Source organism: Coregonus clupeaformis, chromosome 21 (assembly GCF_020615455.1).
Source record: "Coregonus clupeaformis isolate EN_2021a chromosome 21, ASM2061545v1, whole genome shotgun sequence".
Classification (NCBI taxonomy): Eukaryota; Metazoa; Chordata; class Actinopteri; order Salmoniformes; family Salmonidae; genus Coregonus; species Coregonus clupeaformis.
The window spans coordinates 20,886,774-21,175,131 of record NC_059212.1 but is presented as its reverse complement, the minus strand read 5'-3'; the positions used below and the strand labels follow the sequence as shown (position 1 = coordinate 21,175,131).

At 42.9% G+C, this 288,358-nt stretch overlaps 12 protein-coding genes and 1 pseudogene across 19 annotated transcripts in view; 5 read left to right on the top strand and 8 right to left on the bottom strand.

Annotated features, from left to right (window-relative positions):
• Positions 1–7,815: 7,815 nt before the first annotated feature.
• Positions 7,816–29,105, bottom strand: LOC121535066 (solute carrier family 25 member 36-A). Its single transcript, XM_041841763.2, has 7 exons — positions 28,672–29,105; positions 25,061–25,225; positions 19,384–19,461; positions 16,366–16,466; positions 9,945–10,011; positions 9,312–9,604; positions 7,816–8,862 (listed from the first exon to the last, which is right to left on the bottom strand). The coding sequence occupies exons 1-7, from the start codon at positions 28,710–28,712 to the stop codon at positions 8,669–8,671; spliced, it is 939 nt and encodes a 312-aa protein (XP_041697697.1). The 5' UTR covers positions 28,713–29,105; the 3' UTR covers positions 7,816–8,668.
• Positions 29,106–60,353: 31,248 nt separating this feature from the next.
• LOC121535064 (E3 ubiquitin-protein ligase MARCHF2-like) lies at positions 60,354–65,921 on the top strand. 3 transcript variants are annotated; one of them, XM_041841761.2, is made up of 5 exons: positions 60,354–60,663; positions 61,419–61,598; positions 63,543–63,738; positions 63,820–64,029; positions 65,195–65,921. In XM_041841761.2, exons 2-5 carry the CDS (start codon positions 61,423–61,425, stop codon positions 65,348–65,350), a joined length of 738 nt encoding a protein of 245 aa, XP_041697695.1. In that variant the 5' UTR covers positions 60,354–60,663; positions 61,419–61,422; the 3' UTR covers positions 65,351–65,921. The 3 variants fall into 3 exon arrangements, with proteins under 3 accessions (XP_041697695.1, XP_041697693.1, XP_041697692.1); XM_041841759.2 differs by having other exon boundaries at positions 60,355–60,782; XM_041841758.2 differs by having other exon boundaries at positions 60,355–60,782; positions 61,365–61,598.
• Positions 65,922–66,168: 247 nt separating this feature from the next.
• Positions 66,169–69,810, bottom strand: LOC121535065 (ras-related protein Rab-11B-like). The gene is made up of 5 exons (XM_041841762.1): positions 69,602–69,810; positions 67,854–68,049; positions 67,285–67,478; positions 66,618–66,698; positions 66,169–66,460 (listed from the first exon to the last, which is right to left on the bottom strand). Exons 1-5 carry the CDS (start codon positions 69,639–69,641, stop codon positions 66,318–66,320), a joined length of 654 nt encoding a protein of 217 aa, XP_041697696.1. The 5' UTR covers positions 69,642–69,810; the 3' UTR covers positions 66,169–66,317.
• A 5,499-nt stretch (positions 69,811–75,309) lies between these two features.
• Positions 75,310–82,237, top strand: LOC121534590 (mitochondrial import inner membrane translocase subunit TIM44). Its single transcript, XM_041841170.2, has 13 exons — positions 75,310–75,382; positions 75,771–75,875; positions 75,998–76,171; positions 76,452–76,532; positions 78,843–78,992; positions 79,292–79,425; positions 79,569–79,654; positions 79,943–80,035; positions 80,250–80,374; positions 80,710–80,760; positions 81,012–81,101; positions 81,283–81,393; positions 81,645–82,237. Exons 1-13 carry the CDS (start codon positions 75,353–75,355, stop codon positions 81,762–81,764), a joined length of 1,350 nt encoding a protein of 449 aa, XP_041697104.1. The 5' UTR covers positions 75,310–75,352; the 3' UTR covers positions 81,765–82,237.
• Positions 82,238–100,232: 17,995 nt separating this feature from the next.
• On the top strand, positions 100,233–118,127 carry LOC121534588 (ceramide synthase 2-like). The gene is made up of 11 exons (XM_041841169.2): positions 100,233–100,408; positions 107,092–107,253; positions 108,166–108,283; positions 108,621–108,739; positions 109,312–109,375; positions 111,490–111,540; positions 115,230–115,322; positions 115,807–115,935; positions 116,795–116,904; positions 117,524–117,680; positions 117,771–118,127. Exons 2-11 carry the CDS (start codon positions 107,093–107,095, stop codon positions 117,966–117,968), a joined length of 1,200 nt encoding a protein of 399 aa, XP_041697103.2. The 5' UTR covers positions 100,233–100,408; position 107,092; the 3' UTR covers positions 117,969–118,127.
• A 3,151-nt stretch (positions 118,128–121,278) lies between these two features.
• Positions 121,279–123,334, top strand: LOC121535063 (ubiquitin-60S ribosomal protein L40). Its single transcript, XM_041841757.1, has 5 exons — positions 121,279–121,381; positions 121,967–122,078; positions 122,453–122,539; positions 122,947–123,049; positions 123,171–123,334. Exons 2-5 carry the CDS (start codon positions 121,976–121,978, stop codon positions 123,262–123,264), a joined length of 387 nt encoding a protein of 128 aa, XP_041697691.1. The 5' UTR covers positions 121,279–121,381; positions 121,967–121,975; the 3' UTR covers positions 123,265–123,334.
• A 48-nt stretch (positions 123,335–123,382) lies between these two features.
• On the bottom strand, positions 123,383–154,705 carry LOC121535062 (homer protein homolog 3-like). Of its 3 annotated transcripts, none has more exons than XM_041841754.2 (12): positions 154,459–154,705; positions 154,222–154,365; positions 153,858–153,906; positions 147,794–147,950; positions 142,322–142,453; positions 142,047–142,154; positions 139,246–139,254; positions 134,081–134,214; positions 133,224–133,380; positions 125,896–126,003; positions 125,465–125,545; positions 123,383–124,932 (listed from the first exon to the last, which is right to left on the bottom strand). In XM_041841754.2, the coding sequence occupies exons 3-12, from the start codon at positions 153,878–153,880 to the stop codon at positions 124,747–124,749; spliced, it is 1,095 nt and encodes a 364-aa protein (XP_041697688.1). In that variant the 5' UTR covers positions 153,881–153,906; positions 154,222–154,365; positions 154,459–154,705; the 3' UTR covers positions 123,383–124,746. The 3 variants fall into 3 exon arrangements, with proteins under 3 accessions (XP_041697688.1, XP_041697689.1, XP_041697690.1); XM_041841755.2 differs by having other exon boundaries at positions 154,222–154,362; XM_041841756.2 differs by lacking the exon at positions 139,246–139,254.
• A 3,196-nt stretch (positions 154,706–157,901) lies between these two features.
• On the bottom strand, positions 157,902–167,896 carry LOC121535061 (regulator of nonsense transcripts 1). Of its 2 annotated transcripts, none has more exons than XM_041841752.2 (23): positions 167,537–167,896; positions 166,845–166,981; positions 166,603–166,692; positions 166,133–166,300; positions 165,764–165,944; positions 165,447–165,608; positions 165,242–165,329; positions 164,882–164,980; positions 164,583–164,691; positions 164,322–164,481; positions 164,097–164,215; positions 163,737–163,901; positions 163,352–163,466; positions 163,071–163,214; positions 162,549–162,762; positions 160,477–160,594; positions 160,201–160,357; positions 159,859–160,001; positions 159,432–159,606; positions 159,167–159,248; positions 158,694–159,082; positions 158,457–158,576; positions 157,902–158,287 (listed from the first exon to the last, which is right to left on the bottom strand). In XM_041841752.2, exons 1-22 carry the CDS (start codon positions 167,702–167,704, stop codon positions 158,460–158,462), a joined length of 3,300 nt encoding a protein of 1,099 aa, XP_041697686.2. In that variant the 5' UTR covers positions 167,705–167,896; the 3' UTR covers positions 157,902–158,287; positions 158,457–158,459. The 2 variants fall into 2 exon arrangements, with proteins under 2 accessions (XP_041697686.2, XP_041697687.2); XM_041841753.2 differs by having other exon boundaries at positions 165,245–165,329.
• Positions 167,897–168,248: 352 nt separating this feature from the next.
• Positions 168,249–171,706, bottom strand: LOC121535060 (pyroglutamyl-peptidase 1). Its single transcript, XM_041841750.2, has 5 exons — positions 171,364–171,706; positions 170,427–170,479; positions 170,072–170,188; positions 169,562–169,794; positions 168,249–169,217 (listed from the first exon to the last, which is right to left on the bottom strand). The coding sequence occupies exons 1-5, from the start codon at positions 171,392–171,394 to the stop codon at positions 168,998–169,000; spliced, it is 654 nt and encodes a 217-aa protein (XP_041697684.1). The 5' UTR covers positions 171,395–171,706; the 3' UTR covers positions 168,249–168,997.
• Positions 171,707–178,806: 7,100 nt separating this feature from the next.
• On the top strand, positions 178,807–180,602 carry LOC121534587 (annotated as a pseudogene).
• Positions 180,603–180,988: 386 nt separating this feature from the next.
• On the bottom strand, positions 180,989–200,580 carry LOC121535059 (ras-related protein Rab-3A). Its single transcript, XM_041841749.2, has 5 exons — positions 200,496–200,580; positions 193,015–193,239; positions 186,459–186,577; positions 183,559–183,683; positions 180,989–183,281 (listed from the first exon to the last, which is right to left on the bottom strand). Exons 2-5 carry the CDS (start codon positions 193,237–193,239, stop codon positions 183,091–183,093), a joined length of 660 nt encoding a protein of 219 aa, XP_041697683.1. The 5' UTR covers positions 200,496–200,580; the 3' UTR covers positions 180,989–183,090.
• Positions 200,581–205,750: 5,170 nt separating this feature from the next.
• On the bottom strand, positions 205,751–274,162 carry LOC121535058 (cAMP-specific 3',5'-cyclic phosphodiesterase 4D-like). 3 transcript variants are annotated; one of them, XM_045206244.1, is made up of 15 exons: positions 273,788–274,162; positions 233,256–233,447; positions 232,500–232,541; positions 231,849–231,885; positions 230,945–231,018; positions 229,271–229,317; positions 228,602–228,714; positions 213,889–213,982; positions 213,410–213,594; positions 213,142–213,240; positions 212,784–212,948; positions 212,512–212,611; positions 210,291–210,568; positions 209,407–209,589; positions 205,751–209,245 (listed from the first exon to the last, which is right to left on the bottom strand). In XM_045206244.1, exons 1-15 carry the CDS (start codon positions 274,027–274,029, stop codon positions 208,721–208,723), a joined length of 2,376 nt encoding a protein of 791 aa, XP_045062179.1. In that variant the 5' UTR covers positions 274,030–274,162; the 3' UTR covers positions 205,751–208,720. The 3 variants fall into 3 exon arrangements, with proteins under 3 accessions (XP_045062179.1, XP_045062181.1, XP_045062180.1); XM_045206246.1 differs by lacking the exon at positions 273,788–274,162 and adding an exon at positions 267,699–268,807; XM_045206245.1 differs by lacking the exon at positions 232,500–232,541.
• Positions 274,163–288,156: 13,994 nt separating this feature from the next.
• LOC121535057 (mpv17-like protein 2) overlaps positions 288,157–288,358 on the bottom strand; it is a 2,891-nt gene continuing 2,689 nt past the window's right edge. The window contains exon 5 of the mRNA XM_041841748.2: positions 288,157–288,358. This exon is cut by the window's right edge and continues 1,151 nt beyond it. The gene's annotated coding sequence lies outside the window, so the exon portion shown is untranslated.

The following is a 288,358-nucleotide window of genomic DNA, read 5'->3' as shown; positions in this document are numbered from 1 at the left end:
TGGGTTTTGAGAAGTAGGCGAGGAGCGAGGACACGAGGAGTATACATTTGAGAAAAGGCCATGGTTGATGAGATGTGAATGGATGTCAATATCAATTTCAATGAGGGGATTCAATTAATCTGGTCCGGGCGTGTTTTGCACCGGGTGAAAGTTGATTGCATTCGTTTTGGATCCGGGATGCATACCAGGGGTGGGCAAGGTGCCAGTTCAAAGCCCACGGCGAAGTCGGCTCAAAACAAAATGACGTAATTAGCATATGGAGTAATGAGTAGGATTCTTTGTTTTCTCATGCAAAAGTGCTTTATCTGGCTTACCAATGAAAACTACTTTTAATTCAAACATATATTTAATGGAAACGAGATGGATGTTTCTGGCCGATGCACCATATGCTGCCTTGTTGACAAAATGACCGAGTGTAGATGACTATTCGATTTGAGAAGGGCGCTCCTCACCACTTTTGTAGTGATACGTTTGATACCGGAGCTCCGAGGCATGCTTCGAAATCGCTAAACAGCTAACTTCGAAGCAGTGTGCGGATGCGTGTATCGCTTTATCAGAAGTACATCATCAATGACATCCGAAGCTTCTTTTGATCACGTGCTTTTTCGAACCAGGCTTTGCAAAAATGCGAGATCCAGATTTCGCCGTGGTTCCGGTGCTTTCAAGCTGCTTTCAAACACCGACATCTACTGGACACCATACTTACAAATATATAAAGGCAACATGCAACAATTCCAACGATTGTACTGAGTTACAGTTCATATAAGGAAATCAGTCAATTGAAATAAATTCATTAGGCCCTAATCTATGGATTTCATGACTGGGCAGGGGGTGGTCCTGGGAGGGCATAGGCCCACCCACTGGGGAACCAGGCCCAGCCAATCAGAATTTCCCCCCACAAAATGACTATTACTCTTCAGTTTCATCAGCTGTCTGGGTGGCAGGTCTCAGATGATCCCACAGCTAAAGAAGCCGGATGTGGAGGTCCCGGGCTGGCATGGTTATGTGTGGCCTGTGGTTGTGAGGCCGGTTGGACCACAGGAGGTTGGTGGCACCTTAATTGGGGAGAACGGGCTCGTGGTAATGACTGGGGCAGAATTAGTGGAACTGTATTAAATACATCAAACACATGGTCTCCAGTTGTTTGATGCCATTCCATTTGCTCCGTTCCAGCCATCATTATGAGCCGTTCACCTCTCAGCAACCTCCTGTATGTTGGACGTACTGCCAAATTCTCTAAAACAACGTAGAGAAATTAACATTCAATTCTCTGGCAACAGCTCTGGTGGACATTCCTGCAGTCAGCATGCTAATTGCACGCTCCCTCAAAACTTCAGACATCTGTGGCATTGTGTTGTGTGACAAAACTGCACATTTTAGAGTGGCCTTTTATTGTCCCCAGCACAAGGTGCACTTGTTTAATGATTATGCTGTTTAATCAGCTTCTTGATATGCCACACCTGTCAGGTGGATGGATTATCTTGGCAAAGGAGAAATGTTCACTAACAGGGACGAAAACAAATTTGTGCACAACATTTGAGAGAAATAAGCTGTTTGTGCGTATGGACAAATTCTGTGATCTTTTATTTCAGCTCATGAAACATGAGACCAACACTTTACATGTTGGGTTTATATTTTTGTTCAGTATAGTTAGGATTTTTTACATGTAGTTTCATCTGACAGGTAGCTTAGCAATTAGAGTGGGGAAATCTGGAACATTCAGGGACGCGAGGGTATGAAGTGGAATACCATTGAAGATACACTATTTTGAAAATTGTTTCATATGAAACCACACTTTCTGCACTGTTGTTCAAATAATTTGTTTTATTTAGTATAGTATACGTTTCTTTCTTAAGCATCCTAAATAATGCCATAAATTCCGTTTTTGTAAAATAGTCAATTTAAAGGCAAAAAAAGGGAAGTATGAAGAGAATCTGGTAATCCAACTGATTGTAGGCTATTAAAGCCAACGACTAACCATTGCTCCACAGAATATTTATGATTGCAATGGAGAAAAAAGTATCTGATAACCACACACTGCTATTTATTGCTAACCAGCTGATGTCACTAATGTGCATTGTGAACAGATAATGAAGATCAGAGTAATTAACCGTTTTCCGGCACAATTTGGTGAAAGCAGCGAACCCTTCAGAAAGGCTCAGTTTCCCATCACTACGCTTTGCCCGTTCAGTCACGGAAAAGCTAAATCATACTCTCTCATAGACAGTATAGCTGGTAGTTTGGGTCCTGGATGCTGATTGGCTGAAACAGAATTTCAGCCGTGCGTAGGCAGACAATATACCAGGGGTATGAAGCAAAAATACTTGTTCACTGTTCATATTGGTAACCAGTTTATAATAGCAATAAGGCACTTCGGAGGTTTGTGGTATATGGCCAATATACCAGGGCTAAGGTCTGTACTTAGGCATAACACGAATCAGAGTGCCTGGGGATACAGCCCTTAGTTGTGGTATATTTAAGCAATAATGCGTGAGGGGGTATGGTATATGGCCAATACCACAGCTAGTGGCTGTTATTATGCATGATGCAACACGGAGTGCCTTGATACAGCCCTTAGCCGTGGTATATACCTTGTCAGGTAAGATAGGTGAAAAGCATCCATGTTAGAGCCTCTGTAATCGTCAAATGTTTATTATAAGGCTACCTATATATTTAACCCATGACTTTGCTAGGCAGTTACTGAATGTAATTGCTCAGATTTGTTGTTGGCTACACATTTCTGTGTTTCAAGGTACACCTAATTGACTTGTCACTTGATGGTAAGTGCTTAAAATAGGTCTGGCAGAAACCAAACTAAGGAAATCAGTGTCTTTATATTGTTTTGAAAAGTAGGGAGACACAGATCTAAAATGGATTAATTAATAGAATTTCAGAGCCTCTTTCATGATTGTTTGAATGACCTGACTGCCCATCGGTCAGGTTGGAAACTTACATCCTCCTGTCATCGAGTCATGGCCACAGAGAGCACCACTGAAGCCTATATGGTTTACAGTGGGATTTACACAGTGTACAAAACATTAGGAACAACTGCTCTTTCCATGGCATAGACTAACCAGGTGAATGCTATGATCCCTTATTGATGTTACCTATTAAATCCATTTCAATCAGTGTAGATGAAGGGGAGAACAGGTTAAAGAAGGATATTTAAGCCTTGAGACATGGATTGTGTATGTCTGCCATTCATTGGGGGAATGGGCAAGACAAAATATTTGTGCCTTTGAACGTGGTATGGTAGTAGGTGCCAGGCGCACCATTCTGAGTGTGTCAAGAACTGCAACACTGCTGGGTTATTCACGCTCAAGTTTCCTGTGTGTATCAAAAATGGTCCACCACCCAAAGCCAACTTGACACAACTGTGGGAAGCATTGGAGTCAACATGGGCCAGCATCCCTGTGGAACGCTTTCAACACCTTGTAGAGTCCATGCCCCGACGAATTGAGGCTGTTCTGAGGGCAAAGGGGGTGCAACTCAATATTGTGAAGGTGTTCCTAATGTTTTGTACACTCAGTGTATACAGTAGTCGCGTTGGCTTTGCCTTTGCTGACACCTTGTGGTAAAATGGAGTAGAGCACAGTGTAAAACAGGCTCAGAATAAAATAACCTACAGCCTTCAAGAAAATCATTTTTCAGAACAAACATGGCCTTTCTTTCCTTTGCTTCTAGGCCATGATAAGAAATAATGAAACAATTAACAAGCAAGAAATGAGAGTTGCAATCTGGTTTTTATTGACTTTTGTACAAAAAGGAGGTATGATGATAATACATAGATGGCAGAGAATAGACCACATTAATTTCACCAGCTTAAACCAAACAAATAGGAGGGGGTACTGGCTGATGTAAGAGGAAAAACAATCAACACAACATTCCAAAGAAATTCGTTCACTGAAATGTTTACATCTAGTAATCTCATTTGTCCTTGAAGTATTGAGTGACGTGTTCAAAAAACCAGTTCTGTTTCAGCCAAAAACATGGACATGAATGAGTAAGCATATTTCTCTAGCCCAGATATAATTGGGCAGCATGATGTCAACCTGGAGCTGAAATGAATCCTTAGCTACAACACTGCCCCCTATTGACTACGAAATAACATTGATAGAGAGCTGAGCAGTAGATTCTTGAGTTGCTAGTTTTCCAGTACCGTACCATAAAAAAATGTAAGCCTACTTTTCCAAACAACTGTGTAAACTGTTCCTTGGCTGTATCAAATGTGGTATACACTCCCTGGCAGACTCCAGTTTTACCAATAGAGAAGCCATATGGGAACCACCAAGATGGCATCCACAGTGTTAAATGGATACGTCTTTAGTGACATGGTTGAGGTATTGCCACCCTACTAACCCAAGACTATGTGGGGAAAGTCATGAGACTGCAGACCTGCTGGTCTGTGTAGTGTGTTTTGTTTTCAATACAACAGAGCCATCTTGAGTGGAGTGGAACCGTAGTGGCATTGACACCCATCTCTTAGATAGCAGCATGGGTCAGTCACTAGTCTAACAAGATCACATTTACATTTTAGTCATTTAGCAGACGCTCTTATCCAGAGCGACTTACAGTTAGTGAGTGCATACATTTTCATACTGACCCCCCGTGGGAAACGAACCCACAACCCTGGCGTTGCAAGATCAGGTTATATGCAAGTTTACGCTCTACTACAAAATACATCACATTTGTGTACTGTATACTAGTTATTCAATTCACAGTATGACTATCAGGGCAATGATAGTTACAAAAACAGATAGGCTATAGTCTGTGGGAAAAGGACTCCAGTATATTCACAGTTGTTATATACAGTATGCCAGTGGATAGGAAAAGACTCTTGAAATTGGCTTGACAAAATGAGCAACTGTCATAGCCAGAGGCCTCGAGTCAAAACTTCAATGTACAGAAGGATATTTACAACCATCTAAATGATACACATCATAATCCAATGTAGCCTCTGCACTGCCGAAAAGTCTTCAGTCAAGAATCCAGAGCCTGAATCAGTTTAAAATAGTTCAGGGTGACTTGAACGCCAAAACATAATCTTGTCATAATATTGACACCGATATTAATATAATATTAATTAATATTAAGCTCCATCACATTGTTTTTTCTACTGAAATGCCAGATTGAGAATTTGGAACAAAGACCGGATAGGATGCAGTAGCCTATAGTTAGATATGGAGGATACCATGGATAGAAGATGGATGGAGAGCAAATTAATGTACATTTAATGTAAATTAATGATTGAGGGGAATTTACAAAAAATCTAATTCTGAAAAATATAATACTTTTATGATTGACATAAAATCAAAGACTCTATCATCACCAAGGCTTGCATGATGTAAAATGAAATACAATTTTATAATATAAAACTTTAACAAAATAAACATTTAATGTCAACACACCATGTTGCAACAGGCTCAAACATCTTACAATGGTACACAAATGCAGTCAAACAAATAATTTGCAACTGTAAACTGCAGTATAATAATACATGGACCTAAGCAAACACACACAATAGTTGATATGCATATGTATTCTATACACACATGAATATCCTTCACAAGATTAAGCACTCTGAACTGTACAATATCTGCAATGGGAACTGTTGAGCAAAACACAGTTTTTGCATATACAGTAATACTATTCTTATAATACAATAATAAAATGTCCACACAAGAAAATGTTAAGCACAAACCCAAAAAGGCCACAAAAGTGCATAAAACTTCAGTTGGAAGCCACTGGTAGGGAAGGGCTACGGTGTAGGAGCTGGGATGGACCACTGCTTTGCCTCGCTCCTAACCTCAGAGATCTACATGATTCACTTTTAGTGGAGGGCACTCACTACCTCTGGAGTAGATATCAGGGATGTTCGCTCTCACATCACACACACGAACACACTCAAACAGAGTCAAATGCACATCGACACACACGGTCACCATCCCAGTTTCACACACAAAGGTTGGGAGAGACGATGAAATGACATTGACACTTCCTGACTTCCAACACTTAACAAATGATCTTCTAGTAGCGGCGTGACACCGGTAGATAGATCTCTAACCAGCTAAGTGTTGGTACCTGTTGGAAAGACTCACTCGCACCCTATCTAGGTCATAGAAGTCTTGTGCACTCACAAGAGACATCTAGGTCCCTCCCAATGACTAGTATCAGAGAAACAATACCATTTAAAAAAACACTGAAATGATAGTCAGCATTCAAAACAAATAAAACACTGGTTAAGTGTCTGTGGCATGTGTTGTGATCGGCGGCGATCACTATTCTTGTGCAAAGCGCACCATATGCGTTGAAGTACATGTAAGGTTCGCTTGCTATTCTCATATCATATAGCTAGCTAGTGATCTTAAATGATCTGGAAAAAAATACATGTGCAAGTTGAAAATAAAGAAGTTCCCGGTTCTTAATGGAGAATTTTGCTTTTTTACAACCAAATCCATATATATCTTTTTTTTTTTTACAATGCCATGTTATAGAAGGATACAGATACTTTTTTTTGGAATTTCACTTGTTTTTGAAAAACGTAAGCCAACCAGTGAGTCACTTCCTCATCCTCGTTGTGCAGTACGGGGGCTCTGAAAACATGAACAAATGCCCCATAAACACCCAAATACGTCATTTTAGAAACGGAAATGCTCTCAGTATAGTGATGCTGGTCTTTAGATGTTGTACACATGAAATTGTCATTCCGAACATTATCCGTAACGTTATATTCCATTTTATTGTGACTCGAGCGATACCTCTCCGTCCATTCTAGCAGCAGGCTACCGAAGACTGGAACAGATGGATAGGGGAAACAGCTCGTCGCACAAAATGGAATATAACGTTGCGGATAAAGTTTGGAATGAAAAGGATGTATTTGGCCGTTTTTTGGAGCATTTGTTCATGAGCCCCCGTACTGCACAACGACGATGAGGAAGTGACTCACTGGTTGGGGTAAGTTTTAAAAAAATAAGTGAAATCGCAAAAAAAGTGTGTGCATCCTTCTATAATATATCATTTACATAAAAAATTGAGATTTGGTTGTAAAAAAGCAAAATTCTCCTTTAAAAACAGCTCGTCTCATCGACGTTTGTCTGACATTCCTTAACCACCACCCACCCACCATACTTGGGTTCAAGTTGCTGAAATAAAGCATGCAAAGCTTGTTTCAAACATTAGCTTACGTCAGGGATGGGCAACTTTTATTGGGGTGGGGGCCACAAAAAAAATCGGAGGGGCCGCAGTTGCTTGAGGGTCTGTGTACCCACATCCATAAGCCCCCTCCCCGGCAAGCAAAACTTTTAGCAGCCCCCCTCTTGACAGTTTTAGAGTTAATTTAGTGTAATTCTATATATTTTGCCATGGGGCCGAGAGAAGACTTTGCAATTTTATAAATAATTTCATGCAACTCTAATCATTTTGCCATGGGGTGGAGAGGAAAATGTGCTGTTTTACAGCTAATGTCCTGCAATTCTAACATAGTGTGTAGAGAAATGTTATTTTATTTATTTGTTAGTGTTTTTGTAATTCTTAGCCCCTTTTTTTCTCCAATTTCATGATTACGATCTTGTCTCATTGCTGCAACTCCCCAACGGGCTCGGGAGAGGCGAAGGTCGAGTCATGCGTCCTCCGAAACATCACCCGCCAAACCGCGCTTCTTAACACCCACTCGCTTAACCCGGAAGCCAGCCGCACCAATGTGTCGGAGGAAACACCGTTCAACTGACGACCGAAGTCAGCCTGCAGGCGCCCGGCCTGCCACAAGGAGTCGCTAGAGCGCGATGAGCCAAGTAAAGCCCCCCGGCCAAACCCTCACGAACCACAGGCTGTATTGACGCCGCAACACTGCGATGCAGTGCCTTAGACCGCTGCGCCACTCGGGAGGCCAGAGAAATGTTATCTGAGTGAGACTTACTACCAAAATCAATGGGGGCCCCCCTGCCGTTCGACTAACCTACCAATCAAATTTTTTTAATGACATGGATAGGCTAATTGAGTGACTATCAGGTATTTTGCTATTCTAACTCGCAACAGTAAGTTGAGACCCCGACTGAGTCCCCCCCCCAAAAAAAATAAAATAAGGGGGAAATTGATCCGAGGGCCCGCTGGCCGCCAGTTGCCCATCCCTGGCTTACAAGCTAAATCCTAGGGTAAAAGCGCTAATCCAATCAAATATATCTACTTGTGGAACATTTTGCAATAAACATTTTCTATAATGTTTATAGTGTTATTATGACACCTGTTTTTTATCGATTGTTTTCTTGCATTCCCCTTTCAGATGGTCATCTCCAATACAGGCTAAAGCAGATTGGTTTCATTCTACAGAGAGACAGAGACAGACTAAACTCTTTAAGGCCACAAAATGATTTCCGTCTTTCCTTCAGAGACTGTTTGACAGGCTCTGTAAAGGACTGACCGAACTGTCTCTCTCCGTCCCCCTCTCTTCCTCCCACCCCATCCTTTCTCTATCATCCCAGACCATAGCGCCCCCTTGTGGGGTGGCCTGTAGGCTTAGGGGGGGTGGGGTTGTTGGTGGGGAATTAATGGGGGAGCTCTTCTTCTTTCTTCTTGGTTCTGGTCAGTATCGGTTTTCCTTTGGTCTCCATCTTATATATCCCCAACCAAGTCAGTCACTTCCTACCTCCTCTCCAGACAGGAAGGGGAGGGGCTAGCGTTGGAGCAGGTAGACCACCATCTCATAGGTGGACATCATTATAGCAGTGTTGGGGATCTGGCGGACCAGATGGGTGGTGAGACCGCGGTACAGGGCACGGTAGCCCTCCTCCTTAGGTACTGTCAACAATGTCTGGAAGAAGGAGCGGTACTTGCTGCCCTCCTCTCGTAGCCGGGTGCGGATCACCTCTACAAAGGAAGAGGCAAGAGGGAGGAGAGAAGAGGGGACTCATTTAGACCATGGATGCAATAGTATGGAAATTCCGGACGGCTACGATAGCCGATATTTTCTTCAACATGATGAACGTTACCAATACTGATATGGAAAAAGAAGAAAAAACATTTTCCTCCCCGTGAGATGGGAGCAACAACCAAGTGACTTATTGTTGACCCTGATTCGGTTTAACTTTTTGTATTATTATTGGCGATATCATATCGGCCGATAACGATATGGCTGATATATCGTGTATCAATAATTGAGACCAAAAGTGACCATTTTGTAGACTATGCAATTTTTTGTTACTAATAAAACAGAAACTAAGATAAATTAGGACCGAATGTATTCTGATTATGTCTTTTCTTTTGATGTATTCTTTACTGTCACATAATAAGTAGAAATTGAAGGTGTAGGTGCATACCGTGGGGGTAGGCGATGGAGGTGGCGCAGGTCTTGGACGTGGCGGCTGCCAGCATCATACCCACAAAGTCTGAGGCATCCTTCACCGACTCATCCTCGTCCTGATCCATGCTGGCCTGGGCCTTGGACTCCATCAGCTTGCGCTTGATGCTCTCGTAGATGACAAAGTGGATGACTGTCTCGGAGATGCCGGCGTACGAGGCAGACATACCCCGGTAGAAGCCCCGCCAGCCCTCCGTCTGGTAGACCCGCCGCATGCACTCAAACGCATTCATGCGCCGCTCGCCACGGTTCCTGTGGTAAAAACATGTAGCGGGTGGGTAAATGAATAGTTGAACATGGCAAAAAAAGGTACGCAAAAGGATATTTGATCATATAGCTAACGGGATACATTTGGCAAGTAATAATGGAAAAGGGATTTGCAACATTCAATAAAGTGTATGCACTACTCCTCAAAATAACACCCTTTCCCCTAGTACCATGGGTCAATGCAATATAAAACTAGTCAAATAAGCATAACAACCCATAACATAGCTAGAGAACCAGTAAAATATGAAACAGCTGTGGAATAACATAAGCTAAGGGAATTTAATCAGCTGATGGCCTAGATCCAGACTCCCTGCTCAGTGCTTACCTGGCATCCAGCTGCAACCGGGTCTTTATAAGCCAGATGGGATTGGTCGCAGTGATAGCAGTGAACCCTGGGAAGAAGAGTTCAGAGGTTCAGACGGGGAGAGTGACACGGTGTGAAAGACAGCCTATCCAAGGACAAAGATATATATTGGCCTACGTTTTGGGGGGGTATTTCACAAAGCACCACCAAGGAGTTAGCCAGCTAACAATAACTCTTTATTTCCTGGATGATGAAGAAAGAAAAACTTGAATATAGGGAATGATATTACGGACTCAATACTCGCAGTAACCCAACCAAATGACATTCAACTTCAGCTGGCTTAATGAACTAGAAAAGTAAGAGTTAGAAATGAGTGCTGGCCAGTCTATCGATCCTGCGTTTGTGAAATACAACCCCAGTGAATTCTATATAAAGCTACTCTCCTTCTCAACTGGCTGCAGTGTCTGAAAGCATTGTTGACATCTTCAAGCTGTGTTTATGAGCTGTTTATTTACGTATTGGCAATCTCGTAAAACCTTTCCTTTTTCTCTGGTATTCCGGAATCAGGCCAGAGATGATATAAAAATGAACTTGATTACCTTTGATTAGGGCAGACTGTTTGTCCTTCACAGGAATTGAATAACTATTATATGGACTGATTAGATTCCTCATCAAGATTGTATTACAGCACGGGCAAAAACTCAGCTTAAAGATGTAGCCTAGTCCAAGTATCTAACGTTCCTCATTATCATATCTAGAAGTTGTAATAAATATATCTAAGATGTGGCTATACTTAATCATAAATACTATTCCTAAGTATTTATAAACAAGGTGGGCCTGAATCTCATGTACACACCAGGCACTATAGAAATATAAGATATAACATAGTGCTATGCTATTGTTCAGCCCCCTTAATTAATAGTATTATTATTCACTCTGGTTAAGAGTGCCTGATAAAAGACTACTGTATAAATGAGTCAATGAATTGAGTAAATTTAATGTGAACAATAGTAGCTAGCTCCCAGATGGGGAGAGCTCAGCCCTACAGCAGGCCTACATATAAATAGCAAGTAATTGTGCAGTGTCGTCATGGTCTGAGCCTCAGCTGAAGGCCTCATTGGCTGCCACGGACCATGAGGAAACAAAATGGAGTCTGGCATTCTTGAATTATTCAAGAGGACATGAGGAATAACTGAATATCGCTGAGTAGAGGAGGTCAAGTGGTATTTCCCAGGGGAACTTGGCGTGCGTGCGTGCATATATACATACAGTGCATTCGGAAAGTATTCAGACCCATTGACTTTTTCCACATTGATACATTATAGCCTTATTATAACATTGATTAAATAGTCCCCCCCCCCCTCATCAATCTACACACAATACCCCATAATGACAAAGCAAAAACAGGATTTTAGATTTTTTTTTTTACTGATATATCCCATTAATATAAGTATTCAGACCCTTTACTCAGTACTTTGTTGAAGCACCTTTGGCAGCGATTACAGCCTTGAGTCTTCTTGGGTATGACGCTACATGCTTGGCACACCTGTATTTGGGGAGTTTCTCCCATTATTCTCTGCAGATCCTCTCAAGCTCTGTCAGGTTGGATGGAGAGCGCCACTGCAAAGCTATTTTCAGGTCTCTCCAGAGATGTTCGATCGGGTTCATGTGCGGGCTCTGGCTGGGCCACTTAAGGACATTCAGAGACTTGTCCCAAAGCCACTCCTGCGTTGTCTTGGCTGTGTGCTTAGGGTTGTCCTGTTGGAAGGTGAACCTTCACCCCAGTCTGAGGTCCTGAGAGCTCTGGAGCAGGTTTTCATCTTAGGCCCTGCCGCTGAAAAACATCCCCACAGCATGATGCTGCCACCACCATGCTTCACCGTAGAGATGGTGCCAGGTTTCCTCCAGACGTGAGGCTTGGCATTCAGGCCAAAGAGTTCAATCTTGGTTTCATCAAACCAGAGAATCTTGTTTCTCATGGTCTGAGAGTCCTTTAGGTGCCTTTTGGCAAACTCCAAGCGGAATGTCATGTGCCTTTTACTAAGGAGTGGTTTCTGTCTGGCCACTCTACCATAAAGGCCTGATTGGTAGAGTGCTGCAGAGATGGTTCTCCTTCTGGAAGGTTATCCTATCTCCACAGAGGAACTCTGGAGCTCTGTCAAAGTGACCATCAGGTTCTTGGTCACCTCCCTGACCAAGGCCCTTCTCCCCCGATTGCTCAGTTTGGCCGGGCGGCCAGCTCTAGGAAGAGTCTTGGTGGTTCCAAACTTCTTCTATTTAAGAATGATGGAGGCCACTGTGTTCCTTCAATGCTGCAGAAATGTCTTGGTACCCTTCCCCAGATCTATGCCTCGACACAATCCTGTCTCGGAGCTCTACGGACAATTCCTTCGAGCTCATGGCTTGGTTTTTGCTCTGACATGCACTGTCAACTGTGGGTCTTTCTAAATCATGTCCATTCAATTGAATTTACAACAGGTTGACTCCAATCAAGTTGTAGAAACATCTCAAGGATGATCAATGGAAACAGGATGCACCTGAGCTCAATTTCGAGTCTCATAGCAAAGGGTCTGAATACTTATGTAAATAAGGTATCTGTTTTTTATTCTAAAAACCTGTTTTCGCTTTGTCATTATGGGGTATTGTGTGTAGATTGAGGTTTATTTAAAAAAAAAATGTTTTATCCATTTTAGAATAAGGCTGTAACATAACAAAATGTGGAAAAAGTCAAGGGGTCTGAATACTTTCCGAATGCACTGTGTGTGTGTGTGTGTGTATATATATATATATATATATATATATATATATATATATATATATATTAGTGATAAAGCGGTACCAAAACATGTATTAGTTTAGTGTTATTAATAAGATGCTTATACTAATTTGGATTTGAATTAGTTTTCAATCAGAGAGACCAATGAATCCCCTGATAATGCATCAAGTCATTATGTTAGTTCACAAGTGAGTGTCATGTCATACACATTACAAGGTATACAGGTATATGACAAATGTGTAAGGTGCAGGTAATGCTAGTGTGATAATAAGGTGTGCATATTTAAAGACAGACAGTAATCTGGCACATCACGTATGCTTTGTACCGATGTGGTCGAGATACTTAATCTCTAAACAACAACAGAATTCAAACATGGCCATTGGCAAATGAACATAGATATACATCACTACATTGCGCCAAGTGCTAAAATGGACGATAGCATTTTCTCTAAACAAGAAACCAAGTTCTACAGTACAGTATCGCTCTAGAGCTTCTACTGTATCGAGGGACACAGTCCTAAGGCAACTGCGTGAAGAGGATGAAAAGTCTGTGGAAGAAGAAGAAGTAAAAGAAGAGGAAGAGAGATAGCTTCTATGGCGTGTACTCACAGAGTAGGGGCAAAGCTACTCCGCCTCACAGCTGCAGCTAGAAGCCTGCAGATATGGGGGGCTGAGGTGGCTGGGGCTCTCCCCCCTCACGCAGGGGTGAAAGCTACAGTAAAGCCCTAAAATAGACACAGGCTTTTCTGTACCACAGTCACACACAGGCAGCAGTCAACCAACCAACCCACCCACAAATGCATAGATGGGAGAGGAAATACCAATCCTACCTAATCCCCGTTTTTTTAAATAGGTAAAAAAGGAGGAAAAGCGTCACTCCCATCTCTCCCAACCCACTATCCCCCCAACCCCCCACTTTTTATATAAACAGGTAAGATCCACCTAAGCCTCCCCTCTCCCACATTTTTACCCACCCTTTTTTTAAACCAACAACTAAGGTGGGAGAGGAGAAAGGGGTCACACCCCATCTCCCCCCCCCCCCCTCCCCTCCTCTATAACCCCCCGACCCTGTGACCTTTCCCGACCCACACCTGTTTTAAATGCAAGAGGACGTCTCGTGTCGTTCTGTCAGGTATGTCTTTCTTGGTTAGGGAAAAAAAGAGAAAAATGCAAGTCTGTCGGAACATCACCCCACTGGTATAATTCAAATGATGTGCAGGACATAACAAATACACATGCAAGGTACACAATAAGAATCAAATAGTATCTTTAAATGATGTTCTTAGCTGATGCTACATGTGCCATTCCTTGTGTACCATTGTATCATTACCATAATCACTTTTATTGATTCTAAACAGCAGCAATGGGGTCAAATAAAATAGGGGACAAAGTCAACACTGAGTCATAATAAAAAGGTCAAGAAGTGCAAGAGAGGGTTCAAATGCTAACCTTGTCAAGCTGGCTTATAAAGAATGGCATATATTAATATAGCCTATAAATGACAAACTTAGATGGTCTGATTTATTTATCTCTGATTATTATTATTTATCTTTGATTAGCAGTTTTGTGATATGCCAACTCAAGAATACCTGCAAGACATGACCTGTTATTGGTAATGGAGCGAGGTTAGCATGTCTTGGGGGTATGATCTTTACCCTCTAACTTTCTCACTCATCATTATTCACAATACATTCAGGATTATCCGTAATCATGGTAGCATCCACATTAATGTAGAAGTGTTTAGAAACATATTATATTCTTATTTACAATAAAAGTGAGTCAATACATTATTTACCATTAATTTCTATTGGTCGCAAAATAATCTGAAACACAACCGAAACAAACTGCAAATGCTTCCAACAAGTTTGAAGAGTCACAAGCTTGTAGTCATTGCGTGCTAGGAATATGGAACCAAATACTAAACTTCTGACTACTTTATTTATACGAATATTTAGGGGTGTCAATCATTTCGGACCCCACTGTACATGTATGTTACATGGGTGGCATATTTAAGGCACAGTGTAGAGCATAGCTCCTGTTGGACGTACATAGCGGAACATGAATTAACCACGTGAACTACATAGATTAACTACATCTGCTGTGGTAGCTGTTCAAGAGTAATGATGTTGAATGGACAAGCCAAATAAGGACACTCAAACCTCTAATAGTGACAAGGTTAGCATTTCCCTTCATTTGCTGACTAACGTAAATCAAAGTGCGTGTGTTGTTCATTTACTTTTTACAGTGATGGTGGTGGTGGTGGTGGTGGTGGGGGGGGGGGGGTAACAGGCTGGTAAATGGGGGAAGGGGGCAGTGTATCAAGACTGTGCAATCACATAGAAGTTATAGGAGATACGAGAGCTGCAAACCAGCTGGCCGTGACCTATACTAGCATCAGCATCATCATTATTAGCATCAATAGCATCATCATCATTAGCATCATGGTCATACCAGTGAAAGGAAATGGGGTGCTACCTGAGGCGTCCGCCCAACAACGTCCGGTGGGCGTGTAGCCGCGAGGCGAGGAGACCTCCCGCAGTGAGGCCCCTGACATGTTTGCGCCCTGGGGCCTTTACTACTGTACACACACAGCACAGACAGCGCGTGAAGGGCCACACTCACTGTTTAGCAACCAACTGGTACGTTAACACGATTTAGGATCCTCCGAAGAGCCTCAAAAGAGACGACAAATGAAGAAATGGGGAAAGGAGAAAAATAACTGGGGGAAGTAGGGGTGGGACAGAAAGCACAACCCAAACTTTGAGGATGTTTATTTTTTTCAAATTGCTGGACCAGCCAGCTAGCTACTGGTAAGTATTATAGTGGTAAGTAGTGGTATGTAGTAAAGTGTTGAGCCTCTGCCATGTTGGCTGTATATCATGGTAGGACAAAGACAAAGCAGTTACGTGGGTCAGTGGTTCTATTCGCCGAGTGTAAAAGCTCTTGAGAGAGAGCAGTTCAATATATTAATAGAGGCAGTTAGTACAAAATGCAATAGTTAACCGTGTGCTTTGTCTTTTTCACACATTTTGTATTTTCTTAGTTAGTGCTTTGACAAAGAAAAATGAAAAGGTTATTTTCACATCTAACTTAAGAACTACAATATTGAAGGGCAGAATAAGCCATAACCTCTTCACTGTCACTATAAATATAAAGTGTGGTTTATTGTAGTTGTCAAGAGACCGTTTGATCCTGAAAGTCTTCAATTGTGCTTTCGGACAAACCATCTGTGCTTGATATTCAAAACACTCACACAGGAAGCTAGAAAATGTCCACAACAAGGTAAGCCATATAGTGGCAATGTCTAGCACATAGCCTTGGCTGGAAATAGGCTAGAGCAATGTTTATAAAACATTGAATTATCTTCCAATGAAACAGCAACCCCATACACCCCATAACACAATGTTATTTTTTTATTTTTTTAATAAGAATAATCCATTTTATCAAATAAAAATATGTTTCCTGTTACTTTAAACAAAAACTAAATATTTTAAAATAAAAACTAAACAATATCCCCTTGACCTTTCTATGTAATCCGTCAAAATAAAATAAGTAGCTGAAATCAATTGTCTAAACAAGTCAACTTTGAATGCAGCAACAACCAGTAGAAACTGCACTGACAAGATGTTACAGACAGCCGAGGGGGGGTTTGTGGAACGACTGTTACCTGCTAGGCCTGCAGACACCATGTGGACTTGCGTCGAGTCAGGCTCAAACACACCGTTCAGCTTCTCCTTGGCAGTGGAGTAAGCTGCAAAGTAGATTGCTCTGTGGAAACAGGAGGGAATTGATGTGAGCTAAGAATACAGGGAATCAATCGATAACAATATCGGAACTGCGGCCCGTTACCGATAAATAATATTTTCTTGGGTCATGACAGTCGATACCAATATAGCAAACAAAAAACATGTTTCCATCTTGTGAGATTAGGGCAAAATAGCACAGTATAAATGACAGGCAGCGTCCCCTCTGTCCAAATTGACACAGAGTAAATGACCTGGAACTGATGACATGAGCGATTTTCACTGAAACCAGTTGCATTCATTTGGGTAGTTTTGTGTGTCCCCATGTCACCAACCCACATTAAACCCCCCATCTAGGCCTATATAAATAATGGTCCATTAGGAGGGTTCCTGCGTAGTGTGTCCATCTGAAGGTCACTGCACACGCATGCATATGTACAACTCATCCCCACCCAGGCACCCAAATCACATGCCCTGCTTTAGCTGGAGATTTATCGCCCTTGCAACTCCTACTCTCTCTCTACTTACCTCAAATCACAGGATTACTCAAGTAGACATTTCCGCTGTGGGGATTTAAAACCAACGACCCGCCTGTGCTCGGCTCGCTCACTTCGCCCTTAGTGTGCGTTTGTCAGAGTGAGAGTACACTGTGCATGTACATGTGTGTGCATGCAGATGTGAGATTGGGCGCACGTGTGTGTGTGTGTGAGTGTTATGTAATGGCCGACCTTAGTGATGGACTGATTTAAAGCTTGTGTGTGTGCTGTGTTCTGACTGCCCAGCCAACCAGCCAACCATTCAACCATGCTCTAAATGGCCAACAAGATGCTCAGCTCGGTAGCACTCTGCAGCCCGCTGCCAAGGGGAGACATATCAGCCAGTACCGTTCCACATCCAGGGCACACAGCTGCTGTGTTACTGACTTCTCCGTCTGGTTAGATAAGGTTTCCTGCTGTGTTACTGTAGGTAAAGCCCAGTTAGATAAGGTTTCCTGCTGTGTTACTGTAGGTAAAGCCCAGTTAGATAAGGTTTCCTGCTGTGTTACTGTAGGTAAAGCCCGGTTAGATAAGGTTTCCTGCTGTGTTACTGTAGGTAAAGCCTGGTTAGATAAGGTTTCCTGCTGTGTTACTGTAGGTAAAGCCCGGTTAGATAATGTTTCCTGCTGTGTTACTGTAGGTAAAGCCCGGTTAGATAAGGTTTCCTGCTGTGTTACTGTAGGTAAAGCCCAGTTAGATAAGGTTTCCTGCTGTGTTACTGTAGGTAAAGCCTGGTTAGATAAGGTTTCCTGCTATGTTACTGTAGGTAAAGCCCGGTTAGATAAGGTTTCCTGCTGTGTTACTGTAGGTAAAGCCCAGTTAGATAAGGTTTCCTGCTGTGTTACTGTAGGTAAAGCCCGGTTAGATAAAGTTTCCTGCTGTGTTACTGTAGGTAAAGCCTGGTTAGATAAGGTTTCCTGCTGTGTTACTGTAGGTAAAGCCCGGTTAGATAAGGTTTCCTGCTGTGTTACTGTAGGTAAAGCCTGGTTAGATAAGGTTTCCTGCTGTGTTACTGTAGGTAAAGCCCGGTTAGATAAGGTTTCCTGCTGTGTTACTGTAGGTAAAGCCTGGTTAGTGTCAAGTCGCTGGTGAGCGGTGTTGGTGAAAAGTTGTGGTTTTTTTGCTCCGTCCCAGTGCAGCAGCATTGAGGAACCCTGCAGTTTGTCTTAATGGAGGATGATTGATTTCTCGCCCTTTGCATTTCTCGCTCTCTTTCCTCCACAGTATTTTCGAAGGCAGTGTGCGCTCAGGTCAGTCTTTCTCTTTTCACTCTCTCACTACCTCCCTCTCTCGTGTCCTGCAGTATTAGCAAAGGCGTGTGTGCTCAGGTTAGTGGGCCCTGCTGTTGGTCTCCCTTCCCTGCAGTGTCGAGGCAGACTTTACATAATGTCCCCTCTCTTCCCTGCACGTCACGAGGCAGCCAGCCGCCACAGCTAGGGAGAGCAGCTCACTCCACAGAGGACGGGAAAACACACACACACACACAAAATCTATTCAGAGACTCAGCATACTCACAGGCACAGCCTAGACAGACACAAAATACACAGCCGGAAACAGGGCAGACCATCACTGGGCATTTAACGCCCCACAGTGAGGGTGAGAAAAACAGAATGAGAGAGAGATAATCTACATGCAGAGAGGTGAAGCGATAAATGCAGAAAAGAGACATTTACAGAGAAAAACTAAGTGTAAGGTAAACAGAGACAGAGAGCCATCTCATCCAGGGAAGGGGAGATTAACACACAACAACAGAGGGGGCCAATGGCATCGCTGCATTGTGATGATATGGCAGCGACACAATCAGTCACATGACCCAGCAGCAGCCCCAGTGGACGGCCGCTGCTCTGCTCACAGTGACTCTGATTAACAGAGACTGGACCCAGGAGGCTGCTGTTGCGTAATATGGCTCACACTTAGAACGGTCTCATTTCCGTCTGGGTTCTACCAATAGGGAGAATTAATAATGCCCCGGTGGAGGTGGAAGATGAGGACGGGGCGGGAGTGGAATTTTACTGGGATTCAGTAGAAATCATGTATTGTTTTTTTCATGGACAAAGATTATGTTCTGTATGATGTTATGAAAAATAACGTAAATTGTGGTAATCATCTTGTCCTCCGATGTGGACGGTGGTTTAAAAAAAGGGATTTTGACAGAGGTCTCGCCAAGGTCAAATAATGGAAAACCAAAGACAAACAGAATTCTCTCTAATGTCTCATAGCTGAATAGAATATAAAATCTACTTCGCCACCCCTTTTAAATCTGTGGTTGCCAGAAAAAAAGCTCCATGAAGTAGCCTACACAGAAAGACAGAAAAGCTCCATGAAGTAGCCTACACAGAAAGACAGAAAATAGTAGCAGAAGCCACAACAGGAAGGATAATTATTGCACAGGAAGTGTGGCCATACCTGGAAGGAGCCACACCCACCAGGTTGGGCCCCAGCCCTCTGAAGAGAGAGCGGGGTCCCTCCTTCTCCAGTATCAACCTGTAGAGGGAGAGAGAGGGGTGATGTTAGTTAGCATAGTGCTAAATCAAGTGCTAATTATTGATATGATGAAACAAAAGAAAATATTGATATCAAGATAGTGCTCCAGTCGTGGGATAGTGCCAATGTGGATAATCAGCCTGCCATGACCATAGAACATCGGCCTTTGCCTAAAATCTTCTATTCGTGACTAATAGTAATAAACAAATGCATTTATGGTCATTTCCTGATACTGTGTGTTATTGCAAAATGGACCAAAGGAAACAAAAACAAAAAGTGTCAAAACAGATCAATATAACTTATGATGCATTCAATTAGATGACGTATTTCAGCATTCGTATGTGGGAGGGTGACATTGGGACATCATGGGGATTTAAAATCGAGAGAGGAAATGTACTACAGGGCAACATACCTGATAACTGATAGGTGACTTGTGTAATCGGAGATGAGCGATAAGAGAGTGGCATGTGACAGTTTGTAACTAATGAGTCAACGTGGTCATGGCACATGCAACGATATGGCTCATTCAGCTAGCATTAGGCGGCTTGCCAAACAGTTAAGCTAGATAGCAGGCCTCCAATGGAGAGTATGACATTGTAAGGTCACGCAGTGCAAGTAGCTGCTCTATGAAAATGGCTGATGATAGCGGTCATGCTGTGTTTATAGTGTCATTAGCCTAAACACTGAGTGTACAAAACATTAAGAACACCTTCCTTCCTAATATTGAGCTGTATCCCCCCCTTTTGCCCTCAGGATGCAGGGATGCTGCCCCATGTTGACTCCAATGCTTCCCACAGTTGTCAAGTTCGCTGGATGTCCTATGGGTGGTGGACCATTCTTGATACGCACAAGAAACTGTTGAGCGTGAAAAACCCAGCAGCATTGCAGTTCTTGACACACTCAAACCGGTGCGCCTGGCACCTACTACCATGCCCCGTTCAAAGGCACTTAAATATTTTGCCTTGCCCATTCATCCTCTGAATGGCACACATACACAACCCATGTCTCAACTGTCTCTTTAAAATCCTTCTTTAACCTGTCTCCTCCCCTTCATCTACACTGATTGAAGTGGATTTAACAAGTGACATCGATAAGGGATCATAGTTTTCACCTGGATTCACCTGGTTAGTCTGTCATGGAAAGAGCAGGTGTTCTTAATGCGCCATGACGAAATGTTGCCCCATATGCTGACATCACTGCTTCCCTACATCCTTAGCCTGAATTCAAGCCAAGGCTATTCCACCATTAACCTAATTCATCGAAATAGCACACACTCACTGCTTTGAAATAGTTTTATATCTAGATTCAACTATGAATTCAGTCACCTATGAATACAGTCAACTATGAATACAGTCAACTATGAATACAGTCCTAGAAGACTTTCAGCATCTTCCCTCATATCTACGCAGCCACAGAACTCAGCTCATACAGATCTACTCTGTTCTAAATGGGATTTGGCCAGCGCTGCGTACACTGGTGACCCACTTCTGCAGGTTTGTTTTCTCCCTGTGCTGCATAGTGGTGGTGTTGGGTTTCAGCTAGTACTTCCCCAGGGCAGAAGCATGGATGTTGACTGAGGGAAAGAAGGGAGAGAAGCAGGTCCAAGAACAGTGCAGCTGTGATAAGACGGAACCAAGCCTCCAGCTAGAGGTCTGTGCGGGACTGATTTATTCATCCCGCTCCCACCCGCAGCTTTTCATACTGAACCCGCCCACACCCGCTGGCTTTCTGTCGGACTCCTACCCGCTACCACAAGAACTGGTCCCGAACCCAACCATGTGACGGAGCTCACATGCCAGCCATAGTCCCAGCAATTTTGTGCCCTATAGGCAATATCAAAATGCGCAAAAATAACCGTAGAAATAGGATAAATTACCAGAAATGTTCACGTGGCCCATTAGATTAAGCTATCGGTATTACTGGGATATATCAGCGAATAGAGGCGTCATCATGTTTTTTTGGGCCAAACCGTTCGGGCGCTAAAGATGTTTTCGTGAGAAGACCAATTTTCGTGATGTCTCATGGTCCGACAAACACCTCTGTAGCTCTGCCAGCTTTCACCGCAGATGCGGAAGGGCAACATCGGCGGATGCGGTCGATTGAGAATCATCCAATGCAATCTCCAGCTTAAACAGACAGATTTTTTTTATTTATTACGCTAATTAGAATTCAGCGGGGCCGCGGAAATCGACTCTAGGGGGGTTTAAGAGAGCAGAGTTGGAGACTTGCACTTTCTCTTGAGCTACGTTTTATATATTCAGACTGAGACAAATATGGGTGATCAATATTTATTTTTAGGCAATGTAGTAAACTATAGCGTAATCATATTTAGGAAGTACATTTCCTTGAAAAGATAACTGCCCCGTGTTTCTCCGTCCATGCATAGGCTATAGCCTACTCTATTTAACTGAGACCACATGCGCACCTGATCTCGCAGATATGGCTACTGAACTTGAAGCAGCAAGAATGATGACAGCGGACACTTGCACTTTCTCTTGAGCTACGTTCTGCATATAGGATATAGCCTACCTTTTAGGAAGACGATTTGCAGGCAGAGACAAATAAATGGGTAATCAATATTTATTGAAAATGAAAAGGCGTAACGCTCGCTAACCATAGTAACCTAACCTATGCGCAAGTTGTGCCTTTTTCTTTTGAATTATGATTTTAAAAATTGGATTGCACCTCGACTCACGTTGGTTGAGCGCCCTCCACTTCTTTATCAATATTTATTTACAGACACTGTCCTAAACGAATCTAATCATATTTAATTTCCTTGAAAAGATAACTTCCACGTGATTCTCTGCCCATGCATAGGCAGCCTACTGTATTTCATTGAGACCCACATATAGGTACTAGGTGCACTTGATCTCGCATGCCAAACTAGGAGAGGAGAGGTAGGATCCTTAACTTGAAGCAGCAAAATCTGAGAGTGTGTGAATGATGCGACAAAGATGTGCTTAATACAATAGGTAGGCCTTGGCTAACGCATACAAATCAGGAAGACGACTTTTTCCCCAAAATATAAATATTTTCATCCCAAAGTTGTATGTCTGACCGCCCGCTCTCAACCGCAGCATGAGAAATGCAGACCGCGCCGCAATGATCTCTGTCGGGACCCGCAGGTCCTGTGGCCATCCCGCAGGAATGCAGCCCTCTACCTCCTTCCAAAGCCTGATGAAAGCTTTCCTTAAAAAGGGGCCTTTATCGAAATTTCACTGGAAAGCACAATCGTTGTATATGTAGCAGTACTCTTGGTCCTTGTCTTGGTTAACCATTGCTTCTGGCTTGATTGGTACAATCTTTTTATATCATTAATGAAGTGGCTTTTATAGTGATAAGGCCACGGATGAAGATAGCTACATCGATCAAGATGGAATTTACACTTCATGTATTAACTGAAAAAGGGCGTTGGAGGCACCTAATTATGTCCAAAAGGAGTATGTTTGGTTGGAGAGATCAAGATTTGGTGAACAGGCCTTGTAAAGACCGATAAAGGCCTATCTCAATAGATATGCCCATACAACTCTGCAGAGAAGAATGGGAGAAACTCCCCAAATACAGTTGTGCCAAGCTTGTAGTGTCATACCCAAGAAGAATCGAGGCTGTAATCGCTGCCAAAGGTGCTTCAACAAAGTACTGAGTAAAAGGGTCTGAATACTTATGGAAATGTGATATTTCAGTTTCTTTTATTTATAAATATGCCCAAAAAAATCTAAAAACATGTTTTTGCTTTGTCATTATGGGGTTGTGTGTAGATTGATGAGGGGGGGAAAACAATGTAATCCATTTTGGAATAAGGCTGTAACATAACAACATGTGTTAAAAGTCAAGGGGTCTGAATACTTTCCGAATGCACTGTATGCCCATACAACTACAAGGTCTATGGCCCAGTGTACTTAGGTAATATGCTCAAGCCTCCATTCCCCCTCACTTACTGTATGCTCCCTTCACTACGCCAGTTGTGAAACAGGTTGTGCCTCCAGGCCCCTCGGTGGGGAATATTTGAGGTGAGGGCATGTTAACAGCTATTGGTATGAGCAAACCAAAACAGATCCACACTAAGCCTCTCCCCCTTCTGTTCTCCTATTTTTACAAGTGAGCGAGAGGCAGATTTAAGTATGCGATGGAACACCTTGTACTTGTCCAATATGATAAGGGATATTTCTGCCTTATCGGAAATGATGAAAGCAAGGCTACAACCCCCAATCTGAGATGTGTTTTACAAAAATAATGTCAAGAAGCTATTCCCGCTATGTGGTTTAGTGTGTGGGCAGGGTCCATTGTAAATGTTTTCTCTCACTGGCCCGGTCGGGTCAGTTGGCCATAAATCTACTCATCCAAACAGAATTTCTACTGGCCCAGACATGGTGTAGTTTTAAAATGAATTGGGGTCATGCAGGTCGTATAGGTTGGCATCCTTTCTCTCTATATGCAGCTATTAACATGCTACATTTGGTTATGATATGTATTATAAAGCAGTGTAATATAATTTAGCAATGTAAGTCATTACTCTATTCTTTAGAATTACATTGTATTAACGCATCAACTTGAGTGTTCGAGCAGTTGTGACTGCGGGAGCGTGGTGGAGCTTGAATGAACGGCCAATCATATATTGCTCAAATACAACAAGCACGACTGTAGTCTTCAATGGTTTTCAATGGTAGACTGCGACAGAGCAGGTAAATGTTGAACTGGAATGCAAAAATACACTGACAAGATACACTGGCCCGACATGTTTTTACTGGTCCCGGGCCATCGTTAATGTCGGACCCAGTGTGGGAGAGCCATATTCCTACAATCAAAATGCTGAATGCAAGTGAAGATTCGGTCATAACATAGTATGATGAAAGCAGGGAATGACTCTCCTAGCTTAAAACATTTTTTTAACGTGGTAAAGTAGACTCTTTCATTAACGACCTTTGTGGACAATAAAAAGACGACCCCTCCGTAACCATGAAAAATGAAAAGTTGAAAGACATTTCTGTCTGATAACACTCCCGTCTACAGTAACTCATAACACATCTTTGAGTCATAGGGTGTTAGGTCATGGTATCAAAGGGCAGGTGAGATACTGTAGGTGGCCTTGACAGTGAAACGTCCAGATATAAACTCGTCCTGAGAGGGTCGGCAATCGTTTGATGATGCAGGAATGTTTGCTGTTGGTTTGCCAGTTGCTGGTACAAGGGATAGGATGATTTCCATTGATTCATTGAATTGATAAGAGATCAGATTGACCCCAACATTTACTGTCATTGAAACCCTGCACTAATGTCAACAGAGCTTATCAGAAATCTGGGTTACACGTGAATGTTTTGGGTCGGAATTCGACCCACAGGGTTTTTGTCTGTGCAATGTGCATAAACACCCACTCATCCCAAGAATAGACTGGAACTGAACTAAACTTCAAATAGAGTTGACCACAACCTCACTGAGTAGACACAGTGTGTATTCTCTGTGGTAAGTGCAAACATTTCAGTTCATCACCTGAATAGTCTGGAACTGAACTGAACTTAAAATAGAACTGACCCACCAAACCCTGTAAACATACATAATGTGTTGGATATTCTCTGTGACCCCTGTGTGTTGGTGAACTTACTTGAGGCAGTGCAAGGGTCCCGGGGGGGCCATGCGGGCCACACTGGCCCCGTTGACTGTGCTGAGCTGCACCTCAGAGATGTAGAAGGTGACATGAGAGGACTGGAGTCTGGTCTTCACTACTTCCAGCGGACAAGTCAGAATAGCACCCACTGTGCCCCCACACCTAGACGGGGGGGGGAGGGAGAGACAGAGAGAGAGGAGGAAGATGGGCAGGTCAGAATAGACAAAAGTACAGTAAATACTGTGCAAAACTTTCCTTTTTACCATGTTATAGGCCTACCCACTGTATTACCATGTTATAGGCCTACCCACTGTATTACCATGTTATAGGCCTACCCACTGTATTACCATGTTATAGGCCTACCCACTGTATTACCATGTTATAGGCCTACCCACTGTATTACCATGTTATAGGCCTACCCACTGTATTACCATGTTATAGGCCTAAACACTGTATTACCATGTTATAGGCCTAACAACATGAAACCACCCACTGTATTACCATGTTATAGGCCTACCCACTGTATTACCATGTTATAGGCCTACCCACTGTATTACCATGTTATAGGCCTAAACACTGTATTACCATGTTATAGGCCTACCCACTGTATTACCATGCTATAAGCCCACCCACTGTATTACCATGTTATAGGCCTACCCACTGTATTACCATGTTATAGGCCTACCCACTGTATTACCATGTTATAGGCCTAACCACTGTATTACCATGTTATAGGCCTAACCACTGTATTACCATGTTATAGGCCTAACCACTGTATTACCATGTTATAAGCCTAACCACTGTATTACCATGTTATAGGCCTACCCACTGTATTCTGTGCTGTAATATAAAGTGCTACCAAACAAACAGCTATATTCTAGTTTGTTGCTTGTGATTTTAAAACTTTTTGAAGCTTTTCAAATTGTGATACTAAGATGGGCATAAAATCTCCTGAAGTGAATTGTGGATAGTTCAACTTTGATTGTATTGGGGCCAACAATGCTCTTGAGAAGTAGAGTAAGACAACCATATCGAGACTTGGTATTTCTGGAAACAACCAGTTGATTTTCAATGCTAGCAGCAGCTGGATCAGGTTCAGCATATTGATACACATTCAGCTTGAGTTGAACATAAAACGTGCAACTGTAAATAGATAATGGCCTGGGCCAACCCACTGCCTGGGAGACTTTGAACTGGACTAACTTGTCTGTGACGATGTGTAAACTGAGGTGGTGGCCCTTTTTCCTGTAACGCCTTGACATGGTTTGTCTGGCCCCCCTGAGCTAGGTGGGTTACAATTCATGTGTTGTGACTTCTGTGTTTGCTAGGTTACAGGCTTTCCCAGCTCCGCTTTCAAATAATATTTGTCAATGAACCTCAACATGGGCTCAGGGCTGTGTAGAATGCATACTACAAGGCACAATTATAGTGGAATGGTTCCTGAAAATAGTCACCGTAGTATATCCTCTGTAGGCTAGGTTTAACGAATGTGAGTAGCATGCATGGTATGAGTGTATTCCTTTGCTGCAGCACTCTGTCTCAGTCAGACAAACCCACATACAGGCAAGAGCGACCTTTGGTCTAGATTCAGAGGGCTGTTCCATGCTGCGGCCTGTGTGTGTGTGTGTACAACCGGCAGTGAGAGGAAACATGCACACAGGCCTTGAGCCCTGTTGTGAGAAACATCAAGGGGACAATAATTATTTGCTTCTCGCTGAAGTAACTTTGTCACAACTTGTGCCCCTAAAATTGAATTTTCATAGTCAATGAAGGAGATATAAAATATTCTGGTTTGACAAGATAGGCCTTACAAGCTGACATTTTAAAAGTTTACAGAGCGCCTGAAAGAAAAGGAGAGGCTGACTGACAAAGAAAACAATATAAAAGGGGAAAACAAAGCTAAAAAGAAAGAAATGGAATCAATCATCACCTTGTCTTTCTTTGAAAGTGTTATCCAAAGACTTGTGCCAAAACCATACTAGAATTAGATTTTCCGTGATAAGTAGGCATATTTAGTGTCCAATTGCGAGAATGGCTCTAATAACCAACTGGTCATGTTTCAATGCCCCTAAGCATATTGGTGAGATCTACAATCTCAATTTACTTGGAGCAGTTGGTTCCTAGGCTACAGACAGGTGCCCTTTAACCCTTCCAACTTCCCATGTGTTGGCAAGATGTATTGAATGTGAAGGTCTACTAAATTACAATGTGGCAAAGCTAGAAATTAAGTGTGACACATATGACACCAATGATGTACACGCCTACATGAACTGAAACACGCAGGTAGTCTCCTGATAACGTTACAACAGAGACTTTCTTGCAGTTTTCTTTTATACATTGAGAATGAAAAGTAATGAACACTGGGAGACTTGAGCCCAAATCAAACGAGACGTGTTTTTTTTTTTCATGTGCGTCCTAGAAATAGAATGCACAGAGAATACTGTTCCTCAATATTTCCACTGACATGCATAACTAGCCTATCATTAGCCAAGTAAAACAACTTCACAATGTATTTTACTTCAACAGCGTAGAGCGGGACAACGTGCAGTGTAATTGCGGGCTATTTTGGGGGTGCTGAAATCCATACTTTTCTATCATTTATATATATATATATATAAATGTCGAAGCTCCAGTCCGCCCACACTAGTCGCTGCTCTACTCCGTTGATGTGAAGTACATTGTGGAGTTGAGTTTTACTTATAGCCTATCGTGTAAGCGTCAGTCAAATATATAGCCTAGCTAGGGGCGTATTCATTACGACAATTTTGTGGCAAAACTTTCTTAAACGAAAGCAGACGGAACGAAACGGGGATGGACCTACCTAAATTTGTCCAATAGAAACTCTCGTTTTAGTTGTAAAACGTTCCAACTGTTTGGAATAATGTAATCATTATAGTGCAATCATTATTCCTGTTCGGAATAACGATTACACCCGTGTTTTGACCTGACCTTTTTATCCAGTCTATAGAATGGTGTTGTAGTAGTTGTTACAGAGTATGCATTGCATAGGCCAGGGCATCTTCCCCATCTTTACAAATGTGCGTTTTATAAGGTTTGTCGGAGTATGAAAACGCAAAAAAAAGATATGTGTCCAGAAATGTAATTATGATATTCGGCGACATAGCCATCACTACTCGGTCAACGGCTGCACGAGAACAACAAAGGCTCGTGCGTCATGGATATTTCATTCACGAGCATACTCATCTGTCGGAGAGCAAACCAACAACACTGGAGTGTGATGCGTGGGTGTCAACCTGTTTTCTGTCGAATTAAATAATGTATTTTGTGATAAACGTCAACATCTGGAACTACTGCAAATATCTTTGATGTGTTGAAACTAGGCTACAATAGTAGTGGCCAGCGCCTAGCTTGCTCGACCGTGGTAGCCTACTTTGATGCTGCAACTGGCTAGCTGCTGCCTGAGGATGGGTCGGGTAGTGCAGCTGCTAATGTAACATGCACGCGCGCCTTGAAAAATGGCAATGGGGAAATAAATGGGTCTTATTTTCGCCAAGATAGCCATGCAAGCTAATTTTGACTGTAAAAGTCAGTCAGGAAATGTCATGTCGACTAGCTAACGTTATTCATAGCAAATAATAGCTACTCACCCTCCGGCAAACAAATGAACCAAGGTATCCCTTTGACTCATTCTTTAGCATTCTCTGAACCAGTACACTCTTTGGACTGCGTCAAGGAGGAAGACAGGATTGAATGGCGAACGGTCGACCACCCCGATGTCGAAGACGATATGCGCACTTCGATAAATCAGCGACGTCGATTATAAATCAGTATGTGTGATTCAGATTGCCGTAGCTAATGTTAGCTAGACGGCTAGTCAATTTGCGAGCTAAACAAACCCTTCTCTTAGTTTCGAGTAATCCCCTCTTTGAACAGACCTTATTTCAATTTATAGATCGTTATACTACAAAAGAAGAGGAATTCAAAAGGAAGATTTTTTTAAACGTATTCTCGCTTCTATCAATCGGTATTTGCTACAGTCACCACCGCTTTCATTTCTCATCTGTTCACGGCTGCAATGAGGGGCGATAGGTCATAGTGTTTAGCTACTGTAGAATGATTAAAAAAAGGCTGCAAAACAGAGTCCGCTATTGGCCAGTTTGCCTTAATACGTCACTTTGTCTCCGCCGGATCACGCATTTTTCACACGAAACATTTATAAAATCTTTCACATAATCAGCTGGAGCACCCCATAAAACGGGGCAGTTTTAGGTCTTTACGGGTATAAATAACGAAAACTACTTTAAAAAAAAAAAATACAGTAACGGTTATGAGGATATGACGGGTGGTCATATCTGACTATTCAAAATGCTTTGCTGGTGATGAACCTATGAACATGATGTCATATGCACATTGCATGAATGGATTTGTTCCTTAATTATTCTCCTAGTGACCTATTGCATATATATAACAAATACGTGTTAAGTGTGGTCCTCTGTAGCTCAATTGGTAGAGCATGGCGCTTGTAACGCCAGGGTAGTTGGTTCGATCCCCGGGACCACCCATATGTAAAAATGTATGCACACATGACTATAGGCGTCTGCTAAATGGCATATTATTATAAGTGTTTATGTACACTGCATTTTCAATGTATATGCACATTTTGTGCTTTATGGGATGGGATGCCATGAATTTGTGCTTTATGGGATGGGATGCCATGAAATAAAATTAGGTAGCCAACATAGTGATGAGAGGTCACCTCGCAATTATATTCCAAAAGTGTATGTATGTACAATGAACTGTGAAAAACGATACCATTATTGAATATATATGGAGGGAAGCATTTCTGTCACTGGAACAGGTAATAAAAAAATAGAAAATTGGGGCATGGGAGTCAGAGCCCTATAGTTCCAAAGCAGACTTGCAATGATGTGAAACCAGACTGAGTTCCCTGTGAGAGCAACCAGATCAGCTGAGAGAGATTGTAACATCCATTATGGGAGATGTGGTTGACTGATTTTTACATTTTAGTTATTTTGCAGACGCTCTTATCCCGAGCGACTTACAGTAGTGAGTGCATACATTTTAATATTTGTTTGTACTGGTCCCCTGTGGGAATTGAACCCACATCCCTGTCGCTGCAAGTGCCACGCTCTACCAACTGAGCCACACGGGACCAATAGGGAATGAATGGACCTCTTGGTTTCCTAATTGGAGGCACAATTTGACAAATTGAAGTCATGTGCATGGAGGCTAAAGTTATTTATGACTGTCCTGGCAGACTAAAACGAGATCGCCAGCTCATAGGAAGTATATCATGCTCCCATCAGGTACAACTGTTCTGTAAGACTGTAACAATGAAAATAGACAACACTTTATTCACATAGCACTTTTCCTTCCAGAGTACAATGAAAATAGACAACACTTTATTCATATAGGACTTTACCTTCCAGAATTTAGAAAAAAATCTGAAAAGAGGACCTATCTGACCAGGTCTGTGTGAGGAAGAGAAAGAAGAGAGGAAAAGAAGCCTATAGTTTGCCTGGACACCAATCTCTTAAAACAGTAGGGTAAATCAATATGAATTCAATCACTTTTTGACAGCATCCCTTTTGATTTAAACAAAACTTTCTATACATGTTTGCCCATGTAAGAAGTGATCAGAAAGGGATGCATTCAGGGATAGGTCCATTCTACAACATATGCAAATATGGAAGAAAATAATCGGGAGTTTACTTGTTTTTAGATATTTTACGTTTAAGGTTTAAAAAAATGACAATATTTATAAAACATTTTTTTCCTCCAAGAAATTATAAAACAGTTTGACAGCCCTGTTTGTAAGCTTTTAAATTATATCAATCTCAACTATTTATATTTTCCAATGATGAAGACATGGATGTCTTATGGTATGCTGAGGTATGCAAAATAGGTCGACTTTGAGCACCTTTATCTCTTGAATGTTTTGGCATTCAGATTCCAAAAGTTGCTTTCTGAGCACTTCTACAATTGGCAAATATGTATGGAAGGTTTCGTTCAAATCAAAAGAGGTGCTGTCAAAAAGTGATTGAACTCAAATGGATTTACCCAACTGTTTACCCAATATCCAGCTCCTTTTATTGTTATCTTACAAGTCAGCAACAATGGACACTGCAGGAGAGTGATAGTGGACAAACTGACAACCACAATACAGGACATGGAAAAGGGGTAATGTGTTGCCATTGACAGTTGAGATGACGAATGATGGTACCGGACTGGCAACCAGTGGCCCACACAGCCCTTCCCCAGTTGCCAGTTCAAAACCTTGGTCATAATTCTGTATTTACCTACCCAAATGAGGTTCTTGGCATGAGCTAAAGTATTCATGGTTTGGCATGAGCTAAAGTGATCAAAGTACGTTATGTAAGTCACCTTGCCATGAGGACAAGAGCACAGTAAATTAATACAATATAATTACATGCTTCTTTTTCACTACGAAGTTGAATGCGGTCCTCACACTAACAGTTTAAGAGAATCACGAGATTGCAGCAATGGGATTATGCTGAATGCCATAGTGCATTATTGAAATGGGGGGGGAGGGGGTCAAGAGCTTCAAGTTCCTCAGTGACCACATCACCAGCAGTCATGAAGAAGGCACGGCAGTGCCTCTTCTCCCTCAGGAGTCTGAAACGATTTTGCATGGCCCCTCAGATCCTCAGAAACTTTTACAGCTGCACCATCGAGAGCATTCTGACTGGTAGTATCACCCGTCTGGTATGGCAACTGCAAGGCCCTACAGAGGGTGGTGTGAATGGCCCAGCGCATCACTGGGGGTGAGCTCCCAGCCATCCAGGACGTACATGCCAGGCAGTGTCTGTGAAAAACCCAAAAAATTGCCAAAGACTCCAGCCACCCGAGACATGGACTGTTCTCCATGCTCTCATCTGGCTGGCGGTACTAGTGCATCAAGGCTCAGACCAACAGACTACTAAACAGCTTCTATCCCCTCACCATAAGACTGTTAAATGGCTAATAACTACTTCTCTCCCTCTCCCACAGACTATCCACATTGACTCTATGCCCATCCACAGGTATTTACCCACTCAGACACACACACCTTCACTGTCACTCTTACTCACACACACACATACACCCTCACTCACTACTGATACCACACACACACACACCCTCACACCTACGCTGCTGCTATAATGATTATTGATTCGATTTATTACTACCATTACGCTGCTGTTCATTGATTATTGATTGCCATTACCATTAGTATCTATCTATTACTCCTGTTTACATGTATATATTACCATTAGTATATTACCATTAGTATATTACCATTAGTATTTATATGTTCCTGCTACCAGTCACTTTTCAGCCCTGTTTACATGTATATCCGTCTACACTGACACTCTTGCACACACACACACTGACACTAACACTCAAACATACATTCACATACTCACACTCACCACTACGCAGGCACCCACCCAGCACTTTTGCTGCTACCATATTGTTTAATATTATTGTTATTATTATTATTGTTTATTCTGCTACCAGTCACTTTCTCCTAATCCTGTACATACTGTATCTACCTCAACTACTCCAGTATCCCTGCACATTGTACGTTTGGTACTGGCACTGACCCTGTATACAGCGCTGACCCTGTATACAGCGTTGACCCTGTATACAGCACTGACCCTGTATACAGCACTGACCCTGTATACAGCACTGACCATGTATACATCACTCACCCTGTATACAGCACTGATCATGTATACATCACTCACCCTGTATACAGCACTGACCATGTATACATCACTCACCCTGTATACATCTTACATTCTCCTGTTTTTTTCTTCTTCTTCCCCTCTTATTTCTCCTTCTTTGTTTTAGTTATAATATTTTGATATTGAATACTGCACTGTTGGGAAGGGCTTGCATTTCACTGTACTTGTGCATGTGACAAATGCAACTTGAAACTTGTTATGTATGTCACGATCGTCTGACGAATGAGTAGACCAAAGCGCAGCGCGTTGAGCGAACATGACTTTATTTAATTAAAGCCTGGAACAAAACAACAAATAAAGAACGATACGTGAAGTCCTCTGTAACACTGACAGAACATGGAACAAAAACCCACAAACACAAGGTGAAAACAGACAGTTTAAATATGGCTCCCAATCAGAGACAACGAGCCAACAGCTGACACGTTACACTCTGATTGGGAGTCACTCATCCAAACAAAGAAATACAACCACATAGAACAACCCAACCAAACAGAACACCACGAAACGAACACACCCTGGCTCAACATACAAAGTCCCGGAGCCAGAGCGTGACAGTACCCCCTCTAAAGGCGCGGACTGCGACCGCGCCTCAAAACCCCAAACAGGGGAGGGCTGGGTGGGCATTTCTCCTCGGAGGCGGCTCCGGCTCGGGCTTGACCACCACCCTTCCACAATCCCCCGTAGCGCCCCCGGTCCGGTCTGACCCCGCTGGCTGGATCTGGACCGGACATAGACGGAGCGGATTGCTCAAACTCCGTAGTGGAGTAGCTGACCTGATCAGGCACCGGACTGACGACGCGCACCCCTGGCTTGGCGCGTGAGGGCAGGAACGGACCGGACCTGGCTGCGATACGCACCCTTGGCCTGGTGCGTGAGCCGAACGGACCTCACCAGGCTGACGACTCGCATCCTTGGCCGGGTGCGAGTAGCAGGAATGGGCTGGATCAGGCTGACGACTCGCACCCCTTGGCTTGGTGCGAGTAGCAGGAACGAGCTGGACCAGGCCGACGACGCACCCCGTAGGCTTGGTGCGTGGAGCAGGAACAGGCCGGGCTGGGCTGGCGACGCACACCGTAGGCTTAGTGCGTGGAGCAGGAACAGGCCGGACAGGGCTGGCGACGCACACCGTAGGTTTGGTGCGTGGAGCAGGGACAGGCCGGGCCGGGCTGTCGACGCACCCCTTAGGCTTGGTGCGTGGAGCAGGAACAGGCCGGGCTGGGCTGGCGACGCACACCGTAGGTTTGGTGCGTGGAGCAGGAACAGGCCGGGCAGGGGCTGGCGACGCACACCGTGGGTTTGGTGCGTGGAGCAGGGACAGGCCGGGTCGGGCTGACGACGCACCCGTAGGCTTGGTGCGTGGAGCAGGGACAGGCCGGGCAGGCTGTCGACGCACACCGTAGACTTGGTGCGTGGAGCAGGAACAGGCCGGGCAGGGCTGTCGACGCACACCGTAGACTTGGTGCGTGGAGCAGGAACAGGCCGGGCAGGGCTGTCGACGCACACCGTAGACCTGGTGCGTGGAGCAGGAACAGGCCGGGCAGGGCTGTCGACGCACACCGTAGACTTGGTGCGTGGAGCAGGAACAGGCCAGGCAGGGCTGTCGACGCACACCGTAGACTTGGTGCGTGGAGCAGGAACAGGCCGGGCAGGGCTGTCGACGCACACCGTAGACTTGGTGCGTGGAGCAGGAACAGACCGGGCAGGGCTGTCGACGCACACCGTAGACTTGGTGCGAGGAGCAGGAACGGGCCGGGCAGGGCTGGCGACGCACACCGTAGGTTTGATGCGTGGAGCAGGGACAGGCCGGGCTGGGCTGGCGACGCACACCGTAGGTTTGGTGCGTGGAGCAGGGACAGGCCGGACCGTACTGGGAACACACACCACTGGCTTTAAACGGGGATCAGGAACGGGCCGGACCGGACTGGCAATCCACCTCAGTCCCTCTCGCCGTGCCTCTACGACTTCCTTCCCTCCTCTCGCCAATGGCTCCCGTAACCCGGTGGCCTTCTCTCCTCTTCTCCTATTTCGCCCTGTGGCAGCCTCCTGCTGCCCAGTCGCCCATGCCGTGTGCCCCCTAAAAAATTCTTGGGGTGCCTCTCCTCCGTCCGACGATGGCACTGCTGACGCCGCTGCTCCTCTCTCGCCAGGGCCTTGATCCTACCCCCAAGGTCCCTTGCCCCCGAGCATGTCCTCCCAGGACCACACTTTGCCCACCTGGGCCATCGCCAGCCTCTCTATCTCCTTTCCCGGCGCTTCCTCCCATGTCCAGTCTGCCTCCGTCTGGACACGCTGCTTGGTCGTTGTATGGTGGGTTTTTCTGTCACGATCGTCTGACGAATGAGTAGACCAAAGCGCAGCGCGTTGAGCGAACATGACTTTATTTAATTAAAGCCTGGAACAAAACAACAAATAAAGAACGATACGTGAAGTCCTCTGTAACACTGACAGAACATGGAACAAAAACCCACAAACACAAGGTGAAAACAGACAGTTTAAATATGGCTCCCAATCAGAGACAACGAGCCAACAGCTGACACTCGTTACCTCTGATTGGGAGTCACTCATCCAAACAAAGAAATACAACCACATAGAACAACCCAACCAAACAGAACACCACGAAACGAACACACCCTGGCTCAACATACAAAGTCCCGGAGCCAGAGCGTGACAATGTAACCATTCTTACCACAATTTAGTGTGGATGATGTAGAAACACGAGAACGTGTGTGAAAGTATCAGCTAACCACATCATATATTAGCAATCTGTCAGTCGATGACACAGTCGATGAGGTGGCACGCAACCATTGGTTGATGCATGCAACGTCTGAGCAGGGGAACGTGATCAATGTCACTGGGTCATGTTTAGTTTTGATTCATGTAGCTGACAACAACATATAAGTCATAGCTTAATTAATTCCGTTCAAATGGCAGACTGACCCCAGACATTTTGATAGAGAACAAATAATTAATGGGAACATTGAGACAAAATTAAACATTTATAACCCTATCATAATGCAATTACTTTGAAGGTAATTTAAAGGGGCAATCTGCAGTTGCTACATCCATTTTTGGACGTATAAATTCATTATATGTACCCATTGATTCTTGAAGAATATACACTACATGACCAAAAGTATGTGGACACCTGCTCGTTGAACATCTCGTTCCAAAATCATGGGCGTTAATATATATATAAAATAAACTGCTGTTCCAATTGCGTCCACTGGATGGCGCAATAGCAATTGTGTTAAGCAAGCAAACTGTTTATACTGGGGCAGAGCAAGTAGGTCAAGCACGTGCAGCCAATGAGCTACTTTGTTTTGCCCGCGATATTTATTACGGCTTCTACTTTTAACATTATGTGCTTTGGCACCCTCATTGCCCCAATATGTCTCTGTCAAAAAAGAGAAAAGTGGACGCAGAGTGCAGAGTGTTCCAAGAAAAATTGTCATCCTATTTATTCACGGAATTGAATGGGAAAGCTGTATGTTTGGTGTGTTCAGAGCATGTTGCAGTGCTGAAAGAATATAACCTCGTCGCCACTATGTGAGTCTTCATGCCGACAAATATGACAACTTTCAAGGACAGCGGAGATGAGAGAAGGTGAATGAACTGTTGGCGGGTCTGAAGAAACAGCAGTCTGTGTTTACTCACAGCCGAGACATCAGTGACGCTGCAGTGAAAGCTAGCTACCTCATTGCTAATGAAATCGCAGTGGCTTCAAAACCATTTAGTGAGGGTGAATTTGTAAAAACATGCATGATGAAGGCAGCGGAGATTGTGTGCCCTGAAAAGCGGCAGGCTTTTGCAAATATCAGCCTGACAAGAAACACAGTTGCAGACAGGATTTCCGATCTTTCAGTGGATTTGGACAGCCAGTTGAAGCAAAAAGTAAAGTCATTTATTGCGTTTTCGGTTGCAATTGATGAAAGCACGGACATTACAGATGTTGCACAACTGGCCATTTTAATCCGCGGAGTTGATGACACATTGACCGTCACCAACGAGTTCGTGGAGTTGGTGCCGATGACAGATACAACGACAGCAGCTGATATTTTTACCGCACTCGTCGGCGCGCTGGACAGGGTCGGAGTGTAACGATCCCGGCAGTCTGAGTCGGGTCCTGTCTGTGTACTAGTTTTTCTGCTCGTGATCTCCAGTTTCCCGAGGGTTCTGGAACGCTCCCTGCCTGGTTGCCGGGCAACGTTGCTAGCCGGGAGCTCTCTTGATTTCCGCACCTGCATCCCATCAGCAATCTGCACACCTGGTCCTGATCATCACCCTTCTTAGGCTCTGGCCTAACATCCATTCCCTGCCGGATCGTTAGCCATGAACATCACTCACCCGGAACCTTCACCCAACCTCTGCCTGATGGTCGGCGGCTGCCGAGCCATTACTGGACCTACCACTGCACCCTCAACAACCCATCCACGCCACCCGCTCTGTTCCCTGGATTATTCAGTCTCACTCGTGGATCTATTAAATAAACACTCACCTTTGTTTCAAATTACCTTGTCCTGGTCTGCTTCTGGGTTCTGGCTTAGTAAACCGTGACACGGAGTGGACTGGTCCCGCGCTGTCAGCCTGGCTACAGATGGTGCGCCCTCAATGATCGGGAAAAAAGCAGGCTTTGTGACAAAGTTCAGAGAGAAAGTGCAATCTGCAAATGGAGGACGTGATTCTTGGACTTTTCACTGTATTTTGCACCAGGAGGCTTTGTGTTGCAAGTCATTAAAGATGGATAACGTCATGAAGGTGGTCATCCAAACTGTTAATTTCATCCGATCCAGAAGCCTGAATCACCGTCAGTTTGACAGCCTTCTCAGAGAGAAAGACCACATCTATGGCCTGCCATACCACACTGAGGTAAGATGGTTAAGCCGAGGTGCTGTGCTGAGGCGTTTCTTTGATTTACGAGAAGAAATTGAACAGTTCATGGAAGAAAAGGGCAAACCAGTGTTAGAATTTCATTCCGCAGAATGGATGCAGGTCCTTGCATTTATGGTGGATGTTACAGAGCACCTGAATAACTTGAACAAACAGCTGCAAGGGCGCAACAAAGTTGTCACGCAGAATTATGACAGCATACGTTCTTTCAAGTTGAAGCTGTCATTGTGGGAGACGCAACTTGCCGGTGGTGATGCAGCTCACTTCCCCTGTCTGATAAATGTGTGTGCGACCTATTTAACCTATTCTTGACTCTGTGGTTCTTGCACTTGTTTGGGGAACAGGATTTCATAATTTTTATCTACATTTCTGCCTGAGAAATGACACCCTGATATAGTTCTGTGATCTGTGATATACTTCTGTGAATCACTGAGGCATTGTGTGTTTGTGTGTTCTTTGTCCTCAGAACTTTCAAATAACTTGAGGTGTTTTATGATTAATAGTGATGTTGTGCTTTTGGACACTGTCCTCAGGCTCCAGCTTTATGTTTATATGTTTTTATGTTGATGTGCTATTGTTTTTAATTGTTTTTATTTTATTTGTATATTTAACCTATTCTTGACTCTGTGGTTCTTGCACTTGTTTGGGGAACAGGATTTCATTATTTGTATCTACATTTCTGCCTGAGAAATGACACCCTGATATAGTTCTGTGATCTGTGATATACTTCTGTGAATCACTGAGGCATTGTGTGTTTGTGTGTTCTTTGTCCTCAGAACTTTCAAATAACTTGAGGTGTTTTATGATTAATAGTGATGTTGTGCTTTTGGACACTGTCCTCAGGCTCCAGCTTTATGTTTATATGTTTTTATGTTGATGTGCTATTGTTTTTAATTTATTTTATTTTATTTGTATATTTAACCTATTCTTGACTCTGTGGTTCTTGCACTTGTTTGGGGAACAGGATTTCATTATTTTTATCTACATTTCTGCCTGAGAAATGACACCCTGATATAGTTCTGTGATCTGTGAAACAGTTCTGTTAATCACTGAGGCATTGTGTGTTTGTGTGTTCTTTTTCTTTAGAATTTTCAAATAAACTTGAGGTGTTTTATGATTAATAGTGATGTTGTGCTTGTACTATTTTGGACACACTGTCCTCAGGCTCCAGCTTTATGTTGTATGTTGATCGTATTAAAACAAAGAAAACAATCTGAAGTTGTTGTTTTTAAGTTATATATACCATGATTTTTCCGGTCCGGCCCACTTGGGAATAGATTTTCCTCCATGTGGCCCCTGAGCTAAAATGAGTTTGACACCCCTGCACTAGATGTTGGAACATTGCTGCGGGGACTTGCTTCTATTCAGCCACAAGAGCATTAGTGAGGTTGGGCACTGATGTTGGGCGATTAGGCCTGGCTCGCAGTCGGCATTCCAATTCATCCCAAAGGTGTTCGATGGGGTTGAGGTCAGGGCTCTGTGCAGGCCAGTCAAGTTCTTCCACACCGATCTCAACAAACCATTTCTGTGTGGACTTCACTTTGTGCACAGGGGCATTGTCATGCTGAAACAGGAAAGGGCCTTCCACAAACTGTTGCCACAAAGTTGGAGGCACAGAATCGTCTAGAATGTCATTGTATGCTGTAGCATTAAGATTTCCCTTCACTGGAGCTAAGGGGCCTAGCCTGAACCATGAAAACAGCCCCAGACCATTATTCCTCCTCCACCAAACTTTACAGTTGGCGCTATGCATTGGGGCAGGTAGCGTTCTACTGACATCCGCCAAACCCAGATTTGTCCGTCGGACTGCCAGATGGTGAAGCGTGATTCATCACTCCAGAGAACGCGTTACCACTGCTCCAGAGTCCAATGGCGGTGAGCTTTACACCACTCCACCCGACGCTTGTTATTGCGCATGGTGATCTTAGGCTTACGTGCTACGCGCTTCAGCACTCGCCGGTCCCGTTCTGTGAGCTTGTGTGGCCTACCACTTCGCGGCTGAGCTGTTGTTGCTCCTAGACATTTCCACTTCACAATAACAGCACTAACAGTTGACCGAGCAGCTCTAGGAGGGCAGAAATTTGACGAACTGACTTGTTGGATAGGTGGCATCCTATGACGGTGCCAGGTTGAAAGTCACTGAGCTCTTCAGTAGCGCCATTCTACTGCCAATGTTTGTCTATGGAGATTGAATGGCTGTGTGCTCAATTTTATACACCTGGCAGCAACGGGAGTGGCTGAAATGGCCAAATCCAGTCATTTGAAGGGGTGTCCACATACTTTTGTATATATAGTGTAACTTATAAATGCCTCATGAGCTTGTTTTACTCCAATGTTTGTAAACAAAGTAAATGTAAACAAACACTATATAGCCTCAAAACATGGTTAAAACTATCCTTTTGATATCATTCCTTGCATCCATAGTGGTTACATTTCTCCAGCCCCATCCCTCAGCTTTTTACCAAAACAGGGACTGTCAGTAAGAAAATGTACTGTAGGTCAATCAAGTGCATTACACATTTGAGAAAGTGAGATGGGTGTGTTACACTCTGCTAAGTGCTAACACACATCTCATAATATTCCCCAACACACATTGAGACTTTATGCTCCAGACTCATGACTCCTACTGGACTCTGATCAAGGAGACACCATCTAATGGGAAACACACTTTAGAGTGGGTTTATAGATTTAGCTATATTAGCCAATGGGTGGATAGAAGACTGCCCCTTCAGTATTAGTGACCTTTGGGGCCTCTGTGTAACCTTTGAGTACCGGTAATCAATACTGTTATATAATCTGTTACAACCAACTTATTGAATGTGTGATTGAACACAGGATCATAGCATATTATGGACAGCCTTTGAAACTTTGAGTGAAAATGTCCCTTTAAATTGTGCGTTTCTATGTTTTGTAGTAAAAAGGACGTGTCACACGTTAACCTGATTTCCAGGGACTTTATCAATATTTGAGTCCAAAGGGGAGAATAGACTAGAATAGGATTTACAGGCTTGGCAGCAAGGCCTACAGTCTGTTTTGAACTCAACCACTGAAGTGAGACTCATAGAATGCCATGAAGGATTTCTTTGAACTTAGAATGCCCATTAATTTTCTTGTTTGTCGATCTCTTCAATCTACTTTTTTACAAATAGAAATGTAACTTCTTCTGGTGATGGTGAAGTGGTGTAGGACACTGGTGTTGAAATATAGATAATAGCAAATATAGATAATACTGATCATGCATAGCACTACCTGTATGTTGTGTCTCACCCGGGATGGTCTGAAGGGCACCCGGAGGATCCTTGGTGGTTTCACCCTGGATGGTCTGAAGGGCACCCGGAGGATCCTTGGTGGTCTCACCCTGGATGGCCTGAAGGGGAACGAGATCTACTTACCTTTTTGTTGAGACAGATCTTTGGAAGCTTTGTGAAGGAAAGTAATAGGTGAAAGGAGAGTTTTGAAATGACAGCTTTAAAAGAGTTGAAACCACTGGTTGACAAAAAACTATTATTGCCAGCAGCAAATGTCAGTAGGACTGAGTTGAAATGATTGATGGTTATGGCAGTGAAAAAGGAACGCTTCTTGAGCCTCTCCTTCCTCTTTGTGGAGCAGGAGGCATGATAGTCCTCTTGTTGTGGTGCATTCTCTGCAGAATGCTGAGAACAAAGGATGTGGTGTTAGAAAATAGATGATAGCAAATACGCCTACTGATCATGCACAGCACTAACTGTATGCTTTTGAAAGCAAAGTAAGTAGTCTCCCACTAGGCACAAACTGGTTGAATCAATGTTGTTTCAACGTAATTTGACAATTTATTGGGACGTGTAATCTACGTGGAAAATACATTGGATTTGAAAAAAAAGCCATTAACGTAAACTGTTGAAATTTCAATCACAGGATTATGTCATCATGGTAACCAAATTTCAACATAGACAAACCTTGGTTAAAATATGTTGAATTTGTACCTTTAAAACAACACCAGATCTTTGACAGTATATCAGAAAAAAAACAGTAGGCTGGGCAGCACCTACTGGATAATTTATCTATCTACAGCTATCCTTGGGTCTCTCATCCAGCGTTTTAATCAAGCCCAGCTTTGCTATTATATTTGTCACTGACTACTACCAATGTGCTATCATGAGAATGATTGTTGAAAGATCTCCACTTAAAAACTAAATAGATTCACTGTTGCTATCAAAGTCATTCCAAAGGGTAGGTTTAACAGAGCAAATGAAATGTGACCATACTTTATCATTCATACAGTACATCATTAACAATGGTATAGGTCTCCTGTAGCTCAGTTGGTAGAGCATGGCGCTTGCAACGCCAGGGTTGTGGGTTTGATTCCCATGGGGGGCCAGTATGAAAAATGTATGCACTCACTAAAAACTGTAAGTCGCTCTGGATAAGAGCATTGGCTAAATGACTAAAATGTAAATGTAAGCCTATATAACATTTGCAACAGCTATGTTTTCAATTCAACACAAAATAGACAATACAATAGGTCTAGGGTTTCAAGCTCTGGTTGATTTCAAATGTACTGATATTGAGTTGTGTTTGGTTGTCAATGCAACCAAATATCAACATTTCATGATGTAACTTCTGATTTTAATAGTTCCATCTGTTGCACTGACCTAGTCTGGCTTTAATTCCAGTTTGTGTCTACAAATTAATAATTGATATGTTGGATTCACGTCTCAATCTCAACCAAGAATCAAAGATAAAGAATAGGACTAAATCAAATCAAACTTGATTTCAAATGCATTTAAAGTTTTATTTGATTTAACTTGGTTGAGATAACAATGTGAATCCAACATATTAATGATTAGATTTGTAAATAAACTAAAGCTTGAAACCCTAGGCCTATATGTATTGTCTGTTTTTAGTTTAACCCTGGGTTGAATTAAAACAATAGCAGTTGATGACTTTGCAAATGGTCTAAATACACTGATCAAAAATATAAATGTAACAAGTGTAGGTTCCATGTTCCATGAGCTGAAATAAAAGAAAACTGACGTTTTCAACAAAAAAGCGGGGACGAGCGGGTTACATAAGCAATCTTTCCCCATTGAAAGCAGTGCAGCCAAGCCTGGTTTCACGCAATCACAAGTAACGACACAGATAGTAATAAAAACAAAATGTAAAATGGATTATAGCTCCCGTTCAAATGTTGTGAATGATACACACTGAACAAAAATATAAACGCAACATATAAAGTGTTGGTCCCATGTTTCATGAGCTGAACTAAAAGATCCCAGAAATGTTCCATAATATGCACAAAAGGCTTATTTCTCTCAAATTTTGTGCACAAATGTGTTTACATCCCTGTTAGTGAGCATTTATCCTTTGCCAAGATAATCCATCCACCTGCCAGGTGTGATACAGTATATCAAGAAGCTGATTAAACAACATGATCATTACACAGGTGCACCTTGTGCTGGGGACAATAAAAGGCCACTCTAAAATGTGCAGTTTTGTCACACAACACAATGCCACAGATGTCTCATGTTTTGAGGGAATGTGCAATTGGCATGCTGACTGCAGGAATTTCCACCAGAGCTGTTGCTAGAGAATCTAATGTTAATTTCTCTATCAACGTTGTTTTAAAGAATTTTGCAGTATGTCCAACCGGCCTCACAACTGCAGACCACGTGTAACCATGCCAGCCCAGGATCTCCACATCCGGCTTCTTCACCTGCGGGATCATCTGAGACCAACCACCCGGACAGCTGATGAAACTGTGGGTTTGCACAACTAAAGAATTTCTGCATAAACTGTCAGAAACCGTCTCAGGGAAGCTCATCTGCATGCTCGCCGTCCTCACCAGGGTCTTGACCTGACTGCAGTTTGGCGTCGTAACCAACTTCAGTGGGCAAATGCTCACCTTCGATGGCCACTGGCACGCTGGAGAAGTGTGCTCTTCACGGATGAATCCCGGTTTCAACTGTACTGGGCAGATGGTAGACAGTGTATGGCGTTGTCTGGGCGAGTAGTTTGCTGATAATGCCCCATGGTGGCGGTGGAGTTTTGGTATGGGCAGGCATAAGCTATGGACAATGAACACAATGGCATTTTGTTGATGGCAATTTAAATGCACAGAGAACACAATGGACAATGGACAATGAACACAATGGCATTTTGTTGATGGCAATTTAAATGCACAGAGATACCGGCAGGTAGCTTAGTGGGTAAGAGTGTTGTGCCAGTAACCGAAAGGTCGCTGGTTCTAATCCCCGAGCCGACTAGGTGAAAAATGTGTCTGTGCCCTTAAGCAAGGCACTTAACCCTAATTGCTCCTGTAAGTCGCTCTGGATAAGAGCGTCTGCTAAATGAAAAAATATATATATAATAAAAATAAAAAAATTACCGTGACAAGATCCTGAGGCCCATTGTTGTGCTATTCATCCGCTGCCATCACCTCATGTTTCTGCATGATAAAGCACTTCCCCATGGCGTAAGGATCTGTACACAATTCCTGGAAGCTGAAAATGTCCCAGTCCTTCCATGGCCTATATACTCACCAGACATGTCACCAATTGAGCACGTTTGGGATGCTCTGGGTCGACGTGTACGACAGCGTGTTCCAGTTCTCGCCAATATCCAGCAACTTCGCACAGCCATTGAAGAGGAGTGGGACAACATTCCACAGGCCACAATCAACAGCCTGATCAACTCTATGCGAAGGAGATTTCGCGCTGCATGAGGCAAATTATGGTCACACCATATACTGACTGGTTTTCTGATCCACGCCCCTACCTTTTTTTTTAGGTATCTGTGACCACCTTTATTCCCAGTCATGTGAAATCCATAGATTAGTGCCTAATGAATTTATTTCAATTGACTGAATTCCTTATATGAACTGTAACTCAGTAAATTATTTAAAATTGTTGCATGTTGCACATTTATATTTTTGTTCTGTGTAGTATCATTGATGATATATGACATAAAGTATGGTTACATTTCATTTGCTCTGTTAAACCAACTCTTTGGAATGATTTTGATAGCAACAGTGAACATACAGTGGGGCAAAAAAGTATTTAGTCAGCCACCAATTGTGCAAGTTCTCCCCCTTAAAAAGATGAGAGAGGCCTGTAATTTTCATCATAGGTACACGTCAACTATGACAGACAAATTGAGAAAAAAAAATCCAGAAAATCACATTGTAGGATTTTTAATGAATTTATTTGCAAATTATGGTGGAAAATAAGTATTTGGTCACCTACAAACAAGCAAGATTTCTGGCTCTCACAGACCTGTAACTTCTTCTTTAAGAGGCTCCTCTGTCCTCCACTCATTACCTGTATTAATGGCACCTGTTTGAACTTGTTATCAGTATAAAAGACACCTGTCCACAACCTCAAACAGTCACACTCCAAACTTCACAATGGCCAAGACCAAAGAGCTGTCAAAGGACACCAAAAACAAAATTGTAGACCTGCACCAGGCTGGGAAGACTGAATCTGCAATAGGTAAGCAGCTTGGTTTGAAGAAATCAACTGTGGGAGCAATTATTAGGAAATGGAAGACATACAAGACCACTGATAATCTCCCTCGATCTGGGGCTCCACGCAAGATCTCACCCCGTGGGATCAAAATGATCACAAGAACGGTGAGCAAAAATCCCAGAACCACACGGGGGGACCTAGTGAATGACCTGCTGAGAGCTGGGACCAAAGTAACAAAGCCAACCATCAGTAACACACTACGCCGCCAGGGACTCAAATCCTGCAGTGCGAGACGTGTCCCCCTGCTTAAGCCAGTACATGTCCAGGCCCGTCTGAAGTGCATTTGGATGATCCAGAAGAGGATTGGGAGAATGTCATATGGTCAGATGAAACCAAAATATAACTTTCTGGTAAAAACTCAACTCGTCATGTTTGGAGGACAAAGAATGCTGAGTTGCATCCAAAGAACACCATACCTACTGTGAAGCATGGGGTTGGAAACATCATGCTTTGGGGCTGTTTTTCTGCAAAGGGACCAGGACGACTGATCCGGTAAAGGAAAGAATGAATGGGGCCATGTATCGTGAGATTTTGAGTGAAACCCTCCTTCCATCAGCAAGGGCATTGAAGATGAAACGTGGCTGGGTCTTTCAGCATGACAATGATCCCAAACACACCGCCCGGGCAACGAAGGAGTGGTTTCGTAAGAAGCATTTCAAGGTCCTGGAGTGGCCTAGCCAGTCTCCAGATCTCAACCCCATAGAAAATCTTTAGAGGGAGTTGAAAGTCTGTGTTGCCCAGCGACAGCCCCAAAACATCACTGCTCTAGAGGAGATCTGCATGGAGGAATGGGCCAAAATACCAGCAACAGTGTGTGAAAACCTTGTGAAGACTTACAGAAAATGTTTGACCTGTGTCATTGCCAACAAAGGGTATATAACAAAGTATTGAGAAACTTTTGTTATTGACCAAATACTTATTTTCCACCATCATATGCCAATAAATTCATTAAAAATCCTACAATGTGATTTTCTGGATTTTTTTTTCTCATTTTGTCTGTCATAGTTGACGTGTACCTATGATGAAAATTACAGGCCTCTCTCATCTTTTTAAGTGGGAGAACTTGCACAATTGGTGGCTGACTAAATACTTTTTTTCCCCACTGTATTTCAGTGAAGATCTTTCAATAATCATTCTCATGATAGCACATTGGTAGTAGTCAGTGATAAATATCAAAGCTAAGCAGAGCTGGGCTGGGCTTGGTTAAAACCATGGATGGGAGACCAAATGAATAGCTGTAGACAGATCAACACTCCAATAGGAGGTGCTGCCCAGCCAATAGTTTTTTTTTCTTCTGATAGTGGATATACCATTGAATTCAAATTCAACAAAGTTTATACAAGGTTTGTCTATGTTGAAATTCATTACAGTGATGACATAATCCTGTGGTTGAAATTCCACCCTCAAAACAAGTTTACGTTGATGACTTTTTTCAAATCCAATGTATTTTCCACATAGATTCCACATCGCAAAACGCCAATAAATTACACTGAAACAACGTTGATTCAACCAGTTTGTGCCCAGTGGGATGACTCTGGCAGAGACACTCTGGAGTAGCTGTTGCTGTAGTTGTCCTGGACATCCGTGTATAGTACATCATATCCTGAGTGATACCAAACAGCTCCTCCAGAGGATCCATCAGGATTCGGAGACTGATTTGTTTGCTATCTGAGCTGTGTGCAACCTGATTATGTGCCTGAGTGAAGTTAAGGGATCTGCAATAGACAATGAAGAACATTGTTGGGAACATACAAAAAGTTTAATTCTAAAATGCCACATCAATCCATATTATAATACCGTAAGCCAGGGGGGTGGATCTCCTACAATTTTGCGCCGATTTTCTTAATTTTAGGTTAAAAAGAACTGCATCGTCCTGTTGTATTCTTCTGTGTTTTGTATTTTTGTTTATTTTCCCAGTATCTTTTGTTTAGGAATTGACCATTGTCAGAATGCACATGATGTATTTGTAAAGCAATGGATATACCGTTTTGCAACTAAACACATTTTAAAGCAAAGATCTATTAATAAAAAATCTGAGAATAGCAATATTTTACACACACATAAAGGTACTCATAAGCATTCATTGATGAAAAAACACAAATGGAAAGAAATTGTGGATAATGCGTTGTGACGGTCATAGACCTGTTTATGACCGGTTTTCAACTCCTACAAGAATGATAATGAAATGGATAATGTAGGCTGTCACAGAATAAGTCAAACAAAATGAACTTATAATTTTGACTGATAGGTGGCAGTTGACCATACACTATTGCAATACTTTGCGCTTCAACTCCTCTCCGGAATGGGGCTGATTTCCACTCCTCTCCGGAATGGGGCTGATTTCCACTCCTCTCCAGAATGGGGCTGATTTCCACTCCTCTCCAGAATGGGGCTGATTTCCACTCCTCTCCAGAATGGGGCTGATTTCCACTCCTCTCCAGAATGGGGCTGATTTCCACCCAGAATGGTGCTGATTTCACAGTGTCCATGTCCAACAGTCCTCCTGAAGAGTACTGGAGAAGGATATCCGGTCTAAGGTGAATGAAGTGAAGTCAATATCCAGTACGATGCCCTTAGCTGCTGACACCTTGACCTCTACCTCGTTTTCCTGGCCATCATCAGCCCCATGTGCATCAACAGAACAGTCGTGGATCTACAATAGACAATGTACAACAACATTGGGTTTATACAGATAACTCTCACATTTAAAGAGCCACTGAACACACCGATTGACACGTGCTTGTCTGTTGCTCATTAGAAGAACGAGATTTCAGTCTTGGAGGTGTGTTTCCTGACCGATTCCACATTTGGTTAGTGATGTTTGTCCCCCATGACACACTGCAGACGCGGAAGCCTATTTCATATCCTCAAAATCCCCAGAATGAATATAAGATAACTCAAGAAATCTGTAATGAAATTTGATATTTTTGCCGTTGATGTTTTAGTTGCGCAATTTTACATCAAACTAAGGTGTTTGGTGCAGTATTTCTCAAGTCAAAAAATTTGCAATGTGTTGTCTTATGTAAACAAAGTCGGGCTGCTGGGCAGGTCTGTCTCACTGTCTATGCTATTTGATAGAGAGCAATCACTGCAGCTGTTCGCCCCATGTTAGTGGGCAAATGTACATTGTCAAATCAAAACCCAACCTTCATTTACCCGTTGTAATGCACGGATGTTCCAAACTCTGTTTTAGACAAGACTAACTTTATGACCAAAATTATCCTATTTACACTTTTAGTCAATTTTGACACTAGAACAACTGTTTCTGACTAATATGATGCCACAAAGACCGTTTTCAAAGGGATTTGTTACTTTTTAAAGGCAGTCGCCGGATTGGTCAAACAAAGTGAATTTACGGTTTTGAAGGGTAGGGGGTGGCCGAGCGTACTCGACTGAAATACATCTTTGCACTTCCACTCCTCTCTGGAATTAGGCTGGTTTCAAAGTGAATGTCACGATCGTTGTAACAGGCAGACCAAGGCGCAGCGTGATAGGCGTACATCTTTTATTGTGTACACACACGAACCAAAACAACAAACCAAACGATACGTGAAGTCTAAAGGTTCACCAACACAAACCTATACAGAACAAGATCCCACCATACTAAAGTGCCAAAAGGCTGCCTAAGTATGGTTCCCAATCAGAGACAACGAGCAACAGCTGCCTCTGATCGGGAACCACCCTGGCCAACATAGATCTAAACGATCTAGACAGAAAACAAGGAACAACTAAACATAGAAACTAACACCCTGGCTCAACATTAAAGAGTCCCCAGAGCCAGGGCGTGACAGTGAACTGTTCTCGACAGGGAGAGACAATACACAGTGTCCAGGTCCAGCACTCTGTACTTCCCCTCCTGAAGAGTGCTCGAGAAAGCTATCTGGTCCAGGGTGGCCGAGGAGTCACTGTCGACAGCTGTGGTCTTCATGGTGTCATTATCTACTGATATCTTGACCTCCACCTCATCACATGTATCCATCCTCAGGACCCCTTGGAGCTGCAGCTGCTCAAAACTCTCCCGAGTTCAGTGGCGTACCATAGTTTCGAGGGGCCCCCGCAAGGCCTGAGCAAGGTCTGAGCGAACTGAATGGTTTGATGAGCATGAAAACAATGTAAACCATATGCCATGGCCGACCATCTCAATCACCAGATATCAACCCAATTGAACACTTATGGGAGATTCTGGATCTCCCAACAAAACATCAAATTATGGAATTTCTCATGGAAGAACGGGGTCACATCCCTCCAATAGAGTACCAGACACTTGTAGAATCTATGCCAAAGTGGTCCAATGCCCTATTAAGACACTATGTTGGTGTTTCCTTTATTTTGTCAGTTACCTATAGATAGCCTATTGTAGATTATAGGTTGGTATCCTATCTTATGCTTTTAACTAGACCCAGAAGATTAGAATTATATCAATTATGCTCTAGCTTTCTTTTACAATTTCAATAGTAATTTCTCACTGTGTCTTTCGTTGCTCCAACATAGGACAGATCTGTCACCGGCAGGACAGCGTTTGGGGTTTTGGTTTTTGAGTGTCAGTGGTCATATACATATTTTTTTAGATCTATCTGTCTATCTATCTATCTACACTATTCATACAAAAGTACACTACCAGTCAAAGGTTTGGACAAACCTACTCATTCAAGGGTTTTTCTTTATTTTTACAATTTTTTACATTGTAGAATAATAGTGCAGACACCAAAACTATTAAATTACACATATGGAATCATGTAGTAACCAAAAAAGTGTTAAACAAATCAAAATATATTTGAGATTCTTTAAATAGCCACCCTTTGCCTTCATGACAGCTTTGCACACACTTGGCATTCTCTCAACCAGCTTCATGAGGTACATTTACATTTTAGTCATTTAGCAGACGCTCTTATCCAGAGCGACTTACAGTTAATGCATACATTATTTATTTTTTCATACCCCCTGTGGGAATTGAACCCACAACCCTGGCGTTGCAAACGCCATGCTCTATCAACTGAGCTACATCCCTGCCGGCCATTCCCTCCCCTACCCTGGACCAATTGCGCGCCGCCCCATTGGTCTCCCGGTCGCGGCCGGCTATGACAGAGCCTGGATTCGAACCAGGATCTCTAGTGGCACAGCTAGCACTGCGATGCAGTGCCTTAGACCACTGCACCACTCGGGCGTAGTCACCTGGAATGCATTTCAATTAACAGGTGTGCCTTCTTAAAAGTTAATTTGTGGAATTTCTTTCCTTCTTAATGCGTTTGAACCAATCAGTTGTCTTGTGACAAGGTAGGGGAGGTATATTTGTTAAAAGACCAAGTCCATATTATAGCAAGAAGAGCTCAAATAAGCAAAGAGAAACGACAGTCCATCATTACATTAAAACATGAAGGTCAGTCAATACGAAACATTTCAAGAAATTTGAAAGATTCTTCAAGTGCAGTCACAAAAACCATCAAGCGCTATGATGAAACTGGCTCTCATGAGGACCCCCACAGGAAAGGAAGACCCAGAGTTCCCTCTGCTGAAGAGGATAAGTTCATTAGAGTTACCAGCCTCAGAAATTGCAGCCCAAATAAATGCTTCACAGAGTTCAAGTAACAGACACATCTCAACATCAACTGTTCAGAGGAGACTATGTGAATCAGGCCTTCATGGTCGAATTGCTGCTAACAAACCACTACTAAAGGACACCAATAAGAAGAAGAGACTTGCTTGGGCCAAGAAACACGAGCAGTGGACATTAGACTGGTGGAAATGTGTCCTTTGGTCTGGAGTCCAAATTGGAGATTTTTGGTTCCAACCGCCGTGTCTTTGTGAAACACAGTGTGGGTGAACGGATGATCTCCGCATGTGTATTTCCCACCATAAAGCATGGAGGAGGAGGTGTTATGCTGGTGACACTGTCTGTGATTTATTTAGAATTCAAGGCACACTTAACCAGCATGGCTACCACAGCATTCTGCAGCGATATGCCATCCCATCTGGTTTGGGCTTAGTGGGACTATCATTTGTTTTTCAACAGGACAATGGCCCAACACATCTCCAGGCTGTGTAAGGGCTATTTTACCAAGAAGGAGAGTGATTGAGTGCTACATCAGATGACCTGGCATCCACAATCCCTTGACCCCAACCCAATTGAGATGGTTTGGGATGAGTCGGACCGCAGAGTGAAGGAAAAGCAGCCAACAAGTGCTCAGCATATGCGGGAACTCCTTCAAGACTGTTGGAAAAGCATTCCAAGTGAAGCTGGTTGAGAGAATGCCAAGAGTGTGCAAAGCTGTCATCAAGGCAAAGGGAGGATGTTTCAAATATAAAATGTATATTGTTTTGTTTAACACTGTTTTGGTTACTACATGATTCCATATGTGTTATTTCACAGTTTTGATGCCTTCACTATTATTCTACAATGTAGAAAATTGTAAAAATAAAGAAAAACCGTTGAATGAGTAGGTGTGTCCAAACTTTTGACTGGTACTGTATGTGGACACCCCTTCACATTAGTTGATTCAGCTATTTCAGACACACCCGTTGCTGTATAAAATCGAGCACACTGCCATGCAATCTCCATAGACAAACATTGGCAGTAGAATGGCCTTACTGAAGAGCTCAGTGACTTTCAACGTGGCACCGTCATATGATGCCACCTTTCCAACAAGTCAGTACGTCGAATTTCTGCCCTGCTAGAGCTGCCCCGGTCAACTGTAAGTGCTGTTATTGTGACATGGAAACGTCTAGGAGCAACAACGGCTCAGCCGCGAAGTGTTAGGCCACACAAGCTCACAGAACGGGACCGCCAAGTGCTGAAGCGTGTAAAAATTGTGTGTCCTCGGTTGCAAAGCTCACTACCGAGTTCCAAACTGCCTCTGGAAGCAACGTCAGCACAAGAACTGTTCGTTGGGAGATTCATGAAATGGGTTTCCATGGCCGAGCAGCCGCAAACAAGCCTGAGATCACTATGCGCAATGCCAAGAGTCGGCTGGAGTGGTGTAAAGCTTGCCACCATTGGAACCTGGAGCAGTAGAAACGCCTTCTCTGGAGTGATGAATCACGCTTCACCATCTGGCAGTCCGAAGGACGAATCTGGGTTTGGTGGATGCCAGGAGAACGCTACCTGCCCAAATGCATAGTGCCAACTGTAAAGCTTGTTGGAGAAGGAATAATGGTTTTAGGCTGTTTTTCATGGTTCGAGCTAGGCCCCTTAGTTCCAGTGAAGGGAAATCTTAACGCTACAGCATACAATGACATTCTAGATGATTCTGTGCTTCCAACTTTGCAGCAAAAGACTGGTCTTTGCCTGGGGCCACTAAGTGCCACCACTAATATCATACATTTTCTTTGACATCCTTGTAGGGGTTCATCTTCAAAGTGCCCAGTTAGCAAGCAACACGTTAACAGGGAACCGCAAACAGTTTATCAAAAATCTAGAAAACTCCGGGGGCAACAGTTTGCAAGCGGCAAAGTTAAAACTGGAGAGTGTTTTATTTTTCTAGCCTCTGCCAGTCTTTCACCTTGTGAGGGAAGCCTGGAGCTGACACTAAAAACGCATTGATGGGCCCGCCGCTGGACAAGTCACAGGGGCCTTCATAAACTTACCTAATTCGTTGATAAGCTAGCATCTGTTACTGTCTGACTTGAGCGGCCCATGGTCGAATTACCGGCCAGTGATTTTGTTAGTCAGTCTCTCTCAGATATCATATTAAAAACTGCAAACATTTCTCTACACCCTATGGCAAAATGTGTAGAATTACAGGAAATTGACTGTAAAATCTTCTCTCTGCCCCATGGCTAAATGTCTAGAATTGCAGTAAACTTGCTTTAAAACTGTAACATTTTCTCTCCGCACCATGGCAAAATCAGTAGAATTGCATTACATTTGTTATAAAATTGCAAAATCTTCTTTCCGCCACATGGCAAAATGTATAGAATTGCAGCAAACTTGCTTTGCTTTAAAACTGCAAAATTGTCTTATTATCCCTAGCAGAAGGTGCACCTGTGTAATGATCATGCTGTTCAATCAGCTTCTTGATATGCCACACCTGTCAGGTGGATGGATTATCTTGGCAAAGGAGAAATGCTCACTAACAGGGATGTAAACAAATTTGTGCAGATAAATTGAGAGAAATAAGTTTTTTGTGCATATGCAAAATGTATGGTATCTTTTATTTACGCTCATGAAACAAGGAACCAACACTTTACATTTTGTGTTTATATTTTTGTTCAGTGTGTATCATTCACAATATTTGGACGGGAGCTATAATCCAGTTATAATTAAAAAATGTTTAACTATCTGTGTCATTGTTGCTTGAAATCAGGCTTGGCTGCACTGCTTTCAATGGGGAAAGATTGCTTCCGTACCCCACTCGTCCCCGCTTGCGTGATTTTTTTTTGAAAACGTCAGTTTACCGTGTGGACCTATGGTTTTCTACTCTCTGCTTCAACCTATTAATCTCAGCATATGAATGTCATAAACAAGGAGCGGTAGGCCTTAAATGTCCAAATATAAGACTCAGACTGCTGAGATATGAAATATTTGACAATATAGTGTCACCTAGCAGCAGAAAATATACCCCGTCTACATCAGTACACTTTTTGTATACCATTTTGCCTTGTTTTCTCTTGGGACAGTGGCTACTGCCATTTCAGAGTTTTCACATATTCATTTATTTATTTTAAAACTTTGCACCATCTATGAATATAGACTACTGTTTAATCATGGTAATAATGTGTCACCTGAGATGATGATGATCACGTGACCATAATAAAATGGTTAGTGCTTTCCGGGATCCTTGGGACATCCCTACCCTAACCTTAAGCCCTACCCTTACCCTAACCCTTACCTAACCCTAGCCATAACCTTAACCCGTACCTTAACCATTTTACATTTAAACTTCATTGGGATAGGGACGTCGATGAGCCCTTCGGAAAACATTAATTAATGCAGTCAAGATGATTATGAGATGGAGCTCCGTCGGGATGCCTCCTGGCCCCTAGCAAAGCCGGGAGAAGATGAATATTGGGACAAGGATACGGAAAGGTGGATTTCGGAGAAGGAATGGAGGAGGAAAGAAAGAAAGAAAGAAAGAAAGAAAGAAAGAAAGAAAGAAAGAAAGAAAGAAAGAAAGAAAGAAAGAAAGAAAGAAAGAAAGAAAGAAAGAAAGAAAGAAGTGGTCGAAGAGAATGAGGAAAGCAGAGGTTGAATTTGAATCTGAATCTGATGAAGATGGCGATAAAAAGGGAGATGGTGTGTCGAATAAGGCTGGGGTCAAGTACAAACAGAGTGAACTGTGTGCCAGACCGAGTTCTGGAGGTAGATGTGAATAAGGGAGATTTAAGTGAGGTGGAAGGTGTGGTGAGGAGCTCGGAGCCCGACCCTTGCATCGATGGACATGGTTATGATTAAGATGAGTTTGGCCCAGTGGGAGTGAAATTCTTGGAGAAGGTGGATCCAGGCCTTTTGGCTGATCCATATGTGGTATCAGGTTAGGTGGAAAATATGTTGGGTCCTGTTAATTGGGTGAAGGTAACCCGAAGTGGACTTGTGATATTTGTTTGTGTTTCTTCAGCCCAGAGTGAGCGGGTACTCCGTGCCACGCAACTCGGGTCAATATCTGGTTCTTGCTTTGCTCTTAGGAACAGGGCACCATTGAAATTAGTGATTTCTGAGATAGTGTTGAGTGTGGAGCAATTGAAGTTGAAGGTTCCTGGTGTTTGTGACTCCCGCCATTTGATGTGAAGCAGACTCGGTGGGGAGCATGGTGAAACAATGACACAGTCTGTACGTTTGAGTTTTGAATCAGTCTTTCCCTGACACAGTCATCTTAGGATAAATCAGTTCTCCTGTTAGAGCTTTTGTGCCGAACCCACTGCAGTGTTTCATGTGCCACATTTAAAGTCATGTCACAGCAGTGTGTAGGAGGGAAATTCCAAGATGTTGGATGTGTGCAGGAGGGCATGGGTTAGAGAAATATGAAGTTTCAGTGGAAAAAGTTGTGTGTGTCAACTGTAGGGGTGCCCATGTTGCTGGGGATCGGAAATGTCCGGTGCGAGAGAGGCAGGTTGAGGTGGCCAGGGTCAGAGTAGTGCAGAAGGTGTCGTATACTGAGGCAGTGAAGAAAGTAGAGTAGGATGGGTCAAGGGCGAGGGATCCTGAGAGGATCCCTGTGAGTAGTAGATATGTGCCAACACAGAGGTATAGGCCAATGAGTGATATATGCTTCATTAAGGTTGGCTTACATTTACATTTACATTTTCGTCATTTAGCAGACGCTCTTATCCAGAACAACTTACAAATTGGTGCATTCACCTTATAGCCAGTGGGATATAAGGTGTAAAGTGGATAACCACTTTACAATATGTATTTTTTTTTGGGGGGGTAAGGGGGGTAGAAGGATTACTTTATCCTATCCCAGGTATTCCTTAAAGAGGTGGGGTTTCAAGTGTCTCTGGAAGGTGGTGAGTGACTCCGCTGTCCTGGCGTCGTGAGGGAGCTTGTTCCACCATTGGGGTGCCAGAGCAGCGAACAGTTTTGACTGGGCTGAGCGGGAACTGTGCTTCCGCAGAGGTAAGGGGGCCAGCAGGCCAGAGGTGGATGAACGCAATGCCCTCGTTTGGGTATAGGGACTGATCAGAGCCTGAAGGTACGGAGGTGCCGTTCCCCTCACAGCTCCGTAGGCAAGCACCATGGTCTTGTAGCAGATGCGAGCTTCAACTGAAAGCCAGTGGAGTGTGCGGAGGAGCGGGGTGACGTGAGAGAACTTGGGAAGGTTGAACACCAGATGGGCTGCGGCATTCTGGATGAGTTGTAGGGGTTTAATGGCACAGGCAGGGAGGCCAGCCAACAGCGAGTTGCAGTAATCCAGACGGGAGATGACAAGTGCCTGGATTAGGACCTGTGCCGCTTCCTGTGTAAGGCAGGGTCGTACTCTCCGAATGTTGTAGAGCATGAACCTACAGGATCGGGTCACCGCCTTGATGTTAGCGGAGAACGACAGGGTGTTGTCCAGGGTCACGCCAAGGCTCTTCGCACTCTGGGAGGAGGACACAATGGAGTTGTCAACTATGATGGCGAGATCATGGAACGGGCAGTCCTTCCCCGGGAGGAAGAGCAGCTCCGTCTTGCCGAGGTTCAGCTTGAGGTGGTGATCCATCATCCACACTGATATGTCTGCCAGACATGCAGAGATGCGACTCGCCACCTGGTAATCAGAAGGGGGAAAGGAGAAGATTAGTTGTGTGTCATCTGCGTAGCAATGATAGGAGAGGCCATGTGAGGATATGACAGAGCCAAGTGACTTGGTGTATAGCGAGAATAAGAGAGGGCCTAGAACTGAGCCCTGGGGGACACCAGTGGTGACAGCACGTGATGCGGAGACAGATTCTCGCTACGCCACTTGGTAGGAGCGACCGGTCAGGTAGGACGCAATCCAAGAGTGAGCCGCGCCGGAGATGCCCAGCTCGGAGAGGGTGGAGAGGAGGATCTGATGGTTCACAGTATCAAAGGCAGCAGACAGATCTAGAAGGACAAGAGCAGAGGGGAGAGAGTTAGCTTTAGCAGTGCGGAGAGCCTCCGTGACACAGAGAAGAGCAGTCTCAGTTGAATGACCAGTCTTGAAACCTGACTGGTTTGGATCAAGAAGGTCATTCTGAGAGAGATAGCAAGAGAGTTGGCTAAAGACGGCACGCTCAAGAGTTTTGGAGAGAAAAGAAAGAAGGGATACTGGTCTGTAGTTGTTGACATCAGAGGGATCGAGTGTTTTTTGAGAAGGGGTGCAACTCTCGCTCTCTTGAAGATGGAAGGGACATAGCCAGCGGTCAAGGATGAGTTGATGAGCGAGGTGAGGTAAGGGAGAAGGTCACCGGAGATGGTCTGGAGAAGAGAGGAGGGGATAGGGTCAAGCGGGCAGGTTGTTGGGCGGCCGGCCGTCACAAGTCGCAAGATTTTATCTGGAGAGAGAGGGGAGAAAGAAGTCAAAGCATAGGGTAGGGCAGTGTGAGCAGGACCAGCAGTGTCATTTGACTTAACAAACGAGGATCTGATGTCGTCAACCTTCTTTTCAAAATGGTTGACGAAGTCATCCACAGAAAGTGGTAGAAAGTGGCTTTAGCAGCAGAAGCAGATTAAGAAAATGTAGAGAGGAGGGAGTGAAAAGATGCCAGGTCCGCAGGGAGTCTAGTTTTCCTACATTTCCGCTCGGCTGCCCAGAGCCCTGTTCTGTGAGCTCGCAATGAGTCATCAAGCCACGGAGCAGGAGGGGAGGACCGAGCCGGCCGGGAGGATAGGGGACATAGAGAGTCAAAGGATGCAGAAAGGGAGGAGAGGAGGGTTGAGGAGGCAGAATCAGGAGATGGCAGAAGGATTGAGCAGAGGGAAGAGATGATAGGATGGAAGAGGAGAGAGTAGCGGGAGAGAGAGAGCGAAGGTTGCGACGGCGCATTACCATCTGAGTAGGGGCAGAGTGAGTAGTGTTGGAGGAGAGCGAGAGAGAAAAGGATACAAAGTAGTGGTCGGAGACAAGGAGGGGAGTTGCAGTGAGATTAGTAGAAGAACAGCATCTAGTAAAGATGAGGTCAAGCGTATTGCCTGCCTTGTGAGTAGGGGGGGGACGGTGAGAGGGTGAGGTCAAAAGAGGAGAGGAGTGGAAAGAAGGAGGCAGAGAGAAATTAGTCAAAGGTAGACGTAGGGAGGTTGAAGTCACCCAGAACTGTGAGGGGTGAGCCATCCTCAGGAAAGGAACTTATCAAGGCGTCAAGCTCATTGATGAACTCTCCAAGGGAACCTGGAGGGCGATAAATGACAAGGATGTTAAGCTTGAATGGGCTAGTGACTGTGACAGCATGGAATTCAAATGAGGAGATAGACAGATGGGTCAGGGGAAAAAGAGAGAATGTCCACTTGGGAGAGATTCCTGTGCCACCACCCCGCTGACCAGATGCTCTCGGGGTATGCGAGAACACATGGTCAGACGAGGAGAGAGCAGTAGGAGTAGCAGTGTTTTCAGTGGTAATCCATGTTTCCGTCAGCGCCAAGAAGTCGAGGGACTGGAGGGTAGCATAGGCTGAGATGAACTCTGCCTTGTTGGCAGCAGAACGGCAGTTCCAGAGGCTGCCTGAGACCTGGAACTCCACGTGGGTGGTGCGTGCAGGGACCACCAGGTTAGAGAGGCAGCAGCCACGCGGTGTGAGGCATTTGTATAGCCTGTGCGGAGAGGAGAGAACAGGGATAGACAGAGGCATAGTTGACAGGCTACAGAAAATGGCTACAATAATGCAAAGGAGATCGGAATGAAATGAACTAAACATCTGGGAAAGGAGAAAGCGGGGCCTCCCTCACTTACGTTTCACTGAAACACCCAAATATAAAACTCTCCCAACTTCCACCTCAGAAACTATACTTGTTGTAAACTACAGCGGTTCAATGTTTTCTAGGAGTAGATTAACTTAGTTTATTCAGCTAGCTAACTTGGTACAGTATTCTAGTCATATGACGCCACAGCCAACTAGCATGCCGGACTCCAACAACACGGTTTAGCACCAATACTCGGCCACAACAAACCACCAGTGTGTCAACACGCCAAGCAGATCATTCGTGTCCGTGTCTAACGTTGTGGGTTAGTCCCGACAGCTTGAGCGAGTCCGTCGTCAACTTATTCAGCCAGTTAGTTAGCTAGAATAGTTAGCATACTAGCTAGCCATTGCTTTCAGACAACGAAGCAACCCCTCCTCCCACGGCACGAACACACAGAGAGAGCCAAGCTAACGTTAACTAGTCACCCATGTCCCGAATTCCCTTGAACGACTCTGGCTACCAGTATGTAAAAACAAAACACAAATGTAGGTTATAACTTACCCTTAGCAGCTACTGTTAGCTAGCCAAGAGCAAAGCTAGCCACTGAATTGACTCAGCCAGTTCGTGTCTGTTCGCTAGGTCGTTCCAGCCATTGTTTAGTAGCTATCCAGGTAGCAACAAGCTAGCTAAATTTCAAGCACAGTAGCCACTTACTACCTAACGTTAACGCTTCAGACATTGAGGTTAGAAAAACAGCTGAATGGTAGGCATTATTGTATGTAATTATTGTAGGCAGCTAGCTGGCGTAATTACAGGCACTCTCAGGCGTGAAACAACTATCCACAGTTGCTAATAGTTACCAGTAGCCACCCGCCAGCTAGTCCATGTAGTGGGTTAGCTAGCTTCGTGCTTCACCGGGCTCCGTCGAATACAATACTAGCCTACAATAATAACATACAACAACCCACGATAACTACCTACAATACCTAACTACAATCTAAATACATAGTTTAAGCTTTACTCGACAAAGCCCAAACTATGTATATAAGCCATATAAGCCAAGCTTACCTCCCGCCAGAGAGAAACACAACCTCACCCGACGAAAATGTAAAAATGTTAGCATTCATAGCAATGGTTATCAACTGTACTGCAGAAATGGAACATCAATCACAGAAAATATATGTTGTGGTGGCAGCTGCAAAGAAATACTTGGGTGTATTAGATTTGACTTCAGAAGAATTACAGGGTGTGTTGCGGGGTGGTGTCCCGTCCTCCCAGGCCGTTGGCACGGTGTAGGAGTAGATAGGGTAAAAGTAATGGAATGGGGTAGTGGGTTTTAATGTTAGCCTAAACGTTTTTTTTCACAAGGTGTAATGGATTTACAATCCAGTCCAGTTGATGGCGGTAACGTACCTTGTGATTGCCAACCGCCATTTAAAAACCAAAGAAGAAGAAAAAAAAACGAAGACAAAGAAGAAGAAACACAGATAGAACAATGAGGCAGATATTTCACCAGATGTATAAATGTGAAGCATCCGGTTGGCGTTGCCATTCATTATCAAATATGGTGATGAGAAGAAGCCCAGTGGCCGGAAGTGGGAGAATATTGGCCAACTCTTTGCTAATTTTCCCATCGATTAAACATTTGATCATACAGTTTTCTGTTTCCAAAACTACAATCTGTAACAAACAGAGTGGATTGCGTTTTGTAGTCTTTGTCCTTTGCCAAACTTGTAAAAAATTGCGTTGTTTAAAAGGAGTGCACGTGCGAATTGAGTTATTGCAGACGCGCACTTCACAGAGTAGGCGTTTCTTAACGGAAATATGCAAATAAATGCTAGAACGCGCCAATAGGATCTCACTAGCTCGTGCTTGGCTCTGCCTACCTCCTTTCTTGTTATGCCCACTATGATTCATTTGCGCCCATTGGAAACGCCAGGCGCAGGTCTATCTTGGGTTAGCTAGTAATACAAATCTTTGACAGGGACGTCCCAATGATCACGGATAGCATGGACCATAATGATACAGTGGTGCACAGCTGAGAGATGTTAGCCAACCAGCCAGGCAGTGTAATAATGTTAACAAGCTAGCTGTCACAAATCCGTGCAAGATACACAATTTCTGCGAGAAGACTGGGAGACTGTTACAAACAAGTAAATGATCTGGCCAACAATGGAGCAGATACACGGCTTTCCATCATCTATTGTATTCTTTCCGAACCATCGTTTTGGCTAAATATCAATGTCATCTCATACAGCTAGCTAGCTAAATAGCTAACGTTAGCTAGCTAAACTAAGGCCAGGGAGAGCTTGCTGGTGACTACGGTACGTTATCCCTTGTTATTTAGGCTGTTTAAAAAATATGTATTTAGCTATGCTAAGTGCTCACCTTCATAGATTTTCACTGCATTGTATTTATCTTGCTAGCTAGGTTGCTAACTTTAGTGGAAATGAAGATCATTGAACAATTAGCTTTCTAACGTTAGCTAGCTTTCTAGTGTTTAGAGGATGTGAAAACATTGTCTAACTAGCGAACGTTAGCATTTCCACTGCCTGGCGGTGTTTGTTTGTTATTTATTGATTCACTGGAACCAAGCTTAGTCTATAACTGACAGTCAGTTATATTTTTGTTTGTTGGTACAATGTAACATCGTAACAAGCTCATTCGTAAATAGTATGGCTGTGACGTGAGAGAGATGCATGGCATCGTAAACATGCCATCTGGTTTACTGTGGTAAACATGCCATCGACCCCCCCCCCCACCACATACTTGTCAAAAGTAACTATGATTAAAGAATGTCCCCGTTAATAGATTCAAATTCTCGTTGTTACATAAGTCAATTCCGGTGTTGACATTGTCTGCAAAGATTTGTTGTACCAATGCTGCGTTCTAACATTGTCATGCAGTCCAAACTGACTCCTTGACTGCTGGCTCCTCTGGCGTTTCACCACCACCAACAGAGCCATGACTACATCAGGCTGCTGCCACCTGCCTGGCTCCCTGTGTGACTACTCGGGCAGTGCCAACTTGCCCAAGGAGGTAGAGGAGCCAGAAGCTGGCAAGGCCCAGTACGTCGCCAAGGTTACGGCCAAAGATGGTCGCCCACTCTCCACTGTTCTCAAAGCTGTGGGCTCACAGAGGTAAGGGGGTTCCTCGAGAGGGTTCTACTCAGACACATTTCAGTTGGATGCATTCAGTTGTACAACTGACTAGGTATCCCCTTTAACCTTTCTGCCTGAGAATGTGTCCCTTTGCTTCTATCTGACATTAACCTAACATAGCAGACATAAAATAGTAGCGTTTCTTTCTTTCTGGTCCTGACAAGAAAAGAAAAAGACAGTTGGAGGTTCTCTTCTGCACTGTTGAACCAATCCAGTAAATGTGGAGGAGGAAGAGTTAAGATGGAATGTCACCAAAAGCGGAAGTCGCGTCATAGGCTCTCATTCCATTTCCTCTGAATACCGGATTCATCTGTTTTTTTCTGACCCTGCAGAGGGTGATCTGATATGTACACAATTTCTTCCTTGGAGATTAACAATGGACATATATATACATTTACATTTACATCATTTAGCAGACGCTCTTATCCAGAGCGACTTACAAATTGGTGCATTCACCTTATGGCCAGTGGGATAACCACTTTACAATATGTTTTTTTGTGTGTTTTTTTTGGGGGGTGGGGTTAAGGGGGGGTAGAAGGATTACTTTATCCTATCCCAGGTATTCCTTAAAGAGGTGGGGTTTCAAGTGTCTTCGGAAGGTGGTGAGTGACTCCGCTGTCCTGGCGTCGTGAGGGAGATTGTTCCACCATTGGGGTGCCAGAGCAGCGAACAGTTTTGACTGAGCTGAGCGGGAACTGTGCTTCCGCAGAGGTAGGGGGGCCAGCAGGCCAGAGGTGGATGAACGCAATGCCCTCATTTGATGTGTAGGGACTGATCAGAGCCTGAAGGTACGGAGGTGCCGTTCCCCTCACAGCTCCGTAGGCAAGCACCATGGTCTTGTAGCAGATGCGAGCTTCAACTGGAAGCCAGTGGAGTGTGCGGAGGAGCGGGATGACGTGAGAGAACTTGGGAAGGTTGAACACCAGACGGGCTGCGGCATTCTGGATGAGTTGTAGGGGTTTAATGGCACAGGCAGGGAGCCCAGCCAACAGCGAGTTGCAGTAATCCAGACGGGAGATGACAAGTGCCTGGATTAGGACCTGTGCCGCTTCCTGTGTAAGGCAGGGTCGTACTCTCTGAATGTTGTAGAGCATGAACCTACAGGATCGGGTATACACAGTACCAGTCAAAAGTTTGGACACACCTACTCATTCAAGGGTTTTTCTTTATTTTTGCTATTTTCTATGTTGTAGAATAATAGTGAAGACATCAAAACTATGAAATAACACATGGAATCATGTAGTAACCAAAAAAGTGTTAAACAAATCTAAATATATTTTAGATTCTTCAAAGTAGCCACCCTTTGCCTTGATGACAGCTTTGCACACTCTTGGCATTCTTTCAACCAGCTTCACCTGGAATGCTTTTCCAACAGTCTTGAAGGAGTTGCCACATACAGTGAGGGAAAAAAGTATTTGATCCCCTGCTGATTTTGTACGTTTGCCCACTGACAAAGAAATGATCAGTCTATAATTTTAATGGTAGGTTTATTTGAACAGTGAGAGACAGAATAACAACAACAAAATCCAGAAAAACGCATGTCAAAAATGTTATAAATTGATTTACATTTTAATGAGGGAAATAAGTATTTGACCCCTCTGCAAAACATGACTTAGTACTTGGTGGCAAAACCCTTGTTGGCAATCACAGAGGTTTGATTGATTAAATGTCTTCAGTTTTACATTGGTAACCAGTTTATAATAGCAATAAGGCACCTCGGGGGATGGTGATATATGGCCAATATACCACGGCTAAGGGCTGTGTCCAGGCACTCCGTGTTGCGTTGTGCGTAAGAACAGCCCTTAGCCGTGGTATATTGGCCATATACCACACCTCCTCGGGCCTTATTGCTTAAGTATATCACGTGTAATGTGTTTTGAAACGAGTGGTCACTAGGCACAATTTTCTCCCCTATTTGTCCAGTAATGAAGGCATGTGTCGGATCTGCCACGAGGGGGCCGGTGGTGAGACGCTGCTCTCCCCTTGCGACTGCACAGGGACCCTGGGTAAGGTGCACAAGAGCTGCCTGGAGAAGTGGCTGTCCTCCTCCAACACCAGTTACTGTGAGCTCTGCCACACAGAGTTCACTGTCGAACGGCGACCCCAGCCCCTCACACAGGTACACCATTGACACTGTGTGTGTCTGTGAGTGAATAAAGACCATAATAATAATAATTATCCTTTCCTTGCATCCTCCCAGTGGTTGCGGGACCCGGGGCCTCGCAGTGAGAAGCGCACGCTGCTGTGCGACATGGCCTGCTTCCTGCTCATCACGCCACTGGCGGCCATCTCAGGCTGGCTGTGTCTGAGGGGAGCACAGGACCACCTGACCCTCAACAGCCGGCTGGAGGCTGTGGGACTCATTGCCCTTACCATCGCCCTCTTCACGATCTACATCCTCTGGACACTGGTAACTAGGCCCCACACACAGACCAGATACACATTACATTTACATTGAACATTTTAGTCATTTAGCAGACGTTCTTATCCAGAGCGACTTAGTGCATTCATCTTAAGATAGCTAGGTGGGACAACCACATATTACAGGCATAGAAAGTACATTTTCCCTCAATAACGTAGCTATCAGTAGAGTCAGAGGTAGAAGGGGGGAGTGCAAGTGCTGGTTAAGTGTTATTGTTATATATATTTTTTTTTTTGGGTGGGGTCGAGGTGAGGAGGATTATTTTAGATACTGTTTGAAGAGGTAGGGTTTCAGATGTTTTCAGAAGATGGGCAGGGACTCTGCTGTCCTAGCTTCAGGGGGAAGCTGGTTCCACCATTGGGGTGCCAGGACAGAGATGAGCTTGGACTGGGCTGAGCGGAAGCTAGGGGTGGGAGGGCCATGAGACCTGAGGTGGCAGAACGGCGTGCTTGGGTTGTGGTGAAGGGTTTGTGCATAGTCTGAAGGTAAGGAGGGGCAGTTCCTCTTGCTGTTACGTAGGTAAGCACTATGGTCACACAGAACACACACACACCTCATGGATTACTTTACTCCACCTTTGTTAATTGACAGCATATTTTTTTTGCAGTTTTAAATGTGTGCTTTACAATAGCTATTAGTACATTTTGTGAGACGAATTCGACATTTGTGTAGCATTGTTTTTTTTGCTTCTTGTCTGTGGAATTCTGTGCCCTTCCTGTTTTATATTCAGGGGAGACAAGTAATGTGCCAACAGAAATATGTTGTGCCTGCAACAATAATCTTTTGTCTGTACTCTAGAAAGGCTACTGTACTCTGAAAAAAATACTTACAATAGTTACAAAATCAGCAACTGAAGCGGAACCATTTTCTAGACCAAATACAAATGTGTCATGCAATATGTCTCACGTCGTGTTGTGAGCAGGTTTGGGGTCAATTCCATTTTAATTCCAGTCAATTCAGGAAGTACACTGAAATTCCAATTATCTTCTATGCTTTTCAATTAGGAAGAATTGGAATTGGGTGTACTCTGAATTGAAATGGAATTGATCCCTGGTTGAGTGCCTGCAATAGCAACCATATATTCAACGAATCTGCTCTGTGCAGTGCATATAAAATGTCTAGTTTCATTGACGTCTGTCTCTGTGCCCCTCAGGTATCGTTCCGCTATCACTGTCAGTTATACTCTGAGTGGAGGAGGACCAATCAGAAAGTGCGCCTGCTAATGCCCGACATAAAAGGAGCGCACTCCACCCAACATTCTGTGCCAACAAAGTCAACCAAAAAAATGGCTGACGAGACCATCATATGAGCACTGAGCGACGTGGTCTCGCAAATAAAGTGTAATATAACTTGAACTTCTGGACCATTCTGGGGATTATTTTTCAATATTCACTTTTGAAGCACTTGAGCCCAGATATGAACTATATATAACCATTGATTTTGGGACATTTTGAACTCGTAGAAGGACGTGTCACTGAAGTCATCGCCGGATTATGAACACTGGACTGGAACATAAGGTCACAAACAGAAGGACACGGCTCATAGCGGGATACAACTGATGCAGCATGTTAATACAGTATATCTGAAACATACTACCCTCCTCTCCTTCACAATGTATTTAGCTTTTTTTGGGACAGCTGGCATCCAATAGACTCGTGAATTTACTCACTTAGAGCAACGACCATGTGAACGACAAAGTCTAAATATGGTGATGTTCTCTGTTTTTTAAATCTTTGCCCTTTTGGAGAGGGAGAGAGTAGGCTTTGGAGTGTCAGTCAGTGTATGCAGGGTATGCAAAAGTATTTGATGTAATTTTAGTCTTCCTTTTGCACTCCCTTGAGTAAGCTGTGTCGTTGTGAAATAAAATATAAGGGACTCTTGGTTTTTGCAGAGGACACATCTGTCACCATACACTGGCTTTAATGTGTAAACTGTAATGTGTGCTGAAACTCTTTGTGCTACTTATACAGGAGTATTGGATCTGTAACGATCTATTTTGATCAATGTAGTAGACTGCACCACTCCATACCACCATCTAGTGGATATTTATGGGACTACACTCCTTGCAAGGCCAGAAGGTAGGAGTACAAAGTATACAGGTACCATGAAGGAGATCCACTCAACTACTCATATTGTAAAATTTAATTTCATGGCATTAATATGTGAGTGAACAAGTTATCAAAAACCAAATAAATATATTACACAAAATGAAGAAAGTCGGCGCACACAACACTTTGAGGTGACATAAAGCGAGGGACGGTGAGGGTTGTCATGGGTTACAGGTTCTGGCAGCACTGCAGTTTGTTCCCTTTCTGGTCTGTGGTGGGTGGAACACTTATGTCCACAACATTGTTTCCAGGGGACTCGTCATGGGCAGACCGCTCAGCGATCTGCTTCTGCGATACGATGCGATAGATTTCTGTGGAGAGTAGACTAGACTGTTGTGGTGCATCTAAATACTTCAAAGAGGATTTATTTCCTATTCTCTAGTCTACTTAATCTGCACTTGCCTAAAAAAGTTGGGAAATGTCAAAGCAATTAGCTTTTTAGACAGTCCTTTTGCTGTTATACTGTACCTGTAAGGATGTTCTTGAAAGCTTCCTCTACATTTGTTGAATCCAAGGCTGAAGTTTCAATAAACGATATATTGTTCTTCTCTGCAGGGTTAAAGAAAGGGCAAAGTGAGTCACACAATCATTAACATACAGTTCCAGGACATAATCCTTATGTATTACACATTTAGGCTCACTCAATGCCCTTTGCATTGCACATTTAGGCTGCTATGTCCCAATACTATACTCACTTCCCTTCCCTTATGATGACCACTGATTATAAAACTTCCAGATAGGTGAAAACAACTATATGGTGTTGCTCTCATTTCAATTTCACCCTATCCATCATTTCAGTGGTCCCTTAGGACCACAAAATAAAGAGAGGAAGCTGTTCCAAGATTGTCCCAAAGAGCCCATGTACCCCTGAGCCTGGTCCTAGATGCCATGACAATGACCATAGGAATTGGCAAGACAGCACAACTAGATCGTGGTCCTCTGTAGCTCAGCTGGTAGAGCACGGCGCTTGATACGCCAAGGTAGTGGGTTCGATCCCCGGGACCACCCATACACAAAAATGTATGCACGCATGACTGTAAGTCGCTTTGGATAAAAGCGTCTGCTAAATGGCATATTATTATTATTATATTATCTGGGACCAGGCTATGTTACCTCTGCCGAAAGATCTGAGTACCTGCAAAAGCCCGGGCCTCGTCCGTGGGCACGGCCCTGAGATGGCGCAGGTCGCTCTTGTTGCCCGCCAGCATGATGACGATGTTGTTGTCGGCATGATCCCTCAGTTCCTTCAACCAGCGCTCCACGTTTTCATAGGTCAGGTGCTTGGCAATGTCATACACTAGCAGAGCACCCACTGCCCCTCTGTAATAGCTGTAGGAAAGAGACTGCGTATCAATCTCAATGCACCAATAGACAACAATGTATGGGTCCCAAGTGAGACTCCAAGTCAGGCACTCTGATTTGAAGATGAGGCTAGTAATCGGCTAGTGCTCAACAAACCTGATCCTGGAGAGCTATAGGGTATGCAGGTTTATGTTCCACACTTCAACCCAGCACTAAAACACCTGATTCAATTAATCAAGGACTTGAGCAGTTGATCAATTAGTGGAATTAATTTAATCACCTTTTACCTCTCTGGGACTACGATTTGAGACCACTACAGTACTCTTATGTGATCCTTGCTGACAATCATTTCATTTTCAAGAGGCCTCAACAGGCAGTGTTGAGGGATCCCACACGACTTACGCGGAGGTGATGGCTCTGTAACGTTCTTGTCCAGCCGTGTCCCATATCTGGGCCTTTATGGTCTTGCCATCCACCTGGATGCTGCGGGTGGCAAACTCCACCCCGATGGTGCTCTTACTCTCCAGGTTGAACTCATTCCGTGTGAACCGAGAGAGCAAGTTACTCTTCCCGACGCCCGAGTCCCCAATTAACACAACTGTTGATAAAGAGACAGAGAGAAAACACACTGGCTGAAATGTATTTAGCCTAATGTCAGATGAGGTATTTCCTAGGTGGACGTCAGACTGCCAGAAATTAGCCCACCCAACTACCTCATCCCTATATTGTTATTTATTTTGCTCATTTGCACCCCAGTATCTCTATTTGCACATCATCTCTTGCACATCTATCATTCCAGTGTTAATACTAATTGTAATTATTTTTCACTATAGCCTATTTATTGCCTTACCTCCATAACTTGCTACATTTGCACACACTGTATATATATCTTCTGTTGTATTTTTTGACTTTATGTTTTGTTTTACCCCATATGTAACTCTGTGTTGTTGTTTTTATCGCACTGCTTTGCTTTATCTTGGCCAGGTCACAGTTGTAAATGAGAACTTGTTCTCAACTGGCTTACCTGGTTAAATAAAGGTTAAATATTTTTATTTTTTTAATGGTGAAGCGTGATTCATCACTTCAGAGAACGCGTTTCCACCGCTCCAGAGTCCAATGGCAGCGAGCTTTACACCACTTCAGCCGACCCTTGGCATTGCTTGTGGGGATCTTAGGCTTGTGTGGGGCTGCTGGGCCATGGAAACCCATTTCATGAAGCCCCCGACGAACAGTTATTGTGCAGACGTTGCTTCCAGAGGCAGTTTCGACGACAGACGATTTTAACGACCTACGCGCTTCAGCACTCAGCGGTCCCATTCTGTGAGCTTGTATGGCCTACCACTTCGCGGCTGAGCCGTTGTTGCTCCTAGACGTTTCCACTTCACAATAACAGCACTTACAGTTGACCGGGGCAGCTCAAGTAGGGCAGAAATTTCACAAACTGAGTTGTTAGAAAGGTGGCATCCTATGACAGTGCCACGCTGAAAGTCACTGAGCTCTTCAGTAAGGCCATTCTATTGCCAGTGTTTGTCTATGGAGATTGCATGGCTGTGTGCTCGATTTTATACATCTGTCAGCAACGGGTGTGGCTGAAATAGCCTAATCCACTAATTTGAAGGGGTGTCTACATACTTTTGTATATATAGTATATGTCAAAACATTTCACTGTCAGCTGAATATAATAAACATCCACAGTTACAGTAGGTCTAGGCCTACATCAATGCAACATTTGCATATGGGGCTATAAGCTACAATGAACTACAAAAAAAGAATATAACTTCATATAGCTCTTTCAACCATAAAAGGGAAAACAGAATTCTTGTCAATAACCGATTTACAAATAGTTACTATTTTATGGGTTTATCAGAGTTGATCAAGTCAGAGGCAAAGCAGATACGTTGTTGCATCTTACTTATAGATATAACTGCGGGCGTTGTTACAATGTTACAATGACAGCATTTCTGTAGCCATAGTAGAAAACGTTTTCCACCAGAGACAATGTTTCTTTCAAAACCATTCCGCCAAACTATTTGTTGTATTTGTTGTTATGATTCGTTCAAAAGGCTGATGTCTGATTTGTCTTTAGAATTAAACAATTACATAATTATTGACGGTGCTATCAACGGGGGGCTGCAGTCATCAAAATGTACCTTTGAACAACAAATCGTATTCATCGTCTCTGTTCCCCATTCTAGACGAGGCCTCTCCAACGCTTCTTCCGGAAAAGAATGAGTAAAATAGTTTGTCTCTGAATTACCTGTATGTACAGGAGAAAATGACATAAATGTGTAAGACAATGCGCCAATGCTGGCTGTCAAACAAGGCTGACCGCAGGAAGAGAGTCTCCTAACTCTGCAGAAGGGGAGGAGTCCCTGTTTCCATACCTTCCACATGGTGCCGCTGCTGGCTGTCACACTAATAGGAAACAAAGCCACAACCTATGCCTCCTGTGAGCAATTAAAGGTGTATTGGATGCTCAGTTTGTTTATCACATATTAACTGCTTCATACAGTGAGGGAAAAAAGTATTTGATCCCCTGCTGATTTTGTACGTTTGCCCACTGACAAAGAAATGATCAGTCTATAATTTTAATGGTAGGTTTATTTGAACAGTGAGAGACAGAATAACAACAAAAAAATCCAGAAAACCGCATGTCAGAAATGTTATATATTGATTTTCATTTTAATGAGGAAAATAAGTATTTTACCCCCTCTCAATCAGAAAGATTTCTGTCTCCCAGGTGTTTTTTATACAGGTAACGAGCTGAGATTAGGCGCACACTCTTAAAGGGAGTGCTCCTAATCTCAGCTTGTTACCTGTATAAAAGACACCTGTCCACAGAAGCAATCAATCAATCAGATTCCAAACTCTCCACCATGGCCAAGACCAAAGAGCTCTCCAAGGATGTCAGGGACAAGATTGTAGACCTACACAAGGCTGGAATGGGCTACAAGACCATCGCCAAGCAGCTTGGTGAGAAGGTGACAACAGTTGGTGCGATTATTCGCAAATGGAAGAAACACAAAATAACTGTCAATCTCCCTCGGCCTGGGGTTCCATGCAAGATCTCACCTCGTGGAGTTGCAATGATCATGAGAACGGTGAGGAATCAGCCCAGAACTACATGGGAGGATCTTGTCAATGATCTCAAGGCAGCTGGGACCATAGTCACCAAGAAAACAATTGGTAACACACTACGCCGTGAAGGACTGAAATCCTGCAGCGCCCGCAAGGTCCCCCTGCTCAAAAAAGCACATATACAGGGCTGTCTGATGTTTGCCAATGAACATCTGAATGATTCAGAGGAGAACTGGGTGAAAGTGTTGTGGTCAGAGGAGACCAAAATCGAGCTCTTTGGCATCAACTCAACTCGCCGTGTTTGGAGGAGGAGGAATGCTGCCTATGACCCCAAGAACACCATCCCCACCTTCAAACATGGAGGTGGAAACATTATGCTTTGGGGGTGTTTTTCTGCTAAGGGGACAGGACAACTTCACCGCATCAAAGGGACGATGAACGGGGCCATGTACTGTCAAATCTTGGGAGAGAACCTCCTTCCCTCAGCCAGGGCATTGAAAATGGGTCGTGGATGGGTATTCCAGCATGACAATTACCCAAAACACACGGCCAAGGCAACAAAGGAGTGGTTCAAGAAGAAGCACATTAAGGTCCTGTCATGTACTAAGTCATGTTTTGCAGAGGGGTCAAATACTGATTTCCCTCATTAAAATGCAAATCAATTTATAACATTTTTGACATGCGTTTTTCTGGATTTTTTTGTTGGTATTCTGTCTCTCACTGTTCAAATAAACCTACCATTACAATTATAGACTGATCCTGTCTTTGTCAGTGGGCAAACGTACAAAATCAGCAGGGGATCAAATACATTTTTCCCTCACTGTAGGTTAGCAGTAAAACTTTGAAATCAGCCCTAGCCTTAACAGGATGCCAGTTAAGCTAGCACTGGAGTAAAAGTATACCTTTTTTTGGTCAAGATTCTAGCAACCGTGTTTAGCACTAACTTAAGTTTATTTAGTGCTTTATCCAGGTAGCCGGAGAGTAGAGCATTGCAGTAGTCTAATCTAGAAGTGACAAAAGCATGGATTATCTTTTCTGCATAATTTTTTGACAAAAAGTTTCTGATTTTTGAAATGTTACGAAGATGGAAAAAAGCTGTCCTTGAAATATTCTTCATATGTTCTTCAAAAGAGGAATCAGGGTCCAGAGGAACGTTAAGGTCCTTCACAGTTTTTTTTAGACGACTGTACAACCATCAAGATTAATTCACAGATCCAACAGAAGATCTCTTTGTTTCTTGGGACCTAGAACTAGCATCTCTATTTTGGATGGATGGAAATGGCCAAGTGGCCAAGTGATGGAAAATTTGATAGAAAATAAAGATCTAGTGTGCCTGAATGATGGTCGAGGGACCAGGATTGATGTAGCCACATGGAAAGAGTCTGCCTTGGACCTCACTCTGGTATCAAGTGCGATGGCAGGAATATGTGAGTGGGAGGTATGGGAGGAGTCGACAGTAGGGAGTGATCATTACCACATAGTATGCACAATTGGCCGGAGGGAGGAGGAGGTGTTAGTGGATGGAGTAGGCAGGTGGGTGTTTGGAAGGGCAAAGTGGGATCAGTTTCAGGAGCTGAGTGAGCAGGTGATGGCTCAGGTGGATATGAGAGGGGACATGGATAGTATGAATAACTGGGTGAGAACAGCATTAGTGGGGGCAGCTACTGAGGCTATACCTAAGACTTCAGGGAGGAGGAGGAGGAGGAGGAGGAGGAGGAGGAAAGCAGTCCCATGGTGGACGGAGGAATGTGGGGCAATGGTGAGGAGTAGGAACAGGGCATTTAGAGTACTGAAAAGGACACATCACTTCCAACATCTGTTTCAGTATAACCAGACCCAGGCCCTGGTGAGGAGAACTATCCGTCAGGCAAAGAGGTCATGTTGGCATCGGTTCTGTGACACCATTGGAAGGGGCGACACCTGTGGGAGAAGTGTGGGGGATGATTAAGAGGATGAGTGGTGTCAGAAGGGAGTGGGATTATCCAGTGTTGACGAGTAGGGAGGATGTGGCAGTAACAGATGAGGAGAAGGCAGAGATGATGGCCAAAGCGTTTGTCCAAGTGCATAGCTCCGCAAATTTGTCAGAGGAGGGCCAGAGGGGGAAAGAGAGCACGAGAGAGGAGCATCCTGGATTTCTGGATAGGAGGGAGGATGTAAATGATGCGTTGAATGCACCATTTACCATGGCAGAGGTGAAAAGAGCAATAGGTAAGGCTGGGTTAACTTCACCTGGGAAAGATGAGGTGTGCTATGTTATGTTGGCCCATCTTAGTGATGAGGCACTGGATAAGGTATTGGTGTTGTACAACAGAGTGTGGGAGGAGGGGAAACTACCAGGCAGTTGGAAGGAGGCAGTAGTGGTACCAATCCGGAAGCCCGGGAAGGATCCAACGAGGCCAACAAGCTATCGGTCAATAGCTTTAACATCACATGTATGTAAGATTATGGAACGTATGATTACGGAGAGGCTAACTTACTTCCTGGAGATTAGAGGGCTAGTATCGCCACATCAAAGTGGGTTCAGGAAAGGTTGTGGAACTATGGATCCAGTGCTCTGCTGAGAAGCAGAGGTCAGGAAGGCTCAGGTGAACAAGGAGACTGTTGTAGCTGTCTTTTTTTATGTGGAGAAGGCATATGATATGATGTGGAAGGAGGAGTTGTTAATCAAGCTTGATATTATGGGGGTAGGCGGAAGAACGTACAACTGGATAAAGGATTTCCTGTTTGGAAGGTCTATCCAGGTGAGGGTGGGGAAGTCTTTATCAGGCAGCTACCTGGTGGATAACAGTACACCACAGGGGAGCATGATTAGTCCTCTGTTGTTCTTAATCATGATCAATGATGTTTACTCTCAGGTACAGCCGGATATTGGGAGGTCGTTATTTGTAGATGATGGGGCCTTATGGAAGAGGGGACGAAATGTGCCATACATAGTCAGGAAGGTACAGGAAGCAATTGATGAGGTAGAGCGGTGGGCATTAATGTGGGGATTCAGGTTCTCTGTAGAGAAAACTCAAACAGTGTTCTTTACCAGGAGGAAGGTGGGAGATGAGGTATGCTTGAGGTTATATGGGAGAAAGTTGGAGAGGGTGAGGGCCTTCAGGTTCCTTGGGGTATACTTTGACACTAGACTGACTTGGGCAGAACACATTGAGAGAGTGGTGGGAAAGTGTAAGAAGGTGCTAAATGTGATGCGCTGTCTGACGGGGAAGGAGTGGAGGGCTGGGTGTTCCTCATTGAAGACCGTGTATGTTGCATTGATCCGATCTGTAATAGACTATGGCAGTATAGCATATGGTTCGGCAGCCCTGACCTCACTGGAAAGGCTAGATGTCATACAGGGGCAAGGACTCAAGAGTATGTAGTGGGGCGTTTCGGACGTCCCCAGTGGCTACATTACAGGTGGAGAATGGGGATATGCAGCTGGCAATGAATTATTGGGTCAACCTACAAGGACATGGGGTGTCTCATCCTGCGAAAGGGATTTTACAGGCATGCTGGGAACATGAGCGAAGACAGAACACAAGCTTTGGGTGGGTGGGTAATACCCAGGCGAAGGAGATGGGATGACGGTAGTTATTCCTGTATGGAAGGGAGTTTATTCCTGTATGGAAGGGAGTTTAGTCCAACGGTAGTTATTCCTGTAAATCCACCATGGTTACTCCCGCCTCCAGTAGTTGATCTAGAAGTGTTGGAAAGACTACAGAAAGATAGGAAGGGTGTTGATCCATCTGATTTGTTTAAGAGACGTCTGGATACCTTGTATCAAGATTTTGTGGCCATTTACACAGATAGTTCAAAAGTTCCAAGGACAGGACGCACTGGGTCAGCATTTGTAGTGCAGGAATGTGGGGTGGAAGTCAGGAAACGTATTACAGATCATCTGGCTGTATATACGGCGGAGCTGATGGCCATTCTGTTGGCCTTACAGTGGGTGGAGGAAGTAAACAAGACAGAGTTGTTATTTGCTCTGATTCATATGTAGTGTTAATGAGTTTCCAGTCCTTTAGCTCACGTAGCAGACAATACCTGCTTTATGAGGTGCTACAAACCCATGGCAGGATTAAACAGATGGGTATACAGATAAGATTTACTTGGGTCCCAGCCCATGTGGGGGTGGAGGGGAATGAGGCAGTAGATGAACTGGCTAAACAAGCACTTAGAAGTGGGGAAGTTGATATTGAAGTTTCAATGAGCAAGGGTAGAGGCAAAAAGACTGATATATACAGTGATGGTGCAGAGATGGCAGGAGCAGTGGAATATAGATAATAAGGGAAGCCATTTATTTCAAGTACAGAGGAAAGTCAGGGAGGGGAGGACGGCAGGAAGGGACAGAAGAGAGGGGGCATTTTTTTTTACAGGATTAAGGGTGGGACACAGCCAGTTGAATAAGACTTTAAATGTGATAGGAAAGCATCCAACAGGAAAGTGTGATAATTGTCAGGAAACAGAGACCGTGGAGCATGTATTGCTACAGTGTGGGCAGTATCAGAGGGAAAGAGGGAGGATGAGATCTAGTATGAGGGAGAAGGGGATACAGGAAATTAGTTTAAAGAGTATATTGAGTAGAACGTCATTAGATATAGTCTCAAATATTTTGTTATCTTTTTTTAAGAGCAACGGGGCTGGCATTTAGGTTTATCCCTGTCTCTGGCCCACACTCCAGTAGAGTAGGTGGCGGTAATGCACCGTAACGTTGGATGCCAACCACCGATAAACCCCACTAAAGAAGAAAAGAAGCAAGCATGGTTGTGGTAACGAGTAAAAAAACCTCAGCGGAGTTACACTTCGTCACGTCACGTGCGTCATCATTCAAGATCAAGATGGCAGCCTCCGTGTGTCGGTGCTATGAGGTGAGATTATGCACATTTCTTCCCATGGCTTGCACTGCTGAAGAGTGGATGTTGACTGAATTGTTTTAGGGATCCATATTTAACGTTTAAGCGCAACATTCCTTTTACATTATTTCGTGAAAACGTTATATCCTCTGAAGACAGTTATGAATGGGTGAATGGGCCAGTCGGTGTTCGTTCGTGAACATATTCTAGTTAGCGAGATAGCTAAAAATGTCAAGCATTATTCATAGCCTGTTAATATTGTACTTACCTGGTCAGTTCAGTGTAGGTATGCAGACCCGCGGGGTACGCAGACCCGCGGCCCCTCATGATGAGTTCAGATGTTTTGTGGCCCCCACCCCCATCAAAGTTGTCCATCCCTGACCTATGTTGTTCTTCTCCTCAGCTGGTCGGAAGACGTCTTCTGCTCCTGCCATCCCGTACTGTCGTCTCCTCATTCAATAGAGGAGATGCCTACAGGATATGTGGGTCTCCGGCTGTCCCTGTGCAGGTAAAGACCAAAGCATTATCATCGTTGACCTTCAAAAAATGATCGCTCTGGTGGTAGGACACAAACTCTTAACATGGTGTCTGTCATTCACTCATATTTTAATTGTGCCCTCTTTTTCCCAGGTGCGGTATGCGTCAGAACGACCTAGTCGTAAAGGCTTCTTCGGGGAGTTTGTGGAGAACCTGAGGCAGGAGTTTGGGAAGGACAAGGAGATGAAGGAGAACATCAAGAAGTTCAGAGAGGAGGCCAAGAGGCTAGAGGAGTCGGATGCCCTGCAACAGGCTCGGAGGAAATTTGTAAGTGCAAATTTAATTTTGGAATGTGATGTCCCTTTAAGCCCATGGTAAGAACTTTGGTTGTGCAGACTTTCTTCCCCAGCACTAACCTTCAATTAGTGAAGGTCTTGACAATAAGTTAAATAGGGTATGTCAGTGCTGGGCTGGAATAAAAGCCTGCACACGCTGTTGCTGTCCAGGACCGGGGTTGGTGACAACTGGATTAAATTTTTCACCTGTGTTACAAACACATACTTGTCATCAAGGACACTCATCAAGCTCATTTATTTATTTCCTCCAGAAAACCATTGAGTCTGAAACCGTTAAGACCTCTGAGGTGTTCAAGAAGACCTTTGGGACTCTGTCTGAAACTGTGAAGGAGGTGAGTCATTTTCACACTCTTACAAAGGTCATTGACATCAGCAGTTATTATTAGGCATAAGTGCAAATGTTTCAAGTTCTTTATATCTTATCAATGGTGTACTGTATATCTATATTTGTATACAGTGGGGGGAAAAAAGTATTTAGTCAGCCACCAATTGTGCAAGTTCTCCCACTTAAAAAGATGAGAGAGGCCTGTAATTTTCATCATAGGTACACGTCAACTATGACAGACAAAATGCAAGAAAAAAAATCCAGAAAATCACATTGTAGGATTTTTAATGAATTTATTTGCAAATTATGGTGGAAAATAAGTATTTGGTCAATAACAAAAGTTTCTCAATACTTTGTTATATACCCTTTGTTGGCAATGACACAGGTCAAATGTTTTCTGTAAGTCTTCACAAGGTTTTCACACACTGTTGCTGGTATTTTGGCCCATTCCTCCATGCAGATCTCCTCAAGAGCAGTGATGTTTTGGGGCTGTCGCTGGGCAACACAGACTTTCAACTCCCTCCAAAGATTTTCTGTGGGGTTGAGATCTGGAAACTGGCTAGGCCACTCCAGGACCTTGAAATGCTTCTTACGAAGCCACTCCTTCGTTTCCCGGGCGGTGTGTTTGGGATCATTGTCATGCTGAAAGACCCAGCCACGTTTGATCTTCAATGCCCTTGCTGATGGAAGGGGGTTTTCACTCAAAATCTCACGATACATGGCCCCATTCATTCTTTCCTTTACACGGATCAGTCGTCCTGGTCCCTTTGCAGAAAAACAGCCCCAAAGCATGATGTTTCCACCCCCATGCTTCACAGTAGGTATGGTGTTCTTTGGATGCAACTCAGCATTCTTTGTCCTCCAAACACGACGAGTTGAGTTATTACCAAAAAGTTATATTTTGGTTTCATCTGACCATATGACATTCTCCCAATCCTCTTCTGGATCATCCAAATGCACTCTAGCAAACTTCAGACGGGCCTGGACATGTACTGGCTTAAGCAGGGGGACACGTCTGGCACTGCAGGATTTGAGTCCCTGGCGGCGTAGTGTGTTACTGATGGTAGGCTTTGTTACTTTGGTCCCAGCTCTCTGCAGGTCATTCACTAGGTCCCCCCATGTGGTTCTGGGATTTTTGCTCACTGTTCTTGTGATCATTTTGACCCCACGGGGTGAGATCTTGCGTGGAGCCCCAGATCGAGGGAGATTATCAGTGGTCTTGTATGTCTTCCATTTCCTAATAATTGCTCCCACAGTTGATTTCTTCAAACCAAGCTGCTTACCTATTGCAGATTCAGTCTTCCCAGCCTGGTGCAGGTCTACAATTTTGTTTCTGGTGTCCTTTGACAGCTCTTTGGTCTTGGCCATAGTGGAGTTTGGAGTGTGACTGTTTTGAGGTTGTGGACAGGTGTCTTTTATACTGATAACAAGTTCAAACAGGTGCCATTGATACAGGTAACGAGTGGAGGACAGAGGAGCCTCTTAAAGAAGAAGTTACAGGTCTGTGAGAGCCAGAAATCTTGCTTGTTTGTAGGTGACCAAATACTTATTTTCCACCATAATTTGCAAATAAATTCATTAAAAATCCTACAATGTGATTTTCTGGAGAAAAAAAATCTCAATTTGTCTGTCATAGTTGACGTGTACCTATGATAAAAATTACAGGCCTCTCTCATCTTTTTAAGTGGGAGAACTTGCACAATTGGTGACTGACTAAATACTTTTTTCCCCCACTGTATTCTCTAATAGAATTGCATGATCTTACAGCTTATGAGTTGAACTTCTATCTTAGTGCTAACCCAGAAATGCAATTATAATGTATTGTTTATAGTAACGGGCTACACAGGCTGTGATTCTCCATTACCCGTTAGAGGATAGGTACTGTTTGGCGTAGCACAGATATTTTACGACCAACCTTAACTTGCGATACTATCTTCGTTCTCGATTCGGCCAAACATGTGTCTTCTAAATGTCAGTGTCCAGTTGCAGGTGGTTCATTTGAATTTAGAAAATACTCCGTTATTAAAATAAATATATTTTTTGCTCCATGAAGTAATCCAAAAATGTTTACCCCACCATCTTGCCTATTTCAAATCTTCTCTCATTAATCGAGACAGGTGAGTTGGTCGAAAATTCGCTGTGCTACAGTAAACAGTACTATCTTGTAACGATTAATGGAGAGTCAAATTAGCCCATAGCTACAGATTTGCAATGTTTAAAGTAGCTCACCACAACTCTTTCTGAAGTCATTCTCACATCCATCATAATGCCTGAACTCTGAAGTCATTCTATTGTCCATGTCTGTCTGTCTGTCCAGGGCCTTGAGGAGGTGACCCGTACAGACATGGGGAAGAAAATCAAGGAGGGGATGGAGGAGGCAGCCAAGACTGCCAGGCACTCTGCTGAGTCTGTGTCCAAGGGAGGAGAGAAGCTGGGAGCGACCAGCGCCTTCAGGGCCATCTCACAGGTCAGAGATTGACATTAAAAACAAGCAACCCACCTCTCCATTGAAGGAAATGGGTTACGCTTTATTATTTGAGTCCTTTGGTCTGATTTACTTGGTTACATGGTTATTACTGATCATTCATTGTGTTGAAAGATTTTAAATAAGTACCAGAATGTAGCAGGTGTTACCAGTTGTTTTGGGTAAATACCAGCTGTTGAAGGACATTGAAGCATCAACTCGAGGCTGAGAATGTGTAAAAGGTCAAGGATTCTATGGAATCATTTAACTGATCTCATTTGTTCCCCTCTTTGTGTGTACAGGGGATGGAGTCAGTGAAGAGAGAGATTGATGTGGTGGACGATGGTACTTATAGGGCTCCTCCTCAACTCAGGAAGAGGAGTGAATTCTCCTCCAAGGGAGGGGAGAGCGACAACCGAGTGTTTGAGGCCAACGAGTATGTCCCTTGTTCATAGCCATGACATGGTTAACAGATATTTCTTCCCATTCACTGACAATGCTATGGGTGTCCATTCAGCCATGCTTGAAACTATTAGGAAATACAACCTATTGATATAACTGGTCTATTTGGATTTATAGAGAGGACATGGGTGTTGTGCTGCACAAGGATTCTAAGTGGTACACACAGTGGAAGGACTTTAAAGACAACAACATGGTTTTCAACAGTAAGAGAATGTTATTGTATTTCATCAGATATAGTTACGAGTGATGTAATCGTATGTCACATTTTATGGTTGAGTGCACTTCACTGGCCTGTCAGCAGGTGGCACTATATTCATCAGCAAGGTATACCTCAATGTCAAGTCTAGCCGAGATGGGATTTTTCCTGATCAAGAAACACTTCCTATTACATTGTATCTTATTAGATTTTCTGCGGATGGTCCCAGAGTCTTGGGAGTCTTTGGGATATTTTCAGCTCAGTATTTCTTATGTTACTTCTCCTCTCTCCTCAGGGTTCTTTGAGATGAAAATGAAGTATAACGAGAGTGACAACGCCCTTGCCAGAGCATCACGAGCCGTGACCGACAGAGTCACCGATCTACTAGGTAAACAACCCCTCCTTTTTAAATTTTGTCTGTTGAATAATCATATCACTCTGAGGGGTTTAATGGGTGTATTCAATAGTTTCTCTGTTATATTGTCTGGTATGTAAATAGCCACAAGGTGACTACCCTCTTTTCCTTCATAAGTTCTGATAGATGGTAGGACCACATAGGTTTCCACTATTTTGCCATTAAGTCCTTGTTATCTGGTTGGCAGGTGGTCTCTTCTCTACGACGGAGATGTCTCAGGTGCTGACAGAGATCTTAAAGGCAGACCCCAGCTTCGACAAGGACTCCTTTCTCAAACAGTGTGAGAAGGACATCATCCCCAACATCCTAGAGGTAAGGGGCACAAACACTTTCTTTTAACACTTTTAAAGCATTTTTTAAAGATCAATGTTTTGATATTTTCAATTGTAATAATACATGAGTACTTTTAGCTACTTTTAACTTTTGAAATGCATAACACTAGTGCAATCTATAGGCCACTAGAGTTGAATAGATGTTTAAAACATTTATTTAAGAGAACTTTATATAGATATTTAGCATGCAGTAACTACATTTTACATTTCCGTCATTTAGCAGACGCTCTTATCCAGAGCGACTTACATTTCATACTTTTTTCCCCCTCCATACTAATGTCCGTGAACGCACCTTTGTCCGTCTGTCTTCTGAAGGCTATGATCCGTGGGGAGCTCGAGGTGCTGAAAGACTGGTGTTATGAAGCCGTGAGTACTTTTATACAGACGGCATGTTTTCTTTTCCTTTCCCCCTTCCACTTCTATTGATGTCTGTAGCAATTAGTGTCTGTACAAAAGGGTTTACGGTGAGTTTTTCTTAGCAGGTCACATACTTTTCAAATGAAAGGAACCTCTCAAAAGTTCTTGTTCCAAATAGCATTCTTCCTTTAGAGGTGGCCCTGCGTGTGTGGTTGATGTCTTGTGAATGTGTTTTAACCCTCCTCTCTCTCCGTCCTCAGACATACAGTCAGCTGGCCCACCCCATCCAACAGGCCAGGGCCCTGGGTCTAATGTTCCAATCCAAGGTCCTAGATATAGACAACATAGATGTAAGTACATGAGTGTGTCTCTCAGGCCCAACCAGGCAATGTCATTACTCTGCTTGAGCTACATGTACAAGTCACCAATGTTTTGAAAGCATGCTGATTTTGTCATTATTACAGGTTTAACATACTTTTTTCTCTCTCTCGCTCATTTATTCATTAATTTACTCTTTCATCTCTCTCTCAGTTGGCGATGGGGAAGATCATGGATCAAGGCCCCGTGTTGATCATCACCTTCCAGGCCCAGGTGGTCATGGTGATTCGTAGTCCCAAGGGAGACCTGGTGGAAGGAGATCCGGTGAGTTACCTCCTAAAGGGTTCTCTCTATCCTGGCAGATTTTGTCTGGGTCACTTTACTCCTGAACCTGTCTCTCTCCTGCCTCCGGTGGTATATTTTGTTCTACTTCCCTAACCCGGTTTCTAACCCAGTTTCTAACTCTGTTTCTTCTATCCCATTCCTTTTCCCCCTTCTTCTAACCGTTGCTGTTTGTCCTGGACTGCTGGTGATATGTCTGGTGGCCCCCACCTTTCCTTCTCTCCTCCCCCCAGGAGAAGGTGTTGAGGATGATGTACGTGTGGGCTCTGTGTCGGGACCAGGAGGAGCTCAACCCCAACGCAGCCTGGAGACTACTGGACATGTCTGCCTCCAGCACCGAGCAGGCTCTCTGAGAGACGAGACAGAGGGACACACACACACGTCCAGGATCTATACGCACCGCAACATCACACATATCCAGGAGCCACACAGTATGTGAGGAGGATGTGGCGGCATGTCACTTTCCAGACGCATACTGGAGTGTGTGTGTTTGTGGTTAGTCCTTAGGGCGCAGATGGGATCTTCTACTGGTGTGTGTGTGTGTGTGTGTGTTCCTGGGAACGGACAGAGGAGGTCTCGACGTGAAAGGACAGTTTGTTTCACCAAGTGACTTTTAAAACAAAGCGCCTGTGCTGTTAAGGCATAGTCATGCTTCCCAGCCGAAACAGTTAGGAAGGGTTTGCGCATATATTATGACAACATTTTGTGACGTTTTGGACTTCGGTAAGGGTTTTTCCCGGCTGTTCGGGCACACAACTTTTTTGCCCCTTCGTCAGTGAATGGTAGACAGTAGGGGTTCTTCAATAAAGTCTTTGTTGTCATTCAACGAGAGACGATTCAATTTAATGCACATTTTTTCCATTGAGAATTACTGCACCAAACATCTTAGTTAGATGTAAAATTGCAAAAACATCATTTAATGACGGATCTCTTAAGTTATCTTAGATTAATTCTGACTTTTGAGGAAGCGTATACTGGCTAGGGCGTCTCAAAATGGACAAACAGTGCAGTTGCTGCTTTTTTTTCTCGTTTTTCAAGCAAAGGTCTTTTAAGGAGTATGCGAGCACACTCGTTCGCCTTGCTGAGTTCGGCTAGGCGCCAGCTGAACTGAAGCATGCTTACGTTTTTGCCTCCCCCTTCTCTTTCACTCAGTGGTAGAGTACATCCTCTTTCGTGCTGGTTGCCTGTTTTTGAGCAGAGGGTTCCTTTGAATAGTGATATTTATGCTTTTTACAGAAAGGCAAAAAACTATTGTTAAGATAAATAGGATATCTATGTATGTTTAAAGATCCATCGTGTCATGTGTCTTCAAATATTCATGCCAATTCAGACTAACTGTAAAATACAGTACCAGTCAAAGGTTTGGACACACCTACTCATTCAAGGGTTTTTCTTTATTTTTACTATTTTCTACACTGTAGAACAGGGTTCTTCAATTCCGGTCCTGGAGGGCCAAAACACTTCTGTTTTTTATTTCTACCTGGTAGTTAATTGCACTCACCTGGTGTCCCAGGTCTGAATTAGCCCCTGATTAGAAGAAGAGGATGAAAAACAGAGGTGTTTCGGCCCTCCAGGACCGGAATTGAAGAACCCTGCTGTAGAATAATAGTGAAGACATCAAAACTATGAAATAACACATATGGAATCATGTAGTAACCAAAAAATTGTTGAGCAAATCAAAATATATTTTATATTTGAGATTCTTTAAATAGCCACCCTTTGCCTTGATGACAGCTTTGCACACTATTGGCATTCTCTCAACCAGCTTCACCTGGAATGCTTTTCCAACAGTCTTGAAGGAGTTCCCACATATGCTGAGCACTTGTTGGTTGCTTTTCCTTCACTCTGCCGTCCGACTCATCCCAAACCATCTCAACTGGGTTGAGGTCGGGGGATTGTGGAGGCCAGGTCATCTGATGCAGCACTCCATGACTCTCCTTCTTGGTAAAATAGCCATTACCCAGCCTGGAGGTGTGTTGGGTCATTGTCCTGTTGAAAAACAAATGATAGTCCCACTAAGCCCAAACCAGATGGGATGGCGTATCGCTGCAGAATGCTGTGGTAGCCATGCTGGTTAAGTGTGCCTTGAATTCTAAATAAATCACAGACAGTGTAACCAGCAAAGCACCCCCACACCATAACACCACCTCCTCCATGCTTTACGGTGGGAACTACACATCCGGAGATCATCCGTTCACCCACACCGCGTCTCACAAGGACACCGCGGTTTGAACCAAAAATCTAAAATTTGGACTCCAGACCAAAGGACACATTTCCACCGTTCTAATATCCATTGCTCGTGTTTCTTGGCCCAAGCAGGTCTCTTCTTCTTATTGGTGTCCTTTTAGTAGTGGTTTCTTTGCAGCAGTTCGACCATGAAGGCCTGATTCACACAGTCCACTCTGAACAGTTGATGTTGAGATGTTCTGTTGCTTGAACTCTGTGAAGCATTTATTTGGGCTGCATTTTCTGAGTCTGGTAACTCTAATGAACTTATCCTCTTCCATTCCTGTGGCGGTCCTCATGAGAGCCAGTTTCATCATAGCGCTTGATGGTTTTTGCGACTGCACTTGAAGAAACTATCAAAGTTCTTGGAATGTTCCGTATTGACTGACCTTTATGTCTTAAAGTATTGATGGACTTTCGTTTCTCTTTGCTTATTTGAGCTGTTCTTGCCATAATATGGACTTGATCTTTTACCAAATAGGGCTATCTTCTGTATACCACCCTACCTTGTCACAACACAACTGATTGGCTCAAACGCATTAAGACGGAAATAAATTCCACACCTGTTAATTTAAATGTATTCCAGGTGACTACCTCATGAAGCTGGTTGAGAGAATGCCAAGAGTGTGCAAAGCTGTCATCAAGGCAAAGTGTGGCTATTTGAAGAATCTCAAATATAAAATATATTTTGATTTGTTTAACACTTCTTTGGTTACTGTATGATTCCATATGTGTTATTTCATAGTTTTGATGTCTTCACTATATTATTCTACAATGTAGAAAATAGTAAAAACAAAGAAAAACCCTTGAATGAGTAGGTGTGCCCAAACTTTTGACTGGTAGTGTATGTGAAAAACTGCTTAATTGCAAGCTATGGTGGGACCACAGTCAGGCAGCTACTTCTTCAGCTGAAGCTCATTGCCATTGCACTTATGTTCTCAGTACTTCCAGATGTATGTATATGGTACTGTACGAGAGATGACTGCCTGTTTATGGCTGTTTTATTTTTAGATTTTTTTTAAAAATTACATTACATATAAATGTTTTGACTGAATTACAAGGTTTTCACATCAGGAAACTGGAATACTGGTAACTGAAAGGGTTATTTTTGTTAACCATAACTTGATAACAAAAACATATATTTCAGGAAGTGTTGTAGCTATCTGATTTGAGTGTTTAATTCAGAGTTGGTTCTAGCATGAAGAAAGCTTGGGGAAATGTGAAATCTCATGACAAAGGACATAATTATATTTCAGCCGTCTATGTAGATAACATGTAAATCTAATGCTCTGAGATGGACTATTCATCAAAACAAGGACCATCATTGTAACAAAAATATGGTTTAATGTTGTGACCTCTAGATTACAGGATATAGGACCTGGAGTTTTTATTGAAAAATCTTAATTGGACCATGAATGTGTTGACAGAAGGTCAGTTTCTAACAGAAGAGAAACTTAATATATAGCTATAGATTAACCTTTTTTTTCTTTTTGTGGTTGACAGATAAGGTCCTTTTGAAAGTAGAAGTTGCCTCTAGAATTAGATTTCCCTACGCCCAAACCTATACGTAATCATTAGGTTGGTTAAAAAAGATATCTGACCCTAAAACAGGTTGGGGCAACTCAAAGCTCACTGGAAGTTGAAGAAAGTGATCGGCCCTTGTAGTGGCAGAAACCTCATACTCTACAGTATACCTATAGTATGTCTAAGAACAGGTTTCTTTTGTGAAAAATCACCCTGTTCACTCTGGGCTGAATCCTAACATGAGCTACTTATGCTCAAATCTGGCTCATGCAAACATTAATTTATGTTGATTGGAGATTTGTGGAACTCTCAAGTTACGATTCAATCCTGAGAGAGTATCACTTTTGTTTACATCCATCCATTTGCTTCGACCAAAGAAAATGTCTATGTATTGTACAACATTATTTTATTTTCTGCCATGAGTAAAGAATGCTGTATGATACTGAAGCTTTGTTAATGTTTTTCATTGTCTGTCATTCGCCAAGTTTAGTGGTATAATAACTATGTATAATTGTAATGCAGCACATGTGTGTGTGTGTGTGTGTGTGTAAGCACATCCAGCACATAATTTTTGTTTTTGATCTGGAAAACTGACACACTTTGAATTGATTTGTTCATTGATGCTGATAAATAAAGCTGTGGATTTGGCAGTATAGGCTAATACATGTTTTAACATCACACCCCTTTACATTCACACATGGCCAATAACAGGGGAGCCTATTCCACTGCTATCTCCCATGATGAATGGCTCAGGCCATCAGTGCTACTCCTCCATCCCCCTTCCTCTCTGGAGCCTGAGGACACAAGCACAAACACAAAGTAGATACATTTCAGTGAATACCCACAAACAAAAAGGTTAAATACTTTCATATGTACTACAGGAGTTGTTCACAAAACTTTACTTTTGAGTAGAGTACACTCTGACCCTTTTTTAGAAACATCTGGACTGTGATCCTTTGTGGCCCTGATCCAGTCTTTGGAATGGCACACTGAACCGTAGCGGAGTTGAAAGGAGATTTAGTGCACCAACAGAAAAGCAAAGAGCAAAGTCCTTGCAGCTAAATGTTGTCTTTCACACGCTACCGGACTATGACTTCAGTATTAGTAGTGACACACTACTAGGTGCATTCTGTGATGTGCAGTAGGACATGTTAAAAAAGACCATAGGGAGAACAGATTGACAGAATCAATGGGGGTGTTTTCTTCTTGGCAAGTGCCTTCCATGGCTCTCTCTCTATGTAGCTGCTGACCATGGTCCTGATTGGTTGTGGTTAGGTTCTGTTCATTGTATCCTGATTGATTGATTGGATGCAGTCTTGCCAGAAGATTCTGACACTACCTTTACACTTGTTTACACTGAGCTTCACTGGTGTCGGAACGCAATCATGGTTAGATTAAGACACCGTGGAGCCGGCACAAACTATGGGTCAGAAAATGTACCTCAACGCAGGGATGGGATATGCCACTGTACTCCAAATTTGACCTTTATCCACACTGCTCCATCAAGACGATTGAAATACTGCAGTTGTCACAGAAGAAAACATGTTCGTGAGAGTCTCAGCTTTTCATAGATCGCTTTTAATAGTTTGTAGCTCAAACCATTCTCACGTAAAAAAAAAGACCCGGCCCGGGCCCCTTCCGGATCCGCCCTTGTCTCACAAACACCCTCTAGCTGTAATCCTTCTACCCCCCCCATAAAAATAAAACTGGCTATCATAAGTTGAATGCACCAATTTGTAAGTCGCTCTGGATAAGAGCGTCTGCTAAATGATGTAAATGTAAATGTAGCTTAGTCACCATCACACAGACTAATGGTTGTTACCAACGGATGCAGAATAGATAGACAAATCCAATGTTACAGTTGTCTGTAGCTCAAACACACAATGTTTAAAAGGGGTTAGAAGTGTCATGGGTTTCATAACCACGTCTTTATAACAATACAATAATGACACTGGAGACGAGTCAGTTCAACCATATACACTCAGGTCCATAAGTATTTGGACAGTGACACAATTTACATCATTTTGGCTCTGTACACCACCACAATGGATTTGAAAGGAAACAATCAAGATGTGCTTTAAGTGTAGACTTTCATCTTTTATTTAAGGGTTTTGTTAAAATTATTAAATGAACCGTGTAGGAATTACAACCATTTTTATACATAGCCCCCCAATTTTTGGGGCTCAAAAGTAATTGGACAAACTAACATAATCATAAATTAGTCAATGATTGCCTGAAGTCTGGAAGTCATAGACATCACCAGATGCTGGGTTTCTTCCCTGGTGATGCTCTGCCAGGCCTTTACTGCAGCTGTCTTCAGGTCCTGCATGTTCTTGGGGCGTTTTGCCTTCAGTTTTGCCTTCAGCAAGTGAAATGCATGCTCAGTTGGATTCAGGTCAGGTGATTGACTTGGCCATTGCAGAACATTCCACTTATTTGCCTTAAAAAAGTATTGGGTTGCTTTCGCAATATGCTTTGGGTCAATGTCCATCTGCACTGTGAAAAGCCGTCCAATGAGTTTTGACGCATTTGGCTGAATCTGAGCAGATAATATAGCCCTAAACACTTCAAAATTCATCCTGCTGCTTTTGTCAGCAGTCACATCATCAATAAATACAAGGGAACCAATTCCATTGGCAGCCATACATGCTTCACAGATGAGGTGGTATGCTTCAGATCATGAGCAGTTCGTTCCCTTCTCCATACTCTTCTCTTCCCATCATTCTGGTACAAGTTGATCTTTGTCTCATCTGTACAGGCTTTTGTAGATGTTTTTTGGCTAACTCTAATCTGGTCTTCTTGTTTTTGAGGCTTACCAATGGTTTACATCTTGTGGTAAACCCTCTGTATTTACTCTGGTGAAGTCTTCTTTTGATTGTTGACTTTGACACAGATATGCCTACCTCCTGGGAGGGTGTTCTTGATCTGGCCAACAGTTGTGAAGGGGTTTTTCTTCACCAGGGAAATAATTATTCTGTCATCCACCACAGTTGTTTTCCGTGGTCTTCCGGGCCTTTTGGTGTTCCTGAGCTCACCAGTGCGTTCTTTCTTTTTAAGAATGTACCAAATAGTTGATTTGGCCACACCTAATGTTTTTGCTATCTCTGATGGGTTTGTTTTGATTTTTCAGCCTAATGATGGCTTGCTTCACTAGCAGTGACAGCTCTTTGGACTTCATATTGAGGGTTAACAGCAACAGATTCCAAATGCAAATGCCACACTTGAAATCAACTCTAGACCTTTTATCTGCTTACTTGTAAATGAACTAATGAGGGAATAACACACACCTGGCCATGGAACAGCTGAGCAGCCAATTGTCCAATTACTTTTGGTCCCTTAAAAAGGGGGGGACACATATAAAAAGTGCTGTAATTTCTACACCGTTCACCCGATTTGGATGTAAATACCCTCAAATTAAAGCTAAAAGTCTGCACTTTCAGCTAATATTCATTATTTAATTTCAACTCCAATATGCTATGGTAGACAGCTAAAATAATAATAACTGGGTCAATGTCCAAATATGTATTTATCTGAGACATGCTCGGTCTACAACATACAACCCCCATGATACTCTGCGGCACAACACCAATACACCACATCTGCCCTCATACTTAAATTGTCCCTATTATGAACAACAGTCATGAGAAGGTGGCTGTGAGCCCCTAGGTGATGACTGCTGCGTCACAACTGACTGGTGGTTCTGTCGGTGTTGCTTTACTCAACAGTAACTGATCTGTGTGATTTTTCCAGATGATGTCCTCTGCATTCTGAACAGTGTAGGACACAGGATCAGTCTGAGCAATGACTTTAGCAGGAACCCACTTTGGTCCTTTGAGGTAGTTCCTAGCTAAGGCAGTTTCTCCAGGATTGAAAGCTCTGTCCTTGGCTCTCAGTTCACAACGTTTGACTTGCTTCTCCTGTTGTGCATTGCTCTCTCTTCATGAGTAGCGATACAGGTGAAGCTTTGGTGGTTGCGCGGGGCGTGTTCCTGTAGGATAGCAGGAAGCTGTACAAGCATTGGTGCAGTGTCCCTTGACCCTGAGACGCTTTAAAGGCAAGTTTCATGGTCTGTACGAACCTCTCCGCTGCCCATTGATAGATAGATGATACAGTGCAGACCTGATGTGTTGTATGCCATTGACCTATAGGAATGTGGCCATTTCTTGGGACACTAGCTGTTGTCCGTTGTCGCTAATGAGTTGGAGTGGCGATCTGAACTAGGGCTGAGGCGGTCAAGAAATGTTGTCAGCCGGTGATTGTCAAGCAAATAACTGCTGGTCTCATGTAATTGACCGTTAATTAATATAAACACATTTAGTATCTCTGATAGAGAAATTATATAAGTTAAATGACTAAAAGTTAAAAACAACCACCCAATTGTGTTCTCTTGTAGTTTGGCAAGCAGAAGTGCAAACGTTGAAACCAATAACAGGAGACCGGTTTCAAAAACAGAGGGAGTGAGAGGCTTGCAGAATATTGTGAGAACGCGATAACTATGTATGGGAATAGTGAGAAAATGCAGCCTGCCTGAGCAAGGAGTAGCCCATGATAAGAACGTGTGTGTGTGTGTGTGTGTGTGTGAGAGTATAAAAAGACTGTGCACCCATATTTGGGGCAGAGCTTTCATGAATAAAAGACTGATCTAATGCAGAAATGGGACTTTGTTTAATTCATTATTAACTAGAGACTTACAACCTCTGGGAATTATTCAAAGTTTGAGAAGTAGTTGACTTCAACCATTGAGATAACACAATTCTCATGACAATCTCCTGGCTTCCACGCATAGCATACAAGCAACTGATTCAGACCTTTAGAACATCTACATTTTAAAAAGTATAATAAATACATGTAATATAGCTTACACCATCCCAATAAATCCATTGTGTATTTTAGACAGGTCTAAAGACACATGATATGAAGAAAATGTAGTTTATTTCAGAAGAACAGAATAGCATACTCTGAGTTGTACTTATGTTAGGCCCTGATCTGGCTATGCCATATGGCTGTGGTCTACACTAGTTCATTTAGCAGACAAGGTTTGCTTAGAATTCTGTGGCATTATTTTATATTATTTTATAGTATGAAGAATACAATTGAACATAGCTGAATAAAATTGAAAGGATATTTTCTCCAAACTATTTGAGGGAGTGCGCACATGCAGCTATTCTGTGTTGAGCGGTTAACAAAGAAACAGGTCCTCCTATATGCTTAATATAGAGTTATTTATGCAACTTTAATTGTGATAGAAACTTTGGACTATATGTTTAGATTTTTAATACATTCTAAGGCTGCATGATGCGACTAATGATGATTTGAAAAAAGTTGCATGAACAGCATGAGCTCTGCTTTGTTACTTGCTCAGGCTGCACACAATTCATCAGTCATAATTCATAATGCCTCGAATTTCCCAGTGGCATCCCCTTTGTGTGGCCGTAATGCCACTAAAAAAAGCCATGCCTTTTGCGGCCAGTGGCCATTGTGCCCTCGGGCTGAATATAATAATTATAATTCTCTTCTCCCGGCTGTGTGCTCCGAAGCACCTCTCAATCACATGGCTCTCAGATAGCTCAATTCTTATCAGCCAATGCCTGTCACGTGATCGGGTCTTTCTCACAGGCTACAAGTGAAGACAGACACATCGGGGATGCAACTGCACACGTCCTTATTTAATTCCGAGGCACATATTGAAGATATAGAATAGATCCATTTTTGTACTATGGGGGATAGTAAATAGACAAGGTACTATCCCCCATAGTACAAAAGTTGACCTAATCTATTCTGTGTGAGAAATACATATTCCAAACATAGTTAGGGACAGTTGTGGGATGCGATAGATGTCACGAATACGCAGGGAGTCAGGAAGCAGGTGCAGAAGGAGAGTTTAATAACAATGATGAAAGGCAAATGAACAAAACAGGAGATGCGTACTGAACATGAAAGCAAACCAATACTGCCTGATGACTGAAGCTACTGAGGGCTAGATAAAGGGAAGGTAATCAAGGTGATGATGAAGTCCAAGTGTGCGTAATAATGCGGAGCAGGTGTGCGTAATGATGGTTGCCAGGACCGGTGGTTAGTAGACTGGCGACGTAGAGCACTGGAGAGAGTAGCAGGAGTAGGTGTGACAGTACCCCCCCCTCCCCCCCGATGCACGGCTCCAGCCACAGGACGACGCCGGCCAGGAGGACGGCCCCGAGGGCAAAGAGGGTGCCAGTCTGGACGGCGGAGATGGAAATCCCGAACGATGTTGGGGTCTAGGATGTCATCTGCTGGGACCCAACAGCGCTCCTCTGGGCCGTACCCCTCCTAGTCCACCATGTACAGAAGGCGACCCCCACGATGTCGGGAGTCCAGTATGGACCTGATGGCGTAGGCAGGGGTCCCATCGATGTCCAGGGGAGGCGGAGGGGTGTCGCGGGGGACAGCATCAGCCAGGGGACCAGGATCCACCAGCCTGAGGAGGGAAACATGAAAAGAGGGTGAGATCCGGTAGTTGGTGAGGAGTTGTAAATGGTATGTTACCTCGTTGATCCTCCGGAGGACCTTGAAGAGCCCCACAAACCAGGGACTCAGCTTCCGACAGGGCAGGTGGAGCGGGAGGTTCCTGGTTGAGAGCCAGAAGTGATCACCAGGATGGAACACGGGAGCCTCACTGCAGTGACGGTCCGCCTGATCCTTCTGACGACGGACGGCTCGCTGTAGCCTCACGTGGGCGGCGTTCCACACCTCCTCTGCACACCGGAACCACTCGTCCACTGCAGGGGCCTCGGTCTGGCTCGGAGTCCATGGAGCCAGGCCGACTGATATCCCAGGACGCACTGGAAGGGAGTCAGCCCGGTGGAGGAGTGACGAAGTGAGTTCTGGGCATACTCCGCACATGGAAGGAACCGGGCCCACTCCCCCTGTCGGTCCTGTCAGTGACTCCTTAGGAACCTCCCCAGCTCCTGGTTGGTCCTCTGCACCTGCCCGCTGGACTGAGGCCGGTACACGGATGTGAGGCTGGCCACGGCCCCCAGCTTCTCCATGAAGGCTCTCCATACCCGCAACGTGAATTGGGTGCCACGGTCGGAGACGATGTCCTCCGGAAGGCTATAGTGCCGGAAGACCTGCTGGAACAGTGCCTCAGCGACCTGGAGAGTGGTAGGGAGACCAGAGAGAGGGATAAAACGGCACGATTTGGAGAATCTGTCCATAACAACCGTAACAGTAGTGAAACCATCAGACGGGGAGAGATCAGTAACGAAGTCTATGGACAGATGGGACCAAGGCCACTGAGGCATGGGAAGAGGAAGTAGTTTCCCTGCTGGAACGTGCCGGGGAGATTTAGTTTGGGCACATATAGAGCAGGAGTTGACATATTGGGCGACGTCCTGCGCCAAGTTGGGCCACCAGTACTTATTGGACAGGGATTAGATAGTGCGGGTGATACCTTGGTGTCCAGCAACGAGGGATGTGTGTGCCCAGGTCAACAGCCGATCTCTTACCCCTGTGGGGACGTAGATGCTTTCAGGAGAGCAGGCAGCTGGAGCAGGTTCCCTCTCCAGAGCCTGGCAGATGTCCACATCTACGTCCCAAAACACGGGGCCAATTATACGGGAGGACCGATTGATGGGCTGGAGGGCACTTACAGGACTCTCAACCGGCATGGAACCACAGGGTACAGGAAAGCAGGTCCTCCGGCATCCTGGTCCCCAGGCAGTGATTTTCATCCTCGGCCAGGAGATGATGGGGTTGTGACGTTGGAGCCACGGGAGGCAGAGGATTACTTTGTGTACGGGTGTGGTGGTGATGAGGAAGGGAAGGCATTCCTGGTGCATGGATCCCACGGTAAGGGGTGCTGTGATGTGTGTGATTGTGGCAGATCCCAATGGTCGCTTATCCAGGGCTTGGACCGGAAAAGGAGAGGAGAGCAGGTATGAGGTTATGTTCAGGGAGGAAGCGAGGGCCTGGTCGATGAAATTCCCCGCAGCACCGGAGTCCACTAGAGCCGTAGTGACAACACCTGAGGGACAGCCAGACAGTGAAATGGAAACCAGAAAGAAAACGAGGATAATGGAATACTCACGCCTACCCTGGGAGATGGAAGATCACGGGGCTGCCCATCGCGATGAGTGTGTCCAAGGATAGGTTGTCATCCCGATACGCCAACTCCATCTGGACCTCTTTGCGCAGTCCTCTCCGGAAGAGAGTGCGGAGCGCTGGCTCATTCCATCTGCTGGAGGCTGCCACAGTCCGAAAGGTGAGGGCGTACTCCGCAGCGGTCTGGGCACCCTGCTGGAGTTGGACAAGTCGCTCACCTCCCTCTCTGCCCTCTGGAGAATGGTCGAGGACCACCCTGAACAGAGCCATGAACCTCTTATAGGAACCCAGCTCCTTCTCTTCTCTCTCCTCTCTCCCAGCCGGCTGAAGCCCACTCCAACGCCTGCCCAGTCAGCAGGGAAATGACCGCCTGGAAGATGGTTTTATCGTCTGCTGCTTTCATATTGTGAGGAAGTATTCTGTCACGAATACGCAGGGAGTCAGGAAGCAGGTGCAGAAGGAGAATTTAATAACAATGACAGGCAAATTAACAAAACAGGAGATGCGTACTGAACATGAAAGCAAACCAATACTGCCTGATGACTGAGCCTACTGAGGGCTAAATAAAGGGAAGGTAATCAAGGTGATGATGAAGTCCAGTTGTGCGTAATGATGGGGAGCAGGTGTGCGTAATGATGGTTGCCAGGACCGGTGGTTAGTAAACCAACGACGTTGAGCTCTGGAGAGGGGGAGCGGGAGTAGGCGTGACAATAGATCCCAAATTAATACAACCTCTAGCATCAAAAAAACATTTTTAAGCAATGAGGCTTACGCAACAGATCAGAACATTTAGCTTAAAATGTTGCTGGCATGAAGAACATGATTTTGCTTTCTCCTCAATGCTTCCATCCAATCAGATTACACTGGGTCATTTCTGGTGTTTCTCCGCACTTGTTTTGAAGTGACTGGTGCGTTTTCCACTTGTCTGACGTAGAAGATGTCCACTTTGTTTGACTCCGGCTTGACCACAGGTAGTGGTAACCTGGAAAGTCCATCTGCATTGCAGTGCAGCTCAGACTTGCAGTACTTGATGCTGTAGGAGTGTGCTAACAACAAAGCCCAGCTTTTTGTATTCTGCTTGTAGCAAGTGACAAAATCCCAGTATGCGGTCCAAAGATGCTCGTCAGCGGATGATGATTTGTAAGAAGGTGAACTTTCTCCCGTACAGATACAAGTGAAACGTACGTACTCCAAAAACGATGTCTAGGGCTTCTCATTCTATCTGTGCATAGTTACTTTCTGCTTTGTTCAATGTCCTCGATGTGAAAGCATTCGGCTTCTCTTCACCTGAAGGCATGATATTTGATACGACTGCTCCCACACTATATGGACTAGCACCACAAGCTAGTTGGATGGGCAATAAAGGGTTGAAGTATTTCAGTGCCTCAGATTTCATTAGTGTTTCCTTGGTTTTCACGAATGCTTACTCACGTTGGTCTTTCCATTTCCATGTTTTGTCCTGACAAAGCAACTGATGCAGTGGCTTCAGCTTCGTTGCTAACCTCTGACTAAAGCAACCATAGTAATTCAGTAACCCCAGGTAAGAACGTAGTTGGCTCACATTCTGAGGAACCGGGGCATGCAAGATAGCCTTGACCTTGGATGGAGCCAATGTATGACGTATCCAAGGTATTCAACCGATGATTGGAAGAATGCACACTTGTCCTCACGAACGCGCAGTCCATAGTCCTTTAATCTCTGTAAGGTCGCATCCAAGTTCTGGAGACGGTCCTCTTCGTCTTTTCCAGTAAAGAAGATGTCATCCAGGTAGCATTGTACTCCTGGCAAGCCACTCAAGATCTGGTCCATCGCCCTCTGGAACAGCTCTGGCGCACTTGTGATTCCAAAAGGTAGGCAACCGTACCTGAAGAGCGTGTGTCACGACGGTCAGCAGCTTCTTTGACTTTTCATCCACATGCATCTGCAAGTAGGCTTGGCAGAGGTCGATTTTGCTGTACTTTTGACCCCCAGCTAAGCCCATGAAAAAATTGTCGATGTGTAGTAACGGATACTGCTCAGCGGACAATACAGGGTTAACTGTGACTATAAATACTCCACATATCCTGATTCCACCATCCTTCTTAAGGACTGGTACGATGGCTGTTGCCCATTCATTCACGTAGACCAGCTCCATGACTTTGGAAGGTAGGCCTGTGTCTCCACATGTCAATGTACGCACTGATGGCCAGTCCAGTGTGATTTTCTCCAACCACAAACGTCCCAGTAGTGATGGATAGTCCCCTTTCACAACATATGTTTGGGTTTGAGCCACGCGGAGAGGGCGGTGGAGCGTCATACTGGATGCCTGTTTTGTGTGGTGTTCTCAGAACGCCTGCACCTGGCGCGATTGGAGTCCATGCGCGAGTGGGTCGGCCAGGCTCGGGCTCAGGCTGGGGACGAGCTCCCTCCCTCAGGAGTGGTGCGCCAGCGAACAGTTAGTCGCTCTACTGGGCCCAGTACCCCTCGCAGGAAGCGTGGCTGGAGCCACCGCAGGCAGAGCCCATCTGCTGCCAGTCCTAGACGGGGGCAGGAGCCGGACCACTGGGACCACCTTGAACGGAGGGCGCTTCTCCCGGTCTCAAAGGGCAAAGTGGGAGGAGGGTGTGGAGTCCCCCTGGGTGTTGTCCACAATGCTCGAGGGGAACTGACTCCAATTCCAGTGCCGGCACCCGTCCTTCAGGGGCCTTCCTGTCACCACGGTGGCCGACCCCCTGAAGAAGAAAACCCGGCGGCTGGAGATCTCCTCACTCCTGGACAAGGGTGTGAGACATCAGAACGGCTAGGTGGGTTCTACTCCACTTATTTTGTGGTCCCAAAAAGAGACAGAGGGTGTGTCCAAACCTACGAAGGTGGTTTGAAATGTGGCTTGATATACATTACCAGTCAAAAGTTTGGACACACCTACTCATTCAAGGGTTTTTCTTTATTTTTACTATTTTCTACATTGTAGAATAATAGTGAAGACATCAAAACTATGAAATAACACATATGGAATCATGTAGTAACCAAAAAAGTGTTAAACAAATCAAAATATATTTTATATTTGAGATTCTTCAAATAGCCACCCTTTGCCTTGATGACAGCTTTGCACACTCTTGGCATTCTCTCAACCAGCTTCACCTGGAATGCTTTTCCAACAGTCTTGAAGGAGTTCCCACATATGCTGAGCACTTGTTGGCTGCTTTTCCTTCACTCTACCATCCGACTCATCCCAAACCATCTCAATTTGGTTGAGGTCGGGGATTGCGGAGGCCAGGTCATCTGATGCAGCACTCCATCACTCTCCTTCTTGGTAAAATAGCCCTTACACAGCCTGGAGGTGTGTTGGGTCATTGTCCTGTTGAAAAACAAATGATAGTCCCACTAAGCCCAAACCAGATGGGATGGTGTATCGCTGCAGAATGCAGTGGTAGTCATGCTGGTTAAGTGTGCCTTGAGTTCTAAATAAATCACAGACAGTGTCACCAGCAAAGCACCCCCACACCATAACACCTCCTTGCTTTACGGTGGAAACTACACATGCGGAGATTATCCGTTCACCCACACCGCGTCACACAAAGACACGGCGGTTGGAACCAAAAATCTCAAATTTGGACTCCAGACAAAAGGACAAATTTCCACAGGTCTAATGTCCATTGCTTTTGTTTCTTGGCCCAAGCAGGTCTCTTCTTCTTATTGGTGTCCTTTAGTAGTGGTTTCTTTGCAGCAATTTGACCATGAAGGCCTGATTCACACAGTCCCCTCTGAACAGTTGATGTTGAGATGTATCTGTGACTTGAACTCTGTGATGCATTTATTTGGGCTGCAATTTCTGAGGCTGGTAACTCTAATGAACTTATCCTCTGCAGCAGAGGTAACTCTGGGTCTTCCATTCCTGTGGCGGTTCTCATGAGAGCCAGTTTCATCATAGCACTTGGTGGTTTTTGCAACTGCACTTGAAGAAACTTTCAAAGTTCTTGACATTTTCCGTATTGACTGACCTTCATGTCTTAAAGTAATGATGGACTGTCGTTTCTCTTTGCTTATTTGAGCTGTTCTTGACATAATATGGACTTGGTCTTTCACCAAATAGGGCTATCTTCTGTATACCCCCCTACCTTGTCACAACGCAACTGATTGGCTCAAACGCATTAAGACGGAAAGAAATTCTACAAATTAACTTTTAAGAAGGCAGACTTGTTAATTGAAATGCATTCCAGGTGACTACCTCATGAAGCTGGTTGAGAGAATGCCAAGAGTGTGCAAAGCTGTCAACAAGGCAAAGGGTGGCTATTTGAAGAATCTCAAATATAAAATATATTTTGATTTGTTTAACACTTTTTTGGTTACTACATGATTCCATATGTGTTATTTCATAATTTTGATGTCTTCACTATTATTCTACAATGTAAAAAATAGTACAAATAAAGAAAAACCCTTGAATGAGTAGGTGTGTCCCAACTTTTGACTGGTAGTGTATCTGATTCCATGTGCTTGTTGTTGTTCAGACTGCAGGACAAAGAACAGATTTGAATCAGATTTTCCAAAAAAATGGATTTGAGTCACTTCAAACTGCCAATGTGAACAAGGCTTTAGTATCAAGCATTAGTCTTGTCTTGTCATCTTGCCTCAAATGAGGACAATTGCGAGAGGTGGACAATGAGTTCAGAGCTGGTAGCCATTTCTATTTCTGCTAACCAATGACCTCTTCTGGTAATCTGGGGTACTTACAGCTCTATTTAGTGCCAGTCCTTCGTACTTTGTGTCATCACCAGTGTTGTTCTGTGGTAATGCAGACAAACAGAAATCCATGAATTCATGATGTGATGATATGGGCATGTAAACATATGTAATGACTAGGGTCAGGAGTTTTTCACTGACTATGTGAACTGACCAGGAAAAACTCTGGGCCCTCACTCATGACATTTCTAGTACTATTATAATTTGCTGTACCTTTTATTTTATCAGGTAAATTGGTGTACACACAGCAACCTCCAGGAGATTAATTCCAATATGTCTCCTGCAACTCCACCTCCTAGTGAGTGAGTGACCTATAACAGTCGACAATGGGCCTCTGTGAAGGCATATCCATTGGCCCTTTGTAATTACATCTTTAGCAATGGAAATGATTGGTGTGTGACCAGTGACACAATTGCTGCTATTGTAATAAGACAAAGAGTTATCACCCAGTTGAAATTGTCTGCAAATTGCTTCCAGTTGACGGGAGCCCAATAGGATGATCTGAATAACAGCCACACCTCCCATCTCATTAGGCAAGCAATTAGCAAGGCAGATTGTGCCACAGTGGGTTCTAACAATGTAGTAACCTGGTAGGCACAAAGCTAATGGGACTCTTCATTCCCAATACAGACCAAAGCATTGACACACTGAATTAAATAACACGTGTTGAACCGTAACCTCTAAACATTTTGGATGGCTGACATGCGTAGAAAATAAATATTCCTGTATGTGTTCCCCATAAAAATAAGTGAAAATATTTGCAATAACTTTAACAGAGTTTTGATTGAGTGATGAATAGAGGATAAAGTAGTGGCTCTCAGGGTAGGTCATTGTATGGGGGTAACTCACCCCTTCTGCCACCAATGTAGCGCCCACTGCTGTTAATTCATACATCAACTATGAGAGACCATTTTCTCCATATGTTTTCATCTTTGAATCTATACTGAACAAAAATATAAACGCAACATGCAACAATTTCAAAGGTTTTACTGAGTTACAATTCATATAAGGAAATTAGTCAATGTAAATAAATAAATTAGGCCCTAATTTATGGATTTCACATGACTGGGCAAGGGTGCAGCCATGGGTGGGCCTGGGAGGGCATAGGCCCACCCACTTGGCAGCCAGGCCCATCCACTGGGGAGCCAGGCCCAGCCAATCAGAATTAGTTTTTCCTCACAAAGGGGCTTTATTACAGACAGAAATACCCTTCAGTTCCATTAGCAGTCCAGGTGACTGGTCTCAGATGATCCCGCAGGTGAAGAAGCCAGATGTGGAGGTCCTGGACTGGCGTGGTTACACGTGGTATGCAGTTGTGAGGCTGGTTGGACGTACTGCCAAATTCTCTAAAATGACATTGGAGGCAGCTTATGGGAGAGAAATTAACATTAAATGATCTAGCAACAGCTCTGGTGGACATTCCTGCAGTCAGCATGCCAATTGCACGCTCCCTCAAAACTTGAGACATCTGTGCATTCGTGTGACAAAACTGTACAGTTCAAAGTGGCCTTTTATTGTCCTCAGCACAAGGTGCACCTGTGTAATGATCATGCTGTTTAATCAGCTTCTTGATATGCCACCCTTTTCAGGTGGATGGATTATCTTGGCAAAGGAGAAATGCTCACTAACAAGGATGTTAACACATTTGTGCACAAACTTTGAGAGAAATAAGCTTTTTGTGCATATGGAAAATGTCTAGGATTTTTAATTTCAGCTCATGAAACATGGGACCAACACTTTACATGTTGCGTTTATATTTTTGTTCAGTGTATAAGCCTATAGCAAGCCAAATCATCTTGCCAGCTGACTGTCATTATACTATGGATCAGATGTACTGTCCATGTACATAAGAAAAGGGATTGTGGCATCTGCATAACATTAGTGATTACATCTCGTGACAGTCGTCTGGCTCCATATCACACCAGCATAACTATTTTACTGGTATGTGTGGCTGGCTGGCAGTAAGTGTGGAGGGTGGGCGGCAGTGTGCACAACTTGTGTTTAAGTTCCTTGACTGTTGATCCACTTGAGTACACACAAGGAGTGGTTGACCAAACATAGACCTATACTTCAAGTTGGCTTGGTTTCTTGGTATATAGACAAATGTTTTACTTGGTGGTTAGGGAGAGGAATTTAAGCAGAGCACCTTTAAAAAATGGAGCCATAAAACCATTACCATTTTTTCTTCTGGTCTTCGTTGCTCAGTAGTGCATTAAAATTGTGTCATCACAAACTTTCGCAAACTGAATACACCCCTTTTGTTTAATCGCAAACGCTGCTTTGGCATCAGTGGAATCAAAGGGCACAGCGCAGTTGAATATTCAATTGATCCCCGACGGAGTTTTACAAAGAAAAGAGAGAGGGAAAACTCGCTGTTGGATTGATTAATCGGTGATTTATCTTTTTATTTGGCAACGCACCCTCAGTTACTCCAGCCAATCTCTGACAGGTAGGTCGTTATAACTGTTCTTGTTGCAACCGTTTTTACCTAAACTTCTAGTTCTCAATATAAATATTATGTCCTTTATATAGAATCAAAAGTCAACAAGTTTTAAAGATAGATAATTCATATATCTTTTTACATAGGTCAACCAGGAGAAATAGTGTTGCCTATTTGACTTTCCATTAAAAAAACAAAATGCATTGATCTCGTTAATTAATGTAATTATACACTTTTCCCCACAAAGATGATTGTTTATCATGATCACATGATTAACATCCTCACACTGTAGCCTAACTTTTCAGCAATTCTGATGGGTTTTTAATTATTAAAGCCCCCATGTAGTCTTTGTGATTTTATTTTTAAATCATCACTTTATGTCTAATAAATCACTGTGTGCTTATTTAATGAAAATAACTTTTAAAAAAATAAATAATATATATATATATATATATATATATATATTTCCCCACCCCCTTACCCAGATAAACAGTCATTGGTCTATTACAGAGTCAAATATATATAGAGAGAATTCAGCTAGGTTCTAAAACAGCTGCCATGTTAGCACCTTTATTTTTATTTTTATGGTGATGTAACAATATGAGAGCGCCTCCGACAATTCCCTATGAACTGACCCACCATAAACAAGCAAAACAGAGCAGCGAATTTAACAGACATTTTTTTATTGATTAGCATTAGGGATAATGTGTATCCAAGTCTGCACTGTGTTGTGGTGTCAACAAATTGCATATCTGCTTTCACTGGACATCTTCATATGTTTGGAAAACTATCAGAAAGAAACACCACAACGCTTAGCAACGGCTATGAAGGAGAAAATGGCGCTCTCGGAACATTAAGACAGAAACCGCATTGGCCCAACTCTCTATAGAGTACATGGCTCTGGTCTATTATAATCAGTACACATTGTGATGTCATGAGGTGGGCCAAAAGTTCCATCCTACCTGAACAGTCTGAAATTACAGCATTTTTTCCCCTAACAGCTCTTACACATTATCATAATTTTCACAACTTCAGAGTGTCATTTCGACCTAATGTGTAGAAATATAATTTTTAAAAGGCAGTGGCTACGAATACAACGTTTTTTCCCCACTGTCAATTCAACAGCGATCTATACCTTATATATATATATATATATCAATTGAAATGATGTGGAAACAACGTTGATTCAACCAGTGTGTGCCCAGTGGGTAAGGATCCGAATGTGTTCTTTTACACACACATTCAAGTTTCTGTTTTTACTCTATGCTTTTCTCACCCTCTTCTGAACCATCAACACATTTGATGGACATTATGATGTAGCCTATGTCTCTGTCTCCTATTTCTGAACAGCTGAAATAAAAACTTGGTGGCGATTTGAATGAACATTCCCCCAAAATATACACTGATCAAAAAAATAAAGGGAACACTAAAATAACACATCCTAGATCTGAATTAATGAAATAATCTTATTAAATACTTTTTTCTTTACATAGTTGAATGTGCTGACATCAAAATCACACAAATATTATCAATGGAAATCAAATTTATCAATCCATGGAGGTCTGGATTTGGAGTCACCCTCAAAATTAAAGTGGAAAACCACACTACAGGCTGATCCAACTTTGATGTAATGTCCTTAAAACAAGTCAAAATGAGGCTCAGTAGTGTGTGTGGCCTCCACGTGCCTGTATGACCTCCCTACAATGCCTGGGCATGCTCCTGATGAGGTGGCGGATGGTCTCCTGAGCGATCTCCTCCCAGACCTGGACTAAAGCATCCGCCAACTCCTGGACAGTCTGTGGTGCAACGTGGCGTTGGTGGATGGAGCGAGACATGATGTCCCAGATGTGCTCAATTGGATTCAGGTCTGGGGAACGGCGGGCCAGTCCATAGCATCAATGCCTTCCTCTTGCAGGAACTGCTGACACACTCCAGCCACATGAGGTCTAGCATTGTCTTGCATTAGGAGGAACCCAGGGCCAACCGCACCAGCATATGGTCTCACAAGGGGTCTGAGGATCTCATCTCGGTACCTAATGGCAGTCAGGCTACCTCTGGCGAGCACATGGAGGGCTGTGCGGCCCCCCAAAGAAATGCCACCCCACACCATGACTGACCCACCGCCAAACCGGTCATGCTGGAGGATGTTGCAGGCAGCAGAACGTTCTCCACGGCGTCTACAGACTCTGTCACGTCTGTCACATGTGCTCAGTGTGAACCTGCTTTCATCTGTGAAGAGCACAGGGCGCCAATCTTGGTGTTCTCTGGCAAATGCCAAACGTCCTGCACGGTGTTGGGCTGTAAGCACAACCCCCACCTGTGGACGTCGGCCCTCATACCACCCTCATGGAGTCTGTTTCTGACCGTTTGAGCAGACACATGCACATTGTGGCCTGCTGGAGGTCATTTTGCAGGGCTCTGGCAGTGCTCCTCCTGCTCCTCCTTGCACAAAGGCGGAGGTAGCAGTCCTGCTGCTGGGTTGTTGCCCTCCTACGGCCTCCTCCACGTCTCCTGATGTACTGACCTGTCTCCTGGTAGCGCCTCCATGCTCTGGACACTACGCTGACAGACACAGCAAACCTTCTTGCCACAGCTCGCATTGATGTGCCATCCTGGATGAGCCGCACTACCTGAGCCACTTGTGTGAGTTGTAGACTCCGTCTCATGCTACCACTAGAGTGAAAGCACCGCCAGCATTCAAAAGTGACCAAAACATCAGCCAGGAAGCATAGGAACTGAGAAGTGGTCTGTGGTCACCACCTGCAAAACCAGTCCTTTATTGGGGGGTGTCTTGCTAATTGCCTATAATTTCCACCTGTTGTCTATTCCATTTGCGCAACAGCATGTGAAATTTATTGTCAATCAGTGTTGCTTCCTAAGTGGACAGTTTGATTTCACAGAAGTCTGATTGACTTGGAGTTACATTGTGTTGTTTAAGTGTTCCCTTTATTTTTTTGAGCAGTGTATATGATGATTATCTGTCTGTTGTAACAGATATTGCTGTAGCACAAGCATGACACAGTCTACACATTGCATTGGGACAAAACTACCAGCATTTTGTGTGATGATGTAATCTTTATAGTTATGCTGCAATCAGTGGAGGCTGCTGAGGGGAGGACAGCTCATAATAATGGTTGGAATGGAGTAAATGGAATGGCATCAAACCATGTGTTTGATATATTTGATACCATTCCACTGACTCCGCTCCAGATATTACCACGAGCCCGTCCTCCCCAATTAAGGTGCCACCAACCTCCTGTGGCTGCCATATAGCCAGAGTTGCTGAAAAAGGAACTCTGCTTCCCAATAGCCAATGTTTGCACATTAAATCGCTATTGGCTGCCTGTCTTGCTTGTTGATATGCTGTGTACATACACTGAGTATACAAAACATTAAGAACACCTGCTCCATGACATCGACTGACCAGGTGAATCCAGGTAAAAGCTATGATCCCTTATTGATGTCACTTGTTAAATCCACTTCAATCAGTGTAGATGAAGGGGAGGAGACAGGTTAAAGAAGGATTTTTAAGCCTTGACACAATTGAGACATGGATTGTGTATGTGTGCCATTCAGAGGGTGAATGGGCAAGACAAAACATTTAAGTGCCTTTGAACAGGGTATGGTAGTAGGTGCCAGGCGCACCGGTTTGTGTCAAGAACTGCAACGCTGCTGGGTTTTTCACACAACAGTTTCCTCTGTGTATCAAGAATGGTCCACCACCCAAAGGACATCCAGCCAACTTGACACAACTGTGGGAAGCATTGGAGTCAACATGGGCCAGCATCCCTGTTGAATGCTTTCGACACCTTGTAGAGTCCATGCCCCGACGAATTGAGGCTGAGGCAACTCAATATTAGGAAGGTGTTCCTAATGTATGTTATGCTCATTGTATTGCTTGCCTAAATAGCTGCATGTAGGCTAACTCCACTCCTGAAAAAATAACATGAAATCGCTAGACTGCCTGTTGTGTCACGGTTATGTTTGCTTTGGCTACTGTTACAACAGACAAAGAACTACGTTTGTTCGAACAAGTGGCAGCGGAATCACGGGGTGAGGGAGCACTGAGCAGCAGCTGAAAGGACTCGGAGGGGGAAGCATACCAGAGGATCGTGCGCATGCACAGAAATCTCTTTATCTTTAGTCCAAAACTTCTGGGTTCCCGAAAATCCAGAACCACAGCCACTCTGATAATGTTTTGGGGAAAATCACGTTTTTAACTGCACTGCCCCTTTAAATCAAAGACGCCTGCAAAACAGACACTTATTACCTGGGTTGCTCCACGAAATTAGTCAATTTTGGGTAGTGTAACTTGGTAAAAAAAACGTTTGATTTCACCTAATTTGAACATTCTGTGATGAAGAGCACATGTTAAGCTTAGTAAAATACATTTTCCTATTAGGTAAGTACAGTTGAAGTCAGAAGTTTACATACACCTTAGCCAAATACATTTAAACTCAGTTTTTCACAATTCCTGACATTTAATCCTAGTAAAAATTCCCTGTCTTAGGTCAGTTAGGATCACCACTTTATTTTAAGAATGTGAAATGTCAGAATAATAGTAGAGAGAATGATTTATTTCAGCTTTTATTTCTTTCATCACATTCCCAGTGGGTCAGAAGTTTACATACATTCAATTAGTATTTGGTAGCGTTGCCTTTAAATTGTTTAACTTGGGTCAAACGTTTTGGGTAGCCTTCCACAAGCTTCCCACAATAAGTTGGGTGAATTTTGGCCCATTCCTCCTGACAGAGCTGGTGTAACTGAGTCAGGTTTGCAGGCCTCCTTGCTCGCACACGCTTTTTCAGTTCTGCCCACACATTTTCTATAGGATTGAGGTCAGGGCTTTGTGATGGCCACTCCAATACCTTGACTTTGTTGTCCTTAAGCCATTTTGCCACAACTTTGGAAGTATGCTTGGGGTCATTGTCCATTTGGAAGACCCATTTGCGACCAAGCTTTAACTTCCTGACTGATGTCTTGAGATGTTGCTTCAATATATCCACATCATTTTCCTTCCTCATGATGCCATCTATTTTGTGAAGTGCACCAGGCAGGCCCTCCTGCAGCAAAGCACACCCACAGCATGATGCTGCCACCCCCGTGCTTCACGGTTGGGATGGTGTTCTTCGGCTTGCAAGTACCCCCTTTTTCCTCCAAACATAATGGATGGTCATTATGGCCAAACAGTTCTAATTTTGTTTCATCAGACCAGAGGACATTTCTCCAAAAAGTACGGTCTTTGTCCCCATGTGCAGTTGCAAACCGTAGTCTGGCTTTTTTATGGGGGTTTTGGAGCAGTGGCTTCTTCCTTGCTGAGCGGCCTTTCAGGTTATGTTGATATAGGACTCGTTTTGCTGTGGATATAGATACTTTTGTACCTGTTTCCTCCAGCATCTTCACAAGGTCCTTTGCTGTTGTTCTGGGATTGATTTGCACTTTTCGCACCAAAGTACGTTCATCTCTAGGAGACAGAACGCGTCTCCTTCCTGTGCAGTATGACGGCTGCGTGGTCCCATGGTGTTTATACTTGCGTACTATTAATTGTACAGATGAACGTGGGACCTTCAGTTGTTTGGAAATTGCTCCCAAGGATGAACCAGACTTGTGGAGGTCTACAATTTTTTTTCTGAGGTCTTGGCTGATTTCTTTTGATTTTCCCATGATGTCAAGCAAAGAGGCACTGAGTTTGAAGGTATGCCTTGAAATACATCCACAGGTACACCTCCAATTGACTCAAAGGATGTCAATTAGCCTATCAGAAGCTTCTAAAGCCATGACATAATTTTCTGGAATTTTCCAAGCTGTTTAAAGGCACAGTCAACTTAGTGTATGTAAACTTCTCACCCACTGGAATTGTTATACAGTGAATTATAAGTGAAATAATCTGTCTGTAAACAATTGTTGGAAAAATTACTTGTGTCATGCACAAAGTAGATATCCTAACCAACTTGCCAAAACTATAGTTTCTTAACAAGAAATTTGTGGAGTGGTTGAAAAACGAGTTTTTATGACTCCAACCTAAGTGTATGTAAACTTCCGACTTCAACTGTATCTATTAGGTGCCAATTAAAGTAACAGGGTTGATGATTTCATCTTAAATCAGCCATAAATCCCCTTGTGACAGGGGGAATGGAAGCTTGTTGTGTGCAACAGGGAGGGGCAATTGAATCACTAATCACATGAACTAAATAATAATTGAATCACTAATCACATGTAATAAATAATAATCTTCAGAAATTACTTTGTCAAAGCAACAAAATAACTAGGGCTTTACAATGATGGCAAAAACATGGAGACATTTTGAGGTTAAGTGGATAAAAATCTTCCTAGGATTCAAAAAGCTGAATCTTGGCACTTAAGCAAGTCTTTATTCATATAAAATATCAGATTTATTGCATTTTCCATGTGATCTATATTAAAGGGCACTTCATTTAATATAACAGGCTATTAAAATTCATTACTGGTGTACAATTTCTACTTAAAATATCAAAAGGGACTCATTTCGTGGAACGAACCACCTGTATTGCTGCTACTACACATATTACCTGCTATGTCAACATTCTCTTGAAGATGACACAAAACATTCATAGCATAGTCACACTGTCAGACTGACATCCATGATTCACAAATTCAACTCAAATCAATGATATATCATTAAGCCACTTATCCCTCTTCACGCCTTCATCCAGCATGGACCTCTTGCCAGATCTGTGGAGGCATGAGTACTGGCTGCCTCCTGGGATCACCTGGAGAGACATGGAGCAGATGGAGGAGTATCCGTGTCCCCGTGATCTGCTGTTCGCCTTGCCTCTGGCTTTAGGGTTCATTGTCCTCCGTCTAGTATTTGACAGGTAACCTTTTTGGAACTACTGTATGGACTACATCTTGGATACGATCTTGGTTTGCAACAATATTTTGGCCAGTAAGCAACAAGAATGTGTGTCTGAAATATGAATCAGTGACAGTTAAAAGGGGGAAGATTCAACTCACACAATGGAACAATCTGATTGTACGGATATGTGAAACTGCACCCTTTCACTGAAATTAAGTGAAAGGGTGAAAATGTTTGATTAATGGCATCAAGTATTTTTATAGTTGAAGAATAGCATGATTCCTCCGCAGTGTGACTGTTACGCAGCACGGATTTGATTGAATTCTTGATTAAGTCTTGTCATGCACCATCACCCGACAACAAGCAGTAGCAGTGAAATTAAATCCCCATTGGAGGAAGCTGTATTGTTGGTTGACCTGTATGCCTGCAGGTGCTTTGGCGGGTATTGTTGGCGGTAGCGCAGGCCAGTTGGGAATAATAGAGAGAGGAGGTGTCAGCACTTTGCTGAAAGAGAGAGCAGCAGCAGGTAGAGTGGAGAGAGGGTGGGCTCTGTTGCTACAGAAGCCGTTTCCTACGGTAACCAGACTGATCCCCATACGTTTTCTCCGACCTACTAAATGGCTTAAAGAGGTTGTTACAGCAACACATAGACAAGTTTCAAGTTAAAGTTTTATTAGTCGTATGTACAGCATACACATAATAATAATAACAATAATAAAAGACAAGCACAGATATTCTGTATAGTACAGACATGCTGTGAGCACACACCACGCACGCACACACACACACACACACACACACACACACACACACACAATGTATAGATTATCAAAGAACTATAGAAACACGCCTATTTTCATATTGCCATTAGTAATACTACACCTCTTGCTGTGAAGATCAACATTTGCGCTTATGGTTTCCTCACCCCTAGGGTTGTGGCTCCCCCCTTGGGCAGATGTGTGGGGTTGAAGAACAGATTGTGCATGGCTGTCGCTCCCTCCACAAAGCTTGAGTCCTTCTACACCCAACAAAACCGACAACCATCTCAGGTTAGTGTCAGAGACATCAAACTCTGATAATGGTATATGCCAGTCTTTATCTCTTACATCAACATAGCTGCTGGAAGTGTTTGCACTGTGGGAATGGAAGGGTGACGGGGATATGATTGCTATGATAGGGAAACAGATCATGTACAAGCATCCTGGTCTACGAGTTCCTGGAAAATGTTGATACAGGTGCATAACCACAGAATAAAATTACTGTGAATAGTAACAGATTACAAATAGGTTTGGCCATATTGGACAAATAAATAATGACTTTTGGTGGGAGCTGTAGTATTATATTTACAGCTGTAATAATGTTCTGTCTATATACCTTCATATTTAGAGTGATATCATCAGTCTAATGGCACAATGTGACAAAACCCAGAGACAAATTGAGACCTGGTTTCGTCACCGAAGAAACCAAGACAGGCCCAGCTACACCAAGAGGTTCTGCGAGGCTTGGCAAGTCCTTTCTTTACCAAGCAAAGGGTTTTTGCCCTTTCGTTTAGCTTCATTCACTTGTATGACCAAATTAGTTTGATTATTTAATTTAACCTTCATTTAACCAGTCAGTTAAGAACAGATTCTTGTTTATTTACAATGACGCCCTGGTCACCAGGAAAAGGACTGTGAAATTCAATGATATTTGATGTCATTCCATTTTCACGTTGCTAATGCAGTTCTAGTTGTAAGACCTTAAAGGGCAATTCCACCACTTTTCAATATAATTTTCATTATTTCCAGCACAATACCAGTGTCTACATATGAGAAAACGTCACATTTCTATGTTTTGTGGAAAAAAATATGAAGTTAAAAAGCTCTACCTGATATTTTTTTAAATCACTGTTTTATTACTTTTAATCCTACCCTGTGATGTCACAGAGAAGGGCCTTTCTTCTTATCTTTTTAACCACAGATCATAGAAACGCGCTGTTTTCACATATGTAGACACTGGTTTGGTGCTGGAGATAATGAATATGAGGTTGAAAAGTGATGGAATTGCCCTTTAAATTGTAACTAAAACCTGTGTCATTTTGCAGTTGGAGGTTTTTCTTCTACCTCATAGCGTTCCTAGCTGGACTCACAACTTTGATCGATGTGAGTATTAGTATGAACCACAACCCTACAGACCTGGGTTCAAATACATGTGTATTTGATTATGTGTTATTTATGTAATTATGTATTTGTATTTGAGTATTTTCAAATAATGTGGCCCGAATCAACTACTTCTATTGGAAGTATTTGAAAGTATTTTCAATTACTTTCAAATAAACTGCCAACTATTTGAAAGTATTTTCAAATACTTAATTCCAAATATAATATTTAAATACCAAGCAGACCTGGTTCAAATGCATGGGAGTATATTAATATTTGTATAAATAATGTGTATTTGAGTATTTTCAATAACTGCCATTACTTTGCAAGTTTATTTCCAAATACATTACCATTCAAAAGTTTGGGGTCACTTAGAAATGTCCTTGTTTTCGAGTGTCCATTAAAATAACATCAAATTGATCAGAAATACAGTGTAGACATTGTTAATGTTGTAAATGGCTATTGTAGCTGGAAACGGCCCATTATCAGCAACCATCAGTCCTGTGTTCCAATGGCACGTTGTGTTTGCTAATCCAAGTTTATCATTTTAAAAGGCTAATTGATCATTAGAAAACCCTTTTTCAATTATGTTAGCACAGCTGAAAACTGTTGTGCTGATTAAAGAAGCAATAAAACTGGCCTTCTTGAGACTAGTTGAGTATCTGGAGCATCAGCAATTGTGGGTTCGATTACAGGCTCAAAATGGCCAGAAACAAATAACTTTCTTCTGAAACTCGTCAGTCTATTCTTGTTCTGAGAAATGAAGGCTATTCCATGCGAGAAATTGCCAAGAAACTGAAGATCTCGTACAACGCCGTGTACTACTCCCTTTACAGAACAGCGCAAACTGGCTCTAACCAGAATAGAAAGAGGAGTGGGAGGCCCCGGTGCACAACTGAGCAAGAGGACAAATACATTAGAGTGTCTAGTTTGAGAAACAGGTCGTCATCTGGCAGCTTCACTATATAGTACCCGCAAAACACCAGTCTCAATGTCAACAGTGAAGAGGCGACTCCGGGATGCTGACCTTCTAGGCAGAGGTGAAAAGAAAAAGCCATATCTCAGACTGGCCAATAAAAAGAAAAGATTAAGATGGGTAGTCTGATATATGGCTTTTCTTTGCAACTCTGCCTAGAAGGTCAGCATCCCAGAGTCGTCTCTTTGTCACAAACAACAGGTGTAGGCTAACAGTGAATGCTTACTTACGGATCCTTTTCCAACAATGCAGAGTTAAAGATTGATTTTTTAAATAAAACAAATATATAACTTGTGTTTTCAAATAAAATAAATATCAAAATACTTACAGTACCAGTCAAAGGTTTGGACATACCTACTCATTCCATGGTTTGTCTTTATTTTTACTATTTTCTACATTGTAGAATAATAGTGAAGACATCAAAACTATGAAATAACACATATGGAATCATGTAGTAACCAAAAAAGTGTTAAACAAATCTAAATATATTTTAAATTTGAGATTCTTCAAAGTAGCCACCCTTTGCCTTGATGACAGCTTTGCACACTCTTGGCATTCCCTCAACCAGCTTCACCTGGAATGCTATTCCAACATTCTTGAAGGAGTTCCCACATACACTGAGCACTTGTTGGCTGCTTTTCCTTCACTCTGTGGTCCAACTCATCCCAAACCATCTCAATTGGGTTGTCGGGTGATTGTGGAGGCCAGGTCATCTGATGCAGCACTCCATCACTCTCCTTCTTGGTAAAATAGCCCTTACACAGCCTGGAGGTGTGTTGGGTCATTGTCCTGTTGAAAAACAAATGATAGTCCCACTAAGCCCAAACCAGATGGGATGGCGTGTCGCTGCAGAATGCTGTGGTAGCCATGCTGGTTAAGTGTGGCTTGAATTCAAAATACTTTTTAGGTTACTAAATGATTACATATGTGTTATTTCATAGTTTTGATGTCTTCACTATTATTCTACAATGTAGAAAATAGTAAAAAAATAAAGAAGAACCCTTTTGACTGGTACTGTACTTCCAAATGTCTTTCAAAGTAATTTAAATAACGTAAATAGTTTTTGAACCCAGGTCTGTTCAGGTCACATTGGCTTCATCTGCATGAGAAACTTGTTTATTCCAACCTCCTTTCCCTTTAGAGATCCTGGTTTTGGGACCAGAGAGAATGCTGGACAGGTTATCCACAACAAGTAAGCTCACATGTTCTGTTTTCCCTTCAATCTATGTCTATACCCTCTACCTTTATACCCCTATACCTTTTAACTTACAGAGCACTAATATTTACGGTGCCTTCAGAAAGTATTCACACCCCTTAACTTTTTCCACATTTTGTTGTGTTACAAAGTGGGATTAAAATGGCTTTAATAGTCATTTTTTGTTAATGATCTACACAAAATACTCTGTAATGTCAAAGTGGAAGAAAAATATATAGTATAGTAAAAACTATATATATAAAAAAGAAAACACTATTATAGATAAGTATCCAACCCCCTGAGTCAATACATATTGGAATCACCTTTGGCAGCGATTACAGCTGTGAGTCTTTTTGGGTAAGTCCCATTATTCTTTTAAAGATTCTTCAAGCTCTGTCAAGTTGGTTGTTGATCGCTAGACAGCCATTTTCAAGTCTTGCCATAGATTTTCAAGCCGATTTAATTGAAAACTGTATCTAGGCCACTCAGGAACATTCAATGTCGTCTTGGTAAGCAACTCCAGTGTATATTTGGCCTTGTATTTTAGGTGATTGTCCTGCTGAAAGGTGAATTTGTCTCCCAGTGTCTGTTGGAAATCAGACTGAAACAGGTTTTCCTCTAGGATTTTATCCTAAAAATGTCTCTAGTCCTTGCCAAAGAAAAGCATACACATAACATGATGCAGCCACCACCATGCTTGAAAATTTGAGGAGTGGTACTCAGTGATGTGTTGTGTTGGATTTGCGCCAAATGTAACGGTTTTATTCAGGACATAAAGTTATTTTGTTGCAGTTTTACTTTAGTGCCTTATTGCATGTTTTGGAATATTTGTATTCTATACAGGCTTCCTTCTTTTCACTCTGTCATTTAGGTTAGTATTGTGGAGTAACTACAATGTTGTTGATCCATCCTCAGTTTTCTCCTATCACAGCCATTAAACTCTGTAACTGTTTGAAAGTCACCTGTCCTCATGGTGAAATCCCTGAGCGGTTTCCTTCCTCTCCGGCAACTGAGTTAGGAAGGACGACTGTATCTTTGGAGTGACTGGGTGTATTGATACACCATCCAAAGTGTAATTAATAACTTCACCATACTCAAAGGGATATTCAATGTCTGCTTTTTTATTTTTACCCATCTACCAATAGTTGCCCCTCTTTAAGAGGCATTGGAAAACCTCCCTGGTGTTTGTGGTTGAATCTGTGTTTGAAATTCACTGCTTGACTGAGGGACCTTACATATAACTGTATGTGTGGGGTACAGAGATGAGGTACTCATAAAAAAATCATGTTAAACACTATTATTGCACACAGAGTGAGTCCATGCAACTTATTATGTGACTTGTTAAAAGGTTACTTCTACTTCCCCAGAGTCAGATGAACTTGTGGATACAATTTTTATGTCTTTGTGTCCAGTATGAAGGAAGTTAGAGGTAGTTTCGCGAACCAATACTAACTACATTGCCTTGCAAAAGTATTCATCCTCCTTGGCGTTTTTCCTATTTTGTTGCATTACAACCTGTAATTTAAATGGATTTCTATTTAAATTTCATGTAATGGACATACACAAAATAGTCCAAATTGGTGAAGTGAAATGAAAAAAATTACTTGTTTCAAAAACTATAAAAATAAATAACGGAAAAGTGGTGCGTGCATATGTATTCACCCCCTTTGCTATGAAGCCCCTAAATAAGATCTGGTGCAACCAATTACCTTCAGAAATCACATAATTAGTTAAATAAAGTCCACCTGTGTGCAATCTAAGTGTCACATGATCTCAGAATATATACACACCTGTTCTGAAAGGCCCCAGAGTCTGAAACACCACTAAGCAAGGGACACCACGACTTTGAACATCCCACGGAGCACCATTAAATCCATTATTAGAAAAATGAAAGAATATGGCACCACAACAAACCTGCCAAGAGAGGGCCGCCCACCAAAACTCACGGACCAGGCAAGGAGGGCATTAATCAGAGAGGCAACAAAGACACCAAAGATAACCCTGAAGGAGCTGCAAAGCGCCACAGCGGAGATTGGAGTATCTGTCCATAGGACCACTTTAAGCTGTACACTCCACAGAGCTGGGCTTTACAGAAGAGTGACCAGAAAAAAGCCATTGCTTAAAGAAAAAAATAAGCAAACACGTTTGGTGTTCGCCAAAAGGCATGTGGGAGACTCCCCAAACATATGGAAGAAGATACTCTGGTCAGATGAGACTAAAATTGAGCTTTTTGGCCATCAAGGAAAACGCTATGTCTGGCACAAACCCAACACCTCTCATCACCCCGAGAACACCATCATCATGTTTTTCATCAGCAGGGACTGGGAAACTGGTCAGAATTGAAGGAACGATAGATGGCGCTAAATACAGGGAAATTCTTGAGGGAAACCTGTTTCAGTCTTCCAGAGATTTGAGACTGGGACGGAGGTTCACCTTCCAGCAGGACAATGACCCTTAAGCAACACTTGAGTGGTCTAAGGGGAAACATTTAAATGTCTTGGAATGGCCTAGTCAAAGCCCACACCTCAATCCAATTGAGAATCTGTGGTATGACTTAAAGATTGCTGTACACCAGCGGAACCCATCCAACTTGAAGGAGCTGGAGCAGTTTTGCCTTGAAGAATGGGCAAAAATCCCAGTGGCTAGATGTACCAAGCTTATAGAGACATACCCCAAGAGACTTGCAGCTGTAATTGCTGCAAAAGGTAGCTCTACAAAGTATTGACTTTGGGGGTGAATAGTTATGCACGCTCAATTTTTCTGTTTTTTTGTCTTATTTCTTGTTTGTTTCACAAAAAAATGATTTTGCATCTTCAAAGTGGTAGGCATGTTGTGTAAATCAAATGATACAACCCCCCAAAAAATCTATTTTAATTCTGGTTGTAAGGCTACAAAATAAAATGCCAAGGGGGTGAATACTTTCGCAAGCCACTGTAGCGTTAGCGCAATGACTTGAAGTCTTTGTGTATCTGCTTGACTGGAAGTCTATAGGTACCTGCTAGCAGCTATTGATTCAAGACATTTCAGCTTTCAATTTGTTATTAATTAGAAAAATGTCTAAAACCATCATTCCACTTTCACATTATAAGGTATTGTGTGTAGGCCAGTGACACAAAATCTCAATCCATTTTAAATTCAGGCTGTAACAACAAAATGTGGAAAAAGTTTTAGGGGTGTGAATACTTTCTGAAGGCACTGTACATTTCTGTACTGTTTTTGTCCCTTTAGTGTACATTACATAGGCTATACTTTATACCAACAATGATATGACCAACTACAGAATGAAATTATTCTCTGTTAGATCATGTCCATACTGTATCTCTGACAATCAAAAACCAGGTGCCGAGTCGTGATGGAACAAGGCCCTACCTAAGTATGAGGATGTACAGTATGGTTCATTCTGGTTTGGAATTCCCACTCATTAATTTTCCCATTCATTTGGCGGTGGACAAAGACATTCCGCTCAAAACATTCCGCTCAAAACAATGGCTCGTTGTCATCAGCAAAAATAACATTCTGCACACTTTAACTGTATAATCCCAAGTGTGCTTATTAAGGTTGTGAATCTTATTTTTTACGGATGAAAATGTATATTTTCCTTGATATTCAGCACCGGTACATAGCCAGTGGATGTGCATTTGTTATACCCAATCATAGTCAACAGTGTATTTCCCTATCCTCTGCAGCCAATTGAGAGGGCCCACTTCTGGTACTACCAGCTGGAGCTGGGCTTCTACCTCTCCCTTCTTCTCTGTGTCTCTGTGGACGTCAAGAGGAAAGTAAGTCCCTTCATCTGCCTGCTCCTCACTTCCTGCCAGGACCATGATAATAAGCAGTCCCCATTTATCACACTTACTAGTAGAGAAGAGCAAGGATCAGGGTGCGACATTATTTGCGCTCCCTCATATTTCATACATGATCAGCTCTACTGGCTTTTCCGCTATTTAAAGATACTATACATGTTACTTGGATTCCGGTTAATAATAGACTCAAAGACCTGTTGGGTGAATGGATAATCTATTTCAAAACTCACATTTCTTCCTCAGAGAAATAAAGGGTCAACATGGTCTTTCAATGATTTAATCCCTGGGATGAATAGTCATTGAGATCATGTTGAACAAATACGGTATAGTATTCTAAAGCGAAGATTTTGGTATTCCCCAGAAAGGTTTCTTCATTTTTGGATATAGAGTACATAAAGTCATACTTTTGCCATTAGCTATTACATTACTCGACTTTAAAACTTTGCTCTCTCATTTCCAGGATTTCAAGGAGCAGGTGATTCACCACATTGTCACCATCTTCCTGCTTGGTTTCTCCTACTGTTCCAACTATGTACGGATAGGCACTCTGGTGATGCTGCTTCACGACTCCTCTGACTTCCTCCTAGAGGTAAGAGCTGGATCACAGCCCAGCCAATCTCCCCATTAACATCAGTCTGTATATCCTAAGATATTCAATATCATGTATTTCACTTAGGACTGGTGAAATGCACTGCACCTAAACAGGTTAGCGCTTGTCCGACGTGTGGATAAAATGCGTCTCTTTTTTCCCTACTGGTCTCGCTTGTGAAATGTATTTTTGTCATTGAGGGTCAATGAGGAACATAATGGTCAAATTAGCATGGCATGTCTTATGACTCTCTAGCCCTGTTTATACCTGGTTCTAATTTGCGTCCTTTGTCCTGATATTGGACAGAGAAACCATTTAAACCATCATTATTCCACCCTCTAAAATCATTAACAGGTGGCACCATTGACTGATTACATCAATATGTGTCTTACAATAAATAAATAAATATTATTTTGAAAGAATAGCTGTGAAATCATTTGCATAAAGGAAGGGACCAGGAAATCTGCTCACAATGCAGACACAGTGGACGGATAACAGACACATTTTAATTCCATGTGTAGACACATTTCTGGAAATGTGGGCACAATCAGAATATAGACAAGATCAGGACAAAGGACCCATGTTAGCACCAGGTATAAACGGGGCTTCTTATTCATAGTCAGACATTAGTGGGACCTTGGTTTACCTGCAGTGCCAGGAATGTGAACCAGTCTGTCAATTATCATTCATTACCAATAGAGAGAGAATACCAAAGAGACCAAAAGCTGTGTGTAATGAATTTTATGCACATTCATACATAAAAGCCTCATCACCTAATTTATTCCAATAGAAACACATTTCAATGTTAGCATTTGTTTGCATTAGGGATCCATCTTAGAATATCTTACTGTTTTTACAGTCTGCCAAGATGTTCAACTATGGCACGGGCTGGAGGAAGACGTGCGACACGTTATTTGTCATTTTTGCTGCTGTCTTCCTGGTGACTCGCCTGGTGGTGTTTCCCAGCAAGTAAGACCAACTCAGTGGTATCTCTTAGTTCTAAATGTTTTTTCATGACATTATAATACAATTAAGATTATGTGCAATTGTGAATTTATTAGTATTGATAGTGAATGCTACACTACTTTTCATTGGTTACCTAATTGTATCAAATCGACTTTATTGGCCATCTAATACACAACAATGTTTGTTCAAGCAACAATTTAGTTAACAAAATGTCTTAGAATATAATGGTTTACATATTTACATTTTAGTCATTTAGCAGACGCTCTTATCCAGAGCGACTTACAGTTAGTGAATACATTTTTTTTTTATACTGGCCCCCCGTGGGAATCGAACCCACAACCCTGGCGTTGCAAACGCCATGCTCTATCAACTGAGCTACATCCCTGCCGGCCATTCCCTCCCCTACCCTGGACGACGCTGGGCCAATTGTGCGCCGCCCATGAGTCTCCCGGTCGCGGCCGGCGGCGACAGAGCCTGGATTCGAACCAGGATCTCTAGTGGCACAGTTAGCACTGCGATGCAGTGCCTTAGACCACTGCGCCACTCGGTTTACAACTGGGATATATTGACTCTAATCATTGCATTACTTGCTTCCTCTTCCCCTCCCTGCCCTGATTTCTAGAATAATCCACACAACCCTTGTGTTGTCCATGGAAGTCTTTGAACCCTTCGCTGGCTACTACTTTTTCAACATTCTACTGATGGTGCTACAAGCACTTCATGTCTTCTGGGCCTTGTTAATCCTACGGATGGCCAACAAGTTTCTATTCTTGGGCAAGGTGAGTATATGCAGTCACAAAATGACCAGGAAACAAGTAGCCCATCACGTTTCATGAGTGTTCATGATGTGTATATTTTTGTGTCTTTAGCTGGATAAAGATGAACGCAGTGATGAAGAGAGTGAGCTGGAAGAGGGGGAGGAGGAAGACGAAGATGGGGAGTGTTGTTGGGAGAGAAGTAAAGAAGCCCTGAACTCCAAACTGAAAATGCTAAGCAATAGCTTTGTCTTAAACAACCTTACCAATCACAGAGCTGCTATTGTGAGCAAGATGCGCAAAGCGAGGTAGAATTATGAATTTAGACAGAGTGATTGTTTTCTGTCAACAATTAAGTTACATTATAGACCAGTTCGAATAGAGTACTTTTTCTCCATCTGGGCAGGGGCGGTGTGTTCAATAGGGCGATATGGGCGACGCACTGCCAAACGGGAAAAGGAAGGGATTTTTTTTCTAATCAATTATATCACGGCAACAGTAGTTATCAGTGTTGTAATCTAGACGTCTGATCTGCCACAGTGCCACTAAATGTCCAATCAGGCTAAAGTCGTGCTTCAAATGGCCCCCCCCCCCTTTTGGGGCGATTTCAGTCAGGTTGAAAATCGCCCAGAAGTCTGTCATAGACTCCCATGTAAAATCTATTTTTTTCAAATATCAGAGCTTTCAATACAATCTCTATGGGTTTCTGAGGGCTTGCACTTACGCGCTTTCGTCATACGTAACATAACCATGAACGTAACTAAGAAAAGAGCGGGTAGCAGCGTGAGCGTCAATCAATTGTGAATTCACTACTACTATCAAAATGGCTAGGCTTCAGTGCAACTCGATTGTGTCTTTGAAAGAAGTTCCTTTTTGTCGGCGAACAAATGAAGATAAATTGGCAACGAAACAATTAGGACCTCCCAGACCAAATTTAATAATTCAACAGGTTTCTACTAAAGGGGGGAAGTCCTACACCCGAGGATTTTCCAAAAATTGGTACGAACGAAAAACCTGGCTAGCAGGCTGCGATGTAGCTAATGCAGTCTTCTGCTACCCCCTGCTTACTCTTTCACCCTGAAGGCGGCACGGCAGACAGCACCGCTTGGACAGCGACTGGTGTGTAATGGACATGCACCATCTTTCAGGAAAGATTAAGAAACATGAGCTGTCAAAGACCCACATGGATAGCTGTTTGAGATTGTCTGCTTTGGGGAGAGTGAACATTCCCACTCAACTGGATGAGGGATACAGGCTAGCTGTCCGCCGCCACAACGATGAGGTTAGTGTTGATAATCACAAGTTTACTGGAGAACTGAAACTGACAAGGCTGACAAGATAGGACCCTTTTGTCCATTGTTATTGGATAGGAACAGAACTTATAACCAGCTCCTGACCTAAATAGATCTTAGCACAACATTTTACTCAACATATCATATTCCATATTCACTATAACAAATATATTTACTACGACATTAGCAAGAACCGCCACATCCTCAGCCGGCTAATCCAGTGTGTGAAGTTTTGCGGAGTGTTTGAGTTAGCTTTGCGAGGCAAAGATGAAACTGAGGGCTCCACCAACCCTGGTAAGCCAACACTTTTGAGATCAGTCAATAAATGCTTCTGGTATTGACTTATATGCTGCCCCTGTCTTCATGTTGTTGCTGGACATATCTTTTTTAAAATGTGTGTAGGTCACCTAAATCATCAGAAAAATTGCCCCCCCTGAGAATTTTTTCAGGAGCCGCCACTGCATCTGGGGGTTACTTGGCCACTATTCCTCTCAGCATAGTCTACTTGATAACAATGGGTCTGCCCATTTCAGTCTTTTCAAGACTGGAAGACTCTGTATGAAAGAGATTGCTTTCACATTTTGGCTACAGATTACTTGTTGAATGAAGAGATTAATGCTTCAGTATACTTAATGTTTGTTACAGGAAGGTTTGATATCTCTGTAGGAATTGTTTTGAGTGCAGTTTTTGTCAATGTAACGTTTTGTAATTCAAAATTTAGTTTTTCAACTATATAATTGTATTTCAGGGACAAGATTTAAATGTAATGTAAATGTAAATGTAAATGTAATTTATGTTAGTGGGTTTACCATGATGATTGGGGGAGGGGGTGCAGGTCATTGGGTCATACCAAATGCTTGGCCTAATAGGGTCCGTTAAATGGTGAAAGGTATAGTGATATAAAGGTAGAGGGTATAGACATAGATTGAAGGGAAAACAGAACTTTCGTCATTTGGGTGACATTTTTAATCATGTGCAATGCAATGTATCAATTGTTGCATGACACTGAACAAGGGATAAGTGTGTGTTGTTTTTGGTATGGTCCCACAGACTAGGCCTACCTGTTTTTAATAAACTGTGTTTCCCCGCCTTCAGGATTCAGTTTAGAGCAAGGATGGGCAACTGTCGGCATGCAGGCCCCCTCTTTTGGAGGCGCCTGGATCAATTACCAAAAACATTTACGTCATTTAGCAGACGCTCTTATCCAGAGCGACTTACAAATTGGTGCATTCAACTTATGATAGCCAGTGGGCCAACCACTTTTTTTTTTATGGGGGGGAGGCTATTCCAGGTATTCCTTAAAGAGGTAGGGTTTCAAGTGTCTCCGGAAGGTGGTCAGTGACTCCGCTGTCCTGGCGTCGTGGGGGAGTTTGTTCCACCATTGGGGTGCCACAGCAGCGAATAGCTTTGACTGGGCTGAGCGGGAACTGTGCTTCCGTAGAGGTAGGGGGGCTAGCAGGCCAGAGGTGGATGAACGTGGTGCCCTCGTTTGGGTGTAGGGTCTGATCAGAGCCTGAAGGTAAGGAGGTGCCGTTCCCCTCACAGCTCCGTAGGCAAGCACCATTGTCTTGTAGTAGATGTGAGCCTCAACTGGAAGCCAGTGGAGTGTGCGGAGGAGCGGGGTGACATGAGAGAACTTGGGAAGGTTGAACACCAGACGAGCTGCAGCGTTCTGGACAAATGTTATTTTTAAAATTATTATATTTTTTGGGGAACTCAGTCGGGGTCTCAACTTACTGTCGAGAGTTAGAATACTATAATAGAATACTTAAGGTGCAATTTCTAAATGTGGTTGTGCATCAGCAGTTCCGATATTTTTGTGGCCCCCACCACATCATAGTTACCAATCCCTGGTTTAGAGGAAGAACGTCTTCAAACTGCGTGCCTTTGACTAGCCTACCTAACGTGAGTATGTTTGGATGAACTGGTAGTATGCATGACTGAAGAAGCACAACTTTACTTTTGACTGAAGAAGCGAAACCTGCAGCACTACCTGAGCTGCATCGACCTCCTCGGATCGCGGCCAAGCGTTCACTGCCGCCAGGTGACAGAAGTGATCTCGTGAACTCTGGCTCTGAAAGCAAAGGGCTTTCTATCTGTTGTTGGTGAGTGTCAATCTTATGGATACCGCAAGGGGGAGACATTGCAATACCTATGACATCTGTTTGCTGGATTGCTTTCCAAAGACAACAGATATAGAAAAAGACAAAGCCTGGGAGGCATTTGTACACTGATTAAGCCAATTATCTTCCAGCATGGCATGATTTGCAATCCTATCATGTCTTGTGGTCAACGCGCCAAGAATCATCCAGACCAGTAGATGGCGGTAACATGTTAATGCTTGATGTGTGAGTTTGCACCGGGAAGCCAAGGAAGAAAACCTTCCAAGTTCCTGATGTTCTCTTATCCTGAAGCCAGCAGTTGTGTCTGACGGTGAGTGTTTAACCAGCTATCTAAAGCATCAATATTTCCCCTGTTATGAATATATTTTGAGGATCGACTATAAGTAAGTGGTATGTGTCTAACGTTAGATGTCTGAAACTGACTGGCTGAGATAGCTCAACTGTGTGAGAACAGGTTGGTTGGCTAACATTAGCTGCTAGCTAGCTAACACCCGTGGCCCAGTAAGCCATTACCAAATGAGCTAAACCAACAGCCATATTAAGAATATTTAAAGCATGAGAATCATGTTATTTGGTTATCTAGGAATAGTTATCAGATGAGTGACTGGTGAAATAAGTGACTAACGTTATTCAGACAATGTTAGGTAACTAACGTTAGTTAAACAGTTTGACCCAAGCTGGCAATTATTGCCAGTTTGATTAGCTAGCTAACGTTAGCTAGTAGTTGAACGAAACTAGTAGCCTGCTGATTTCCCAGACAAAGTTAACTACATATTCTAAATTAATCCTGCTTTTTTTCGTCCAGGACGAAGCTTAATCTTAATCGGGCCTAGTTATGTCTACCAAACAAGCAATTTCTGTCAATTAACAAATGCAACCCACCTTGTTTCTACAGCCATCAAATATGCAGATCTTTGTGAAAACCTTGACGGGTAAAACCATCACCCTTGAGGTGGAACCCAGTGACACCATCGAGAATGTGAAGGCCAAGATTCAAGACAAAGAAGGTAACTCAATCTCAGCAAAAGTTGCTTGGCACAGATCTAGGATCAGTTTACACCAGGGCTCTCCAACCCTGTTCTTGGAGAGCTACTGTCCTGTAGGTTTTCACGCCAACCCTAATCTAGCGCACCTGATTCTAATAATTAACTGGTTGATAAAACTGAATCAGTTTAGTTACAACTGGGGTTGGAGGGAACCTACAGGAGGGTAGCACTCCAGAGAAAGGGTTGGAGAGCCCAGGCTCACCCTCTCCAAATCTTTCCACCTTAGTAGAACACAAAATCCACATTAGATCTTTGTAGATGGGCAACTACTTCATTTGGGGTACATGTGGATGGTTTCTGCCAAACATATGCATGTTTGCTGCTTACCCTTTCAGGTATTCCTCCTGACCAACAGCGACTCATCTTTGCTGGCAAACAGTTGGAGGATGGCCGCACATTGTCAGACTACAACATTCAGAAAGGTACTACTTGACAAATCCAATTATCGATAATACTGTTTGTTCAGAACGTGACGGACAATTGCTCAGTGTTTACCCTAATCATGACATTGAGGTTTATATCACATATCTTCATAGTCCATGGGAACATGTGTACCTTCTGTCTAATGGTATGCATTCTGTAATATTCACAAATCACATATTAGCAAGTTTAATGCCTCCTACATGATTGAAATGTTTATATAAATACAATGTCGGTTCAAATGTCCAACTTTTAGAAACACGTTTTGTGATACTCCCTGGAAAACGGTGGCAATTGTTAGTGGACTATCCTGGGTGGATGATCCTTTATTTCAAATACAATGAAATAAAGAATACTGTAATTTCGTAAATGTGTAATTTTGTTAACGTGTCACCACTTTGCTTTCCAGAGTCCACACTTCATCTCGTCCTGCGTCTGAGAGGAGGTATCATCGAGCCTTCCCTGAGACAGCTGGCACAGAAATACAACTGTGACAAAATGATCTGCCGCAAGTATGTCTGCTTCCATTAACTGAAGACAAAATAAAATGTACACCAAGTTACAGCCATCTACTGATCCATGTCTGTGTGGAGATTGGGTTCTTATCATTTGTTGGTGCACTCTGCATTTCAGATGCTATGCACGTCTTCACCCCCGCGCAGTCAACTGCCGCAAGAAGAAGTGTGGGCACACCAGCAACCTGCGCCCCAAGAAGAAGCTCAAGTAAACCAGCATCCTCTTTGATCCTTTGTCAATGTTTTCAATAATAAAATTGAAATGGAATAAGGGAACTGTCATTCGTGTTGTCATAAACCTTGATTTACTATACAGAACAAGGGAAATTATCAGATTAATCCATGTCCTTTATTTTTTTTTAACAGTTTTCTTTGAACAAGGCTCATTAAAAATAATGCAACATTTTGCTCCACTTGTGTGCCTTGATCTAAATATGTGCAATTAAACTTGCAATTTCATCAGGCATTCTTTTAACAGTAAATGCAAATACATAGAACCACTCACATAAGGCATATAGTATTGTCTCTAAGCTAAACATCAAGCCCCATCTACTGATGTTAATACTAGTAGATGCTGAGGGAAATAACCAAGTCTCAAATTGCTAGACAACTGCTCAAATCTTAATTTAAACATTGCAAGCACTTAAATGTATTAATTCTTAACGCCTAAATCTACCTAATTATCAGGACTAATCTAGCTTTAATTTAACATTCAATGAACACGAGAATCTGAGTCAAGCTTTCGAAAGCTCTTACTTTGAGAACTCAACTCTCTTTGGTGTCTTTAGTTCTTAGTTGGAACATTCACAGGAATTCAAGATACCCTCATGCTTCATACTATTACCAGCATGCCATAGTACCAATAAAGTTCTATATTTACAACTCAGAGACAGCAGACGTGTCAAACAGTACAGTGCATCATTGTTTCTTTGAAGATCGTTCATCCCATGTTTGTTTTTTTTCAATTTAATTGCACACAACAGAAGAATCGTTAACATGTCACAGGTTAATGACTTCACTACTCATACTGTTATTACTGCAGTGGCATATCTTTTGGTTTCTGACACCTTCACTAACTTTGCTCAGATGTGTCAATTAGGCTAATTCTTTATTTTCCTCATTCAATACCAATTATCTTGAGTTGTATGCTAATTTGATGAGGTGGTAATAGCTGTCAAACACTATCAATTTCTGCATTGTCGTGTACTGCCTCTTTCCAAATACATGGTTTGGTTGCGCTGAAAGAGCTCTTAAAACCATTTTTATCTCATCTCACTGGAAATTAACATATATAATCCACATTGCTCATTATAACATTACATTCCCAAGTTTGTATAAAATCAGTTGATTTCAAAAGTATGAAAACTATATCTACAAGCACCTAATGATCCCCTTATTGTTCTCATTCTTGACAATATTCCTAATCTCAAATAAACAGCCTAGCACTTAGATCATTGCCTTGAATGTTAAGATAGCAGCATGAATTACAGCACAACATTGGACATAGCAGATACACTGCCTAGGTAACACCACAACCTATGCTTAACAAGCTGTACAGTGATGCTGCTGCTGTAAGGACCCAGAGCAGCCATCTTCCCACAGCAGAAGGGGTGTTGTGCTTTATAGCAGGAGAGGAGCAGCTCGTTCTCTTTCCATTGGCCATCCCTAACAGACCCATCCTCTTCTCTTTCACACTATTTGTCAATGAGCTTGACCAGGCTCTGCCGAAGGTCGTTCAGGTCAAAGATCTTGACGTCCAGGATCTCGATGGCCCTCTGCACTTCACTCTCCGTGTGGTCCCGCTCCTCCATGGAGGCGGCCAGGTTCTGCTCCACGTTCTGCACCCGCCGCTCCAGCTCTAGGTTACGCATCTCCATCTCCTGGGAAACCACATAGGGAAAAGGAAAGACAATTTCACCTGTCGTAATTTGCCCTTTGTGCATCCTACTTGCTTGTTGTTCAAATCAAATGTTATTGGTCACATGCACATGTTTAGCAGATGTTATTGCGGGTGTAGCGAAATGCTTGTGTTCCTAGCTCCAACAGTGCAGTAGTATCAAACAATTCACACAAATCTAAAAGTAAAAGAATGGAATTAAGAAATATATAAATATTAGGACCAGCAATGTCGGAGTGGCATTGACTAAAATACAGTAGAATAGAATACAGTATATACATATGAAATGAATAAAGCTGTATGTAAACATTATTAAAGTGAATAGTGCTCCATTATTAAACCAGTGATTCCATGTCTATGTACATAGGGCAGCAGCCTCTAAGGTGCAGGATTGAGTAACCGGGTGGTAGCCGGCTAGGCTGGTAGCCTTGAGACAGAAGTTGTTTTTCAGTCTCTTGTTCTTGCTCATACAAGGTTTCACCAAATGCGCCTTCTTCTTTAGTGTGAAGGTCTACCTGTAATCTATGTATGGCCTCTTCTCTCTCCTGCTCCATCTCATGGTATTCTTCTTTCTTGTTCTGCAGAATGTGGATTTCCTGGAAAACAAACATGATCATTCACTAGTTAGCCCCAGGACCTTTGCCATCAGCAACACAAAACAAAGGAAGGTACAGGTTCACATCGGCCTTTCTTCCTTCCATTTAAAGACCACAACATTTGATCTCAATTGGCATCTTTGTGATAAGACTATGTTCTCCATCTATAATTGCATAAAATCCCCTTTAAACATTTAACCCCAGCTACTTTCAGCCTTGTTCTGAACTAGAAATGGCCCCCCTACCCTCATCCATAAGCATGAGAAGAACAGCCCTACAATTGTTGCGGAGGGCATACAAATGTACCTACAATACCTCCTCTTTCCCCTGTGTGTATCTTGCCCCCTGACCTCATCTTTAGCCTTGAGCAGGGCCTCCAGTTCCTCCAGAGAACGAGTCAGCTCATCTTTCAGCATGTCACTAGGGCCGTGTCCGCCATGTGCCTCCAGATCAGCCACCTGCCAAAATACAATAGGTTTCAGTCAAGACCAGGGGAAATTAGCATAGGCTTAAGACTGCAGCTCCTGTCAGATCTCTAGAGGGAGTGTGAACGTTATTGTGACAGGGCCCCTGGGTCTAACTTTCTTGTTGACACTTTATAGATTTAACATCTACTTGCTAAGCACTCATGAATGGTACTATACTTGAGACCAGAAAGGAATTATCCCTTGTCTTTACAGCTTGCACCTGCCATTATACAGTGTATTCCCAGTTGTGGTCATTCAAATCCTTCAGAATCTTTCTCTTTATTAGGGTCGTTCCACCTCAAAAAGCACAAGAAAGAGGATTTTGACACCCACCATCTCAGATTGTTCTGAAATGGTTTCTGTTGTTGGAAACAGATACCATCTCAGATTGTTCTGAAATGGTTTCTGTTGTTGGAAACCGATACCATCTCAGATTGTTCTGAAATGGTTTCTGTTGTTGGAAACAGATACCATCTCAGATTGTTCTGAAATGGTTTCAGTTGTTGGAAACAGATAAGATTAGCATTCCTGCAACATTATTTGGTTGAAATGTAATTTGACCTCTGAGAAATTAAGCTAAATGATTGCACCCAAATTGGCAATTTTAATGTATAGGATTCATATAATATTCAATAAATATAGTACCTAATATCCGATTAGGACCAAACTTTTTTCTAACAATGAGTTAGACATGAGGAATCCAAAGGAATGGTCAAAAGCCACCCACTGACCTCCCAACACCCCACACCAATCCCTTCCAACAACGAGTTTATAGTATCAGTTCTCTGTGTCTGACAAGTAGTATGGAGCTGCGGCTCGGTGTGTTGTTTCTTCATCCTATATAATGTATTCTCAGTGAATTTGGTGATGTTTTTTCCTCCCTGTTTAGAGAAATTAGTCATTGAAGTTGTTCGGTTTGTCCTATCCTACATCCTGATATTTCCAGGTTACTGAGAGCAACCCATGCTTTGGCTTTGTTTTACCACACTGGAGGTAAAGGAAAATCCAAAATCCTTTCCCCCCTCTCTGGATAGAAATGTCCTTGGTTATCAAGGAAAAGTGAGGAACCCTGCCATCTTGCAACCTGGATCATTCCCACAGGATACACCCCCCAACCCCCTTATCCCTCTTCAACCCAATTAAGTAACAGCAGTGCCCCCTGAGAATACTGTTCATAGACATGCAAAACAGTAGCATTTCTTGCTAACCAAACAATAAGTCATACACACTAAACATATACAACAGTACAAAACCCAAAATGCAAAAACTGGCAAGCAATAAAGCTATAGTATAGAGTGGTTAACATAAAGTAAATATCTCTCATTGGATGATAAAGTCAAAGGCATAATGCCTCCTGTGTGTATCAGATATTGTGGTCTCAAATCATACACACAGCATACATCATACCCCTTTACCATGGCCAAGGCTGCTGCCTTCATTGCGCAAGCCAAGGACCGAGACACCACCATTATCAGGTAACTGGGAATTGAAACCTCACTGCAGTGTCAGCTCAGCCTGTAAAATAGGAGCAACACTAAAAGGAGAAAAGGTCTCTGCCACTTGGAGAGCCTTGAGAGGCTGGATTATTTTTAACTGTATATGGCGGGCATGGGGGGGGGATAGCTGCCAGCTCCCTCTGGTGATTTTTCATTTTTCTCCTAACTAGGGCATTGAAAGTAGGATATCGCTGTCCTACAAACCCCTCTCTCTTTCACCCCCAGGAGATGTGAACCATTTTCAGCCACCTGGTCGCCCACTTCAGATCGAGAAAGCGAGAGATCTTGGTCCACTAGACCTGGATGGCTTGCCTTTTTAGAGGATGATTAATGTAAAGACGGGGAGGATCGTAATCTTCTGGGATTATTGATGTATATCCACAGTACAGTGAAACGACGACCGAAACACTGCATGAAGTGGTAAAACAATTGTGGAGATCAATGTTCTCGGGATAGACATTATAAGCTTGTACCACTCAAACCATTGAAGTGGTCGAATCCAAAGGTTGATGAATCCAAAGGTTGATAAATCCAAAGGATTTTATCAACAGGCTTGGAGCCAGCAAATTCCCTAGGGACTCAGTACTTAGCAGCCAGCGACCCTGAAAATACCTTAAATTGATAACATAGAACTGGAAAAAATAGACCAAGCTTTTACATTTACTGGACCCAGCTAGCAATGATGCATTGGAGAATGTATCATCATCCACTTGTCTAGTCGTCACAGAATATCCATTAAGACAAGTATTATATGATTTCTCAAATATATCTCATGGGTAAGAGGTAAATGGGAATCCATGTGTACTCCAAGCCACAGATGGATGAGATTCTCTGCATTCAGACTAATGCCTTAGAGCAGGGATTTTGAAACTGGGGGGTCCATGGAAAAATGTGGCCCTATTATTTTTCACTAAATTAAATATTGGTTTTATTGTAGCCTACCTGCAGAACATGAGTTGGGTAATATGATCTATATTTCTGTCTCTCCTGTCCTCCGCCACTGACAATCATATTTTTTCTATACAGTGATTTAATTCATGATCAGGTTTTGTGAGAGATGTAGCTGCGTTCGTTTGTTTCCTGCTGTTCAATTGATGGGTGCTGCGCTAGTCTGTTGTTCTTGTTGTTGTAAAACCATGTGGGGTTATTATGAGGACGACAACATCGAATGTTGGGTTCAACTTTTCATACATAGCGTTCCAGTACAATAGGAATCTCATTTTTGGTCACTTGCTTGTTTTAAAAACATGATACAATAACCCAACATCTCAAATGGCGAGGGTGAGATTAATGCTACACATCCAATCTATTTCAGGCAATGTCCACATTATTCTGACATATTTTAGAATGTAATAATAATTTGAATGCCAATGCATGTCATTGGAAAGGTCTATAAAATGCATTATTCTTAAAGTGGTAATGCATACTTTTTGGGAGGATTCTTTTTTGTATTATGCCTATAACAATATATATAATTGAGGTCTTTGAATATTACAATTAAGTGCTTGAAAAAGTCCTTGAACTTGACATACCAATGTCTGTATGAACCTTGTATTATGTACTACTCAATATAGTAATATTATAGCCTATAGGCCTGCACATGAAAATATGTTTTGGGTTTTGCCCTAGCACTACACAGCCGATTCAATTAACCAACTCAAACTTTTTACTGTCAAGGACCCCAAAATATGTTGAGGCCATGGCCGAAGATCCCTTACTAATGTTATTTTTTATATTTTCACAAATAGACTACAGGGAAACCCTGCCTTAGAGCACGTGTCAAACTTCAGGCCCGAGCCCATTCAATGCGGACCGTGGGTGGTTTGAGTAATAAATAAATAAAATTACCTCAGTCTACATTTGAAATTACTAAAACCAAATCGGAACTATATTGGATCTAGATTTATACAGTCTCTTCACCCTTTTCCAGGTTACTATCAATCACCGAAACGAAAGCTGGATAGTCAGGGAGCATAGAACATTCCCAAATCTATGGATAGAGGAAAATGTTTTGCTAATTTTGACGGCGAGGAAATATAACACAAATTTTAGTGCGTCCCTCCGGACCTCAGTGAAGACTGAATGTGACCCGCAGGCAAAATTAGTTTGACACCCCTGCCTTAGAAACATAAGTGGAATAGTGAGAACATGCAAAGAGCATGTTTAACATACTGCAGTGGGTGCCCAATAATCCAAACCAACCAACACACCTTGATTAAAGCTTCAGGGGAAAGGTCTGCAGCCTCTTAAGGCCAGTGTTGTCAAAAGATGATAAAGTGAGCTACCAACAGACATGTCCTTTCCCTTTTCTCCAAAGACTTTCATAAAACAAAAACCCATTGTCTGAAAAACGATGACCCAATCAAAACCTATATGACCTCCCCCGGCAGAGAAAGGGCATGCCGGAGACATTCAAAGGCTGTCATTATCAGCGGTGGTGACTCATCACCTGATCATGTTTGAACAAGGCTTTGCTGCTACACTGGCCCACCGCCTTCTGTCTCGACATAGAGTGCAGCATTTTACAGCACCGGCATTGATAATTAGATGTGACCTTAACTATCAAAATCTGACCTCAAGGTCACAGCATGGAGATATTTATGGAGTGAGCGAACGTGAGGTGAGGTATTAGGCACCTGTCTATTCCTCCTGAGGCTGAAAATAACTTAACATCTTCATCATGGTCATGTATTTAATTGTACTTTACAGTCTAAAACCGGAAATGTAACATATCTTTACATTCTACAAATGTATTTTTCACAATTCTGTTTTCTTGGACAGTTGCATGTACTTGCATAATTACGTTGAACTTTAACATTTACCCAGGATTCCACTGAGATTTGGTCCACTCAGAATTTGTGGAAACGTATATGGGTAAATCCATTTGAATTTAAATCACTTTTTGACACCACCCTTTTTGATTTGAACGGAAACTTCACATTTGCCCATTATAGAAGTGCTCAGAAAGTGACTTTTTGGACCTGAATGCCAAAACATTCAAGAGATAAAAGTGCTCAAAGTTGACCCCTTATGCATACCTCACATCCATGTCTTCATCATTTAAAAGCTTACAAACGATGGTTGTCAAAGGTTTTTTAATAAAAATCATGTTTAACCTTTAATGTCAATTATCTAAAAACACGTACACTTAGAATATTTTCATATGTTGTAGCTTAGACCCTATTTTACATCTGAGCTTTTTGTGTTGTGCCCGCCATCAGTTGAGACAACATGCTCTTGAATACAATGTGGGTATCATGTTTTGGCTGACAAATGTACTAAAATGGGAATAAAGTTGAAATGTTAAAATGGTACCACAAAGATGGTTGGAGGTCCAGACATCAGAATGTTTAATGTTGACTTGAATGGGAATATCTGTTGTTTTAAATTATACTGTCAATCCTCCATAGGAAACCTATTGAAATCATAGAAATATAGATAATACATTATACATTACCATTTAAGTTGACATTCGACGGTGGGTGGCCAGTGGTAGTAATTAGAAGTTACAATTTCAATTAAATGTCAATTTAAATGGTGTACCAGATAAATTGTAGTGATCTAAAGGGATAGGTCCATTCTATGAATTCTATTTCTATTATTGAAATGAAGCCCACCCTGTATTCAAGAGCTTGTTGTGTCTCAACCGATGGCGGGCACAACACAACAACCACAAAATAGGGTCTAAGCTACAACATACAGTGAGGGAAAAAAGTATTTGATCCCCTGCTGATTTTCTACGTTTGCCCACTGACAAAGACATGATCAGTCTATAATTTTAATGGTAGGTTTATTTGAACAGTGAGAGACAGATTAACAACAAAAAAATCCAGAAAAACGCATGTGGGAAATAAGTATTTGACCCCTCTGCAAAACATGACTTAGTACTTGGTGGCAAAACCCTTGTTGGCAATCACAGAGGTCAGACGTTTCTTGTAGTTGGCCACCAGGTTTGCACACATCTCAGGAGGGATTTTGTCCCACTCCTCTTTGCAGATCTTCTCCAAGTCATTAAGGTTTCGAGGCTGACGTTTGGCAACTCGAACCTTCAGCTCCCTCCACAGATTTTCTATGGGATTAAGGTCTGGAGACTGGCTAGGCCACTCCAGGACCTTAATGTGCTTCTTCTTGAGCCACTCCTTTGTTGCCTTGGCCGTGTGTTTTGGGTCATTGTCATGCTGGAATACCCATCCATGACCCATTTTTAATGCCCTGTCTGAGGGAAGGAGGTTCTCATCCAAGATTTTACGGTACATGGCCCTGTCTAGCGTCCCTTTGATGTGGTGAAGTTGTCCTGCCCCCTTAGCAGAAAAACACCCCCAAAGCATAATGTTTCCATCTCCATGTTTGATGGTGGGGATGGTGTTCTTGGGGTCATAAGCAGCATTCCTCCTCCTCCAAACACGGCGAGTTGAGTTGATGCCAAAGAGCTCGATTTTGGTCTCATCTGACCACAACACCTTCACCCAGTTCTCCTCTGAATCATTCAGATGTTCATTGGCAAACTTCAGAAGGCCCTGTATATGTGCTTTCTTGAGCAGGGGGACCTTGCGGGCGCTGCAGGATCTCAGTCCTTCACGGCATAGTGTGTTACCAATTGTTTTCTTGTTGACTATGGTCCCAGCTGCTTTGAGATCATTGACAAGATCCTCCCGTGTAGTTCTGGGCTGATTCCTCACCGTTCTCATGATCATTGCAACTCCACGAGGTGAGATCTTGCATGGAACCCCAGGCCGAGGGAGATTGACAGTTATTTTGTGTTTCTTCCATTTGCGAATAATCGCACCAAGTGTTGTCACCTTCTCACCAAGCTGCTTGGCGATGGTCTTGTAGCCCATTCCAGCCTTGTGTAAGTCTACAATCTTGTCCCTGACATCCTTGGAGAGCTCTTTGGTCTTGGCCATGGTGGAGAGTTTGGAATCTGATTGATTGATTGCTTGTGTGGACAGGTGTCTTTTATACAGGTAACAAACTGAGATTAGGAGCACTCCCTTTAAGAGTGTGCTCCTAATCTCAGCTCGTTACCTGTATAAAAGACACCTGGGAGCCAGAAATCTTTCTGATTGAGAGGGGGTCAAATACTCATTTACCTCATTAAAATGCAAATCAATTTATAATATTTTTGACATGCGTTTTTCTGGATTGTTTTGTTGTTATTCTGTCTCTCACTGTTCAAAAAAACCTACCATTAAAGTTATAGACTGATCATTTCTTTGTCAGTGGGCAAACGTACAAAATCAGCAGGGGATCAAATACTTTTTTCCCTCACTGTTTGCTAAAATTTTATGTTTATGCATATTTAGATAATTGATGTTAAAGGTAAAAAAAATGACATACTATTGTTGTTTTTTTAAATCAAGAAACTATAAAATAGTTTGACAACCCTGTGTATAAGCTTTTAAATGATATCAAACTCAACCGTTTATCTTTTCCAGTGATGAACACATGATATCTCACGGTATGGTGGGTTATGCAAAATGGGTCAACTTTGAGCACCTTGATCTCCTTAATGTTTTGGAATTCAGGTCCAAAAAGTAACTTTCTGACCACTTCTTCCACGGGCAAACACGTATGGAACGTTTTGTTTGAATCAAAAGGGATGCTGTCAAAAAGTGATTGAATTCAAATAGATTCACCCATCTGACATGGCGTCCATAGTTCTATGTCAAAGAAAGTAAAGTGATCTGGTGGATCTTTCATCATGACAACACTCACCTGGTCTCGTAGCCTCTCCGTCTCCTCCTGGTAGGCAACTAGCTGCTTCTTCCACTGCTCTACGTTATTGTTAGCTTCATGTAGCGCCGCCACCAGCTTGGAGTTACTGTCCTGCAGGGTGAAGAGCTCTGCCTCCAGGTTCATCTCGCAGATAGACCTGTAAGACATCGTTCGAGACCTCAGACAAACATCCTCTGACCTCTCAGGAATGGAACAGATTTGGACTACATGGTGGAGAAGGGCTTAATGATAAAGCTTGGCAACCAAGAGTGTCCGTACTTTTCCAACTCTTGGGTACATTTGTAAAATTGGTCCATTAAATATGTTCCTGCTCCATGATCCTTGTGCCCTTAGATGCCATGTAATTTTACCATTAGAAAGCTAAGGATTATCCAATCGTAGCAACTCACCATAGCAACCATAAAAGTAGCCTTGTGTAGCGATAATGGACAACAGGGACAGAAGCAGAGTGAGTAGAATGGGCGACTGAATAGCAGGGTAATATCCTTCTCTCTCTTTGTGTGAGTCAGCACATTAGCTTTGACCCACTCCCCTTGCTCTTGTTTGGACCATGTGTCCCATAAACAGCTCTATTCAAATGGGGAAAATGTCATCAAAACAGGTAATCATAACTAAAGCAACGACTATGGCTTATTCCAAGAAAATCCTCTTTGCCAAAGCGCTGCTTTTGTGTGTGAACCTTTGAGATCCAGACCAATATCTTACCTTATAAAATGGAAACATTCAAGTTTGAGACCAAGAACATTTCCACAAAACATTCTGTGTACTTTCAGACAATGAAACAAACCCTGGCTTGAGTGAAACTTTGAGGACAAGAGTGTGTATAAGTGGGTTACCCTTCAGAAAGCATCTTTTTAATGCGCTCCTTCTCAGAAGACAGTGTGAAGTCTGCGCTTTGGCTGCGGAACATCTTGTCCTCAGGACCGTTCACACACATCACCGGCGGCGACTGGAGCTCATCACTGAGGTCCTAACACACAACACAACATAAATAATACACCTTAAACCAATACCAAAGGCAAAGTCCTGGGGGGTACAGTGCTGGTTCTCTTTCAGTCGGTCAACTCAGTACATCACATCTATGGGGAGTTCGCACGCGCTTGCACCCTTTACTGAAGAACATAAGAATCACGCCTGACAAGCCCAATGAACCCTGTGCCTCACCGGAAGCCCCGCCTTCCACAGGTGATAAACCCAAGGCACTGATTAATTCCTTAAATTCTTCCTCTCTTCACCTCGAGCTGAGCAGAACAATTTCACGCATTCTTTAAAATAAACATGGTAACGCGAAATCTATCAGGCTTTGCTCCAACTTAACTGTTCCACTTAAGGAGGGTGTGCTCATCCTTCTGGACGTTGTGTGTTAAAGCTTTGTAACTAGTTTTGTGATTCTGTTAGTTATTCTTCTGCTTGTTTAGCCTGGCTAACGCGACCAAAACGACGAAGGCTATACTCACGTTTTGTTCTGCGCGTTGCATGCTCCGACTGCCCCCACTCGGGTCAGCTTGTGTGCGAGACGAAGGGACGGTGTCAGTAACAGTGGTTTGCCCATGGCTGGCACTGTTCCCCTAGTCTATGGTGCATGCAGGTTCCCTTGGCAAACGTGGAATTCTGAGTTACGGGACCCGGGAATGAATTGGGGCTTTGGTCGGATCAAATGTCTTGTCTGCTTGGACTGAGGCATCCGAAAGCTGCCCTAGCTAAACCCGGTTGCTGTGTGCTCCATTACCTGCTAAGGTAGGCGACTTGAAGGGACAGGGCGGCCGGGTCGGTGCGCACTCCCTGCCGCCTGTGTCTGCCTTGGTCAGGCACCGTTTACCTCTCTATCTAGACTTGGTTATTCTAAACGGACCGTGCCACACATTTTTCTTTGGCTAACTCTGTGCTGGCAGCGGGCTTGGCTAGTGCTAGCATGCAGGGATAATGCCAGCTAGCTGGCTACTGGCTTAGCAAGACTGAGAAGCCGCATGGCTGACGTCGGCTAGCATACGGTACTGTGACAACAGTACGGCCATTGCTGGAGCTCCTGTGCCCATAAAAGGTTTGGGCTTCAGGCGGGCTATACAGTATCACGGAAGCACAACGTGCTCCCCAGGCACTCTCTGTCCACAAGTGGGCACCCCTCCCCCAAAGGTGGCTTATTACTGGGATTCATTGCTGATTCCTCCCTGTAGCTCACTGGTTCCTATGTGGTACTTAGTGATACAGGTTAGGCAATTGGCAATCATGCTATTAGCCCACACACAGTCTCTGTGGTTCATATGAACTCCAAGGTGAGCCGTCTGTCTCCTGCACAACACATTTAGTTCCTGGGAATTAGATTAAATTAGGAATCACCCTGTCTGTTATCACATATGGGGTCAGTTTTTCAGAGCTTTCTGTCCGTTTTCCAGCTGGGCTACAAAGTGTCACCGGTAGCTATGACTGGTGGGCATGATAACCTCCATGATACATTTCTTTCTGGGTTTATTTTTAATTTGTGCAGCCCCCACGCACCTAGTGCAATGAGAGGGGAGGTGGCACAGGCTGGGGTCCCCCCTTGCCCCCCTCCCCCAGATGTTCGCTCTGACAACAGTACCCCCAAGTGGAATGGCCAATCGGGGGTTTGTCACTGGTAGGCTAAGCACCGGAACCCAGAGTGGACCATGCTTTAGGCAAACATCGGCCCTTAAACACATTGTTTCTACCCCAAGTTCCATGGTGTTCACAGGTGTTGGGTCTTCCACATGTGAGCAGAATAAAAAATGAGTCCCTTACCCACAGTCAGACACTCAGTTGTCGAGAATGGTGGAAATGAAAAAAGACCCATATTCCCCCAGTCCACAAGGTGGTGTTCCACCCCTTCAGATTGCACTTTACAGGAGACTTGCTGTCTATGTCGACTAATGGCGCGCGTGCGCAGCGTCGTCCTGGAATATGCGAACAGTGACGTTGGGGTACAGGCTACAATTAGTTGTGCATCCCACTCGTTTTTGTCAGAGTGGTTCTTATGTCAGAGGCCCAGGACGGCTGGTACAGGTGGTATTTCCTGGTTCCCAGAAGGGATGGGAATTTGCGTCCTATTTTAGACCTGCGTGCCCTAAACAAGCACTTCAGGGTCTACAAATTCAGAATGCTCAGGAACAGCCGGTTATTACAGTCAGTGCGCCCGAGCGATTGGTTCACCTCCATTGACCTGAATGACGCATAATTTCACGTGGCCATATATCACAGGAAGTTCCTGAGGTTCCATTTTGAGGCTGTAGCGTACAAGTTTCTGGTCCTCCTTTCCGTGCGTTCCCTCTCGCTTAAAACTTTCACCAAAGTTGTGGATGTGGGTTTGGCACCTATGTGGTGTATGGGGCTGATGGTAGCAGAGTCGAGGGAGCAGGTTGTGTTACACACATCCATGCTGGTTTCCCATGTTCAGTCTCCGGGTTTCATAGTGAATCAAGAGAATAGCTGTTTAACTCCATCTCAGCGCATTCCATTTCTGGGTCTCGAGTTAGGCTCAGTCGAGAATCGTGCGTTCTTGTCCACGCAGAGGGAGGCCGGATTCTGATTTTGCTTGGCCCAATTTTGGCTAGGTCACACTATTATGGATGATTGCTTCTATGATAACCGTGGTCCCCCCGGGCTGTTGCGACCTCTCCGGTGGTAGACACCCGCTTGGACACATTTTGCCACCGAAACCGGTCACCCCATCATGCCTACAGGCGCTGGCTCAGAGTAGGGACCCATGGCTGTTGTTGCTGGGGACCTCCGTGGGTCGAGTTATATCCCGCAAGGTGATAAAGACAGACGCATCTCCCCGAGGGTGGGGTGCGCTGTGCGAGGGCAGTTCAATTCTGGGGTTGTGGACAGTGTCGCAAAACCCGGTGCACATCAATTACCTGGAGCTTTTGACAGTGTACATAGCACTCAAACGCTTTCTCACATTGTTGGCAGGCCGGCATATGCTGGTGAGGACCGACAGCAGGACAGTCGTGGCATACATCAACAGACAGGGAGGGGTGCCCTCTTATCCTTGGCTCGCTCCCAACTGCTGTGGAGCGCAGTGCACTTTCCCTCGCTCCGTGTGATTAATCTCCCCGAGCAGGGCCAACATTGATCTTTATGCATCGCGAGAAAACACACATTATTGGTTGTTTTTCTCAATAAAGGGACCTGAATGCTCCATTGGGAACAGATGCTCTTGCGCACCAGTGGCCTCGAACCTCCTTTACGTATTTCCCCCTGTGGACCTGATTCAGCCCACGATAGGGAGGGTGGGTCGTTGATCCTTATGGCTCCCGTTGGCCCAAACAACCCTGGTTCGTGGAAAACATTCGCCTTTAGGCGGGGACCCTTGGCAACTCCGGGTGCGCAGGGACCTGTTGTCCCAGGCGCAGGGACAGGTCTGGCACCCGCGGCCGGAGATTTGGAATCTGTGGGCTTGGCCCCTGAAAGGTCCAATCTGATGTCAAGGGGTTTACCTCTGAACGTTATTGCTACTATACCGTCCACAAGGGCACCCTCCCCGACAAGGTTGTATAGATATAAGTGGTGGGCGTTCAAGCTTTGGTGCCAAAATAAAGGAATTGTTCCTTTTCAGAGCTCTGTGGTGGACATTTTAATGTTCCTTAAGGGGCTTTCCGAGCAGGGCTGTTCATTCTCCACCCTGAAGGTGTTTATGGCAGCTATTTCAGCGTGCCATGTGGGATTTAATAGTGCCATTCCAGGGGTGTACGCCGTCTTAGGCTGGTTTCTAAACCTATTGCACCCACTCGGAATTTGGTTGTGCTGTATGAGGGCCCCCTTTGAACCAATGGGGTCTGTGGATCTCCACGTGTTATCCGTTCAGCCCTCCTGTACTCAGTTCACCCTTGGCGACTCTAAGGTGATGGTACGTCTTAATGCGGCCTTCGCCCCTAAGGTCATGACTATGTCCTACAGGTCTCTAGCTTTTTCCCTTTTCGCCTCCTCCGTTTGCGTCTGAGGAGCAGCGGAGGTTACATGCCCTGTGTCATTAGGCAGTGCACAGATTGCGCAATACCCGGGTACCGCAGGTTTTCCTGTCAGGTTGGAACTCTGGGTGGTCTGCCGAAGGCTGTTTCATATCCCCATAGCTTTGTTGTATCAAGTTGACCGACTGAAATGGAACGTAGTTATGACTATAACCTGTTTGACCCCGCACCGCCCAGTTCTGGCCTTGGTGAAAAGTGGTACTGAATTTAAGGAATGAATCCGTGCCTTGGGTTTATCACCTGTGGAAGACAGGGCTTCCGGTGAGGCACAGGGTTCATTGGGCTTGTCAGGCGTGATTCTAATGTTCTTCAGGGGGCGCTAGCGCACAAACTCCCCATAGCTGTGTTGTACCTCCATTCCCTCAATCAGGGAACAGTATTTAGTCTGTATGTTTTTGTTTATTCTTTCAACTTTCAAATGAGGGAATGGCCGACAGGGATGTAGCTCAGTTGGTAGAGCATGGCGTTTGCAACGCCAGGGTTGTGGGTTCGATTCGCACTCACTTAACTGTAAGTCGCTCTGGATAAGAGCGTCTGCTAAATGACTAAAATGTAAAATGTAATGTTGATGGAATACTCTCCTAACCCTCAGAAAACTGGACACTAATGTTTTTGCAACGTCCCATGAAACGTGGCTAGAACATTAATATTGTATATACTGAGAACATGGTAACCATGTTCTGTTTGACATCAAGGGAATTCTCTCCTAACTCTAAAACATGCTAAATAGGTTCTCAGGAGGTTTTCTGCTAAAAAAAAATTCAAACATCACAGGAACATTACAAAAACGTTCTCTCCCAAGAATTGTTAGCTGGGTTAAAAGGACATCAATTTCAGCAGCAAGAACAGTTTAAGGAGCAACTGTAATGTTCATCAAACTCTGAGTAACTCAACCTCACGAAGACACTAGATTTTCTGTTTGATTTACTATTCTTCGGTCATAGCAGAATGGTACCACAATTGGCCATTCTTAGACGTGAATGGTGAAGGTTGAAAATCAAACACACGAGACCTACCTGTGAGAACTGGAGAAAAGTCATCCGAAAGCAAGAGAATAAAGAACACACCAATTTAACATCCTTTATATCAGAGCATCTCATACTGTATATCAGGGGTTCCCTGGGGGTCCATGAAGGTACTGCAGGGGGTCCGCAGCCAGATCTCAAAAGATGACAAAAATACTGCATAGATACACACTGCATACTACTCACAGACAGCAAGCTAACACAAGCCAGCTAGAATCAAAGGAACATGAGGAAACATGGGTTGGCGTGTGTTAGGAACCCTTGTTTCAATCTGCCATCACATACATGCACACACTATATACCAGTCAAAGGTTGACACACCTACTCACACAAGGGTTTTTCTTTATTTTTACAATTTTTTACATTGTAGAATAATAGTGAAGACATCAAAACTATGAAATAACACATATGGAATCATGTAGTAACCAAAGAAGTGTTAAACAAACCAAAATAAATGTTATATTTGAGATTCTTCAAATAGCCACCCTTTGCCTTGATGACAGCTTTGCACACTTGGCATTCCCTCAACCAGCTTCATGAGATAGTCACCTGGAATGCATTTCAATTAACAGGTGTGCCTTTTTAAAAGTTAATTTGTGGAATTTCATTCACTCTTAATGCGTTTGAGCCAATCAGTTGTGTTGTGACAAGGTAGGGGGGGTATACAGAAGATAGCCCTATTTGGTAAAGTCCATATTATGGCAAGAACAGCTCAAATAAGCAAAGAGAAAAAACAGTCCATTCATTACTTTAAGACATGAAGGTCAGTCAATACGGAACATTTCAAGAACTTTTAAAGTTTCTTCAAGTGCAGTCGCAAAAACCATCAAGCGCTATGATGAAACTGGCTCTCATGAGGACCCCACAGGAATAGAAGACCCAGAGTTACCTCTTCTGCAAGGATAAGTTCATTACAGTTACCAGCCTCAGAAATTGCAGCCCAAATAAATGCTTCACAGAGTTCAAGTCACAGACACATCTCAACATCAACTGTTCAGAGGGGACTGTGTGAATCAGGCCTTCATGGTCGAATTGCTGCGAAGAAACCACTACTAAAGGACAACAATAATAAGAGGAGACTTGCTTGGGCCAAGAAACACGAGCAATGGACTTTAGACCTGTGGAAATGTGTCCAAATTGGAGATTTTTGGTTCCAACCGCTGTGGCTTTGTGAGACGCGGTGCGGGTGAACGGATGATCTCCACATGTGTATTTCCCACCGTAAAGCATGGAGGAGGTGGTGTTATGGTGTGGGGGTGCTTTGCTGGTGACACTGATTTATTTAGAATTCAAGGCACACTTAACCAGCTTGGCTACCACAGCATTCTGCAGTGATACGCCATCCAATCTGGTTTGGGCTTAGTGGGACTATCATTTGTTTTTCAAAAGGACAATGACCCAACACACCTCCAGGCTGTGTAAGGGCTATTTTACAAGAAGGAGAGTGAAGAATCTCAAATATAACATATATTTTGAATTGCTTAACACTTTTTTGGTTACTACATGATTCCATATGTGTTATTTTATAGTTTTGATGTCTTCACTATTATTCTACAAAAAAAATAAAGAAAAACCCTGGAATGAGTAGGTGTGTCCAAACTTTTGACTGGTATTGTGTGTGTGTGTGTGTGTGTGTGTGTGTGTGTGTGTGTGTGTGTGTGTATATACACACACACACACACATATATTTTCAAGGAATATTGTTAGCAACAGATCAAATTTCAGCCAAGGGATCCGTGGAATAAGTTTAGAGTGTGTAAATACAACACAATGTAATATTATTAATCACAATACTCCACCAATTATACATTTCTCAACATGTCTTGTATTCCTTGTAAAAAATAAATAACATAAATGCACTGTCATTTAAAGCTGGAATCCTTAATGGTAAAACTGACACATCGGTTTGTGAGAAGAAAGTAACAAAGAAGTTACTGCAAACACTGTTTTTACCCCTTGGACATCATTCCTCAGCTCTGCAACAATAACAACGGTGGTGGGGCAGTCAGATTCCATCTTTAAGCTTTAAAACTGACACATGGAAACATTTGTAGAATTGCAGGATATTAGCTTTAAAGCTGCAACAACAACAAAAAAACTCTGCCCCATGACAAAATGTATAGAATTACAGGAAATTTGCTTGAAAACTGCTAAATGTTCTCTCCGATGCCAAGAGGCTGGCCTTTAAAATGTTCCTTCCCGAGACTTGATTCGTCCAGCCATGCACTGCCGAAGTCATAGTAAAACTCCTTGTATGCCCTTTAAAATTTTTTTTTTATCTCACTCGAGTTGTGTTCTGATTACGAAGGAGTCCCTGATGAATTTGCTATCACAAAAGGGCTCCCAGGCCCCAAAACATTTGAGATCCCCTGCTGTATATTACACATTTTGTTAACATGTGACCACCATAACCAAAATAGCCTATTGATCAATGCAATTAAATCATTTCAGAGGCTTCTGCAGTGAGCAGACAGCCAGCCAGGCAGAGCACTGGGCTGCATGGGATAATTTTACCGTCGCCCTAGTTCTAATTTCCTCTCACTTTCCTCAGAGACAAATGACCCATCTCTTCTTCCTTCCCTTTTCTCTTTCGCAGCCCGCAGAAAGGCCCGGGAGATAGCAGTACCTCAATGTGTACTGCAGGAGTTCCACAGACTCTCAAAAGTTCCTCCTCAGAGGCTTTTCTCTTAAAAGCATTTGAAATGGTCGTGGAATAACTGAGCGCTATATAAAATTAAAATAAATCCCTAATGTATTTCTAAAAGGCACTGAGGCATTTTGTCTGAGCTCACCTGTGGAGCAGCAATGCTGAGGGCAGTGTTGGCCAACTCCATCTTATCCTGGGACTTTTCACATGCAAGACGGGCAGCCTCTTTCACCTCCTTAAACCGTTCAGAAAACTGAGGACGGGCAAGAGTGAAATGCATTTAGTTTGACATTGCAGTAAGCGTTGGATAATGTGCCTAAAATGATCATCGTACAAGATAAATTAGTTGTCCATAATTCAACAACTTCATTATTTTGTGACGCCAGACCCTTATGTGGTGGGAAGTTAGAAGATCTTCACCTGATGCAGCTGCTGCTCTGTAGCGAAGCCCAGGCCGTAGACCGTGTTGGCCCTGCTGTCCGCCCATTGGCCAAACTTCTGCGAGGTCCTGGTGAACGTCATGCTGGGTGTAATGGTGCAGTTGATTATGGCCTGCGGATAGAGGGAGGAGGACATGGAGGATGACATTACTTACTGCAGTAGTAGTTCCTCACCTCACCTGATGAACATCAAAATATATAATGTACAACAAATTATTCATGTTTGTGCCAAAGCGAGGACTTGTTTTCTCAGACTTTGAATAAAGAGAAGTGAAACATCTGGGATCATAACGGGAGCATCTGTTTGCCTTTTCAGAATATCCAAATAGATGGTTTCAAATGCGTTGTACAAACAGATGGTTATACACATAGGGCTGTGGCAATCACGGAAATTTCATCAGCCGGATATTGTCAAGAAAATAACTGTCGGTCTCACGGTAATTGAACGTTAATTAACATGAACACATTTAGCATCTCCTGGCTTCCACACATAGCCTACAAACCATTTAAAAAAGTATAATAAATCCATGTAATCTAGCCTACACCTTCACAATAAATCCATTATTTACTTTAGACAGGTCTAAAGAAACATGATATGAAGAAAATGTAGTCTATTTCAGAAGAAAAGAATAGCATACTCTGAGTTGTCCTTATGTTTGGTCCTGATGTGGCTATGCCAAATGGTTGTGGGCTACACTAGCTCATTTAGCCTACAAGATTTGCTTATAATTCCGTGGCATTATTTTATAGTATGAAGAATACAATTGAACAAAGCTGAATAAAATATAAATATTTTCTCCAAACGATTTGAGGGAGTGCGCACATGCGGCTATTCTGTGTTGAGCAGTTAAAGAAATACAGTGGGGAAAAAAGTATTTAGTCAGCCACCAATTGTGCAAGTTCTCCCACTTAAAAAGATGAGAGGCCTGTAATTTTCATCATAGGTACACGTGCAATTCGGATTTTTAATGATTTTTTTCCAGAAAATCACATTGTAGTATTTTTAATGAATTTATTTGCAAATTATGGTGGAAAATAAGTATTTGGTCACCTACAAACAAGCAAGATTTCTGGCTCTCACAGACCTGTAACTTCTTCTTTAAGAGGCTCCTCTGTCCTCCACTCGTTACCTGTATTAATGGCACCTGTTTGAACTTGTTATCAGTATAAAAGACACCTGTCCACAACCTCAAACAGTCACACTCCAAACTCCACTATGGCCAAGACCAAAGAGCTGTCAAAGGACACCAGAAACAAAATTGTAGACCTGCACCAGGCTGGGAAGACTGAATCTGCAATAGGTAAGCAGCTTGGTTTGAAGAAATCAACTGTGGGAGCAATTATTAGGAAATGGAAGACATACAAGACCACTGATAATCTCCCTCGATCTGGGGCTCCATGCAAGATCTCACCCCTTAGGGTCAAAATGATCACAAGAACGGTGAGCAAAAATCCCAGAACCACACGGGGGGACCTAGCGAATGACCTGCAGAGAGCTGGGACCAAAGTAACAAAGCCTACCATCAGTAATACACTACGCCGCCAGGGACTCAAATCCTGCAGTGCCAGACGTGTCCCCCTGCTTAAGCCAGTACATGTCCTGGCCCGTCTGAAGTTTGCTAGAGTGCATTTGGATGATCCAGAAGAGGATTGGGAGAATGTCATATGGTCAGATGAAACCAAAATATAACTTTTTGGTAATAACTCAACTCATCGTGTTTGGAGGACAAAGAATGCTGAGTTGCATCCAAAGAACACCATACCTACTGTGAAGCATGGGGGTGGAAACATCATGCTTTGGGGCTGTTTTTCTGCAAAGGGACCAGGACAACTGATCCGTGTAAAGGAAAGAATGAATGGGGCCATGTATCGTGAGATTTTGAGTGAAAACCTCCTTCCATCAGCAAGGGCATTGAAGATGAAACGTGGCTGGGTCTTTCAGCATGACAATGATCCAAAACACACCGCCCGGGCAACGAAGGAGTGGCTTCGTAAGAAGCATATCAAGGTCCTGGAGTGGCCTAGCCAATCTTCAGATTTCAACCCCATAGAAAATCTTTGGAGGGAGTTGAAAGTCCATGTTGCCCAGCGACAGCCCCAAAACATCACTGTTCTAGAGGAGATCTGCATGGAGGAATGGGCCAAAATACCAGCAACAGTGTGTGAAAACCTTGTGAAGACTTACAGAAAACGTTTGACCTGTGTCATTGCCAACAAAGGGTATATAACAAAGTATTGAGAAACTTTTGTTATTGACCAAATACTTATTTTCCACCATAATTTGCAAATAAATTCATAAAAAATCCTACAATGTGATTTTCTGGATTTTTTTTCTCATTTTGTCTGTCATAGTTGACGTGTACCTATGATGAAAATTACAGGCCTCTCATCTTTTTAAGTGGGAGAACATGCACAATTGGTGGCTGACTAAATACTTTTCCCCCCCACTGTATATGCTTAATTTAGAGTTATTCATGTAACTGTAGTTGTTCTACAAACGTTGGGCTATATGTTTAGATTTTTAATACATTGTAAGGCTGCATGATGAGACTAAAAAAGTCGCTTGAAAGGCATGAGCTCTGATTTGTTTAGTTTTTTTCACAGGCTGTACACACCAATAGTCTCTCATTCACAATTTGACAAGCAATTGATAATGCCTCAAATTTCACCGTGGCATCTCCTTTGTGGCCGTAAGGCACCCTAAAATAATCCATGCATTTTGCGTCCCGGAGTGCTGCATTGTACCCTTCTCCCTGAGTGTGCTGCGCAATCCGAAGCGTCTCTCACTCACACCACTCTCCATCACGTGATCAGGTCTTTCTCACAGGCTACAAGTGAAGACAGACACATCCGGGACGCAACTGCATGCGTCCTTATCCAATTCCAAGGTGCATTTTGAAGCACTAGCCTATGTTAATCTACTATCCCCCATAGTACAAAAGTCGACCTATTCTATTCTGTGCGAGAAATAAATATTCCAAACATAGTCTGGGACAGTTGTGGGATGCGATAGATCCTAAATTAATACAACCACTAGCATAAAAAAAACTTTGGGATGCAATGTGGTTGATGCAAAAGATCAGAACGTTTAGCTTAAAATGTTGATAAACTATTAGGCTATTTCTTCACATTATAAGTGCAGCAATGCGCACATGGTAGTAGGCTATAAGCGTGAATGTTCCATTAGCAGAAAACACCATTATCAAAAGTGACCGCAAATGCAATTATGCATGTAAGCTTTTATTATAAAGGTGCATTTTTATGGTGAAAATTATCTTCCCCAAACTTGAAACTCAAGCGCTGCTTATAAATGCCAGTTAGGCTCTACACCCCTTGTAAAGTGGATTAATGTGCTTAATTTTAAGAAGTTATTTGGCCACATTAGTTGTGATACAAACCTTATTAAAACATATAGGCCTATGGGCTAGGCTACATGAGGTGTGAGACTATAATTAGAACAAGTCGCAAAAAAAAAGGCATTGTTTCTTATGCTGGGCATCATTCACAAGTGATAATCGCAGTGCTAGCTGTGCCACTAGAGATCCTGGTTCGAATCCAGGCTCTGTCGTAGCCGGCCGTGACCGGGAGACCCATGGGGCGGCGCACAATTGGCCCAGCGTCGTCCAGGATAGGGGAGGGAATGGCCGGCAGGGATGTTCGTAGAGCATGACGTTTGCAACGCCAGGGTTGTGGGTTCGATTCCCGCGGGGGGCCAGTATGAAAAATAAAATAAAAATATGTATGCACTCACTAACTGTAAGTCGCTCTGGATAAGAGCTTCTGCTAAATGACTAAAATGTAAAATGTATAATATATAATTCACAAGTGATAGGCTAATATTGTGACCCATCAGACTATTATTGATTGAATCTTTACATATACTAAATAATATATGTGTGATATTTGTTTTGATTTAGAATGGACCTTTATCATGCACCAGTATCGAAACAGGGGCAGCGGGAAAAAATAGATGTCATCTACGCACTTAAATAGTGAATGGAGGACGCTTTTCCCCGTGGTTTATTTTCATGCCAGCCAGGTAGGCTATACTCCTGTTGTAAATATAAGCAATGTGCTTAATATTAGGAAAGCTGATGGGATCCTCCTCTTTTTATTAGCGGCCATCACTCTGTTTTCTCACGCAATTGCATAGCCTATAGAAATGTTGCGCAACAGGAGCTCATGGGCTCTCATTAAGTGTTTGATTAGATTTTTTGAACCATTTGCATTGATGTCAGAGTGATTAGAGGGACAATAGAGTGCTGAGTACCAGGCATTTAGCAAGTGTTGTAGGCTTCTAATGACCAGCAGCAGCATCAGAGCTTGGAGAGGCCTAATTACTGTGACTAAACGGTCACGTCGAATTTGACTGCCTTCATGACTCGTGACCACCAGTGTGGCGGTAATACGGTCACCAAAACATCCCTATATACACATCTTTTCTCTGTAAACTGTTAGCTCCTTTGGAAAGATCTTTTGAGCTTATTCTGATAACGTCCATCTTTCAGATTGGACCGTGGGTGCATGGCAATCAATGGTTTGCATTCAGGATGTAACAAACAAATGGCATTTATTTGACTGGCCTACCCTTTCAACAGATTAACAAACATTGCATCAGGCAGTGCAGGGAAGAGGCTACAGCCCCTCATTTGGTTTCACGTCACATGAGAAAACACATTAAGCAGACCTATTTATAAACTTCTGCATCAGCTACAGAATTACTATAATATAACTGACTAAAAACCCCAGAATCCAAGGGCAAGGGAAGCTTAAAGAAGAGGAGCTTTTTAAACAAACAATTACAAGAGTCAGGGGCAACATGTTTCACATGACATGGTACAAAAGATTACCACGTTGCCAGTCACAAGATGGGTGGAATTAGGTTGCTGACCACAGGATCTGCTGGGAATGGGGAATGTGGGTCAGACCAGAGGTGTTAAGAGGAGATCAGATAGATTACAGAGCGGCATAAGGAATCTAAATCCAAAGCTTGTGAGGAATAGGTGCATTGATCTTGTGAGCGCTGTTTGGTGACATTGAGTTTCTGTTCACATTCCCGTTCTTATTGACTCAACAATGGCTAAATTGGTTTTAAATTAATAAAAACCTACAACCACTGCTTTTATGTTTAGCATTGTGAACAACCAAGGTCTTTGGAGATGGAAGGATAAATAAGAGTACAGCAAAAAAACAGGCCAATGCTGATCTGCCACACATACCACACCCATCTTTAGCTACTCTCTTTGCCAAACTGTAAATTGCTATATTGGCTAGAAGCAAATGATTGTGAACTGAACGCACCTATGGAGACCATACAAAGTCCTACAAAAATCCCTCGAGAAGGATGTAAATCACAGCTTTCAACAAGAACACACGTTCACATACTCTAACTGTGGCCTGCATTCATGTTCCAGAGAGGCACTGTACAGGACAGCACAGCTGCCTGGCTCACCTTGGTACCGCCCACGCTGATGATGCGGTACACGTTCCTGTTGGCGTCGTAGAAGAAGGAGACGGTGACGGCATGCTTGCTGGCGGGGATCCAATTCCTCTTGGTGTTCGGGTCGATCTGGAACACATGGGCCCTGGCGCTGAAGATCGGCTGCTCCCTGGGGCAAGGAGTGGACATGAAGCTCAGCATGTGAAGACATATTGTGGCCAATAATGTTATATTCCTTAACGAGGCCCAGCAAATTAGAGTATTGTGAAGACTAATGAAAAGACAAGTTGACCAAGGCTCACAAATCAAGATTTTTCTGAATAATTATTTTCTTCTCAGTTGAAAATATTGAATGAACACGGTTCACTAAACAAATTGACAATTCATGCTTGTGGACAAATATCATATTCTAATCAAGACCTACTGTTCATTTTCTGATGAATAAGACATTTTTATTTGTGCTTTCGTGGAGGGAGAACAACCTCCTATTCCTCCCATAATGGGGCATAGCTCCCAAAGTTGACTGGCTGCCATAATGCTACAGATGTTGGCGTCAACTTTAGCAGCTACCCTCATTTGCCAGTGGTTGTGGTTGGCACAAGACCGTTGACTAAAAAGCTCTGAACCTTTGCAAAAGTCCCCTCCCAATCCTTGCTCCTGCCAGTGTGACCATGCTATGTATCCTAGATACGAGGTAAATATTTCAAAGCAACAATGCCACTGGTGTTCGAGTATGGTTTGGCAACTGTGGCATGGAAAATGTTAACCCAACCTAATCTGAATGACAGCAGTGGAAAGATCATACACAGAGCGGGAGTTAAAGTCCAGTTACTGTACAATGCAAATCAGACAAAGTGGAGAGGCTGTGCCTCCTCTACAGCCTTGGAAGACAACTAATCTCTGCAAGAGTAGCCTAAGTACCTTTTTTTCTTTCAATAACTTGTTGGTGGTATAGTCTGGCTAGGGCAATTAGTTAAGTGCTGTCCCTCTACCAAGTAGCCTACCAAATCATTGCTGTTTGAACTGCTGAATGCTCAGTACTTATGGCTGTGAAGTGTTGAAACATTGACTTGAACTGGTTTCAGGTCAATTTGAGTAGTAGCTTTGTGATAATTGGTGGGTGTGTCTGTTGGAGGGTATCTTCACCTATGCTAGGCAATCAACAATCAGTGCTGAGTCTCAGCCTATGTTGTCCTTCAGTCCCTACACTTTGTGACCCTGACGGAGACATGGATTACCCCAGAGAATACCGCTATTTCGTCTTCTGCCTATGTGTTCTCTCATAGTCCTAGAGCATCTGGTCGTGGCGATGGTGGGACAGGTATACTCATTTCTCCTAAGTTGAGATGTTTTATTTTCCCACTCACCTGTCCATCTCCTCATTTGAATTCCATGCTGCCACTGTCACTTGTCCACTCAAGCTTAACATTGTCGTCATCTATCTCCCACCAGAGGGGTATACTACAAAGCAGGATCAATAAATTAGCCAGCTAACTTGCATAAAATATTTTTTAAAACTAATTTTTTGAGAAAGATAAGCTTGAAATGGGCATGGTCCAATTGACTCAACAACCACAAGTTATCTGGCTAACTCATTGATTCTAGTATACAACTCTGGTGCCCTTGGAGAGTTCTTCAATGAGCTTGACACCTTGATAAACTAATTTCCTGACGATGGCTCGCCACTCATTGTACTGGGTGACTTCAACCTCCAGACGCCTGACTTCAATTAATTTATTTTCACTCCTTTACTCTTTTGACCTCACCCTTTCCCAGTCCCCTCCCACTCACAAGGCAGGCAATGTGCTTGACCTAATTTACTAGAGGCTGTTAGCCTACTAATCTCATTACAACCCCCCTCCATGTCTCTGATCACCCCATAAAAATAAAAAAAATCTCTCCTTCTCTCCTCCAACCCTACCTACCTAGTCCACCTAAACTCCCCAGATGGTTATGTACCGTTGCATTCTTCGCCCTCTCTCTTCCACCACTCTCTCCTCGTCTATCCTATCATCTCTCCCTTCTGCTAAATCCTTTTCCTTCCGGTCTCCTGATCCTGCCTCTTTGACCTTAGTCTCCTCCCTTTCCGCATCCTATGACTCTCACTGTACCCTTTCCTCCCGGCTGGCTCAGCCCTCTCCTCCTGCTCGGCCCTCCCCTCCTGCTCCATGGCGGAGTGACTGCGGGCAGCTGAGCAAAAATGGAGGAAAACTAAATTTCCAGAGGACCAATCATCCTTCCACTGATAGAAAGTTTCTGCCTCTAACCCTGGGAAAATCTTTTCTACCTTCTCCCTTCTTAATCATCCACCACCTCCCCCTCCCTCTCTGCAAATGACTTTGTCAACCACTTTGAAAGAAAGGTTGACAACATCCACTCAGCCTACTGAGTCCACTGGTCCCAATTACACAGAACTACCCTATGCCTTTTGACCTCTTTCTACCCTCTCTCTCCAGATGAAATCCTGTGACCAGTGATGTCCAGCCGCCCAACAACCTTCCCACTCGACCCCATCCCCTCCTCTAGACCATCTCTGGAGACCTTCTCCCATTCTTCACTTCCCTCATCTCTGACCATTGGCTCAAGGCTTCAAGATGGCCAGAGTCACTTCCCTCCTCAAGAAACCAACACTTGACCCCTCTGACTAAAGACCAGTATCCCTTCTTTCTTTGCTTTCCAAAACACTTCAGCGTGCGGTCTATGACCAACTCTCGTTTTCTCTCTCAGAACGACCTTCTTGACCCTAACCAGTCAAGCTTTAAGATGGCTCACTCAACCGAGACCACTCTCCTCTGTGTCATGGAGGCTCTCCGCTCTGCCAAAGCTGACTCGCTCTCCTCTATTCTCATCCTCCTTGATCTATCCGCTGCCATCAATATCATGAACCATCAGATCCTCGCCAGCATTTCAGGACTGGGTGTCTCAGGCTCTGTACACTCCTGGATTGCATCCTACCTGGTAGGTTGCTTGAACTAGGTGATGTGGAGAGGATGTATGTCCGCAACACATGCTCTCACTATTGGTGTCCCCCAGGGCTCGTTTCTAGGCCCTCGCTCCTCTTTTCTCTATACACCAAGTCACGGCTTGGTGTATACCCCACTTTGCCATACCCGAGGTTTAGCTAAACCGATGCCACTGTGTTCATCCTTCCCAAGTTATCCCATGTCACCCTGCTCCTCTGTACCCTCCACTGGCTTCCAGTCGAAGCTTGCATCCACTTCAAGACCCTGGTGCTTGTCTATGGAGCAGCAAGGGGAACTGCCCCTCCATACCTTCAGGCTATGCTCAAATCCTACACCCAAACCGAGCACTCCGTTCTGCCACCTCTGGTCTCTTGGCCCTCCTACCCCTACAGGGGTCAGCTCCCGCTCAACCCAGTCAAAACTCTCCTGTCCAAGCTTCCCCCTATCCCTGACCATCTTCCAAAAACGTCTGAAACCCTACCTCTTTAAACATTTTACATTTTAGTCATTTAGCAGACGCTCTTATCCAGAGCGACTTACAGTTAAGTGAGTGCATACATTTTCATACTGGTCCCCCGTGGGAAACGAACCCACAACCCTGGCATTGCAAGCGCCATGCTCTACCAACTGAGCTACAGGGGACTGTATGCTATAAGTAAATTGAATCTATCACAAATATCAACTAGATAATTTAAGACATGGCAAATACCAGGTCACTGTGCGCATTGAATGCTATAAGCAAAAAATAAATCTACCACAAATATCAACTAGAGAATTGATGGATGATTTAAGACATGGCAAATACCAGGTCAATGTGCACATTGTATCCAAATTAACTCTAGTCTGACCTCTTCAGTGATGGAGGTAAGCAGACACAGGATCAGATTTCAGTTAATGGCCTTTGAATCTTTGCTCTGATTCTATGTGCCAGGATCTCTAAATCTCATGAGTTTTGGTGTAAATTAGTTTAGGCCTACCATTTTAACCGCAAGAATCCCAAGTATACGAAAACAATTAGCTTACAATGACAACTATTGGTTGCTAGCCTGCGTTATTACTTTCCATGTCAAGACTTTTCTTCACATTAACCCTCCTGCTAATAAGAACTATCACCATCAAAGCAGATCCACAGACTTCTCTCCCCCGGGCTTGCGGACCATGTTTGGCAAGCTCCCTGATAAAACCCTGGGCTGCAATTCTCTGTCTCATCACACAGTAATATCACTCTTGTCAGCTGATCTCATGCTTAATAACCAGCTTCTATAAGGCTGGCAGTCACCCAAGGCTCAGACAGACACTGATCAGAGGGTTGGCCAGGCAGGGGACGGGAGCAGTGCTGTGGAACAGAGTCAGACAGATATTGCCGAACTCGGTAGCCTCTCACTTTGAGACATGGAAATTCAACGACTACCATGTTGGCACCAAAGCTTCCCAATTATTAGTTTACATATGATGCAATTGATTGACATTCTGGGTTAGATTGTTATTCTCATGGAGCATTTGGTGCCGATGTTAGGGAAGGTTTGTTAGCCCAACTTTGACCAGGCAAGGGAAGTTATCCTCTATGGGGATTGAGCTTCACCCACCATCCATCTGATTGGTCCTTTGGTCAGTTGGGTTTTTCCTCACGCCTCTATTATCATAGGGAACAACTTTACTGGATCACTGGATCCTGGCTCCGCAGGGATCACCCCAATGCAATGAGATCACCTTGCAGAGCCTGAGCCACCGGGACGCCAGGGAGCCATCGGCGCTGCCTCTTTTACTTCCACACACATTCCCCTAGTACCAAGGAGGTGTAGCCCTATGAGAGACCTAAGCGCTTGCATCAGGCACAACCCAGATGTTTCAGTGTTTTAGACGATTGTCTCTCTGTTGGAGCTAACTGGATAACAGATCTCTTCAGAGGATCCACTATTCATCATTCATGTTCAACAGATGGACATGGCTTAGTTGGCTGTGTGTACATATGCTGCACAGACCCACACAAACTCTCTCTCTCTCACACACACACACACACACAGTATGTGCACAGTTGCGCGCGCACACACACAGTCAGGGTTCGAATTATACACAGGCTCCTGGTGGTGCCCAACATTTATATTTTAATTGTTATAGGGGGCCCTATTATGGAGTTCTCAGCACCCCCTAACCCCCCCTATAATTTGAACCCTGTACACGGTTAGAAAATATTGATTGGTTTCATTACATATCCTCTGGCTGTTAAATAGGTGAGCTGAATTCCACCAGGATAGACATAGGGAGAAGAATCAGATTTCAGATAATGAAAAACAACATTCTGGTGATGGAAATTCCACAACAATGCTTTTCTATATCTATTACGGATAACAACTACTTTAATTAATGTTCTCTTTTTGTAGAATGTTAGCACTCACACTATCAGTTCTAACTGTTTCTTGGCATATTATTACAGTTGATTCCTCTACACACCGTAAACAGAATAATTTACATGGACGCTTTTCTAGAGGAGATTCTGGGGCATACTGTGCTGCTGGGTGAGTACTTCTCTCCCTGAATGAGTACAGCAATAATAGGCCAACAGTGGCCTTAGTAGAGCAATTACAGAAATGTACTGCTCAAATAAGTTAGTGCTGGTCTCTGCAGTATCACTAACATAATGTGAGATAAACAGATAAACAGCACAAACACTAACTGGTTTACTTTGTAAATCAAGTTTGAAACCACTTATCAATATAGCATCAATAAACATTGAAGCTAGTGCGATATTCTCAGATGCAAATCAACATCACTCCAAAACTTGTAAATGTAATTCCAGAGCCATTCTACCTACTTGCTTTATGATCAAACATTTGCGCACTATTATACTACTACTCCATAGGACACAAGAGAAGACTCTCTCTTGTCCTGTTGAAGCAGAGGTCCTGTAAGAATCATAGGCATCCCAAGGTCATTACACCAATACTTTTACTGACAACTGTCAAATGTTGGGATTGATCTCTTAATTTGGACTTTGTGGTCATTATGCCACCACTGGAACAAGGACACAGACAGGCAACAGGGGCTATTGAGTAGGTGTTCAGGAGAGGATATCATCTCTGATGTAAAATAAATCTAATATAACAGCAACTTACCTTTCTCGATGGTGTGGATACATCTTATTAGGCAGGAGAGGTGTTCTTTCTGTGGAAGAAGGAAGTTAACACACTGATTAATGTTAAAATAGTTTGCACATCAAGATGATGTTTTCAACAACAAAAAAATAGACAACTGCACTAGAAGAAATATGACCGGAAAAACAGTGAAGTTTGTTCTATTTATCAATAGCCTTTCAATTTATAGATCAAGGTATGTACCCCAATATTAAAACGCATTTTCCCGACCATTGAAATATTGACCTGACTGACTGCAACATAACCTAAACTTTTCTCTCATAGGGAATTTACCAGCGTCAAATGCAATAAGTCAGTGAGTTGAATAGTTACACGAAACACTTACCTCATTTCGTTGTAAAATATTAATGAGATGTATTGATCCAGGTGTAATGTGGGCTCATTTATGTTTTAGAATATTGGAGCTGAAATCCTTCCTCTTATGTGTCCGGATACGGATGCTTTCCAATTTACCACCGGAATTTCACTGCTAAGGAAAAGACTTGGCTGTTAATAGGCTACTGTGGACATTAGCTGTCAATAAAATGATATGCGCCCTGTCCCTTCACTTTAAAACGCTTACCACGACGTTGGACATCGATGCCATTACTAAACTGGAGCAACGTGTATCAGTGGCCACAGTCCGGGCGGTCCATCATCTGTATATTTCTCAGATTTTCTTCTCTTTGGCTGCACTTCAGTAACCTTGTTGTAGCGCAGTGCCCCGCGAAGATCTGGTTGTAGGCTATATTCCTCTTGAAGGCGCAATATAAGTCGCAAGCGTGCAGTGTTATGCACTGGTAGGCTACAAAGTATCCCTTGGTGCAAGCTACTTTTTTATTGGTTACATTTCATATCGTCAAAAGCCTCGCGCGGTGCAGCGCTTCATGGTAACGATTTCCTACAGTTGTGTTTACAACCCGTCTATATACCACCACCTGCTGGTTACAGTTTGGTGGGTCAAATTCCATTTAATTTTATACTGACAAAACTCATGCAGTAAGCTACTTCACTGTTGACCATTAGCAAATAAATAAGGCCTTGTAAACACTAATTAAGGCCATACAGTATTTTATTTTCACATACCTCACATTAAAACAAATTCCTTAACAATGATAGGCTAACGAGGACACAGTTCTGAAGTCCGCACCATGTAGGCCTAAACTTGAGATTTAGGTCCCGCACTTGCCTATGGGGCCCAGATGTCAAGTCTATAAAGCTCAGCGCTACTAGTAGTTGAGTTAATCATCATTCCAGTGATTAGTTAAGTGAAATCTTCACTTAAAATGAGTGAAAAGAAGCAACCTTTATTTTTCAAAGATGTTACAAGGATGATATTTGAGTGAGCGTCACAGATGACCAAATAACTACATAATCATATTCAAACAACATGGAGAAAGAAATATCACTTCACTCACTTCAACGCAAAACCCTCTCTGAGGCAAATAAATTGTTTGCTCATCTTCAAATATAGTTCAAAGGAACATTTGCAGTGCACTGATATTTAATCTACTTGCATTTCATACCCTCCCCATTTAGTTGCAGCAACATTTCATTTCTCTTAAGTAGTTCCCCCTTTGAAATTATAGGCCGATTTCATAAAGGAACAACAAAAATACATGAATGTTTAGTGATGAAACCTGCCAATTGATGGTTACTATTGAATGGCACACACAGTCAGATACGGATAGTTGTCACGGAAAACAACACATTTTCATAATTTATCTGAGGGAAGGGGTTAATGTCCCTAAGATACGGATATCAGCAGATATTTTTGTAAGTACAAACACATTTAGTCAGAATGGGTGGCATCTTAAACATAGAAACGTCTTTCCACAGCTGTTCATAACAGACAATGTTTAACCACGTCACTAGCATACAAATATGACTTCTGAAAATCGTAGCCTCTCACACGATTCAGCAAAATTACATGACAATTGTCAAATGACACTCAATTATCACAAACATGAAAGGAAGGGTACCATAATTAATGAGTGATGGTTTCACACATTTCATAATTTCAGAGTGATACATCTCAGACCTAAAACTAACATGGCAGCAGTGCTTGACTTTGGTAGGAGCTCACCGGAGCGTAGTACCGGCACCTACAATGTTCTACTCCTTGTGCTGCTGTACCTCTTATAGAATATTAGCGCAAAAGTATTGTGGAGCTCCTGCTAGGCTTGGGCGATGTACTGTCTATACCGTATACCAAGGTATTTCGAAATACACAGTATGATTTTCAATACCATTAAAAAAACGGTTTTGAAAAAACAGTATGGGGGGGTTTGTTGTGGTTATGGTTCTTTTTAAATAGCGCCTCTTGTATGCACTTCCGGTAGTACCGTATACCCCGGTATGGTACAGAAACGGTATGAAAATCTGGATACCGCCCAACCCTAGAACCTGCACCTAAATATAAACACTACCAGCACACAAAATGAGTACCAGCACCTATTTCAGTCCAAGTCAAGCACTGCATGGCAGGGAAGTGACACAAGTAGGACTTAAACAAAATATAACTTTACACGTGGGAAACTTTACCATCAATGATACAAATTACATCAACATTGTTTCTCTATGTGTGACAGGGTAGTAGGCCTACTACATGTTTGAAGTTGTATGTATTGGCAGTTTCATCAAAACTAAAGGACATTCAAAGGGGAAAGTAAAATGTCAACTTCAACTGGAAAATACGGTTCACGCAATCTACCACATACATTACTTTTTAAAGGGGGTATGATGTGTTGGGGGCTACACAAACCTACACCACACCCTTTAATGGGCACTAAATAGAAACTACCATAGTGTGTTTACAACACCAATGTGGACAAACATTTATTCTCGTCCTCTGGCACACACTGACAGAAATGCCTCCCATCTGTCAAGAATCTTGTCAAGGTATCGTCAGATATTACATTTTTTCAAAGGTAGTTTATAACATTCATTTAAGTTATTTATCTTTTTCACATGGGGCCAATGATAGCCAGCACTGAATACCTACATTTAGCAGGTGCCAGACGCTTCCAACCTTCCTTTGTAGTCAGTTATGGCACCCCAAAGACAGAACTTCAAGACTTCCAAAGAGTCTTGTGATTGTAGTATTCACACACTTCATGTCTATAACCTCTCTGAAGATAAATGCATGTTTCCATGTGAAGCACCTCTTATCTGAAGCTAGCCTAAACATGACCAATAAAGGAAAACATGATTTGATACAGAATTGAATGTTTAAACTTGGGGCTCTAGGGATAACTTCCTTGCTTAGTGTTGGTTAATGAATTAGCCATGTAGCCATGGAAAAGATATCTGCGTTCTACAAGCGGTTTCATGTCTGTGGAGCTGTGATGCTTTTTAAACTAATCATCTGGAGGTCATTTAGAAGATCAAGTGATAACTGCTTCATTCGATTAAAATAGGTTGGTTATGGTATTCGTTTTACTCGTCTTTTTGTACTAAAGAAAGATACACTTCGCAGAAAACAACGAAAACTTGTCTCACAAACTACCACTTCGGATCTCGAGACAATAATGTCTTCCTTTAATAGTTTCAAGAGCCATTCCACCACTTTTCCTTAGTAGACCACCTTGAGAAAGACCCAAGCGGAAAGCCAGCGAAATTCACAAGCTTCTTATATCAGAACCTCTGCGACAACAGACCTCATGTAGAAAACTTTCCAACTCAAAGCTGAAAAAGATGAATGCTCAGAATTCTTTCCCGACTCCTGCATCATTTGATTCCGTTTGAGATGTTCCACCGCGACCTCTTGGTCCGCACGATCCCTCTCCCCCTCTCTCTCTCGCTCAAACATGTTCAAATGCCAAGCATGAGCACGGTTCAACTTTGAGGTTAGAAATTTTCCCAAATCGACTGACTGCTTAAAGAGTTTCCTCCCTTTTTTCCCCCTCTGGCTGGCAGGAGACGGTTTGTGGATTGAGCTTGAAGGGTTGTGTTAGAACTCCTCTACTCAGTCTCTCTGCTCCAAGAGCAAGGAACTCAGCCAACTAACTGGTGGTCCCCGGGGGGGAGAGGTGGCAGGGATGTGACTCCTGTGTCCCCCATGAGGATCCACAACCTTCGTCCCTTGACCCATCACTGAAGGTCCCGTCTCTCCGATGGCGCTACTTCCGACGTATGCTGCTTCTCCTTCTTCTCCATGTCGCCGTGTGCGAGCAGGACCTCCTCTCTCCCTCCCTCTTTGTTTCTCTCTCGTCCTGTCCAGCTCAAACCCCATTTTGCTCTCACTCTTGTGATTGGTTGGTTTCTCTCGGTCTCTCTCCTGTTGCTTTCACACAGTGGTGCTTCAGTTGTAGCAGTGGAAAACGGGTATCCATGTTTCTTTTTTTGATTTTACCCAGATTAAAATGCAGGCGAACTAAGCTCAGCACAGGCTTAGCTCCTTTTCCCACAACCTAAGAGTAAAATAAAACAAAGATAATTGTAATACCCTGATAAAGAGCTTCTGGTCTCCTATTTACTCCACCTGATACTATGATATTACTAAACAACATCTTACAGTAACTGTTGGCTTGGCTCATAGAATGTACAGTGCAAAAAGTTCACAGATAACTGTAGTCTTACACTCTAGTACTGGGACAGTCCAGTCACACCATGTTGATAGGCTCTTTCCCCCTGGTAGGTGGAGTCTTGGGAGAGGGCCACGTCAATCTGGGACTTGAACTCATCGCCAAGGTAGCTGTCCTATAAGGAAAACAACAAAGGAGAAGCTTTTAGCCTGCTTATTTTCATGCATGTATGTCTATGTCAGACCAATAATGTCTGCTAAATGATGAAAATGTAAAGGTTCTGCTGACTTACCTGGGAGAGTTCAGGCTGAGACAGGCCAGGCTGGCTCATCTGGGAGGGCTGGCTCATGGTGATGTAGCCCTGGGTGAGGGGTCCCTGGGAGAAGGGCTGGGAGCCCAGGTCCTGGCTGGCCTGGCTGCCACTCATGTGGCCGTGCTGCCCACTGCCCCCGCCATTGTTCCCCATACCACGGCTCCTCTGGCGCCCGCCTCGTGCCCCTCCGCCCGCCTTACCCTTCATACCTCCGCCACGGCCTGCTTGGGGGCCGTTGACCTGGCCCATGTAGCCTGGCGGGGGCATGACCAGGTTGAAGGGGATGGGGATGTTCATGGAGGCCATGGGGCCTGGACCAATCATGCCAATCTGGTCGTGGGTCTGGAAGTACATGTTGGATGTACGTCCTGAAGGGAGAAAAGAGACCATTTTAGACAATGGCAAGACAAGTACAAAGACACACAAGTTTACAGTTTGACGTCGCCTCTCACCAGTGCTGTTGCGGTCATACACAGATCCAGGAATAAGAGCCTCCCTGGCATCATACATGGCTGTGCTCATGAAACGGCCCCCCTGAAGAACCCACACATAGAACAAACATTTCAGTAAGTCGAAAAAGTAGCCGACGCACATGTTCCTTTTATAATGGTGTCCCATCTACACCAAAGTAAATCATGAAAGTAAAACACCACGCACCACATAAACACGTACATGATCAAACACAACCACACGTGTTCATGGGGGGACGAGACTCACAGGGTTGATGGCGTTGACCAGCTTGCGAGGCTTGCTGAACTGCATGAGGCTCTCTCTCAGGTTGTTGAGGGGTCCCTCCACCAGAACCTTCTGCTCCTTGTAGTAGTTGAGCAGGTGGTTCCACAGAGGCTGCTTGGACAGGGCTTTGGGGTTGCCCACGATGATAACCCCATACCTACACACACACACACACACACACAGGACACCGTTCCTTTACAGGTAGAGAATAGGACTTCTATACTTTGGGACTGTCAGAGTAATGATCATTTGTGAATCCTCACAGCAAAATGTTGACATAACACCAAAGACAAATATTCAAATAGTCTTTCAAAAGTTAAAAAGACAGGATGATAAGATGTTTCTAATTATCTGTTGAGCATCAGGAGACCGAGAGGGACTGTACTGCACAGGTCCAGGTGTTGTTTACCTGGCCCTGGTGAGAGCCACGTTGAGACGTCGTGGGTCGTTGAGGAAGCCAATGCCCTGGTGCTCGTTGGCTCTGACACAGGACAGGATGATGAAGTCCTTCTCTCTGCCCTGGAAGGCATCGACACTGGCTATCTCCACCTCCTGAGGACAGCCAAGAGACAGGAAAACTATTAACTAGTACTGTTCCAATCACCATCTGGCCTAAACTTAAAAACAGTAATGTATCCCGTTTTTAAAGTTACTGCAGAAAGTACTACACAGACTTGAGTGCCACAGTGGCATGCCATTATAATTTCTTTCCCATCTGATATAACTCCCTAACCCTGTGAGCATGCTGTACCTGGTAGAGCTTGGTGTGGAGGGAGCCACTAAACTGCATGTACTGCACCAGGTAGGACCGCTGGCCCTCGTAGGGGGTGATGATGCCTATCTGGTCAGGCTTGGCCCCGGCCTTGAGCAGCCTGGTGGTGATCTTCTCCACGTTGGAAGCCTCAGTCCTGAGAGAGAGAGAAGAGAAGAAAAGCTTATTCACTAAAAAAAAAGCAAACATACCCTTTTTATGAATGAAGTCTGTCTGTTTGGTCAGAAATGACAAATGCTTCCGTTTGTCAAATACCTGTTTAGATAGGAGGTTCCAGAGCTTGCGATTTCCTCCTGGCCCTGGGTCACGTAGAAGAACATGGGTTTGTCTGGCTGTGGCCACTGGAAGTCAAAGCCTTTCTTGATGCGGTCAGCTGTATAATTAAAAGAAAGAGGTCAAGAAAGGGAGAGTTAGTACGTTTACATTAAGGTTCATCCAGAATTAAGTGTAGAAGCCAGTGACATGTTTTAGCTTTGTTTTGGGTGTTTTCCACCTGGTGCAAACTTAGTAAAACCTTCTGTTATAAGGCAATACATGATTGTTCTGTTTTCTTGGTCCTTCGAGACGGATTATGTAAACTGCCCAACTAGTTTGTAGACAACAGGGAGCCCATTCCCTGCTTGCTGGTGTCATGACTCTCCCTGGGTGAGAATCAAAGGCCTCACATCAGCTTGGCAAATGGCCGACACAACCAGACCCTCTTACCCACAGGGACAGGTAACCCACAGGGGGGCTGTGCCTGTCTTGACACCTTAATACTGCCATAAATTAGAGAGGAGGAGAATCTATCTCTGGCACTCTAGTATGGTGAAAGGAATGCCTTTTTTTCCAGAGACTTTTTGCCGGCCAAAAACTTCAACATCCAACAATGAACATTGGGACAATATATTTTAACATCTAAATGTTGGAAATGATGAGAAATGAAAAATGGAAAATGTATGTCTTTATTTTGTGATGTCATTCAAAATGGTATAAAGGTGTTATAATGAAAACATTGTGACTTGAAGAGCTTTTACACTGTGGATATCAGGTTTGCATCCTTTACCTTGTGTAGAAAATATCAAGGAGGAAGACAATGTTTTTGTGAAGATAGAAAGCTAAAATCACATTCCTAACAAAATCATAGTGATGATAATAATTTTGCCTCATAACTAGTCACGCTCGAGGGAGCTCAGAGAGCGTGTCAGTATGACGGAAACGCCCCTCTTTACCAGAGTGCATAAAAGACTGAGATAAGAATTATCAGATCAGACTAGACGGACCTCAAGCTGCAGCTTTTGTCCATATTGGTCCCGATCCTGAAAATCAACACGAGGTGAAGACGACAAAGTTGCCTCCACTAACAAATCAATGTTACGGCTGAGTAGCTGTTCTAAGTACTGTATCTAAGAAGGTGAATTTAGGTGGGACCATCCTGTTACTCTCTTCAAGCCATCGTCTACTACACTGCTCTCATCACCCCACAGGGGATCATCGACACGGCTGATTAGCCGTCCTCAGAAGACCACTTCCAGAATGAGTGAAAGTAAACAGAAAACTAAGAAGAAGGCCATTGTGACCTCTTGTGGACAATCTGAGCCTTACATCTAAAAGGCCATCCGAAAGAGAAGGCCCAATCGACCCCTTCCCACGAAGGCCTGGGTCCAACAGAGATACACCACGAAGACCTCCAACACGTAAATACATGCATTGCTTTTCTTCCCAAACGGGCGGCAGTTTGGGGCAAAGTATTAGGATTACTGTGAGCATAGGTCCATGTGTATCCAAGTGTTTTCTCTCTCTCTCTTTCTCTTTAAATCGCCATCTTTTGTAACAAGTGTCATATTGTGTTAGTCCGCTAGGGACCCGTTTTCATTGTATTAAGTTTCTAATCCCTACCTATACCGTGTGCGTGTTTGTATCTTGTGTTATAATTTTTAATTAGTTAGTAAATAAATAATTAAATCAATTTGTATGGTAAGGAATGATCAGTAAGGTTCGTGCAGACTTAAAGAGCCTACGACTCTCAGAATGAGACTGATATGAGGTAAATTATTAATAAATGACTTAAACGATAAGAGATAAAGATATCTTTAGAGTTAATTCAGGAAACGGTAACTCGTTAAACAACTTTTCCCGTGGTGCCCCAAATTCCTAATGAGTTAATTGCTACATGATTCATTTAATCTAGTAACAATTAAACATAGTAGGTCATTATTCGATAAATAATAGTCATCACAATAATGAAAGTCACGTCACGACACTGGCCAAACACATAACCTAACCCTAACCTCTGTTTATGAGGGTTCTATACACTGGCACCGAGTCCTTTTCCCTCAACGACTTACCCGCGGTGACTCCGTTCTGCAGGGAGCCCTCATAGAAGATGTTGGAGGGGAAGGCACTGAGGGCTGGGTGCATACGGTACTGCACCTGCAGACGGATGGGCCTGATGCCCAGCACCACCAGACGCTCAAACAGGGACTGGGACAGGCCTGCCTTGGCTGCCTTCTTACACATCACTACTGGACCCAGCTGGCAATGGTCTCCCACTAGGATCAGCTGGAGAGAAACAGAGAGAAATCATAGATTTAGTATGAATAGAAAGGTAATTCCAATTCAAATCCAATGTTGTGTGGCGTGGGAACTAGAATTGGGTGTAGCTGTAGTGCCTCACTCAGTCTTCTGCACTTGCAATAATGTCAGATTCAACCAAGCACAGACAACTGGAGGCAATAAATGTCACTACACTTGTCCATCAGCAACAACTTTTGATAAACATTCTGTACGAGACACAGAGAGAAGTTGGGACCTGTCATTGAGCTAACTGACTGGGCATAATTTCTCTTAAAGATTGCCCTGAGACATACCTGTTTGGCCCCAAGTATGACAGGCACCATGCATTCGGGCTCAGTGGCCTGCGTGCTCTCATCAATGAGGATGGAGCGGAACTGCATCTTGGCCAGGCGGGGGTCTCCTGCCCCCACACAGGTACAGCAGATCACATCAGCATTCTGAGGAGCAGAGATGGGAGTGAAGGGAGACATGGTCAGTGATAATCAACTTGAGGAAGTAGATATTTATTTACAGTGGAATTAAGACATTTTTAGGACTTTGATTTAAGGGAGAGTGGAAAAGAAGCAGATGTTACCATGAGTAGTTCCCTCTCGGCGGTGCGCTTCAAGGCCCTGTAGCGCTTCTCATCAGAGGAGGACAGCTCCCCAGTCTCGTCCTTCAGCTGCTGCAGCTTCTGAAGCTCTGGTATACTGCACACAGATACAGCAAAACACAAACTGAGAAACCAGTGCTCTTTACTGTGCTGAAATGATGTAGCCTATAATGAAGGCTAATGTGCAGAAAAGCTGCAAGGCAGAGGAAAGCCCTCGGAACATGACCTGCGCATCTATGCTTTTAAACTGAGGCAACTCATGGCCCATAGCCTAGTTCTCAAGTGGAATCGATCCTTCGTCTCGAGATAACAGGACACCTGATGAGATAAAGACACCATTCCTCTCTGGGTAGCAGTCCCAGGTTACCTGTCCATGTTGCGGATCTGGTTGTGAAGAGCCAGGAAGGACACAGGGGAGTCAATGGCCTCTCTGCTCTTGGCACAGAGCCTCACCACCTTCAGGCCCGACATGTGGATCTTCTCAGTCAGCTGGTCCACCGCAATGTTGCTGGGAGCGCACACCAGCACTGGCCTGAGGACACACACACACTCAACTGGTGTTAGGGATGGATAAGGTGCTTTATTAACCTTTTGGTTGGTCAACTGAGAACAATGTGTCATTTGCAGTGATGACCTCTGCCAATACTAATGTAGTCACTATTGTCGTGAAAGTTATTTACTTGTCAGTACTGTATATGGTGTCCCCTATTAAGTGATCACATCTTACCCGTTGCCCTGTCTGGCCAGGTGGTACACTACAGTGGCAGAGGTGACAGTTTTCCCAGTGCCAGGGGGCCCCTGGATGAGACTGAGAGGACGCTGCAGCACAGTCTTCACAGCATACACCTACGTGATGACACACAACATTGTAAAATGCCAAACTGTCAGCAAATATTGTTTTCGAAGGAATAACTCAAATCTACTCATAACTTCTGTCTATGATAACACCCACCTGTGAGTGGTTGAGGTCAGGCAGGCCCTGGGCGGTGAAGCGTTTGGGCAGCTGACACTTGATGACCACGTCCTCCACCTCGTGACCCAGCAGCTTGTGGTAGATGTACCCAGACACAGAGGTCTCGTCCACTGCAAAGGTTTTCAGGGCACTCTGCATCCTGCAGAAAAGTTGAAACAGGGTGTAATAGTAAGTCCATTGCCAAGCAAGCTGAGCCCAACCCATTGCATCACATATTGATTTTTGTCAGAGGATTCCTACCTGTCAAAAGAGGTGGACTTCCACACAAAGTCAACCTGGAAGTTATGTGGTACTTCCACGGGAGCCCCAGCACTGCTCCTCAGCTCGATGGCTATCTCATCGCCATAGTCTATTAGGGAAGGATTAAGAACTATACACCACAAAACATTACACCTATTCATTCCAGAGACTAATGTGGAGATATTGTGGTGGTATTGCGAGGATAACGCCAAACAGAGAAACAATCATGTAAATCAATTGTGCATTAAACAAGATGCTGAAGAGTAAAAGGTAACACAACATAACAATGAAAAGGATACTGTCTGGGACTTTGATGACATGTCCAATGCCCTTCCAGAGCGGGGCAAGATCTCCCTTGTACCTCAGGCAAATCTCATCACCCTGCATCAGGCGCATGTCTACAGAAACACAGAGAATGGCAAAGCAAGGGAAAGGGAATTAGCTTATGAAAGGCACATTTTAGAATTGATAGATTTTAGAACATTCATCATACAAAAATGTAATCGTACATGCACACACACATTCAGACTTAGACTATAAGACAGGCCAGCATGCTCATCAGGGAGAATGCGAGGGGAGGTAGTGGCTGGAATGGAATGGACATGGACTACTTGTGGACACTTCGTGACGTTGATGGAGATGAACAAAAAAGGAATTACCACCTGAGTCCGTCTTGGGAAGGCTGAAATAAGCAATCCGCTTTTTATTGAGTCCCAAGTCCCACCTGACAGTTATATTGTCTTGGGTCTGTGAAACAAACAGACGAGAGAGCGATCACTCAAACATGTAAAACCAAAACTGCCTTTACATCCAAAAGCAGGAAGAGCTAGCCTGAACAGTCCAGCAGAACAAAGTTGGCCTTACCTGGGACTCTTTGAGTTTCTTATCGTAGTCAGCCTCCAGTTTGACCAGGGGGCCAAATATGTTCTGGTACTGGTAGGCATCCTCGTAGCGCAGCAGCACGTGCTGAGGCTCCTCGTCCACGCCGGGCTTCTCAAGGTCCTCCAGAGTGGCCGTGGGGTTTTCCTGAAGACACCCAGACAGACAGATACAGTCAAACAACAACCACATATAGAGTGCTGCTCTATAACTGGCTTTTATATAAAAACGACCAAAGTAGAAGGCCACTGGCCTATAGTAAACTGCTGGTAAACTCATGCTAAATAAGGCATCTTATGAACCTTCCAGAGCTCCTCCAGCTTATTGATCTGCTGGGCGGTGATCTGGCGGGCCCGAAGCTGCTCCTGCTCCGAGGGGATCTTCACCAGCCAGGAGAGGAAGCAGCGGTCCTGGATCAGCGGCTGCCACTGGGAGCTGTCCCAGTTGATGTCTTTCAGACTGCTCTGACTGGCACATGGCTGCCTGCATTACCAAAACAAACACATTACGTCTATCAATGCACTCTATTACAAAATATATTTGATTCAATGATAAGAGCCATTGGATCTAGGTCTGAGAAGGCCCAAGAACATTTTGAGAAACAGGGCATCTGATCATTGTGATACAGAATGGTATAAAGATGGTTAACAAACACCATAGACCTGCTTTACCTGCAAAGCAGTACCACCACAGAGTCTGCTTTGGCGGGGATAAAGCCCAGGAGGAAGACGTTGCGACAGCCGCAGTTGTAGCACTCAAGCACCGTCTCCCCCAGAGGACCGTCCTTGTGCAGAGTCACCTCCTTGGACTTGGCTCTGACCAGGTGGTTCACAATGTGACTGAGAGAGAAGGTGAGAGAAAAAGCATGAAAATGTATGCACTCACTACCGTAAGTTGCTCTGAATAAGAGCGTCTGCTAAATGACTCAAATGTAAATGTAAAATGTAGGTATATCAACATTTCTGGTAAATGTCTTTCTGACCCTTGTTAAAAGGGTATAAGTCACTTCAGTCTCCATTTGCATCACATTTCTACTTCCTGTGTACAGCCTCCCACGTAGAGTAGACGGCAACTACATTTAGCTGAGTACACCACAGATGAAAGGTCAACAACTGCTGGTTGGTTGGTCTTTGAAGCCTACCTGCCAGACGTATTGCCGCGTCCATTGCAAAACCACTTCTTGCTGGTGTTGCAATACACCACGCATGCCGGATCGTGAATGCCACAGTAACTGGGGAAAGGAAATAAATAGCACAATGACAACTTTAATATTGATGTTTAGGGCAAGGTAAAGTCAGATAAAACAAGCTAACTTTCAACACTTCAAAACTTTTGTAAATTTTTTATCAGTCTGACAGAACTAAAAGGATTTCTGAACATTACCTGCATGCATGGACTGGGAGGTCTTTAGTATAATAGGTGTCCTCCTCGTCTTCTTCAAAGTTCAAATCTGCAAGGAGTTGACTTGCTTTTACAACAGGGTCTTCCCCATTCTGCAGAACTCCATCAGGCCCATTCACCTGGAGAAAAACGTGGACATTTAAAGACAGTGGCAACATAATGTCAATAACCTGGAAAAGGACACACACCACCACAAATAAAAAGGTTTTAGCTACAAGTACAGTTGACAGCTAGGTAGCTAACTTGCTATTAAATGCACTTGCTGTAGCAAACTCACAGCAGCTAACTAGTATGCCTACTATCTAAAGCTTGCTAACTACCTGTTGTGACTGTCATGCAGATAATGAAGTTTAAAAATTGTACAGTCATGGCTACCTTACTTATCAAGAAAATGACAGACTGCTTGTCAAATAATCCTGGTGTCCATCTCAGAACGCATATTAGCGAATGGTAGCATGCTAAATCATTATGTAAACTTTCTGGCTAAGCTAACTGGTTAGCCAGCTGCGTGGCCTCTGGGGCAGATGCATGTGTTTTCTATGTAGCTCGACAGCTAGCGTGCTAGCTATGCTAACCTAACTGCTTCTGCAAACTAGCTACCTCCAAGGTTCCATATTAAGGACGCTGTTAGCGAGGTAGTTTTCCACAAAATATCCAACAATTATTCCACGAACCTGGTTGTCCAACTGACTCTGCGTTTGGCCTGTTTGAGTCTGGCTCGGTAGGGTAAAATCTGTGAACTCATATTCCGAACCCTGGGTATCTGCTCCAAGCAACTCCGATTCCTCAGTGTCCAGGAACGTGAGAGTCTGCGAGCTCGGCCCGTATGCCTCAACACTCATGTTCTCCACCAACAGTGATATTTCAGAATGATATTTTAGGTAGAATAGCTAAATCAGCAATGTGTCGATGTCCCTGTCAAAATTGTACTTGAACAAATATCTAAAAACCTACGCAAATGAATGAAGAACTGACACCACACAGGCTCGAGAGCCTCAACTCCCACTGGAAATAATAACGTAACACCTTGCGCCGCAGAACAAATGCATAGAGCACATTCAAAGGAGTGTCCATGACGTTTACACAAAAAGTTAATATTTTTCACCATCCTTGATTAGCCCCGCTGTACAGTCCACTGAGCTTTATGGTACAGTCAGAAATTGTTTAGCACAAGTGCTTACCCTTCCTGATAATATTATGTCAGATGACATTCAATTTAATGCTTTTCATTTGCATTAGATGTAATGAAGAACAGCAAGTCCTGTACTACTATATACACTACAGCAATAGTTATGTTACGTATTTGGTATAGATTCAACTATACCTGCTCATTGGCACATTTTTGAAAGGTGTGAAATTATTTTAAAAAATACAGAAAAGGCTAACTCTGACATTAGTGATTTAATCACAGCATTAGACCTGTTCCATATTCTAAGTAGAGAATACAGGTACTGAAGATAAAAAAAAAACGTCATATCATTATTCATCATATTATCAATATTGATTGTATATGCAATAATTACCTGAGATATTAACACATGATTGAGGTACATTTATCAAAGAAAACATATTGTTGCCTCCTTATATTGTACACTATACAATATACAGATATTATACAATTTCACAACAAATATTAACCACAAGACAAAGGGGGAGCTGGAGCTGATCCAATAAACGGCACACTACATTAACCATTATGTCAAAGCGAGAGTGATTGCTGAGTGGAATAAGGAACTTAAAGGGGAACTATTTAAAATAGTGAGAAGCAGCCGGTCATACAGTTGTCAGGAGGATGTGGCTTAAAAGCACACATCAGTGCACACTGGATATACAAAGATGTTTCTCTAATCTACAGCACTGTTCATTGGACCATTACTCTGTTTGTGAAATACAGTCAAATATCCATACCCAGAGCCATAGATATACTATCCATGGATATAGCCATGGCTCAGCCTATGTTCATTCACATACTCTTCCTTTCTCTAGTTCCTACAACAGGGTAGTGCTGATACCCCTCTCTTTAGCTAATGCTCCCCAGACTACCATGGGTAGATGCTGATGATGTTTAAGTGCTTTATCTGTCCATTGAGGACAGCACCAGTGAGTTTAGGACAAAGGTCACCGGAAGTCTTTCTTTAGTGAGCGTGCTGATGGTGCTGGTGGCTGCAGTGGTCGTGGTGGTGGTCATCATCCTCAGCTTGACCCACAAGCTCCAGCATCTCCCCCACTATGGCCTGCAAGGCTCTACCTAGGTCCTGGGCACTGTAGGGCTTCCCCAGAGGAGGAACGTGCACAAACGCTGACCTGCCTTTCCCCAGGTACAGCGACGTGTAGTAGGTGTAGTCACATAGGTATCTGACCGGGACAAAGGTTGAGTTAGGGTTAGAGAGACAAAAAGAGGCATTCGCTTTTATCAGAATCAATGGATTTGCCATTCAGGTGAATGGGATTTCTGAAGCGTAAATTATAATTAGAACTTCAGATTATAAAGGGATTGACCACCCAAATTATGACATAGCACTATCTTATCAATACCTAAAAAGTATGCTACAATTAAAGATTTGGATGTTCATAGATAGAATACATTTGTAATTTGAGTGAACTATCCCTTTAATGGAGTTTCATTGAAAAAAAGTAAGATATCATAAATAGTGCCATATGATTGGTTGAATGAGAGTAGAGTCGAGCACAGCACTCACCGGCCTGCGTCCTTTGATACTGACACTGCCACACCCAGCCTTGAGGAGTTGACCCTCTTGCATACCATGTCCATGTCTATGACTGAATCGATGCATTCAGGACCCCCCTCCATACAGCACTGAGAGTCTGGACAGAAGCTGCAGTTGTCCACCCGCTTGTAGCCATGGTTGTGGCCACATTTCTCCAGAGTGACCGTGGTGGCTATGCCAGAGACCCCGACATGGACGACCAACTGTTGACCAGCGGTGAAGAGGATGTGTGGGGTGGGGGTTGTTAGCGAGAATTTAAAGAGATTACTGTAACATGAGCTACTGAGTAATATCAATAAAGACAATAAATGATGTCATTATGTTTACGTCATATAGTAGGAATAAATAGCGTATGGTATGTCATACAGTAAGTGTGTAGACTGTGCACTTAGACACTATGTCAGGGCTTTTATACCATGCAATAAAGAAAGATAAAGTGAGGAACAACAGTTGACACTTGCTATGATTTCTTGTGGCTACCTGTGGCTTGTGCTGTTTCCATAGAGATGGAAGCAGACTCTGAACTGCCTGGTACTCCACTGGCACCTCACAGACGTGCAGATCCACACTCTGAGCCAAGCCTAACCGCTCCAGTTCCTGTACACAGAGGAAACAGGAAGTGGGGGAGAAACCACAAACCCTATTTCATTTGCTAAAGCTTTATTATACCTCGAGTTAATTGTTGTGCCTCATGGTTTTAAAACCGGTTGATTTTATACCTGTGTAGTGTGTCGTGATAACACTAATAACTGTAGTAACAACATTCACACATTGTTAAATAGGTATTTAATGATGCAATGATGCACCATGCAGAACACTCAACAAACTCACTTACCTGAACAGCCACCCAGCTAGCATTGATAGTGTGATCTCCAAAAGGTTCAAAGCCTAAAAAAAGACACTGTTTTTATAGCTGCTTATCTCTCTAGGCCTATGTAAATGAGCGTCACAAGACTCTTCATTCAAAGTCTAAAGGTTAGATCAAGTTAAATATTATCTATTACCACAGCTGACAAATACAGTCAATTGTCACACAATATATGCCAATGAGTGCATGGGTTTTATAGATAAGATGACACTATAGGCTGCTATAATTTCCATTTAAATTGTATAGGAGAGAACACTAAGACCAGGCTTCTTGCCAACACGACAAGGCAACAATGTATCCATGAATGGCTGAATGGCTACGACGATCCATAAATGGCTACATTGTCGCCTCTGTCTTGATATACCTGTCATAGATTGGTTTGCTCTTCTGCTTCCTCACAAATCAGAGATTTCAACCTGACAGATAGCCAATTAAATGGAGTTGAGCGAGAACTAGTGTGGGCGGACCGGAGCTCCGAAGTTACATAAAATGAAGTTTTTAATTTAAAAACGACTGATATCAGCACAAAAATAATAGCCCGCAATTACACACGACATTGTTCTATGTAATTGCGGGCTATTCTTCAGGTGCAGAAATCATTGTATGTGACGTCGGAGCTCCAGTCAGGCCACACTAGTCGCCGCTCATCTCCATCGTAAATCGTGGAGTTGAGTTTCGTCGGCTACCTGACTGACAGACATTTCATGAATGGAAGATGATTATACTGTACAGTAGTTTAGAAATAATTTCGTTTTCTAGATGTAGAAACACAACACTATAGGCTAAAGTCATTCAAACCTAAAATTGTTATTCGTATGGTTCAATTTGTGCAGGCAACTCATTTTAATCAACAGTTTAGAGAAAACTGACAGCAAACTATCTATAATTTACACAAATCACTTACCTGTCACTATTACCGTCCTTTTAGTCGCCATAATTTGTGAGTTATAGTAAATTCTGCAAAGATGTCATCAATTATTTCTGAACCCCTTTGAGTTGAGAATTCCTCCTCGATTCTCTTTCGCTATCTATTGATTCATTATTTTGCAGGAGCTCAAGCGCAGTGTTGCCAACTAATTTTCAGGGGAAGTTGCTATAGGCAGGTCGATTTGTTGCTAAAAGTTGCTAAAAGACGTTGTGATGTCATTGCGTGATGGCGTCATTACGTAATAACGTAAAACTGTGTCATTACGTGGAATACACAATAATGTTACACAAATTGACTGGCCATCTGATTTGACATTTGTTAGTTTAGATTTGTTTGTTTATTATCACATATTTTTATTTCTAAAAGTAATATAAACACAAATTTTATATGATCAGATATTTGTATTATTACCCACAACACATTGAATTATTGAACAATTACACATTATTGAACAATTACATTTTATTTATTTTCTTATTAACTAGTAAACCTACACATTCTGAACAATTATTGTTTTAAGCAGTGTATTGGTAGTTAGTTAACATGCTACCTAACTGATCAACAATTATAGGTACAAGCTAATAACAAGGTATATATACTATCTTACTGAACAAGCAACTTAACTCAAATAATGATGTGTGCGCATCTCTCTCCAGGTTGTTGTGCTGCTTGGCTGGCCTGCTGCTGCCTGTGCACGAGCAGAGCGCCTGCTGCTGACGTCACTCACAATGCACTTTTGCAGCCAGGCACGTATGTTGTGACTGAGTGTGTGACAGAGAAAATCGTTTTTGTGTCATTTAGAGGGAAAATGCGTGCATTTTAGCGTTTGAGTCACTTTTCAAAAGTTGCTAAAAGTTCAAAATACATTTTTAAAAGTAGCTAAATGTGTTGCTAGGTGCTGTTTGAATAAAAAGTTGCAAGGGTAGTCTGAAAAGTTGCTAAATATAGCAACAAAATTGCTAAGTCCGCGTCACTGCTCAAGCGTTCTCGTTCTTTCTTCTACGCTTTCAAAACACTGTAAACCTCAACATCCAGCCGTCTATCGCCATCTACTGTAATGGCATGCATGCAGGGACGGCTCCCTCGACCAATAGGGGATCCCCTAACCCAAAAGATAAATAAAATAAAAACATTAAAAAATATATAAATAATTTTAGGAACTCAGTCTGGGTCTCATTTTACTATTGAGAGTAACAATAGTAGAATACACCAGGTGTAATTTTGAAATTTGGTTGCACATAATTCGGCAGTTTTTCTCTTGTTTTGTCAGTCACTCAATTATCCATGTCAAATCAAATCAAATTGTATTTGTCACATGCGCCGAATACAACAGTGTAGACCTTACTGTGAAATGCTTACTTACAAGCCCTTAACCAACGATGCAGTTTTAAGAAAAATAATAGAAGAAATTATTTACTAAATAATCTAAAGTAAAAAATATAAAAAAGTTAACAAAAAAAACAGTGACACAATCAAATAACATTAACGAGGCTATATACAGGGGGTACCGGTACCAAGTCAATGTGCGGGGGTACAGGTTAGTCGAGGTAATTGAGCCTTTTGGACCTAGACTTGGCGCTCCGGTACCACTTGCCGTGCAGTCTATGACTAGGGTGGCTGGAGTCCTTGACAATTTTTAGGGCCTTCCTCTGACAGCGCCTGGTATAGAGGTCCTGGATGGCAGGAAGCTTGGCCCCAGTGATGTACTGGGCCGTACGCACTACCCTCTGTAGCACCTTGCGGTCGGATGCTGAGCAGTTGACATACCAGGCGGTGATGCAACCAGTCAGGATGCTCTAGATGGTGCAGCATTATAACTTTTTGAGGATCTGAGGACCCATGCCAAATATTTTCAGTCTCCTGAGGGGGAATAGGCGTTGTCGTGCCCTCTTCACGACTGTCTTGGTGTGTTTGGACCATGATAGTTTGTGGGTGATGTGGACACTAAGGAACTTGAAGCTCTCGACCTGCTCCACTACAGCCCCATCGATGTGAATGGGGGGGCGTGCTCGGCCCTCCTTTTCCTGTAATCCACGATCAGCTCCTTTGTCTTGATCACGCTGAGGGAGAGGTTTTTGTCCTGGCACCACACTGCCAGGTCTCTGACCTCCTCCCTATAGGCTGTTTCATCGTTGTCTGTGATCAGACCTATCTCCATTGTGTCGTCGGCAAACTTAAAGATGGTGTTGGAGTCGTGCTTGGCCACGCAGTTGTGGGTGAACAAGGAGTACAGGAGGGGACTAAGCATGCACCCCTGAGGGGTCCCCGTGTTGAGGACCAGCGTGGCAGATGTGTTGTTGCCTACCCTTACCACCTGGGGGCGGCCCATCAGGAAGTCCAGGATCCAGATGCAGAGGGAGGTGTTTAGTCCCAGGGTCCTTAGTTTAGTGATGAGCTTTGAGGGCACTATGGTGTTGAAAGCTGAGCTGTAGTCAATGAACAGAATTCTCACGTAGTAAAATTAAATGTTTTCCGAACTCCCAAAATTAGGACAGGTTCGGCAGAATTGAGCAATGCCAGCTGTAGAGGCCTTTAAATTCATAGCACCTGATAGGGTATGCATTAAGCTATTTATAAACTTCATTACAAAAAGGTAAATGTTGTTACATCTCACTTTAGCTATCTTCTCAGCTTCATCACATTTATGTAAAGCAAAATATGAATCCGTAAATTGAATTTGATAATAAAGGCACTCCCATTTTTATATCTGTTCACCATAATAACATGGTTTGTATTCAGTCCAAACCCCTGTTTCGGGACATGACTCATACATTCTAGCCACTGCCTTCTTGAATGCCTGATTTTAAATGCTATGCTGAATATGGATGAATAAAGAAAAGGCAGTTGTTTCTGTCAAAATAGGAAACTTTTGGTTGGGGTGCGTAATCTATTCCAAGAAAGAGACATCAAAGGGAGATGATTTTACTAAAGGAACATATTTTAATTGATGACATCCTAACCATATGTATTTTTTATGCATAATATTCTGAAGAATGCTGGAAGATGTAAATCTGGAGATTGTCTCCCACCTATAAACACACACACAATCACACACACAGATACAGCCCGATCCTCCATTCACCACCCACGTATCATCCTGCACTGCAGTCTTCAACATCCTCGATCCCTTCCACCCATTCATTCACCTGCTCTTGCGTCACAGCCTATGTCAATGTTGCCATGGAAACAAATGATGCCCTTGCTATTCTGTGGTGCTGATGCAGCCAGTCTATGGACGTCATCACTTTTTACTGGGGAATTTGGCTATTTTGGCTGCCTACCACCCCGCTGCGCTGGGCTATTCATAGCAACAGCAGACATCCATTACCCTTATAGGCCTAGAGCTTGAAACCATTTTTCATCACTCCTTATTTCTCACTCGTCTTTCTGTTCTGAGGTGGTATATCTCTCATGCTTAACCAGTCTAATATTGTGTTTCTGGGCAGATAAAATATCCTTTGCCATTACCAACAGAGGAGCTATATGCTAACCATTCACATTTTTTGGGTTGAGTTCTTAGTCAAACATTGGCTGTTATTTTCTAAGAAAAAAACATGGTTTCCTTATCCCTCTGCAGTATTTCCTTCCTATTTTCTGTTAAAACCCACAGGTAATTGCATCCTCAATAAAACGCCCCTCAATCAAGTTGTGCTATCTCTCTTAGAAATGTGTTTGGATTGAAAGACACAGTATTATTAAACTAACTGAGCAATTTATGAGGTCAAATGTTTCCACACCTATTCCTGAGCCCATGTTAATGTGCCTTGACTTGCTACAATGTATCTAGAGATCAGTGGCGGCTCCTGAAAAAATTCTCAGGAGGGGCAATTTTTCTGATGATTTAGGTGACCTACACACATTTTAAAAAAGATATGTCCAGCAACAACATGAAGACAGGGGCAGCATATAAGTCAATACCAGAAGCATTTATTGACTGATCTGGGGAGATGGATTCCAGTTTCTGTGACAGATTATAAATAATCTCTGATGCCTTTGTTATATTAGCTTTTGGTTGAATGTACTGTCGTAGTAAATATATAATGTTATAGCTTGGTCTGACTAAAATCTTGTGCATGACCCATTTTGTGTTGGGCGTTTGTTTTCAATCAATGCTGTTCCTATCCTATAACAATGGACAAAAGAGTCCTATCTTGTCAGCCTTGTCAGCAGGTGGCCAAGGACAACACCCACGCCATAGGTCTCTCAGTTCTTCCAACTCACGAGTTCTTGCTCTGAGGACACACACACACACACATCATCACTGATAACACACACACACACACACATCATCACTGTTAAACACACACACACACACACACACACATCATCACTGTTAAACACACACACACACACACACAAAAATCCCCTCTCTTTAGGCTGAACATTTGAAGACAGAGAACCCGACTCAGAGCCAATGCAACAGTGGAGGGGACCTCGCCCAACTCATCAGGACCAATCAGAAGATCAGAACTACTAGATTCAACCTACATCATTTATTGTATAAAATGTCAGCACACAATGTTTTCGGGGCTCTCTTCAGATAGCTCCCTAAGAGTTTGACGAACGAGTCCGTGCACGCGATTCCAGATATCTTTACCTCTGAATAAACTGCCTTTATTATACCATATCCACCCTGTCCAAAGTCTCTACTTGGTCTCAGTTCTCCAGTAAACTTGTGATTATCAACAGTACACAACGGTAACAAACAATTGGGGGAACTCACGGGGCAGATAGTAAGGTCACAGTGACACAGAAAGCAGTTCAATGTCGGGGCTCGGGGGTACAGAGTCGCTCTCTTACCAGGATCGATTTTCCCTGTGACTGTCAGATCGAGGTCCGCTCCGACCAGGGTGAAGCCGGCCGGCTCCACTTCTCTGTCCGGGACTCTGTCATCCAGCCAAGTCTCCCAGCTGTATTGGATTCCGCTGCCAGCAACGTTTTCATTATTTAGTCCGTTCGTAGCGGGTATGTACACGATCAACAAGATCAGTCCAAAACCCACCACCGAAATCCATGGTTGGCAGAATGTTTGTAAACTAAGTGTACAAATTAAAAACATAAAATAACGCCACTAAGTGTACAAATTAAAAACATAAAATAACGCCACACTGCAGGTCGCAAAGAGACGCTGCTAGCCGCTATTTGCTTAGTTACGTTCATGGTTACGTCACGTATGACGAAAGCGTAAGTGCAAGCCCACAGACACCCATAGAGAATGTATTGAAAGCTTTGAAATTTGAAAAAAATAGATTTTACATGACAGGCTATGAGAGACTTCTGGGCGATTTTCAACCTGACTGAAATCGCCCAAAAACGGGCGGGGCCATTTGAAGCACGACTTTAGCCTGATTTGACATTTAGTGGCAGTCAGATCAGATTACAACACTGATAACTACTGTTGCCGTGATATAATTGATTAGAAAAAAAATCCCTTCCTTTTCCCGTTTGGCAGTGCGTCGCCCATATCGCCCTATTGAACAGGCCGTCCCTGCTAGAGATATATCCTCCTTGTCTGTTTCTTTGTCATCATATAGCCTATCCTAAACTGGACAGAGCTGTGAGAATGTTTGGAATTGGAACCAACATAGATCACTTGTAATGAAGATTAGACTGAGTGACACAATGATAAACAATGACATACACACTCAAGCAGGCACACACACACACACACACACACACACACACACACACACACACAGCACACAAGCACACACACACACACACACACAGCCCAGTTCAGTTTGTTGAAGTGTCAGTCTATTCTTCATTGAAAGTGTGTTTGTGTGTGTCCCACTGGGCACATAAGGTCATTTCAACATCTAGTTTTGATTTACATTCGGTTGAGTTGTAAACTAATTTGAATTCTGCATGAAATCAACAAAAAATGTCACCATGTCATTGGATTTAGGTAAAACATTGGGTGAAAAAATATGAAATTCCCTTACGTTGATGACTTTTTTGACATGATGTTGAAGCCAGTGTTGCCAACTTACTTTTATATTTAGCGAGTATTCAGACCCCTCTAGCAACACATTTTCAAAAAAGCGACTAGCGACAAATCTAGCGACTTTTTCTGGTGTTATTGGAGACTCTGACGTGAAAGCACGTATCGTTCTTACTCTTCTCAACGAGCAGCAGGTGCTGCCGTGGGCCCCACGTCCCAAAGCACTCACAGGCGGCCCACTCCTCGCGCAGCAGTCCCTCCCAGCTGCAGTCAGAGCAGGAGATGTTCACCCCTTCACGTCCAGACTGCAAATAAATCGCGCATGCGGGAAGCCGCCGCTGGCTGATCCCGCCCTGGCTTACGTTCAGGGAGGGATTTAAATGTAGGGTGTTTTTACTCACTTTTTGTCTCTCCTTCAGCGTCCATCACAATTACGTTCACATGGCCAACTATGCAAATTAGGCGATGACGTCATTTAGCGACTTCTAGCGACTTTTAGGACAGCCAATAGCTACTTTCCAACTTGATTCAATCCGTTTTTGCCCAGTTGGGTGTGTGTGTGTTTGGGGTTGGTAAATAAACGTTTATAAGTGTGTTTGTTCACATACAGCTGTCAAATGATGTGGGATCAATGGTCTCGTTCGAGCGAACCAATGATGGTCACCGCCTTTCAAGGTGTGTTGCATTATAGGGATACAAATTGTCCGACTTGCGCCTACGTCACTGCATGAATTTAACAAAAATAATGTGATCAAAGTTCATGAAGTTTTGACTGTAGTCGACTGCCAAGTTTCTGCAGTTGCTCTTCACCAACTTCATCCTGCATGCTTCGCCTGCATTGTGGGAGACTCTATTGTCAACCAATCATTCGGGTGTTTTTGTTTGACCCACGCGAACGTGACCAAAGACATGACTGAAACAGGAACTAACTTTGCTGCAATTCAAATGAATGTGATATTTGAGGATCTCTCAACAATTGATTTACAATGTACACACATATTTTCAGTTTGTGAGTGTGTGATATGGGGATTGTTGGAGACGTGTTTATTTCGACATTATAAACAATGGCAACACTGCCATGTTGTACTAAGCCTTGCTGTTGGAAAACCACATCAGTGTCCGACTTTCGCCTGTCACAGATGCACCTCCCCCAACTTCACTCCTCGACTTCCATCTACAGTCGGTTGCTTTCGCCTTACCACTCTAACGAACCCTTTGTCTAAATTCAAATTGAGGGAGCTGAAGAATCCTTATTTGCGCCTTCCTAGTTTCCAATCCTGCCCCACCCTGTCTCTTTTGGCGACCCTGAGCTTTCTATTTTATGACATCAAACCACAATGCACTGCACTGTTTGCAGTTTACCTAAAGTCTCCATGGCAATAATGACTGGTTCAGCCCATTATTTAAATCAGACCGGAAACACACGTCATTTTGGGCCAATCTTAGCGCGCTGAAGTGACATAATGGAATTTTTAGGGTTAGAAAGCAAGCAGAGGGTTGGGTGTATGCATAGCAGTCGTTCCATTGGGAAAAATTGCTAGAAGCGGGCGAGAAGAGCAGGAAAAGCCAAGCCACTACTATTGTTTTAGCCTCAGGCATAAAGGTAGGCTAAAGGGTGACAGTCGATTAACTCGATCAGAGTTTGAAGAGAGGTAAATACAGGAAACTATAACCTGAACTGTGTGTTTTATCGCCTGAGTTTAACTGTTGAATCGTCTTAGTTTATGCGTAAAGCTCAACTGACCCTCATGTGAAGGGTTAGAATGGAAATAACCCTCTACCCTGGTAGTGCGCTGAATACTCGAGGGATCTCAAGCCTCTATTCCTACAACAGCATGATGAAAAAAGACATGAGTCTAAACCTGGACGACCAAAGCTCCAATCTGAAACCGAATCTCCGGGACACAGACGGAATTCTGAACTCTTCGGACTTGGGACTCTTGAAATTGGCCACTCCAGACCTTGAACGATTGATTATCCAATCGAATGGAATGGTTACTACGACCCCAACCTCTCAGTTCCTCTACCCGAAGTCAGCCAGCGACGAACAGGAATTCGCGGAAGGCTTCGTGAAGGCGCTTGAGGATCTTCACAAGCAGAACCAGCTGAGCGAGGGGACGTGCGTACCGCCGGACAGACTGGACCTTATCGGCTCAAACGCAGCCCCGGTCGGCTTGCCGTCAGATCTGCCAGTGTACACGACTTTGAACGGCTATGGAAATAGCCCACTGGGCACCACAGTGAATTATTCCACGGATACCATTCCATTCCCACCGCCTTCTAATCTGATGAGCGCCCATCAACAGGCGGCTGCGGCAGCGCTGTCACGACTCCAGGCGTTGAAGGACGAGCCGCAGACGGTCCCCGACATGCAGTGCTTTGGAGACAGCCCGCCGTTGTCTCCTATTGACATGGACAATCAGGAGCGCATCAAAGCAGAGAGGAAAAAGCTGCGCAACAGGATAGCGGCGTCCAAGTGCCGCAAAAGAAAAGCTGGAGAGAATCTCCCGTCTTGAAGACAAGGTCAAAAATCTGAAGACTCAGAACACTGAACTGGCCTCCACAGCCAGTGTGCTCAGAGAGCAAGTGGCCCAGTTGAAACAAAAGGTTTTGAACCATGTCAGTAATGGATGTCAGCTTATGCCAAAGCAAGTGCAAGTTTACTAGAGGCTTGTGTAGGCCATGGGGTTAGTTATCTGAGGATATGGACTAACTGAAACACAGTAGGCTATTTGCCTTTTCTCTTATAATAGAATACAAATTCATTGCTGAAAAGCCATTAGAACTGGAACACCATGGGTCTCATAAAAATGTTGGCTATAAGCCCGTTTTGTAGCAAACTGACAATTTTTGCTGCCCTCTTCGGGGGAACATGCATATCAGCTCTCCCATGGACAAATTCAATACATAGCATTATCTGCATGTAAACTGGACAATCTCAATGAGTGTAACTAAACACCAGGATGTCATTGAGTGCCTGTCATCCACTGTGTAATATGCCTTACTTGTTTACAAGCACTTATTTACCAATGACAAATGTATATTTTATTTACCAAAACGTCTTATTTAGCATATTGTCTTATCATTTTTTGCAAATATGAATTGTGCATGTCTTGTAAGCTCTTGTACAGTAATTCTGTTCATTATGTTGTGCAGTTCTGTTTATTCTGTCACCATGAATGTTGCCTTCATTGCTGTTGGCCCTATGTGGCCATTTTTAATGGGATTTTACCTCTCAAAGATGTTAATTAAATTCACTGAATTATTTAAATCTGTTCTCAAGTCTTATTGTGGGCTGACTGCCCTTTGTTACAGTTCCTGTCCTATCACACATTGTGCCAGCTATTATTAAGACCTCTCCCAGAGACATTAGTATAGAATAGGTGCATGGGTTTTCCCCCATCTATTATCCTGTTGTATTACAAGCTTTGTTACATTAGTACAATACCTGTCACTAGAATGAACAGGGGGAAAATGTTTCAACTGAACTGAATCTCTAAATGCATTTAATGATGTACTGGGAGCTCTACAGTATTATGCCACCTAGTGGCTTGATGAGGGTGATACAATTATCAGTTTGGACAAAACTGTACATCCAAAGCTAAAATGTGGAGTTGCCTCAGATTTTAATCATGTTAACTAAGTTTTCACAAATACTGCTTTTATATTTTGTTTATTAATTCCTTGGATTTAGCAAACCTGGAGTTACAGTATTACAGCACAATTCAAGACTAAAACCCAACAAAAAAATGCTTATTTACAGGGATAAGACAGGACAGAAGGGAGGAGCGCTAAAAGAGTTGAATTGGACACATACCTAAGCCCGAGGCAAGTTTACAGCTGTAGCAAAACACAAATCAACAAAAAAACTAAAGTTCACCAGTGCATCAAAAGTAATAGGACGTGATAAGTACTGATCATACCTTACACACTTCTCCCTTTTTGAAAACTGCCACACAGTGTAGGCATACATCCCAAATGCTTGTCTAACACTACAGTACTACATGCCTTTTATTCAGTGCAGCTCCAAAAACATGTCTAACAAGTCTTGTCCCAGTGGGTGTTGTTTTTGGCTTGGAAGTCTAATTTGGACGTATTTGGAAAAAACATTAAGCAAAGCTGCCTAAAGACTTTACACAAACAGTATTTGTAACATGCCCTTTAGCAGGTTTGTTGGTGGTTAATATTTGCCATCCAGAAGAACCAGGCTGGCCAATGACAGTATTTCTCTGAGAGGAATACAGTATTCACACTGGTATTATTACACCCACCCTAAAAAGGTTCACAGTTGGTTTAGAAACATGGGAAATGGAAGTAAAAGCGTTTCCCATTGAAACAGCTTGTACATGATCGGGAGAACATAGTGGAATGTAAGTGTTCTCGGCAGGAGTATGTCAACCCAATTCAATCTCAAAGGACAGCCTGGTTTTTAACCAACCTCCCCATACAATACTGATAACCGCCTTTTTTCAACTGTGATAGAGTGCAGCCCACAAACAATCTATGAAGAACCTAATCTAAAAATAAGACATCATACTGTGTGTAAATATAGATGGTTGTGACATAATTGACCAAATTTCTTTAAGTCCATGAGTGCATTTCATTGACTATGTTTTCCTCATATATATGCCAACAAGCAATTATCTCTACACTGAAACAGACCAAAATCACACAAACATGAAGTTGAACATGCTTAAAAAAAAGTATACACCAAAAATACAAAAGTCAAACCATAAGGACTATCGGAAAGCGATTGGAACATGATGTTAACCTTGGTCAGTGTTGTTGTACACATGAATAAGAGGTGATTGTGCTGTAGAACAGCAGTGATGTACACTGACAAGGAATGAGAAGCTACATTTTCAACTGTTCTTCACACATGCCATGACCCTAACAGCAAAACAAACAAACCAGTTTGATTCAGTGGGACGAAGCCAACAGCTCTTAGACGTTCCATGTTAAAACAAAAAAAAGACAACATGCATATCTCACAAAGCACAGATATTTTTACATCTTAAATTATTGTAATCTTATACCATTTGTTTATATATTTTTGAATTTTAAAATGCATATTTATTAGCTTATGAAGTTGAACATTTATGTATACTATTATACTATTCTACTTAAAGACACCTTTCTCCATCAATAAATATTTTCTCTATCTAGGTTTGCTAAAAAAACTAAAGATAAGTTAAAAAAAAACAGGGACAGGGATCAGTACTTACCACATCATCAAGTTCTCTTTTTCTTAAATCCAGCAATGATAAAATATTAGGAAATGACCATGACTGATAACCGACATGCATGGGATTTTGGTTGTATTTTGGTCGGATATGTTCGAAAACACAATCTCATAAAATATTTTGTTATCCAAAATGTGAACTTTGAACATACCTCACTCGCGCCACTGAAATGGATTTGATGGCTAACCAGCCAATCGAGGATATCTAAAAAACAACAATGCTATCAACAGTAAACAGATAATCAGCAATGTGGCCCTTGAAAAAAAATACATGAAATCCCTTCAGGTTCGAGGCCGCAGTAAGGGGAGTCAGAATGTGAACTTTGGACTCTTACAGTAGAACACCTATGGAGGACGGGGGGACTGAAATATGGAATAAATGGCATTTCAGCCAGGCTCTTCCATCTAAACACAAACCCATCACAGACCTCTTCCACCAGCTGAGGAGGCTGTAGGAAGGGGTGTATGAGGGGTCATGTGTGTATGTGTACGGTGCGTGTGTGTGTGTAGTGTGTGTTTAGCAAGCACAGTCCTGGTGGGGGCGTTCGGGCTGCTCGGTGAGCTGGGGCCCCTGTTTGGCCCCTGTGACGGCGGGGTCGGCGTTGTCCAAGCTCTCTGACATCTTCTCACAGATGATGTCCACCAGCCGCTCAAACGTCTGCTTCACGTTGATGTTGTCCTTGGCACTGCACTCAAAGTACTCAAAGCCTGCAGAGGAGAGGAAAGCCAGAGATGTCTGATTAATTAAGAGTCGTTTGAATGTAACACGTGATGTTTATTTGTTGTAATGAGCAACACTTTACATGAATTTGTACTTATGGCGTGAAGTTGCTCAATAACTACTCTGGTAACCAGAACGTAATTACTCAGCTGTACACAGTTATAGCAGAGTAGGCACATAAAACAACAATTCATTTTCTAGGGAAAGGACACTGATAATGTATTATTATATTACTGGGTAATTAAGTACAGTGTTTCAACTCACCAAGTTGCTCAGAGAGCTGCCGGCCCCTGTCTGCTGCCACCACCCTCTCGTCCTCCATGTCACACTTGTTGCCCACCAGCAGGACCTGGGCGTTGTCCCAGGAGTAAGTCTTGATCTGGGTGGACCTGCACACACACATTAAATTGCTTTAGTTATATTACGGATCCTATCATAACTAAATAAATTGAGTTCCCTGCATGGACCCTCATCCAAGCAGGCAAAGCAACTGACGCTTGACTGGTATTGCCATTTTTCACCTAGTCGTCAAATTATTCACATTTTGCAGAACATACACTACATGACCCAAAATATGTGGACACCTGCTCGTCGAACATCTCATTCCACAATTATGGGCATTAATATGGAGTTGGTCCCCCCTTTGCTGCTATAAGAGAGCGAGAGTTGCACCCCTCCTCAAAAAACCTACACTCGATTTTCTCCTTTCCCCCTTCTGATAACCAGGTGGCGAATCGCATCTCTGCATGTCTGGCAGACATATCAGTGTGGATGTCGGATCACCACCTCAAGCTGAACCTCGGCAAGACGGAGCTGCTCTTCCTCCCGGGGAAGGACTGCCCGCTCCATGATCTCGCATTCACGGTTGACAACTCCATTGTGTCCTCCTTCCAGAGTGCAAAGAACCTTGGCGTGACCCTGGACAACACCCTGTCGTTCTCCGCTAACATCAAAGCAGTGACCCGATCCTGCAGGTTCATGCTCTACAACATTCGCAGAGTACGACCCTACCTTACACCGAAAGCAGCACAGGTCCTAATTCAGGCACTTGTGATCTCCCGTCTGGATTACTGCAACTCGCTGTTGGCTGGGCTCACTGCCTGTGCCATTAAACCCCTACAATTGATCCAGAACGCTGCAGCCCGTCTGGTGTTCAACCTTCCCAAGTTCTCTCATGTCACCCCGCTCCTCCGCACACTCCACTGGCTTCTAGTTGAAGCTCGCATCTACTGTTCCCGAGTGGCGCAGTGGTCTAAGGCACTGCATCGCAGTGCTAGCTGTGCCACTAGAGATCCTGGTTCGAATCCAGGCTCTGTCGTAGCTGGCCGCGACCGGGAGACCCATGGGGCGGCGCACAATTGGCCCAGCGTCGTCCAGGGTATGGGAGGGAATGGCCGGCAGGGATGTAGCTCAGTTGGTAGAGCATGGCGTTTGCAACGCCAGGGTTGTGTGTTCGATTACCACGGGGGGCCAGTATAAAATAAAAATAAATAAATGTATGCACTCACTAACTGTAAGTCGCTCTGGATAAGAGCGTCTGCCAAATGACTAAAATGTAAATGTACTACAAAACCATGGTGCTTGCCTACGGAGCTGTGAGGGGAACGGCACCTCCTTACCTTCAGGCTCTGATCCTACACCCAAACGAGGGCACTACGTTCATCCACCTCTGGCCTGCTAGCCCCTCTACCTCTACGGAAGCACAGTTCCCGCTCAGCCCAGTCAAAACTATTCGCTGCTCTGGCACCCCAATGGTGGAACAAGCTCCCCCACGACGCCAGGACAGCGGAGTCACTGACCACCTTCCGGAGACACTTGAAACCCTACCTCTAAAGAATACCTGGAATAGTATAAAAGTAATCCTTCTACCTCTCCCCACCCCCATAAAAGTGGTTGTCCCACTGGCTATCATAAGTTGAATGCACCAATTTGTATGTCGCTCTGGATAAGAGCGTCTGCTAAATGACGTAAATGAAAATGTAAAAATAACAGCCTCCATTCTTCTGGGAAGGCTTTCCACTAGATGTTGGAACATTGCTCCGGGGACTCGCTTCCATTCAGCCATAAGAGCATTAGTGAGGTCGGTCACTGAAGTTGGGCGATTAGGTCTGGCTCGCAGTTGGCGTTCCAATTCATCCCAACAGTGTTCGATTGGGTTGAGGTCAAGGCTCTGTGCAGGCCAGTCAAGTTCTTCCACACCGATCTCGACAAACCATTTCTGTATGGACCTCGCTTTGTGCACGGGGGCATTGTCATGCTGAAACAGGAAAGGGCCTTCCCCAAACTGCTGCCACAAAGTTGGAAGCACAGAATAGTCTAGAATGTCATTGTATGCTGTAGCGTTAAGATTTCCCTTCACTGGAACTAAAGTGGCCTAGCCCGAACCATGAAAAACAGCCCCAGACCATTATTCCTCCTCCACCAAACTTTACAGTTGGCACTATGCATTGGGGCAGGTAGCGTTCTCCTGGCATCCATCAAACCCAGATGCGTCCGTCGGACTGCCAGGTGGTGAAGCATGATTCATCACACCAGAGAACGCGTTTCCACTGCGCCAGAGTCCAATGGCGGCGTGCTTTACACCACTCCAGTCGACGCTTGGTATTGCGCATGGTGATCTTAGGCTTGTGTGCGGCTGCTCGGCCATGGAAACCCATTCCATGAAGCTCCTGATGAACAGTTCTTGTGTTGATGTTGCTTCCAGAGGCAGTTTGGAACTCAGTAGTGAGTGTTGCAACCGAGGACAGATGATTTCTACGCGCTACACTCGGCAGTCCCGTTCTGTGAGCTTGTGTGGCCTACCATTTCGTGGCTGAGCCGTAGTTGCTCCTAGACGTTTCCACTTCACAATAACAGCACTTACAGTTGACCGGGGCAGCTCTAGCAGGGCAGAAATTTGACGAACTGACTTGTTGGAAAGGTGGCATCCTATGACGGTGCCACGTTGAAAGTCACTGAGCTCTTCAGTAAGGCCATTCTACTGCCAATGTTTGTCTATGGGGATTACATGGCTGTGTGCTCGATTTCATACACCTGTCAGCAACAAGTGTGGCTGAAATAGCCAAATCCACTCATTTGAAGGGGTGTCCATATACTTTTGTATATAGTGTAAACACCGATACACAGACAAACGTACAGTTGTTGCACACACACACGTCCCGTACCAGTCCTGCACGGCGTTGAAGGAGTCCTCGTTGGTGATGTCATACATGAGGATGAAGCCCATGGCGCCTCTGTAGTAGGCCGTGGTGATGGTCCTGTAGCGCTCCTGCCCGGCAGTGTCCTGGGAGAAACACACATTATATCACACAATAAATCATTATTACCATACACTCACATAATCGGGCACAAAAATAGTCCCGCAGCAGAAAAAGCACTCCAAATCCCAATGTACTACAGCATATAAAAAGAATGCATTAAGTTTAACCCCACATCCATGTTTAAACATTATAGCTGCATATAACAAATGTAGTTGTGGATAACAAAATGACAGATACTAATTTCAGAATATTCTGTGTGATGTCAGACCATGCAGCAGTGCAGTATATCAGTGTAACACTGTTTTAAACCTGCAATATGTAACTTTTTGGGCGACCCGACCAAATTCACATAGAAATGTGAGTTATAGATCTGTCATTCTCATTGAAAGCAAGTCTAAGAAGTGGTAGATCGGTTCGATGTGCTCTATTTCTATGCCTCCCATTCTTATGTTTAGTTTGTGTCTTTTACGTTTGGTTTTGTACACCAGCTTCAAACACAATATTTTTGGTTTAATGAAAATATATTTCAGTGAGATAGATTGCCTTCATTAGGCCATAAATGATTCTGCACTTATGAAGACAGCAATGGCAGCCGCTTTGGAATATTAATCGAGGCGATTTAGGAAACCACACACATTTATCAGCATCTCGGTTTGTTTTCTGTCTTCAGCTATCTTATAAAGGCAGAGACGTGGTCATGCTCACAGGATCATATGAATAGAGTAAACCCACACTGACAGCATATAATCTTGGTTTATTCCATACATGTCAAGCAGCATATAAATCAAGATTATATCTTGGGTGTGGATGCACTCTCCTTATTAAAATCTTGTGATGAGAATAGCTACCACCACCTTAGATCTGAGCGTGTGTGTGTGTGTTGTTCCACAGCGAGGTCTACGCTGCTGAAGGGGGTGGATGCAGACGACCCACCATGACGCACGTGGTGTCACAACCAATCGTCTTCAGAACTAAACATATTCCTCACAGGAGCGACACACATATTCCTCACAGGAGCCACAGAAAAAGCGAGAGACAGACGGAGCGAGAGAGATGGAGAGAGAGAGAGAGAGAGAGACTGGCACTGGAGACACAAACCTCCTGCTAGTGTACCGATACTGCTCCTGTCTGCCCACTTGCCTCTTCAGGCACCACTGTCATAGGCCTCTAATGGAGATGTGTGCATGAAAGCATTGGGGTCTGACTGGCCAAAATCCTTTACAAACTCGCCCCCCAAAAAGCGAAACTTTCATTCGTAAAAGCATCTGCTAAATGGCATATGTTATTATTATTATAGTATAAGTCTAGCCTATTGTCATGGGATATTTCCCATACAGTCATCTCCCCTCAGTCAAAAAACAGATTTTTCTGTGATATATATATACACACAACCAGTCAAAAGTTTGGACACACCTACTCATTCAAGGGTTTTTCTTTATTTTTACATTGTAGAATAATAGTGAACACATCAAAACTATGAAATAACACATATGGAATCATGTAGTAACCAGAAAAGTGTTAAACAAATCAAAATATATGCTATATTTGAGATTCTTCAAATAGCCACCCTTTGCCTTGTTGACAGCTTTGCACACGCTTGGCATTCTCTCAACCAGCTTCACCTGGAATGCTTTTCCAACAGTCTTGAAGGAGTTCCCACATATGCTGAACACTTGTTGGCTGCTTTTCCATCACCTCTGCCGTCCGACTCATCCCAAACCATCTCAATTGGGTTGAGGTCAGGTGATTGTGGAGGCCAGGTCATCTGATGCAGCACTCCATCACTCTCCTTCTTGGTAAAAACGCCCTTACACAGCCTGGCAGTGTGTTGGGTCATTGTCCTGTTGAAAAACAAATGACATCCCACTAAGCCCAAACCAGATGGGATGGCGTATCGCTGCAGAATACTGGGGTAGCCATGCTGGTTAAGTGTGCCTTGAATTCTAAATAAATCACAGACAGTGTCACCAGCAAAGCACCCCCACACCATAACACCACATCCTCCATGCTTTACGGTGGGAAATACACATGTGGAGATCATCTGTTCACCCACACCGCGTCTCACCAAGCAGGTCTTTTCTTATTATTGGTGTCCTTTAGCAGTGGTTTCTTTGCAGCAATTCGACCACGAAGGACTGATTCACACAGTCCCCTCTGAACAGTTGATGTTGAGATGTGTCTGTTACTTGAACTCTGAAGCATTTATTTGGGCTGCAATTTCTGAGGCTGGTAACTCTAATGAACTTATCCTCTGCAGCAGAGGTAACTCTGGGTCTTCCATTCCTGTGGTGGTCCTCATGAGAGAGTTTCATCATAGCGCTTGACGTTTTTTGCGAATGCACTTGAAGAAACTTGAAATGTTCCTTATTGACTAACCTTCATGTCTTAAAGTAATGGTGGACTGTCGTTTCTCTTTGCTTATTTGAGCTGTTCTTGCCATAATATGGACTTGGTCTTTTACCAAATAGGGCTATCTTCTGTATACCCCCCCTACCTTGTCACAACACAACTGATTGGCTCAAACGCATTAAGAAGGAAAGAAATTCCACAAAGAAGGCACACCTGTTAATTGAAATGCATTCCAGGTGACTACCTCATGAAGCTGTTTGAGAGAATGCCAAGAGTGTGCAAAGCTGTCATCAAGGCAAAGGGTGGCTATTTGAAGAATCTCAAATCTAAAATATACACTACCGTTCAAATGTTTGGGGTCACTTAGAAATGTTCTTGTTTTCCATGAAAACATACAGTGGGGGAAAAAAAGTATTTAGTCAGCCACCAATTGTGCAAGTTCTCACACTTAAAAATATGAGAGAGGCCTGTAATTTTCATCATAGGTACACGTCAACTATGACAGACAAATTGAGAAAAAAATATCCAGAAAATCACATTGTAGGATTTTTAATGAATTTATTTGCAAATTATGGTGGAAAATAAGTATTTAGTCACCTACAAACAAGCAAGATTTCTGGCTCTCACAGACCTGTAACTTCTTCTTTAAGAGGCTCCTCTGTCCTCCACTCGTTACCTGTATTAATGCCACCTGTTTGAACTTGTTATCAGTTTAAAAGACACCTGTCCACAACCTCAAACAGTCACACTCCAAACTCCACTATGGCCAAGACCAAAGAGCTGTCAAAGGACACCAGAAACAAAATTGTAGACCTGCACCAGGCTGGGAAGACTGAATCTGCAATAGGTAAGCAGCTTGGTTTGAAGAAATCAACTGTGGGAGCAATTATTAGGAAATGGAAGACATTCAAGACCACTGATAATCTCCCTCGATCTGGGGGCTCCACGCAAGATCTCACCCCGTGGGGTCAAAATGATCACAAGAACGGTGAGCAAAAATCCCAGAACCACACGGGGGGGACCTAGTGAATGACCTGCAGAGAGCTGGGACCAAAGTAACAAAGCCTACCATCAGTAACACACTACGCCGCCAGGGACTCAAATCCTGCAGTGCCAGACGTGTCCCCCTGCTTAAGCCAGTACATGTCCTGGCCCGTCTGAAGTTTGCTAGAGTGCATTTGGATGATCCAGAAGAGGATTGGGAGAATGTCATATGGTCAGATGAAACCAAAATATAACTTTTTGGTAAAAACTCAACTCGTCGTGTTTGGAGGACAAAGAATGCTGAGTTGCATCCAAAGAACACCATACCTACTGTGAAGCATGGGGGTGGAAACATCATGCTTTGGGGCTGTTTTTCTGCAAAGGGACCAGGACGACTGATCCGTGTAAAGGAAAGAATGAATGGGGCCATGTATCGTGAGATTTTGAGTGAAAACCTCCTTCCATCAGCAAGGGCATTGAAGATGAAACGTGGCTGGGTCTTTCAGCATCACAATGATCCCAAACACACCGCCCGGGCAACGAAGGAGTGGCTTCGTAAGAAGCATTTCAAGGTCCTGGAGTGGCCTAGCCAGTCTCCAGATCTCAACCCCATAGAAAATCTTTGGAGGGAGTTGAAAGTCCGTGTTGCCCAGCGACAGCCCCAAAACATCACTGCTCTAGAGGAGATCTGCATGGAGGAATGGGCCAAAATACCAGCAACAGTGTGTGAAAACCTTGTGAAGACTTACAGAAAACATTTGACCTGTGTCATTGCCAACAAAGGGTATATTTGACCAAATACATATTTTCCACCATAATTTGCAAATAAATTCATAAAAAATCCTACAATGTGATTTTCTGGATTTTTTTCCCTCAATTTGTCTGTCATAGTTGACGTGTACCTATGATGAAAATTACAGGCCTCTCATCTTTTTAAGTGGGAGAACTTGCACAATTGGTGGCTGACTAAATACTTTTTTCCCCCACTGTACATGAAATGAGTTTGAATAGGAAATATAGCAAAATTAATAGGACATTGACAAGGTTAGAAATAATGATTTTTAATTGAAATAATAATTGTGTCCTTCAAACATTTCTTTCGTCAAAGAATCCTACATTTGCAGCAATTACAGCCTTGCAGACCTTTGGCATTCTAGGTGTCAATTTGTTGAGGTAATCTGAAGAGATTTCACCCGATGCTTCCTGAAGCACCTCCCACAAGTTGGATTGGCTTGATGGGCACTTCTTACATACCATACGTTCAAGCTGCTCCCACAACAGCTCAATAGGGTTGAGATCCGGTGACTGTGCTGGCCACTCCATTATAGACAGAATACCAGCTGACTGCTTCTTCCCTAAATAGTTATTGCATAGTTTGGAGCTGTGCTTTGGGTCATTGTCCTGTTGTAGGAGGAAATTGGCTCCAATCAAGCGCCATCCACAGGGTATGGCATGGCGTTGCAAAATGGAGTGAAAGCCTTCCTTCTTCAAGATCCCTTTTACCCTGTACAAATCTCCCACATTACCATCACCAAAGCACCCCAGACCATCACATTGCCTCTACCATGTTTGACAGATGGCATCAAGCACACCTCCAGCATCTTTTCATTTGGTCTGCGTCTCACAAATGTTCTTCTTTGTGATCCGAACACCTCAAACTTCGATACGTCTGTCCATAAATGTTTTCTCCAATCTTCCTCTGTCCAGTGTCTGTGTTCTTTTGCCCATCTTAATATTTTATTTTCATTGGCCAGTCTGAGATATGGCTTTTCTTTGCAACTCTGCCTAGAAGGTCAGCATCCCGGAGTCGCCTCTTCACTGTTGACGTTGAGACTGGTGTTTTGCGGGTACTATTTAATGAAGCAGCCAGTTGAGGACCTGTGAGGCGTCTGTTTCTTAAACTAGACACTAATGTATTTGTCCTCTTGCTCAGTTGTGCACCAGGGCCTCCCACTCCTCTATCTATTCTGGTTAGAGACAGTTTGCGCTGTTTTGTGAAGTAGTACACAGCGTTGTACGAGACCTTCAGTTTCTTGAGAATTTCTCGCATGGAATAGCCTTCATTTCTCAGAACAATAATAGACTGACGAGTTTCAGAAGAAAGTTATTTGTTTCTGGCCATTTTGAGCCTGCAATCGAACCCACAATTGCTGATAATCCAGATACTCAACTAGTCTCAAGAAGGCCAGTTTTATTGCTTCTTTAATCAGCATAACAGTTTTCAGCTGTGCTAACATAATTGCAAAAGGGTTTTCTAATGATCAATTAGCCTTTTAAAATGATAAACTTGGATTAGCAAACACATCGTGCCATTGGAACACAGGACTGATGGTTGCTGATAATGGGCCTCTGTACGCCTATGTAGATATTTCATTTTTTTTAAATCAGCCGTTTCCAGCTACAATAGCCATTTACAACATTAACAATGTCTACACTGTATTCTGATCAATTTGAAGGACATTTCTAAGTGACCCCAAACTTTTGAACGGAAGTGTATTTGGATTTGTTTAACACTTTTTTAGTTACTACATGATTCCACATGAGTTATTTCATAGTTTTGATGTCTTCACTATTATTCTACTATGTAGAAAATAGTAAAAATAAAGAAAACCCCTGGAATGAGTAGGTGTGTCCAAACGTTTGACTGGTACTGTATTTTCACACTATGAAGTTCGAATAATAATGTGAAATTGTGAAAAGGTGTTTCAAAAGATTGCCTGAAATTTCAGCCTGTTTTGGTGATATGGAGTTTTGGCCTGCCTGGTGACATCAGCAGGCGGTAAAATTAATTGCTAAACCAATAAGAAAGAGTTCCAAACCGCTCTGCCAATAACAGTTAATTTTCAGTTTTCCTCTCCCCACTCAGATCACTCCTAGACAGTCCAAGCAAAATTATTGTTTGAGAAATTGCTCTTTGCTAAGAAGCAAAATGCAATTTTTTTTGTTGTTTACCATTTTAAATTAAAACAATCACAGTAAGGTACTTAACTGTTACCCAGAAATGATTTGATATTGAGATAAAAACAGTTGCATTGCACCTTTAAATCCAGAACACCCCTAATAACAAACATGACCTCATTTGTGGTCAACAGAGGGGTGACAGAATCAGTTAAGGTCAGTGTCTCACCCAGATCTGCAGCTTTATCCTCTTGTCGTTCCTATAGATGGTCTTCACTTTGAAGTCGATGCCCACCGTGCTGACGAAAGCCGGCGTGAAGGAGTCGTCAGCATAGCGAAACAGGAAGGATGTTTTACCCACACTACTGTTGCCAATGATCAGGATCTTGAACATGTAGTCGAAGTTCTGGTCGGAGGACTCCTTCTGTCCATAGGTGGCTGTTGCTGAGGCCATCTTTAGAGGGAGAAAAGCAGAGTGCAAATCATACCGGGACATTCGGGGGTGTCAATGTTTTTCACAGGACTTTCGGTTTGTGACATTTTTTTATGGCCCTAATAGTAAAGACAAGCATTTTAACAGTAAACATGTATTACCTTTTAATGTGACATGAACACAACTAGCCAAGAGGTTTTCATCCGATTGTCAAACAAATCACTTAAAAAAGTAGACTACCTGCACACATTCGTCCACTACAAAATAATTACAGCTTTCAAACCGCTGTAGGCGCCATGAAGCTTATAGAATGCATCTCTGCACCTTTTGTATAGGAATGTGTGTATTGGAGCTATTTATAATTTATATGTGAAATAAATGGTAACTTCACCTTAAGGCCCGTAAAATCGTTAAAGACTCCAGCCACCCAAGCCATAGACTGTTCTCTCTGCTTCCGAACATGCATCAAGACTGACACCAACAGGCTCTTGAACAGCTTCTATCCCCAAGCCATAAGACTGCGAAATAGCTAACAAAATGGCTACACGGATTATCTGAGTTGTCCCTTGTAATTTATTTTTGCACTGTCTATGCACACTGGACTCTACACACTCACACTGACGCTCCAACACACACACACACACACACTAGGGTTGGGCAGTATCCAGATTGTCACGAATGGGCATTTTATCAGCAGACAGTGCTCTGACTGATGTGTAGCTACTTTTCTCCAGTAAAATGGAAGATTACATTTAAACAAAACGTTAGGAAATGTAGCTGGCTACATTCTTTCTATAATAAACATTAGAAATATGATGGCCGTGCATAGTAAAAAAAAAAAAAAAAAGACCAGGCTTTTTCATTTTAGGCTCATTTAGCCTACTTGTGTGGCTGCTAGCCAAATAGTGTTGCACTTCTGTTGTCATCTGATGAAAATGAAGCTATTTTCTGATGAATGTGTTGCACTAATGTATTTTCTGTGAAGGAAAACTATAGTTGCACATCCCTGATCACTCTATTGAAGCAAAAAAACACAACACTTTACTTGAATTATAAAACGCGACCCCAGTCGATACACAGCTGGACCTGCTCCCACCTTCTCCAGTTGTGCTATTTACAAACAAACACGACTGTCTCAACTGTTCTGTGACCGGTGAAATGAAGAATGCGATCTGCTTTATCTCCTAACGTATTGCACAAGTTGACTGCAGGTATTTATTACTTTAAATAGTAGCTACAAATATTAAAATGTATTGAAAAACTTAAAAGAAATAGTTTCAATGGTATTGACGGTACTGAAAATCCATCCCGTGGCTATTTCCAAATACCTCAGTAAACGGTATCCCGCCCAAGCCAAACGCACACACATTTATACTGACTCCACACACTGCTGCTACTCTGTTTATCATATCCTGATGCCTAGTCACCTTACTCCTATACATATCTACCTCTTTCACTCCAGTATCCCTGCACATTGTAAATATGGTATTGGAACTGACCCTGTATAAAGCTTCTGACCCTGGAACAGACCCTGTATGTAGCTTCTTACTTTCTCCTGTTCTTATTTTATATTTTATTACTCGTGTGGTTTTGTTCTACCTTGTTATTTTTAGTACTACATTGATTACTGCATTGTTGGGTTTAGATCTTGCAAGACAGGCATTTCACTGTACTTGTGCATGTGACATTAAAACGTAAAACTTCAAAAGAGTAACGTTTGGAAAGCTGCTTCTTGTGGAAGCGTTATTGACGGCTCTCTCCTGTGCCAGTGGCTTTTCATAGGGAATCGCCACTACACCTGCCATTTGATGAATGGAAAGAGACATCGGTTACAAAACACCAAAAAGTGTAATAATGACATCCGCTGAGTTAATTGATGCTTCTTGCTGACAAATTGACCTTTTTTGTAAAAAGAAAAGTTGGGAGACCTGAAAAGGGGATGAAATACGGGACGCAAATCCAGCTGTCCAGGGAACTGTGAGGGGCCCAGTTGAAACAATGTTGCAGGTTCACTAGCCGGCTAGACCCAGTCAATACAACGTTGTATGTTTGCTAGCGAATGCTCAAGACAGACAGCGGGAGTAGAGAGATGAATGCGATTGAAAGAACATGATCCAACTGAGCCACCCCTGGCCCCCGTAATTTGCACACTGTTGAAGAGATTGACAAATTGAAAAGTATGAATGCCTTAGTTGCCCATTTAAAATAGAAAAATGTCTTCATTCAAAATGACAACAATCTGAGGATCGTTTTTCAGAGAAATCCATGGAGGAAATGTGCAGTTAAGTAGACTGACCTACCAACATATTATCACTCACGTCACCAATATTCCACCTCCACTTTATGAAAAATAGTTTAATCAAAACTGAAATAAGTCAACATGTTTTGGCATCAAACTAATAACTATGGAGTAATTTTAAAAAAAATACTTAAACTGCAGTGGTCAATAGAATGAGGAGTTTACTGCTGGGAAAGGGACAGAAAAATCTATCAAAACTGCAGTACATTAGATCATACTGATTGATGTTGACTATGTTCAATGAGCCGTAAAGCCTTTTAGTAAATGATTGACTTGAAATACGTCACACAGAGAAAAACCTGCAAATGTATTTAATCAACTAAAGAGAAGGAGGTCTTAAAATAGCCTAAAGCAATATGTTTTTGTGGAACGCTATCAGTGCTTGACTTGGACTGAAATAGGTGCCGGTACTCATTTTAAGTGCTGGTACTGTTTACATTTAGGTGCAGGAACTCCACAATACTTTTGAGCCAATATTCTATAAAACGCCTCGATCACAGAGATAGCGTTATTTCATTTTGGTACACCAGAAGTACATTCATTTCCAATGGTACGCTGCGTTTGCCGTGCAGCATTACGTTGCAGAGGCAGTTGCAGTGCGTTCTGTGTGGTGCATGTTAGATTTATCGAACATATGCGTCCAACTGTATGCGTAGACGGCTTGACAGACATGGGAGCAGAAGATAAATGTTCAACTTTTGTTGCACACATATCCAGATGATGCTGTGTACCATTTTGCGCAATGACGCTGTCAGGGTGATCGAGTCGTAAGAGGTGCAGAAACTCTAGCAGTGGAAGAACTGAGGTGCTGGTACTCAGTTTGTGATCCCACGCATGGTTTCCGCAGTTTTGTGCCTACGCATGATTGAGATCATTTCCACGCAGTGTGAGATTTATCAATATGAATGTTGGCTTGAGAGTGTGTGTAAATTACGCACAGCCATGACCATGTGTACGCACAGTGCCAAGTAGTGGAATAAGGGAACTGCTTGTCATGCTTAGAATGTGGAAAATATATGTTGAAAATGTGTGCAATCATTAAATCATTTTCAATTTCATTGCATTTCCATTGTGAATTCATGCAACATAACTTGACATGCTATATAATTTGACCACATCAGTGCATTTGTTCACGATAATAATCCATATTAAGTACAGTAATTTGTTAAATGAGAGGTACGTGTGAAAGTGAAACCATTATTGAAATAAAAGACTGAGACAATGGGAAATGGAATGAGAGATGGCTGATTTTGCTCTGTTGGAAGATTTGGCACACACTGCATTTCGCAGAGCGCGTTTTTAGAGGCAGGTGTGATTTATTTCTGCAGAAAGTAACAATTGGCCAAAACCAATCTTATATGATTTTTGCGAATATTTAAGACCTACTTTATGCCGGTGCACATCCAAGTGCTATCCACCCATGGGTTTTTGGCAACGGGCACTTTTCAGCGGGAGCTTGCCGATCGGCATCTCACAGCCCTCGATGAGCCAATGTTTTGGATGAAATCATCAGCAAAACGAACAGTAACACATACAATTTCCATACACCATTGCACAACAGGTTGAGAGGGGTTTCTTTGCCATGATGCCATCAAATGGGTTCCCAAAAAACGAACGGAGCAATGGAAAACAAATCACCATCCCAAAACAATTTCAACTATGTGAACAGAAAAGGCTTCCACTCTTTATGTGCAGGTGATAGGTTATGTGATGCGCAAAAGACGCTGCTGAATGTGGTGGCAAAGTGGCCAGGTGGAACGCACGACTCGTTCATTCTGCAGAACAGCATTGTTTACCTATATGCCTACAGGAGGGAGCTGTTGAGGATAGATAGCTTATTGGTGAGTGTTGCCTACTCATTTGAAGTACACTACCAGTCAAACATTTGGACACGCCTACTCGTACAATTGTTTATTTATTTTTACATTGTAGAATAATAGTGAAAACATCAAAACTATGAAATAACACATATGGAATCATGTAGTAACCAAAGAAGTGTTAAACAAATCTAAATATATTTTATATTTGAGATTCTTCAAAATAGCCACCCTTTGCCTTGATGACAGCTTTGCACATTCTTGGCATTTTCTCAACCAGCTTCATGAGGTAGTCACCTGGAATGCATTTCAATTAACAGGTGTGCCTTCTTAAAAAGTTAATTTGTGGAATTTCTTTCCTTCTTAATGCAATTGTGCCAAGCAGTTGTGTTGTGACAAGGTAGGGGGGGGGTATACAGAAGATAGCCCTATTTGGTAAAAGACGAAGTCCATATTATGGCAAGAACAGCTCAAATAAGCAAAGAGAAACAACAGTCCATCATTACTTTAAGACATGAAGGTCAGTCAATACGGAACATTTCAAGAACTTTTAGTTTTTTCAAGTGCAGTCGCAAAAACCATCAAGCGCTATGATGAAACTGGCTCTCATGAGGACCGCCACAGGAATGGAAGACCCAGAGTTACCTCTGCTGCAGAGGATAAGTTCATTAGAGTTACCAGCCTCAGAAATTGCAGCCCAAATAAATGCTTCACAGAGTTCAAGTCACAGACACATCTCAACATCAACTGTTCAGAGGGGACTGTGTGAATCAGGCCTTCATGGTCGAATTGCTGCAAAGAAACCACTACTAAAGGACACCAATAAGAAGAAGAGACCTGCTTGGGCCAAGAAACATGAGCAATGGACATTAAACTGGTGGAAATGTGTCCTTTGGTCTGGAGTCCAAATTTGAGATTTTTGGTTCCAACCGCCGTATCTTTGTGAGTCGCGGTGTGGGTGAACGGATGATCTCTGCATGTGTAGTTCCCACCGTAAAGCATGGAGGTGGTGGTGTTATGGTGTGGGGGTGCTTTGCTGGTGACACTGTCTGTGATTTATTTAGAATTCAAGGCACACTTAACTAGCATGGTTACCACAGCATTCTGCAGCAATACACCATCCCATCTGGTTTGGGCTTAGTGGGACTATCATTTGTTTTTCAACAGGACAATGACTCAACACACCTCTAGGCTGTGTAAGGGCTATTTTACCAAGAAGGAGAGTGATGGAGTGCTGCATCAGACGACCTGGCCTCCACAATCCCCCGACCTCAACCCAATTGAGATGGTTTGGGATGAGTCGGACGGCAGAGTGAAGGAAAAGCAGCCAACAAGTGCTCAGCATATGTGGGAACTCCTTCAAGACTGTTGGAAAAGCATTCCAGGTGAAGCTGGTTGAGAGAATGCCAAGAGTGTGCAAAGCTGTCATAAAAGGCAAAGGGTGGCTATTTGAAGAATTTCAAATATAAAATACATTTAGATTTGTTTAACACTTTGTTGGTTTCTACATGATTCCATATGTGTTATTTCATAGTTTTGATGTCTTCACTATTATTCTACAATTTAGAAAATAGCAACAAAAAAAAAGAAAAACCCTTGAATGAGTAGGTGTGTCCAAACTTTTGACTGGTACTGTATATTTGCCATGGCTAAAGCAACTTGAATTGTCCTAATGGTCCTCTCTTTGTAGCTTTGTTTTTAGTTTTACTGGGCAAGCCAAGCCACAAATGAGAATGGGAGGAACTCCCCAAATACAGGTGTGCCAAGCTTGTAGCGTCATACACAAGAAGACTCGAGGCTGTAATCGCTGCCAAAGGTGCTTCAACAAAGTACCGAGTAAAGTGTCTGAATATATATATATATATTTATATACATTTCTAAAAACCCATTTTAGCTTTGTCATTATGGGATAGTGTGTAACGTAACAAAGGGGTTTGAATACTTTCCGAATGCACTGTAATTGCGGGCTATTCTTTGGGTGCTGAAATCAGTCGTTTTTGATAAAAACATAGTTTTATGTGACGTCGGAGCTCCAGTCCGCCCACACTAGTCGCCACTCAACCCCATTGTAAACCGTGGAGTTGAGTTTAATCGGCTAGCCTACTTTGAAAGACATCTTTCCACTAAAGCACAGAATCAAAACAGATTTACCCCCCTAACATTTCCATAACCGCATCTTGGGAGGTGGAAGTTTCCTTCCCATCTCTTCCCAAATGTAGGGTATTCCTAAAGAAATGTGTATTGCATTATTCTATTTCCCCCATCTTCAACAACAGATAGGGGAATACAGTAAGGTGAACGTCCCATGTCGTGTCCTAGGGTGCTATAGTCGTTCCCTGCATATTTTTATAGTGCGCTTATAAGGTTTAACCAGAAATAAACGATACTGCGATAATCTTTATATAATTCACAGTGAAGCAATTCAATTACAACATTTTGTTATAGATAAAATGTAAATAGTTACTGCTTACATTGTTTGGACATTTCAGACACTAAAATGGTATATGGCACTCCTGTCTTTGCCTTTGCACCCGACCAAGATCAAGAAGGCAGAAACGCTGCGGCTTAGGCTACCACTGGCTAACCAGCTATGGCTGGGTGTATTGAGAATAGATTTTAGCTCATGTCTAACATTGAATGGACATGCAGTTACATCAGGCGGTTTAACTTGACATTTGCTATAGTCAATGTATGTTGTTAGCTAATTGCATTTGCATGGGTTAGCCGTCTTGGTCACAGGGAGATCAATTAGGCTAAGACCATCCCTTTGGGTCACCACTGTTTCCTCGCTAGCAATTAAATAAATAATAAATAATTAAAAAAACACTTCTACCCAATAATAGCTGCTCCTGGTCATTCAAGAGGCCTGTTGCTTTAATTACATAAAAACTAGGCTATTTTTGTTTTAAAGAGTCGCATTGACAGCATAAACATTAGTTCACCCGAAAATACATGGCTCCCTGCAATTCAGCTTAGCTAGCATACTAGGCTATTATTGATGCTAGCGAAGCATCCTTGTCTATATGTCAAATGAAGGTTACTCTTCCTTATTTTGCGACTACATATGTCCTCTCCATTCATCTGCCAACATAGTCAAACACTTTCTGGTGCTATTGTTATTTGTTTAAATGCCTCGCAAGACAATACAGCTTGCGGCTTACCGTGAAACGTCTGTTTTATCTGCAGCTCCGTTGCAGTATTACCCAGTGTTGCACCTGCAGAAACTAGGGCGTCACTTGATTGACTGTCACCGAGGGTGCGGGCTCATAGGGCACTGTTCAACCAATCCAGTAAATGTGGAGGAGGAGTTAAACTGGAGGTTCTCCCTTTTAACGGTTTCCACTAGTTATCCCGGCCACAAAGTCAAAATCGGCTATATTGTAGAAATTCTAGATCTTTTTTTGTTGTTGCTTTTTGGTCTGAATTTAAGGTTAGGGTTAGGAATAATGTTAGCAGTGTGGTTAAGGTTACGGTTAAGGTTAGGGTTAGGGTTAGGGTTAGGTTTAAAATACAATTTTAAGAAGATAAATAGAAGAAATAGCCGGGGTTTATGACGTTGTGGCTGTGGTAACTAGTGATGACCCCTTGTTAACGTCCAAAAGCAGAAGTCTAGTCACAGGCTCGCTTTCCATTTCCTCTGAAAACCGGAACATCCAGGTTGTTGGGGACATGGCCACTGATGTATAATGCCTTGATCACACCGATAGTGTTATTACGCAGCATCATCTGGATATGTGTGCAACAAAAGTTCAACATTCACCTTCTGCTACCATTTCAGTCAAGCCGTCTACGCATACAGTTTGACGCATATGATCGATAAATCCAACTTATGCACCACACAGAATGCACTGCAACTGCCTCTGCAACGCAATGCTGCAAGGCAAATGCAGCGTTCCATTGGAAATGAATGGACTTCTGGTGTACCAAAATGCACCTACACTGTTGGTGTGATCAAGGAGTAAGTAGAACTGGACTGCATCCAAGATGTCAGCCCGTTTTTTTCAAGGTAATCTACTCACGTTCCCGGATTCATGGAACATCTATAGATATCCATCAGTGGAGGCTCCTCAGAGGAGGAAGGGGAGGACCATCCTCCTCAGTGAATTTCAGAAAAATACAAATAGTGAAACATTAAAAAAGTTATCATTTTTAGATAACACTATACTAAATATATGTCACGAAAATAATTGATTAAAACACACTGTTTTGCAATGATGTTAAAACATTTTTTTGGTACTTTTTACCCCTTTTTTTCTCCCCAACTGGTATTTACAGTCTTGTTCCATCGCTGCAACTCCCGTACGGACTCGGGAGAGGCGAAGGTCGAGAGCCATGCATCCTCCGAAACACGGCCCGCCAAGCCACACTGCTTCTTGACACACTGCTCACTTAACTCGGAAGCCAGCCATACTAATATGTCAGAGGAAACGCTGGCGACCTGAAGTCAGCGTGCATGCGCCCGGCCGCCACAAGGAGTCGCTAGAGCATGAAGGGACAAGGACATCCCAGCCGGCCAAACCCTCCCCTAACCCGGACGAGGCTGGGCCAATTGTGCGCCGTCTCATGGGTCTCCCGGTCGCGGCCGGCTGCACACTGCCCGGGATTGAACCCATTTCTGTAGTGACGCCTCTAGCACTGCGATGCAATGCCTTAGACTGCTGCACCACTCGGGAGGCCGCAATGAAGGTCTACAGTAGCCTCAACAGTACTCTGTAGGGTAGCACCATGGTGTAGCCGGAGGACAGATAGTTTCCATCCTTCCCCTTCCATAGACTTACACAATAATTGACCACTTCCAGAGGACGTCCTCCAACCTATTGCTTACTGACAACCCTTTCCATGCATTTGGCCACAAGGGGCGTGAGGGCCACAGGTCGAAAGTCATTTGGTGATCGACAACTTGCAGGAGTTTGGCACTGTACAGGTGCTCAGAAGGAGTTGAAACAGTTGTGTGAAGACTCCCTTGAGCTGGTCAGCGCAGACCTTCAGTACTTTGCCCGGTAGTCCGTCTGGGCCCGGTGCTTTGTATGACTTAATATGTAACAAGCATGAAGCCACCTGTTTCTCTGTTATCTGGACAGGAGAGGATTTTTCCATAAAAACAGTTAAGGTCTCCATAAAGACAGCGGTCTAAAGCACTGCATCGCAGTGCTTGAGGCGTCACTACAGACCCGGGTTCGATCTCGGGCTGTGTCACAGCCGGGCCGCGACCGGGAGACCCATGAGGCGGCGTACAATTGGCCCAGCCTCGTCCGGGTTAGGGGAGGGTTTGGCCGGCCGGGATGTCCTTGTCCCATCTCACTCTAGTGACTCCTGTGGCGGGCCGGGCGCATGCACGCTGACATGGTTCGCCAGTTTTACGGTGTTTCCTCCGACACATTGGTGCGGCTGGCTTCCGGGTTAAGCGAGCAGTGTGTCAAGAAGCAGTGCGGCTTGGCAGGGTCGTGTTTCGGAGGACGCATGGCTCTCGACCTTCACTTCTCCCAAGTCCGTACAGGAGTTGCAGCGATGGGACAAGACTGTAACTACCAATTGGGGAGAAAAACGGCTAAAAAGGAAGAAAATAATAATAATAATAACACTTTTAAGGTCGTTTACAAAGGATGAACAGTCTGCAATTTTATTGTTCTCTCTTTTCCTTTCTCTTCCCATCATTGCATTAAGCCCCTGCCATGCGTGTCCTGGATTGCCTGTACAGAAACTCTGTTCCACACTTTATCCTTGAAGTCCTTTTTAGCGTTCCACATTTTTGACCAGAATTCATTTTCTTTCTCCTTTACAGCATCAGTATCTCCTTTCAGGAAAGCAAACTTCAGTTCATTGAGGCACATTTTCAAGTCCTTAGAAACCCAGGGCTTGTTGTTGGGAAATACTCTGACAGTTTTTGTGTTAATGACAGTATACTCACAGAACTGGATGTATGATGTGATGCTGTCTGTCAACTCGTGGGGATCCCTGCAGGAGTCAAAGAACACCTCCCAGTCTGTGATGTCAAAGCAATCATTGAGCTCCTCCCTGCTCTCCTCTGACCATACCTGAATGAATTTCTCTACAGGTTTTTTGTGTATATCTCGGTAGGAGATGGATAACATTGGGTGCTCTGCACACTGCCTTGTATGCGTCCTCTACGTTGCCATAACTAACACTGGTCCAGGATGCAAGTTGGACAGGTGACATACTGTTGCAGAGTGGGGAGGTGCGTGGAGAGGGAGAGCCGCTAACTCAGCCAGTTTATTATTTAGTGATTGCACATTTGACAGGGTGATCAGCGGGAGTGGGTGACGGTTTCCCCGCCTCTGTAGTCTGTTCCTAACACCACCTCTTGAGCCTCACTTCTTCTTAGTTTCCCTTTTTGACGTTGTAGAATAACCATCAGGCAAGGCAATGCTGTTTTCGAGAGTGTGAGCTTTATCTCAGAAAGAGAGCAGAAACTCATGGGAGTAGGTGATGGCGGTTGATTTACTCACTGAATACATACAACCTCCTTTTGTGATTGTAAAGTTTTGCGCATATTACAACGATTAGGATAAAGAAAGTCACACAATCCACGTACAATCCCCTTTCAAATTTGCGATGCACTTGGATTTACACCTTGATCACACTGGTAGTGTCTTTGCATTTTGGTACATCAGAAGTACATTCATTTCCAATGGAACGCTGTGTTTGCCTTGCAGCATTGCGTTGCAGAGGCAGTTTCAGTGCGTTCTGTGTGGTGCATACGTTAGATTTATCGAACATATGCGTCCAACTGTATGCGTAGACGGATTGACAGAAACGGTAGCAGAAGGTGAATGTTGAACTTTTGTTGCGCACATATCCAGATGATGCTGCGTACCATTTTGCACAATGACTCTGTTGGTGTTATACAAAACGAAACAAAATTGAGCGATTATAACTATAAACAAACAATTCAAGCAGGTGAGCTCAGGGTCTGGCAGCAGTGCCGCGCCCCCACATTGCAACATCAGTAAGCCCATGGTGCTGATCATGGACTACAGGACTCTCGTTTGCAACTGTTGATTGTGTTAGCTAGCTGGCTATGGCTATCCAACACATTCAGTACCGCAGGTGGTATTGAATGTGTCAATGTCTGTCACCTTGATTACTTACATTTCTCTCTACCTGTGCACCTACTTGTAAACTTTCATTCCTAGGCTAGGTTGTAGCAACCTCATAGAAAATGTGAGTATCATTTAGTAGCCTAAACCTATCAATGTTACATTGAGCTGGGTGAATGGAATATGAATGACAGTCATCCAATATGCTGTAATAGAAATAAGGCCATGCTCATCTAAAATGTTTTGCGTCCTCTCTCATCTTAAACGGCACCAACTGCCACTGATATCCAGGTTGCACTCGGTTTAGCACTCAGTGTGTAGAGAGAGTAGCATGAGCAGTGACCAAAAACATATCAGACATTGCATGAATATAAAATGTTAATATCTTTGGCTGTGAGTGATGGAAAAAAAATCAGCCATAGTGACAATTGTATGAATAATTCAATGGATGATTTGTGCACAAAAGTGATGACTAAAGTGTCTTATTAGGAATATTCAAATCTGACTTCTCTATGTGGCTGTGTATGGAAATTGTATTTCTGGGCCGGGCGTCAGTTAAACTGCAGTACCGAAGTAAAACTGTAGGAGCAGTCGAAACCGTGCTTCTAGACCGGAACACTGTCCCTTTGGACTCGGCAGAGGCTAGGCACACCCAATGATTTACATATACACTAGATAGCTAAAGGCGGCGCTGTGTTGACACCACCGTGCCTCCATCTTGGCACTCCCCTAACGGTGTAAAAATATTTTGGAAGCTATAGAAATGCCTTTATTAATGTCTACATTCGTTTTTGCCACATTTATTATATTACATCCACGTTAATACATACTTTTAAATTATATTATGTGAGCTAAACATAAAATTGAAAAAATATATAAAAACATTTCCCTTAAAGTAGAATTACTAATGTTACTGTCCCCACTATAACAAAAAAAATACTTAAATAAATGTAATTTTGTCTTTGAAACATTTAATTGAAATACTGTAGAATTCCATTCACTCCTATGAAGGACTGCTCCTACTGGGTAGTGCCAATATGGCCGACCGGTGGCTTCAAAGCCTCTCAATGACCAATACATAGCATCCGCAATCTAGGGTTTACATTATATACATAATTGGGCCCAACCCATCACCCCACTGATAGCTCCTGATTCAATTATTTTGCCATCTATCCCTTTCTTGTATGACTGTATTCAACATAAATATGTTTTGATTTAGAATGAATGTTTCAACAATTTCCTATTGAAATACACTTAGATAACCATCATGTAATCTGAATTCAGTGTCATTGGGGAAAAACATGCTTATCATTGCAGCATTCCATGGTCAACATTATTTCCAATAAGCATCAATGATGTCAAAAGCATGAAGACTCCTTTATTGGCAGTAACAGTAAACGCTTAGAAACCCGTAGTAAACAGTTGTGTTTGGATTGTCAAGACTGCAGACAAGTGTTCTGGGCCCAGTTTCCCAAAAGCATCATAAGGCTAAGTTGAATTTAGCCTTGAGATGCTTTTGGGAAACCGGGACCTGGTCAGGAGAGAAACATAGGAACAGCGTGTCTGAAACTCAGAGGGATCTCCTACTCTACTGATGTTATCCAGAAAATTCTGAAAGTTTGAGTATTTTTTTAATGGCAGACATATGGAAACTAAAACATTTGGTTGAGTACTGTAGTTGAAATCTGTCCCATTTTTTCTCCCAAAGCTCGGAAGGTAGCTACAAATAAATACGCAGCCTCCGACAAAGTCTATAGTTCTTCATTTCGGACATATATATAGAAATAATAAATAAACTGTACACAAAGCATTGTGAGGAAAATATACAAAAAAATAAATGAAAAATACAAAACAATAAATGATAGACAGTCATTAAAAATGTTGCATGACAGTTAAGGAAGGTAGAAAGGCTTGCTTGAGTTCTTGACTGTTTGTACTCCTTAGCTACGTTATGCAGTGGCGTATCTCCACCTTATCAAATATCAAATCTATGCTGAAAAAAAACATATGGACGTATAAGGCTCCAGGAAGTCTCATTTCTAGATCTTTCGTAAAACCCAACATAAATTTACTCCATGATGGCGGTTCAATATTTGTTTTTCGTGCACAGATGAGTTTATCTTAGTTACTTGAATACTCTCCTTATGAATCTTGCAGCGAAAATCATGTATCTTTATCAAAACATACTGTAGTTAGTTACCAAAAGGTTCAATTCCATAACACAACAAGTCCCCTATTTCAGCTGCAGTGGTCCAGCCTGTGCTGTGCATCAATTGTAATAATCAAGCCACATAATACCAGAATACAGACAGAATACTAACGTGGATTAGTCAAGTTACATTACACTCAACTGTTATGGAAGTGCAGACTTGTAAAAGTACCATACAAAGTGCTTTGGTTGCTTTACAAATACAATGAATCAAAATGTCCAACCATTCAAACATACCACTTCTTTAAGACAAGTACAGTTATCAGGGGATTATTGTTCTGAAACAGAAAACCTATTGGACAGAACGGGTTCACAGGGAGGGCGACATGATCAACAATGCTGTCAGTCAGTCATTGATGGAAATTAGCCAGGGGCAAAATGGAAATTACAGTACGAGTTGTGTCATGCTTGCTTGGCACTTGTATTGTCATTGGCTTTGTCCCTGTGAAGAGCAGAATATTGACCAATGACAAAAGAAAAAGGGGGGAAACATTCTGGCACAGAACTGGCCCATGACAGAATTGCGCTTGAGTGGCACATCTTTCAAACATCTCTGAAATAGTTTGGCAAATATTACAACATTTTCTTCACAAACCCAGATGACATATGTACATGCTACCAATGTATCTTATTTAGTCATTCAACTGGTTGAAAATGTGACCAGTGATGATGGTACCTGTGGAAAACATGATGGACTTGAAAGGACATTGTCCACAGACCTACTGTCAAACACTTCTCATCTTTGTCCAGGTTCCCCCAAAAAACAACTAGTTCTCCTAACGTGACAGGGTATGTAAGTGCTGGTTACACCTTCAATGTGTTCATTGATTGGTTCAAGCCCTTTCAAGCAGGATATTGGCTGTGAGTTAAATTGCAAAGTGCTAAAAGTGGAGGCAGACCAATGAAAATGGGTGCCGTAAAAAGGTTAATGATACACACAATTACAACATAAAGCAGTATGTATACACTTTGAGTGACTTCCAAAAAACAAAATCATACAGAAAAGTGTTGATTCTTAACTGAAGACCTTGTTTTGGGTACAGTAACACCATAGCTAAACCCAATCAAATTAACATACCTATAGTCCATTTACAGTAGGTATGGGCATTTTTAATGCCTTGAATTGTATTACATGTGCTGACTTCAATTCAGAATTTCAACACTGGGAGGCTCCAGGTGCAGACAGCATAGCTTTGTCTTACTTTTATACCCATATAACAACTGGCTCAGGGTTGGTTTTGTAGGTTTACATGTAACAGTTCAGGTTAGGACTGTGTGAGGAAGAACTGACCCTAAACCAGTTGTTAAGAGTTTGACTGAAGCAGCAGCACTACAGCTGCATTACAATCTTAGCACAAGACCCCTTGCGAGGCACCTAGTAGCAATTGCAACAGGGGTACCTAAAAAGTATTGTTGCTGCATTTAAACAATATATTCCTCAATCCATTCTGAGGGCCTGCTCTGTACTATGTCCTTTGTAGTAAATATCTGGTAAGGTCTGCAGTTTACCAGTAAAAACCACTTCCGGCACTATTTTGAAAGGACTTGAATAAAATATAAAATGATCAACAGTTGTAAAGGCAGGCAAATATTGCCATTGGCCAAGTTCCTGTTTATTGCGCTGTTTGGCATAATGTCTCAAAATACTTTATGGTGTTTGTTGATACTAAGCTTAACGCGTCGTCAATTGTTTCAAGCAGTCATAAGTAGTCAAAAGGAAGACGTGTCCCGCAAAATTCCTCGCTCCTTCGTCGTAGACCTTGGGTTGGCTGGCAAAACAGGAAGGTTGGTTTTCTCAGCATCTCTGAAAAACGTAAGCCAAACATGGTGACGCATGTTCAACTCAGAGACATATCGGTAAAACACAAAAGACCAGCTCAAAAACACGGTTTCCTGTACTCTGCAACCGAACAAGTAGGAACAGTGGGGCTCTCATCTCTCCAGTGCAAGGTGACTGCTGTGTAAGTGCAGACTTCCTGAACGCACCCCCTTTACATTCTCTACCTCAGCTTTGTCCTGCAATTCAGTCCAAGGAAGCCAAAGATGGTGGGTAAAGGGGTCAGGGGGGAGGCACAGAAAACCAACAAAAAAACGAACAAAAAATAACATTGCACTGGTGTTATGTACCTAGCCTGAAGCGCCTCACACCGGCATTGCCTTCTTGGTCATGTTCTCTGTCTTCGGCAGCCTCCCTGTCTGGTTCAGAGTCTGCGGACAAAGTCCTACCACCGACATTGAGGACAGAGGTGGCCATTTTGGAAAGCCCCTGATAGTGTGGGTGAGCAGTGGCAGACACGGAATGGAGTCTGCTGTCCGGGTCAGTTCTAGAAGGCTCCCCCCCAGTGCTACTGTACCCCTCCTCCTCTTCCGGGGGGCTCTCTGTGTCGGACTCGCCTTCCTCCTCTAGGGTCAGCTCAAACTGGAATTTGTCTCCGGTGGAGGATCCACCTCCGGCCCCCATGGCTCCCCCAGGCAGGCCCACCTTGTCCTGGGCCTCGGGGGTGGGCGAGGGGCTGTGGGGGATCATGCTCTGATACCACTCGCGGTTGTCCTCCAGCGTGTCTAGGATCTCTTGGGCGTCGGGATGGACCAGGTCGGCCCACGTCTCCCATAGAGGGTGGACGATGTAGTCTATGAAGCCCACCTGGAGGGGAAGAGGAATATATTTATTGACATATTTGTCAGAGAGGCAGACTTTTCCGTTCAGACAGTGTATGTGTGTGTATGTCTCTATGCATGTGTACATAGTGTGTATACTGTATGTGTCTCTGTGCTTGTGTGTGCATGTGTGTGTAGTAACCGTACCTGGTTCTTCTCAATGGAGGCGTTGTGTTTGTCACACATGGGGCTGATCTCCATGCCCTTGTCCCTCTCCCTGTCCCCCTGGGTGAAGAACTCCACCATGATGCGGTCGGTCCACTGGCGGTACAGCTCCAGGGGCTTGGTGGGGTTACTGAGGTCAGCACAGTGAACCATGTTCTGGAGGACCTGGAGAGAACCAAAACCAGTTCTTATTGAGCATCGAGGAAATGAAATGGCCATAGAATCATATCGGTCAATCAATCAAATCTATTTTATAAAGCTCTTTTTACATCAGCAGTTGTCACAAAGTGCTTATACAGAAACCCAACCTAAAACCCCAAAGAGCAAGCAATGCAGATGTAGAAGCACTTTGGCTAGGAAAAACTCCCTAGAAAGGGAGGAACCTAGAGAGGAACCAGGATCCAAGGGGTGGCCAGTCCATTTCTGTCTGTGCAGGGTTGAGATTATAAGAGTACGTGGCCATTAAGGCCAGATCTTTCTTCAAAATGTTCAAAAGTTCATAGATGACCATAAGGGTCAAATAGTAATCACAGTGGTTATAGAGGGTGCAACAAGTCAGCACCTCAGGAGTAAATGTAAGTTGGCTTTTCATATCTGAGCATTCAGAGGTCGAGACAGCAGGTGCGGTAATATGACAGTAATATGTTCCCAATGGTTCAGTTGGTTGGAGCATGATGCTGTCAGTTTAGGCCAGTGTTTTGGGTTCAATTCCTGCATATGCCACATACAATGAATGAATGGGTTAATTGTAAGAGTCTTTGGATGAAAGTGTCAGGCAAATGGCCATATTATCATCTAATTCACATCAGTTATGCTGAATATGATTCCCTGCTAAGAGAATGAATGTGATTCTTTCTGAGTCTAACCTGGATGCGATCTCCGTAGTTGTCCAGCAGCAGCACTCCAGAGCTGGTCACCTTCTTGGTCTCCACCATGGTCTTCAGGTCAGCCAGCAGGTTCATGTGTTTGGACATGTCTGTGGCTAACACCATGTCTATGACCATCTTGCGTAGGGACTGTCTCTGTTTCTTGCTGAGGTTCTGGAAGATGTCACAGTTGTTTTCCTGCAGCAGCTTGAAGCCTACAGCCAGGTGGTGGTTCTCCAGGACTGACACGTCATTGTACATCAGGGCCAGCTCTGAGTCTGGACGGACACACAGGAGAGGATGGATAAGTGTTATACAGACAAAGACAGATATAAACGCACACACACAAAGATAGATATTCTACAGCAAGGGTCTCAAACTGGCGGAATGTGGGCCAGATGCGGCCCGTGAATTGATTTAATGTGGACACAAAACCACAAAGGATTCCAAGATTTTAAACTGTAGGAGCAGTCGAAACCGTGCTTCTAGACTGGAACCCTGGCCCCTTGGACTTGACAGAGGCTAGGCCCACCCAATGATTTACATATACACTAGATAGCTAAAGGCGGCGCTGTGTTGACACCACCGTGCCTCCATCTTGGCACTCCCCTAACGGTGTAAAAATATTTTGGAAGCTATAGAAATGCATTTATTAATGTCTACATTCGTTTTTGCCACATTTATTATATTACATCCACGTTAATGCATACTTTTAAATTATATTATGTGAGCTAAACCTAAAAATGAAAAAAATATTAAAACATTTTCGTTAAAGTAGAACTACTAATGTTACTGTCCCCACTACAACAACTAAATACTTAAATACATGTAATTTTGTCCTTGAAACATTTAATTGAAATACTGTAGAATTCCATTCATTCCTATGAAGGACTGCTCCTACTGGGGAGTGCCAATATGGCCGACCGGTGGCTTCAAAGCCTCTCAATGACCAATACATAGCATCCGCAATCTAGGGTTTACATTATATACATAATTGGGCCCAACCCATCACCCCACTGATAGCTCCTGATTCAATTATTTTGCCATCTATCCCTTTCTTGTATGACTGTATTCAACATAAATATGTTTTGATTTAGAATGATTGTTTCAACAATTTCCTATTGAAATACACTTAGATAACCATAATGTAATCTGAATTCAGTGTCATTGGGGAAAAAACATGCTTATCATTGCAGCATTCCATGGTCAACATTATTTCCAATAAGCATCAATGATGTCAAAAGCATGAAGACTCCTTTATTGGCAAGGTGGACAGGCGTACAGTAACAGTAAACGCTTAGAAACCCGTAGTAAACAGTTGTGTTTGGATTGTCAAGACTGCAGACAAGTGTTCTGGAACCAGTTTTCCAAAAGTTGAATTTAGCCTTGAGATGCTTTTGGGAAACCGGGACCTGGTCAGGAGAGAAACATAGGAACAGCGTGTCTGAAACTCAGAGGGATCTCCTACTCTACTGATGTTATCCAGAAAATTAATGGCAGACATATTGAAACTAAAACATTTGGTTGAGTACTGTAGTTGAAATCTGTCCCATTTTTTCTCCCAAAGCTCGGAAGGTAGCTACAAATAAATAAGCAGCCCCCGACAAAGTGTATAGTTCTTCATTTCTTCATATTTTTGCTTTTTTTAATGGCAGACATATGGAAACTAAAACAACCTTGAGAGGAACTAGGATCCGAGGGGTGGCCAGTCCATTTCTGGCTGTGCAGGGTTGAGATTATAAGAGTACGTGGCCATTAAGGCCAGATCGTTCTTCAAGATGTTCAAAAGTTCATAGATGACCATAAGGGTCAAATAGTAATCACAGTGGTTATAGAGGGTGCAACAAGTCAGTACCTCAGGAGTAAATGTCAGTTGGCTTTTCATATCTGAGTATTCAGAGGTCGAGAGAGCAGGTGCGGTAATATGACAGTAATATGTTCCCAATGGTTCAGTTGGTTGGAGCATGATGGTGTCAGTTTAGGCCAGTGTTTTGGGTTCAATTACTGCATATGCCACATACAATGAATGAATGGGTTAATTGTAAGAGGCTTTGGACAGATATAAGCGCACACACACAAAGATAGATATTCTACAGCAGGGGTCTCAAACTGGCGGACTGTGGGCCAGATGCGGCCCGTGAATTGATTTAATGTGGACACAAAACCACAAAGGATTCCAAGATTTGAAACATCTCCATCCTAGTGCCCCATATGAACTCACTGGTGTTGATGAGGAATTGGTTGGACACCCCCGGGTGGTCCACATCATGTATAGCACTGGCAAACAGAGCAGCCAGGATCTCCAAGTCAGTGAACACAGCCTGCAGAGATGAGAGAAACACATGAATGTTTAATGCAGGTAAATACTGTATGTGTGTGAGAATGTGTGTTGTACTCATGCATAGATGTAACAACAACAGGGGACATTGACATTTGTAATACAAATATATTGTAAAAAAAAATTAACTAAAAAGTTGTATTGTATTGACGTACCTCCAGGGCGGGGGTGGAGAGAAGGACGTGGGTGGACTGGACCACGTCTGCAGCGTGGATGTTGTTGTGGTAGGCCACGTCGTGGTGGTAGTGGTCCTCCAGGGTCATCATGAAGGTGATGAAGGTGTCTGCAGGGATCTTGAAGGACTTCAGCAGCTCTCGCTCCTATGGAGGAAACGTAGAAGGGGGGAGAAAACTAAATTTACATTATTAGAGAGAGACTACTTTATTAGAGATCCCTTTATTTAGAGAAACTTCATTTTCATCATAAGAAACACACTTTTTATCCTTCAAGACAACAGTAACATCATCTAAGTTTCCCAAACAGTATCTTTGTGGATGCAGAAGGATGACATACCTGGAAAATGGAATACATCGCCACCGTCAGTGGACGATTCCCAGAATATTCAGATATTTTGAAATTATCCATGCCCCATCGGTTTATATCTTCCAACTCCTGCCAGATGGAAAAACATTTCAGTTAGAAAAAACAACAGATCCTTTAACCCTAAAACATGCTGGGGACGATTAGATCCTAAAAGTGACTAAACTTGTGACAGAACATAACCTTAAAAGTGAGGTAGGTTCTAGTTATATCATCAGAAAAGAAGGGTTGTGTAGACTACTTTGGCAAGGAGGGTCTCCTGACTGGAAGGGACCCCGAAGCGGGGGATGCTGGAGGGTGCCACACTGGGGATGAGGATAGGCTTCTTCACTCCCACAATCTGAGACATGGGGCGCTTCTTCTTGTCCATCTTCTCCTTCTTCTCCTTGGTGGGCGGAGACATGATCTCCATGTCATGTTGCTTTTCTGTGGTACAGACAGACAGAGAGGATTATTACACATTGACATTACACAGAAATGGTTGTCTATTGAAACTAGGCCTGGTGACACTTTACATTGAGTTGAAGTTGCACGGATATCATGTAGTTACATGGAATTATATTGTATTGGTGTAATGACATGTCACTATGTCACATGTCACATTAGTAACTATTAGGTTCACATTACAGGTCTCTATTAATACAGTAAGTCAGTCAGGAGAGAGCAAGAGAGAGAGAGAGTGAGAGAGAGAGAGAGAGAGAGAGAGAGAGAGAGAGGTACCGAGGAAGGTGTTGGAGATGAACTCGGACACCTGGTTCCCTGATCTGCTGGTCTCTGATAGCTGAGTGAGCTCTCTGTTCAGCATCCTCTTGAACTGGGGAGACAAACAACAACAACACACTGCATCACTCTGACTGTAACAATATACTTTCTACTATAGACAGTGGGCATACACATGATAGGCACATGTACACTGTGAGACATTTAGTAGTATGCAGTAAATTATGTGTTCACAGCATCTTTATTCTGGTCAATTGCTGTCCAAAGATAGCTGAAATAATACACTCTTATAAAAAAGGTGGTATCTAGAACCTAAAATTGTTGTCCGGCTTTCCCCATAGGAGAACCCTTTGAAGAACCCTTTTTGGTTCCATAAGAACTCCTTCCACAGAGGGTTCTACCTGGAACCAAAAATGATTCTCCTATGGGGACACCCAAAGAACCCTTTTGGAACCCTGTAGTGCAATAATAGCACTTCACATACAGTAGTAACCTTTTCTGAGTCTGTCCTTCTGCAAGACTATGTAGCTGGCATTGAAACGTTTCTACTGAAGTGGATGAGAATAACAGCATTGTCTTTCTGAGATGCAGGGTCCTCTTCTCTATAAATATACACTATATATACAAAAGTATGTGGACACTGAAATTAGTAGATTCGGCTATTTCAGCCACACCGTTGCTGAAAGGTGGATAAGATTGAGCACATAGCCATGCAATCTCCACAGACAAACTGTGGCAGTAGACTGGCCTTACTGAAGAGCTCAGTGACTTTCAACGTGGCACCGTTATAGGATGCCACCTTTCCAACAAGTCAGTTCGTCAAATTTCTGCCCTGCTAGAGCTGCCCCGGTCAACTGTAAGTGCTGTTATTGTGAAGTGGAAATGTCTAGGAGCAACAACGGCTCAGCCGCGAAGTGGTAAGCCACACAAGCTCACAGAACGGGACCGGCGAGTGCTGAAGCGCATAGCGTGTAAAAATCATCTGTCCTCGGTTGCAACACTCACTACCGAGTTCCAAACTGCCCCTGGAAGCAAAGTCAGCACAAGAACTGTTCGTCGGGAGCTTCATGAAATGGGTTTCCATGGCCGAGCTGCCACAAGCCTAAGATGACCATGTGCAATGCCAAGCACCGGCTGGAGTGGTGTTTAGCTCGCCTTCATTGGACTCTAGAGCAGTGGAAACAAATTCTTTGGAGTGATGAATAACGCTTCACCATCTGGGTTTGGCGGATGCCAGGAGAACGCTACTTGCCCGAATGCATAGTGCCAACTGTAAAGTTTGGTGGAGGAGGAATAATGGTCTGAGACTGTTTTTCATGGTTCGGGCTAGGCACTTTAGTTCCAGTGAAGGGAAATCTTAACTCTACAGCATACAATGACATTCTAGACGATTCTATGCTTCCAATTTTGTGGCAACAGTTTGGGGAAGGCACTTTCCTGTTTCAGCATGACAATGCCCCCGTGCACAAAACAAGGTCCATAGAGAAATGGTTTGTCGAGATCGATGTGGAAGAACTTGACTGGCCTGCACAGCGCCCTGACCTCAACCCCATCAAACGGGATGAATTGGAACGGCGACTGCGAGCCAGGCCTAATCGCCCAACATCAGTGCCGACCTCACTAATGCTCTTCCAACAGTGGAAAGCCTTCCCAGAAGAGTGGAGGCTGTTACAGCAGCAAAGGGGGGACCAACTCCATATTAATGCCCATGATTTTGGAATGAGATGTTCGATGAGCAGGTGTCCACATACTTTTTATACCTCAAAGTCTATTCAAGAACGTTTTGGGGAAACGTACAAACCGTTCCGCAACGTAGCAAACATTCAAGCGAACTGAATGCACCTCAGTATGTAGGAGATCTAGTTTCTCTAGGTTGCTCAGCAAGCGTAAACAGTCTTGATTGGTACTCCGGACTGCCAGTCATCATCTAGCTCTACTATGAGCACACTACTGTATCTCATATCTGGAGTGTAAACAGAGGGTCAAGTGAGACTAAAGCAATGCAAAATGACAAGAATGAGAGTGTGTGCATATGGATGCACCATAAGACAATTTACAACACTGAGTTGCACCGATAGTATTGTTTCATGTGCTTCACTCATAGTGGCTAGAGTACAGGCTGGCTAGAATATCGGCATTAGGAGGAGCTTGCAAAGGAGGCTGAGTAGAGAACTCTTCCTTCATATGTGCAGAAGATGATACAATGATGTATTATATAATCATCATACACAAGGATAATAGATATCCCCCTCTCTGAAACATCAACAGTCTGCTCTGAAGACGCATACCCACACATACACACACAGATATACAGTACCGGTCAAAAGTTTGGACATACCTACTCAATCCAGGGTTTTTCTTGATTTTTACTATTTGCTAGATTGTAGAATAATAGTGAAGACATCCACACTATGAAATAACACATATGGAATCATGTAGTAACCAAAAAAAGTGTTAAACAAATCTAAATATATTTTATATTTTAAATTCTTCAAAGTACCCACCCTTTGCCTTGATGACAGCTTTGCACACTCATGGCATTTTCTCAACCAGCTTCATGAGGTAGTCACCTGGAATCCATTTCAATTAACAGGTGTGCCTTGTTAAAAGTTGAATTTGTGGAATTTCTTTCCTTCTTAATGCATTTGAGTCAATCAGTGTTGTGACAGGGTAGGGGTGGAATACAGAAGATAGCCCTATTTGGTAAAATACTTAGTCCATATTATGGCAAGAACAGCTCAACTAAGCAAAGAGACACGACAGTCAATCATTACTTTAAGACATGAACGTCAGTCAATCCAGAACATTTCAAGAATTTTGAAAGTTTCTTCAAGTTCAGTCGCAAAAACCATCAAGCGCTATGATGAAACTGGCTCTCATGAGGACCGCCACAGGAAAGGAAGACCCAGAGTTACCTCTGCTGCAGAGGATAAGTTCATTAGAGTTACCAGCCTCAGAAATTGCAGCCCAAATAAATGCTTCACAGAGTTCAAGTAACAGACACATCTCAACATCAACTGTTCAGAGGAGACTGTGTGAATCAGGCCTTCATGGTCGAAATTACTGCAAAGAAACCACTACTAAAGGACACCAATAAGAAGAAGAGACTTGCTTGGGCCAAGAAACATGAGAAATGGACATTAGACTGGTGGAAATCTGTCCATATTTGAGATTTTTGGTTCCAAATGCTGTGTCTTTGTGAGACGCAGAGTAGGTGAACGGATGATCTCTGCATGTGTGGTTCCCACCGTGAAGCATGGAGGAGGAGGTGTGATGGTGCTTTGCTGGTGACACTGTCAGTGATTAATTTAGAATTCAAGGCACACTTAACCAGCATGGCTACCACAGCATTCTGCAGCGATACGCCATCCCATCTGGTTTGCACTTAGTGGGACTATAATCTGTTTTCAACAGGACAATGACCCAACACACCTCTAAGCTGTTTAAGGGCTATTTGACTAAGTAGGAGAGTGATTGAGTGCTGCATCAGATGACCTGGCCTCCACAATCACCCGACCTCAACCCAATTGAGATGGTTTGGGATGAGTTGGACCGCAGAGTGAAGGATAAACAGCCAACAAGTGCTCAGCATTTGTGGGAAAACCTTCAATACTTTTGGAAAAGCATTCCAGGTGAAGCTGGTGGACAGAATGCCAAGAGTGTGCAAAGCTGTCATCAAGGCAAAGGGTGGCAACTTTGAAGAATCTAAAATATAAAATAGATTTTGATTTGTTTAACACTTTTTTGGTTACTACATGATTCCATACGTGTTATTTCATAGTTTTGATGTCTTCACTATTATTCTACAATGTAGAAAATATTAAAAATAAAGAAAAACCCTGGAATGAGTAGATGTGTCCAAACTTTTGACCGGTATTGTATATCAAATCAAATCAAATCAAATTGTATTTGTCACATACACGTGTTTAGCAGATGTTATAGCGGGTGTTTAGCGAAATGCTTGTGCTTGTAGCTCCGACAGTGCAGTAATATCTAACAAGTAATAACTAACAATTTCACAACATATACCCAATGCACTAGTAAGGAATGGAATTTAAGAATATATACATATATGGACAAGCAATGACAGAGCGGCATGGACTAAGATACAGTAAAATATTATAGAATAGAATACAGTATATACATATGAGATGAGTAGTGCAAGATATGTAAACATTATTAAAGTGACTAGTGTTCCATTTCTTAAAGTGGCCAGTGATTTCAATAGGCAGCAGCAGCCTCTAATGTGATAGTGATGGCTATTTAACAGTCTGATGTCCTTGAGATAGAAGCTGTTTTTCATTCTCTCGGTCCCAGCTTTGATGCACCTGTACTGACCTCGCCTTCTGGATGTTAGCGGGGTGAACAGGCAGTGGCTCAGGTGGTTGATGTCCTTGTTTATCTTTTTAGCCTTCCTGTGACATCGGGTGCTGTATGTGTCTTGGAGAGTGGGTAGTTTGCCCCCGGTAATGCGTTCGGCAGACCGCACCACCCTCTGGAGAGCCCTGCGGTTGTGTGCGGTGAAGTTGCCGTACCAGGCGGTGATACAGCCCGACAGGATGCTCTCAATTGTGCATCTGTAAAAGTTTGTGAGGAGTTTAGGTGCCACGCCAAATTTCTTCAGCCTCCTGAGGTTGAAGAGGCTCTGTTGCGCCTTCTTCACCACACTGTCTGCGTGGGTGGACCATTTCAGTTTGTCGGTGATGTGTACGCCAAGGAACTTGAAGCTTTCCACCTTCTCCACTGCGGTCCCGTCGATGTGGATGGGGGGTGCACCCTCTGCTGTTTCCTGAAGTCCACGATCATCTCCTTTGTTTTGTTGACGTTGAGTGAGAGGTTATTTTCCTGGCACCACACTCCCAGAGCCCTCACCTCCTCCCTGTAGGCGGTCTCGTCATTGTTGGTAATCAAGCCTACTACTGTTGTGTCGTCTGCAAACTTAATGAGTTGGAGGCGTGCTTGGCCACGCAGTAATGGGTGAACAGGGAGTACAGGAGGGGGCTGAGCACGCAACCTTGTGGGGCCCCAGTGTTGAGGATCAGCAAAGTGGAGATGTTGTTTCCTACCTTCACCACCTGGGGGCGGCCTTTCAGGAAGTCCAGGACCCAGTTGCACAGGGCGGGGTTCAGACCCAGGGCCTCAAACTTAATGATGAGCTTGGAGGGTACTATGGTGTTGAATGCTGAGCTATAGTCAATGAACAGCATTCTTACATAGGTATTCCTCTTGTCCAGATGGGATAGGGCAGTGTGCAGTGTGATGGCGATTGCATCGTCTGTGGACCTATTGGGGCGGTAAGCAAATTGAAGTGGGTCTAGGGTGACAGGTAAGGTAGAGAAAATGTAGAGTAGTATACTTGGAAGCAGGCCGCTCCGAGTGCCTCTCCTCCGCCGGCGATGTTTTGGGTCAGCCGCTAAATCAGTTCAGTTGCCCTGGGGAGAGCAAACAAAGGATCTGCTTCGGGAAAGTCGTATTCCTGGTCGTAATGCTGGTGAGTTACCACCGCTCTGATATCCAATAGTTTTCCCCGGCTGTATGTAATGATACAAAACAGTTTCTGAGCTAATAATGTAAAAAAAATATATATAAAAAAAAAAATACGTTTCCTAAGAGCTAGTCGCGAGGCCGTCATCTTCGTCGGCGCCAGAATGACAGTGAGCTCCAAAAGTATTGGGACAGTGACGCATTTTTGTTCTTTTGACTCTGTACTCTGGATTTGAAAGGATACAATGACTATGCTGTTAATTTGAGGGTATTTTCATCCATATCGGGTAAACCGTTTAGAAATTACAGCACTTTTTGTTTACAGTGGCTTGCAAAAGTATTCACCCCCGTTGGCATTTTTCCTATTTTGTTGCCTTACAACCTGGAATTAAAATGGATTTTTGGGGGGTTTGTATCATTTCATTTACAAAACATGCCTACCACTTTGAAGATGCAAAATATTTATTTTTGTGAAACAAACTAGAAATAAGACAAATAAACTGAAAACTTGAGCGTGCATAACTATGCGGTATGCTTAGGGTCATTGTCCTGCTGGAAGGTGAACCTCCGTCCCAGTCTCAAATCTCTGGAAGACTGAAACAGGTTTCCCTCAAGAATTTCCCTGTATTTAGCGCCATCCATCATTCCTTCAATTCTGACCAGTTTCCCAGTCCCTGCCGATGGAAAAACATCCCCACAGCATGATGCTGCCATCACCATGCTTCACTGTGGGGATGGTGTTCTCGGGGGGATGAGAGGTGTTGGGTTTGCTCCAGACATAGTGTTTTCCTTGATGGCCAAAAAGCTCAATTTTAGTCTCATCTGACCAGAGTACATTCTTCCATATTTTTGGGGAGTCTCCCACATGCCTTTTGGCGAACACCAAACGTGTTTGCTTATTTTTTTCTTTAAGCAATGTTTTTTTTCTGGCTACTCTTCCGTAAAGCCCAGTTCTGAAGAGTGTATGGCTTAAAGTGGTTCTATGGACAGATACTCCAATCTCCGCTGTGGAGCTTTGCAGCTCCTTCAGGGTTATCTTTGGTCTCTTTGTTGCCTCTCTGATTAATGCCCTCCTTGCCTGGTCTGTGAGTTTTGGTGGGCGGCCCTCTCTTGGCAGGTTTGTTGTGGTGCCATATTCTTTCCATTTTTTAATAATGGATTTAATGGTGCTCAAAGTTTTGGATATTTTTTTATAACCCAACCCTGATCTGTACTTCTCCACAACTTTGTCCCTGACCTGTTTGGAGAGCTTCTTGGTCTTCATGGTGCTGCTTGCTTGGTGGTGCCCCTTGCTTAGTGGTGTTGCAGACTCTGGGGCCTTTCAGAACAGGTGTATATATACTGAGATCATGTGACAGATCATGTGACACTTAGATTGCACACAGGTGGACTTTATTTAACTAATTATGTGACTTCTGAAGGTAATTGGCTGCACCAGATCTTATTTAGGGGCTTCATAGGTAAGGTGAATACATATGCACGCACCACTTGCACGCACCACTTTTCCGTTATTTTTGTTTTAGGATTTTCATTTCACTTCACCAATTTTGACTATTTAAATTACAGGTTGTAATGCAACAAAATAGGAAAAACGCCAAGGGGGATGAATACTTTTGCAAGGCGCTGTACATAGTCCCCCCATTTTGTATTGTGTCATTTTGGAGTCACTTTTATTGCAAATAAGATTAGAATATGTTTCTAAACACTTCTACACTAATATGGATGCTTCCATGATGAGTGAGAAAGTTACAGACTCACAAATATCATACCCCCAAGACATGCTCTTACCATTACAATAACAGGGGAGGTTAGCATTTTCTTTTTTTTTGGGGGGGAGAGTATGATATTTGTGCATCTGTAACATTCTCACTCATCTTTATTCACGATTCATTCAGGACTATCTGTAATCATGGTAGCGTCCACATTAATGTAGAAGTGTTCAAAATATTCTTATTTACAATTAAAATGAATCCAAAATGACACAATTCATTATTTACCATTCATTTCTATTGGGCATACTTTTGACTACTTTAATACGCATTTAAGTGAATTTGTCCCAATACCTTTGGTCCCCTAAAATGGAGGGACTATGTACAAAAAGTGCTGTAATTTCTAAACAGTTCACCCGATATGGATGAAAATACCCTCAAATTAAAGCTGACAGTTTTCACTTTAACTTCATAGTCATTGTATCATTTCAAATCCAAAGTGCTGGAGTACAGAGCAAAAACAACAACAAAATTGTCACTGTCCCAATACTTTTGTAGCTCACTTTATATGGGTCATTCTACAGAAGTGGTGCAAATTGGGGGTTGGAAAAAATTCCCATTTGTATACTATTTTTCCCAAACTTTCAGCACACGTCTTCCGACATATGTCAGGTAGACATATAGAGTATAAACAATGCCTTTGTACTGTATTAATTTAACAATATGTTTGCTATTGCCTTGGATAAAATTAGAACATATCATGATGTAAATAAATGTTTGGAGACTGTTTTTTAAAATAGCGTTTTTGGGATGGGACTGCAATTTGCACCACTTCTGTAGAATCACCCATATGTGACACACGTACACATACTTCTTGCACACAAAGATGAATGGACACATCTGCATGCACATACATGAATGGACTTCATGGACTCACTCATACGCTCATGCATTCCTGGATACACACACACACACACACACACACATACACATACCCACACACACATGCTGCAAAGACAGCATCACTTCCCAACTAACTGCAAAGAACTCTGCAAACAAGGGCACCTGTACTACACATTAATTCACCGAGCAACACGTGCATCCCATCCCAGCCCATCTTACCTGAATGTACATCCTCGACACAAAAAACAAGTAATTGACTTCGGGCATCTCAGCACCAAATAAAGCATGGGGTGGAAAGAAATGAATGAAAGAGCAGAGTCCTTCCTGTAGCTAATGTACTCAGTTTACGGTCATTAGTACTGTATAAGCCGGGCACACTCCGTGCTCCTGTCCTGCTTGCCTGAACACCTCAATTCCACTGCTAGCAGACAGTCCACACACGGTGCAATGGAAAGCTTTTATCCACACACTACGGGAATGGGCGAAGATAAGAGTTTGCTCCCAGGAGGAAGCGTGAAAGCCAGGCTGAGGATGCAGGGTGAGGGGAGCAACTCCTGCCTCTCCCTCAGCAGCTCTATTCTGCCTGCTCTGTGTGTAAATTCCCAACTCCAACCCCCCTCCCATATGCCCAAAGGAAGGAGCCGATCGGTGGCCTGCTGCATCAGAGGCTGGGACAGGGGGACGGAGCTCATTGGCCCACGGTAGAGGAGAGTAGGTGGGGACTTGTTGGGTTGGAGGCGGGGGGTTGAGGCTGCACCATGTGCACCAAATTTGAAGATTATTTGAGGGAGCCCGATGCCTTGAATGGCTGAGGTATTTCATTCAAATATATGTGAACGCATGAATACATTGCTATTACTGACATGATGACGATGATGCTATGAGGAAAGAGAAAATCCTCATAGGAAAATGGGAGAATAGGATGATTTGGCATGATATGGAACATACTGTATCATTATCCTATTATAAATGTAAAAAACACAAACATTTGCAGAAAGCAGAATAGAAAATACATTATTTTAGAAGATAGAAGAAGAGATTTTCAGAAATCCATTGCACATTATACACAAACGCAACAATTTCAAAGATTTTACTGAGTTACAGTTCAAATAAGGAAATCAGTCAATTGAAATAAATAAATTAGGCCCTAATCTATGGATTTCACATGACTGGGTATACAGATATGCATCTGTTGGTCACAGATACCTTAAAAAAAAAGTAGGGTGCGTGGATCAGAAAAGCAGTCAGTATCTGGTGTGACCACCATTTGCCTCATGCAGCGAGACACATCTCCTTCGCATAGAGATGATCATGCTGTTGATTGTGGCCTGTGGAATGTTGTCCCACTCTTCTTCAATGGCTGTGCGAAGTTGCTGGATATTGGTGGAAACTGGAACATGCTGTCGTACACGTCGATCCAGAGCATCCCAAACATGCTCAATGGGTGACATGTCTGGTGAGTATGTAGGCCATGGAAGAACTGGGACATATTAATCTTCATTGTGACATGGGGCCGTGCATTATCATGCTGAAACAGGAGGTGATGGCAGCGGATGAATGGCATGACAATGGGCCTCAGGATCTTGTCACCGTATCAAATTGCCATCGATAAAATGCAATTGTGTTCATTGTCTGTAGCTTATGCCTGCCCATAACAACCCCACCGCCACCATGGCGTACTCTGTTCACAATGTTGACATCAGCAAACCGCTCGCCCACAAAAGGCCATACACGCTGTCTGCCATCTGCCCAGTGCAGTTGAAACCGGGATTCATCCGTGAAGAGCACACTTCTCCAGCGTGCCAGTGGCCAGTGAAGGTGAGCATTTGCCCACTGAAGTCGGTTACGACGCCGAACTGCAGTCAGGTCAAGGCCCTGGTGAGGATGACGAGCACACAGATGAGCTTCCCTGAGATGGTTTCTGACAGTCCTTTGGTTGTGCAAACCCTCAGTTTCATCAGCTGTCAGGGTGGCTTGTTTCAGACCATCCCGCAGGTGAAGAAGCCAGATGTGGAGGTCCTGGGCTGGGCTGACGTGGTTTCGTGTGGTCTGCAGTTGTGAGGCCAGTTGGATGTACTGCCAAATTCTCTAAAACAACGTTGGAGGTGGCTTATGGTAGAGATTCAATTTTCTGGCCACAGCTCTGGTGGACATTCCTGAAGTCAGCATGCCAATTACATGCTCCCTCAAAACTTGAGACATCTGTGGCATTGTGTTGTGTGACAAAACTGCACATTTTAGAGAGGCCTTTTATTTTCCCCAGCACCTGCGTAATGGTCATGCTGTTTAATCATCTTCTTGATATGCCACACCTGTCAGGTGGATGGATTATCTTGGCAAATGAGAAATACTCACTAACAGGGATGTAAGCTTTTTGTGCGTATATGGAACATTTCTGGGATCTTTTATTTCAGCTCATGAAACATGGGACCAACATTTTACATGTTGCATTTATATTTTTGTTCAGTATATTTCTTGATACAATACAATGTGGTGAAGATGGTAAACATACAAAGTTGGTCAAATAGACCATACAAAGATGTACGGCAAAGGGTGAAATATTCATAAAGAGAAACATACTTTTTTTATAGGAAAAATCAAGTGATACAGAAAAACCACTGAGCCCTCCCCTGCGAGGTTGTTGTGCTAGCATGGATGATACTGACTCTACTTTTTCATTACACTAATCTGCAGCAATGAGGGGTGCAGCACATGAAACACAGCAACACGTGTGTGACTGGCATGAGTGTGGTGTGTGCATCCAGGCAGGGTGGATGTGGTGTGTGCTGGGTGGATGTGGTGTGTGCTGGGTGGATGTGGTGTGTGCTGGGTGGATGTGGTGTGTGTCCTGGGTGGATGTGGTGTGTGTGCAGGGTGGATGTGGTGTGTGCAGGGTGGATGTGGTGTGTGCTGGGTGGATGTGGTGTGTGCTGGGTGGATGTGGTGTGTGTGCTGGGTGGATGTGGTGTGTGTGCTGGGTGGATGTGGTGAGTGCTGGGTGGATGTGGTGTGTGCAGGGTGGATGTGGTGTGTGCTGGGTGGATGTGGTGTGTGTGCTGGGTGGATGTGGTGTGTGTGCTGGGTGGATGTGGTGTGTGTGCTGGGTGGATGTGGTGAGTGCTGGGTGGATGTGGTGTGTGCAGGGTGGATGTGGTGAGTGCTGGGTGGATGTGGTGTGTGCAGGGTGGATGTGGTGAGTGCTGGGTGGATGTGGTGTGTGCAGGGTGGATGTGGTGAGTGCTGGGTGGATGTGGTGTGTGCAGGGTGGATGTGGTGAGTGCTGGGTGGATGTGGTGTGTGCAGGGTGGATGTGGTGAGTGCTGGGTGGATGTGGTGTGTGCAGGGTGGATGTGGTGAGTGCTGGGTGGATGTGGTGTGTGCAGGGTGGATGTGGTGAGTGCTGGGTGGATGTGGTGTGTGCAGGGTGGATGTGGTGTGTGTGCTGGGTGGATGTGGTGTGTGTGCTGGGTGGATGTGGTGTGTGCAGGGTGGATGTGGTGTGTGCAGGGTGGATGTGGTGAGTGCTGGGTGGATGTGGTGTGTGCAGGGTGGATGTGGTGTGTGCTGGGTGGATGTGTGTGTACCCAGCGCACAACTATCTTATTGACTCGACAATCAGCTGGTTGTTGCTTATTTATAAATTATTTATAAATGTATTGTTAGCTGAAGTTCGTGTTGCCTATTTAAAGATGATTTATTAAATCATTATTTATTGAAGTTCTTGTCTCTCGTCATCATTGAACCGCTGCTAGCTAGCTACAGTAAATGCCAATGATTTGATTAGCATAGCAATGTGGAATTAATGGAAATGAACGACTGGGTCAAAATATGAGAATAGAATAAACGACCAGCCTGTTTGGTTAGCAACTTCAGAACCTCAGAAACAACTGGCTTTTGCCCAGACTGCATCGTCTGGTGGAAGGATGAAATAAAACTAATTCACTAATTAAAATAACGTTTTTAATGAAAGCATGTCGTTAATCTTTTTTGAAATATGTTGTTAACCTTAGCTTCGCCTCGGGCCTAAGAACAGCCCTTAGTCAGGAGTTATCGCACAATAATCCCAGGGCTCTCATGCCTTATTGCGTAATGATCTAAACTGGAACAATTTTAAATACATTTAATGCAATTAAATACACAAAAATTTATGCACGCATGACTGTAAGTCGCTTTGGATAAAAGCGTCTGCTAAATGGCATATTATTATTATTATTATTATTATTATTATTATTATTATTATATTATGTAAACTTTATAAGTGTCTTATTAGCATTTAAGTGTATTAAATACATGTACACTTATCTAAATTGGGACACATTTTAGTACTTAAGTACATTCTTAGTATATTAGATAAAGTGGAAAACGAATATTCTTTGAATACACTTGAGGTACTTTTTATGTATATTTTTCATAAATAAGAAGTATACAAAAATTCAAATTCAGTATAAATGTAAGTTTGATGTGGTTGACCAATCAATGTCATTATATTATTATAATTCTAGCATGATCAATTCAATGCTATTTGAATTAGAATTCCTGTATATTATACTTCTACTCATTAACCATATTGGCTATTGTAACTAGCCATGTAAAGGTTACCTTGATTGAACAAGGCATCCTCTCAGCCAATGTTACAACAGGCTATTTACAAGCATTTGTGGATGGAGTGGCAATTTGAAAGTATATTTTTGGTAATTGTGCGCCAGTGGCAATTGACACTTTCGTTGTTCACATTATAGTGATAAATTAATATTATAAAAAATGTGTAATGTGCAATGTGTTATTAAAAGTACAATATTATTCAGTTGGAAAATGATAATCAAAACAATTTTATAAGCTAAATATGAGGAACAACGTCATATTATTAATCAACACTTCACCTGTAGAAAAGGATGCTGGGTAATATGCAATTTTCTTTGCGTATACTTTATAGAAAGAATACTTTCTTGAGATATGAAAAAATATACTCTTAGGAAGGATGTTCTTCAGCTATGCATGTTCCCTTATGTGGAAAAAACTATCATTATCATTGTCAACTTTCTCTTTCTCTTCACTCTTCTGAACCGAAATTCAGAAAGTACTTTGAAACTCATTAATGGCATTGAAACTATACTTATAGCGTACTTGATCACTCACGAGCAGAGTTTCTAAAACACAAAAAAACATTGAATTTACAGTACACTTTTAATATGTGTATTGAAGTGTAATGATAGTGAACATATAGTATACTTAAAGACTGAAAAACAATCAATTTAAAATGCACTTTTAATATGTATATTGAAGTAAAATTATATTAGGGAGTATATTTATAGAATACTTAAAGAAATAATAGAAAATACATCTCGTATTTGAAGTATATTATATTAATTTGTAGTTTATTTAAGTATACTTGTAATATATTTGGTTCTGTTATGTAGATTACTAATGAATCATTATGTGATCTTGCGAGACATTGATTCAGCTTTGCTCTAACTTTATTAAATTAGCACCATTGTGAGACGTGGCGGAGCGACTCTCCAGTGCACTCCGGCAGCACTAACCCCTGGTCTGGAAGAAGGAGGAGTGGAGAGAGAGGGATGAGGATGGATGGATGGTTGGTTGGGGGAGGAGATGAGGGATGAGGATGGATGGATGGTTGGTTGGGGAGGAGATGAGGGATGAGGATGGATGGATGGTTGGGGAGGAGATGAGGGATGAGGATGGATGGATGGTTGGGGAGGAGGTGAGGGATGAGGATGGATGGATGGTTGGGGAGGAGATGAGGGATGAGGATGGATGGATGGTTGGGGAGGAGATGAGGGATGAGGATGGATGGATGGTTGGGGAGGAGATGAGGGATGCCGTTTCATCCACAGATCCCACGCCCTCATTAAAAATGTTCTACACATGAGATACTGAGAGTTGGGGGAAGGGTGTAGGTCTGGCAGTGCATGCATGCAACCATCCCATTCATTCATGGAATGAGCTTTCAAACGTCAGAAGGGATTGGAGATTTCTTTCATATTTCCTAATCGCTGATGGAATTCATCGTATTAGTGGCCTTTCACATTTGCTCAGTCAGGATCAGCACGAAATACATTTGCAGAGAGACACGGTCACTGGATCTTCATAAAGCGAAGATGATTCTCACTCACTGGTGGGCCTAGAGCTGTTGGGCTATTGTACCTTGTTTAAGTCCATCATAGTGAATGAACTCAAACTGAACGAAATCTTGATGTAAGACATTAGTAGCTTCAACCTTACCATTGAAGTCAAGGGTACAAGTGAGTCATGAAAGCACCCAGGGTTATGATTGTGTGTGTGTGTTTGGTTTTACTGTTCTTGTGGGGACCAGAAGTCCTCACAAGGATGGTAAAACAAAGACAATTCAGCGGGGATATTTCTCCGGTCCCCATAAGGAAAAAGGCTATTTTAGGCTTAGGGGTTAGGTTTAGGGTTAGGGTTACAATTAGAGTTAGGGGTTAAGGGTTAGGAGTTAGGGTTAGAGGTTTGGGGTTAGGGTTAGGTTAAGGGTTTGATTCAGGGTTAGGGGATAGGGAAAATAGTATTTTGAATGGGAATCAGTTGTTTGATCCCCACAAGGATAGTAAATGAAACGTGTGTGTGTGTGACTGTACCTTGTTGGAGGCCATCTCGCTGACAGAGTGGCGTGTCTTCAGGGTCTCCAGCTGCTCCAGACACCAGTCCAGCTCATCCAGAGTCTCCACGGCCAGCTGCTGGAGCGGCTCCTCTGTCACACCCACACAAGGACGACACACAACGAGATGAGCCCACGATTCAATGTTCTTTTAAAGTTCAACGTTCATTCAAGAATCAATTATTCAATCTAGAATTTTGTCCAATGACGCAAGTCCCCTTTGCAGTTTCTATGGATGGTTATATCATCAGATTTATTTAATCAATCAAACAAAGATGGATAACCTAGGAGGCAACCTTGTTAAGATCTCGCCAACTTTTGTAAAGCAGAACAAACTCAACCAATCAAATCAAATCAAATGTTATTTGCCACATGTGCCGAATACAACAGGTGTAGACCTTACAGTGAAATGCTTACTTACAAGCCCTTAACCAACAATGCAGTTTTTACGAAAATAAATACAAGTGTTAAGTAAAAAATAGATAAGTAAAAATTAAAAACAGTAAATAATTAAAGAGCAGCAGTAAAATACAATAACAGTAGGGAGGCTATATACAGGGGGTACTGGTACAGAGTCAATGTGCGGGGGCACCGGTTAGTCAAGGTAATTGAGGTAATATGTACAATCACACACTTCAAAAACACTCACCTGCTAAGGTTGTCTTGCACATGGATGGTGGGTTACTGCCAGTTCTCCTATGGACACAGACATCCCCGTTTGAGTAAAGTTTATATATATATATATATATATATATATACACTGCTCAAAAAAATAAAGGGAACACTTAAACAACACAATGTAACTCCAAGTCAATCACACTTCTGTGAAATCAAACTGTCCACTTAGGAAGCAACACTGATTGACAATAAATGTCACATGCTGTTGTGCAAATGGAATAGACAACAGGTGGAAATTATAGGCAATTAGCAAGACACCTCCAATAAAGGACTGGTTTTGCAGTTGGTGACCACAGACCACTTCTCAGTTCCTATGCTTCCTGGCTGATGTTTTGGTCACTTTTGAATGCTGGCGGTGCTTTCACTCTAGTGGTAGCATGAGACGGAGTCTACAACCCACACAAGTGGCTCAGGTAGTGCAGCTCATCCAGGATGGCACATCAATGCGAGCTGTGGCAAGAAGGTTTGCTGTGTCTGTCAGCGTAGTGTCCAGAGCATGGAGGCGCTACCAGGAGACAGGCCAGTACATCAGGAGACGTGGAGGAGGCCGTAGGAGGGCAACAACCCAGCAGCAGGACTGCTACCTCCGCCTTTGTGCAAGGAGGAGCAGGAGGAGCACTGCCAGAGCCCTGCAAGGACGTTTGGCATTTGCCAGAGAACACCAAGATTGGCAAATTCGCCACTGGCGCCCTGTGCTCTTCACAGATGAAAGCAGGTTCACACTGAGCACATGTGACAGACGTGACAGAGTCTGGAGACGCCGTGGAGAACGTTCTGCTGCCTGTAACATCCTCCAGCATGACCGGTTTGGCGGTGGGTCAGTCATGGTGTGGGGTGGCATTTCTTTGGGGGGCCGCGCAGCCCTCCATGTGCTCGCCAGAGGTAGCCTGACTGCCATTAGGTACAGAGATGAGATCCTCAGACCCCTTGTGAGACCATATGCTGGTGCGGTTGGCCCTGGGTTCCTCCTAATGCAAGACAATGCTAGACCTCATGTGGCTGGAGTGTGTCAGCAGTTCCTGCAAGAGGAAGGCATTGATGCTATGGACTGGCCCGCCTGTTCCCCAGACCTGAATCCAATTGAGCACATCTGGGACATCATGTCTCGCTCCATCCACCAACGCCACGTTGCACCACAGACTGTCCAGGAGTTGGCGGATGCTTTAGTCCAGGTCTGGGAGGAGATCCCTCAGGAGACCATCCGCCACCTCATCAGGAGCATGCCCAGGCGTTGTAGGGGAGGTCATACAGGCACATGGAGGCCACACACACTACTGAGCCTCATTTTGACTTGTTTTAAGGACATTACATCAAAGTTGGATCAGCCTGTAGTGTGGTTTTCCACTTTAATTTTGAGGGTGACTCCAAATCCAGACCTCCATGGGTTGATAAATTTGATTTCCATTGATAATTTTTGTGTGATTTTGTTGTCAGCACATTCAACTATGTAAAGAAAAAAGTATTTAATAAGATTATTTCATTCATTCAGATCTAGGATGTGTTATTTTAGTGTTCCCTTTATTTTTTGAGCAGTGTATATATATATATGTATATCTACTTTGTATCTCCTGTTCACTTCATCGTTATAGTCAATGGCTTTGGGGGACATACGAGTTTGGGTATGAGAGGTGTAGATTGAACTTACTTGCTGGGTTGACGATCTTGCTGATGGGTCAAAACGGCAAAGTTGCTTCTTACCGTCCTCAAACTGGCAAGTACCTGCAAGAAGGGCCAAGATAAATAGAGTACGTCATCTCTACTGCCTCATTGTGATAGTTGAGGTCCTTCATGTATGAATAAAAACACTAGATTAGTGGGACTCATATTTGAGTGTTTGTATCCTCTCAAATTTGCTGTTGAATGTAAGTTACCTAAATTGTTTGTGTAAACTATTTTAGTCAGAATGCCAAAAGCTACACTACATGACCAAAAGTATGTGGACACCTGCTTGTCGAACATCTCATTCCAAAATTATGGTCATTAATATTATAAGTCAGCAGCCATATCGAGGAATGCCGTATTGGATTCCTAGCTTGTTCAGTAAAGTGAGTCCAGCTGTGACGCACTTCTCCCGTCACAGGCCCGGCTGCCGTGATGCACCAGCCACATTCCAAAGGCTGTTTCGGTGGTCCTCTCTACTAGTATCACCGGTACCTAGTGACAGCTGTGACTTCACTGGGCCAATGGCAACAATCTATTTATAGGTATTCTTTTGTTAAAAGTCTTAGTTACTCAGGGTTAGTCAGTGTTCAGTAAGATGTATTAGTAATTTCCTTGTCGTGTTGGTGTGCTTAATGAAGGTGTAGCTACATTCCATTCCATATATCTATTTTTAAGTATTTTGTATGTTTATTGGCTAGAGAGAGATAGAGGTAAAAGGTAGACTGCTGAAAGAGCAGTCGGCAGGATTTGAACCTATGCTAGCAGCAATACACTGGTCATGAACTCCAGAGGCAGCAGCCTAGACCACTAGACCACCGCAGGTCATTTGCTAAACTATTTGTTCGGCTGAGAAACACAGGAAAGGGCAGAATATTTCCAAAACCAACCTGTGCAAATGGTGTCACAATCATGTCTTCTCCATGTCTACAATGAAGAAAACGGAACAAAATGAGGTTACATCCAGATATTGGTTTAGGCTCTGGTCTTGATGTTTTTAAAGTACAGTAATGGAATCAGTGAAAAAGTTAAACAAATTGCAACCATTTAGTGTGCATAAAATATTTAGGTTAATAAATCCAACATAACTACTGTGGTACAAATGACTACTGTGCACATTACTCATTTGTAATAATCATAATTATTAATCAAGACAGTTGATCAGTGTCTGAAATAACACTACAACAACCTGCAGACTGATATTAAAGCAAAGAAAACACAACAGAAAAAGGTAGACCAGGCTAGGTGAAATGTAGGTCAATCAAAGGATGCCATGCACTGTACATTTTATGAACCGTGAGGTAGGGAGAAATTAAAGTGTAACTGGTAAAGTTACAGGGCTGAGGAGTTAGGCTAAGGTATTTTCTTCACATGCAAAACAAAAAAGGCTTTCTCGGGGGTCACAGGAAAAACCTAGGGGAGGGCTAAAGTTTTAGTCACTGGTGCCATGGGGAGGGGAAAATGGCTCTGAAACCTGCAATGGAGAATGCAGGACAGGCCTTTGAGGGAACCTAGTCAGTGTTTTGTCAAGTTCTTCTCACCGAGACAACCAGTTGACTTCCCAGTGCTTCAAGCTTTCTTCCCTTTAAAAACAGAGGCAAGAGTTGGTGACCTGCAACCGATTAATCACAAACTAAGGTGTTCAGACACGTGGAAACTGGCTTAGGCTGACATAGGCTGGAAAAACAAACAGCAAAAGAAGAAGAAAAAAACAAGAAAGTGCCACATTTTTTCAACTTTGTCTATGTCTAATCCTACCGAAGCAGAGTTGACATGCAAGCGTGCTGGGATGGAAAGAACAGCTGGTTGCAGTAATAGGGGCTTTCAAACTGGAGGACGGTAGATTTTCCAAACCCGCAGAGCAATATGGTTTAATATAGCATTTTGTGCTAATAAAACTGTGCTACATAAAAAAAGCACAATGAAGTGCTTAAGATACAGTCTACTTAGTAGGCTCTTCACAGGATAACTTAAGGGACCACACAAACTACTGTAGTATAAGGGAAAGCTTTCAAAATGGCCTAACGTGTTCCTCATGCTTTGCGATTGGAATTCCCTTTTGGAAAGCGATCCAAGAAATGACTTGCTTTCCACATATGATTTTATCTGTTCCACAAAACCATATCTGTATATAACCTTGGACATTACAACAACTCTTTGCCTTGTAGTGGAGACCTTGTAACATCATGGCCTACAGTGAGACATCTCTGCCATGACGCTTCCCAATGGATATGAGAGGAAGGTGAAAGGTCACAGAGGGAGACATTAACCAATAGGAAGGGGGGGGGGGCACTTACAGCTCACTGGCAGTGGAGGAGTTCCTCGAGGGGGCCTTGGGTGATAGGTCAAAGTCAGAGTCGGAGCGGTAGAGGAAGGACTCCCGGCGCTGGCTATGGGTATAATTGGCCTGGAGCACAAGGCCGGAGCCGGGACTGGCCTGGGGGTCCAGAGGGCTGCGCCCCACCGACAATCCATTCTCAACATCAAAACTATGGGGGAGACAAAGAGGAAGATGAGAAAACAATTCAATGTTCTCAAAATCCAGTTCTCCCTAATTTCTTCCTATCATTCATCATTGTAATAATCATACTCCAAAAATCATCCACTTCACAAATGATGCTCCATCACTCAATAAATTGAACACACCTTGTGCACACAGCACACATGCACATTCAGTTATCGCACAATACACAAAATATTTTAATCATTCACAACAATGCACTTTTCTTTGAGACTGATGTCAAGTCAAACGTCACCAACGGGTCTCAGGTAGACCAGACAAAGGCATCAAGCCCCCCTTCCCCCACCCCCTCTCAACAAATTGAGTTCATTTGAGAAAGCCCAAACTAAAAATATAAATGGTGTCAATCATCACACAAAACCCTTTCAACAATGAATGTGATTTATCAAAAGCACAGGAAATGGCAGCATTTAAAAAAAGCCCATCATTGTTCCAAGTCACACCAATAAACCTGATATGAAAGAAAAAATTGGTGGTTAAGAGGGCAACAAAAACGTAAAGTAATGCATTGTGGAGTTGGGTACGTCAGATAACATTTCAATGGCACTCAGGAAGAACAGTGTGTCTGAATGGTGTTGGCTGGTCAGACTGTGGGAGCTGGCTGTTTGCTGACGAGGGTCAGCCTGAGGTAGCTGCTACCAGGACTCCTATAAACTATAAACCATCTTTATCGCAATTCTATAAACTATAAACCATCTTTATCGCAATTCTATAAACTATAAACCATCTTTAAGGCAATTCATATAGATATGAACACATCCATATGGATTAAGATTACTGCATCTCTGCCATGCGTAGCCAAGGTTGACATGCATGAACAGTTCTCTTTGATAATAATGCACCTCAATAGTCTAAAGAGGCTTCCTCTCCTCGTCTCCTCCCCTCATCTGCAACAGATCTTAAAAACACAGGTGGATCAAAGGAGATCCCCAAATGAATTCTACACTACATATCTGCCCCATCACATCCACCAGCAGAGCGTTTTCAGATCTGTACAGACAAAGGGAAGGAGATGAGATAAGGAAGGCACTGTAGACTATTGAGACGCGGCCAAGAGTCGGCACTGCACTGCCTATAGTAGAGGGAACTGGGATGCAGCCACGCATTGATCGGGCTGCAAGGTCAGTGTGATGTAGGATTCGGTGGAGTTAAAAATAGCCCTGCAGTATTGATGTGGTAGCATGTGAGTTGTGCTATGTATAGACTATAGACTTAGGTAGAGTGGAGTGTCCCAATCACAATGGGGTTGGTCCGTCTCCAGCAATTAAGGCAATTCCACCTTGATCCACATCCACAGTCCCACAACCTCTGCTAACATCCAAGCGTTGCTCCACTTTGTATGCAGGTTCTGATGAACTCCAGAGCAGAAATCAGCGCTTTAGCAAACAACCGTTGTAGAAACCGTGGCAGTTCTTAGACAGAGACTGGATGTAGCTCATCCCTTTGCAAATAATTAGTGCAGAGTGATATGAAAAAATAAAACAATCATTCTAAAACAGTTCTGGAATATGTAATTGAAACTAACTGAGCTAGAACTTTCCCCGGAGATGTCTCTCGTCTGATGACATGAGGCAACAGTAGTGTAAGGTACTTAAGTAAAAATACTTTAAAGTACTACTTAGGTCATTTTTTGGGGTATCTGTACTTTACTTTACTATTTATATTTTTGACTACTTTTACTTTTACTTCACTACATTCCTAAAGAAAATGATGTACTTTCTACTCTATACATTTTCCCTGACACCCAAAAGTACTTGTTACATTTTGAATGCTTAGCAGGACAGGACAATTGTCCAATTCACGCACTTAAAGAGAAAATCCCTGGTCATCCCTACTGCATCTGATCTGGCGGACTCACTAAACACAAATGTTTTGTTTGTAAATTATGTCTGAGTGTTGGAGTGTGCCCCTGGCTATCCGTAAATTAAAAAAACAAGATAATCGTGCTGTCTGGTTTCCTTAATATAAGGAATGTACTTTTACTTTTGATTCTTAAGTCTATTTTAGCAATTACATTTACTTTTGATACTTAAATATATTCAAGTAGTATTTTACTGGGTGACTTTCACTTTTACTTGAGTGTTAAAGTATCTTTACTTTACCTCAAGTATGACAATTGGGTACTTTTTCCACCACTGTGAGGCAATTAGACAACAATAACATCTGTTGTTTGTCCGATGAGCTATTAAACAGCAATAAAACAGTAGATCCAGTGGCTTCATGGCAAAATCAAACTTTCTGCCTGCTTTGGGAACCCCACTGGAAGGATTTCTTTGCTGGCAGTCAGGTGCATAGACATGGATATTGATAGATAATAGATCATTTCAGATGGATGCAGTCCATACTTCATACATTCTTGTGGTCATAGTACATTAGATTGCCAAAACACCTGTTATATTGAATACATCACAGCATAAAGTACTATGTCTATATGCAGGAACACGATTTATACATTTAATGTATTATCTGTTAGTAACATTTTATAAAATGTAAGTAAAATGTATATCTACACAATCTATTATATACCTGTTTTAGGATTAAAACCAAAAATATACAAGTCAAATTGAGAGAACAATAGGCAAGCCAAAAATCTATAATGTCAAAATGGCTACAGTAGCCTCTCCATTCAATTCACCATCCACTTCATTCCCTGGGATGTTGCATGAGGACAAGACGCTGGTCTGTTACAGTGTGTTATGTCATCAATGCAGAAGCCCTCCTCCATTCATATGACACAGAATACTATAGATAATGTAGCCACAGAGAGAGACAGGGCAGACACTGGCCGTGGCCCCACTCTCCTAGGGTGTCTCAGGGGGAGTTGGGATATGCAAAAAACACATTACCAATTCACACATGTGTATAATACACACTTGTACATGTGTGAAACAGGACAAATATAAGCATCCACCAAATTATTATGTATTACTACAGGGTTCTTCAATTCCGGTCCTGGAGGGCCGAAACACTTCTGTTTTTTATTTCTACCTGGTAGTTAATTGCACTCACCTGGTGTCCCAGGTCTGAATTAGCCCCTGATTAGAAGGAGAGGATGAAAAACAGAGGTGTTTCGGCCCTCCAGGACCGGAATTGAAGAACTCTGTATTACTATGTAGGAGCACAGACTGTTCAATGCTGAGACAAGCAAAGAGATATGGGGGAGAGAGAGAGAGAGAGAGAGAGAGAGAGAGAGAGAGAGAGATAGAGAGAGAGAGAGAGAGAGAACAGGCTGTTCAAATCTGAGGCACATTAGGGCATTTCGCTCATAGTGTATATACTGAGCGTGAGTACATTGAACAAGGTGGCATTGCGAGGGGAGCTGTGCGTGTATATACGTGTGTGTGAGAGTGTGTTGTGTATAGTGTCCTAAAAATAACTGTGAAATTGCTCCCTCTCTCTCTTCCTCCTCTGGCTGATTCTACACACTGACTGTACGGCTATTTGTGCATCTGCAGCATAATCGCTTCTGCCTCTGCACTGCTAAAAATAGCCTCTCCATGCTGAGAATAGAGGCAGAATATCTCAAAATAGGTTTTCAGGTGAATCGGGCTCCCTCTTTCTCTCCTTCCCCCACTCCCATCGCCGAGACCATAGTCTTCCCTTCATTCATAAATATGTATGGAGGGTTTCTATTTGAAGCAGATGCCAGTCTAAATTTAGTTTCCATCAAAAATCTCTGCCCGTGTCTTTCTCTCGCTGGCACTTTCAGAGCTTTTCTCCTCGGCGGCCCAGTTTAAAGCCTTCAGAATGGGCCTTCTGACTTAATCATCAGGTTTTACTTTGTTTACCTTTCAGTTGAGTACTACACAGTGATGGCGTATGCTACTATGGTTGATTTGCTGGTGCATGTTGTGCAGTGCTAGAGTATACATTGTTTCCTTAGCACACTTGAGCTATTGTTGTTCGATACGTATTGAATGTACAAATTCATTTTGGAATATGTGTCATTACACTTGGCACATTGGAAGTGTTACATTAGCCAATTTTGGGCATATCGACAAACATGAGTGTAGTCATACTGTGACACAACAAATACTGCTGGACACATGCAATAATTTGCATGTTCAGATGACTAAGTTTCAAATCATGTTCATACACTTAAAGATACACGACCACAGGTCTACATGGACAACCTAGGGTTTCTATATGGATGCGAGCCACCATGGAGAAATGCTGAATATGTCATCTGTATTTGTTTGGAGTTCAGGGTTAAGTTCAGAGCAGAGGAAGCTCCCATATGGCACCACTATGGCTCTTTGTGCGTCTGGATTTCAAAAAACTCCATTGTCTTCTCTAGTTCACATGCCTACCAGTCACACCCTCAGGCACAAACAAACACAAGTGTGAACAGAAATTAAAAGAACGGAAAGGAAAATGGTCCAACATAATCCTGGGGAGTGGGTGTTCAACATAAGATTGGGAACATAGTGAGTGATCAGAGAGAGCTGTAGGTATTGAAAATGAGAACGTGAATGTTTGTTCTGCTTGGGATAGGGTCCCTCTACTGGGCTTTGTTGAAATCACAAGTCTTGAATTGACTCAACCGAGTTCCCTAGAACAGTGGTTCCCAACCTTTTTCGTTTACTGTACCACCAATTGAATTCTGCTTTGCCCGGAGTACCCCTGAAGTACCCCGTTATGTGCATTTTACCAGAAGGCCTATGGTCTCATGAGTCTTCTCAAGTACCCCCTGTAGATAGGCCAAGTACCCCCAAGGGTCCTAGTACCTCTGGTTGGGAACCACTGTCCTAGAACATGGGTTCCCAAACTTTTTTGGGGCCGTGGACCCCTTTTGTGATGACAAATTCATCAGGGACCCCCTCAAAATCAGAACACAACTCCGACTTTAGAGTGTGATAAAAAATTGCATACAAGGAGTTTTACTATGATTGCTGCAGTGCATGGGCAGACTAATCAAGTCTCGGACCCTGTCGCTACACTCGCAATACCATCTGCTAACCATGTGTATGTGACCAATACATTTGATTTGATTTGATTTGAGAAATAACATTTTAAAGCCCCCCCACACAGTTTTAAAGCTAATTTCCTGCAACTCTACACATTTTCCCATGGAGAAGAGAGACAATTTTGCAGTTTTAAAGCTTAAATTTGTCAGGGGTGCTGATGGTGGGTGTGGTGCAGGAATCAAGCGCAGGACGCAGAAGCTAAGACCAAAAGACTTTAGTGAGTTATTCACGTAGTACACGAGAACAATAAGCCCGGAGGCGAAATAAAGGCGCACACAGGCGTCAAACAAAAGGCGCACTAGCATGTGCGAAAACCTCTCCAAACACGGAGGGAAGAATACGTAGCTCAGAACACCAAACAGAGGAGCAATCACACACAACACCATACACACACAACGAGAACTAAATAGGACACTAATGAGGACTAACTAGACACAGGTGTACAACATCCAGACAAAACCAAACGAACATGAAACATAGATCGGTGGCAGCTAGTACTCCGGGGACGACGACCGCCGAAACCTGCCCGAACAAGGAGGAGGAGCAGCCTCGGCCGAAACCGTGACAAAATTACAGTGCATTTATGTTCAAAAATAATAATAATGGGAATACAAGAAGTATTGAGTTGAAAACTGGATCATTGATGGAAAACTGTGGATCCCTGTGAGTCTCCCAGGCCCTGTTGTGCAGGGTATATTGTAGATCAGGGCTGTTCAATGTCGGTCCTGGAGGGCCGAAACACTTCTGGTTTTCATCCTTCTCCTTCTAATAAGGGACTTCAGACCAGGTGAGTGCAATTACCTAGTACCCGGTAGAAACAAAAAACAGTAGGACCGGAATTGAACAGCCCTATTGTAGATTATCTAATATTACATTGTATTGTGTTGTATTGCACCCTTTAAACTTCTTCCATAGACCCCTTGGCCAAATTTGTTTAATCTGTTGTTGCTAGCAATATTATATATGTTGTTCTTTTTTTGTACATCTTGCCGCGGACCCCCTGCAGTACCTCTGCGGACCACAATTTGGGAACCACTGCCCTAGAACACGAGAGAGATGGTAGTAAAAACAGCTATTGATAGATTTTGAATATAAAAAAAAAAATTATAGGCCTAGTCGTTGTCACGACTTCCGCCAAGGCTGCCTCCCTTCCTTGTTCGGGCAGGCTTCGGCGTTCGTCGTCACCGGCTTACTAGCCACTGCCGCTCCATATATCATCATTCCATTTGTCTTGTCTTGTTAATTACACACACCTGGTTCATATCCCCTCATTAGTCCATGTATAAGTGTTCCCTCTGCCCCCCTTGTCCTTGTGGGTGATTATTTGTTCGTGAGAGTAGTGTAGCTCGGTGGAGCTACTCATACCTTGTTATTGCCGGGGTAGATATTTCCCCTGTGCCTGTTATTGTTGGAGCTACCGTTACCTTGTATTGCCAGGGTAGATTTTCCCCTGTGCCTGTTTCAATTGTCGCTATCCAGCGCTATTTGTGTACGATGGAATAAACTCTACATTCGGTGATTACCCTCCTGCGCCTGACTCCTTCTATCACACTCATCACAGTTTATTGTTCTTTAGTCGTAGTATTTTTAGTTTAAATGCGTTGCTGTTCCTGTCCATTAGTGTTCTGTATTTTGTCATGTTCTATGTTTTGTGTGGACCCCAGGAAGAATAGCTGCTGCTTCTTAAAAAAATGACACTGCACTAGTTCTAAAGACACATTTTCCCCTCTGGCAATCAATAAGATCTCTTTATTCATTATCGTTAAAAATGGAGGTAAGTTACTGTCAGGGCCGTAACTACATATGAAGGCACAGAGTAATCAAAAATAATACATATAAGGACCTCCCGAGTGGTGCAGCGGTCTAAGGCGCAGTGCTTGAGGTGTCACGACAGACCTGGGTTCGATCCCAGGCTGTCACAACCGGCCGTGACTGAGAGTCCCATAAGGCGCTGCACAATTGGCCCAGCGTCGTCCGAGGGGGATTTACTTGGCTCATCACGCTCTAGCGACTCCTTGTGGCGGGCCGGGCACCTGCAGGCTGACTTCAGTCGTCAGTTGAGCAGTGTTTCCTCCGACACATTGGGGCGGGCGGGTGTTAAGAAGCGCGGTTTGGCAGGTCATGTTTGGGAGGACGCACTCTCCCGAGCCCGTTGGGGAGTTGCAGCGATGAGACAAGATTGAAATTGGGGAGAAAAAGGGGGTAAAATACACACACAAAAAATATATAAAATATACATACTATATATACAAAAGTATGTGGACATGCCTTCAAATTAATGGATTCGTCTATTTCAGCCACACCCGTTGCTGACAGGCGTATAAAATCGAGCACACAGCCATGCAATCTCCATAGACAAACATTGGCAGTAGAATGCCCTTACTGAAGAGCTCAGTGACTTTCAATGTGGCACTGTCATAGGATGCCTCCTTTCCAACAAGTCAGTTTGTAAATGTCTGCCCTGCTAGAGTTGCCCCGGGCAACTGTAAGTGCTTTTATTGTGAAGTGGAAACGTCTAGGAGCAACAACGGCTCAGCCGCGAAGTGGTAGGTCACAGAACAGGACCACCGAGTGCTGAAGCGCGTAGAGAGTAAAAATCGTCTGTCCTCGGTTGCAACACTCACTATCGAGATCCAAACTGCCTCTGGAAGCAACGTCAGCACAATAACTGTTTGTCAGGAGCTCCATGAAATGGGTTTCCATGACCGAGCAGCCGCACACAAGCCTAAGCTCACCATGCGCAATACCAAGCATTAGCTGGAGTGGTGTAAAACTCGCCACCATTGGACTCTGGAGCAGTGGAAACCCGTTCTCTGGAGTGATGAATCACGCTTCACCATCTGGCAGTCCGTCAGACTAATCTGGGTTTGGCGGAAGCCAGGAGAACGCTACCTGCCTGAATGCATAGTGCCAACTGTAACGTTTGGTGGAGGAGGAATAATGGTCTGGGGCTGTTTTTCATGGTTCGGGCTAGGTCCCTTAGTTCCAGTGAAGGGAAATCTTAACGCTACAGCATACAATTACATTCTAGATGATTCTGTGCTTCCAACTTTGTGGTAACAGTTTGGGGAAGGCCCTTTCCTGTTTCAGCATGACAATGCCCCTGTGCACAAAGCGAGGTCCATACAGAAATGGTTTGTCGAAATCGGTGTGGAAGAGCTTGACTGCTCTGCACAGAGCCCTGACCTCAACCCCATCAAACATCTTTGGGATGAATTGGAATGCTGACTGCGAGCCAGGCCTAATCACCCAATATCAGTGCCCGACCTCACTAACGCTCTTGTGGCTGAATGGAAGCAAGTCCCTGCAGCAATGTTCCAACATCTAGTGGAAATATTTCCCAGAAGAGTGGAGGCTGTTATAGCAGCACTGCTAAAGCTAACTCTCTCTCCTCTGCTCTTGTCCTTCTAGACCTGTCTGCTGCCTTTGATACTGTGAACCATCAGATCCTCCTCTCCACCCTCTCCGAGCTGGGCATCGCCGGCGCGGCTCACTCTTGGATTGCGTCCTACCTGACCGGTCGCTCCTACCAAGTGGCGTGGCGAGAAGCTGTCTCCGCACCACGTGCTCTCACCACTGGTGTCCCCCAGGGCTCAGTTCTAGGCCCTCTCCTATTCTCGCTATACACCAAGTCACTTGGCTCTGTCATATCCTCACATGGCCTCTCCTATCATTGCTACGCAGACGACACACAACTAATCTTCTCCTTTCCCCCTTCTGATAACCAGGTGGCGAATCGCATCTCTGCATGTCTGGCAGACATATCAGTATGGATGACGGATCACCACCTCAAGCTGAACCTTGGCAAGACGGAGCTGCTCTTCCTCCCGGGGAAGGACTGCCCGTTCCATGATCTCGCCATCACGGTTGACAACTCCGTTGTGTCCTCCTCCCAGAGTGCGAAGAGCCTTGGCATGACCCTGGACAACACCCTGTCGTTCTCCGCTAACATCAAGGCGGTGACCCCATCCTGTAGGTTCATGCTCTACAACATTCGGAGAGTACGACCCTGCCTTACACAGGAAGCGGCACAGGTCCTAATCCAGGCACTTGTCATCTCCCGTCTGGATTACTGCAACTCGCTGTTGGCTGGGCTCCCTGCCTGTGCCATTAAACCCCTACAACTCATCCATCCGTGAATGCCGCAGCCCGTCTGGTGTTCAACCTTCCCAAGTTCTCTCACGTCACCCCGCTCCTCCGCACACTCCACTGGCTTCCAGTTGAAGCTCGCATCTGCTACAAGACCATGGTGCTTGCCTACGGAGCTGTGAGGGGAACGGCACCTCCGTACCTTCAGGCTCTGATCAGTCCCTACACCCAAACGAGGGCATTGCGTTCATCCACCTCTGGCCTGCTGGCTCCCCTACCTCTGCGGAAGCACAGTTCCCGCTCAGCCCAGTCAAAACTGTTCGCTGCTCTGGCACCCCAATGGTGGAACAAGCTCCCTCACGACGCCAGGACAGCGGAGTCACTCACCACCTTCCGGAGACATTTGAAACCCCACCTCTTTAAAGAATACCTGGGATAGGATAAAGTAATCCTTCTACCCCCCCTTTTTTTTAAAATAAACATTGTAAAGTGGTTATCCCACTGGCTATAAGGTGAATGCACCAATTTGTAAGTCACTCTGGATAAGAGCGTCTGCTAAATGACGTAAATGTAAATGTAAAGGGGGGACCAACTCCATATTAATGCCCATGATTTTGGAATGAGATGTTTGACGAGCAGGTGTCCACATACTTTCAGTCATGTAGTGTATATATCAGCAGTTTTCCTCTTGTTATATGTCACTCACTGACACTCACTCAATTAGCCCAACTCAGTAAAAAAAATGTGTTTGGTAAATTAGTCTAGTTAGTCAAGCCAGCTATCTAAACATGTAGTAATCATTCCCAAAATACCGACTGGCAAAGCAGGGCACGTGACCAGGCGCCCTGACCTCCAGGGGGGCCCCATTGATTTTGTTAGTCACTCTCACTCAGATATCATATTATCATTGCATAAATGATGGCAAAATGTGTAATTGCAGGAAATTACCTGTAAAACTGCAACACATTTTTTTCTTTTGTAAAGCAAAATTAATTTGTTTACTTTTTGTTAATAAAATGCTTTTTCTGCAAACAGATCATTATGTACTTATTAAATTATAGTTTTTGATCCCAGTGCTGAGTTAATGTGAGTTAATGTGTAGCAGCTAATTGTAAACTCAGCAGAAAAAGAAACGTCCCTTTTTCAGGACCCTGTATTTCAAAATAATTCGTAAAAATCCAAATAACTTCAAAGATCTTCATTGTAAAGGGTTTAAACACTGTTTCCCATGCTTGTTCAATTAACCATAAACAATTAATGAACATGCACCTGTGGAACGGTCGTTAAGACACTAACAGCTTACAGAAGGTAGGCAATTAAGGTCACAGTTATGAAAACTTAGGACACTAAAGCGGCCTTTCTACTGACTCTGAAAAACACCAAAAGAAAGATGCCCAGGGTCCCTGCTCATCTGTGTGAACGTGCCTTAGGCATTCTGCAAGGAGGCATGAGGACTGCAGATGTGGCCAGGGCAATAAATTGCAATGTCTGTACTGTGAGACGCCTAAGACAGCGCTACAGGGAGACAGGACGGACAGCTGATCGTCCTCACAGTGGCAGACCACGTGTAACAACACCTGCACAGGATCGGTACATCCGAACATCACACCTGCGGGATAGCTACAGGATGGCAACAACAACTGCCCAAGTTACACCAGAAACACACAATCCCTCCATCAGTGCTCAGACTGTCCGCAATAGGCTGAGAGAGGCTGGGCTGAGGGCTTGTAGGCCTGTTGTAAGGCAGGTCCTCACCAGACATCACCGGCAACAACGTCGCCTATGGGCATAAACCCACTGTCGCTGGACCAGACAAGACTGGCAAAAAGTGCTCTTCACTGACGAGTCGCGATTTTGTCTCACCAGGGGTGATGGTCGGATTCGCGTTTATCGTTGAAGGAATGAGCGTTACACCGAGGCCTGTAGTCTGGAGCGGGATCGATTTGAAGATGGAGGGTCCGTCATGGTCTGGGGTGGTGTGTCACAGCATCATCGGACTGAGCTTGTTGTCATTGCAGGCAATCTCAACGCTGTGCGTTACAGGGAAGACATCCTCCTCCCTCATGTGGTACCCTTCCTGCAGGCTCATCTTGACATGACCCTCCAGCATGACAATGCCACCAGCCATATTGCTGGTTCCGTGCGTGATTTCCTGCAAGACAGGAATGTCAGTGTTCTGCCATGGCCAGCGAAGAGCCCGGAACTCAATCCCATTGAGCACGTCTGGGACCTGTTGGATCGGAGGGTGAGGGCTAGGGCCATTCCCCCCAGAAATGTCTGGGAACTTGCAGGTGCCTTGGTGGAAGAGTGGGGTAACATCTCACAGCAAGAACTGGCAAATCTGGTGCAGTCCATGAGGAGGAGATGCACTGCAATACTTAATGCAGCTGGTGGCCACACCAGATACTGACTGATACTTTTGATTTTGACCCCCCTTTGTTCAGGGACACATTATTCAATTTCTGTTAGTCACATGTCTGTGGAACTTGTTCAGTTTATGTCTCAGTTGTTGAATGTTGTTATGTTCATACAAATATTTACACATGTTAAGTTTGCTGAAAATAAACGCAGTTGACAGTGAGAGGACGTTTCTTTTTTTGCTGAGTTTATATCTAAAAGGCTATGTGTTTGTAGATCGACTGAGGTGAATGAAGCTACAGCAACCAATGTGATAATGACTGCGGTCATTTTTGCTTGTTTTTGCTGTTCTCCAAATAGCATTTAAAAATGTTAAATTGTATAGAAGAATCCCCACACCCCAAACGCCGCCTCGCTACCCGGACCTCACTAAAACTCAATCCAAGAGCTTTTGTGTACAGAACCGCATTAGGCTGGGGGCCAGACTGACAGACAGACATGAAGACATGAAGACAAACCCGCAGGAGCAAATATCATGTTTCTCTGAAACACACCTGATTATCTGTTCAAAAGCCCACATTCCAGGCTAAATGTTTCATGAAAGAAAAGGAGGCGTGTTACTTAACATGCTGCCTGGTAAGTAAGCGTGATTAATGTCAGCCTGTCAGTAGGTCGGCTATCTGACACCCCGCCTGTGTCACTGCATGTCACGGCTGCGTCAATTCCAGCTGGGGAACATTAGAGCACATGAGCGCCCTGCCTGCACTGCGGGAGGTCTACCTCGTCCCTCTGAGGCACGGTACGAGTGTTGGAGAGAGATTACGAGAGGCAGAGGGGAGTAAGGCCAGGCCTGTCATCCGACTCCTCATCCATCATTCTCATCCACAGAACTCTCCAGACATACACCCACCATACAGTTAGTTACACCAGACTCCAGCACTGGCTGGCCAATTCATAGGGCTTTGAAACGAAGAAGCTCCCGCTAACTGCTTATAACGCTACTTGCAGAACTTGGTAGGCTATTGGTTTACTTTACAGTCCTGGTAATGGTGTTTGCCCAATCTTTACTATAAAATCATGTTGTAATAAGGGATACGATACCATTGCTACCTAACGTTACTTGACAGAATTCTACTACCTACTACTAAATGGTGGGTAATGAATCCCAAAGAGTAATTATTTGGTAATCATCATGAAATGACTATTTTACCATTTCTATGTCATATCTGGTAAACAGAAGCCTGTCAATTAAAACCGAACCCAGTGTCTGACTTTTTTGAAGCGAGAAGTGCTAACTCTGACAAGGGTTCGTCAACATAAATTAGCATTGTTATAAAATCCATTGCACCTGCAAGGGTACTAAAGAGCGACACCACCACCAATGCACCAATTAACTTGACTATGGACAACAACAATGGCGAACAACAGTTACATCTTATATTATATTGTATGTAGGGCCAACGATGATCTATTATATTGACAAGATACCCGAGTGACCACACTAACAATGGAAATATATTTCCCAAAGATGTGCTAACCTTAACCCCTACCCTACCCTAACCATAACCATAACTCTTACCTAACCCTAACCAGAATCGTTTAAAATGTCAACTTCAATGGGGGTAGGGATGTCCCAAAGATCACGGATAGCAAGGACCCCTCAAAGAGGGAAGGCAGGCAGGAGGAGGCAAGATCAGGTGGGACCATTCTAGCCAATGAGGGAACATACGCATGTGAACAACAGGCACACCTAATGTGTGCTTATCTCACGCAGACAGATTTTGGACAGAGTATATCCTCTCGAGTCGCCTCTTCCTCTCTGGCAGGACTGACTGCATCATCACTTGTAACATGCTGACTAGACCGTCCGCGTGCGCCATCGCGCGCATGTTGATTTTGTCCATCCACACCAGACGCGATCAGGACACGCAGGTTGAAATATCAAAACGAACTCTGAACCAACTATATTAATTTGGGGACAGGTCTAAAATAATTAAACACTCATGGCAATTTAGCTAGCTAGCTTGCTGTTGCTAGCTAATTTGTCCTGGGATATAAACAGTGGGTTGTTATTTTACCTGAAACGCACAAGGTCCTCTATTCCGACAATTGATCCACAGATAAAAGGGTAAACCGAGTTAGTTTCGAGTAATCTCTCCTCCTTCAGTCTTCTTCTTCTTCTTTGGACTTTATATGGCGGTTGGCAACCAACTTTAAGGTGCATTACCACCACCAACTGGACTAGAGTGTGGACCTCAGTTCATCTTTCAATCACCCACGTGGGTACAGTTGAAGTCGGAAGTTTACATACACTTAGGTTGGAGTCATTAAAACTCGTTTTTCAACCACTCCACAAATTTCTTGTTAACAAACTATAGTTTTGGCAAGTCGGTTAGGACATCTACTTTGTTCATGACACAAGTAATTTTTCCAACAATTGTTTACAGACAGATTATTTTACTTATAATTCACTGTATCACAATTCCAGTGGGTCAGAAGTTTACATACACTAAGTTGACTGTGCCTTTAAACAGCTTGGAAAATTCCAGAAAATGATGTCATGGCTTTAGAAGCTTCTGATAGGCTAATTGACATCATTTGAGTCAGTTGGAGGTGTACCAGTGGATGTATTTCAAGTCCTACCTTCAAACTCAGTGCCTCTTTGCAAACTCAGTGCCGCTTGACATCATGGGAAAATCAAAAGAAATCAGCCAAGACCTCAGAAAAGAAATGGTAGACCTCCACAAGTCTGGTTCATCCTTGGGAGCAATTTCCAAATACCTGAAGGTACCACGTTCATCTGTACAAACAATAGTACGCAAGTATAAACAACATGGGACCACGCAGCTGTCATACCGCTCAGGAAGGAGACGCGTTCTGTCTCCTAGAGATTAACGTACTTTGGTGCGAAAAGTGCAAATCAATCCCAGAACAACAGCAAAGGACCTTGTGAAGATGCTGGAGGAAACAGGTACAAAAGTATCTATATCCACAGTAAAACGAGTCCTATATCGACATAACCTGACAGGCCACTCAGCAAGGAAGAAGCCATTGCTCCAAAACCGCCATAAAAAAGCCAGACTATGGTTTGCAACTGCACATGGGGACAAAGATCGTACTTTTTGGAGAAATGTCCTCTGGTCTGATGAAACAAAAATAGAACAATTAAAGGTCAAATACACTGCATTTCAAACAGTCAGCAATTATCTAATGAATTCAGGGCTTGTGAAGTTTTACCTAGGTTAAATATAAGCCTTCCACAACCATAAGACCCACTAATAATTTAATTATATTATCAAAATAGTTTAACCTGCTTTTTTTTCAATAATCACTGATCTGTCACTTTTCTGTTACAAATTTAACTAGAACCATGCATAATGCACATTCACTAATAATTACTAACTTCTTGTAGCAGGCATTAGGCTATAGAAAATTAACACAGGTCTCATCAACAATCTCTTAAGCCCACGTGCTAGTGATTAGCCAGCTAATCTTTATTTCAAATGTAGCCTACTTCGATCTATACTGAACAAAAATATAAACGTAACAACATAAAGTGCACCTGTGTAATGAGCATTCTGTTTCATCAGCTTCTTGATTTGCCACACCTGTCAGGTGGATGGATTATCTTGGCAAAGTAGAAATGCTCACTAGCAGCAATATAAACGCATTTGTGCACAACATTTGAGAGAAATAAGCTTTTTGTGTGTATGGAACATTTCTGGGATTTTTTTTTTCAGCTCATGAAACATGGGACCAACACTTTACACCCTTCTTTTGATCTCCAACTGTTTGAAAAGCATGTTAGTCTGTCCACTTTGTTCAGATGTTAAAATCAAGTGGCCTACCTTATTTCTCAGAATGAGAACAAGTTGCCAATTCCTTATGTAATTGTGTTTTATGCTTATTGCACATTTATAAAACACAGACTAGACAGCTAGTATAAAAGTATTTGGCTTAAATGCTTCTAGCGGTACGTGGTACCCCAGTGCCGTGCGCGACAAACTGGCTCATTCATTTTTCCAGAATTAATGTTCATTGACACTCTCATTTTAGTAGTGTCTGCGCCGCGTGCAATTTGAGTAGTTGAGACATAAAAAGTGTATCGTTAGAAAAGTTAACTTCTCCTCTATTACAGTAAAATAACGTCTCAAAATATAAATAGCGAGTTGAAACCGCTTGTCAGAGAGGAAGATGTTGGCGTGAGAGGCAGGGGGAGAGGCTTGGCGTGTGTGTAAACCATAAAATAGAGAAAGACGCGAAGCGAGAGGTTTCACTCTCGCTAAGATCTGTCCAAAATAAGGCCAATGCATTTCTATGGGCTTATTTTGGACCTAAGCTTGTCGCCTGCCTTCCCACCTTTGGAACAACGACTCACATTGTTAGGGTGGAGACGTACACTACCAGTCAAAAGTTTGGACACACCTACTCATTCAATGGTTTTTCTTTATTTTTACTATTTTCTACATTGTAGAATAATAGTGAAGACATCAAAACTATGAAATAACACATATGGAATCATATAGTATTCAAAAAAGTATTAAACAAATCAAAATATATGTTATATTTGAGATTCTTCAAATAGCCACCCTTTGTTGCCTTGATGACAGCTTTGCACACTCTTGGCATTCTCTCAACCAGCTTCATGAGGTAGTCACCTGGAATGCATTTCAATTAACAGGTGTGCCTTCTTAAAAGTTAATTTGTGGAATTTCTTTCCTTAATGCGTTTGAGCCAATCAGTTGTGTTGTGACAGGGTAGTTGGGTATAGAGAAGATAGCCCTATTTGGTCAAATACCAAGTCCATATTATGGCAAGAACAGCTCCAAAAAAAATCAAGAAAAAATAAAATAAAATAAATGAATAAAAATAACAGCTCTAATATGCAAAGAGGCAATTTCAAGAACTTTGAAAGTTACTTCAAATGCAGTCGCAAAAACCATCAAGCGCTATGATGAAACTGGCTCTCACGAAGACCGCCACAGCAATGGAAGACCCAGAGTTACCTCTGCTGCAGACGATAAGTTCATTAGAGTCACCAGCCTCAGAAATTGCAGCCCAAATAAATGCTTCACAGAGTTCAAGTCACAGACACATCTCAACAACAACTGTTCAGAGGGGACTGTGTGAATCAGGCCTTCATGGTCGAATTGCTGCAATGAAAATACTACTAAAGGACACCAATAATAAGAAGAGACCTGCTTGGGCCAAGAAACATGAGCAATGGACATTAGACTGGTGGAAATGTGTCCTTTGGTCTGGAGTCCAAATTTGAGATTTTTGGTTCCAACCGCTGTGTCTTTGTGAGACACGGTGTGGGTGAACGGATGATCTCCGCATGTGTAGTTCCCACCGTAAAGCATGGAGGAGGAGGCGTTATGGTGTGGGGTTGCTTTGCTGGTGACACTGTCTGTGATTTATTTAGAATTCAAGGCACACTTAACCAGCATGGCTACCACAGTATTCTGCAGCAATACGCCATCCCATCTGGTTTGGGCTTAGTGGGACTATCATTTGTTTTTCAACAGGACAATGACCCAACACAGCTCCAGGCTGTGTAAGGGCTTTTTTTTTACCAAGAAGGAGAGTGATGGAGTGCTGCATCAGATGATCTGGCCTCCACAATGCCTCGACCACAACCCAATTGAGATGGTTTGGGATGAGTCAGATGGCAGAGTTAAGGAAAAGCAGCCAACAAGTGCTCAGCATTGTGGGAACTCCTTCAAGACTGTTGGAAAAGCATTCCAGGTGAAGCTGGTTGAGAGAATGCCAAGAGTGTGCAAAGCTGTCATCAAGGCAAAGAGTGGCTATTTTAAGAATCTCAAATATAAAATATATTTTGATTTGTTTAACACTTTTTTGGTTACTAAATGATTCCTTATGTGTTATTTCATAGTTGTGCTGTCTTCACTATTATTGTACAATGTAGAAAATAGTAAAAAATAAAGACAAACCTTTGAATGAGTAGGTGTGTCCAAACTTTTGACTGGTACTGTATATCTCGTCATTATATACAGATCTCTGGTGTAAATGGTAAGGCGCACACAGCACAGAAGGAGCAAAGGAGACAGGGCCAAAAATACAACATGAGAACAAGCGGACATAAATGCTCATAAAAACAAAAAATAATAAAACCTTGATTATTGCGATACAGGTATTTGGAATATCGCGCAAAAACATAAATTAAATATATCGCCCAGCCGTAAGTGGGACTTTGTTTATTTCCCATGTACTGCCTTTCCTGTGGCATTAGACGTTAGGCCGCAGGCAGGGGGAGGAGGGGAAGTGGGGGGAGGTAGTGAGGGGTACTGAGGTGAAACTATAGGCCTGTTGTATTAGGACACTCCCTGCCTTCTGAGGTTGAAAAACCAGTCTCCTGGGACACAGTTTCTGGTTCAGCCTGTCTGGTGTGCATTTGTGCTGTGTCTCCATTGTTCCTAATCAGACATTAGAGAGGACGTGACCCTCGCATGTGGAATGGGGCCAGGAGAGAGTATAGGCTCAGAGAACATAATTAATGGGCTGACTATTTATTTTATGATGAATGGATTATACAGTACATTATTAAGAATTGTGCATGCCCTTAATGTATTTGTAGCGCTTAATTTGAAGATCTGCTTATAAACTAATCATAAACATTATTATATAGTTTGTTTACTAGTAAATCAAGTAAATACATGTATAAGGCCTGTTGTTCATGATTTGTATATGTTAATAAGTACATGAACAAAGAGTTAATTAATGGCTAATAAATTAAATGGTTTATGAGCAGTTTACCCTCAAATAAAGTCATATCACGTATTTGTTCATTTGATTTTGCACGTCTTATTACAGGAGCTGCAAGGAGGAGAAGCAGCCAAAAAGTATGAGAAATCACAGTCTGGGTCTGTATAATCAGCACGTGTGCATTTTGGCTTGCCTGCTGAATGGTTTTGCATACATTTCTGGCTGCACTCACTTTCACTGTGTTAAATGACTTTATTGGGCGACTATACTGTATGTTCCCTGTATTTCTGCACGTTTCCGTGCACCATAGTCTTAATTTCGGTACATAACATTCTAGAACTCACTTACTTGAGATTTACTAATGAGTTTAGCTTCAATGAATCTAACTCATCAAATTTGGCATGCCAAGGACCTGAGCATTAACCGCAGAGCAAAATATTACAAGATAAATTATAGGCAAACAAATGTCCCAACTCCAAAGACAGCTAATTAACTGTTGTGTTTGGGCTCTACACACACGCATGCACACACACACCTTGCTGCACAGTACATCCCTATGACTCTATAAACACCACTGAGATAGCCATCTGGGACTGGTAATCCCCGGCTGTGCTAGGTCATGTTATGGGGATTCGAGGAGCCCAGAGGATGTGTGCTCCTAGTTCCCTCTGATTTGTTTTAATCACCGTTTCCAAGCACAAGCCTTTTCCTCAACCCCCAAATAAAAACAATTCGTATGGCACTGCGATGCCCAGAAGAGCAGTATAACCCATACAGTCTGAAAGGTCTGGTGAGGACATTTTACATACAGACCCCTTTGTGAATTAGTATGTAATGTGTAATGGCGGACAGTGCTACTGACCCACTACGGGCCCAGCCTCACCATAAATATGTCATTAGGCACATAAATAAGATACTAGTACTGACTAAAACAATAAAAGCCCACGTAAACAAAGTACGTTTCTGCTTCAATGAACACTTCTCGCACAACAGCGAATTGCTAAGTTCGGCAGGGCTAAAGGCTCATTATAAAAGCCGGCGAGTCGTAAACCTCTGAGCCATAATTCATAAAAGAGCCTTCTAACTACCAACAGAGCAAATGGGGTGCATCAGTCTTTCCATGCTGGAACCGTGGCGCTGTTCCGGACCTGGGCTGTGAAAACAGGAGGGTCTCCTGTGGGGCAGGGACTCAACGAGGGCTCTCTCTCTGTTATCCTCTGGGATCGTTTTGCACTCGAGAGAAAACAGAGTGAGATGAGAGGGGAAAGGGTCTCTGGGTACTGCAGTGTGGGTTCCAAGGCTGAGGTGAAGGGAAGGGAAGGCAGTCTGGAATAAACTCTGATGACTGGAGTGGGAAAAGTAGTAGAAGGAATGGGGATATTATTACTGTAAACATCTGCAATGCTATGTGGCATTAGCGACAAATTTACACAGAATCAATTCACATACACGCTAATGATCTAGTATTTGCTATGGCACACATTCAAGGTTTCTCTGGAGTGGCTTTAAAAGTGTTTCACATCGTCTTGTATCTGGAGATCTCCTTAGTGGACAGTTAAGTCCAGGGGTATTAGGAAAGCATCCACTCTGGAGAGTCAAAAGAGTTATTCAATCATGACAGAACTCTTGTTGAGCTGGTAACAAATGACACCGCAGAACACAATAAGAGCTTGTCCCAATAGCACCAAGACCTCTGTCTGTGAATAGGTGAATGCCTGTGGGATCTCCAAGACCCACCATTACACCCTACTCAGAAGTGATTTAAGAAAAGCTTGGAAGTGCCTCTAGACACATTTATAACAACAAGTCCTCTCCTGGCTGTAACCGGCACCTCCCCTGCCAGAGGAATGAGTCTGGCTATTCTGTGGAAAAAGCTTGATTACTTTATAATCTGTGCAAATGAGGTGTTTCATGTACTAGATAATGGCTTGAATTCTTTTATCAAGAGCACATTGATGTGACATGCCATGTAATTAAGCAATTGTCAACCTTTGTTTCAAATGCAGTACATTCATCTAATCTAAGCAATTTTTCATGTTTTCTTAGAATGCGTTTCTACTTTCTGGCAAAAAAAATTGCGTCTGCAACTTTGCATTTGGCCACGAAAACAGAACCGGCCTAGGCTTCATATCATCTAAATTTGACATATCAAGCATTAATATCTTTCTTTTCCACTCACTTCAAGTTGAGTTGGACGAGGGCGTTGATGTATTCAACTCTCTGTTCCAGGAAGTAGGCCTACTGTAGAAAACTGGTGATCATGACTAAAGCACCCTCAATTACCTCATTCACTTACCACTAGCCAAAGCTGTCTGTGCCCCAAAACCCTTTACTCACACGAAATTACATAACACATAAATCAAACCTCCGCTCCAACACCAAGCAGAAGGAGCAGACACACAAAGCTCATACGTGTGTTCTGTCAATGTCTCATTCAGAAATAATCCTTAGGCTCCATTAAATGTTTCCACTCCCCCCATGCCATTACTTGCATAAATCTCATTGCCGCTTCATTTTTTAACTTGGCCTTTTACGTGAGTGTTGGGGGAAATTAAATTAAAGGGCCTTCGACAGACAGCTGGGTCTGAACGGTCGAGGAAGGAGAGGATGGACGGCAGGGCTAAAACAGATTTAATAAACTAATGGATTTAATCAACTGGCTTTTCACCTTCAATTTAAAGTGAGGATACACTGTGACCACTCTTGTCTGCCTCCCTCAAGCATATTACTGCGGCTGGTAATAAGGTTTTTAAAGGGTAATGGTTTGCTTCTCTAAATCGATTTCTACGATGGTTTGCTTATGTATGCAAATCAACCACAGACTAAATGTACTGCCTGTGTCTGTTTAAAATTTTTTTTTTTTCAAAATGAATAGAGTGAGATTGATCCATGTATCATAAACTGGATGTTTACAGACCATGACAGTGAATCGCCATGATTCACTCTGGAATTCCAGGAAATATTTATCTTCTTTCTTATCTTTCAAGAAACTGGTGGTAGGCTACATTTACAGTGGCAGCGAGGTTCTACGAATAACACACGATATCTCCACCCGTCAGCTGAAGAATGCTACCACAGCTTCTCTAAGAAAAAAAAGGTGTTATGTAGGAAAGCAGATGTGCCCAACACTTATATGTCTTACCCACTCTTACGTCACCTTATCATAACATCATACGAAACATCAAATATAGCATAACATGACATGGCATAACATGACATATCTCCACTGTAACTATTCCCCAGGTCGTTGCTGTAAATGACAGTTTGTTCTCAGTCAACTTGACTGGTAAAATAAGGGTTGAATAAAAATAATACAAATATAGCGATTAAAAAAGATGTATCTAATTTCTGTGCAATAGAGCGGAATGTCTCAACTGTAAATCAGAGATAGTTGAATCTTAACATGCCGCCAGTGGGGTGCCTGACGTCAGACTAATTTGCATCCATCCTCCCCTTACAGTTCCCCCCCTCACAAGCCTCTCTGCTTATGTCTGAAGATGCCCCCATACGGACAATATACATTCACTGGCCAGTTTATTAGGTACACGACCCCATTCACGAAAATAGATTGGTCCTACAGACAGAGTCGGCATCAAAGCATTCAGTTACTGTTCGATTGAACGTTAAAATGGGCAAAAGGAATGACCTAAGTGACTTTGAGCGTGGTATGATCGTCAGTAAGGGCCGCTGGATCCAGTATCTCAGAAATGGCCACCCTCCTGGGCTTTTCACGCACAACAGTGTCTAGGGTTTACAGAGAATGGTGCGACAAACAAAAAACATCCAGTCAGTGGCAGTCCTGTGTGCGAAAACAGTTAGTTGATGAGAGAGGTCGAAGGAGAATGTTATGATTCGTGCAAGCCAACAGGCGGGCCATAAACAGACAAATAACAGCCCAGTACAACAGTGGTGTGCAGAACGGCAACTCGTCGATCCTTGTCACGGATGGGCTATTGCAGCAAACAACCACACCGGGTTCCACTCCTATCAGCTAAAAACAAGAAGCGGATCCAGTGGGCACGCGATCACCAACACTGGACAATTGAGAAGTGGAAAAACATTGCCTGGAATATGTCAGCGAGTTCAGTTTACTTCCCCAGACCTCAACCCAATAGGGCATATTTTTCAGATGAGATGGAACGGACTGTTTGCAGCATGAATATACCTCCATCCAAAATCTGCAGCAACTGCGTGATGCCATCGCGTCAGCATGGACCAACATCCCTGTGGAACGTTTCCGACACCTTGTAGAATGCCCCAAAGAATTCAGGCTGTTCTGGAGGCAAAGTGGGGGTCTGACCCGGTACTAATACCTAATAAACTGTGAGTGTATGTGAGGGAGTGCCTGACCCGTAGTGTAAACCCCTGTATCTCCCTCTCCAGCTGGTTTAATAACCGCGTTGACACTTTGTACGCTTCTTTACGAGAATAGATTGGGCTGAGAGGGACATTCCAAGTAAAGGGTAAAGCTCTTGGTGATCCGACATAGGCACTCTTACAGATGATGAGGTATTAGATTACCAGGTAGCCAGCATATAACACCCTCCATAAATGAAAGGCTTTTCAGACGTTTGACAGATTATCATTTTGCTCACTTAGACAGCTGGAGCTCAGTGCAAAATAACACAATTCAAATAATGTGTCCCTAGGTTCTCCAACAGACAAATTGATTATAAGGCAAGTCCATATGCACCAACAACCACATACAGAAGGCCACCCTTAAAGCCCTACTCCTCCAGAGCAGACAGCTAAAAAACAGGCGATGAAGTGGCCCGCAGACTGGTTCCAACAACAACATGAAGCTTCTTTATTTGGGTTGTGGTATCGATCGCCCTCGGCCCACTGATGATAGAGCACAAGACTGGCTGTTAGCCTCTCACAGTCTAATCTCTGTTAACCCAGAAGTAAAATCTTGTGTAATTTGGTCAGCTGCGGGATTAACTTCTGTGTTCATACGTGTTAAAAATTGAGAGTTCACGCCAAAAAACGGTCTCCATCCTTGCAAAAGGAAACTCTTAGCCAATACCCCCCCTCTCCAGATCTGCGTGAAGCACTCGAGGCGAAGCAGTTTAAGCACCTCCTTCGACCCAACCCTGATACATCCAAAATACCATTGAAGAAAACCCCAAAACTGGGACTAATACTGCTCTTTATCTCACCCATCTCATCCCTTCGATCTACATGCAGAATCTGCCCACGAGAGATTACTCACAGTCAGGAGGCCATTTTGCTGTCTGGGGAGTGAGGCTGGGTCGGGGAGTTATTCAGAAGCTTGCAGGAGTCCCCTTGTTCAATAACTCCCTTCAGTGACCCATCTTGTGGTCATACAGCACAGGAGGGTGAAAAAACGAGCGGGCTGTTCTCACTAGTAGGAAAAGCTCTGGTACACTACAAGTGCGATTGCTTTTTCCACTAGACTCTAAGCCTAAACCATCCAACTGAATTAAATATACAAGTACTTTCATTCCAGAATTTCACATAGTTGTTGGTTATTGTTCGGGCATATCCTACATATTTTTTTGGGGAACAAAATACATTCTCTACCCAAATTGTTTTTTTTCTAATGATATTGTTGAGGAGATACAAGAGACCAGTGATTTCCCTGCCCTCTGACTCCCATACTCACAAATGTTCTGCATTATATCTGATAAACATAGATCACGCATGAGAAAAGGGTCAGAGGAATGAAATGTAAACATGTCTTTATCTCGATTTCTTCCCTTCGCTCTGGCATTGAGGATTGATTATATGTGACGTAAAAATCTCCAACTTCTTGAGCCCTGTGAGAAGATTCATTGGAATCAATGGAGAGCTTTGTGGTATGTCCATAGATGTGTGTGTGTGTGTGTGTGTACTGTATATACAGTATTTATGAGTGTGTGTGTGTGTGTGTGAGTGTGTGTGTGTGACTTGTTCTCCACACAGTCTAACTGATAGTGGTGGGGAGAAGCTTCGAGACACTTCTATGCTGCCATTTACAGAACTGCCTGCCTGGCGATTATTGCTGGACCTGCCTGTTCTCAAGTCTCAACTGCTATGCACAAGGCTACCGTTTAATGTTGAACATACATATTGTTTGTAGGAGGAAATCCTTGATGTGATATGGCTGTAGGCTACAGTATGCGTTTGTGAATGATCACATAAAGCTAGCCAACTAACTAATAAGTTAGACTGATAATGGAGGATACATGACAATGTAGTTGATAGGGAAATTGGAAATTGTTGGGGAAAATTTTTAAGTGAGTTTTACTGTTACAATATCCCATTGATTATCTGTGATTAGATGGATCAAAATCAGAGAAAATAGATATTCTCCAATTCACAAAGAAACCCCTTAATATTTAATTTAATATACAGTAGGACTGTGATTATAAAGAAACCGGGATATCTTTATAATCACAGAAATGGCTTATTTGGAGTCATCTCAACAGCTATTACCATAACTTTCCTTTGAGTCATTGTATCAATTTTAATGATACTACTCCAACAATAGTGCATTCTACAGCAGCATACAAATGGCAAGGCAACACAATGTAGATTTCTTTAGCATATTACCGCCTGCGTTTTTCTATGATGTCAATAGGCCTGTTGACAGAACAGGGCGATCCACAGACATTCCCATTCCGCACTTTGAAAGAGCGATCAGCGGAGAAATATAATCCACAGTTCGTTGGCACGCTCATTTTCACCTTCCTTTTCTCTCCCTCTCGCTCTTCTTTTCTTGTTCTCTTGGTGCTTCTTCTCAGGTTGTCATCCCTGTACAACCCATTGTCTTTTTCTTGTTCTGTCGAGGGCCAACTCTTCTGCAATCACCCTTGGTTGTTATCACCTCTAAGGCAGAAGCTCCAAAACACAGGGAGGATAATAATGGTAGAAATATGCATTTTATCTGTTCTTCAAGCACCTAGATTCATCTAGTTAATTTCTTCAGCGTTGGTATGAAACATCAATGACAAAAGCACATGGATGGGTTCTTGAAGCAAAGCCGGAAAACGCAGACTCTGTCTGCTGTCCATTTCTCCATTTGTTCTCAGTGGCTCTCCGTCTCCATACTTCTGTCCATGTTTCAGGGTTTCTTCAGGTTTACAAACAGAACACCTTTATCATCTTCTATCTCTTTCCCTCTGGTTGTTAGAACTCAGACTCAGCACTGACTCTGTGTAGTCCTACAGGACTGGAAGCAGTGGCTCCTGTGCACCAGCCTGCCACTCTAACCCTATGAGAGAGCGAGGGTGTGTGTCTCTCTCTCTGTGTGTGTGTGTGTGAGTGTGTGTGTGTGTGTGTGTGTGTGTGTGTGTGTGTGTGCTAGACAGGGAGAAAGTTTCACTGTGAGGTCACAGCTAAGAAAGGGGGCGTGGCCCCAAGGAGCATGGTTCCAGCCTCCTCAGAATGTCTGACACATTAACCCTTCGTTACACTTCCACGAGACTGGAAAGCTTATGGAGTGCAGTGTGGGTTAGTTTTGCTCCTAATACATAAATGTAGTTATTCATATGAACAACATCCTGTGCAGATAACATCAGAGGACAACATTCCTCGATATTCTCCCATTGGGCACAGTAAACGTATTATTTCCAGATGTAGCAGAGGGTTTGGTGAGGTGGGGAAGGATGGCTGTTTCCTGGTTGCCCAAAGGATATGTAGTGAGTCATAACAGGAAAGGAGTATAATGATGGGGTAACTTAGTACCTCCTTGGGCACAGCTAAGGAATGACATGGTTTTGACCAGGGATGGGCAACTAGCTCAGTCAGGGTCTCAACTTACTGTTGAGAGTTAGAATAATAGAATACCCAAGGTGCAATTTCGAAATGTGGTTGTGCATCAGCATGTTTCCTCTTGTTATGTCAGTCACTGACTGACAGTCGCTCAATTAGCCCATGTCAGCTAACATTATTTAGATTGGTACGTTAGGCTAGCGGCCAGCTATCTAAAGTTGTACTAATCATGGTCGAATTACCGACCGGGAGGCCCCCATTGATTTTGTTAGTCACTCTCACTCAAATTTTTCTCTCCGCCCCATGACAAAATGTACAGAATTGCAGCAAACTTGCTTTAAAACCGCAACATTTTCTCTACCCACTTGGCAAAATGTGTAGAATTGCACAAATTGTACTCTAAAACGTAAATGTTTTCAAAATGTGAAATGTAAATATTTACCTTACCCGGCTGACCCACTCTAGTCTTAATATGAGAATTTACAGCGGGAAGTTTTTGACAAGAGACCAGATATGAGACCTAAGTCAAATTCTATGAATGTGATACAAAAATGTATGGAATCGACTGTAAATGTTAGAATATAAATGTTGTGGCAAATATAAAAAAGTGAAGAAGCAGACAAAAACATCTCATTGTCTAAGTATTCAGGGATAACAAAAAAACTACTTGGAATAATGAGAAATCAGATATGTAAAATAAAAAATAAGTTATTATTTCTACTGCAGTCCTGTCAACAGGTCTAATATGAACAAGGCTCCCCTCAACAGGAAAGAGGCCAACAGATACATTAAAACGCATTCTGAGAATTTAAGTATTTTGCAACAGGGTATTACGGGCAATTACCCCCCACGTGTCTTCCTCATATCTATCCACCGGGTTGCTGTATACACATGAATCATGTAAAATGGATGCCACTATACTTACTCTGTTTGAAAGCCCGTTTGAGTTAATCAGCACTATGGCTTGTGCTTTGGCAGGTGGACCTATTACTGGCATATTAGTGGACAAAAAAACGTTAAAGCCTTTTTGGGATGTGATATCTACCAGATGGCCTTTTCGCAAACCAATATTCTATAAATGAAAAAAATATATATTTTGACTTATTTCACCACAGAGCAAAAATAAAGTCATCAAAGAAGATGAATAAGGAGCTAGAAGCGCAAGGTCAAATACATTATTTCTGGCCTCTTCTTGTGGTGTGAATACACACTGGCTCCTATCCGCTCCAAATGCTGCATTATAAAGGGCTTGGGGAGGACTCTGGCTCCATGTCACAATCCTGGAAGCTGGTGGACGTCTGAGGAAAGCCAGACTCCAGTGTTTAGGTCTGGTCAACGTCTTCCCATTTGTCCTGAGACAATGGTTCTAAAACAGAACGTTGGAGCTATGTTGACCGGTGTAGATAAAAGTCTGACAAATTATTTTTTAACCCCCTTTTTCGATCTTGTCTCATCGCTGCAACTCCCCAATTGTGCGCCGCCTTACGGGTCTCCCGATCAAGACCTGTTATGATACAGCCCGGGATCGAACCCGGGTCTGTAGTGACACCTCTAGCACTACGATGCAGTGCCTTAGACCACTGCGCCATTCGAGAGGCCCGAAGTCTGACTATTATTGTCACAAACTCTGACAAGCTGAGTCAGAGTACGATAGGCATTCCACCAAGTGAAAAGTGTCACATGTTGTGTCTGTCTTTTTCTGTCTTGTCATTTTAATATTGTCAAATCATCACCAAAGGATCCCTGATTACTTAAAGCTTAAGAGTGAACAGTAGAACTTGTCTCAGTGTTTGGTCTATAGGCATTGGTCAGTTACCTAGGGAACGCTACAGTTGGCCCGCATGAGCCAGACTCAATGGTGATGTGTCTGTCTGGGGCCACCACAACGCTGGCTGCATGGGCCAACAACATCCCCATACATCAAAACCAATGGACCTGCTCAAGTTGAAAAGTAACATTGGTGCCATGCGGAGACATTCATTAACATAAACAGCCAAAGGAAACAATGACACAAATCGGATTATACCAGAACAAAATGGCCGCAGGGGAAACACAGAAAGGTTAGAGGGAGAGTTTTGTCACAGCACCCATTATATTAGCTAAACGTGTTGACTTAAAAAAGAAGCCAAAACGGTTGTCACCCAGCTAGGAGCAAACTGGCTTGAGTGTGCTGCTTGCCAAAGCCTATATATATGTCTCAGCGACGTCAAATGTTATGTTATGGCATGTACTCTAGTGGGGTATCAGTGTGTAACCGTATGAATCATAAACTGCCATCTGTCAGTGATAGGCGGTCTCAGAGTGGTCTGAGGACTCGTCGGGAGTGGGCTACATAACCTAACCCACCCCGGTCTGTAGCCCTCCTCTATGTAACTCTATCTGGGGGATATCTAGGCCCAGGCATGCACAGTCACAGTCCCCACATCACCTCTGGAGCATGGCCAGGCAGGCTAATGCACTGAGATTACACCATGGCTAGGTATGTGTATGAGGGTTATGTGGGCTGTGTGTGTAGGGCGGTATGTTGTGTGTACGGATGTGTTTAAAAGTGTGTGTGTTTCCATGTTTCCGAGTTGATGTGTTTGTGCATGACAGTTTGCACACTGTTTCACCCACTTTATATGTATATACTGGATTCTAGTCATGGCTCATCCTATATAACATTTGTATTATGTGTGTATTTTATTGTTTTTATTATTATTATATTGCTAGGTATTAATAATATAATAATAATAATAATAATAATAATAATAATAATAATAATAATAATAATAATAATAATAATAATAATAATAATAATTACTGCACTGTTGGAGCTAGAAACAGAAGTATTTTGCTGCACCTGCGATAACATCTGCAAATCTGGCTACGTGACCAATAAACTTTGATTTGATTTGTTGTGTGCTTGATAACAAAACATTGAATAATGCTCACAGTTTGTTCCCAACCACTGTTCCCTTGCTCAGCCAGTCTCTATGCAAAACCTAGACACTTCCTCCCTCTAGTGGTCGGAACAAGTCCTGGTGCCCTGATACTTCCACAACACCCACAGCAACAACCACATGCCATGTGAGAGAACAGAACAGGCTTCAGTACAGAGGTCAGGTCAGGACTGAACAGAGAGGGCTTAGAGTTAATACCTCGTTAGAACACTACAAAGCAAGGCGTTAGATGCTTGGTCCCTCTGACACCTATAGGAAAAAATCCTCCTGAAACAATAGGAATCGTATCCGTTGAATCCCATTTTCTGTTACAACTAAATGCTCTAAATTAGTTGTAACCAATCACGCTATAATCTTCAAAATATGACCCAAAACAATAAAACGTTTTGCCTATAAACAATCAATTCTCAGTCATCACGGTGTAAATAGAAAATGAAAGACAACTGTCTAACATAAAGCATTTACCACAATGTCTTAATGACAGGCACAGACTGGGTCTGGTTTAATTGTGGTTCATTGATTGCTCTGGTCTGGACAATAGGGAGGCTGGAAGTGGTGGCTTGGCGCGGTGACAGCCAGCGTTGGCCCAGGCCAGGCAGCAGCCACACTGGACTGGATCGATGTGCTTTGAGGGGGAGGGAGTGATTGGGGAAATCAGTCATGCTGAAAATATGGAGCAGAGCAGTGACGCACACGGCCAGTGCCCCGCCACAGCAGCACTTATCGACTATTCTGGGCTGGGGCCTATTTTTGGGACCTGTGGACACTGACACTGTTGTCCTGTGATTGCGTTACCTCGCTTGACACTCTAGATATCTCTTATTAGCACCCCTCCCTCCCTCACTCTTTCTCTATCCCCCCTTCTCTCTATCTCCCCTTTATCTATGTGGGTGTTTCAATTCAATTAAAAGGGCTTCATTGGCATGGGTGTTTCTCTTACTGACACTCTCTGTCCTTTGACTATCAGTGTGTCTCACTCACTCACTCACTCACTCACTCACTCGCTCACTCACTCACTCACTCACTCACTCACTCACTCACTCACTCACTACTCACTCCTGTCCCCTATAGATACAGTCCCTACTCTGATCCTCGGTAAAACTAGACAAACACCCTTATCATAACAGAGCATACTCTACTACTAACTCACCCAGCCCTGGTCTGTAGCCCTTCTCCTCTAGAGGACTAAGGCCCTTAGGCCTAGATCATAGACATAGAACACAGAATGTACTAAGGCAATTTATTATTAGAAATCCAAACATTCCTTTCAGACCAGAACGAACGACTGTCTATTCCATTGCACCTCGTTAATGTACATCAATGTATTATTAGTTGACTTGAATGGTATCGAACTGCAGTGAATCCCATTTTTCGACTAGAAGAATGATGCCAGTGATGTCTCCCAGTCTTAATGGTGTCCTGATACCAAATGTTACAGAGATGAATGGTGTCCTGGTACTACCAAAACAAGCTTATGAGCTTCTATTGTGATGGGTTGGGAACACATCTAGAATATAACAGACTGCTTTGTCTCCGCTCTGGGGAGAAAGTGTGTGTGTGCGTGCGTGCGCGCTCATGTCTGTGTGTTCAGAGGGATTGTCACTATTGGGGGCTAAAGATTTCTGATGCCAGCAGAATTCTACTATTACATGCAGGGCAGAAAGAGGCAGGCTCCAGAGGCAGACAAAACAAACGATAAACCAACCCGTTATTAAGTCACCCAATGTAGCGCTTTCCCTGAACACTGTAACTCTCTAAAGGATGTACATGACTGATTTACTATGAATAATAGTTATTCTCATGAACAACTATGAAATAATACAATAATACCATGTGTTGTTGCTGAATAACTCTCTGTTAACTCTGTTGTAGAACTCTGTCATAGACTACAAGAATCTTTGTAGATTAAAAGGTTTCATATAACACCAATTTAGACTTCCCTAATCCCTACATGAACTCCACTTTGGAACGGGTTGTGGCGAGACATGTGGCGAGACTAATCTGGTCATATTATGGGCGAGTGTTCTGTTCTGTTGTCTGTGCGCTAGATCTCTGTCTTTGATCTGCTCATATGATTGTGACATAATCACAGCTGGAGGACTGCTTGGAAGCAAAGGGGTAAGACTGAGATCAAAAGACAGAGTTACTAAAGCTCACCCATCATATTTTCATACCTCTCAGTTATTTAACTTGTGGTAGAGGAGTGAAAATGACAATTCTGGGAGAACGGATTAGGCTATATGTCATTTCAACTTTGGCTTTTTATTATTATTATTTTATTATTTTGTTAATAAACCAGCATCAATATATTTTATTGGAAAAACTTGGGGATTTGACAAGGGTAACTACCGTACATGTAAACAGACGTATACTGAACAAAACTATAAACGCAACATGCAACAATTTCAAAGATTTTACTGAGTTACAGTTTATATAAGGAAATCAGTCAATTGAAATAAATTCAAGCTATGGGAATACAGATATGCATCTGTTTGTCACAGATACCTTAAAAACAAAGTAGGGGCGTGAATCAGAACACCAGCCAGTATCTGTTGTGACCACCATTTGCCTCATGCAGCGAGACACATCTCCTTCGCATAGAGTTGATCAGGCTGTTGATTGTGGCCTGTGGAATGTTGTCCCACTCTTCTTCAATGGCTGTGAGAAGTTGCTGGATATTGGCGGGAACTGGAACACGCTGTCGTGCACGTCGATCCAGAGCATCCCAAACATGCTCAATGGGTGACATGTCTGGTGAGTATGCAGGCCATGGAAGACCTGGGACATTTTCAGCTTCCAGGAATTGTGTACAGATCCTTGCGACATGGGGCTGTGCCTTAAAACTTGAGACATCTGTGGCATTGTGTTGTGTGACAAAACTGCACATTTTAGAGTGGCCTTTTATTGTCCCCAGCACAACATGCACCTGTGTAATGATCATGCTGTTTAATCAACTTCTTGATATGCCACAACTGTCAAGTGGATGGATTATCTTGGCAAAGGAGAAATGTTCACTAACAGGGATGTAAACAAATGTGTGTGCAAAATTTGAGAGAAATAAGCTTTTTGTGCGTATGGAACATTTTTGGGATCTTTTATTTCAGCTCATGAAACATTGGACCAACACTTTACATGTTGTGTTTATATTTTTGTTCAGTGTAATTAACATGTTACATGTAGCTAAGGACATGTAGTTAGATAGTCCTTACTATACAGTTTTAATAAGTAGGCCTATACAAAAATATTATACCGGGGTAAGCACTCCATAACCCTATGTGCCTTTCTAGATTGTTACAAGGTAATTACATAGACTGGTGGTTACTGTGGTGTATATAGAGCCAATTTTATGTTTTATTTTATTTTATTTTATCTCATTTGCAAAAGAGATTCTCAGATCTCAATACGATCTCCCGAATAAACAATTGATAAACATACATCTAAAATCTTTCATAAATGTTATGGTTTTACAGTACACCTGGTATTTATTACATAATAATTTCCAAATAACGTTTTATTTCATGGAGGAATTCTTTGAAGCACCAAAAAATACTCATTGTTTGTTACCAAATATCTTAGTAAATACCAGCTGAGACAGGACTGTAAATTAAAGTATTATTAATGTTATAGTTACGTGACAATTACTGACTTCTGAATACTTTAGTGTGACACTATGGCGGCCCCCAACAATCATGGTGTGTGTGTGGGTGTGTGTGTGTGTTTGTGGGTGGGTGGTGAAGGGGTCTATCCTCATATGGGATCATGGCATGTCTGATCATCGTGACTCTGCTTGGCTGCGGCCAATCGCCCCCCAAGGAAAGACATCAATGGACACTGGCTGTGCCATCGATACCCCAGTCCCGGCGCCCTCAGGGTGGGACACCCAGAACACCAAAATGCACCACAGCGAAACAACAAAACGCACCACAGCGAAACACACCACAGCCAAACTACAAATGCACCATAGTGAGACTACAAAACGCACCATAGCAAAAACGCACCACAGCCAGACTACAGTGCAATCACAAAATGCTCGACACTCCAAAATACACCATAGAAACATTGAAAACATTGAAAACACACCATAGAAAAACGGCTGAAACTAAACAGTGACCACTGGAACATTTTAAAAACAAAGAATAGCAACACCACCAAATTACAGATCATTGGCTTCTCTTGTTTCTCACTTGAGGGTGTTTTAGCACCAACTAAAATGCTGAGTATGTTACTATAAATAACAATCCCGTGGCATATCACAACTTCCCTGAAAGGCAGTTGAGCACAAAGTGATACAACTGAAACCAATTGCAAACAAGTAGAAAATGGTAGAACTGCAGGGATAGCACTTCCGTACAGCAGTGAAACTTTGGCTGTTAAAAGATAATATGATTTTGAGGGGAGTCTACTTCTCAATAATATTATTCGATGATAACCTTATGAACGTTTACTATCCACTACATAAGAAACCCTTTTGTATCACCAACAACAGGTAAAAAGAGGCAACACATAAAAACTCCTTATAAAGGATTAATTCATCATCATTATCCTTATATAATAACAATTAATTATGTATTTCTGGTTACAGGGAGAAAAATGTAATAAGGGAGAAAAATGTAATAATTTGTATTGTGAAATTAATATTAACAGTATTTGTTAGTGATGGGGGAGTCGATACAGTTACATATTGCTTTTTTGGACCATATTATATCGATACTTTGATTTGTAAAATGTTGTTTTGTTGCTAGGTAGCGTTAGCTAGCGCTACACTCTGAAAAAAGGGTTCCAAAAGAGTTCTTCGGCTGTCCCCATAGGAGAAGCCTTTTTGGTTCCAAAGAGAACCCTTTTTGGTTCCACGTAGAACCCTATTGGGTTCCATGCAGAACCCTCTGCAGAAAGGGTCCTAAATGGAACCAAAAAGTGTTCTCCCTGGAACCAAAAGGGTTCTACCTGGAACTAAATAGGGTTCTTCAAAGGGTTCTCCTATGGGGACAGCCGAATAACCATTTAAGGTTCTAGATAGCACCTTTTTTTCTAAGAGCGCAATCGGCAGTACCTGCGCCAAAACTCCAGTATTTTTAATCTATAGCTTCTTTTTAAATATTGAGCAAACATGTTTTGAGCACTTTTATTTCCATGATTGATTAAAGCTTGTTTTCTCATGTTCTTTTGTCTCTCTGCAGCAGATATATAGTGAGCAATATGTTTGGAACATCAAATCGCAATAAAATCGCAGTATCCAATTGCAATACATAATAGAATCCTGAGAGTCGCAATATCAGCACCTAAGTATTGTGAAAATATCGTATTGTGAGGTCCATGGCAATTCCCAGCCCTAGTACTTGTACAGTACAGACACATACAGCACAGTTGTGTCAGCAAGTAACTCATCACAACAAACAGCTTACAGCACAGGACTGTACATACCCAATGCATGAGTGCCTTCGAGAGGAGGGGTTGCTATGCACAGCCTTCTTGGGGAAGCGAGAGTCTTTGTTCATCATTGGGCCGGCTAGTTCAAAGAGCCAAAGGTACCGGTGGAATTCAGAGATGCAACAGCCTTCAGATGACAGGGGATGAACAGAATGGACTGCAACATTTATGTGGACTGTCTGGGTTGAATGTGAATGTCCAATGTCTATGGGTACTGTTTGGTTACGAACTATACATGGTACACCTTGTGAGAACAATCGGTCCACGAAAGCAGAACAAAGTTAAATCTACGGCACCTAGCAGAGACACAAGAGGGATGAATTCAAGTTCTGCACGGTCAATAACAGGTGTTCATGCAAATGTTAGGACTGGTTTGTGTCCATGCAATTCCTGAGAAGAAGAAAATGTTATGATAAAGTAGTGGCCTTCATTGAAAAGCAGAAAATATGCCCAACTGAGCCACCAAGGTTCTACAGGATCTGGTCCCTGCAGTGAGGATATGTCCATGTGTATGAAAAACCTGATCAAGTTCAACCAACTCTGTGTAAACACACCTAAAAAGGCAGAATGATGCCTGTTAGGAGCCCATCTCAGAAAGCATATCAGTTTACCGACGGGCCAAATCAAATGAAATTGCGTCTCATATCAGCTGTCAGCACAGGTCTGGAGCTAATTCCCTGCTTGTTTTCCTTTCTGCTCACCAGCTAGAAGCCGAGATAAACATTTCACTTTTTCTCCTCGCACTCCTAAATAGATAAACAGCAAACTCAATCTTCCCAATAGCCAGAGGACTGACAGGGGTAGGGGTGCGAGAGTCCTCCAAATAGGGTCCAAAAGCCGCCTTAAAACAGATACTGCTGTGCTAGAGCCCAGCTTCTTTCTTTGTTCAAATAAAAGCTTGAAGAACTTTAACCCCGGTGGGGAAAAAAATCAAGAGAGACAGAGAGAAAAGAACAAATCTATCCAGTTTTATAATCCCAACAGATGCTCCCAGGAGTGTGTGGCCCCTCAACCATCTATATCAGACTCTCCTCTCTTCTCTCCTGAGACTGCTGGGACTAAACTCTGGCCTTGGAACAACAAACAACAACACTAACTCCGCCTAGAGAGAGAGAGTGAGAGAGAGAGTGTGAGAGAGAGAGAGAGAGAGAGTGGAAAGAAAAGATAGAGAGAGGGTCATGAGATGAGAAGTTGGAGCAGTCTGAATGGTGCTAGGTGCCGGGTGCTACTGCTGAAGCCTACTGGGACTCAGCTAGTGAAGGGGGGAGGCAGGAGGAGTGGGGTATTTTCTAAATCCAGATGCAGGGTTCCGATGCAGGGTTCCAGTGCTGTCCCCAGAGCGTTGCGCTAACGATGCCTCGTCTAGTTCTCTATAGCTCTGCTACAAGCTGCACTCATAGGACTGACCTGCTTCCAAATGAGGCAGTGGCAACTCACCCTGGTAGCTCAATAAAATTGTGTTTTTTAAAAATCCAATAGATAATGGGAGGGGGAGGTGTCATGGACATGGAGTTCTGTCTGAGTGCTTAAACTATGGAGTGGCTGCGGATCCGACTTTTACCTGACCTTTTTTTACGCGCGCTAGTCCCGAAGCTTCCGCAGTTCTGAGCATATGTTTTTTCAATATGCACAGTCTGAGAACAGACTACTCTGGCAAATGGTGCTTGTTTAACCCTTTACACGTGTGGGAATTGGCCTATATGGATAGGGCTACATAGAATGATGTTTCTTACAGAATAAATATGAAAAGCATGTGCATAACCATGGTAGCAATTGAAAGGGAACAGTTTGGAAATTATGGGGAAATTATTAGACCAAAGTTGAGGACTCAACAGTTCACCTGACACAAGACTGAATCCAAACATTACACTGTAGATTTTATGTGCATTTTAAATTTACTGTACCTTTTGCAGCATCTGTTGATAACGAAATCTGAAAATACTCTGGATAAATTCAGTAACATGATAAGAATATTCCTGGAAAATGTGGGGTAGGTGAAACATAAGACAATAAAATGACAAAGGTTTGAGTGAGAGGACTAACTGGTGTCTCCAAGTGGCCACACACCTCTCCAAAGTGTGTACAGTTCCTAAGTCATTTCAATGCACTTTTATGACTCAAAGAAGAGTCTTCAACTATAAGGTGCTTTTTTTTAGCTCTCCTAGCTGTGCAGTTGAGGAACTAGAGCAAGCATACGTTTAGTTGTTTTGTTTGGAACACAGCCTTGCATCCCCGCCATCCAGGTGAAAGCTATGATCCCTTATATACTGTATATGCATAATTGTTCATCTTTCCCCTCTTCATATGCCCTTGAATGTGTCCTTGTTTGTGAGTCCTCAAGTTATTCACATGAAAACAGACTCATATCGTGTATGATCATGCATCCTCTGCGGCAGTAAGATCCTTTTTACATGAAACAAATATTTCCTGCAGTTGGTTTGCAGCCAAGAAGGGCAGGCATATAGTATGGCAATGTTGCATGAGGCCCCAGAGTGACTAAGAGAGGGGTGGGCAACATACGGCCCAGTTCCATCCGGCTCAGGGGAAGCCCGCTGAATTTGTTAATCTCAATGTGGCCCTCTAGCCGAAATTATTTCCCACCCCTGGACTAAGAATTACTGTCAAGGAAACACATCAATCCAACAGTCTGAGCATAAGACCTGAGGCAAAATTATGTATCTACAATACATAACATAGCAGCCTCTGGTGGACATTAGAGGTACTACATTGTTTAATTGTATGTCCAATTTCGAAAAGCAAGTGAGGACTTTGATCCATAACATGATTCAAACATTGGCCCTTATGTTGTTTATGACTGGAACACTATTCAAAGTAAAATGGTACAAAACCTTGTACACCAGACCCAGAGCCTTGCTTTACTATAAACAGGCTACTGTTGTGTGTTCAAGACAAATGTCTGGTGACCTAGACAGTGAATGAAAACCATATCCCAAAACAAAGGATTAACCTGAGCACAATCAGTGTAAAAGGACAAGGATGTGGGTGTTTGCGCTATGTCATGTCTGTTGGGTGTCATACAGAGGGTAAATCAACTGCAGGAGAGTTGAACCACATGGAGCCACTTGAAAGTGAATGCTGTTGGGGTCAGGCCTTGATATAAACACTTTACGCCTGCTAATGCCAGAAAGCACTTAACAATCCTCAAGACCAGACAAACAACAGGACTAAACAACATACAGTAGCATATGATTGAATTGTTTTGGTAATGAAACAAGCACCAATGCTATGAAAAAAGGACGCCTCGCCTGACTTTGACCCAGTCAAAGGTATTTTTCTAACAATCAACTATAAACCAGTTTTAGGTGCAGTATTTTCATTCATCGCTCAGAAATGAAGATTTTCTTTAACTGTGACTCACTTTTATTAGGGAAGTGCTCGTCAGTCCAGCCGTTTTTCTAAGGCAATCAACATAAAGCACAATGCCTGACAACAAAACATAATATTACACCGGAAGGAACTACTGTGGTTTCCTCCAACATGGACTTCAACATTTCCCTCAAACTAAAACATTTATCGTCTCCTGCCCTGATAAACTTAAGCTGCCTGTCTGTACATTTTTCCAACAGACTGCCAGTTTGTTTAATTCATCCCCTTTCCCGGCCATCCTGCTATAACTCATCTCCAACAGTTTTTCATTTTCGTTGTTAGGGGCACTGTACATTCTCAGGGGATCAGGCCCTTTACAAGGCTCTGTCCCTACAGGATGGCCCCTCTTTCTAATTATAGTTTTAAACAGACCAAATTTCCATGAAATTGACAGATCTGAGATAAACCATAAAGATGCAGTGTCTTTCTTGGTTTATATCACACAGACTCACAGGCAGGACCATTAGGAGTAATGTTTAAATGCCTGAGCAAAATGATCCTAACAATAAAATGTTATAAAGATGTATGAACCCGTCAACACTTTTTGAGTTTATTTATTTGCGAATGCAAGGCTAACCTCCACATAGTTGGGTGACAACGTTTTGTACCATGTCAATAGTCTCAGAGTTTTTACGTTTTTCATGGTTGCTGAAACTTTACCTTGCTTACAACAGTTCAGAGACACCTCTTAACAGTCCTGTTTGTTTACTTCTTACTTCTTGTGAGGGTGCGTGTGATGTTGATGAGTGCAATTTTCCACAACCTGTCATTCTCCTAAACTGCACTTTGCACAAGCAACACATGTTGTATAAACTGGAAACACCCATCCCTCTTAGACAGACACTGTCACAAACATATGAGAAAAAACCCAGTGAGTGTTTTGCTGTTTGAAAAAACTCTCCTCCCCGACAAATTATTTATTTTGCTCCCAGGCAATTAAGGTCAAGTGCTCTTCTATCAGCCCGGATGCTTCGTCTCTTCAACACAAACACAGTAAATATTTGATTTGCATCAATATCGTAGGTTATGACTAGTGGGAATGACGTCACAGGGTCATTAAACGAATCCTATCAATAGGCTCGTCAGAGAAGGGCTTGACAAGCGTCCCCATTAGGCAGCTGTCCTCATTAAATACTCCTAGACTGAACATGGCTCTGCCTTTTCAGGGGAAGTCACGCATCACGTTGCTTTCTAGTATCAGAGCAGAAAAGGTGACGAAACACTGCATATGACAAAAAGCCACCTAGTCAAGAAACACATTTGTATTTGACAATGCATAAGAACATGAGTATACTGTATGACTCAACTTCAAAGAGAGTCTTAAACTTAGGCCTAACCAGGTTATTGGAGGAGAGATTGACTTCATCACTACTTGTTTTGTAAGAAGTGTTGACATGCTGAATGCACCGAGGTTTCGGTTTAAACTACTAGCACATAGCTCGGACACCTATGCATACCCCACAAGACATGCCACCAGCGGTCTCTTCACAATCCCCAAGTCTACAACAGACTATGGGAGGCGCACAGTACTACATAGAGCCATGGCAACATGGAACTCTATCCCACATCAGGTAACTGATGTAAGGAGTATATTCAGATTTTAAAAAACAGATAAAAATACACCTTATGGAACAGCAGGGACTGTGAAGAGACACACACACACAGGCACAGACACACATACACATGATAAGACACGCACTCTACACACACGTACACATGGATGTTGTATTGTAGACATGTGATAGCAGAGTAGTGGCCTGAGGGAACACAATGTGTTGGGTAAAGTGTTATGAAATGTAATGCCATAAAATATTTTTTACTGTATATAACTGCCTTATTGTTGCTAGGGATCCTTAATAAATACAAATACTAATATTGCAAGTTTGTCATCAGTGAACCCATGTTCAAGGACTGTATATTGTAACTATAAATAAAACTCTGTAGTCACACAATTGTAACAAATCTTCAGTAAATGTATATAGTATGTTGTAGACTTAATGCAAATGTACATTAATGGCCTGTATTTTTCTCCTCAGCAGAGCACCCAATGAATAAGCATTTGACAGACCAAACAAAGACTGACTAAATTCCCATTACTTGGGAGTGGGACTAAATGCTCTAAGAATATCATGAACACCTAATCTAATTTGTTTTGTTAGTCCACAAGAAAAACAAAGACACGTGTTCAGATTAAAGAGGGGATGAGATTTAAAAACTAAACAAGCAAAACCCAGAGAAGAAAGCTTCTATATTCTGTAATATTATTCTGTTATTCTGTTATTACAACAACTCTAGTGTATGAAGAGGACCTTGTAAAACCATTTAATAAAAGCTCCTCTAACTTTAAAGAATCCATTTTTTTATTTTTTATTAACAGTTGCTACGTGCAAAACACAACAAAGAAAGAAGGCTAAATCTAAGTTAGACCACCGCAGGCCAGCAGAGATTCTGCTCATCCACAACAAAGGCATCTATTCAAGTACAGCACAAGCCAGTACTTTCAAAAGTCATTGTTAGCTGCAGTATAAAAGAAAACTACTGCTGACTTAAACTTCAAATCACCTTTAAAAGGGTCTTGAAGAGTTTCCTTCTACCAGCTTTGATGGTTTGCTCTCTAAACACAACGGGGTAGTCATACAACCCTGAGGGACCCCAAGCCCAGATAAGACAGGCATGGAACACAAGGAGGTCGCTACCTGGGAGTGTGGGCCAGAGTGAAGCGCCTCTGTAGACTAATGCTCCGGTTCATCAGCAGCTTCCTGAAGAGCAACGGGGAGTTTCGGGGTGACCCACGCGGGGAGTCGCGAGGGGACATCTTGGGGGATGTGCCCGGCGACCTGGACTTGAGTTGGATGACCGGAAGCCTGCTGACTGGTTGCTCCTCAGATTGTTCTTCGGACCGCTCCTCCTCAGAGCTCTCAGAGCACACTTCGCTCATGGCGTCAGTCGTTTTCACTCAGTCGTTTGATCCTGGTTCCCTCTGTCCTTTTGTCCTGTGGGTGGCAGGTAGCCTAGTGGTTAAGAGTGTTGGGCCAGTAACTGAAAGGTCACTGGTTTGAATCCCTGAGCCGACTAGGTGAAAAATCTGTCGATGTGCCCTTGAGCAAGGCACTGAACTCAAATTGCTCCTGTAAGTCGCTTTGGATAACAGTGTCTGCTAAATGACTAAAATGTAAAAAATGTAAATGTCCTGGCTTGGCTACGCTGTCCTGGTGACTCTGATCAACCTTGAAGCCTGACCGTTCCTATCCTCCTCTCACAAAACTGACTGGTCAGGTCAGAGCAGAGGCCAGTAAACCTGGACTTATCTCTCAATTAGTCAGGGATACAACCAAAACTGACTTTAGAAAGTGCTCTGAAAAGAGCACCTGAAAAAGCTAGACAGCTCTCTATCTGACCCTGTCCTTTATTTGAAAGCAGCCCTGTCTCTCTCCAAAGATCATAGTTGTGGTAAATGGACTCAAACATTAGTGCAGTGCAATCCCTCCCCTGCCTGCCCAGGCTTTTGTTTACATAACTGTTAGGCCTTCCTTCCCTCCCTCCCGACTAAATATGGACGTCTGATTTACAGTGAGCGAGAGGCATGTCAGATCTGCCCCCTCCCCCTCCTCTTGCCAGATCATAGCACTGGTCCACTTCAAACTATGCTCCATAATAACTTCCTCTCTCAATTCCTCTGAGTATAAACATTAACCCTGCTCAACTTAACATTACTCTGGTCTAAGTCCCAGTGCTACTGTGACGTCCGAAAATCCGTTTTACCATTCACATGCTCACAAGTCTACCAGGAAAAGTCACATGAAGGGCCCGCGACTATAAAAAGTCAGGATAGATAAAATGATAAAGAGCATGGGCCCTGTCACGATGGCTCTCTATCTGTGACTAGGGGACTCGCATCCCTGGGGGGATTTGTTTACCAGGAGGAAAAGAGAAAAGGTTTTCCTGCGATCTTACGACTTGCAGCTGAGCACCGCGTTCCCCAGAATAACCTAGGAGTCAGAACATCTGACGCAGGAGGAACCTATGACAGCCAGCCGGGTAGAGGCTAAGACAGTGTTGCCTTTTAAAACAGGCTTTTTTGGTTCTCTCCCAACTGTCAAATAGTGTCCTTATTAAAGGACCAATCCTTAACAATGGGACGGTGGTGAGAAAATCTACCCCTTTAAGAGAGACAGACACTCACAACTTTCAAACAACCACAAACAACCACCGTCCCATTAAATTATTAAATGTCTGAACAAACCTGTTGTTCTAAAGTTATTTCTTACATAAGAGTAACATTTCAAATTAGCCTTCAACAGATCACCAAGGTTAGTTTTAATAAAATATTGAATACAGCTCAATTTAAACGCTTTTGTTGCATTTAAAGGACTTGTTTTTTAGCTGAAGTTGATTTTGGATTGCAATTCAGACAATGCTAAAGTGGGCGCAAATGAACCCAATTTTGGGGGAGGATAATCAACGCTAATATTAGCCTGTGAAAGCATAATTGCGGGTTGCAGTCACCCCTGGCCCATAGACTACTTCCAAGAAAATATTATGAAATTATGATATTTGGGCAAACTATCCCTTTAATCGCAGCTGTTTTTCAGTGCTAACCAGACTAAAATGGCCTGACCATACACAGGGATATTAGCATGACGTGTATGATGGCATATTTTTGCTTTCGAAAGAAAGCAGTGTCTTGTAAATGCCTCCCATGAGAACAAGCATGAGGGCGATGACTGGAGATCTCAGCAGTTAGGTCAACATTAAGGCTATAAATAGCCACAACACATACAGTTCAGAGAAATGCACAGTGTCAACTATTAAGAGTACTACACTCTTAACGCCCAGTTCTAAAGGTTTGACATGAACAGGATTGCTAAAGTTTTGTTTGGATTCCATTGAACTAAATACTAGTTTGAGAGTGTATCGTAGCTACCAACCCAGTCACGTGTTATCTTAAAACAATTCCCCTGGCACTGCATCAAAACTGCACTCGCAACTTAACATACAAGCACATGGCCGTCTCTCCAGACGATATGGCCACAATGAGAAGCATATAAAGATTGTGAGCCACTGTTGTCAATGCTGAGCGTTCTTAATGTTTTGTATACTCAGTGTATATTATTATTATTTTTTATTTTGGGGGGTTGGGGGCCCCCTAGTGGCCTAGGGCCCTAAGTGACCAATTATGTCGCTTATGCCAGGAGCCAGCCCTGTAATTTACATTTAATTTCTGTAGTTGCAGTTGCAGAGCTGTCATAGATCATTTTCGGGCAAATTGTATTTCATTTAATGAGGAAGACATATCAAGCATGAAGTTGACAGTTGTATAACTTGTTAATACCAGACCTTCAACAGAGCCACGCAATGTCCTTTATTATTCAGTAGCGCTCCTTAATGTGCATATTGCATCCAATAATATGCTATCGGGAGTCAGCAAGGACATGTATTAGGACTATTTTACTATTTCAAAGTATCAAAATATTTGTATTTATTTTTAGGTTGAGGCAAGCATAACACGAAAGATATAGAAAGCACTACCCCAACTGAGAGGTGTCTAAATCTAGCCCCCCTTAATCTGCTACCTTTCCCACTCACTCTGCACCACACCACAGGGAGAAGAGGGTTGGAAAGCCCCAGTATTCCAAACAAACGACCAGACTAACAAAGACCTATGAGGAATGAGGTATAAATTGGTTTGGAATTGGGCCCAAGAGCAAAAAAACATTTCACTTACTGGAGAGCCCTGGAAAAGCAGCTAGTGATGGTTTCCAGGCTCCTAGGGAACTGGAGGACTTGGAGACGGGCTGTGCTTGTTCGGCGCTCTTTATGACGTCCTGGGTGGAGTGTCGGCGGGACAGAAAGGGGAGTTGCAGCCTCCCAGAGAAGAGGCTTTTGACAGGTGAGGTCAGGCTTGTGTATGGGCTCCATAGAGGCATCTGAATTTTCTTCATGCGGTTAAAACATTTTCCCTGGATGGGAGTGAAAAACACGTTAGAATACTAGCAGTGCCCACCTAAGGCCTGAGATTCTTTGGTTGTGACTCTGTGGACGAAACTTATATCTGACTGTTTGTTTAAAAAATGGTGGTTGTTTGGGGTTTGTCCATCGGTCAAGATCAATATGCCTACATCACAATGCCAACATTTAATATACACCCCCTCAATGTAAAATATGACTATCTCAGAAACTAAAATGGAACCTCTTGATTTAAAAAAAATCTATTTTCAAACAGTGCCACAACATAACAAGAACAAAAAAAACAGAATGTTTTATATACCAAAATACCTTCAAACCAAATGTATTCCTTTATTCTGCTATTTGGAAATAGACCTAACAAATCTATAGAATCAGACACAAGACAATAAATGTCTGTATATTGTACTTAATTTGAAGACTGGGAGAACGATGACAACAGTAGATAAGAAACTCTAAATTGGTCTACAAAGACTTTGGTGTTTTCATGAAAATGTTGGAAATGTGATGAAATCTTCAAATCTTCAAAGCCATCTAAGATCTGTTTCTTGGAAAAGGGCTCTGTTCCTTTGCCTGGCTACCTGCCAACCTGCCAACCTGGTCTCAGAGCATTTAGTATTATTCTGTATGTAAATTCGCAATCCCTACGTAATATAATATTTTACAATTCCAATTTGTTGTGGCTGACGTTAGCTAGGTGGCTAATGCTAATGTTAGCTAGCTGGCTAACGTTAGCTAGGCTAGGAGTTAGGGGTTAGGACCCCAAGGGATGCACGTTTTGTTTTTTGCCCTAACACTACACAGCTGATTCAAATAATCAAAGCTTGATGATTAGTTGATTATTTTAATCAGCTGTGTAGTGCTAGGGCAAAAACAAAAACGTGCACCCCTTGGCGTCCCGAGGACTGAGTTTGGGAGACCCTGGGTTAGGGTTAAGGTTAGGGTTAAGGTTAGGAGTTAGGTTAAATGGTTACGGTTAGGGTTTGGGTTAGCTAAAATTGTTAAAGTTAAGGTTAGGGTTAGGGTTAGGGGAAGGGTTAGCTTACATGCTAAGTAGTTGCAAAGTAGCTAAAAAGTTGTTGTCACGCCCTGACCTTGAGAACCCTGTTATTCTCTAGTTAGTTTGGTCAGGGTGTGAATGTTGACATTCTATGTTATATATTTCTATGTTGGCCGGGTGTGGTTCCCAATCAGAGGCAGCTGTCGATCGTCAGCCATTTTGCCTACCTTTAGTTGTGGGATCTTGTTTCTGATTCTGTTTAGGCTTGTTGCTGTTAGCCTTTAGAACTTCACGTTCAATTGCGTTTGTTATTTTGTCATGTGTTTATTTAATAAATTAAACATGTACGCATACCACGCTGCACCTTGGTCCGACTATTTATACAAAGAACGTGACAGTTGTAAGTAGTTGAAAAGTTGCTAATTAGCTAAAATGCTAAAGTTGTCAGTTTTTGCCTTAAGTAACCTACTGTCTTATGTAACCATACCAAAGGTAACATATCATACTAATTTGAGCGTACCGAATTTAATTTATTATGTTACGTCTATGAGACCAGGCTGCAACCACCCAGACTCCTTGCTATGCCACGCCCACAGACAGCAGTGGAATACATGCCACGTTCAAAACAACTGAGTACTCGGAACTCAGAACTGGGAAATCTTCAGTGCGTTCACATCAACTGGGAACACGGAAAAAAACGAGCTCCGACTAAGAAAAATTGTTTTGAAAGGTCATCCAGCTAGAGCTCCGACTTTCCGAACTGAAGATCACTGATGTCATGATTTGATCTCAGGGGTTTTTCAGAGTACCCAGTTGTCTTGAAATTACCAGTGTACCAGTGTACCAGTGTACCAGTGTACCAGTGTACCAGTGTACCAGTGTACCTGTGTACCAGTGTACCAGTGTACCAGTGTACCTGTGTACCAGTGTACCAGTGTACCAGTGTACCAGTGTACCAGTGTACCAGTGTACCAGTGTACCAGTGTACCAGTGTGAGTCTTCAGGCTATCTGTTCCTGGGACTGTATCACCTTTAGCACAATGGTACAATTTTCCAGGTCATTGTTTTGAAACTAGGTCTGTCTTTCAGGCCATCTCTTAATAAAGCTTCAGAGGGTTGAAGCAAACAAAACCCCTTATTCACTCTTCAATCCCATGACTACATTTTCCATCATCTGACAGAATGTTACCTTTCCATAAACAATAACAACAATAGCAGGAGAGCTATCTATGCTAATACACTCACTATTGTCATATTTATAAGACCACTGAATACATTGCCATAAAATACCTGAAATACCTGAAATGTAGTACTTTTGTACAAGACAAGATAAATCGTATTAAACGAAATATACACTGAGTGTACAAAACATTACAAAACACCTGCTCTTTCCATGTCATAGGCTGACCAGGGGAATCCAGGTGAAAGCTACAGTATGATCCCTTATTGATGTCACTTCAATCAGTGTAGCTGCAGGGGAGGAGACAAGTTAAAGAAGGATTTTTAAGCCTTAAGACAATTGAGATATGGATTGTGTATGTGTGCCATTCAGAGAGTGAATGGGCAAGACAAAGGATTTAAGTGCCTTTGAACAGGGTACGGTAGTAAGTGCCAAGTGCACCGGTTTGAGTGTGTCAAGAACTGCAACACTGCTGTGTTTTTCATAGTGTACTTTAAATTATTGCACCACAGAGTTTAACATTTCCATCCTCAATCAAGTATTGATCTTAGTACAGTATGCTAATTTTATTTGAACTCCAGTCTATAGCACCCAGTATGACATAATTTCCTCCTACCCACCTAACAAAATGTGGAAAAAATGACTATCCCGCCATCAAATCCAAGTTCAGTTTTGGTTGAAAGGACAACTTTTTCAGGTCGTTGAAAATATGTATTTTTCATGTCGCTGAAAAGATGACTACACAAAGATGTCCGTCACTTTCGGCTTGAAAACAACTTAATTTCCACGTACTTACAGCCTGTACACATGGACGCAGTATAGCAAATTGGTCTATGAACACTCCAGTATTTACACACAGTATTTTTTTTACAACATTCAAGTGCTAATTGTCTTTATTCCACAGTAATTGGACTAAAACCACGTAGTCCCGTAATAACCCACTGGGCACAAACTGGTTGAATTAACATTGTTTCCACGTAATTTCAACAAGATAAATATATGTGATGAAGTTGAATCAACGTGGAACACTGATTGGATTTGCAAAAAGTCATCAAATTAAGGGAATTCCGTATTTTTGTTATTTGTGTTCAACTGAAAAACCTTGATGAGTCTTTCTTCATACCTCCCACAGGTCCGGCACGATGAGCCAAGCTGTGAAACAGTCCCACAGAAATGATTTAGTACCATCACGTCATAGATCTTTCATAATATCCATAAAGACATTGGCCTGAACTGGCCTTTTGCACTCCATTTCAACCGTTCTGTGTTTGTTCACTCTCCTTCACAAAAATATGATTCACAGCTCTAAATGATGTGGCCAATAATCGGATTTGAAGTCTATGACAATACAAAGGGAAAAGTTCAGGGAGCATTCCTGTTCAACTGCAGAGCAAGAGATGAGAATAGAGATGCTGGTTTGAAATAGATACTCATCCATATTTCATTACATGCCATATTCATGCATGTCTATCTCCACAATCCTCAGCTAGACCTACTAGTTTGGCAGGGAGGGTTAGAATTCATACGTCACATGATATTATCCACTGATGAGGAGATTAACTATGTTTACCCCATCTGAATTTGACTTTGAAAGGCTTCCAATACTGTAATAAAAAGCGGTCTGTTCCGAAAAAGCTAAAATTACCCTTGCCAATGGCAAAAATCACCAGGTCTGCAAGGTAGGCTATGCCTATGCCAGTAGGTAGCTCATTTTACGTGTAGTAGCATCGTGTGCTACATTTTGAGGCCTTCTAAAAAGGCTGGAAAATAACGCCATCTTGAGGATAGAACATACAATTTTCTTCATGCAGGTAAAACATCTGCAATGCACGGTGTGTACATTTTAAAGTAACTGTCCAGCGTTTCCAGTTTTCTATGAAATATGACCTATTATTAATTACAATATGAGTGAAATAGTTTTCCTTCCAAAAAATGGTAATTAGGGTGCAACTCCCCCTTTAAGAAAAACTATTTTTTTCTGAGAACAAAAAAGCAAAGTTTGGTAAGATTTAGATATGTGCATACTGGCTATCCTTAGGCAAAAAAAAATGAAATAAGTGGGCAGAATTAATATTTTTCTTTGCTGTTCAATAAAAACAGAAACTTTAGATAGGGGGTGTTTTGCCCCACTCTATGGGGCAAAATTAAGATTAGTGATATACATAATTTTTTTAGTAATTTACTCTCAAAAGCTAAAGTCTAGGTATCTTATTTTAATTAAATCAATCAAATATCGAAACAAAATCACATTGCACATCTCGCTATCTCACTAAGTCCCTCTTTTCATTTTCACGCTTCCTGTTCAAACCATCCTAAAGTATCTCAACATTGATTGTGTAATTCAATGAAGTTACTTGTAGATTATTTGGACATGATTTGGAAAATGTTAATATAGGTACCATTGACTTGCATTGGATTGCCCTGGGGCATTTTGCGTTTTGCCCCAAACTGCCTCAATCTACCTCAAAATAGTTTTGTTGGAGTGACTTCAAAAGTTGAGATGAGACAGATTACATTTTTAGTTGAGCAAGAGAAAAGTGGTTTCTGTGCAAATTACTGGCAGGGGGCGTTTCTGTGTTGGAATGGTGTGGGCGTACCCCAACAACAGAATGGTGTGGGCGTATACGGTCATAAGAAATATTCATGCTGAGTAGACTGCTGATTGTCCAGCTCATCCTCAGGATGACATCATCCTCTATGAGGAAATAGCAAGCATTTTTTAAAAGGTCTGCATTAGAAGTTTGAGGGGGGGGGGGGGTTATAGTGTTCTTTCTCAAATGTATGCTTTGGCCACAAATACCAGTATAGAATGAGTCAAAAACATTATTTGGGTATGAGGTAACAGAATATGAACTTTTACAAGTGAGATTTTCACTGAACAGTTACTTTAACCCAATTTAACACACAATTTAACACAAGATTATTTCTTGAAAAGTTTCTGTGCAAAGTGTGTGCTATACAAATACAAAATGTTTGTGGAATCATTTTGACTCACCTGTTTATCAAATTGCGTGTCTTCTCTTCATCATCCATAGATTGAAATGCATTCCAGGTGACTACCTCATGAAGCTGGTTTAGAGAATGCAAAGAGTGTGCAAAGCTGTCATCAAGGCAAAGGGTGGCTATTTGAAGAATCTCAAATATAAAATATATTTTGATTTGTTTAATACTTTTTTGTTTACTACATGATTCCATATGTGTTATTTCCTAGTTTTGATGTCTTCACTATTATTGTACAATGTAGAAAATAGTAAAAATAAAGAAAAACCCTTGAATGAGTAGGTTTTCTTAAACCTTTGACCGGTACTGTATATATAAAAAAAAATAAAAAAACATTCTTACGCCTACCGCCATGTGCACATTGCGCCATAAAAAATGTGAAGAAATAACAGTTTAGCAACATTTTAAGCTTCTTCTTTTTTTAAACAGGACAAATCTGAGGAAGCACATGCCACTGTACCCCCTATTGGCATGACAACGCTACGACATACATTTGATGTGGATTTGTCCACTGCATTTTCACTTCTCTAGTTCTCCTGTCATCTGCAAGTACTTAATTCAGTGGGAGAGTCAAGCATCCTGAGACTATTCTCGGGGAGAGACTACAGTAGAAGGCCTGCCCAATTTTGGTCCAATTTATTTTGTTTGTGGTAGAATTCTGATATTGTAAGAACTATGGATGATGAAGAGAAGACACGCAATTTGATAAACAGGTGAGTCAAAATGATTCCACAAACATTTTGTATTTGTATAGCACACACTTTGCACAGAAACTTTTCAAGAAATAATCTTGTGTTAAATTGTGTGTTAAATTGGGTTAAAGTAACTGTTCAGTGAAAATCTCACTTGTAAAAGTTCATATTCTGTTACCTCATACCCAAATAATGTTTTTGACTCATTCTATACTGGTATTTGTGGCCAAAGCATACATTTGAGAAAGAACACTATAACCCCCCTCAAACTTCTAATGCAGACCTTTTTAAAAAATGCTTGCTATTTCCTCATAGAGGATGATGTCATCCTGAGGATGAGCTGGACAATCAGCAGTCTACTCAGCATGAATATTTCTTATGACCGTATACGCCCACACCATTCTGTTGTTGGGGTACGCCCACACCATTCCAACACAGAAACGCCCCCTGCCAGTAATTTGCACAGAAACCACTTTTCTCTTGCTCAACTAAAAATGTAATCTGTCTCATCTCAACTTTTGAAGTCACTCCAACAAAACTATTTTGAGGTAGATTGAGGCAGTTTGGGGCAAAACGCAAAATGCCCCAGGGCAATCCAATGCAAGTCAATGGTACCTATATTAACATTTTTCCAAATCATGTCCAAATAATCTACAAGTAACTTCATTGAATTACACAATCAATGTTGAGATACTTTAGGATGGTTTGAACAGGAAGCGTGAAAATGAAAAGAGGGACTTAGTGAGATAGCGAGATGTGCAATGTGATTTTGTTTCGATATTTGATTGATTTAATTAAAATAAGATACCTAGACTTTAGCTTTTGAGAGTAAATTACTAAAAAAATTATGTATATCACTAATCTTAATTTTGCCCCATAGAGTGGGGCAAAACACCCCCTATCTAAAGTTTCTGTTTTTATTGAACAGCAAAGAAAAATATTAATTCTGCCCACTTATTTCATTTTTTTTTTGCCTAAGGATAGCCAGTATGCACATATCTAAATCTTACCAAACTTTGCTTTTTTGTTCTCAGAAAAAAATAGTTTTTCTTAAAGGGGGAGTTGCACCCTAATTACCATTTTTTTGGAAGGAAAACTATTTCACTCATATTGTAATTAATAATAGGTCATATTTCATAGAAAACTGGAAACGCTGGACAGTTACTTTAAAATGTACACACCGTGCATTGCAGATGTTTTACCTGCATGAAGAAAATTGTATGTTCTATCCTCAAGATGGCGTTATTTTCCAGCCTTTTTAGAAGGCCTCAAAATGTAGCACACGATGCTACTACACGTAAAATGAGCTACCTACTGGCATAGGCATAGCCTACCTTGCAGACCTGGTGATTTTTGGTGAATCATGTAGTAAACAAAAAAGTATTAAACAAATCAAAATATATTTTATATTTGAGATTCTTCAAATAGCCACCCTTTGCCTTGATGACAGCTTTGCACACTCTTTGCATTCTCTAAACCAGCTTCATGAGGTAGTCACCTGGAATGCATTTCAATTAACAGGTGTGCCTTGTTAAAAGTTAATTTGTGGAATTTCTTTCCTTCTTAATGCGTTTGAGCCAGTCAGTTCTGTTGTGACAAGGTAGGTGGGTATACTGAAGATAGCCCTTTTTGGTAAAAGACCAAGTCCATATTATGGCAAGAGCTTCTCAAAAATTTCAAGATTTTTAAAGTTTCTTCAAGTGCAGTCGCAAAAACCATCAAGCGCTATGATGAAACTGGCTCTCATGAGGACCACCACAGGAAAGGAAGACCCAGAGTTACCTCTGCTGCAGAGGATAAGTTCATTAGAGTTACCAGCCTCAGAAATTGCAGCCCAAATAAATGCTTCACAGAGTTCAAGTAACAGACACATCTCAACATCAACTGTTCAGAGGAGACTGTGTGAATCAGGCCTTCATGGTCGAATTTCTGCAAAGAAACCACTACTAAAGGACACCAATAATAAGAAGAAACTTGCTTGGGCCAAGAAACATGATCAATGGACATTAGACCGGTGGAAATGTGTTCTTTGGTCTGCAGCATACAGCAGCATACATACAAAAATAAAATAAATTAAAACATACAATTGGAAATAATAATATATAAATATACATACAGTACCAGTCAAAAGTTTGGACACGCCTACTCATTCAAAGGTTTTTCTTTATTTTTACTATTTTCTACATTGTAGAAATATAGTGAAGACATCAAAACTATGAAATAACACATATGGAACCATGTAGTAACCAAAAAAGTGTTAAACAAATTTGAGATTCTTCAAATAGCCACCCTTTGCCTTGATGACAGCTTTGCACTCTCTTGGCATTCTCTCAACCAGCTTCACCTGGAATGCTTTTCCAACAGTCTTGAAGGAGTTCCCACATATGCTGAGCACTTGTTGGCTGCTTTTCCTTCACTCTGCGGTCTGACTCATCCCAAACCTTCTCAATTAAATGTTAACTAGTGACAAAGTAGCCTGTGCCTACCTGGCAGAATAATATCATGATTATTTGCATCAATCCAGTGGACATTTGTTTTGCAAACTCCATCTCATGTGCACTACAGAAACACAGCTAACCAAACAACAGTGCCTGCGCACTTGACTTAAAGGGTATCTACACTGAAAAATCAAAATTTCTTAGCTTTTTCACAGACCTCAAAAGTGGTTTCCTGATGTGGTTTAAGTATTGTTGTGGACTTAGAACATCCAATATTGTTGTTTTTCCAAAAAATTAATTCAAGTGTGACTGAGCGAAAACCTGACATTTTTTGAAAAAGTACCTGTGAATTTCTGACTAAATCTCATTCACCTATTTCAATAGTTGGCCTACTATTAGCCTACTAGCACAGTACAGCTTGGGTTGGCCTGACTGTGAAAGACCAATATGGAATTGATCATTTTAGGTAATTCAGAGTGTACAGTATGTTACTGTTTCTCATAGATGTTTTCACACAGGCCACCTTTCCTTGGCCGCTTGGGGAGTTTTGGGCAAAACTAGAGTATACCCACTTCTCCAGGCACCACTACACCACTGGCCATAACTAAATGTACTGAATAAGGGGCGGGTGGAGGCCTATAGTGGCCTATGACCACTTCTTCCAGAACTTTTCATATTTTGAAAACGATTTATTTATAACTGTTACTGATCTCATGAATAAATACACATCTGGGCCCAGATTAAAAAATAAATAAAAATAAAATCATGAGATGTAAGTGCAATTCCTCAAAAAAATCTTAAGATTTCATGATTATCTTACGAACTTCTCAAATATCTTCTTACAAACTTCTTAATTGTCTTCTTAAGATGATTGTCGCTAGGTAACCGATTTAGCTAGCTATCTAGCTAGCAATGGCTATCATGTTAGCATATTTCGCACTGAGATTACTGTTCTAAAAAATGTTATTGGGCTTAAAATAATACTGAAACTTTCAGATTAAGTTTGTGAGTAAATTAAACTTGTACTGCAATGGGCTAAATCAGGGTCACACAGAGTGCTTCTTAGTAGTCTTAAACAAATCTACCTTGAAACAAAAGTATACATCTCACACACATGGTTATGGGCTTAAACAAAAGACGGCACCTGTACCATGTCAGATATAGAGTTGAAATGTATTCAATTTGGAGTTTGCATCCCAATATTACACTTTATATACACTACCATTCAAAAGTTTGGGGTCACTTAGAAATGTCCTTGTTTTTGAAAGAAAAGCAGTTTTTTGTCAATTAAAATAACATCAAATTGATCAGAAATACAGTTTAGACATTGTTAATGTTGCTGGAAACTATTGTAGCTGGAAACGGCTGATTTTTAATGGAATATCTACATAGGCGTATAGAGTCCAATTATCAGCAACTATCAGTCCTGTGTTCCAATGGCACGTTGTGTTTGCTAATACAAGTTTATCATTTTAAAAGGCTAATTGGTCATTAGAAAACCCTTTTGCAATTATGTTAGCACAGCTGAAAACTGTTGTGCTGATTAAAGAAGCAATAAAACTGGCCTTCTTGAGACTAGTTGAGTATCTGGAGCATCAGCAATTGTGAGTTCGATTACAGGCTCAAAATGGCATGAAACAAATAACTTTCTTCTGAAACTCGTCAGTCTATTCTTGTTCTGAGAAATGAAGGCTATTTCATGTGAGAAATTGCCAAGAAATGGAAGATCTCGTACAACGCTGTGTACTACTCCCTTCACAGAACAGCGCAAACTAGCTCTAACCAGAATAGAAAGAGGAGTGGGAGGCCCCGGTGCACAACTGAGCAAGAGGACAAATACATTAGTGTGTCTAGTTTAAGAAACAGACGCCTCACAGGTCCTCAACTGGCAGCTTCCTTAAATAGTACCTGCAAAACACCAGTCTCAACGTCAACAGTGAAGAGGCGACTCCGGGATGCTGACCTTCTAGGCAGAGTTGCAAAGAAAAAGCCATATCTCAGACTGGCCAATAAAACGAAAAGATTAAGATGTGCAAAAGAACACAGACACTGGACAGATGAAGATTGGAAAAAAGTGTTATGGACAGACGAATCGAAGTTTGAGGTGTTCGGATCACAAAGAAGAACATTTGTGAGACGCAGACCAAATGAAAAGATGCTGGAGGAGTGCTTGTTGCCATCTGTCAAGCATGGTGGAGGCAATGTGAAGGTCTGGGGGTGCTTTGGTGGTGGTAATGTGGGAGATTTGTACAGGGTAAAAGGGATCTTGAAGAAGGAAGGCTATCACTCCCTTTTGCAACGCCATGCCATACCCTGTGGACGGCGCTTGATTGGAGCCAATTTCCTCCTACAACAGGACAATGACCCAAAGCACAGCTCCAAACTATGGAATAACTATTTAGGGAAGAAGCAGTCAGCTGGTATTCTGTCTATAATGGAGTGGCCAGCACAGTCACCGGATCGCAACCCTATTGAGCTGTTGTGGGAGCAGCTTGACCGTATGGTACGTAAGAAGTGCCCATCAAGCCAATCCAACTTGTGGGAGGTGCTTCAGGAAGCATGGGGTGAAATCTCTTCAGATTACCTCAACAAATTCACAACTAGAATGCCAAAGGTCTGCAAGACTGTAATTGCTGCAAATGGAGGATTCTTTGACAAAAGCAATGTTTGAAGGGCATTATTTTAATTTAAAATCATTATTTCTAACCTTGTCAATGACTACATTTACTATTCATTTTGCTATATTTCCTATTCAAACTCATTTAATGTATGTTTTCATGGAAAACAAGGATATTTCTAAGTGACCCCAAACTTCTGAACGGTAGTGTACATCACAGAAGACTGAAATATATACAAATCTTTTTTCTTATTAAGTTGTATTAATTATGGAATTATGAAAAATATTAATAACATTCCACATGAGGCCACTAGAGGCCAATTTGGTCCAATGACTGCAGGAAAGGGCTACACGTGTTCAATTGCTTTCATTAGCT

Excerpts from the sequence above, each read along its gene's own strand:
- LOC121535066 (XM_041841763.2), bottom strand. The coding sequence starts at position 28,712 with ATGAGTCAAAGGGATACCTTGGTTCATTTGTTTGCCGGAGG. Across the intron at positions 16,467-19,383 it reads GTGGGTGTGGCTCCTTCCAG|AGCAATCTACTTTGCAGCTT; the intron begins GTATGGCCACAC and ends CTGTTTCCACAG. Across the intron at positions 10,012-16,365 it reads GGTGTCTGCAGGCCTAGCAG|GGTTCACTGCTATCACTGCG; the intron begins GTAACAGTCGTT and ends TCTTCTTCCCAG.
- LOC121535064 (XM_041841761.2), top strand. The coding sequence starts at position 61,423 with ATGACTACATCAGGCTGCTGCCACCTGCCTGGCTCCCTGTGTGACTAC. Across the intron at positions 61,599-63,542 it reads AAAGCTGTGGGCTCACAGAG|TAATGAAGGCATGTGTCGGA; the intron begins GTAAGGGGGTTC and ends CTATTTGTCCAG. Across the intron at positions 63,739-63,819 it reads GACCCCAGCCCCTCACACAG|TGGTTGCGGGACCCGGGGCC; the intron begins GTACACCATTGA and ends GCATCCTCCCAG.
- LOC121535065 (XM_041841762.1), bottom strand. The coding sequence starts at position 69,641 with ATGGGGAACAGAGACGATGAATACGATTTGTTGTTCAAAG. Across the intron at positions 68,050-69,601 it reads ATACGATTTGTTGTTCAAAG|TTGTGTTAATTGGGGACTCG; the intron begins GTACATTTTGAT and ends CTTTATCAACAG. Across the intron at positions 67,479-67,853 it reads TACAGAGCCATCACCTCCGC|CTATTACAGAGGGGCAGTGG; the intron begins GTAAGTCGTGTG and ends TCTTTCCTACAG.
- LOC121534590 (XM_041841170.2), top strand. The coding sequence starts at position 75,353 with ATGGCAGCCTCCGTGTGTCGGTGCTATGAG. Across the intron at positions 80,375-80,709 it reads TCATCCCCAACATCCTAGAG|GCTATGATCCGTGGGGAGCT; the intron begins GTAAGGGGCACA and ends TGTCTTCTGAAG. Across the intron at positions 81,102-81,282 it reads TAGATATAGACAACATAGAT|TTGGCGATGGGGAAGATCAT; the intron begins GTAAGTACATGA and ends TCTCTCTCTCAG.
- LOC121534588 (XM_041841169.2), top strand. The coding sequence starts at position 107,093 with ATGGACCTCTTGCCAGATCTGTGGAGGCATGAGTACTGGCTGCCTCCT. Across the intron at positions 107,254-108,165 it reads CTCCGTCTAGTATTTGACAG|GGTTGTGGCTCCCCCCTTGG; the intron begins GTAACCTTTTTG and ends CCTCACCCCTAG. Across the intron at positions 117,681-117,770 it reads AGTTTCTATTCTTGGGCAAG|CTGGATAAAGATGAACGCAG; the intron begins GTGAGTATATGC and ends TTGTGTCTTTAG.
- LOC121535063 (XM_041841757.1), top strand. The coding sequence starts at position 121,976 with ATGCAGATCTTTGTGAAAACCTTGACGGGTAAAACCATCACCCTTGAG. Across the intron at positions 122,079-122,452 it reads CAAGATTCAAGACAAAGAAG|GTATTCCTCCTGACCAACAG; the intron begins GTAACTCAATCT and ends TTACCCTTTCAG. Across the intron at positions 122,540-122,946 it reads AGACTACAACATTCAGAAAG|AGTCCACACTTCATCTCGTC; the intron begins GTACTACTTGAC and ends TTTGCTTTCCAG.
- LOC121535062 (XM_041841754.2), bottom strand. The coding sequence starts at position 153,880 with ATGTATCCACACCATCGAGAAAG. Across the intron at positions 147,951-153,857 it reads TATCCACACCATCGAGAAAG|GGAGCAGCCGATCTTCAGCG; the intron begins GTAAGTTGCTGT and ends TCCTTGCCCCAG. Across the intron at positions 125,546-125,895 it reads TGCTCAAGGCTAAAGATGAG|GAAATCCACATTCTGCAGAA; the intron begins GTCAGGGGGCAA and ends TTTGTTTTCCAG.
- LOC121535061 (XM_041841752.2), bottom strand. The coding sequence starts at position 167,704 with ATGAGTGTTGAGGCATACGGGCCGAGCTCGCAGACTCTCACGTTCCTG. Across the intron at positions 163,215-163,351 it reads CCGAGAGGGAACTACTCATG|AATGCTGATGTGATCTGCTG; the intron begins GTAACATCTGCT and ends TCTGCTCCTCAG. Across the intron at positions 159,083-159,166 it reads GTATGACCGCAACAGCACTG|GACGTACATCCAACATGTAC; the intron begins GTGAGAGGCGAC and ends TTCTCCCTTCAG.
- LOC121535060 (XM_041841750.2), bottom strand. The coding sequence starts at position 171,394 with ATGGCGACTAAAAGGACGGTAATAGTGACAG. Across the intron at positions 169,795-170,071 it reads GGAAACAGCACAAGCCACAG|TTGGTCGTCCATGTCGGGGT; the intron begins GTAGCCACAAGA and ends GCTGGTCAACAG. Across the intron at positions 169,218-169,561 it reads GTATCAAAGGACGCAGGCCG|ATACCTATGTGACTACACCT; the intron begins GTGAGTGCTGTG and ends TGTCCCGGTCAG.
- LOC121535059 (XM_041841749.2), bottom strand. The coding sequence starts at position 193,239 with ATGGCCTCAGCAACAGCCACCTATGGACAGAAGGAGTCCTCCGACCAG. Across the intron at positions 186,578-193,014 it reads GGATAAAGCTGCAGATCTGG|GACACTGCCGGGCAGGAGCG; the intron begins GTGAGACACTGA and ends TGTTTCTCCCAG. Across the intron at positions 183,282-183,558 it reads GCAGCTCTCTGAGCAACTTG|GCTTTGAGTACTTTGAGTGC; the intron begins GTGAGTTGAAAC and ends TCTCCTCTGCAG.
- LOC121535058 (XM_045206244.1), bottom strand. The coding sequence starts at position 274,029 with ATGAGCGAAGTGTGCTCTGAGAGCTCTGAGGAGGAGCGGTCCGAAGAA. Across the intron at positions 213,241-213,409 it reads AGGAGACCCTCCTTGCCAAA|GAGTTGGAAGATATAAACCG; the intron begins GTAGTCTACACA and ends TCCATCTGGCAG. Across the intron at positions 209,590-210,290 it reads ACTACGGAGATCGCATCCAG|GTCCTCCAGAACATGGTTCA; the intron begins GTTAGACTCAGA and ends GGTTCTCTCCAG.